This window comes from Chlorocebus sabaeus, chromosome 26 (assembly GCF_047675955.1).
Source record: "Chlorocebus sabaeus isolate Y175 chromosome 26, mChlSab1.0.hap1, whole genome shotgun sequence".
In the NCBI taxonomy this organism is placed as follows: domain Eukaryota; kingdom Metazoa; phylum Chordata; class Mammalia; order Primates; family Cercopithecidae; genus Chlorocebus; species Chlorocebus sabaeus.
In genome coordinates, this window is record NC_132929.1 from 18,597,547 (window position 1) to 18,808,540 (window position 210,994).

Sequence of the window (210,994 nt, forward strand, 5' to 3'; positions counted from 1 at the left end):
CACACCTAACACTGACCACAGTGCCCTGGGGCTTCTGAGGCAGAGCCACCTATGGGAATCTGAGTTGGGGGATAACCAGGAGGTGACCCTGTCCACCTTAATAGAGAAGCCAGCTGGGCGCGGTGGCTCACGCCTGTAATCCCAGCACTTTGGGACGCCAAGGCAGGTGGATCACCTGAGGTCAGTTCGAGACCAGCCTGGCCAACATGGTGAAACCCAGTCTCTACTAAAAATACAAAAAATTAACCAGGCATGGTAGTGCATACCTGTAATCCCAGCTACTTGGGAGGCTGAGGCACAAGAATCGCTTGAAGCTGGGAGGTGGCGGTTTCAGTGAGCCAAGATTGTGCCACTGCACTCCAACCTGGGTGACAAACTGAGACTCCGTCTCAAAAAAAAAAGCCACACACCAGACCTGACTGAATCAGCGACCGAAAAGATTGAGAGGGATCTTGTAGCAAAAAGCAAAAGTGGAGTCAGATTTTGGTTTCACGGGGTGGTTCTCATACTTTTGGTGTATCGGCATCACCTGAATGCTTTCTTATACCCCCAGGCTGGGCCCTACCCCAAGTTACTGGTTTGGTCGCCCCGGGGAGGGACCAGAGCATTTTTGTTAACAAGAAGTCCCAGGGGACCCTGAAGTTTGCTGGTCTGGGGACCACATTTTATAAACAGCTGGCTTTGACAATTAGAGAGCAGACATACAGAAAAGAATCTGATGAGTTCACTGACCCACTAGCTGCCTATCTCCATAATCCTTAGAGTAGCCTCCCACAGACCAGCAGGAAGTTCCCTTCATCGGGAGCATGTTCAATTTCCATTCAGATTCCTAAGAACTCGTTTTTAACTCAGTGGGCCTTAGCCAGGCCTGGGTTATGGCCCAGGCCTTCAGTCTCAGCATCCTTAGGGGTTTCAGGTTTTCCTCTCCTGCCCATCACATGTCACACACCTCAGCTGGGTCGTCTGGAACAAGTCAAGAGGTAGCCATGAGCGTGACACTGACCCTAAGCTTCCTGGGGGCAGTGCTGTGGTTTAATCACACTCCATGCTGGTCTCTGGGCATAGAAAGCTTTTTTTTTTGAGACAAGGTGTCACTCTGTAGCCCAGGCTGGACTGCAGTGGCGTGATCATGGCTCACTGTAGCCTTGACCTCCTGGGCTCAGGTGATCCTCTGACCTCAGCCTCCCAAGTAGCTGCGACCACAGACATGGACCAACACTCCTGACCAATTTTCTTCTGTATTTTTTATAAAGATGGGATTTCCCAGTGTTGCCTGGGCTGGTTCAAACTCCCGAGCACAAGTGATCCTCCCACCTTGACCTCCCAAAGTGCTGGGATTACAGGTGTGAGCCACCGTGCCCGGCCGAGAAAGCATTCCTTAAACCTTTTTTGGTTCCTGGGCATTCAGAACAAATTGGATTTAAAGGATAAAGATAAAGGCCTTTGAAAATGAAGAGATCAGGGGAAAAGGTTCAGATACAGAAACTTTAAGTAGCTGAGCTGAGGAGAAGGGAAAGGCATGGTATTTGGGAGAAGTATGATTACAAGGTGGTGACTGAGAAAAACTCCCATTTTTCACTTTCTACGCTGATGGGATTTCCTGGCTCTACCGTGGTCACACAAGTGGATCCCTTTAGGTCCTCCTGAGGATTATATTACCAGCCCAGCTCCTGGTGGTAATGCACATGACCATAGTAGTGCTTTTTTTTTCCTCAAGGAGATGGGGGTCTCACTCTTGCTCAGGCTGGAGTGCAGTAGCACAAACATAGTTCACTGTAACCTCTAACTCCTGGACTCAAGCAATCCTCTCGGCCTCCCAAAGCGCTGGGATTACCGGTGTGAACCTGTCAAAATCAATGGCTCAGTTATAGAGCTCGATACTGCTGTAATCGAGAAGCAATGCTTTTGCCGTGAGAAACTCCAAGCCAGGTCAAACACCCCGGCCTTAAGAAGCGTAACAACACTGCCCCACCATGTGGTTCACTAGGGAATATCCTGTGTGTGGAAACTTACATTATCCTAACCCTTTCTCCCACAAATAAAGTTACACAGGAGAAGTCAGTACTACTGGCAATAAATTAATAGATATTGCTGCCAGAGACTAGCTCTCTAGAGTGGAATATACAGGCATTTCTAAGAGGCAAGGTAGCTCACTTTGTAATGGACAGAGCAAAGCCATAATTACAGCGCTCCACCTAAAGCCCACCTGAGACTGCAGCCTTCTAAAGCGTTTAAAAGACAGGTGAAAATGACTAGACATCAAGCCCTTGTTAAAGAAAACCAGTTTATTTTAAAAAGCTCTAAATGCCTTGTGCTTGGTCCCTGGTCAGAGAAAGAGGTCTCAAGAGTTACTACCTGCACAGGGGCTGAAGGTACCGGGTGGGAGGAAGTCAGGTTTCAGTTGGTTGAGTCCTACCTCATCTGTTAGGCTGTTTTTTTTTTTTTTTTAGGACAGTCTTGCTCTGTCCCTCAGACTGGAGTGCAGTGGGGCCATCTCGGCTCACTGCAACCTCCGCCTCCAGGTTCAAGCAAGTCTTGTGCCTCAGCCTCCCGAGTAGCTGGGACTACAGGCACGTACCACCACGCCCAGCCAATTTTTGCATTTTTAGTAGAGATGGAGTTTCCCCATGTTGGCCAGGCTGGTCTCGAATTCCTGACCTCAAGCGATTCAAACTACCTCAGGCCTCTCAAATTGCTGGGATTACAGGCTAGTCTCGAATTCCTGATCTCAAGCGATCCACCTACCTCAGGCCTCTCAAAGTGCTGGGATTACAGGCATGAGCCACCACAGCCGGCCTGTGTTAGGCATTTTTAAGGAGATGGCAGTCCAGCTCCTGGTGATAAGAAAATGTAGACTCCCAAGATTCATATTTTTTTCTTCGTAAGTTAAGTGGAAGTCATTTGCTTCTGTCATGAGTTCCAAGACTACAAAGTTTTAAGAGCTGCTGGGATAGCAAATGAGGCTTGAATTCTGTGTTGACAAGCCCACACACCTCGTTTCATTTAGTATCCAAGAGAAAAACACCACCTCTTCTACTTCAGGACTGTCATCGTGGCTTTTCTGCCATAATCCCGAATCAGGCCAACTATCCTCCTCCTAGGATTCTTGTGGTGGGATGCCAGGCAGCGACATCCTTCTTTCACAGAGCAGGAAGTCTGACTGTAGACCCGGCTACTCCCCAACCAGTGAGGGTCCGCAGTGGGCACTTCGGCCTCCTCGTGAGGCGGGGGTCCAGGGTTCTGGTGAGATGCCCCAGGCAGGGCCACTTCTCAGCCCTAGCTCTGGGCCAGCACAGTGCCCCGGTTTGGCTGCACCAACTCACAAGCTCTCAGCTGGGGTTCTGGCAGGGGGGGCTCGGCTAGAAACAGGTTAGACAGTGTTGCTAATTCTTCAGCAAAGTCCTGGAATACGTAGAAAGATGAGGAAAAAGGCAGCATGGAATTCTCAATGGTTCATCCTTTTTCACTAAAGACCACAACCTGGCTGGCTACATTATTTTTTCTCAACTGCCCTCCACACTGAAATGGACATGAAACCTTGTCTGTTAGTACTCTGGGAGGCTGAAGTGATGGCAGGGAGTGAACCCTGATGGGAGAGGCACAGGCTTTACCAGTTTTTGAGTACTACTGAGTGCATCTACTTCCATCTTGAAATTATTAGTCCCATTAAAAGATGAATTATTTTGCCCCAAATTAAAAATCCACTTAGTTTGGCCCCATCACTTGCATCCTTACAGGACAGACGGGATATGTAACACCTGTTCTCTCTACACGTAAGACAGGAGACTCCTTACCCCTGGCCACTGGGCCTGGTGGAGGCTGCCCAAGCAGGCCTCTATCTCCATCCTTCCCATCAGACCCTTCTCCACCAGCTCCCGGAGCAAGAATAGCAGCAAGTCCCACTGCAAAACACACCAAGGTGGTCAGGGTTGCTAGGGGGATGGCAGAGTGACCCTAATGACACACATTGAGATCTCAAAGGACAGAGCTGCTGGGAAGAGACTTGAGATGGATAAATGGAGTCCATTTCTGTGTGGAACAGAAGAGGGAAATAGAGCAGCTCATAGTTTGAGGCAAGGGTGGTGCATGTTCAGAGTGTGACTGCAGAGGGCTGAGATGCCTCCTCCTTCTGTCTGACTCACCTCCCTGGGCCTTGTGTCTGCCAGAAGCCCCACGTTTCTTGGGCTCAGCAGCAGCTGCAGTGGAACTGGCCCCTGAAAATCTTCCTTCCACAAGGAAAGCAGCATGTACAGAAGCCTTCGAGCCTGCCCTCTCTCCAGCCTGTACTGTGCGGGGGGACCTAGGATGGGAATTTGATCTGCAACTGTGGAAAGAGAGGAAAGCCAAGCTTTAAGAGATGGGGGCAGGCTGGGCGCGGTGGCTCACACCTGTAATCCCAGCACTTTGGGAGGCTGAGGCGGGCGGATCATGAGGTCAGGGGTTCGAGACCAGCCTGGCCAACATAGTGAAACCCCACCTCTACTAAAAATAGAAAAATTAGCCGGGCACAGTGGCGGGCACCTGTATTCCAGTTACTTGGGAGGCCGAGGCAGAGGTTGCAGTGAGCCGAGATTGTGCCACTGCACTCCAGCTTGGGCAACAGAGCAAGATTCTCTCAAAAAAAAAAGAGATGGGGACGGAAGAGGGCTCTGTTTCTAATCTTGCTTGTACCCAACCCTGAGATCTAGGGGATCAGGCAAGAGAGGGATTTGATGGAAAGGAGCCATACCGAGGAGGGAAGCTAACTCCACAGAGCACTTTGCCAGATGCTGCTCAGCAGGTGGGCACAGGAACTGCAGTGGGCGGGGGAAGAGAGAGCATAGGTATCACCATGCTTACTGCTGCGAGAACCAGCGCTAAGCCAGTGTGGCTCTGGTTATCAGGTCTCACATGAGGACAAAGAAAAAAGCAGTCCTTGAGTGGCAGATGCCACATCTCACCTGGCGGCACCGCAGTGTCTGGCCCAGCTGGCCTAGGAGCTGTTCCAGATGCTCTGGGGAAACTCCCTCGTCAGGGTCCCGTGGCCCCACAGCCAAGGAGAGCACGTCCTGTGGAGAGCAGGGGGAGACATTACCCTGTGCTAGGGACCAGGATGCCACAGAGAATTCGGCTTGGGACAGGGATCGGCCAGTGGAGAGAGGCAGAATAGGGCCCCAGGGTATGGTGAGTGAAGCCAAGTTGCCCCTAGGCCTGGGACTTGGGCAGGACAGCACAGCCAGGGGAAGCACCACGTGGACAACAAGAGAGGGAACAGATGGAGGAGGTCAGCTGAGGGACAGCAGGCTGCCACAGCATGGGAAACATCACTGAACTTGGGACCAAACTGTAACTAACCAACTCCCATAGGGCATCTTATTCTTGAAGCATGTAAGGAAACTGGCCTATCAGATACCATCTTAGTATCTTCTGTCTCTGAAGCCTCTCTGTTCATCTTCTCTGGAGAGCTGAGTTTTCAATGCAGAAATCCTCTGCATATTGACAACCAGTATCAAATGGCCACTAAGCCTCTTCCTCCTACATAATCTCCATTTTTAGTCATTGTACCTTAGTCCCTATTCCAATCTCTATTCCTAGATCATACCCTAGACCAGAACCAGCCAGTAAATATTTTAGGCTTTGCAGGCCATAAAGTCTCTGTCCCAGCTATGCAACTCTGCTGTTCAGTAGTTGCACAAAAGCAGCCATAGACAGCTTGCACACCAATGAATACGGCTGCATTCCACTAAAACTTCACCCACAAAACAAGGGGCAGGCTCGCTTCAGTCCATGGGCTGTTTGTTGACTCCTGCTCTAGACAGTCCTTGAATTTTAAAATCAAATTAGGAGAACCAATGGTTTATTCTTACTGCCTATAACTAAACGAGCATCACCTCTCGCATAGAACATTTCTGAAACTGTCTCCAAATACTGGGGTGACTGCTTCCTAGAGACTCATTTGCTATCAAACCATTCACCACCCCACTCTCATTGCCATCTGCATAATAAGCATTTAGTCAAAAATGTCATATCTGCCCTTTTCCCCTTTTGGATGATTAAAAAGTCAGAGTGACAATTAGGAAAACACTTCAGTTCAGCTCTGCCCTACCTAACCCCATTCAGTAATGAGTGAAATGGGGACTAGTGGACAGCACAGACAGCTTCTACATAAAAGTCCTGGAGCTGATGTGAGAACAGCAGGGAGAGGGAGCAGGGAAGCCAAAGGGAGTAGGGTAGCCGTGTACTTTGATCTCGGAGATGAGGTGGGAGGGGAGGGGAGCATGGTGCTCACAGGCGCGGGAGCAGCCCCTCCGCTCCCCCCGGGCAGCAGGTTCAGGACCCTGGGCTCGAAGTGTGCGACTCACTGCTGCTTTCACCTCCCTCCTGATCAGTGCTGCGGGGCAGAGGGAGAATGGGAAAGGAATCACGGGGGAGCCCTGCGCAGGCTCGCCATGCTGACCCACGCCTGTTGCTGTTTCCTCCTGGCTCTCAGCCCCATCTCCCCCAGAACGCCTGCGACTCTGCCAGTCCACTTTTTAAACACTCGATTCAGCCATTGCCCTCTCCTGGACCTTACCTGTGATATTGGCTGATAGCCAAGCACAGGCTTTCTCTGTTGCAAGCCCCACAGCAATGTTCTCTGCACTGCTCAGAACCTGCGAACCAGAACTAGAGTCAGGGGCTAGGGAAGGGCTGGGTGCAACAAGGGAAGCTAGAGTTGGGCACCGACCCTGCCCCCACCACCAGCTTCACACAACTGTGTCTGCACACAACTATTCCGTGCACCTCTCCCACAACCGCCTGGCCTGCTAGCTGCAGGCCTCCCTCCCACGTACGGCTGCCGGGGTCTCCTCTGGAAGCAGTGCCCGCACAGCCCCAGGGCTCTTCCTTTGGCAGAACCTAAAAGGAGACAGACGGGGTCAGTGGTCTCTGGGTATTTCAGCCTGGCTGTAGAAGTAAATGCCCAGAGTGCACCAAGCATCTGGTCTGGAAGGCTGTACCTTGGAAGGAGGCACCGTTTGCCCTTCCGCCCCACCCCGGATGCCAGAGAAAAGAGAAGCCCAACTGCCAGCCCCACAGCATCATACACGCTCCAAACTTAGGTCTGGATTTTGTGCCACAGAAGGCCTACAGCCAGTGCAGGGCTTACAGAGGATGGGGGCGGGGAGAAGAAAAAAGGAGGCGTGGAGAGAAGGGAAAAAAGAGTAAGTGTGAAAGCGGAAAGAAAAGACAGAGAAAGCCAAGAGGAGAGTGGATCAAATGGACCAGCGATGCTTACTCCCGCCCCAGGGCCAATGCCTGGGCCCCGTGGGGGCACAGCTGGGAACACAAGATCTCCAACAGTTGGGCTGGGTCTCCCCCTTCCTCTCCCTGTGTCACCAGCTGCTCTTGGAGAAGTGACTCTGCCTGGCGCACCAGATCTGCCACCAGTGTAGCCCTGCAGCAGGGACAGCAAGGTGGGGGTGGTTGGAGGGTTAATCGGAAAGGGGCTGCACATTTAAGGGAATTTCCTTCAAAACGTGTCCGCCACTTCAGCCCCACACCCGCCCTCTGGCTGACCTCCTCAGCTTAGCAACTGAGGAAAAAGGGGAAAAAATGGTAGGGCGATGAGACCAGGATCCTTAACCCACTCTTACTTGATATGTTTGACACAGTTTGATCCAATTCTCTCTGCCACAAACTCTACAGTCCGGCGCAGGGAGGGTGGCTGGTTGTGGAAAAAGGCCTGGGCGAGCCTCGCCTGGCGGGAGAAGGGAGAGGCAGCGAGGCTTCCTCCGACCTCCCCCGACCTCCCCCACTATCCCCCGTGGCTGTCTCCGCCCTGCCCTTACCTGCAGCCCCGGGCTGGTCTGGGAAGGCTGGGCTCCCAGGCCGGTGGTCGTGGTGGGGGTGATTTTCCTCATGAAGCCCCCACTCCGTCCACTGCTGCCTGACACCCACAGCGCCAGCAGTTTCCGGAGCTCCCCTGCGTCAGTAAGTCCGAGTTCTCAGTTCCAGCACCCTCTCCCCAAGTATCAGAATTGATTTGTGCAGTCAAGAGGCTCAGACACCCAGGGATGACTATGAACGGAGCAGTATTCGAGGGAGCTGGGCCAGGGGGCGCCTTCTGGGTGCTCATGGAGGGGGCAGACCAGGGGCCGTGCAGGGAGACGGGTGCTTACCAATGTAGGGGCAGCAGGTGTAGAGCAGCTGCTGGTCCACCACAGGCGCGGTGTCCTGGGGAGAACAGGCTGGGGTCGGCAAGCTGCCCCTCCCCCAGCGCGCCCAGGAAACAGGCAGTTGGCAGGGCGTTTACAAGGGTTACATCTGCCCCTGGCCGGGCCTCCCCACGCAGCCCACTTCCTTTATTCCTGAGTTTCCCATGGCTCTGGCTGGACCCCAGCACTCACCAAGCCATGCTCTGGGGCTACTGTGTCCACCTCAAAGGCATCTGAGGGACCCTCTTCCAGAAAGAACAAGTCCTCAGGGACTGTGGGAATCTGGCAAGACAGGAAGACAGTCACAGCTCAGGTCAACTTCAGAGACCCCCACGCCACCTCCTGCATGGTCCCAGGGAGAAGGTGCCAGCTTCAAAGCAGCCTCCTCTGAGACGATGGGAATCACCAGGCCTTTCCTGAACCTTTGTCTTCCAGCCCTTGCCTCATTCGTACTCGGACATTTGCCCACTCCCCATCTTCAGCTGCAGAACCACTCCCAACCTGGACCCTCACTCTGCCCACCTGGAAAAGCCAGCCCAGGATGGCAAGTAGCAGCAGCTTGTTCAGGAAACACATCTTCCCCTCACTCTCCTGCGACAACACCAAGCTCCTGAAACATCAGTGGGCAGTACACAGGATTGAGCAGAAAGGGGAAGGGAACGGAGGAGGCAAACGCTGTCACTGGAGGCTGGCTCGCAAAAGCAGAACTAAAAGGGACTGGGGCCATGTCGGCAAGCAGGATCCCCCCAGCGCCCCCTCCTGCATGGGGACTGTCTCTTGGTGGGGCCACCTCGGGAACAGCATGAAGCCAATGAAAGTGCAGATGATGTCCCACCATCCACCTCAGGGGAGCCAATCCTGCCTCTCCCAGGGCTCAGTTATGGCCGGGGCACCACACACACATGCAGACTGCTCGACCCTCTTTATTAACAGCAGGAGTGACCGATGTCCCTGACTCCCGAGTCCTTTCGTCAAGCCTTAGCCTTGTTCCACTCACCGGTGCAGGCGCAGCAGGAGAATGAAGATGTCCCGGTAATAGTCCAGCAAGGGAACAACATGGTCAGCAAAGGAGAGGAACTCCACCAGCCAGGGCACGGTGAGCACCGCCCGGCGGGCCTGCAGCCCTCGCTGCAGCAGAGTCCGCACATCCAGGACCGGAGGGACCTGGAAGGGCCAGAGCTCAGTCAGGTGGGTCCCTAGGAAGGGCTGGGAGGTGCCCTCTAACCTGCCTGGTTTCCAGAATAGCCAAGGAAACCAGTCAGCTTCAGTGCCTGGCTGGTCCTCCCTGCTCCCTCCTCACCAGAATCCCCCGCCCATTCACCTGGCTCCTGAGGGCCAGAATGGAGTCCTGAAGCTCACCGGTCGGGGGAGGTTCAGGCCCCCGGTATGGCAGGAAAGCCACAAAGCCCAGGAATTTAGCCAAAAGTCTCAGGCTAAGAAGCACCACAGCGAATTGCCTCCGCTCACCCTGCATGGAATCAAGGGAAATAAAAGGTCCAAGCATGAGGCTTCCAGAACAATTCCCGGTCTGTTACAAAGTTCTTCTTGAACATACTCCCTTCCCTCCTGGGTCAGACCCCGTTTTCAGACCTGCCAGTCTACATCTGACTCCCCATCTTCATCACTGGGCTCATGCTGGGGCAAGGCCAGGCCATTGAGCTCCCGGATCTTCAAGCTCAGACTGTCCATGAGATGCTGGTTAAACTGGAAGCTGAGAAGAAGGGGTGGGTGGGGCATAAGTACTGGAAAAGGTACAGGAAGAGCCAGAATCTAGAAGGGGCACTCCAGAGGGAAGGGAGCAGCTGGACAGACAGGGAGGCCCAGGAGCAATGAAATCACCCACATGGGTGACAGAATGAGAAGTGCAATGAAGCCAGCAAGTACGAGCTGGAAGGAGCCTATCTCCAGGCAAAGGAGACTGGAGAACTATTTACCCTTTTGGGAAGCCAAACCTTTCCTGGCCTTTGCCCCATTCCTTGCAAGACACAGTAGAGCCTACCTGCTGGCACTAAGGATGAAGTCCCTAAAGAAGCCTTGACAGCCTGGGAAGGTGGGGGGTGGGCAGGGCCCCCCACTGCTCTGAGGAGCCATAAGCCGTTCCTGTAGGCGCCACAACCGCCCCAGCTTGTCAGCTCCCAGCATACTCAACACATCTGGGGCCTCGCCCAAGACGGTGCCCCCAGCACCACCAGGGCTCTGACACATCTGGGGTGGAAGAGGAAGAAGAGAAATTTAAAAATCAGTAAGTGGGAGGGAAGGACTGAACAAAAAATAAGGAGAAGTAATGAACATTTAAGGAATGCCAACTGTGTCAAGTGCTTTAGATTTTCTGAGGTGTGAATTACAGTATTGTTTCACAGGTGAAGAAACTGAAACTCCAAGGTTAAGCATGTGCCTAGGGTCACTAGAGCTAGGATCTGAAACAAAGCTTGATTACTTACTAAGCCTGGGCTCTTTACCACAGCACAAATCAAAGGGAAGGCAGCAGCAGGCTGGGGGAGGTGCAGGGCCCAGGACATGTCAGAGTGTGTGCCCTGGCTTTTCTTTGGCCACTCGAGTTTCAGCCACTCCGCAAGGAGTAGAACTCTTGTTCAAATTCCAGCCCAGGACCTGCCAGGCTGTCCGCCCTATCCCAAAGTGCAGCCGTTACGTGGCTGCCTATGATACCTGCTGTTTCATGTCGATTAATCTCTTGCTGGGGCTGTTACCTGGAGTAGTTGTTTTTGGAAAAGCCGAACAAAGTGGCTGTGGCTGCAGGCTGCAGACAGCTGGCCCATCATGGCCCTGAGGAATAGAAGGCAGGAATGAAGGGTGTGGAGAGGAGGGAGAGGGAGAAAGATCTCAGAGAAGCAGCAAACACCTGGACTTTCCAGCCCTTTACCAGGGACTTGAGCAGACCTCAGCCAGAGCCTGCCTGCACAGGGACACTGAAGGCAAGGGACACTCCCTCAGCACCAAGGTCCTCTGAGGCTAGAAGTGCACTTAACCAAACGAGAAATCATGCCACCCTCCCGTCTTCAGCCACACTGACAGGCGGCGAGCTTCATGAGCAATGTGACTGGACTGGGGTTCGTGTTCTGAGCCCAGGCATCTACCTACACAGTGACCAGACTTGCCCAAACTAGAGGATGGAGAAGATGGAGGCTGGATGTGTCTAACCAGTGACTTGGGCCAAAAAAACTCAAGCAGCCTGGGGTAAGAGCTTTGGACTTTCTAAGCAACTGCCACTATAGAACAAGGATAAGACACCTGTAAGTGGAAGGAGCTGGAGAGACATCCCTTTCGAGTAGAGGCAGAGTTATCAATAACTAAAGAGATTTTGGAGGATAGAACAAAACAGCTCATGGCTGGAAGGAGCAGGGGAAAAGCCTTCCCTCCTCCATCCCTCCTGCCACCGACCAGTACTGAGCTACTCATTGCCAGGCGCAAGACAAGGTCTGAGCACCCACCTGATTCTGCTGCCCAAGCCCTTCTCAAAATCCCAGCCAGGCTCCTCATGGTGATCTTCCCACTCTCGCAGCACCTCATAAAACACATCCCTAACGCATAAGAACGCCTGATCAGCCGAGGCACTCACTCCCACCAGTGCCCACCCCTGGAAGAACTGAGGACAGGACTATCCACAGCCCACCCACCACCTTTTTTTTTTTTTTTTTTTTGGAGATGGAGTCTTGCTCTTGTCACCCAGGCTGGAGTGCAATGACGCGATCTCGGCTCACTGCAACCTCCGCCCCCTGGGTTCAAGCGATTCTCCTGCCTCAGCCTCCGGAGTAGCTGGGATTACAAGTGCCCGCCACCACACCTGGCTAATTTTTGTATTTTGAGTAGAGACGGAGTTTCACCATGTTGGCCAAGCTGGTCAAGAACTCCTGACCTCAGGTGATCCACCTGTCTCGGCCTCCCAAAGTGCTGGGATTACAGGCAGGAGCCACCACGCCTGTCCGGCCAGCAGCCCTTTTTTAATTTCTCCAGAGTTCTCTACATGATGACAGTAGTGCTACAGACCAGCAGCACACTACAGGCTTCATGTACTTCTGTGGGCAGTAACAGTTCATCCTGGCACATTCTTGCCTGAGAACCCCGAGACTAAAGCCATCCATACACCTGTAAGACAGCTGGCTAAGCTCCGGGGTTCACAGGCACACAAGAGAATGAAGGCAGGTGGTCCCTATGATGGCCAGCAGGAAGGAGCTGGGAGAACTAACCCACCACCTGTTAGTGCCAAACTCCTAATTTCTATGAAACTGAAACAGCTGCCTCTTCCAGAAAAATGTCATCTCATTCCCTCCCCCAAAAGTCCCTTTTCTTATCACCTCTGTTTTTTAAAAGTATGAAAGGCTCGGTCACTGGAGAAGTTGGCACGATTGTCAGTCTCTGGCTGAAAGGAGACAGCTTGAGCAGAGGGAGGCATTGCCAGAGAGACCTAAAATACAGCAGGAACATTAGGAACCGCAGGGTCATGCTGAGACAACTTCTCCCTCTTATGCTTGCCCAGAGTAAGCTCACATTACACTTAAGTGTCGTCAGCAGGGTTGCCTGAATTTATGAAAGCTAGGAAGGGTTAGGTCCAGGCTCGTGGGCATCTAAGTTGGGGTCACTACCTTGGCAACACTGCCCTCATAGGCAGCTCGAAGGCGGCCTTGCAGAGCTGGTGAGAAGCACAGCAGCCGCTCATTCTCAGCCAGCAGCTTCAAGGTCCCTTTGTCCAGGTTGGAAAGAACCCTGCAGGGATAAGAACACCTATGACTGAGACCGGAACACAGACTGCAAGTAGGAAGCCAACACCTGCACACCACACAGAGGATCTCTAAGGCATGGTGCAGGCGTGCAAGCCCAGATACGTCCTGCAAGGTCATGAGCCAAGGATCAAAGACAATGAAAGTAAAGGGGAGGATATGAGACTTTACAGAGCAGGGACCAAGACAGCAGGACAGGTACATTACCCAGAAACCCAAAGCTCAGCTGCCAAGGCCACAGGGGTCCATTTTTTTTTTTTTTTGAGATGGGGGTCTCCGTCACCCAGGCTGGGCTGCAGTGCCATGATCGCACTACAGCCTGGACCTCCCAGGCTCAGGTGATCCTCCCACCACAGCCTCCTAAGTAGCTGGGATTACAGGTGCACTCCACCACATCCAGCTTTTTTTTTTTTTTTTTGTAGAGATGGGATTTTTGTAATGTTGCCCAGGCTGGTCTCAAACTCCTGGGCTTAAGTGACTGTCCTGCCTCAGCCTCTCAAAGTGGTGAGAATGCAGGCATGAGCCACTGCACCTGGCCCCATCTCATTCTTTTAGGTACTACATTCATAGGCTTAACACAGAATGAAAGATTACAGGTAGGAGAAGGTCCAGGGCCACTGCCCCCGTGTTAGCACCAGCATAGGTCCCAAGCAGCCAGAGAGCTAAGCAGATGAGAAGAATGAGGCCCAAACGCCTCAGCCAGGGAAACTCACTGAAAGTGACACTCCAAAACCTGCACTGCAAAGAAGACACAATCGTGGATGCTTTGGAACAGTGGACTTTCCAGGGAATCTAGAAGGACAGTACCAAACTGTCAGTTAAGAACGGTCCTGTTTCTAGACCCCACGTCTCAAAAGGAGGCTTGCTCACTGACCGAGGACACTTGGACTTAGTTCAGGGTCACTGTCCTTGGCAGTCACCATCCTCCGGGCAGTGAGCAGCTGAAAGACGAAGAAAAGCTCCAAGAAGAGGTTTGGTACGAGGTTCTCTAGATAGATACAAAAAGAAATCCCATGCTATGGGGCACCATTTGGAGCCAAGGTTCAGTTCCAGGTGCCTTATCAATTCTCTTACCCAGCAGTTCTACAAGTATCTCCACTCCAGCTCCCTCTGCTCTCACTCACCAGCAATGCACGAGGAGTAAACAAGGGCTACCAGCTCCAGGCGCTGGCGGGAAGATACTCTGGCAGGGTCTGCAGGTTCATCTGTGAGGCTTCCTGCCCGGCTGGGGAGGGGCGAGCCCAGTTCTGGGGTGGGACAGGTAGGGGTAGGTGACTGCTGCAACTGCTTAGAGCTATGGGAATAAAGAAATTTCATGAGCAGTCAGCTTGGCTCCCCTGCCACGGCCACACTCAGGTCCCTCCAGAGAAGATACCAATAGCCCAGGAGACAAACCCAGAGTCCCCAAGAGGGAAATCATTTTCAGGGAAAACCCCTGAAGATCCCCCATAGCGAGGAAGCCGACATCCCCAGGAGAGGCCAGGCCATACCGCTCCTTCCTGAGCATCTCCCGCTCCTCTTGCAGACTTCTGCACCCTGGGGGAAGGCCAAGGCCCCAAGGGCTAGTGTCCAGGGCTGAGGGTTGGGAACTGGGGACACAGCTGATTGGGGGTGAGGTGAAGCAGGTCTTGGGCTTGGAGAGTGACCGCTCTTCGCTCACCGGAGTTGGGTTGATCCTGCGAGAAGGCTTCGTCCTGCTGAGAGTAGCCACAGGTTTTTCTCAAATTCCTATCTTCAAACATCCCCCCTCCACAACCGCAACAGCTAGACCTCTTGCAAAAAAACCCCCACAAAAACCCTCACCATCACCCCCAGCCTCTACCCATCCTCGCGCCCCACTGCGGAGCGCCGAGCCCGAATGACTGACTCCCCCAGAGCCTTCGTGGTACCCATCTCCCGCACAAGAGCCGAGTCTCACCCTGCAGGGCCGGGGGGAACCGAGCCTACGGGAGGGAACTCCTCCAGGTTGCTGAGGTTTGGTGGATCAGAGAGCGTGAGGCTGGGGCGGCTGGGGCTGCCAGAGCCCCTGAGCCTCCGGCCCCCGGCTCCGGGCAGGTTCTCCCCGCTGACCCCCTCCTCCAGGCCGCGGCCTCCACGCTCGCGGGCCGGCCCCGGGCCCCGCCTCCTGCCCCCGCGGCGGGCCAGAGGGGCCTCGGCGGCGGTGCTCGGGGCCTCGGTCGGAGGGAAGAGCTGGCTGCGCGCCCCGCGGCTGCCCCGCGACGGGCCTCCCGGCCTCCCTGGCAAGGCTGCCGAGGCGCCCGGGGCCTTGGCGGGGGTCGGGGGCCCCTGCGGGAGGACGCGGCTGCTCTGCTCCCTCAGGAAGTTCAACAGGAACGGTACGAATTCTTTCCGCAGGGGCCGGAGTGAGCTCAGCGCGGCCGCCTCCCCGGGGTTATCCTAGGGCAGAAGCACAGGCCAAGGGGCGAGAGGGTCAGCCGCCGGCCCGGGGGCTGTGAGCAGCGGGGACCGCGGGGCGAGCCTCGGGTGGGCGGCCCGGGCAGCGGCGCCCAGTTGGAGCGCACTCGGCCCGGCTTGGCAGCCCGGCGCCCTCGGGGAAGGGGACTGAGGGCTGGGCTCCACTGCGGGAACCGGCTTCGGGTCAGACCTGGGGGCGTGTCAGCGCTGTTACCTCCGAACCCCGGGTGCTGCGTGCGATCCACCGCACGACGGCTGCGACCGACACCTCTTCTCGCAGCAGCGACTCCAAAACGGCCGCCATCCCGGTCCAGGCTCTCTGGGGCGACTGCGCAGGCGCCGGCGCGCCACGGGCGGCCAGGGAGGGGCGGGGCCGGCGGCGGGGAGCGACCGTTGGGTCGCGGGGCGGGGAGGGACCGGGCTGGCGGGGAGGGACCGGGCTGGCGGGGCGGGGCGGGGCGGGGCTGGCTGTTGCACAGGCCCACGGTCAAGGCCTCGCTGGGTCCTCAGCCCCGGCCGACAGGCCGGTTGCTGGGAGGCGAAGTGCGGATCACAGCGCCTGGGGAGGCCCACCTTGGCTGCCCGCCCTGGAGCGACCTGAAGGGAAGGATTCGAGCTGGGAGTGCGGCTGCCGCGGGTCGGACGCCCCTCTGGGGAGACCAAGGACCCGGGAGAGAGGTAGAGGGGAACAGAGACAGCCACCAGCTTCTATCTTCTGCTGTAAGCACATTCCTTCAAGAGTTTCAGTTTTCTAGATCCAACTGGCACCACTCCAGAGAAATTATAAAGTTAATCCAATCTTTCATTTTGACTTTTTCTCAAAGGCCGATTTTTCAATCCCTTGGCCGAGCAGTACCTATCGGCTTTTCAGCACTCACCATCAACTGACCATTTAGGACAGAATTATTTCTAGGAGGTTCTTAATAATCTCCAAGTCACAACCCTTAAAGTGCCTCGGGCCACCCTGCACACAGAATCTCTTGTATGTAGCTTTATTTACTTAAATGGGTTTACATGAGGTTAATATTTCAACTACTTTGCAGTTTAGATGTCAGTAAGCATATCATGGTTAGCTTCTGGGAGCTTGAGGGGTTTTTTTCCTTTTTTTTTTTTTTTTTTTTGAGACAGGGTCTTGCTCTGTTGCCCAGGCTGGAGTGCAGTGGCGTGAGCAGGGCTCACTGCAGCCTTGGCCTCCTGGGCTCAAGCAATCCTCCCAACTTAGCCTCCCTAGGACTACAGCCCAGCTAATGTTTTGGTGTGGAGGGGGCAGCAGATCCAAAGTGCTTGGATTATAGGCGTGGGCTACCACGCCCAGCCTGAGTAATTTGTTTTAATCTCCTTTACTTTAATTTTATTTTGAGATGGAGTCTCGCTCTGTCGCCCCCAGGCTGGAGTGCAATGGGAGGCCAAGGTAGGCGGATCACGAGGTCAAGAGATAGAGACCATCCTGGCCAACATGGTGAAACCGTGTCTCTACTAAAAATACAAAATTTAACTGGGCGTGGTAGCTCGTGCCTGTAGTCCCAGCTACAGGAGGCTGAGGCAGGAGAATTGCTTGAACTTGGGAGGTGGAGGTTGCAGTGAGCCAAGATCATGCCACTGCACTCCAGCCTGGGTGACAGAGCGAGACTCCATCTCAAAAACAAAACAAAAAAACCCGAGAGAGCATTTTGGAGGTTGCTGTTTAGTAAGAAATCAAGCAAGGGAATCCAGGCGGAGAAAACCAGATGGCACTAACATTCCAGGTCAAACCAAACCAGGAGGGGTGAGGCAGTGCCCTTGTGAATGCCTCCTGAGAGTTCCTCTGGTTCAAAGAAAGTTTAAAGGTGGAAAGATGAGGGTGGGGGTGCAGGAATCTCTCTAGTGGTAGAAGGGGTATTTCCTACGGAGAAGGAAAAAGCACCTCCAGCCAGACAGAATAATGGACTAAAAAGGAGTTTTTAATATTTTAATTTTATTGGAAGAAAACATCTCCTAACATCCTTGCACCCTGGTTTTCACCTGCAGGGACACTGAACGCCTAGTTTCTATTCAGTCCTGGGCTGCTTTTTCCAGGGAACTTCTAGATGTGGCACTGCATTTACAGTAACACTGTCTGCTCCCAGTTGATCTTTTAACATCTGGTGTATTCAATAACTTTATTAAATTAGAAAAATAATATTTTCCACTTTTGAAATCCAGACCATCACACAAATAGAACTAGATTTTGCATGCGGAATGAATATTTTATTACTAGGTTATAAAAATAAAATACAAAATAATTTTAAAACAACTTAAAACACTGTACAAAGCTTTAATATGATACAAATGGGAAAATTAAATAAATAATTACACTTTTCTGTACAGGTGGCCTATACAAAAGCACTCCAGGTTTCTGCCAATACTCTGTCCTTGGTTGCCTGAGCAAAATCGTATAAAGGGAGCTGCTTGGAGGGAAAGGAACACAATGAAACACCTCTGGAGGTATTTCAAAGAGTAGTTTCTCATCTCTCTGATTTCAGGAAGAGGAGAAGAGAGGGAGAGAAAAGTGGAATTATTAAAGTCATCTAACTCATTGGTCTTGTTCAACAAGAAAGAATTCTGGTTTGTGGCTGAATCTGATTTAACAGCTGCCAATAGCTCATTACTTCTAAGATGTATATCTAATTCAAAACTAGATGCTCCCCCTCTCCCTCTTTTTTTCCTAAAAGCTGGGAACTTGTAAGTAAATGGCCTAGTGAAATAGACACTGGCTATTTTAGAAAAGGGGTCAGAAGGTGGACCAGGAACTATGTATCAGGGAGAAGTAAGCGAGGCACAAGCCCAGGTCATCTAGGCTGTGTTTATTCAGTCCACCCAATCCAATTTCAAAGCCCCAAGTGGGCCAGGGTTACCTTTATCTTCCCACCTTTGTATTTCCGAAAGCTTTCTCACCTCAGTGGACTACTTTGTCTGATGAATAGCTCAAAGAGGACATTGTTTTGGAAAAAGTCCCAAGGGCTTTCCCCTTCCTGGGTAGCTCCCTACCATAAGTCAAATTCAAGTTCTGGTAGCCTTGTCTACCCCTTGTAGGCGAGTGAAGAATGCCCACAGAGTCCGGATGTGGTGAAATGCTGCGCATGGATTCCTCAGGATTTAAACTGCATATTATTAGAGAAAAAGAGCATTCTATGGCAAGGGTAGTCTATATAAAAACTTGGTTTACTCAATGTTTTTAATTAGGCGAGTGAACACTTATGTACATAATATTAAATAATATTAAACTAATAAAAAGAGAGGTAAAATTCCTATCCATTGTAATTGTAAAATTATGTCATCAGCAAATTCTATAGTCACATGGGCTCAAAGATCTGCCTCATCCACTCTTGTTCCCTAGGTCAAGGAACCCTGAGCCAGGGTACCTGGGAGGCATGGTCAGCATCGCCAGTGCACATACACTCTGTGCCCATACCACCACTAACGCGCCCAGCTGAAGCGGAGGCAGAAAACCGTTACGCTGCACGAGGCCATGAAAGGAAAGGCTCCACTACTTTTACATGTTACCTTAAGACCAAAGATCCAGAAAAGTCTAAGGCAATATGCTACTCATTACTGAGTCATGTTACTTTTTTACTATTCAGTGTCTTGAGACTGTGTGGAAATTCAAGGTGACCTGATCTTGTCACATACTTTAATTTTCTTTTTTCTTTTTTTTTTTTTCTTGAGACGGAGTCTTGCTCTGTAGCCCGGGCTGGAGTGCAGTGGCCGGATCTCAGCTCACTGCAAGCTCCGCCTCCCGGGTTCCCGCCATTCTCCTGGCTCAGCCTCCGGAGTAGCTGGGACTACAGGCACCGCCACCTCGCCCGGCTAGTTTTTTGTATTTTTAGTAGAGACGGGGTTTCACCGTGTTAGCCAGGATGGTCTCGATCTCCTGACCTCGTGATCCACCCGTCTCTGCCTCCCTAAGTGCTGGGATTACAGGCTTGAGCCACCGCGCCCGGCCCATACTTTAATTTTCTGATCCAAATTTGCTGAAAGGGAATAATTAAACATTAAGCTTACATATTTTTTTAAGTAGGAGCAGACAATCACAACTGAATTAGAAGACGTCTTAATGGGCATAAACTTTATTTTTGTTTTACTTTTTTTTTTTTTTTTTGAGATGGAGTCTTGCTCTGTCGCCCAGGCTGGAGTGCAGTGGCCGGATCTCAGCTCACTGCAAGCTCCGCCTCCCGGGTTTACGCCATTCTCCTGCCTCAGCCTCCCGAGTAGCTGGGACTACAGGCGCCCGCCACCTCGCCCGGCTAGTTTTTTGTATTTTTTAGTAGAGACAGGGTTTCACCGTGTTACTCAGGATGGTCTCGATCTCCTGACCTCATGATCCGCCCGTCTCGGCCTCCCAAAGTGCTGGGATTACAGGCTTGAGCCACCGCGCCCGGCCTGTTTTACTTTTTAAAATTTCTGTGAGCTGCTCTAGAAAACGAAAGGGCCAAAACTGTACTGTCATAATTCCATGTTCAGTCAGGGGTTTCTCAGAATTGCGGTGTGCAGCATCCAGACTCCCCTTTATGTGGCTAGGGATCCCTGTGCCATGTCTTGGGCTTACCTAAGAACTATAGGAATTCCCCATGTGCCTCCTACAGTTTTTCTAGCAGTGTGGATAATGGACTCTGAAGGTTCCTGAGACTTTGTTAAACTTCTCATAATTCCAGAGGGAAGGCCAAAATATTAAGAATACTCAATGACAGGCTAAGTTTCCATCTACTTCCTTATCTCAAGTCACACACCAGAGTTCCACTGAGTGAGGACAGGGAAGTGGGATGTCCCAACACCCTCTTAGGGTTTTCATGCATTAATCCCCCTATATGGGCTGATGGTTGGAACTGCCTTTAGTTCTCTAAGTAAAGGTCTAAAAATGCACCTGTGGTTTCTGAACTTGGGTATATGCTGATACATAAGGACTACCATAGAAGTTACATGTCTTAATCCCATAATACTTTCATGTGGTATCATTCTGCTAATACATTGTCTACAGAGCCAAACCCCAAGTTACACAGCGCAACAGTACTTGTCAACCACCCCATCTCCTCAGTGACACAGGTGCTAAAGTACCTCTCCCCTGAGGCAAAGTCCCCACACATCTGTGGTAAGTGCACATAAACAGAAATGGGCAGATTTTGAAAGTGAATGCAAACAACTTAATTCCAAAATACATAAACATGACAGAAGTCTAACATATGCCATGTTTTGATCAATATAAAGGAATATGTTTTTAACGTATAAAAAACTTTGATCTCCAAGACTAAATCTAGACTTATCTACAAATAAATAAATTTTCAAACAGCCAGGGGAAAATGCATTTTTTCCCTGAGTCTCACTAAATCGTTCTGAATTCTGCTTCTCCTATCACGAATTCCTAATGTCATGTTAGAATGTAGAATTGTCTGCTCTTGGGAAAAATAAAGCATCTGTTTTTAATTCAAAGCTCTTGGGTATAGAAAAACTAATTACGGTTTTAGCTATCTGTGTCTGAGTTTGTAAAACATGCACCAATGTACACTTTCTCCTTGTAGACTGAATGCAACTATAGAAATATTAGCATAAAAAATATGTGGCCTGGAAGAAATCTCTGATGATGCTGAAGAACCTCAAGTTCCCATCATGGCTAGGAGTCAAGAGAAGGAGACGCTGCACACCTAAGTGCCGAATTAGCAGCCGAGGCTTTAGTGTTTGAAAGCAAATAATATAAAGTGAGTAATGACTACAGTGGGTGTCAATTACCATTTTGCTACTTATGTAGGACTCGATTAACTTGGCAACTTCTACAAAAAACATTCACGTCACAACATGCAACTTAGAAAACAGTTAATGTAACTGTGCCACTGTCAGCAAGGCCAGCTTGCATACCAGAGTTAAGAATGAGAGTACCTGTCTGCCTAGGGCTTAACATTCAAAGACATTTATAATCTGTGTTTTAAGGTTAAATTTTATATGACCCAGTTTTCCTTCTTTGTTCACTATCCACTAAAATTAAATGCCTCTATGCTGTGCAAGAAATCACAATGTATGATTTTACTATTTCAACCAATCCATAGACCCTGGGGATTTGGCAGCAGAATTCAGGAGAAATGCTACCTAAAGTGATTGAGCTGTTGCTCATTCTACCTTCTGTTCCATTCAGGTACTTCCAGGGACTAACAAGGGAAGGCGAGGGCAGCTGTGACTGACTAGGTAACCGGCTATTCTATTGTGACACAAGAAACCAGGCAGTACTTGATTTTCAAAAGATAATTTTAACTGCTGCCCTATACTACTTTTAGCATAGTTTGGCTTGACCTTAATAGCCATGTCCCTCATCTTAGGTAGAATAACCAAATCAGTTTAAAATTACTTGATCTATGTCACTGAAACCTGAAATATGCCATCACTAAGAGAACCCCCAAATAAAAAATAAAGAACTAAAAAACACAACCAAACCAAATCAAACCAAAAACCTCATTCTCTGTATCATACTTTAAAACAAAAATAAAAATCCCTGCGTCACAGGTGCTTGCTCAGGGCTGCCAACTTCTGTTTTTCGCCTGACAGACATCTGAAAGTACAAACTATGCTTGTAAAAACCAAATATAAATCTCTACATAGGACAGTACTTATAAACGGACCTACTGATACCACCTATGATATAATTAGTCTGTTTTCTTTTGAAAGTATCAGAGCAGAAACGTCTTTGGTTAATTCTTTCCTCTACATGCAAAATAAAATATTCTTACACGATGAGACTGTTTATCTCTGGATCTTGATGAGTTCATCAATGCCATTTAGAAAAGGGGACAACACACTGGAAAAGCTGAGATAAAAATGGAAGGAACCAAGAAAGAGAGAAAACATTCAGTTGCCACGTTCCCATCGCTGTCAGTTCCAACCGCCGGCAGAGAAATGCCAATAAGAAATAAAATCTCACACACATACCACAGTTGTAGCCTCATCAGCTTTTCCAATGATTACTACTAGCATATTTCTGACTAAAGGGGTCGGGATTTAAAGCTAGCTACTTTTAGCAACAGAAATATGATAATTTCTTCATTATTCCCCCAACCCCCTGCAAAAAAAATGAGATGAAAAGAGGAAAGTAGAATGGCAATTTTTAAGAAATGTTTCTAAAATCTGTCAGACTCATCATTATCATCCCAGTTTATCCACTGTAACTATAAGGAGAGAACTATGTGATTAACGTGACAAATCTTTGAACCAGTATTACAAGCATGTCCCCATAAGTTTTTCCCTATTAAAATCTTTTTGAAATGAAAATTAAATTAAATAACCTATCTTGGCTTGTTAAATACTGCCAACCCTTGCATTGTACACAGGGAAGGCAAGAAGACTCTGAGGTGTCACATGCCAAGAACATATTTTCAGAAAATGAAGATAGGCAAGGCCCAAGTATACATGAGGCACACAATAGAAAAGGAATTTCGCCATCTGTGATCTCGAAATTACAAATGGAGAATGACAAAGAATGAGTCTATATAAGGATATGTCTCTCTATATATTTATAAATATTTATATAATTTACCATGAAGACATGCAAGTAGTGTTACAGCAACTATTATACAATATAATACAGAAGGACTGGTCTTCCAATATTACAGTTGCTTTAGATAAACAGCAAATATGTCTTATCTATTGCATTCCTCTGTAGTGTTTGAAACTGGAGAGAAATTAAGATTCCACACTATGCTACATTTCTTATAAGAGACGTTGTATGCCTCAATAGTGTTCTGAGTTTGTTTTTTTAAAAAGCTTAACACAGATAAAGAGAACAAGAGAAGTTCAGTGCAGCTTCAGGGCAGCTTTGATGCAGCATTAGAAGATGTTCACTTGGGGAGAAAATGTATTTCTTTCTTTTTTTTTGTTTCCCAATTCAACTGTGTTAGGTTTGGCAGCAAACACAAGGTCAAACAGAAAGCACAGATGTTTGCTAGAAGGCAAATTTCAACAGCAAGCAGACCAATTTACCTGACCTTAATAAGGTCTTTACAACACAAAACACCTAGAGAGTATAAAAGAGCCCATTTTAAAAGTCTGGTAGACTTTTTGCCTGATTCCTATTAAAAGAGTGAGATTAGAACAAGTATCTTTCTCTTTACAGCTTCATGAATTGAGATTATATGAAAATCAGGCCAAGAAGCCCAAATACTGAACTAAAACACAGGAGAAGCAGGTAATAAAACATTAAAAAAGAAATATTTAGCCTAAATTTATTTCCCCAGATATTAATTCCTTATTGGCTAAATGTAGAAAATACAAAGTTTGAGGATTCTAAGCCTCAATAATATATCTAATTGATTTCTAAATCTCAAGTCACATTCCAAAGCATTGCTTCCCTTGTATCATCTTGGAGGCTGATACCACAAACAGCTGGAACCCAGAAGACTTAAGGAAGCAGTTCACTCTGGTCAGTTTTCCTTCTCAAGTTTCTAAAGGAGGACACTTAACAGGGAGGAAGGGGCATCTTCTATCTTGAAGGCTATTACCCCACACTTACTTTCTCTCCCTAAACACTAAAGCCTGCAAAGTAGCTCTAGTTAGACTTTTCTTTCCTTTACCTAAGTTTCTTATTTTTCATAATAAAAATGTAGTAGGTTAAGACCTGTTACTCTAAAAAAAAAAACAAAATCAGGGACCTGAAAAAAAGTAATTGGATTTGATAGTACAATTAGGACCATAAAATAAAAGCAGAGAGATTGAATCAGATGAGACATATTAAACTTTAAAAAACAATCTGAACTCCAGGGAGGGTACTAGGAATGAGGCAAAGGAAAGGTGTTCATTCCCAATGCACGAAATAAACACACAAGCCAAATATACATGAGTACTGGCTCCCTGGCAACAGACTTCTTACAAAATCTAATATCTGATCAATGACTCTCCAGGGTGGGAAAGTTTTGGATGAAAATATCAAACAAGAAGTTTCACTTTTGCTATATAATCTTTGAGTTGAGGCTTAAAAAAATTAGGCAACCCCCCTAAAATTCCATTCTATCTCCTATCCTCAACTCTTTTGTTTCAAAGGCAGCTTAAAAAATGAGAGCTCATTTTAATGAGTTTCTCCCCCTTGGATTTTTGCTCTGTTTTTCCTTATTGTACAAAGACATTGATTCCTAATCTGCTTGCTGCCTGCCTTAGGTAATTCCTTGTCATGTATTTATGTCTTCTTATAAATAATTGATCATGTTACTTTCTTTTGCAAGAGAAGATCAACACTGATTTTTTTAAGTAGACAGTACAGGGACACACATGCATCAGGTTTAGGAGGAAGATCTCACACCTTTCAAAGAGATGCAGCCTGGCTCCTATCTGCTGAGTTTACTGGCTGGCTTACTCTTCCCTGGGGGGGTTTTAGTGCTGGCTGAGTGGTGGTGAAGGCTGCCGGATCCTTTCAGGCCATTCTTGCTGGGTTTGCAATGCTCCTGTTGGCAGGACCTCCTGGAGGAGGAAGATCCTGAGTGGCTGGGAGGTGACTTGCTTCTCCCCAGATGTGGGGATGAACTCCTCTGGTCATGGTGGGGCCGTCCAGCCCTAGATGGTGAGGAACTAGACGTGCGAGGCAAGGATGAGCTTCGAGGAGAGGCACTGGGACTCCTGCGAGGGACAACTGGACTCTTGGGTGGTGTTTTTGGATTGTGAGGAGATCCTGGACTCTTGGACTGAGTAGTGCTCCGGGGTTTCTGAGATCCATTTTGAAGAATTTGGGCCAGGCGGGAGAAAAGGTCTGAGTCGGAGTTACTACTCCCTAGGACTTTGTATCTGCGTAGCCTTAAAAGAACAGAGAAAATATATTTTTATTTTAATTCATTTCAAGTGTGCCTAAAAAGTCACAATGTCCCAAAATCATAATGTGAATGTGTAGAAATGAGAAAATAGACTAACAGGATACAGGGTTACTCTACTATATACTAGTTGTATGACCCTGGAGAAATTCTTTAATCTTTCCCTGCTTTCAATGGGAATACTGTCTATCTCATAGGGTCACTGAACAGACCAAGGGCAGTGACCCAAGTACTTAGATGAACATCTGCCCTGAAGAAGCCCTTAAATGATATGAGTTCCTTTCCTCCTACGCCATGTTTTACTCTGCTGATTTTCAGATGAATTTAATTAACTGTCTCTAGCATGTTAGTACATAAGACAGACAGTAAACTATATTGTGTAAGGATGCTAGGACAGGAATCTTACAAACACAAAATCCCACAACCTAAGTGTTTTTTTTTTAATTTTCTTTTTTCTGCCAAGGCTCAGTCACCCCTAAGTCTTCAACATGAACTACACTAAGCAACAGGAGGAACTACAGATAAATGTACATTCCACTCATTTAATAATTTCCAAGAGAAAAGAGTAGTCATTGGTTTCTGTGGAGCTCAGTTTGTATTCCTGTTAATAGCCTGGGATTAAGGAGGGTGGATGCTGGAACTGACTGCCCCCCACCCCCTCACACTGGCAACTGAGCTTGGGCCTCAAGCTGCACCTGTAGTGCACACCTGGCTAATTTTTGTATTTTTTGTAGAGACAGTTTTGCCACATTGCCCAGGCTGGTCTCAAACTCCTGGGCTCTAGCAATCCTCCTGTCTCAGCCTCCCAAAGTGCTGGGATTACAAGCATGAACCATAGCGCCTGGCCCTTGGGCCTCAGATTCTAAGAGTATTCATATGAACAGCAAATGTGTTTCTTGTCCTAAATGTCTTTCTGATTTGGCCTAAGAATCAAAGAAAATGGAACATATAAAAGTGTCTTTATGAACTATAAAGCAGTAGTCCCCAACCTTTTTAGCACCAAGGACCAGTTTCGTGGAAGACAATTTTTTTCCACGACGGGGGGAGGAGGGGCAAGGATGGTTTTGGGATGAAACTGTTGCACCCTAGATCATCAGGCATTAGTTAGATTCTCATAAGGAGCACACAACTAGATCCCTCACACACGCAGTTCACAATAGGGTTCTTGCTCCTATGGGACTGTGATGCCACTGCTGATCTGAGAGGAGGCGGAGCTCAGGCAGTAGTGCTCACCTCCTGCTGTGCAGCCCTGGGGCCAGGGGCCTGCTATACAGCAGTCTACAATATATTTTAGTGGCAATGCCAAATTATGTAGTGAGAAGGACCCTAGGGCCCCTGTAATAATAAAATTATGCTAATAGAAAGTATACAGCAAAGGAATAGACAAATGAATGGAACAGAGCATTGAATCCAAAAAGATCCCCATGTTTCTATGGGAAATCAGTATTAAGATATCACTAACTACTTGAAAAAAACTTCACATCATATATAATGATAAACTTTAGATAGACAATACATTTATACACAAAGCACAAAACTATAAAGGTACAGGAAATTACCACCTTTTAAAAAAATATTAGGTTGGAAGGACCTTCCTACGCATGATATAAAACACAATTAATAAAAAAAAAATCAGTTCCATGAACACTAAACTTTTGTATCAAACAAAAGGCACTACAATCTGAGTTAAATTCAGACTAGGATAAAATATCTTTGATATAATTTGTAGAGAAGGGGGTTAGTTACAGAAAGTAACCCAGGCCGGGTGCGGTGGCTCACATCTGTAATTCCAGCACTTTGGGGGGTTGAGGTGGGTGGATAGCTTGAGGTCAGGAGTTTGAGATCAGCCTGGCCAACATGGCAAAACCCTGTCTCTACTAAAATACAAAAAATTAGCTGGACGTGGTGGCGGGTGCCTGTAATCCCAGCTACTCGGCAGGAGAATCACTTGAACTTGAGAGGCAGAGGTTGCAGTGAGCCAGGATTGCACCACTGCACTCCTGCCTGGGCCACAGAGCAAGATTCCATCTCAAAACAACAACAACAACAACAACAACAACAACAACAGTAACCCAATAGAATGTTTTGACATGAAGACAGCCAACAACTCATAAAACGATCCTCCCACCTCAGCCTCCCGAGTAGCTGGGAATACAGCTGTGTAGCACCCATGCCTGGCTAATTCTTATAGAGATGAGGTTTCACCATGTTGCCCAGGCTGGTCTCAAACTTCTGGGTTCAAGCAATCTGCCTGCCTCAGCCTCCCAAAGTGCTGGGATTACAGGTGTGAGCCACCACATTTGGCCCTGGAAAGCACTCTTCACTGGTTTACCACCTCCCGATATTTTCCCCTCTTCCTCAAAATATAAACATTCTGTGGTCAAATATATCATGATAATATTTAAATAAAAAGTACAGCATGCAGTGGACACTAAAGCAGTATCTTTACTATGTATGGTTGTACATACCATCAGACCTAGGGAAATCTTCTATAGGAGTTTTTTGGTTTAATTCATTATAACCAAGATAAACAGCACTGTTACCAGGGTCCATTTATCAAATCATGGACCATGTGTTCTTCACTAGCATTTGACATCATATTTGAAGCACTAGGAATCTGTCTCCCCACCTAGGCAACTCCACTGGCAGAATCTGTCTGATGTAATTATTTTGGAAATCTGGAGTCTACCGAAGGCTTGCAACTTCCAGGAGAAGGCTTGGACTGTCAATAACAGTTAATTTTAGTCTATTTCAGATCTTAGCACATCCCCCATTCCTGGCCCTGTGGCAGGCAGTTGTGCACTTATTTCTGGAGCAGTTTGCACACAGCTTACAAGAAGCAGGTGGGCAAAAAGAACCCTGTCCTCCAATTACTGGGAATCTGTGCTCTGATTACTCATAGCTGGTTCTGATCACAGAAGGGCAGAGAAAGAGGTGGGTAGTCATTCTTACATTTTTCCCTATTGTTACAAACTGGTTCTCCTCTGGCTGAAGTAACTGCTACGGGATTAAAAGGGCCAGTGCTCTTTTTTTCTTCCCTCATTTTTCTTTTTTCCCTTCTTCGGAGCCAGATATTAAAGACTTGTGTATTCAAAACCAACCACATATACTGGGGAAATCAGAAAGCTATTATGCTTAGCCAGAAAAAAATACAGGCTTAGAAAAGGTCTGAGACCTTAGGTTTACATCTCAGGGTGGTCCTCAGCACAGGGACAGTCTACAACCATCAAAAAACAAACAAACTAGCTAGGTGTGCTGGCATGCACCTGTAGTTCCAGCTACTCAGGAGGCTGAGGCAGGAGGATCACTTGAGCCCAGGAGTTAGAGGCTGCAATGAGTCATGATTATTCCACTACACTACAGCCTGGGTGACAGAGTGAGACCCTGTCTCAAAAACAAAAAGAAACAAAAACAACCCCCAGCAAATCCTGAGGAAAGGGGAAAATCTTATTTTCAGAGTTACCACATTATTAGATTCAAATATCCAATTTTCAACAAAAAAAAAATAAAAAAAAAAACATACACAGAAACAGGAAGGCATGGTCCATTCAAAGGAAAAAAAAATCAACAGAAATTGTATCTGAAAAAGACCTGATGGCAAATCTACTAGACAAAGATTTTGAAACAACTGTCTTAAGGATGCTCGAAGAACTAAAGACACGGAGAAAGTCAAGAAAACAACATGTGAACAAAATGGAAATATCAATAAGAGACAGAAAACCTAACAAGAACCAAAAAAAATTGGAACTGAAAAGTACAATCACTAAAATAAAAAATTCACTAGAGGAATTCAAAAGCAGATCTGAGCAGGCAGAAGAAAAAAAACAGCAAACTTGAAGACAGGACAATGGAAAGTATTGAGTCTGAGGTACAGAAAAAAAAGGAATAAAGAAAAGTAAACAGAGAGTAAAGGGCCTGTGGGGCCATCAAGCAGACCTGCATGCACACTGTGGGAGTTCCAGAAGGAGAAGAGAGTAACAGGCAGAGAGAATACTTAAAAAAAAAAATGGCTGCAGACTCCCCAAAAGTCGTAAGAGACATGAATATACAACATCCCAGAAGTTCAACAAACTCGAAGTAGGATGAACTCAAGAGACCCACAATGAGACACATTATAATCAAACTGTCAAAAGACAAAGACAGAGAATCTTGAGATTCTCAAAAAAATTATCAGAACACTTCTCACCAGAAACACTGGAGGCTGGAAGTACTTTAGTACTTTAAAGTACTTCTTTTAAAATACTACAAGAACTGTCAACTAAGAATCTTGTATCTGACAAAACTGTCCTTCAAAAATGAGGGAGAAATTAAGACATTCTCAAATAAAAGCTAAGGGAGTTTGTTATCACCAGACCTGCCTTGCAAGAAATGCTAAAGGGAGTCCTGTAGGTTGAAATGAAAGGATGCCACACAGGAACTTGAAGCCATATGAAGAAATAAAGATCTTAATAAAGGCAAACACATGGACAATTATAAAAGCTAGTATTTTTGTAAGAAGTCTATAACTCCACTTGTTGTTTTCTGCATTATTTAGGAGACCAATACTTTCTTTTTCTAACATTGGTTTGTAACTCCACATTTTGTTTTTTACATAATTTAAGATATTAATGCATTTAAAAAAGTATTGGTTTATGTGTTTGAACACACAGTGTATAAAGATGTAATTCTGTAACATCAACAACTGAAAGGAGTGGAGATGGAGACTGAAAGGAGCAGAGTTATTGCATGATATTGAAGTTAAGCTCATATAAATCCAAATCAATGTTATAACTTTAGAACTTAAGTGTAACACAACAATGTGAATGTACTTAATACCACTGAACTGTACACTTAAAAAAGACACAGCCGGGCACAGTGGCTCAAGCCTATAATCCCAGCACTTTGGGAGGCCGAGGCAGGTGGTTCACTTGGGGCCAGGAGTTTGAGACCAGCCTGCCCAACATAGCGAAACCCTGTCTCTAGTTTAAAAAAAAAAAAAAAAATTAGCCTGATGTGGTGGCAGGTGCCTGTAATCCTAGCTACTCGGATGGCTGAGGCACGAGAGAATCTCTTGAACCCGGGAGGCAGAGGCTGCAGTGAGCTGAGATTGAACCACTCCACTCCAGCCTGCGTGACAGAGTGAGATTCTGTCTCAAAAACAAACAAACAAAAAAGTCAAGATGCTAAATTTTATGTCATGTGCATTTTACCACAATAAATTGGAAAAAATAAAATGATTAACCTGGATCAATCTGATTACTTCCACTGCACTAGGCTGTAAGGCCTGGGAAAGGCAGGAAAGAAAGATACTGAGAAGAGGGTAACACAGAAATGATGCCATTGGTGGAGTACAATAAAGCAGATATAGAAATGGTGTCACACACTTAACACAGGGAGAGCACACAGCATTACCTGGCTTCGACTCCCGGCCTCGTGGGTGGCTTTCCTGGTGGTGGCCGAGGAAAGAACTGAGATGAAGTTGAGCTATTGACTTGATCTGTGTTGACCCATGAAACTGGCCTTGGAATTTTGCTCTTTCTAGACTGGGAGATGATGGGTGACAGAAAGCTATCTTCAGCTGACCTACTCAGGTGAGAATCTACTGTCAGTCTTGAAAAGGGAGTGAGCACTTCCTCCTCACAAAAGGTAGCAGGAACAGTAGCTAGTTTCTCCTCTAGCAATTTATCAGAGGCACTTGAGAGGTCACCAAGGAAGGACTTGAATTGTCTTTTTTCCATCAGAAGCTTGACTAGGTCTGGCTGATAAGCTTTCTTTTGGAGGAGCTTTTCTTTTGCAGAAACCGAAGAGGATGATTCCAAAGTTGAGTCGATCTCTTGTGCCAAAACAGGGATTCGGCTGTGCCTAGTTACAAAGGATGACCTAACCATATCCTTCCGGGTTGGGGCACCATGTTCATTCTCTGAAACACAATGAAATAGTTCTCCATTTCTAGGGGCAATTTTCTCTCTCTTACCCTCTTGGTGCAAAAAAGTAGAGAGGTCTCCTTGATGACCCGGCAAGTCTTCACTCATGATGTCATCATCCTTAGATACCTTATTTTTTTGTATTTCTGCCACCTGGCCTATCTGACCTTCAACATGTGGGTCAATGTCTCTGGGAGAAATTTCTGAAGTTCCAACTGTCAGAAGCTTCATTATCTCATTATTTTTGTCTTGATTTGGCACCACACTAAAAGTCTGTGTTTTTGTCACATTAAGAGGTTCAGTAGTAGCTGAGTGATCCTTTTCCACAATTACCAAATCTCCTGGGAGAGAGGAGATCTCAATACAATGCTGCCCTTTACTTAATTTTTCATCTTCATTATCTGACTCTAAAAGGATGCTTTTCTCTTCAGTTTCCCCAGGGAGATTTTCAAATTCTCTCACAACCAGTCTGTTATGATCAGGAAGTTCTTTTGGTCCCAGGTCTTGAGATTTGTTACTTTCTCTAATGTTGGGTAACACGTCATGACCAATGTGATCTATCTGAAGCCCCAAATCTGTTCTGCTTCCTCCACTAGGAGGTTCACCCTCTGTCACAGCCAAGCCAGAGAAGTTTTCCCTTGGAGAGTAAAGTTCCACAGTGGGCTCCATGGGCTGAAGATCTTTCTTCTCTGGCTGCTGACCATAGTGAAAGCTTCCTGAAGTTGACTGTGTAGATGCCACAGAAGGTCTAGGAATTGTAATCTGGAGAAGGGGGAGAAAAAATTAAAATGCAATTATGTAAAATATCAATACAGATGCATGGTGTGAGATTTAACATCTCAAATTCTAATTTATAGGAAGAACACAGATGTTGACCAGGTCTGCCCAACTTATATGAAAAATGAATAATTCTGAATAACAATGAATGACACTTAAGCTACCCTACTCAGAAACTGCAGAACAGTCTCTCCCTGTAGGTTTATCCCTGCCCCTTCTTTGGTGTGCTGTATGCTCTGGAAGGCTAATTTCTACAGATTGCACCATCTGGGCTTCCTTGCTTTCTGATTTGTGGTTAGATCTGCTCAATGGATGGCACCAACAGACAATCAGAGGGTTAGAGGAAAGAGAGGGCTGGGAAATGATTATCCTTACTTCCCCGCTGAGGACTGTGGCACTGGTGACGGCTACATTCCACTATCCTGGCCACAGCTCCCTTCTTGTGGCCTCTCTCTCAGCTACTACCCTCATCAAGTTCTGCTGACACCCACTTCAACTCCCCTTTCAGGACTCATGGTAGGAATGGCTCCCTCTGTTGCTGGTCCCATTGGCTTTCTTAACTCTGCCCATACATCTGTAAAAAATTCCTTACATTAAATTCCTTCCAAGTCCCTTTGAGTATGCCATCTATTTCTTGCCAGAATCTAGATATAGGATTACAGGAAAAAATTACTGGCACATAATTGTTCACTGAAAAACTCCAAATTTTCATGCATTTTGTTGTTTTCCATAAATTCTATTAAATACTAGGATTATTATATCTTCCTATAAGTAAAGACATACAACGATATTTAGTAAGGTTTTATGATTTCTCTAATTTTTTCCTTTTTTTTTTTTTTTGAGACAGGGTCACCGTGTCACCCAGGCTGAAGTATAGTGGTGCGATCTTGCACCTTACTGCAACCTCTGCTTTCCAGGCTCAAGTGATCCTCCCACCTCAGCCTCCTGAGTAGCTGGGACTACAGCATGCACCACCACACCTGGCTGATTTTTGCATTTTTTGTAGAGATGGGGTGTCACCATGTTGCCCAGGCTGGTCTCGAACTCCTGAGCTCAAGTGATCCATCTGCCTTGGCCTCCCAAAGTGCTTGGATTACAGGTGTAAGCCACCACATCTGGCCAATTTTTTTTTTGCAGGGGGGGTGTTGTCTTGTTGTGTCACCCAGGCTGGAGAGCAATGATGCAATCTTGGCTCACTTCAACCTCCGCCCCCTGGGTTTAAGTGATTCTCCCTGCCTCAGCCTCCCGAGTAGTTGGGATTACAGGTGCCCGCCACCACACCCAGTTAATTTCTGTATTTTTAGTAGAGATGGGATTTCACCGTGTTGGTCAGGCTGGTCTTGAACTTCTGGCATCAGGTGATCCGCCCGACTTGGCCTCCCAAAGTGCTGGGATTACAGGAGTGAGCCACTGTGCACAGCCCACACCTGGCCAATTTTTAAAGATCAAGCGGGCCAGGCGTGGTGGCTCACACCTGTAATCCCAGAACTTTGGGAAGCCAAGGCAGGCAGATCACCTGAGGTTGGGAGTTCGAGACCAGCCTGGCCAACATGGAGAAACCCCGTCTCTACTGAAAATACAAAATTAGCCGGGCATGGTGGTGCATGCCTGTAATCCCAGCTACTCAGGAGGCTGAGACAAGAGAATCGCTTGAACTCGGGAGGCGGAGGTTGCGGTGAGCTGAGATTGCGCCACTGCACTCCAGCCTGGGCAATAAGAACAAAGCTCCATCTCAAAAAAAAAAAAAAAAATCAAGCCTATGAGAAGTGAAACTCTACCCCTCTTCCACTGAGGTAATTTTAATTCTATATGAATAAGATTCAACATCTAATAAGAATGTCCTTCCTTAAGATACCTAGTTTTTATATTTTCACATCACCTAAAGTGACATGTAAGCAGGCTGAAAATAACTATATAAACTGATAAAGAAAAAAAGTCTTTTTGAGAAATCAAGTAAGTTCAAATCACTTAATGAGACCCATTAAGTTCTAGGAAAACTATAGAAATTGGTCTGAATACAATGCAAAATGAATTTGGATTAGTCATGGGAGATTTAGAGTCAATCTCTAGTCCAAAGACACCAAGAAACCATGTGGTTCCAGGGTCAGCTAAGATGTTTATATCTATTTCACTTCATGTCAGGAATACTATTAGTTGGACATGGGTATGTAAAGCTCATGGACATGCAAAGCTTGTCCTAAGTCCAGCCCAGGAAAAATACACCTAACTAATGTCCTGGAATAGCTCCCAAATGCAACCAGGGTCCTGAGGATCTTTCAGGCTAATCCAAGACAGGCAATTTGGGTTTAGATCTAAACTCTTAGCATAAGCGCAAATCTAAAATTACCTTGGGAAAAAGCATTAGGTTCTATTGGTGCTGTTTTCCTTAAGGAATTTATCTCATACTTCTGTTTTAATTATTCTAAAATAAATTTAGACAGATGGCAATTTTCTAGTATATTTTGAAAGTGATTTTGAAATCTAAAATTTATAGTAATTCACTTTTCAAAATTTACTTCTTAGTAAATGGACCCAAAAGTGACCATAAGAAAAGCAAATGTAAAAATTATATTAAATGTCAAATAACAGGGAGATGATAACCTATATCCAAAATCGGGCCAGGTGTGGTGGGTCACAACTATAATCCCAGCACTTTGGGAGGCCGAGGCAGGATGATCACCTGAGGTCAGGAAAGCGAGACCAGACTGGCCAACATGGTGAGACCCTGTTGCTACTAAAAATACAAAAATCAGCCAGGCGTGGTAGTGGGCGCCTGTAATCCCAGCTACTCAGGAGGCTGAGGTGGGAAAACTGCTTGAATCTGGGAGGTGGAGGTTGCAGTAAGCCAAGATCGTGCCACTGTACTCCAGCCTGTGCGACAGAGGCAGACTGCTAGACTCTGTCTCCCCCCAAAAAAAAAAAACAACCAAACAAAAAACCAAAAACCAGTCACCTCATTATTACATGTAATTCTAACTACATCAGCCAAAATGAACAGGGCAGTGCAATAAAAATAATACTTTAGGCCGGGCACGGTGGCTCATGCCTGTAATGCCAGCACTTTGAGAGGCTGAGGCAGGTGGATCATCTGAGGTCAGGAGTTCGAGACTAGCCTGGCCAACATGGTGAAACCCTGTCTCTACTGAAAATACAAAAATTAGCTGGGCGTGATGGCAGGCACCTGTAATCCCAACTACTCTGGAGGCTGAGGCAGGAGAATGGCTTGAACCCGGGAGGCGGAGATTGCAGTGAGCCGAGATCATGCAACTGCACTCCAGCCTGGGCAACATAGCGACACTCTGTCTCAAAACAAAACAAACCAACAAAAAACTCCATTGGTCTTCTGAGATTGAAGCTAGGGTTGAATTTCTACAGTTCTGAGATTAACTCATTTGAGATTCAGGATATAAATGTGTATATATGTATGGTATAAAAAAAAAGAGTGACAATCTTATACATAGAAAATATATATGAGCCAAGCAAGCATGGTGGCCTGTGCCTGTAATCCCACCTACTCAAGAGGCTGAGGCAGGAAGATTGCTTGAGCCCAGGAGTTTAAGACCAGCCTGGGCAACATAGCAAGACCCCGACTCAAAACAAAACAAAACAAAACAAAAAACCCAACAATAAAAATATATACGAATCACCAGACAGGAGAATTTTTCTTGAAAAGATTCTGAGCAATTATGATAAACTGTGCATAAACTACTCTCATATAATATTTTCATAGTACTTTAAATTTCATAAGATATTGCCTAGATCATTTTTACAAACCCCATTTCATAGCTCCTTTGTATTTTAATTGGGTACTATTATAATTTGATTATTATTATTCTTATTTTTTTTAGAGACAGAGTCTTGCTCTGTCACCCAAGCTAGAGTGCAGTGGTGCAATCATAGCTCACTGCAGCCTCCAACTCCTAGGCTCAAGCAATCCCTCCACCTCAGACTCCCAAGTAGCTGAGACTACAGGCATGCAGCACCACACCAGCTAATTAAAACAATTTTTTTTTTGCACAGACAGGGTCTCACTATGTTGCCCAGGCTGGTCTTGAACTCCTGGGCTCAGGAGATCTTCCTGACTAGGCCTCCCAAAGTGCTGGGATTACAGATATGAGCCAAGTGTGCCCAGTCAGAGTACTATTACTAATGCAAATTCACAAATGAGGTCAAACACAATCAAGAAGTCATAAATAGGACTTCAGGATTTTGAAAGTTGTGCACAGCACAGTACAGCCTACTGACATGTTCTACACACTCTCAAATAAAGTTGGGGAAACTGAGTCTGCAATAACATTATCTGACAAAATAAAAGGAGAAAACCTAGGATCAGTAGTTAAGTATAGAGAAGAGAAAGCTAATTCTAAGTGTAGCTGCAAATAGCTTCCTTAAACTATAAAGACATAAAAGCAGTTCTCATACTTGGGGCGCTCTACAAATGGACCAAATAAATAATCTGCCAATAAGCCATATGCATCTTTTATATCTTTAATTTTCATAATTCACAAATATTTCATTACAGCATTAATCAGATCATTTCCTTTATTCTGTTCTGTAATTGTATCATGTACATCTTTCTAAAGAAATAGAAAAGGATCTCAATATTTTCCATTTCTTTCACAGTTTCTTAGTTCTATTAATGCCTAGTACTAAGTTTGACCAAAATTAGTGTCTTAATTAATACTTCAGGTAAAGCAGCCTCACTATTTTTCAGTCACCCCATGTTTCAAACTAGCCACTAGTGAGAAACAATGAACTGGGCCGGGCGCGGTGGCTCACGCCTGTAATCCCAGCACTTTGGGAGGCCGAGGCGGGCGGATCACAAGGTCAGGAGATCGAGACCATGGTGAAACCCCGTCTCTACTAAAAATAGAAAAAATTAGCTGGGTGCAGTGGCGGGCGCCTGTAGTCCCAGCTACTCGGGAGGCTGAGGCAGGAGAATGGCGTGAACCCGGGAGGCGGAGCTTGCAGTGAGCTGAGATTGCGCCACTGCACTCCAGCCTGGGCGACAGAGCGAGACTCCGTCTCAAAAAAAAAAAAAAAAAAAAAAAAACAATGAACTGCAAACCAACTACCATTTGCATTTTAACTTATAAATTATCCATTTACTTTTCTCTCATTCAAGGATTGTAATGTTACTAAGACAATAAAAACTTTGCAAAATTTAACATCCATTCCGAATAGCCTTTCTTTCAAATGAAAAGAATGTGGTACATGAAATTTCTATGTCTCATTTTTGTTTGTTGACAAAGACAAATAATTGAGCAGAGATATACACAGTAGAATAATCTATTGGTACCTAATACAGCCTGGCCTATTAAGGAGTTCAGTTTTAGCCATTCAAATTCCACCATAGACCTCTCTTGTCTAAAGCAGCTTCAAATAATACTTTATAGAAGTGTTGAAAATTATAGGCTGGGCGCGGTGGCGCACACCTGTAATCCCAGCACTTTGGGAGGCAGAGGCGGGCAGATCACCTGAGGTCAGGAGTTCGAGACCAGCCTGACCGACATGGAGAAACCCCATCTCTACTAAAAATCAAAATTAGCCAGGCGTGGTGGTGCATGCCTATAATTCCAGCTACTCGGGAGGCTGCAGCAGGAGAATCACTTGAACCCATGAGGTGGAGATTGTGGTGAGCTGAGATTGTGCTATTGCATTCCAGCCCGGGTGACAGAGTGAGACCCCGTCTCAAAAAGAAAGAAAGAAAAAAAAAGAAGTCCAAGAAGGCAGAATGGAGGCACCCAGCCTCTGCTGCCCTGTTACCCAAGCCCAGATTAGACTGGAGTCAGGAGGGACTTCCTGTTGTGGGAAAAAGGTAAGCAGAAGAGCCTCATCAGCCCTCACTGCCACTGCAAACACCTACAATCCTTACTACAAGAGTACCCACAGTACTCGCAAGCCTGGAGCCTAGTTTGGAGAGCTGCCAAAACTTCACCAGCTGCTTTGCTCCAGGTTAGGAGAACAAGGTGAGCATGCCCGCCCACCCTTGTGAGCCAAGCTGCCACAGCTTAGTGCCACCCAAAGGCCAGAGCCACTTCTGAAGTATACTCTGTTCTGGGGGCCAGAAGCCACTGCACCTCTCTAGCCCTTGGGCTCCATCTTCATTCCACCAAGATCACACAGGTGGCTGGTGTCTACAATGTCATGACCCTGACTGCTTGGAGCCTGGGCTCAGGATCAGCTGTGATTCGAGTGCTGCACAACAGGAAAACTAACCCCTGCCATGCACACTTCCAGGTAGAAAAGCAGTCTGGCAGTACCACACAGGGCAGACACACCCTTGAGCAGAAGCTTCCAAACCACTGAGGAGCTGACCCACCCTCGGGTCAGTGTACGTGCCAGCACTCAGGGCCAGCTGGCTCAGGCCAGCTCCTGGCAGATACACCCCCAGGCCAGCTGAGCGGCTGCACACCTGTGCCTTGAACCTGAGAAAAACAGCCTGCTGAGCCTGCCCCTGGCAGGTATGCCTCCCAGACCAGCCCCGCAGCCATGAGCCCATGCTCCTGGTTAGAGTGACAGCACTGTGGCCCCAACCCCAGTGAGCCAGACTTGAAACTAGCTGACCCACTTGTGTGTACATGCAGACCCTGACCTAAGAAGCAGCCTGGTGAGACCACACTCAGAAAAACCATGCCAACACTGCCACAAACTCTCTCACCTTAGGCCACAGAGACACTTGCAAATATCACCAGTATGGGTTGCAGCTGAAGAAATTGCATGAAGACTACACTATTGCATCCACCTAGCATCAAAGCCAAGGCACCCCACCTAATTGCTACCCCAAGACCCAAGTCTTTCCCTATGAAACCTACTCCATAAAACTGGGAGAGTCAACTGTTCCACCAGATGCATAGAAATCAACATAGGGACACATCAAACATGAAAAAGCAAGGAAATATGACACCTTCCAAGGAATGATAATTCTCCAGTAAAAGACCCCAATCATAAGGAAATATACAAAATCCCAGAAAAAAATCTAAATAATAATTTTAAAGAAACTCAGTGACATACAAGAGAATAAAGACAATTCAATGAAATCAGAAAACAAGTCATGATTTCAATGAGAAATTCAACACAAATAGATATCATAAAAAAGGACCAAACAAATCTTAGCATTAAAGAATTAAATGGGCCAGGTGTGGTAGCTCACGCCTGTAATCCCAGCACTTTGGGAGTCTGAAGTGGGCAGATCACTTGAGGTCAGGAGTTCGAGACCAGTCTGGCCAACATGGTGAAACCCCATCTCTACTAAAAACATAAAAAATTAGCCAGGTGTGTTGGCATGTGCCTGTAATCCCAGCTACTCAGGAGGCTGAGGCAGGAAAATTGCTTGAACCAGGAGGCAGAGGTTCCAATGAGCTGAGATCATGCCACTGCACTCCAGCCTGGGTGACAGAGCGAGACCCAGTCTCAAAAAAAAAAAAAAAAAAAAAAAAAAGAATTCAGTGAATGAAATAAAATATAAAATTGAGAGCTTCAACAACAGACTAGACCAGGCAGAATTTCTGAACTTGAAGACAGGTCTTTTGAATAACAAAAATAAAATGTTTTAATGAAGAAAACCTATAGGATCTACTAGATTTTCTGTATTTTATTTGTTTGCTTAACAAATAAAATAGGAATAAATTTAACCAAAGAAGTGAAAGATCTCTACAAGTAAAACCAGAAGACACTGATGAAAGAAATTGAAGAAAATATACAATAAAATGGGAAGATATCATGCTCTTGTATTGGAAGAATTAATATTGCTAAATTAATAGTGTTTAAATGTCTATAGTACCTGAAGTGCTACAGATTCAATGCAATCCCTATCAAAATACCAATGATATTTTTTGCAGAAATAGAAAAACAATCTGACCCCAAATAGCTAAAGCAAGCCTAAGCAAAAATACAAAAGAAAACAAAACAAAAGCTGGAGGTATAACACTACCTAATTTCAAATTATACTACAAAGCTATAGTAACCAAAACAGCATGGTACTGGCATAAAAACAGACACATAGACCAATAGAACAGAACACAGAATCCAGAAATAGATCCATTTATCTACAGCCAACTGAGTTTTGACAAAGGCATCACAGCATTCACTGGGGAAAGAACAGTCTCTTCAATAAATGATGCTGGGGAAACTGGATATCCACATGCAGAACAATGAAACTAAGACTCCCATCTCTCACCTTATATAAAAATCAGCTCAAAATGGATTAAAGACCTAAATGCAAGGCCCGAAACTACAAAACTAGTAGAAGAAAACACAGGGTAGGCTGGGTGCAGTGGCTCACACCTGTAATCCCAACACTTTGGGAGGCCGAGGTGGGTGGATCACGAGGTCAGGAGATGGAGACCATCCTGGCTAACACAGTGAAACCCTGTCTCTACTAAAAATACAAAACATTAGCCAGCTGTGGTGGCGGGCGCCTGTAGTCCCAGCTACGTGGGAGGTTGAGGCAGGAGAATGACATGAACCCAGGAGGTGGGGCTTGCAGTGAGCTGAGACCGCATCACCGCACTCCAGCCTAGGCGACAGTGCAAGACTCCATCTCGGAAAAAAGAAAAAAAAGAAAACATAGGGTAAATGTTTCAGAACACTGATCTAGGAAAATACTTTATGAGTAAGACCTCAAAAGCACAGGCAACAAAAACAAAAATAAATGGGATTATATCAAACTAAAAACCATCTTCACAGCAAAGGAAACAGTCAATAGAGTGAAAAGATAACCTACAGAATGGAAGAAAATATCTACAAACTATTCGTCTAACAGGGGATTAATATCCAGAATATATAAGAAACGCAAACATCTCAACAGCCAAAAAATAAAAAGAAAAGAAAAACATCTCATTAGAAAACGGGCAAATGGCCTAAGCAGACATTTCTCAAAATAAGATATATACAAATGGCCAACAAATATATGAAAAAATGCTCAATATCACTAGTCATCAGAGAAACGCAAATAAAAACCGCAATGAGATATTATATCACCCCAGTAAAAATGGCTATCAACAAAAAGACAAAAAATAACAAATGCTGGCAAGGATGCAGAGAAAAGGGAACTCTCAAATACAGCGTTGGTGGGTATGGTTTGGCTGTGTCCCCACCCAAATCTCATCTTGAATTCCCACATGTTGTGGGACGGACCCAGTGGGAGGTAACTGAATCATGGGGGCAGTTCTTTCTCATGCTGTTCTCATGATAGTGAGTAAGTCTCACGAGATCTGATGGTTATTATAAGGGGGAGTTTTCCTGCACAAGCTCTCTTTGCTTGCTGCCATCCATGTAAGATGTGACTTGCTCCTCCTTGCCTTCCACCATGATTGTGAGGCCTCCCCAGCCATGTGGAACTGTAAGTCCAATTAAATCTCTTTCTTTTGTAAATTGCCTAGTCTTGGGTATGTCTTTATCAGCAGTACGAAAACAGACTAATACAGTAGGACTGTAAAATAGTACAGTTACTATGGAGAAAAGTATGTAGGTTCCTCAAAAAACTACAAATAGAACTACCATACAATTCAGCAATCCCACTACTGGGAAGATCAGTATATCGAAGAGATATCTGCACATTCATGTTTACTGCATCACTGTTCACAATAGCCAAGATATGGAATCAACTCAAGTGTACGACAACAGATGAGTGGATAAAGAAAATGTGGTGCCGGGCGCGGTGGCTCAAGCCTATAATCCCAGCACTTTGGGAGGCCGAGACGGGTGGATCACGAGGTCAGGAGATCGAGACCATCCTGGCTAACACAGTGAAACCCCGTCTCTACTAAAAAATACGAAAAACTAGCTGGGTGAGGTGGCGGGCGCCTGTAGTCCCAGCTACTCGGGAGGCTGAGGCAGGAGAATGGCATAAACCTGGGAGGCCGAGCTTGCGGTGAGCCGAGATCGTGCCACTGCACTCCAGCCTGGGTGACAGAGCGAGACTCCGTCTCAAAAAAAAAAAGAAAATGTGGTATATCAGCCAGGCATGGTGGTTCATGCCTGTAATCCCAGAATTTTGAAAGGCCAAGGCAGGTGGATCACCTGAGGTCAGGAGTTCGAGACCAGCCTGGCCAACATGGCGAAACCTCATCTCTACAAAAAATACAAAAATTAGCCAGGCATGGTGGCGTGAGCCTGTAGTCCCTGCTACTTAGGAGGCTGAGGCAGGAGAACTGCTTGAACCCAGGAGGCGGTGGTTGCACTGAGCCAAGATCACCACCACTGTACTCCAGCCTGGGCAACAGAGCAAGACTCTGTCTCAAAAAAAAAAAAAAGAAAATGTGGTATATATAAACAATGGAATGCTATTCAGCCATAAAAAATAAATCCTGTCATTCATGGCAACATGGATGGAACTGGAGGCTGTTACATTAAATGAAATAAGCCAGGCAAAGAAAGACAAATACCACATGTTCTCACTAATATATGAGGAAGTTAAAAAGAAAAGTTGATTTTATGTAAGTAAAAAGTAGAAGAGAGGTTATTAGAGGTTGGGAAGAGTAGCAGAAATGGGGAGATAGGGAAAGATTTGTTAAAGGATACAAAATTACAGCTAGATAGAAGGAATAACTTCTAGTGTTCCATAGCACTGTAGGATGATTATAGTTAACAATAATATATATTTTCTTTCTGTTTTTTTTGTTTTGTTTTGTTTTTTCTGTTTTGAGACAGAGTCTCACTCTGTCACCCAGGCTGGAGTGCACAGCATGATCTTTGCTCACTGCAACCTCCACCTCCTGGGTTCAAGCGATTCTCCTGCCTCAGCCTCCTGAGTAGCTGGGATTACAGGCATGCCCCACCACACCCTGCTAATTTTTGTATTTTTAGTAGACACGGGGTTTCACCATGTCAGCCAGGTTGGTCTCGAACTCCTGACCTCAGTGCTAGGATTACAGGATTACAGGCGTGAGTCACTGTGCCTGGCCCAATAATATATATTTTCAAATAGATAGAAGAAAGGATATTGAATGCTCCCAACACAAAGAAATGACAAATGTTTGAGATGATGTAGATGCCAGTTACACTGATCTGGTCACTACACATTTCATGTGTCAAAACATCACTATATACCTCATACATATGTATGATTGTTATGTGCCAATTATAATGTTTTTAAGAGGCTATATATGGTATCTCCCACTTTGGCCAATGTGGATTGAGGTGAGGGTGGATAGGGAAGAGTGCGGAAGGCAGCAGTCTTTGCTACAGAGGTGGGCAAATCTAAAAACCTAAAGCCTCAAAAGTGAATGAAAAGTAAAAGCTGCTTTTTTCCTTCCCTTGTCATGCCACTCTCCAGACAAGTCACTCATTATTTATAGTTTAATGTGTCTTTAAGGGGGTTTGCAATTATAAAAATTTTGTAGGAGTACTAAAAATTGTAAGCAAGCCACAACTCATACCCAAAGAATAGAAGCCCAGAAAAGATGGACTAAAACAAAAACATTTCTTGGCAGGCCTGTAATTACATATTATATACATGGCTAAAGGATTAAACAGTTTTCTAGCCCCTTCATGCAGTATTGAAAGACACCTCAGGGATTCTGTTCCAAGATGGCCGAATAGGAACAGCTCTGGTCTGCAGTTCCCAGCGTGACTGACGCAGAAGACAGGTGATTTCTGCATTTCCAACTGAGGTACCTGGTTCATCTCACTGGGACTGGTTGGACAGTGGGTGCAGCCCACAGAGGGCAAGCCAAAGCAGGGCAGGGCATCGCCTCACCCGGGAAGCACAAGGGGTTGGGGGATTTCCCTTCCCTAGCCAGGTACAGATGGTACCTGGAAAAATGAGATGCTCCTGCCCAAATACTGCACTTTTCCAAAGGTCTTAGGAAATGGCACACCAGGAGATTATATCCTGCACATGGCTCCACGGGAACCACACCCACCTAGCCTTGCTCACTGCTGGCACAGCAGTCTGAGATCGACCTGCAAGGCAGCAGCCTGGCAGGGGGAGGGGCATCCATCATTGCTGAGGCTTGAGTGGGTAAATAAAGCAGCCAGCAGCCAGGGAAGCTCGAACTGGGAAGAGCCCTCCACAGCGCAGCAAGGCCTGTTGCCTCTGTAGACTCCACCTCTGGGGGCAGGGCATAGCTGAACAAAAGGCAGCAGAAACTTCTGCAGACTTAAACGTCCCTGTCTGACAGCTCTGAAGAGAGCAGTGGCTCTCCCAGCATGGTGTTTGAGCTCGGAGAATAGACAGACTGCCTTCTCAAGTGGGTCCCTGACCCCTGTGTAGCCTAACTGGAAGACATCTTCCAGTAGGGGCTGACTGACACTGCATACAGGCAGGTGCCTCTCTGGGACGAAGCTTCCAGAGGAAGGATCAGGCAGCAATATTTGCTGTTCTGCAATATTTGCTGTTCTGCAGCCTCTGCTGGTGATACCCAGGAAAACAGGGTCTGGAGTGGACCTCCAGCAAACTCCAACAGACCTGCAGCTGAGTGACCTGACTCTTAGAAGGAAAACTAACAAACAGAAAGGAATAGTATCAACATCAACAAAAAGGACATCCACACCAAAACCCCATCTGTAGGTCACCATCATCAAAGACCAAAGGTAGATAAAACCACAAAGATGGAGAGAAACCAGAGCAGAAAAGCTGAAAATTCTAAAAACCAGAGCACCTCTTCTTCTCCAAAGGATCACAGCTCCTCACCAGCAATGGAACAAAGCTGGACGGAGAATGACTTTGACGAGCTGACAGAAGTAGGCTTCAGTAGGTCAGTAATAACAAACTTCTCTGAGCTAAGGAGCATGTTCGAACCCATTGCAAGGAAGCTAAAAACCTTGAAAAAAGATTAGACGAATGGCTAACAAGGATAAACAGTATAGAGAAGATCTTAAATGACCTGATGGAGCTGAAAACCATGGCACAAGAACTACGTGATGTATGCACAAGCTTCAATAGCCGATTCGATTAAGTAGAAGAAAGGGTATCAGTGATTGAAGATCAAATTAATGAAATAAAGTGAGAAGTTTAGAGAAAAAAGAACAAAAAGAAATGAACAAAGCCTTCAAGAAATATGGGACTATGCGAAAAGACCAAATCTACATTTGATTAATGTACCTGAAAGTGACAGGGAGAATGGAACCAAGCTGGAAAACACTCTTCAGGATATTATCCAGGAGAACTTCCCCAACTTAGCAGGACAGGCCAACATTCAAATTCAGGAAACACAGAGAACACCACAAAGATACTCCTCAAGAAGAGCAACCCCAAGGCACATAATTGTCAGATTCACCAAGGTTGAAATGAAGGAAAAAATGTTAAGGGCAGCCAGAGAGAAAGTTCGGGTTACTCACAAAGGGAAGGCCATCAAACTAACACGGATCTCTCAGCAGAAAGCCAGAAGAGCGTGGGGGCCAATATTCAACATTCTTAAAGAAAAGAATTTTCAATCCAGAATTTCATATCCAGCCAAACTAAGTTTCGTAAGTGGAAGAGAAATAAAATCCTTTACAGACAAGCAAATGCTGAGAGATTTTGTCACCACCAGGCCTGCCTTACAAGAGCTCCTAAGGGAAGCACTAAACATGGAAAGGAACAACCGGTACCTGCCACTGCAAAAACATGCCAAGTTGTAAAGACTATTGATGCTAGAAAGAAACTGTATCAACTAATGGGCAAAATAACCAGCTAACATCATAATGACAGGATCAAATTCACACACAGCAATATTAACCTTAAGTGTAAATGGGCTAAATGCATCAAGTAAAAGACACAGACTGGCAAATTGAATAGAGTCAAGATCCATTAGTGTGCTGTATTCAGGAAACCCATCCCACATGGAGAGACACACACAGGCTCAAAATAAAGGGATGGAGAAAGATCTACCAACCAAAACGAAAGCAAAACAAAAAAACAAAAAACAAAAAGGCAGGGGTTGCAATCCTAGTGTCTGATAAAACAGACTTTAAACCAACAAAGATCAAAAGAGACAAAGAAGACCATTACACAATGGTAAAGGGATCAATTCAACAAGAAGAGCTAACTATCCTAAATATACATGCACCCAATACAGGAGCACCCAGATTCATAAAGCAAGTCCTTAGAGACCTACAAAGAGACTTAGACGCCCACACAGTAATAATGGGTGACTTTAGAACCCATTCAATCTGTCTCATTGATCTGTCAATATTAGACAGATCAATGAGACAGAAGGTTAACAAGGACATCCAGGACTTCAACTCAGCTCTGCACCAAGCAGACCTAATAGACATCTACAGAACTTTCCACCCCAAATCAATAGAATACACATTCTTCTCAGCACTACATCACACTTATTCCAAAATTGACCACATAGTTGGAAGTAGAGCACTCCTCAGCAAATGTAAAAGAACAGAAATCACAACAAACTGTCTCTCAGACCACAGTGCAATCAAGTTAGAACTCAGGATTAAGAAACTCACTCAAGACCACACAACTACATGGAAACTGAACAACCTGCTCCTGAATGACTACTGGGTACATAATGAAATGAAGGCAGAAATAAAGATGTTCTTTGAAACCAATGAGAACAAAGACACAACGTACCAGAATCTCTGGGACACATTTGAAGCAGTGTGTAGAGGGAAATTTATAGCACTAAATGCCCACAAGATAAAGCAGGAAAGATCTAAAATCGACACTCTAACATCACAATTAAAAGAACTAAAGAAGCGGCTGGGCGCGGTGGCTCACGACTGTAATCCCAGCACTCTGGGAGGCCGATACAGGTGGATCACAAGGTCAGCAGATCGAGACCATCCTGGCTAACACGGTGAAACCCCGTCTTTACTAAAAATATTTTAAAAATTAGCCGGGCATAATGGCGGGCGCCAGTAGTCCCAGCTACTTGGGAGGCTGAGGCAGGAGAATGGCATGAACCCAGGAAGCGGAGCTTGCAATGAGCCAAGATCATGACACGGCACTCCAGCCTGGGCAACTCAGAGAGACTCTGTCTCAAAAAAAAACCAAAACAAATAAACAAACAAAAAACAACAACAATAAAAAGCTAGAGAAGCAAGAGCAAGCAAATTCAAAAGCTAGCAGAAGGCAAGAAATCATTAAGATCAGAGCAGAACTGAAGGAGATGGAGACACAAAAAACCCTCCAAAAAAAATCAATGAATCCAGGAGCTGGTTTTTTGAAAAGATCAACAAAATTCATAGACTGCTAGCAAGACTAACAAAAAAGAAAGGAGAGAAGAATCAAATAGACGCAATAAAAAATGATAAAGGTGGTATCACCACCAATCCCACAGAAATAGAAGCTACCATCAGAGAATATTATAAACACCTCTGTGCAAATAAACTAGAAAATCTAGAAGAAATGGATAAATTCCTGGACACATACACCCTCCCAAGACTAAACCAGGAATAAGTTGAATCTCTGAATAGGTCAATAACAGGTTCTGAAATTGAGGCAATAATTAATAGCCTACCAACCAAAAAAAGTCCAGGACTAGACAGATTCACAGCCGAATTCTACCAGTGGTACAAAGAGAAGCTGGTACCATTCCTTCTGAAACTATTCCAATCAATAGAAAAGAGGGAATCCTCCCTAACTCATTTTATGAGACCAACATCATCCTGATACCAAAGCCTGGCAGAGATACAACAAAAAAAGAGAATTTTAGACCAATATCCCTGATGAACATCGATGCAAAAATCCTCAGTAAAATACTGGCAAACTAAATCCAGCAGCACATCAAAAAGCTTATCCATCACGATCAAGTCGGCTTCATCCCTGGGATGCAAGGCTGGTTCAACATACACAAATCAATAAACATAACTCATCACATAAACAGAACCAACGACAAAAACCACACGATTATCTCAATAGATGCAGAAAAGGCCTTCGATAAAATTCAACAGCCCTTCATGCTAAAAACTCTCAATAAACTAGGTATTGATGGGACATATCTCAAAATAATAAGAGCTATTTATGACAAACCCACAGCCAATATCATACTGAATGGGCAAAAACTGGAACCATTCCCTTTGAAAACTGGCACAAGACACGGATGCCCTCTCTCACCACTCCTATTCAATATAGTGTTGGAAGTTCTAGCCAGGGCAATCAGGCAAGAGAAAGAAATAAAAGGTATTCTATCAGGAAAAGAGGAAGTCAAACTGTCCCTGTTTGCAGATGACATGATTGTATATTTAGAAAACCCCATCGTCTCAGCCCAAAATCTCCTTAAGCTGATAAGCAACTCCAGCAAAGTCTCAGGATACAAAATCAATGTGCAGAAATCACAAGCATTCCTATACACCAGTAACAAACAGAGAACCAAATCATGAGTGAACTCCCATTCACAACTGCTACGAAGAGAGTAAAATACCTAGGAATCCAACTTACAAGGGATGTGAAGGACCTCTTCAAGGAGAAATACAAACCACTGCTCAACGAAATAAAAGAGGACACAAACAAATGGAAGAACATTCCATGCTCATGGATAGGAAGAATTAATATCGTGAAAATGGCCATACTGCCCAAGTAATTTATAGATTCAATGCCATCCCCATCAAGCTACCAATGACTTTCTTCACAGAATTGGAAAAAATTACTTTAAAGTTCATATGGAACAAAAAAAGAGCCTGCATTGCCAAGACAATCCTAAGCAAAAAGAACACAGCTTGAGGCATCACGCTACCTAACTTCAAACTATACTACAAGGCTACAGTAAACAAAACAGCATAGTACTGGTACCAAAACAGAGATATAGACCAATGGAACAGAACAGAGCCCTCAGAAATAATACCACACATCTACAACCATCTGATCTTTGACAAACCTGACAAAGACAAGAAATGGGGAAAGGATTTCCTGTTTAATAAATGGTGCTGGGAAAACTGGCTAGCCATAAGTAGAAAGCTGAAACTGGATCCCTATCTTATCACCTTCTACAAAAATTAATTCAAGATGGATTAAAGACTTAAATGTTAGACCTAAAACCATAAAAACCCTAGAAGAAAACCTAGGCAATACCATTCAGGACATAGACATGGGCAAGGACTTCATGACTAAAACACCAAAAACAATGACAACAAAAGCCAAAATTGACAAATGAGATCTAATTAAACAAAAGAGCTTCTGCACAGCAAAAGAAACTACCATCAGAGTGAACAGGCAACCTACAGAATGGGAGATAATTTTTGCAATCTACCCATCTGACAAAGGGCTAATATCCAGAATCTACAAAGAACTTAAACAAATTTACAAGAAGAAAACAAACAACCCCATCAAAAAATGGGCAAAGGATATGAACAGACACTTCTCAAAAGAAGACACTTATGCACCCACGAGACATGAAAAAATGCTCTTCATCACTGGTCATCAGAGAAATGCAAATCAAAACCACAATGAGATACCATCTCACACCAGTTAGAATGGTGATCATTAAAAAGTCAGGAAACAACAGATGTTGGAGAGGATGTGGAGAAATAGGAATGCTTTTACACTGTTGGTGGGAGTGTAAACTAGTTCAACCATTGTGGAAGATAGTATGGCGATTCCTCAAGGATCTAGAACTAGAAATACAATTTGACCCAGAGATCCCATTACTGGGTATATACCCAAAGAATTATAAATCATGCTACTATAAAGACACATGCACATGTATGTTTATTGTGGCACTATTCCCAATAGCAAAGATTTGGAACGAACCCAAATGTCCATCAATGATAGACTGGATTAAGAAAATGTGGTACATATACACCACAGAATACTATGCAGCCATAAAAAAGGATGAGTTCATGTCCTTTGCAGGGACATTGATGCAGCTGGAAACCATCATTCTGAGCAAACTATCACAAGGACACAAAACCATATACTGCATGTTCTCACTCTTAGGTGGGAAGTGAACAATGAGAACACTTGGACACAGGGTGGGGAACGTCACACACTGGGGCCTGTCAGGGGGTGGGGAGCTGGGGGAGGGATAGCAGAAATATCTAATGTAAATAACGAATTAATGGGTGCAGCAAACCAACATGGCACATGTATACATATGTAACAAACCTGCATGTCGTGCACATGTACCCTAGAACTTAAAGTATAAGAAAGAAAGAAAGAAAGAAAGAAAGAAAGAAAGAAAGAAAGAAAGAAAGAAAGAAAGAAAGAAAGAAAGACAGACAGACAGACAGACATCTTAGGGATAAATCCAGTCCAACTTCTACAACGTATAAATTTCTATCACAGCACCTGTAACATTTAAACTGTTTCTTTACTAGACTGAAGACCCTTGAAAGCAGTGAGGTGACTAACTGGGCTTTTTATTCTTGGTACTTAGCATAGTACCCGACTCATAGTAGACACGCAACAAATGTTGCACACATGAGTGTATCAACCATTGCATGCTGAGGTTCCTTCCACAAAAATCTCCCAAGTGATAGTCCAGACTGTACTCAAGCACTTCACAAACGGGCTTTCTTTCTTTACTTTCCAGGGCAGTCCATCCAATCTCTGATCCTTTCTAACTGTACCTAGGTTGAATTGTAATATCAAATATAATGTAATCTTGTAGAGATTGTAATGTAATCTCATAGAAAAAAAACTTTCCTATGATTATAACGACCAAATTTTCCAGATCAAAAATAGGAATTCATGGTCAGACAGAGGATATTTGGCCACTCCCCAGTCAATATACATACATTCAACCCTCCTGCAAAATCCATTTTAAGAAGTTAAACAGATGGTAACCAACCCAAAAAGTCTTCACCTTTTCACCTTATTAAAGCACACCTCTATTAATACATGTGTGGATCATTCCTGTGTCAACGGAGGCTCTGAATAACTCCATGAGCTTTCACACAGTCACTGTAGTTTATACAAGGGATCCAAATAAGCGAAACATGTGTCTCGCCAGGAAAGCCACATGGAAGTACTATTTCTTTTCTTTTTTGACATGGAGTCTCGCTCTGTTGCCCAGGCTGGAGTGTAGTGGCACGATCTCAGCTCACTGCAACCTCTGCCTCCCAGGTTTTTAAGCCATTCTCTGGCTCAGCCTCCACAGCAGCCGGGATTACAGGCGTGTGCCACCACACCTGGCTAGTTTTTTGTGTTTTTAGTAGAGACAAGGTTTCACCATCTTGGCCAGGCTGGTCTTGAACTCCTGACCTTGTGATCCACCCGCCTTGGCCTCCCAAAGTGCTGGAATTACAGGCATGAGCCACTGCGCCCAGCCTGAAGCATTGCTTAACCTTCCCAGGAAGATTTTTAATTACCATGGTTAAAAAAAAAAAAAAATTAGAAAATAAAGAAAAGTTGAGAAAATAAAGACATCCAAAATTCCACTCCTCAGTCCTAGGCAGATATGTCTGTGTCCTCATTCCTATAAAGAGCCCTATTACAATCATTTCAGGTTGTTTACGGTAACTGTTAAGATGTAAGTTTTCATTGCCAACCTGACAGGTTGGTGCCAACTTGTTATCCCTGAAGTATGGCGTAACGCCTGGAACTTAGCAGATACTTCACAGGTATGAAGATATAAACATAATTAAGAAAATATAACTAACTGTTAATTTAAATTTTATTAGTGCTGGTATTGGTAGTCCTGTAAATACAGTCAGAGGAATTCCCTCAATAGATGTTGGCTAACAGATTATTAAAAATTCTGCTACTCTTTTTCTTTTGGTCCTGCTCCTACTTTGTGCATTATTTTAAACCCCCTTTCCTCTTCTCGATCTCTAAGAAACAAGCCAATTAGGAAAGTCTTTCAGTATGTTGGCAATGCCTGGTGTAGGGACAGAAGACTGGTGTAAGGTGTAATCTCCTGGCACGAGGGATGGAACACCAAGTCTAGTCTACCAGCATCTGACTCTTCATGGATTCTTCCTTTCCTGAGGCTTAGTCACCTCAGTACAAAAAGCTAAAATAATATTCCCTCTGCTTGTTCCATGGAGTTGCAGTTGAGATCAAATTGGGAAGTATTCTGTAAAATATAAATGTAAGGTAATATGGTAGACAGCTCTAAAATGGTTCCCAATGACCCAGATGTGTCTTCTGGTATTCACGCCCTCATACAGACCCTCATACATTGTCCAGGGTTGGTCTGTGTGACTGACAGAATACGGCAGAAGCGATGGTATGCCCCTTCTGAGACAGAGCAGAGAAGACACTGTGGCTTCTCTCTTGGTGGGGATGCGTTCCCGCCACCTCTCTTCCCCATCTCTGTCTCCTCCTCACCTCACTCACTGGGAAAGCCAGATGGAGAGGCCCAAACGACGAGGAACTAGAGCCTCTGGCTAACAGCCAGTAAGGAACTGAGGCCTGCCAACAGTCATGGGAGTGAGCCTGGAAGCGGATCTTCCCTTTCCAGCCAAACTTTTAAGCTGATTTTAACCCTGGCTGAGAGCTTGACGACCTCCTCATGAGAGACCACGCATGAGCTAGAACCACTGAACTAAGCCACTCCTGCATTTCTAGCTCCAAGAAATTGTGTGAAATAATGTTTAACGATGCTGAATTTGGGCTAATTTGGTACATAGCAATAGCGATGGATAACATATGGGTGATATTACTAGGCCCAGCCACATTTATACTGTTTCTAAAGGTGGTATTAAAATGAAGCACTGGCTGGGCACAGTGTCTCATGTCTATAATACCAAGACTTTGGGAGGCTGAGACAGGAGAATCTCTGGATCCCAGCAGTTTGAGACCAGTCTGGGCAACACAGTGGGACCCTGTCTTACAAAAGATTAAAAAATTAGCCAGGTGTAGGAGCTCACACCTGTAATCCCAGCACTTTGGGAGGCCGATGTGGGAGGACCACTTGAACACAGGAATTTGAGACCAGTCTGGGCAACATGGCAAAACCTGTCTCTACAAAACAACAACAACAAAATGAGCTGGGTGTTGTGACTCATGCCTGTAGTCCTAGTGACTTGGGACGCTGGCATGGGAGGATCACTTGAGCACAGGAGCTTGAGGTTACAGTAAGGTATGATCGTTCCACTGTGGTACAGCCTGGGTGACTGAGGAAGACCTTGCCTCTAAAATAGAAACAAAAAACTTAGAAATAAGTACACAATTGATGCAGCTGACATTTCATTAGAGACTTTCAATTAATACAAAAAAATTAGCCAGGCGTAGTGGTGGGTGCCTGTAATCCCAGCTACTTGGGAGGCTAAGGCAGGAGAATCACTTGAACCCAGAGGTGGAGGTTGCAGTGAGCTGCGATCGCACCACTGCGCTCCAACTTGAGACTTCGTCTCAATAAATAAATAAATAAATAGAAAAATAATTCAAAGATATCTAAACATAAGGTCAAACATCACATACATGAATGCAAGCCTATCAACAACTTGTCAGAGAAAACACTGCAGTAGTGTAAGAGAACCATGAACACAATCTTTGTGAATAGGACGGCATCGAGAGAGGGCAAAAAATACCAGGAGAAATGGAGCAAAGGCTTTAGAAAGCCTCCATGAAGGAAGGCACACCAGAATGCTACTGGCAACATGCTAGAGCAAAAGTTAGTACACAGCATAACAGAGTTAAAGAAGAAAGTGAACCTGGGAAGGTGGAAAGAGGGGATGAATGGAAAGAGGAAAGGTGGGGTGGGAGAAAGGATGGAGCAGGGAGGGAGGGAGTTAGTAGTTACCTACCTCTCACCCACATGATAGCTTTGTACAATTTGGAAAAGAATGCCCTTCCAAAAGGAAACAGCCCTGTACCAAGATGCACAGTTTAGAAAGCAAAGTCTGGGGTGGATTTCAGTCCTAATTTGTTTCCTGGCTAGATTCCTTTATGCCGTGAACAACCTGCCTAACTATACAAAGCAGTCCTGGGAAAGAGGGACCTGCTAACTCACTCTGGTGAAGAAGCAGGCAGGCCTTTGTTTCCCTGTTTTGGAGCACAGGCAAATTTCTCAGAACTGTACACAAAATGAATTTTCACTAGTATCATTTCCCACTGTTTTGCACCTGATGTGGAACTGTGTTCTAACAGAAAACATTCCAGTTTGGGGAACAATGCTGTTACTGGTGAGCTGGGGGAAGGGGACTGCTAGATGATTATAGAATTTAAGGAAACCTGGTAGCTCCCGTCACATAAGGATAGATGTACCTGTGGGTGCCTAAGATTTGTGTTCACAGTTACTTATGTAGCCTGGGCGTTTTTCATGGCTTTGCTTGGCCGTCTCTGGCTTTTCTGGGGCTCCTCCTCACACAAGTCACCGGGGGCACCACTGCTTACTGGTAACAGGGTAACAGGCTTCTCCAGCTGCATGCCCAAAACTGAGAATACACAATAGTGGTTCCTCAAAAGTTTCCTTTGCAGAAGACCTGTATCATAAATGCTGCCTCTACCTGCTTGTTAAAATGAGGATTCCTGAGCACGCTCTTCCCCAGACCTACTAAAACAAAAGTTCTGGAAGTGAGGCCTGGAATTCTGCATTTTGAACAGTGGCCATCAGTGTTAGAAAACGATGGTTTAACAGGAATATGAAATATGAGAAATTCCTGGGTGGACTTTATGAAAGAGAAAGGGAACTAAAGACTCAGGCCTAGCAACAGTGTAGTGTAAAGAACAAACCATGACTGGTTAAATATATGCCTTCCTCAGTAAAGTATTGTAAAAATTGCTAGAAACTTTAAAAAATTGTAGCATCTATAAACACACATAGATAACTAGTGCTTGTAGTCTAATTAAAAATGTTATTCCAAAATTAGATGACAATGGTATTTCATGTATTATGTTTTATGTAATAAAAGAAGACCTCACTTTTTGAAAAATTTCTTATTGGAGGGTTGACTATAGAACTTAATACAAAATCACTCCCTGGGCCATTTGCAAAATTTAGGCCTCTACTGAAGAATCTTAGTTGATCAACTGTTAGTCCAAATCTTAATAGCACCTTGAGTGGATAACAGAGAATAATAACAGGAACAAATTTCTTACCGCTGTAAGGGGTCCTTCTGCCTGCGCCTCCATTAGACTTGTGGGCGTCGCTGCAATAAACTGACTAGCAGCTCCAGGCTGGAGTTCCAGCCTATCTGTATACTGTTCTGAAGCAGCAGTAGGAGGACCCTCTGCAGAAAGTGCTAAGACCACACCTGAGGTTTCCTTCTTTAAATGATCATTTTCTGCCCAAGGACCTAACTGGAGCTTTTCATCTTGAGGTGATGCCTCCAGGACTTGAAGTACTTCAGGCTCCTCATCAGAAGGACTTCCAGTTGTTTTATGTCCTGCGGCCTCATTTGTCCTAAAATCCTGAAGGTCCTGCTCCTTGTCCACAATCACCCATTCTTTGGAATCAATCTCTTGCTTGCAAGAGCTCAGGTTAACGGCTATAAATCCATTGCTGCCACCACCATCTGCCTGCTCAGGGGTGTTGGCAGAAGCAGGCTTGGAGACATCTGGAAGATATTCTTCATCATAGTGCCAGATATGGTCAGTACGGGACACAGCAGGAACACAAGCCTTATGCAGCAGAGCAGGGAGAATAGCTTCTTTTCCTGCACTGGTATCTTTCTGCATTTTCTCCAGGCTTAAGGAAATGGAAAGAAGTTACTCAATTGTCCTAAGGAAACATTTATTATATAATATATAAGCACCATACAGAACTAATATGGACACAAAGATGACAGAAAAAAAGATGGATAAAGCATAAGGAAAGTTTCACAGCATTGATAATGTTCTTCTCTACCTGCCACATCCTGCTTTGGAAGATGGAGTTCACGTCCTTCCTCAGCAAGGCCCTTTTTAGTTCCCTTCTTTTGTCAAACCAACTTTTTATTGAACTATGCTTTTATCCCTATTGTATGTTGATACTTATTCTCAATATGAGCCACAACTCAAAATGTGTAAACCAATGCCTCATCCATCCTTTTGATCATGTGAGCATGCAGACATGTGCTTACATAACATAGCTATGAATGATTACCATGTGAGGAAGAACACACATATGTGAAGGATTGTTTAAAATGGAAGCTAGATTGGAGTAGGCCAGAAGTGGCTGAATTGTCTTCGGACACAGTAATTACCATGTTAGTCAAATTCACAGTCCCTCTAACCTAATATTTCATTACCAATAGTAGCCACCAGAGACTATCACTGAAGGGTGTGACTACTGTTAAAGGAAATTAGGTCTTAATACTGTGAATACTATTAAAGCCTTCTATAACTCATAAATATATTCCACACTTTTTTCATTTCTGTCTTCTGTCATCAAATTTTGTTGTAGGGATAATGTGCCTCATAACTATGCACTACAATCTTCACCTATGTATAGATCTCTCAAGTTTCACCTTCCTTTCTCTCTAGGTAGACTGTGAACTCTCGAGGGCAAGCATGACATACTTATTGGTATCTATTTTCCTACAGTATTTTACTCCTAGAAGGTCTTCACTAAAGTGAATTGAACTGACTGTCCCTTGTATATAAATCACTTTTCCCTCTCCTTTATGTATTCCCCTCATCTCTGCCTAATACCACGTTTATCCTGCCCTCTCCAATACTACACTGTTGTGTGGAAGAGATTGCTTTCCAAACAAAGTTACTGTAAAAAATGCTCATTTAACTTGTTCCTAGTGTTAGGAAGTTATCAGCTCTTACTGCTCAGCTTCCAAAGCCAAAGGATATGCTATAGAATTTATAATAATTAAGAATCAGGGCAATAATAATTAAAAATAAGGATGAAAATTAGAGTTTAACAGAAGCAGTGTTACAAAAATGCAAGAATTTCTTATTTGAAAGACTTTATGTAACAGAAATATACAACAACAACAACAACAAAACAATAACAATGGTACCTTAGAAGCTTTAAAAAGAAAAATGAACTATTTTATACCAGGTCTCAAGGAACTTGTCAGTGTCTGGCTTTGGCTCCAGGGTCAGACGTTTTTCCAGCTCAAAGCTGTGGATGGAACGTAACTTTCGCACCAATGGAATATCTCTGTCTGGCTGAGTAATCTCTGAGCGGACACGAATTGGTGACCCAAGGCTTGGAGCATTGAGAAGACCATTTGCCTGGCCATGGCTGTTCTCCTCTTCAGTAGCAGCCTATCCAACATATAAAATAAACCCATGAAAAACATTCTAGGCAATACACATGACAGAATCATTGAAGCCTTTCAAAATAATATCAATAAATGATTAGATGTGTTTTCAGACGATTAGGATATTTTGGCTAGTTTACTTCATTACATTCTTATCTATTAACTCTCCATTAAATGTGTTTTCTTAATTTATACTCAGTTTCAGTATTATTTTAGGTTTTTTTAATACTTTTGGAACAAAGATAAACAATCTAAAAATGTTTAACAGACTTGGCTTTTTGAATTATGTCTGACTTGAGGCTTGTAGGACCCCATTCCACTAACCTAAAACTGAAACCTGGAAAGGATGTTCTCTTTGAGACATAAGTGGTCTCACAAGTTAAGAGAGACTGCCAAGCCTCAGTCGCTATACCTCTTTTCTCATTCCTCCTCTAAAAAACAAAAAACAACATATGTATACTTGTGCCAAAAAAGCCTGGGGGCGGAAATTAAGCCTCATATCAGGAGTGTGGTGACAGAGGGAAGTCTGGGACATCTACTCTGATTAGAGACTCTCAAGAGGATGCCCAATTGGCTCAAATTGGTGATATACTCAGGGTAGCAGTAGAAACACAAGCCAGCCTTCCCTGAAGGAAGGTTTCCCCAAACCCCAATTTAGGTCTCCAGAACTCCCATCAATTATTAATTAATTAGCCAAAAAAAAAAAAAAAAAAGAGAGAGAGAGAGAGAATCAATACAAGAGAAGGCATGCTATCATGACTGACACAACAGAAATAATAGTCAAAATTAAGAAAAACATTTAAAACTCCCAAAGATTTCAGATATTGAACTGGTTTCAATACAAAATATAGACCAGCTATTCCCAAATGTTTAAATAAATAAAGGTTATTACAACAAAGATCAACAAAGGGTTATTTGGAATTAAATGACAGATTAACTTAATATTTAATATTCAATTAACAAGTTAAACAGCAAGTTAGCAAAAAAAAAAAAAAAAAAAAAAACAAAAAAGTGAAAATTATTAATTAGTGAAGCGGAAGACACAGCCAAAGAAATTACCTAGAATAAAAAACAGCAAGATAGGCCAGGCATGGTGGCTCACATCTGTAACCCCAGCACTTTGGGAGGCCGAGGAGGATGGGTCACAAGGTCAGGAGTTCCAGACCAGCCTGGTCAACATAGTGAAACCCCGTCTCTACTAAAAATACAAAAAAACAAATTAGCTGGGTGTGGTGGCGCAGGCCTGTAATCCCAGCTACTCGGGAGCCTGAGGCAGGAGAATCACTTGAACCCAGGAGACGGAGGTTGCAGTGAGCCGAGATCGTGCCATTGCACTCCAGCCTGGGCAACAGACCAAGATTCCATCTCAAAAAAAGAAACAAAAAAAAAACCCAGCAAAAAGAAAATTATGAAAAAAGATATTAAGAGATATGATGGATACAATAAAAAGCCATAATATATGTCTAACTGGAGTCCTAGAAAGAAGAGGTAGTAACATTTAGATACAGAATGGTTGTTATTTCCCAGAACATATTTTTTATACAAAAATAGGAATAAAAATATTCAAGGGACACAAGATATCCCAAGCAAGATAAACAAAAAGAAATACATGCCTAGAAACATAGTTAAAATGCAGAACACCAAAGACAAGAACAAGAACTAAAAAGTAGCTGGAAAGGAAAGATGAAGGTAGGGAAAACAATCACTTAAAAAGAAAAAAACAATTAGAATGACAGTAAATTTCTGAATACCAATGACTGAAGCCAGAGGAAAAATAATCATCAATAGAAAACTTTATATTTGAGCTGGGCGTGGTGGCTCACGCCTGTCATCCCAGCACTTTGGGAGGCTGAGGTGGGTGAATCACTTGAGGTTTAGAGTTCAAGACCAGCCTGGCCAACATGGTGAACCCTGTCTCTAATAAAAATACACACAAAAAATTAGCCAGGTGTGATGGCGCATGCCTGTGGTCCTGGCTACTCGGGAGGTTGAAGCAGGAGAATTGCTTGAACCCAAGAGGTGGTGGGTGAAGTGAGCTGAGACTGCACCACTGCACTGCAGCCTGGGCAACAGAGCAAAACTCTGTCTTAAAAAAACAGAACAAAACAAAAAACAACTTTATTTTCAGCATAAACTGTCTTGAAAGAATGAAGCTAAAATAAGTACATTTATAGATAAATAAATACATTTATAGAAAGAATCCTCTACCAAAAGACCGGAAGTAAAGGAACTTCTGAAGGAAATATTTCTGGAAGAAAGATGAGCCAAGGACTTTCAGAAATGAAAGGAAATGGTAAACATCTTTGAAAGTCCATATAAACATTACTTGTATAAAAGAACAACATTAATAATCTAATTCAAGGCTAGGCCGGGTGGTTCACGCCTGTAATCCCAGCACTTTGTGAGGCCGAGGCAGGTGAATTACTTGAAGCCTGGAGTTTGAGACTAGCCTGGCCAATACGGTGAAACCCTGTCTCTACCAAAAATACAAAAAAATTAGCCGGGTGTGGTGGCACGTGCCTGTACTCCCAACTACTTGGGAGGATGAGGCAGGAGAATCACTTGACCCCAGGAGGTGGAGGTTGCAGTGAGCTGAGATTGCACCACTGCACTCCAGCCTAGGTGACAGAGCGAGACTCTGTCTCAAAAAATAAATAAAATAAATAATAACCTAATTCAAGTCATTCTTTTTTGTTGTTGTCTGTTTGAGAAAGACTCTCACTCTGTCACCTAGGCTGGAGTGCAGTGGCGCAATCTTGGCTCACTGCAGCTTCTCCTCCCAGGTTCAAGTGATCCTCCACCCTCAGCCTCCCAAGTACCTGGGACTACAGGCACATGCCACCATACCCAGCTTTTTCTTTTTTTCTTTTTTTTTGGTAGAGACAGGGTTTTGCCACGTTGCCCAGGCTGGTCTCGAACTCCTGGGCTCTAGTGTTCCTCCCACTTTGGCCTCCCAAAGTGCTGGGATTATGAGTGTGAGCCACTGTGCCAGGGCAAGTCTTTTTTTTTTTTTTTTTAAAGAAAGAATTCAAATCAGAAGAGTACTAAAATGTTGGGAGAAGAGTGAATGAAGTTAAAATGTTCTACAGTCCTTGGAATATCAGAAAGGTGGTTAAAATACTGCTTAATTTTAGACTTTTAAGTTAAAAATAATCGGGAAATTTCAAGGACAACTTCTAAGAGAACAGAATTAGAATGTTTAAATCCCCAATAAGTACAAAGAAAAAACAGAAGACGAAAAATAGCAACAAAATCTGTAACGAAAAGAAAGGCGGGAAAATGGCATTAAAAAACTGAATAGAAATTCAAAAGAGAAGAGAAACAAGTTCATATAAAAATAATTTGGCTGGGCATTGTGGCTTGTTACTGTAATCTTGCCACTTTGGGAGGCTGAGGTGGACAGACCACCTCAGGTCAGGAGTTTGAGATCAGTCTAGCCAACATGGCTAAACCCTCTCTACTAAAAATACAAAAATTAGCCAGGTGTGGTGGCATGTGCCTATAATTTCAGCTACTCGGGAGGCTGAGGCAGGAGAATCACTTGAACCAGGGAGGCAGAGGTTGCAGTGAGCAGAGATCGTGCCACTGCACTCCAGCCTGGGCGACAGAGGGAGACTCTGTCTCAAAAAATAAATACATAAATAAAATAATAATTCTAAATGTAAATCAATTAAGCTAATTAAAACATAAAGACATAAGATTGTCTACTTATATTCCATTTAACGAAAGTCACAACAGAATACAGATGAGAAAAAATAGAAAGATAAAGGCAGAAAAGACACCAGGCATGTACTACCGGAAAGAAAGTTGGCATAACTGTATTAACATCTGACAAAATAGGCTTTAATGCTAGAAAAAAAAATAGTAGGAACAGAATAGAAATAGTCACTACATAAAGAAAAACAAAACTTTTAATCACCTGGCAGGTGTAAAAACTCTAAACTTGTATGCACTTAATAAACTCATGGATGAAAAAAATCATTATGGAAAAATATTTAAAACAGAATGAGAATGAAAATACAACACACCAAAACTTCTGCAATACAGTAACAGAGATATTTATTACCTTCTTTCTGCTTATCTTAGCTAATTCTGCTGCTTCTTTTGCTAGTTTGTTGAGGTAGGATTTAGACTATTGATGTAAAACCTTATCTTTCCTAATGTAAGTATTTAGTGCTATACATTTCTCTCTCAGCACTGCTTTAGCTGCCTCCCAAACATTTTGATATGTTGTAGTTTCAATTTCATTCAATTCTATGTAAATTAAAAATTTTTTCCTTTAAGGCTTCCTCTCTGACCCATGGTTTATACAGAAATACGCTGTATAATTTCCAAGTGTTTAGAGATTTTCCTGCTGTCTTTATGTCATTGATTACTAGATTAACTCCATTATTTTCAGAGAACATAGTATGTGCGATTTCAATTATTTAAACTTATTAAGGTTTGTTTTGTGGCTCTGCTTTTATGGAATCTAACCTAAGACAGTGGTTACCTCAGTGGGGAGAGGGCAGAAGCATAAATATAGAAGGAATATGTTAGAATATTCTAGTTCTTGGGGCAGATGGTAGATTCACATGCTTACATTACTATGCTTTGACATGATAAATATAAAATTTTTATATATAGTATAAGTAGATTTAATTTAATTTTTTTTTTTTTTTTTTGAGACTGAGTCTCGCTCTGTCGCCCAGGCTGTAGTGCAGTGGCTGGATCTCAGCTCACTGCAAGCTCCACCTCCCAGGTTTACGCCATTCTCCTGCCTCAGCCTCCCGAGTAGCTGGGACTGCAGGCGCCTACCACCTCACCCGGCTAGGTTTTTGTATTTTTTAGTAGAGAGGGGGTTTCACCATGTTAGCCAGGATGGTCTCGATCTCCTGACCTCGTGATCTGCCCGTCTTGGCCTCCCAAAGTGCTGGGATTACAGGCTTGAGTCACCGCGCCCAGACAAGTAGATTTTAAAAGATAAATATAGCTGTTTTGAATTTTTCTCCTAGATGACCAATGAATTCCTAAAGTTACAAGCTCTATCCATGCACTTTTTCATGTACATTTATTTATTTATTTATTTTTGAGGTGGAGTTTCCACTCTATTACCCTGGCTGGAGTGCAGTGGCATGGTCTTGGCTCACTGCAACCTCCATCTCTCAGGTTCAAGCGATTCTCCTGCCTCAGCCTCCCAAGTAGCTAGAATTACAGGCACCCACCATCACACCCGGTTAATTTTTGTATTTTTAGTAGAGACAGGGTTTCACCATGTTGGCCAGGCTGGTCTTGAACTCCTGACTTCAGGTGATCCCTCCCCAACCCTGGCCTCTCAAAGTGCTAGGATTACAGGTGTGAGCCACCATGTCTGGCCCTCATGTACATATTTTTACTTCTACTTCTACTTCAACCACTTCTTCCATAAGGCATGTTCCCAACTCCCACCCCATCTGCATGCATTTTAATTCTTTTAAATGTTTTGCACAATGTTCTGTCTTGTATTATATTTGCTTGTGCAGCTACATATCAACCCAAAGAGACCATAAGCTCCTTAAGGGTAAAAGATGTATCTTAAACTGCACGGCACCTAGCTTAGTACACTGTCTTCAATATTTAGCTTAAAGCCTTAGCCAGATGTTCAAAATGAGAGCTTGTAATGTTCAGCACTATATATTATAAATTCAATAAACTGCACATGATAACAAATAATGGACTTAGGGTCAAAACTATTTACCATTCAAATTTCACTCAGATTAAATAGTGATAGTGGGTAAAAGACAGAAACTAAAGTAACTAAGATCTTCTATGTCAAGTGCCATTTCATTCTCTCACATACACAGATATCCATATGGGCTGACAACTGAGAATGTCACCAGTGATTTTTTTGCTATAAGTTTGTTCTTGGTGCCATAAAGACAGCCACAGCTGATACTACAAAACTCTGACACTGACTCCCTATCTACTTTCCACTACTCATTCCTGACTACTATTGGTCCAGATTGTGCTTTGTCAACAGCCAAATCACATTGTGGCATATCACATCGATCCAGAGATCATTTTGCAAATGACTCCCATGACTGAACATATACACCTGCTATAGTCTGAATGTTTGTGGCCCCCAAAATTCACCTGTTGAAATTCTAATTCCCAATGTGAGGGTATCAGGAGGCGGGTCTTTGGGAGGTAATTAGGTCAAGAAGGCAGAGCCCTCATGAATGAGAGCGGTGTCCTTACAAAAGAGGTCCAACAGAGACCCTTCCCCATCTACATGAGGACTCAGCAAGGAGGAGCCACAAAACAGCCCTCACCAGATACCAAACCTGCCTAGCCTTCCTTCTTGGACTTCCCAGCCTTCCGAACTGTAAGAAATACATTTCTGTTGTTTATAAGGTACTGATACCTTACAAATTCCAAGCTTTATCTTGTTTTTGTTGGCATCCATCTCTTCCCAAACATCCTTCTCCTGGGGACGGGGGTGTCCCAGAGATCCAGGCAATTTATCTGGTGACACACCAACAGGGATGCCATTTTCTCCATCGCTAAGCTGTTCATCTGGAAATACCTCATCTGTATTTTCCCGAAGCAAGTCTCCTGGGATGGGAGTGGCATTGGCAATTCTACATATGAAGGGAGGAAAAAAAGGCAAGAATCAAAAATTACTATGATACTATCTTACATAATTATATTTCTTCATTTAAATGAAGTCCACATATAATTAAGAGAGTTCAAAAAAAAAAAAAAAAAAAAAGCACCTTGAAAACTTAGTTTGGCCGGGCATGGTGGCTCACGCCTGTAATCCCAGCACTTTGGGAGGCTGAGGCGGGCGGATCACTTGAGGCCAGGAGTTCAAGACCAGCCTGGCCAACATGGTGAAACCCTGTCTCTACTAAAAATACAAAAAATAGCTAGGCGTGGTGGCGGGTGCCTATAATCCTAGCTACTCGGGAGGCTGAGGCAGGAGAATTGCTTGCATCTAGGAGGCGAAGGTTGCAGTAAGCCGAGATTGTGCCACTGCACTCCAGCCTGGGTGACAGAGCAAGACTCCAGCTCAAAAAACAAAATGAAACAAAAAAAAAAAAAGAAAGAAAGAAAGAAAAAAGGAAAAGAAAAAAAAAAACCTGAGGTCATGCCAATTCTACAAAATAAAACTTTAACATTTTGATCAATTAGAATTTTCAAGCTGATTTTAAAATACAAATTCTAAAACAATAACACACTAATTTGACAATCACTTTATAAGTAAGAAGCATTTCATCTATTTTCAAAGAAGTCTTTGTCAATTAAAACAACATTTTTTTTTTTTTTTTTTTGAGACAGAGTTTCACTCTTGTCGCCCAGGCTGGAGTGCGGTGGCATGATCTTGGTTCACTGCAACCTCCACCTCTTGGATTCAAGTGATTCTCTTGCCTCAGCCTCCTGAATAGCTGGAATTACAGGCACCCACCACTATGCCCGGCTATTTTTTGTATTTTTAGTAGAGACAGGGTTTCACCATGTTGGGTAGAATGGTCTTGAACTCCTGACCTCAGATGATCCACCCACCTCGGCCTCCCAAAGTGCTGGGATTACAGGCATGAGCTACTGTGCCCGGCCTGTTAGAGAATCAAAAAAAAAATCTAAACAGGAAAATGTTAAGTGCTGTTGAACTCCAAATAAAATACAGAGATAAATCTCCAAATCAACATTTCATTTGGGAAGCAAGAACTACAATTTGGGGCACATATATAGACTGAGTGGGTCTCTGGTATATCTGAAGACCAAAGGAGAGGTTGAGGGTTTTATTAGAGAGATGTCACATACTGTTTTGAAAGAAAGCTCATTGGCACTAGAGAAGCTTTTGGGAGCTGGCAGGCTCTGACTGGTGAGTGACAGAGGAATGTAAATTTAGTGTTAGAGTCACAAGAGGCCATTTCAGCAGCTGGGCTTTCGAGAAATCAAATTCTTGGAACAGGTGCTATATGCCCCAAGTACTTTCTCCCTCTGGCCTCTTGATTGATTTAGTTGAATATGACAAGAATGACCTAATTTGTATAATCAACTTTTGCAGTGCCATAATGAAATAAACAGGTGTCAGGTCAATCAGCTATGCTATTTTTTTTAAGGTGTGAAATGTGTATTACTTTTTCACTCGCAGACTTTTTTTTTAATTTTTGAGACAGAATCATGTTCTGTCTCCCAGACTGGGGTGCAGTGGCATAATCTCGGCTCACTGCAACCTCCACCACTGGGGTCCAAGTGATTCTCCTGCCTTGGCCTCCCAAGTAGCTGGGATTACAGGCATGCACCACCATGCCCAGCTAATTTTTTATATTTTTAGTAGAGATGGGGTTTTGCCATGTTGGCTGGGCAGGTCTTAAACTCCTGGCCTCAAGTGATCCGCCCACCTCGGCCTCCCAAACTGCTGGGATTACAGATGTGAGCCACCGCGCCCAGCCACTTGCAGACTTTTTACTAAGCACCTACTACATGCAATGCCCTAGCAACACAAACAAGAGGAAGGAAATTCTTGCCCTAGAGGGAAAACTAGACTTCCTGTAATTATACAGTTTATATAGTTCAGCATGAACTGACCTGGGGGTAAAAATAGCAAATATTAACTGGCATTTGTCTATATATTTCTTTCAAAGTAATTCCAGGTCTTATTTACATGGTTGGTCATCTCTTCCTTAGACCCTCCCATGAGAGGCTTTTCTAGTTCACAGTTATCGTTCACCAAGTGAAAAGGCTCCTGCCAGTTCTACAACGCTATGTTCTAGGTTTTTTTGTTTTTTTTTTAAACTATTGCTGACTGAACACAATACTTAGTACACAATGAAACCTCCTCTTAGAAGTGACCTGGAATGTCTCAAAGTAGACAAATCAGTCTTCAGTACATTATACTGACTCCTGTAATTACTGTGAGTGGCAACACAGGCATCCTCTCAGTGAGCCACTTTAAGAGTCACAGTTAGATCCTGGCAATGGTGTCATGAGTACTTCATAGGCTGTGAGAAGACCAGTGATTTTTCAGGGACTTGTTCCACCTGACTTGGTGACCGATGACCTTCACCGCTACCTTTGCCTAAATGGGTCAACGCTAGAATGAACCTCTTTATCGACAATTTACAATGATACAATCTAGAAAAGCACTGATAATGGCTCCCAGAAAAAAAACTTATAACCGAGTAGTGTCTGTAGTTCTGACAGTGGAAGCATATTTAAAAGGTAGTTTGGCCTAAAATAGTTCAAATAAACAGATTTATTATAGAGATAATTAAAGATCAGAAATAAACTGGCTACTAATGGATTTTTCAGATATTAGTTCAATATAATTTATTTATTGATGCAAGAGTCACAATGGACACTAACATACATGTACTACACGGTAATCCAAATGTTTATTGAAAGAATTCCCTCTATTCCTGAGGAAAGAGAAAGGGAAATAGATGAATATTTGAATTGAAGAAGCTTAGTCTATTATCTTCACCTTTTTTCCATTTTAATCACTCAGTATTCTTCCAAGCCCCTTTTTCCCTTATGTCTAGCCATTATTCTGCTTTTTTTCCAACTACCTCAATTCCTTGGCATTTCCTTCTTTCACACTTCAGGAAACAAACCACGCCTCCATCTCTGAATACACTTCTACTTCTACTTGAATACAATCCTACTTTTTCTCTTATATCTTATGCTTCAATATGATACCACACACTGCAAGGACCTCGTCTATCTCCTCCACACAGGCTCTCTTTTACAGGACTCAGGTTCCTCCCCCACCCGTCCCCTCCCTCTGCATTTATTCTCCACTCCTTACTCCTTCCCTGGTTCTTGTTTCCTTTCTTTTCCTAAACTCTGATCCAAATCTGGAGTATGCGATATAGAAAGAAATAATTCCTTCCCAGGAAAATTATATCATGTTCAGGAATATGAATGAGTGAGACAGTACACATGAGAGTGTTATTAGCACATGGCCCATGTGTCCAGGCAAAGTGTTATGTAACTGAAGCAGATTAAGGGAATAAGAAAACGTGTGGAAGAACTGAAGAGCTATGAGAGAAAATAGTAAGAATGAATATCCTTTTCATATTTCATTCCCCATAATCTAAGGCAAACTAGTGTCTGTGGGCCAAATCTGGCCTGCAGATCAGAGGAAAATCTATGGCATTAAACATAAAACCTATTTTTTTTTTTTAATAGACTTGTTGGAACACAGTCAGTCTCGTTTGTTTACGAGTTGGCCACGGCAGCTTTTGCACTACAACAGCAATGAGAGTAGTGACACAGACAGCATAGCTCACAGATATTCATCTGGCCCTTTACAGATAAAAGCTTGCTGGCTCATGATTTAAAGCATCCTCTCACCTTCTCCTAAACTTTCAATCTCGGCCGGGCGCGGTGGCTCAAGCCTGTAATCCCAGCACTTTGGGAGGCCGAGATGGGCGGATCACAAGGTCAGGAGATCGAGACCATCCTGGCTAACACATTGAAACCCCGTCTCTACTAAAAAAAAATACAAAAAAGTAGCCGGGCGATGTGGCGGGCGCCTGTAGTCCCAGCTACTCGGGAGGCTGAGGCAGGAGAATGGCGTAAACCCAGGAGGTGGAGCTTGCAGTGAGCTGAGATCCGGCCACTGCACTCCAGCCTGGGCGACAGAGCCAGACTCCGTCTCAAAAAAAAAAAAAAAACTTTCAATCTCCCTCTATGAAGAAATTCAGGGTTCTGGGACATACCCTATACATTTTTCTCTTTAACACTGATTCTCCAGGTGTTCTACCATATCATTTGCAAACAGAAAAAAATCAGAGATTGTCAAGCTTTTTCTTGGAGGGTCAGATAGTGATGTGGGCAAGAGTCATTGTTGGATGCTACAATTAACAGGCAAAAGTATGACAAGAAACACAGTGCTGACATAGTTGCAAATATCTTCCCACAAGATTATTTCTTACAAAAACAGTTAACTTTATAGTAGAAAGAACCGGCCACCGTAACCAAATTATCAACACTAGTATCATCAGTAAAAAGACATATTGACATTATGTACCTCCTTGTTTAATGCCATAGATTTTCCTCTGATCTTTGCTCTAAATTTATCTCACAGATTCTGATAAGTAGTGTTTACATTATCATTTTTTTCTATAACTTAGTTTTTCTTTTCCTTTTCACCCAAGAGCATAGTCATACATCACTTAACAATGGGGATACACTCTAACAAATGCCATCGTTAGGCAATTTCGTCATTAACCAAACCATCACAGTGTACTTAAAAAAAACTGTATTGTATAGCTTATTACGTGCCTAGGCTGTACGGTATAGCCTATTGCTCCTAGGTTACAAACCTGTACAGCATGTTACTGTTCTGAATACTGCAGGCAAGCATAACACAATGGTATTTGGGTATTATAACATATCTAAACACAGAAAAGCAGAGTAAAACTACAGTATTGTAATCTTAGAGGACCACTGTCATATATGCAGTGTGTCGTTGATGGCAATGTCATTACACGGCACATGACTGTAGTTTAACAGGTTTTTAAATTTCCAGTAAAAGGGCCTTTGATACTTTAATTTTGCTGGTAATTTCTAGTTTTCTTGCAGTGTGATCAGATAGTGTAATACTTCTACTTTATGGAACTACTTACATGTTTCTTTGTGACCTAATGCCTGATCAATTTTTGTGAATGTTCCAGGGGTACTTGGGCAGGAGGTATAGTCTCTATCATCAAGGTATAGAGTTCAGAAAACATAAATAAGATCTACCTTACTATGATCATGTTATTTAAGTCTTCTATCTTCCTATTCTCTGTTCACTTAATCTGTCTTAAACTGAGAGTGGTGCATTAACATCTCCGATTATGAATGTGTTTTTGTGTCGCCTTGAATATCCTGCAGTTGTTGTTTCCTGAAGGTGAGTGTCATGATTCTGGTGACTAAATATTAAAAAATTTTGTATCCCACTTGTGAATTGTGGCATTTGGCATTAAAAAGTACCCTTCCATCTTTTGTAAGTTTTTTTGTTTTGGCTTGAATTCTACATCATCTGCTATTAGGATCATTTCTCTTTTCTATCTTTCTGATATATCTTTGTCCATCTCTTTCTTACTGTTTTTAGGTGTGTGCCTCTTATATACAGCATATGAATATAGCTATATAACCCAAACTGAAAACCTTTTCCTTTTAATAGGTGACTTAAGCCCATGTATATTTATTGCTGTGACTGATATGTTTGATCTTAAGTCTGCTGTAGTATTTTATTTCCTTAAATTGTGTGTATCTGAGCTTTGTAACATGATGTAATAGGATACACAGACAGTAAAATGGTTATTATAGGGAAACAGATTAACATATCTATCAACTCATACTTTTTTTGTGATAAAGAGCAGCTAAAATCTACTTATTTAACAAAAATCTCTAATACAATTTTATTTTTATTTAAGATATGTCCAAGTCTTCTGAAAATACAATTTTATTAAGGTTATTCTTTATGTTGTCCATTAGATCTCCACACTTGTTCATCCCACATATCTGCTATTTTATATCCTTTGACCTACATCTCCCCATTTCCTTTCCTTCCTCCCTCCTTGAACTCCCTGTGGTAACCACTGTTTCATTCTCAATCTCTGTGCATTTGAGTGCATATATATATATACATATATATATAGATGTACGTATATGTGTGTGTGTATATATATGTTTTTTTCACATACAAATGAGATCATGCAACATTTTTCTTTCTGTCTGGCTTATTTCACTAAGCATGTCTTTTAGTTCCATCTATGCTGTGGTAAATGGTAGGATCTTCTTTTTAAAAGCTGAATAAGGTTGGGCGCTGTGGCTCATGCCTGTAATCCCAGCACTTTGGGAGGTTGAGGCAGGTGGATCACCTGAGATCAGGAGTTCCAGATCATCCTGGCCAACATGGTGAAACCCCATCTCTAATAAAAATGCAAAAATTAGCCAGGTGTGGTGACACAGGCCTGTAATCCCAGCTACTCAGGAGGCTGAGGCAGAAGAATCGCTTGAATCCAGAAGGTGGAGGTTGCAGTGAGCAGAGATCGTGTCATTGCACTCCAGCCTGAGCAACAGGGCAAGACTCAGTCTCAAAAAATAAACATAGAAAAATTAAAGGCCGGCGCGGTGGCTCAAGCCTGTAATCCCAGCACTTTGGGAGGCCGAGACGGGTGGATCACGAGGTCAGGAGATCGAGACCATCCTGGCTAACCCGGTGAAACCCCGCCTCTACTAAAAAATACAAAAAACTAGCCGGGCGAGGTGGCGGGCGCCTGTAGTCCCAGCTACTCCAGAGGCTGAGGCAGGAGAATGGCATAAACCCGGGAGGCGGAGCTTGCAGTGAGCCAAGAGCCGGCCACTGCACTCCAGCCTGGGCGGCAGAGCGAGACTCTGTCTCAAAAAAAAAAAAAAAAAAAGAAAAAGAAAAATTAAAAAGCTGAGTAGTATTCTATTATGTGTGTGTGTATGTATTTATACATCTATATTCCATTGTGTGTGTGTATATATACAAATGTATACAATACACACACACACATACACATAATTTCTTTATCAATTTGTCCATCAATGGGTATTTAGGTTGTTCCTGTATCTCGGCTATTGTAAATAATGCTGCAATGAACACGAGAGTGCAGATATCTTACTTGGTCAACTAATTTTCAACAAGGGCACCAAAAGGACACAATGGGGTCCAATAAATGGTGTTCTTCAACAAACGGTGCCGGAAAAACTGGATTTCCACATGCAAAGGAATTGGACCCCTATTTTACACAATACACAAAAATCAACTAAAAATGTATAAAAGACCTATATGTTAAGACCTGAGACTATAAAACTCCTAGAAGAGAACATAGAGGGAAAGCTTTGTCATAGTATTTTATTATTATGTGTACAGTATCTTGCTACATTTGCTACATTTCTTCCTCTACAAGATGTATCCTTTGTCCAGTTTTTTGTTGTTGTTGTTGTTGTTGTTTGCGTCAAGATCTCACTCTGTTGCCCAGGGTGGAGTATAGTGGCGCGATCTCAGGTAACTGCAACCTCTACTTCCTGGGCTCGCCATTATCCAGCTTCAGCCTTTGGAGTAGCTGGGACTACAGGTGCATGCCACCACACTCGGCTAATTTTTGTATTTTTTGTAGAGACAGTGTTTCACCATGTTGCCCAGGCTGGTCTCAAACTCCTGAGCTCAAAGTGATCTGTCCACCTTGACCTCCCAAAGTATTGGGATTACAGGCATGAACCACTGTGCCTGGCCTGTACTTTAATTTATAAATAATTTTGGGGGAGTATTTCAGGAGGTTCGCCTTTTTGTTCTAATGCTTATCTTTGGATATAAACCTTTTTAAATGCTCTTAGTTCTCTGTGGGTTTTTTTGTTTTTTGTTTTTTTTTGAGACGGAGTCTCATGTTGTTGCCCAGGCTGGAGTGCAGTGGCGCGATCTCGGCTCACTGCAACCTCTGCCTCCTGGGTTTGAGCGATTCTTCTGCCTCAGCCTCCCAAGTAGCTGGGACTACAGGTGTGCGCCATCACGCCCAGCTCATTTTTGTGTGTTTTTTTTTGTTTGTTTGTTTGTTTGTTTGTTTTGAGACAGAGTCTCATTCTGTTACCCAGGCTGGAGTGCAATGGCACGATCTCAGCTCACTGCATGCTCCACCTCCCGGGTTCACGCCATTCTCCCGCCTCAGCCTCCTGAGCAGCTGGGACTACAGGCACCCGCCACCACGCCCGGTTAATTTCGTTTTTTTATTTTTAGTAGAGAGGGTTTCACCGTGTTAGCCAGGATGGTCTCAATCTCCTGACCTCGTGATCCACCCGCCTCGACCTCCCAAAGTGCTGGGATTACAGTCATGAGCCACCGAGCCCAACTAATTTTTGTATTTTTTAGTAGAGACGGGGTTTCACGACATTGGACAGGCTAATCTCAAACTCCTAACCTTGTGACTCACCCGCCTCAGCCTCCCAAAGTGCTGGGATTACAAGTGTGAGCCACCACACCCAGGCAGTTCGCTGTTTTTAAATTTAATCTTCTGCTATTTGGTTTCTCAGTTTTAACTGGTATTATTTTGTTTTTCTTCTTCAGGCACTCCAACAACCTGAATGTTATTTCTTCTCTGCCTTCAGTTTGCACTACCTTCTCTCTAACTCTTCTGAGTTGTTTCTTTATCTCATTTTCATTCTCTCCAGGTTTTTTCCTTGTCCTTATTCAATGACTTCTATTAAATTTTCACTTAAGTCTATTCTCCTTTGTGCACCTTATAACATATTCTTCAATTCTGAGATAATTTTGTCTTTTCCTTCTATTTCTTTCCTGAGTTCAATCAATTCTGATTTCCTTTCTTCCTCTCCCAATAAGGTCTGAACCTCAGCCCTTGAGTAGGGGTGGGACAGCTCTTGCTTGGAGGTTTAATCTCACTCAGTCCTAGGCATCGTGGCTAGACCTTGTATCTGCTTTCCTGTATCTGTATTCTGTACATTTGTCTTTATTTCTTATTAATCAATCCCAAGTTATTCCAATTCCCTATTATTGACTATTATTAACTATAGTTAACAATATCTTATGTAGGCTGGGCACGGTGGCTCATGCCTGTGATCCCAGCACTTTGGGAGGCCAAGGCAGGTGGATCACCTGAGGTCAGGAGTTCAAGGCCAGCCTGCCCAACATGGTGAAACCTCATCTCTACTAAACATACAAAAATGAGTGTGGTGGCGCACCCCTGTAATTCCAGCTACTCGGAAGGCTGAGGCAGGAGAATGGCTTGAACTCGAGAGGTGGAGGTGGCAGTGAGCCTAGATTGCGCCATTGCACTCCAGCCTGGGTGATTGAGTGAGATTCTGTCACAAAAAAAACAAACCAACAAACAAAAATACTCACGTATATTTCAAAATAGCTAGAAGGTTTGAAAAGTTCCCAACACAAAGAAATGATAGATGTTTGAGGTAATGGATATCCTAATGACCCTGATTTGATCATAACACATTGCATGTATGTATTAAAATATTCCATGTATCCCATATATATGTACAATTATTGTGTAATACTAAAAATTTTAAATAATTCTTTAATTTTTTTCCTATTCAAATTACTGTGTAGTTTCTGTCTCCTGACTGGACCCAAATTGATACATCTTTTTTCCTCTACCACTCTACTAACGAAGCACACTTCTCCCTTTATTTTCTTTCAAATTATGCATATTTTTACTTCCCTGAAATTCATCATCTGATCTATCAGGACACTTTTTAGTATTTTCCTTATTAGCATGGGTTTAGTCTTTCTAGCACTGGTTTTATTTATTTATTTTTGGATCGAAAGACACCTGGAGTATGGCATTGGTTTTAGATCAACCTTACGTCCCATTGCTAATTTCCGTCTTCCCCACAGTTTTTCTTGATCTGTCTTTATAAAGTCTTCTGGCAGGGGTAGGCGAGGCAAGAGCATGAAAGATACTGCACTAGGATTTGTGGTCTCATATTTTCCTTTTTATTTACAGTTATTTTGAAGCTTGGACATCTTCTACAAGTTATGCTGAGGACATGGTTTTTCTGCGTAGCTGTAGTTTTCTTTCTTTGCTGTTCTGTGTTATTTTGGAGGAAACATTGGAAGATGGGAACATAAACTGCCTTCATTGTCTTTAGGTCCCTGATGTGCTATCACCTGAATTTTTGCAAGTTTGAGACTTATTTCTAACAACAATCAAAGGGGAAGGACAAAAACACTAGAACAAAATTTCTGGACTGGCTCCAGCTCTGCCACTAATATTTACCTAAAGTTGGATTTACTTCAGTGTTAGAATTATTTCCTCACTTGTAAGATAGGGTGGCTGGACTAGGGCAGTGGCTCCCAAACTCTGATAAGCATGAGAAGTATGTGATGCATACGGACTTCTGTGCCCCACCTCTAGGCATTCTGATTCAACAGGTCTGGGGCAGGTCCCAGGAACAGGTGTTTTTAAAAAACATCTGCTTAGACAAGATAGTCAGTGATACTATTCAGTTACGTGAGTCTACGAAAACTCTTCCGATGATTCAACAAGTTCTAGAGATCCCATCTTTCAGTATAAAAATCAGAGCTGGACACAAGGGTGCATGTCTGTAGTCTAGAGAGGTTGAGGCAGGAGGATTGCTTCAGCCCGGGAATCTGAGGCCACAGTGCACTATGACTGTGTCTACAAATAGCCACTGCACTCCAGCCTGGGTGACATAGCCAGACTCCATCTCTTAAAAAAAAAAAAAAAAAAAAAAAAAAAAAATCAGGCCGGTGCAGTGCTTCATGCCTGTAATCCCAGCACTTTGGAAGGACGAGGCAGGCAGATCACTTGAGGTCAGGAGTTTGAGACCAGCCTGATCAGCATAGTGAAACCCCATCTCTACTAAAAATACAAAATTAGCCAGGTGTGGTGGCAAAGGCCTGTAATCCCAGCTACTTGGGAGGCTGAGGTAGAAGAATCGCTTGAACCTGGGAGGCGGAGGTTGCAGTGAGCCGAGATCACGCCATTGCACTCCAGCCTGGGCAACAAGAACGAAACTCCACGTTAAAAAAGTAAAAAAAATAAAAATAAAAGCAATGGATTAGTGGTATAATATCCCAATTAACTTAAATTGTATGACAATTTGTCCCTGTTCACTTTCTTTTCCCCAGAGAAGGGTCCCACTCTGTTGCATGGCCTAGAGTGTAGTGGCACAGCCACAGCTCACTGCAGCCTCTAACTCCCGGGCTCAAGTGATCCTTCTGCATCAGTATTTCAGGTATTTACTTTTTTTTTTTTTTTTTTTTTTTGACCAAAAGGTTTGAAACAACCAAAGCAGGTAAAAAAATTGGAAGAAAAAAAAAAAAAAAAGACAAAATAAAAGATAAAAGGAAACTATTTAATACATGTAGAGGAAAAAACATTAACAATAAAAAACTAAGATCACGGAAACAGATCATAACCTTTTCTTAATACATTATGAAAGTTGTTAAATCACTTTAAGAAGAACATGCTATATACTTTGTTCCCACTAAACTTTGGCACAGTATAGATATAATTGTGGCACATTCTTTTCAGGGTTCCATATATTATTTGGAAATACAACTAATGCTGGTCCTCATTTTGAAGAAAACCCATTATAAATTTGACATCAACAAGTCATATAAGCTCTAAGCTCCCATTTCACAGTATAATCTATTAGTACTATCTAAAGCAAGTAATTCCAAAGGCGTACATAAGAGCAATGTTAATTCGAGGAGATCCATAGGCTTTCCCTGATGTCTTAGCATTTGGTCATCTGAGGGAATCCGGATGAAATAAATGTTTGCAAATGTAATGCATCCAGGAAAGACACCACCAAATGATCTGTTTAGGACATACCCGATTGCAGCAGGGGTCAAGCGAGTGTGCAACTGAGGGGTGGTAGAAGTAGTGGTGGTTGTTAGGGAGCCATCATTTCCAGTCTTCTCCCAGTCAAATGGGTCACTCTCAATTACTCCAAAAGTCTTGATGCTATTGTCAAACACGGATGTAAGAAGCTAAACCACAAAGAAGAAAACTAGAGTAAGTGAACAGTAAACAGTCGCTTTATTCTATGAGAAAGCACACCAGACTCACAAAATGATTTTGTAATGTGATTTTCTTTAAAAACTGATGGTTCAAATTGAGAAATTTGAATAGGAACTATATGTGGATGATGATACTGAATTAATGTTGATTTTTCTCAGTTGTGTAGAATGTTTCTGTTTTTGAGAGATACATAATGAAGCAACATATCTATAACCTACTCTCAGATGGTTTGGCTAAAGGATATGTGTTGTTTATAAGTGTCTATGTTAGTGTACATTCAGTTGAGCCATCTATTTTATCATTTATTTGTCAAAACAAAACAAGGACATTTTTATATGTTTCAACCTAAAAAAGTAGCCAGCGTTAACAGGTGATGTGTCTAGGTAAGGGGAGTATAGAAGTTCACTGTGCTTTCCTCCATTTTTTTTTTGTAGGTTTAAAAAATTCTTAAAATATGTGTGTGCATGTTTGTGTGTCTCCATATACAAATTACCAAAACATCGCTTGATTTATATTGTTAGTTTGATATATATTCTGTATAATTTCATTTTTTGTCTTTCAATTCCTAAAGTTTGATGTGTTCTTGAGAAGGATTTCATAAAAGACCTTTATTGTTTCTGTTGGTAGGCACCATTTCCAATTTTACGATTATAGCTTCATTCTCTCCTCATCATTTCTGGAACTGTTAGTATCCTGTCCTCTGAGATTCATCTTGTGCATTTCCTACCCAGACCTGAAATCAGCACTGCTTTGGAGGATTTTACACAGGTCTGATTTAGGTTTTAAAAATATTACTCCACCAGCCTGGCGTACATGGTGAAACCCTGTCTCTATTAAAACACAAAAATTAGCTGGGTGTGGTAGTGCACGCCTGTAATCACAGCTACTCAGGAGGCTGAGGCATGAGAATTGCTTGAACCTGGGAGGCGGAGGCTGCAGTGAGCCGAGATTGTGCCACTGCACTCTAGCCTGAGTGACGGAATGAGAACATTTCTCAAGGAAAAAAAAAAAAAAAGATTACTTCAGCTATTGAGTGGTCAATAGATGCCATAAACAGGGATGGGAATGAGGGTACTTGGAAAAGATGACCAGTTAAGAGATTACTGTCAGCTAAACCAGCATGGTAACAGTAAAGGTGATAAGAACTGGACATAGATTTCTGTCCTGAGTCACTGGGTCAATGCAGTGACATGGAAAGCAGTGAGTTTAGGGAGGAATAGGAAATGCAGATATAAATTTGGGTGTCATCAGCATATAGATATCAAGAGACACCAGCCTATGGGTCCTATTTTTGTTTATGTAAGTCACCTACGTTACAACTTAGACTTCTCCAAATGTCAGAGGTAGAGGGCTGTAGAAAACACAAAGGAGGAAATAAAGATGGACTGGAACCTAGGATATGGGAATTGAAGTGCCAGACCTTTGACCCTCTCTCCTAACTCTGAAATCAAGGTTCTCATAGGCTCTCACAGAGTGAGATGCACGCTTCCTGGAAGGTGGAATCCCCATCCAGGGGAGCCTTGCTATATGAGCACTTAGACTGCCACTGCTAAATTCTCTGTCTATATTGTGCTGCAACAGAAATGATCCTAAGTGGTTTTTATGTCAGATGTCCTTTTAACATGGAATTATTTTCTTACATCTATCATAGTATTATATGTCTTAGAAAATGTATTCTATGTCACTGGACCTCAAATTAGAAACAGTTTGTTACTATGATGGTGATATTAGACACCAGCAGCAGGAGACAGAAAGACGGCGAACACAGAACAAAAGAAACAGGAAAGCTAAAAGCACTGAGGCACTTAAAGGCACCCTAGTGGGAACAAATGGTCAGACTGGGCAGAGCTCTGCAGATATTTTAGAGAAAAACATTTCTAATCTAGAAAATAATTTTCTAATTTGGGAGCAGGGTGGCGCTAAATCCTAACCTTCCTCAGACTGGAATAGTAGAAACAGGACAAGTCAAGGACTTACTTTTCTGGTAACTGAATGTGTTACATCATGTTTGGCTATGATAAATAATAAAAACAAAAAACTCTAATTCAGTTAGTCAAACAGATTCTAGAATAAAAATTACCTTGTAAGTCATCCATATAGTATATACAGTATATGTAGTGTGTGAATATATGTCTGTGTGTATATATATATGAGTGTGTCTGTTAAATTTGAATAGCTCTCATTCTTTTTTTACTTTTTATTATTTTTATTTTATTTTATTTTATTTGAGACGGAGTCTCACTATCTTGCCCAGGCTGGAGTGCAGCAGTGCGATCTCAGCTCACTGCAACCTTCGCCTCCCGGGTTCAAGCGATTCTCCTGCCTCAGCCTCCTGAGTAGCTGGGACTACAGGCGCATGCCACCACGCCTGGCTAAATTTTGTATCTTTAGCCGAGATGGGGTTTCACCATGTTGGCCAGGATGGTCTGAAACTCTTGACCTCAAGTGATCCGCCCACCTTGGCCTCCCTAAGTGCTGGGATTACAGGCGTGAGACACCATGCCCGGCCTCTCCTTCTTTTTTATATCCCAATATCATTGGGGAACAAAGCACTTTCCCATCAGAACAGGGGCTCACTGTGGCAGTAATTCTCAAACTGGAAAGGGAGAAGGGAAAAACCCGAAAAAACTCTTCCAAATGATTCCAAAGCTTCCCTCTAAAAGGCATGTCCCATATCTCTTCATTGATAATCTCTGAAAATCTAGTATACATCTGACTCCTTCTTTTACTTAATATATTCTTAGAAAATACAAATTCATCTACATTTAGAGTCTAAGTTTCTCAAACTAGGGTAACAGGTACCCCCAGGGGATGCAGCCATATGCCAGAGAGAATTTAAAGAGATTTGACAATGTGGCACAGCTTCCTGGAGTATTTTACACAGAGGTATGACATTTATTATAATATTTTATAATACAATGAACACAAAGAAGTTGGAAAGCAAAATTTAAATGAACCTTTAAGATAAACCAGGAGAATACAAAGAAATTTTGGACTTATGGTTGACACTGTAAGGCTATTCCCAGACTTCTTGAGAAATACGCTTATACTTGGCTGCCAGAGGAGTAACTGATGAAACAGTGTGAGAAACACCAGAAGCAATCATCTTTGGGAAAGTGAATCTTCTGTAAATGGATGTAGGGAAGGGAGGCAGTTAAGTGAAGGGGAAGTTGTGTGAAGAGGAGGAAAAGAGGAGGGAGAACTTGAAGAAGGTAATGAACAGACAAAAATGCTATACAGATTGAGCATCCCAAATCTGAACATCAAAAATCCGAAATATTCCAAAACACAACTTTGGGTACTGACGTGATGCTCAAATTAAACGCTCACTGGGGCATTGTGGATTTTGGATTTGGGTTGCTCCACCAATATAATGCAAAATAATACAAAATCCTAAAAAATCTGAAATCCAAAACACTTCAAATAAGGGATATTCAACCTTGTATTACTTTTTGTTTGCTTGTTTGTTTTTGAGACTCCCTGTTGCCCAGGCTGGAGTGCAGTGTTGCAATCTCTGCTCACTGCAACCTCTGCCTCCTGGATTCAAGAGATTCTCCTGCCTCACTTCCCAAGTAGCTGGGACTACAGACACATGCCACCACACCCAGCTAATTTTTTTTGTATTTTTGGTAGAGATGGGGCTTTGCCATGTTGGCCAGGCTGGTCTTGAACTCCTGACCTCAAGTGATCCTCCTGTCTCGGCCTCCCAAAGTACTGGGATTACAGGCGTGAGCCAATGCACCCAGCCCTGCATTACTTTTTATTTGGCCACTGTGTGGATTATTTGTGTCAATCCCTCTTCTACTTGCACTTATGAATAAGAAGCAGTCCATTTAAAATTTGATGGGATATTCAATACAATGATTTTTCAAAAGCAAATTATTCAAGATACAAAGTAATGAAAGTCAATTACAGCCTAGGCAACATGGTGAAACCCTGTCTCTAATAAAAATACAAGAAATTAGCCAGGTGTGGTGGTGTACACTTCTGGTCTCAGCTACTTGGGAAGCTGAGGTGGATTACTTGAGCCCGGGTAGGCAGAGTTTGGAGTGAGCTGAGATCACGCCACTGCACTCCAGCCTGGGTGACAGAGTGAGACCCTGTCTCAAAATAAATAAATAAACAATAAAAGTCAATTACTATGTCAGGATAATGAGATTCTGAGTAATGTGAATTTACTATTTTTCTATAATTCTAAAACTTTTATAATGACCACGTATTAACTTTAAATAACTAGAAAAAATCAACAAAAATATATTATTCTAAAATAAATCGACTATATACCTATACGCAGCCTACATAGATGCTTGGTGCCAGCTCCTACTACCTGAAATACCCTTACTCTTTATGGCAGTCAGTCATCTGACATACACACAATGCCTTAGTGAAGCACTCCTCTTATCCTTAGCACAAAGTGCAATCAATAGCTGTATCATATTTACCTCCATGTGAAACCCCAGTTTGCCCTTTCAAAGAGAGTGTAGACCAAGTCCAGCTTTTGCAAAACCAAGAATTATGTGTAAGGTGATATTAAGAACTCACTAACAATCCTGATTCCTGAATTCTCAGTTAATAAATTGTAAATTAGTGGATCAATAAAGCACTTAAGCAGAGGAGCACAATGGCAATGTTGGCTTGGCTGATTCAAAGGCAGATTATTTACTACAAAAGAAATTTGCCCTACTTCAGTGACAAGTAGATGCAATAGTGGGAAAGAAATGCACACATTCTTTTTTCTTTTTTTTGGCAGAACTACCTGAGGTTTTATTTTAGATCGAAAAAAAAAAAAAAAAAAGCAATTGAATTGTTTTGTAGCTGGAGGCATGGGCAAGCGGGGTCCCCAGGTAGTAAACTCCCACACGGATGGCTGAGGGCTAGGGCGGAGCCTCAGGCGGGTCTCCCATTCCCTGTGTTAACCTGCACAGTGGCCTCCCTCCTGGGGTTCTGCGGCAGCCGCCGCGGGAGGGGCAGGCTAGGAGGAGCTGCCACAACTGTTCACTTGGGCAGGACGTTGGAGGACTCAGACACCAGCTTCCCATGACGGGTTTCGTTCTTCACAACCACGACCCTGAAGGAGCTGATGCGGCTGAAGGAGCTGGAGCCCATGCCACAGACAAAGCTGGAGCCCAGGCTGTAGCTGAGGCCGCGGCTTGTGAGGTCCCCATAGACCAAGCTCTGACCACCTACACAGTTGCTGGTGATCTTCATATGAATACTCATGTTCTGCATCCCAGACTCCAGTCGGCTCTCCTCGCCCTCCGGCAGCTTCCTGTAGGTGGCGATCTCAACGTCCAGGGCCAGCTTGACGTTCATCAGCTCCTGGTACACAAGCAGCTGCTGTGCCATGTCCTGCTTGGCCCGCTGCAGGGCGGCCTCCAGCTCAGACAGCATGGCATTGGCATCCTTAATGGCCAGCTCCCCCATGCTGCTCGGCATCTGTGATGGCGGCCTCCAGGGAAGTCCTCTGGCCTTTGAGACCCTCAGTCTTAGCCTGGAGCCCACTGATGTTCCAGTTTATCTCAGAGATCTGTCTATGTATGCTGCAAGTCATCTCCATGCTTCCCAGCCAGGCTCTGCAGCTCCTTATACTTGATCTGGTACATGCTCTCAGCCTTAGTCCAGCTGCGGTTGGCAATCTCCTCGTACTGTGCCTCGACCTCCGTGATGATGCTGTCCATGTCCAGGAAGCGGCTGTTGTAAATGGACAGCACCACAGACGTGTCCAAGACCTGGGACTGCAGCTCCCAATCTCCTCTTCACACAGCTGCCTGAGGAAGCTGATCTTGTCAGTCAGCCCTTCCTGGGAGACTCCAACTCCACCTTGTTCATGTAAGCTTCATCCACAGCCTTCTCGATGAGGACAAATTCATTCTCCATCTCTGTACGCTTATTGATCTCATCCTCATACTTGTTCTTGAAGTCCTCCACCAGCCCTTGCATGTTGCCAAGCTCCGCCTCCAGCTTCAGCTTCTCCTGGCCCAGAGTCTCCAGCTGTCGCCTAAGGTTGTTGATGTAGCTCTCAAACATGTCATTCGTGTTGCTCCGAGCCATCTTCTTCTGCTGCAGGAGGCTCCACTTGATCTCCAGCATCTTGTTCTGCTGCTCCAGGAACCGCACCTTGTCTATGAAGGAGGCAAACTTGTTGTTGAGGCTCTTGATCTGCTCCTTCTCTTGGGAGTACACGGCCTGGATGTTGGGGTTCATCTCCAGGTTAAGGGGGCTTAGCAGGCTCTGGTTGACAGTGACGGCGGTGATGCCTCCCATACCACTGGCCCTACCACAGCCTCCACCCAGGCCACTCCAGAAGCTGCTGCTGCCCACTCGGGAGAAGCTCGAGGAGCTGATGCAGGCACCGGGTCCACTCGTGTAGGAGAGGCTGCTGGAGGCCTGGGGGCCAGAGGTGGACATCTTGTAGGACTTCTGGGTCACCCTGATGGACATGGTGGAGGCAGGAGTGGGGACACGTGGGCCAAACCAGACAGAGATCCCAGACGGAGTGGACTGCACACATTCTTTACTTCTGTGCTCTTCTTGGGGATTTTAGCAACATTGGTAAAGAAAAAAATTTAAATGCACCCATCCTCTAGCAAACTAAGCCAACAAAATAATAATAATAATAATAATAATAATAATAAAATAAAATAAAGAGAATGAGTCAAAGAAGTTGCAACCTTTACCTGTTTTCATCATTAAATCAGGTGTCACATAGCAATGGGGATACATTCTGAGAAATGTGTCCACAGGCATTTCATTGTGCAAATATCATAGAGTGTACTGTGACGGTTAATACTAAGTGTCAACTTGACTGGATAGAAGGATACAAAGTATTGATCTTGGGTGTATCTGTGAGGGTGTTGTCAAAGATTAACATCTGAGTCAGTGGACTAGGGAAGGCAGACCCACCCTTAATTTGGTGGGCACCAACTAATCAGATGCCAGCGAATATAAAGCAGGCAGAAAAACATGAAAAGGTGAGACTGGCCTAGCCTCCCAGCCTACATCTTTCTTCCATGCTGGATGCTTCCTGTCCTCCAACACCAGACTCTTCAGTTTTGGGACTCGGACAGGCTCTCCCTGCTCTTCAGCCTGCAGATGGCCTATTGTTGGACCTTGCAATCGTGTGTTAATACTTAATAAATTCCCCTTTACATATATATATATATATATTCCATTAGTTCTGTCTCTCTAGAGAACCCTGACTAATAAATGTACTTACACAAAGCTAGATGGTATAGCCGATTACACACCTAGGCTATATAGTGTAGCCTATTGCTACTAGGCTACCTATCTGTGTAGCGTGTTATTGTACTGAATACAGTAGGCAATTGTTACGCAGTGGTAAGTATTTGTGTATGTAAATATATCTAAATATAGAAAAGGTAGAGTAAAAACACAGTATTATAAGCTTATGGGACCACTGTCATATACGCAGTCCATCATTGACTGAAATATCATTATGTGGCGCATGACTGCATATCAAGATACTGGAGATTCAGAAGTGCCCCCCATGGTTGGCTGCCCCAGGACCTGAGGCAGGGTAAGGCAGCATGGTCACTTACTCAGTCAAAAGTGCTGGCTGATATCAGTCTTCCCTTTCAGGGGCTCAATCAGTCCAAACGGTAAACCGCCTGGAAATATAGTACACTAAGGCTTTTCAGTGCCTCCTCACAAGGCCAATAAAAAAGGTAAACAACATTTTCTTATTGCTGTGACAGGACAAAGCAGCAAAGAGGAAATAGAAGAAGTTCTACTAACATAGAAGGTAATGCTCAGTGAAGAAAAATGAGATGATTATAGGCACGGTGCTGTGGCGCACACCTGTAATCCCAGCACTTTGGTAAGCCAAGGCGGGCAGATCACCTGAGGTCAGGAGTTTGAGACCTGGCCAATGTGGTGAAACCCCACCTGTACTAAAAATTTAAAAAGTAGCCAGATGTGGTGGTGCATGCCTGTGGTCCTAGCTACTTGGGAAGCTGAGATGAGAGGATTGCTTTAACCCAGGAGGTGGAGGTTGCAGTGAGCCAAAATTGTACCACTGTACTCCAACTAGGAGTGCAAAAAAAAAAAAAAAAAGAAACACAGATGATTATAAGCAAATGCAGCATCACGGAGGTACATGTAAAACCACTTACATTTCTTTTTTTTTTTTTTTTTTGAGACGGAGTCTGGCTCTGTCGCCCAGGCTGGAGTGCAGTGGCCGGATCTCAGCTCACTGCAAGCTCCGCCTCCCGGGTTTACGCCATTCTCCTGCCTCAGCCTCCCGAGTAGCTGGGACTACAGGCGCCGCCACCACGCCCGGCTAGTTTTTTGTATTTTTTAGTAGAGACGGGGTTTCACCGTGTTAGCCAGGATGGTCTCGATCTCCTGACCTCGTGATCCGCCCGTCTCGGCCTCCCAAAGTGCTGGGATTACAGGCTTGAGCCACCGCGCCCGGCCAACCACTTACATTTCTAACATTTACATGATACTTTAAAATTTACGAATTATTCTCGTAATTACCTCATTAAAAATCTTAACAACGGCCAGTCGCCGTGGCTCACACCTGTAATCCCAGCACTTTGGGAGGCCGAGATGGGCGGATCACCTGAGGTCAGCAGTTAGAGATCAGCCTGGCCAACATGGTGAAACCCCATCTCTACTAAAAATACAAAAGCAGCCAGGCCTGGTGGCACATGACTGTAATCCCAGCTACTTGGGAGGCTGAGGCAGGAGAATTGCTTGAACCCGGGAGGTAGAGGTTGCAGTGAGCTGAGATCACACCATCGCACTCCAGCCTGGGTGACAAGAGCGAAACTCCGTCTCAAAAAAAAAAAATCTTAACAACAATGCTGTGAAGTCAGTATTTCCACCATTTCACCGACTACAAAACTGAGATCTAGAAAGGTTATCTAAACAGTATGTGGCAAAGCACCAATTTAAACAGGTCTTTTAAGTATGGTACTATTTCTACTATAGAAGAGTTACAGCCAGTCAGCAGGCAAGGTAAAAACAGCATATAGTTGAAATTATCCTTGAAAGCACCTTAAAATGTCCATAAAGTACAGAATACTACCATTTCTCCATAGGTGCAACAGAGCCAGTTTTTCCTCCAGCTCCAGAATAGATGTCTTTTCCTCAGATGAATGTGATGTGGATAAAGTAAGCTGGCTGCAGACAGCAGTCACACTTGTACTAAAAAAAGTACTCTGCTTTCAACTATTGGACTCATACTTGGTGCAGCCTGATTTGGGGCCACTGGACTGCTGTCAATGAGAAGACTGAGAGAAAAGCAGATGCTTGAGGGCACTAAATCATTACCCTCACCATAAGGCATGACTAAGCCAAAGGGCAGGCAGAATCACAGATGTTAAGATTTTTCTACCTCCTGAACACACAGCTGAATTTAAGTGAGTCATGTAAACACAGTGTGACTCTATTGTATTCTACAGCTACATCAAATATTTACTCTTTGTTTCAGACATACATTGACTGCCTACTGTCCTGAGTGCTAGGAATATAAATGTTAACAAAACATAGTCCTGTCTTTGGGTGGTTTACATTCAACAGAAGCAAAAATCAAGCAGATTTAATGAATTTTTCACTTTTATTAAACGCCTATCATTGTGCTATGTTCTTGAGAAAACTGAGATAAATGTGCAAGGCCCTGGCTCTTAAGGAGCTTATATAATAAAGAGACAAAACAAAGTACTGCTGCTCTAAGAGCTGAACAGAAGAAATTACTCCAGTATGGAATACGGAAGGAATGGAAGGGATCAGAGGAGACTGTGGAGAAACTGACATTTGAGCTGGGCTTTCAATTTCACAAGACAAGCAGTGTTATGAAACAGAGGCACATTCCAGGCAGGGCACACTGGGAGAAGAGCTGGTAATCTCATTTGACTGCATCGAGGGGTCTAATATGACTAGATCATATAAGTACAATGGGGAATGAAAGGAGATAAGGCTAACAGGGCCGAAGCAAGAAGTCACCCATTTCCCTCCATCTCTACTACTTCTCTCAAGTCAAGGCCATCATCATCTTGCCTCCTGGCCACAAGGGAATACTCTATCTCCTAGCCTCCCCTGCAGTTAGAGTTGGGTCAGCGTGATTGAGTTCTGACTATTGGGCATACACCAGTGTTGTAGATCACTTCCAGGCCTGCCTGTAAAACCCCTAAGCCATCATCCAACTATTCGCTTTCCTGATAATAGTAAAAGGCCATGTATTAAAGACAGCAGTGTCAATATGTGGGCAGATCCTGGATTTTCAAGTTACTCTTAAGAGTTGCCTAGGAGAGTTGTACAACTTGACTCGTGTATTATATGATCAAGAACCTTTATGGAGTTAAGACACTGATTTTTAGGCCAGGCATGGTGGCTCATACCTGTAATCCCAGCACTTTGGGAGGCCAAAGTGGATCACTTGAGGCTAGGAGTTTCAGACCAGCCTGGCCAACATGGCAAAACCCTCTCTCTATAAAAACTCTACACAAAAATTAGCTGGGCGTGGTGGCATGTGCCTGTGGTCCGAGCTACTAGGGAGGCTGAGGCAGAGAATCACTTGAATCCAGGAGGCGGAGGTTGCAGTGAGCCGAGATCACACCATTGCACTCCAGCCTGGGCAACAGAGCAAGACTATGTCTCCAAAAAAAAAAAAAAAAAAGACACTGATTTTAAAAAAATTATTTCTTTGCAAGGCACAGCTCAGCTTATCTCAGTACCTTCCCAACTAGTCTCTGATTCTCGTTTGTTTCATTTGGATGCCCATAAGTGCAAAAGTAATCCTCTTAAAGCACAAATCGGATCACCATGCTCTTGTCTGTAACACTTCCAAGGCTTTGTGTTGTACTTAGAATAAAAATCCAAACTCCTTAAAAAAGCCTACAAGGCCCTGCATAATTGGGTTTCCGACTCTTTCCAACCTCACCTCAACCTGTTCTCTCTCCTTATTTACCATCTGGCCAACTTGTCTCCTTTCAGTCCTTTCTCCCATTAGGGCCCACGCATGTGCATGTTCTTCCCTCGGCTTCTAACATTCTGCCTCTTATTTTTGCTCTTCACATGGCCAACACAATCCCATCTTTTGGGGCTTGGCTTACAATCAAGCTTCTCTAACCCGTAACATAGGATGGCTTTGAATGTGGCCCAACACAAATTTGTAAACTTTCTTAAAACATTACGAGATTTTTCTGCAATTTTTTTTTTTTTTTTTTTTGGCTCATCAGCTATCATTAGTGTTAGTGTATTTTATGTGTAGCCCAAGACAATTCTTCTTCCAATGTGGCCCAGGGAAGCCAAAAGATTGGGCACCCCTTGGCCTTACATGGTAGCTTTAGAAAGAGACCTTCCTTTACCACTCTATTTGATAGGAGGTTCCCCCCTGTTTTCAGCTTAACCTTTTTTCTTGTTTGCCTCACAAGTAGCATCTGTGCCCTCAGAAAAATGTAATTCAGATGTTATCAGAGTCAGAGGATCCTACAACTGCTCTATGTCCCCCAAAGCAAGAGGCAAATCTACTGCATTTTGACGTAATCTACATTTATATAGTCCCATTCCTAAACCCGGAAAGTATATTAAGAAGATTAATGAAGCTTGCTTAGCTTTGCATTTCCTCTCTATCCTATCCTCTGATATTAGCAATGCTGTAGCAGTGGGTGAACTGGTTGAGATACACATTTTAGTTTCAGTTTCACCAACAGTGTGAATATTTATGGATTTCATTAGTCTTCTCAACTTGCTAAGTGATGCTTAACATAATTTGAATACTCTAATAAAGATATTTGTGTTCTTATCAGGATCATGTGATCCTATTATTGTTACTATTGTTATTGAGATGGAGTCTCACTCTGTCACTCAGGCTGGAGTGCAGTGGCACAATTATGGCTCACTGCAGCCTTGATTCACTCAAGCAACCCTCCCATCTCAGCCTCCCAAGTAGCTGGGACTACAGGTGCATGCCACCACACCTGGCTAATTTTTTTGTTATTTGTTGTTGTTGTTTTGTTTTTTGTAGAAACAGGGTCTTACTGTGTTGCCCAGGCTGGTCTCAAACTCCTGGCTTCAAGTGATACTCCCGCCTCAATCTCCCAAAGGTGCTGAGATTACAAGCATGAACCACTGTGGTTGAAACACTCTGTCTCTTATAGTTGTTATAATATTCAGAATCTAACAAAAACAATATTTATAGGAATATATCTGCTTTAATCTTGTTTATAATTCTGATATCTTCACATTTATTTTAACAGACAGAAAACAGTATTTAATCATTTATAGGGTTAATTTTTCTTGTATTCTCTGTGTAGGAGACTGTTGGTAAAGACTCAATTAAATTTACCTAACATTTGTTGAAAATTTAGGTGCCAGGTGTAATATGGGGTTAAAACAATAAGACATAGTTGTTTCTCCAGGATTTAAAAGCTAGTTAGGAAAATAGAATCATACATAAATACTAAGTACATACAGATAAACTTGATGTAATTTCACAAAATAATATAAAACTTCTCAAAAGCAAACTTCAGCCTTTATTGTAAAGTGAGAGACACATAAAAGATTCCTGGTAGAAAACAAAATAGCTATTCTCTCTAGGTCCACACCTGATGTCAGAATGAACGGTAGCAGCTATTGGATGAGGTGTCGGCCATGTGCAACATGTTGAAGTAATAACATTCTATGGCAAGATATTCTAATTTTTAAAGATTTATAAAATATACACAAAGTGAAAGTGGCTCTGTAAAACTGCATCATTTAACACTTCGACTATAACAAAAAAATTGACTTTGGTCTTAGCTCAGAATAGACAAAGCTGGAAACATATTGCTATTTGACCTTTGATGTAGCTAGGGAAGCAGTCATACTAAACATGGATATGCTTTTTGCTTGTTGATGAAGGTTTATTGTTGTTTTTAACTTTACTGGTTGTCCCATGAAAAATCTAAAATTTTGAAAGAAAAGACCAGGTATGGTGGCTTCATGCTGATTATCTCAGCACTTTGGAAGACCAAGGCAGAAGGATTTGAGGCCAGGAGTTCGAGACCTGCTTGGGCAACATAAGGAGACCTCATCTCTGCTTTAAAAAAAAAACAAAAACAACAACAAAAAAAGCCAGGCATGGTGCACACTTGTAGATAAAGCTACTCAGGAGGCTAAAGTGGGAGGATCACTTGAGTCTTGGAGGCTGAAGCTGCAGTGAGCCGTGACTGCACCAACTGCACGCTAGCCTTGCTAACAAAGCGAGACCCTGTCTCAAAAAATGTTTTTAAATAAAGAAAATAAAATCTTGAAAGAATAGTAAGAAAATCAAATTCAGGAATGAATCTCAAACTGTAAAATTAATCACAGGGACAGCACTAGTTCACAAGACCATTCAGATTAAAAGTAGAGTTATTTTTCTCAAGATGAAGACTGAGCAGAAAAACAAGAGGCAGAAGCTGCAAAGCTCAGGCTTTTGAAACCTGATGTCATATTGATACAAGTCATTAGAACACACCCATCACTTACATCAACATCTTTTTTCAATTATCCTTCTCCTGTCCACCTGCCCTCTGTTCTCACTCACTGCTTATGAAAGATCAGAGCAGGAAAGAGCTGGATTATTTACAGAATCTGTGAAACAAAGTAATGTTATGCCTGTTCTCTTTCTTCCAAAAATGGAAAATTACCATACCATGCTTTGTTATTAAGTGACAGAAAAGCCCCTAGGAGAATGTCCAATTGAAAAACTTGAGAACAATAATTTGTTAGTTTAAAGTAATCATAGATCTAAGTTTCAAACTTTAGCTGGTAAATATGATAGTCTTCTTTAGACGTAGGTTTAAGAAGAGAATGTGATCGAAGTCTTTTACTGTCCTAAATTCCCCTATGCAAATTTTGTCAATAAAATATTATTAGCACTCAAGATGGGAAAGTTGGAACATTTTTCACCTCCTCTTGAATCTAGTCTTACAGGTATAATTTCATTGCTTTAAGTAATGTGAATGCTATACATTTCAGAAAATACATACAAAAGGCAAATATAAGAACACATACAAAAACAACTCACACATAGTTTATCTTCTCAATTTGTTAGGCAGTCCCTATTGTTTACAACACAAATTGGCATATGCGTGAGAAGACAAGCTCACCCATTTAAGGTCTCTAAGGACTCATGGCTGTATGTTGCCTCTTTGCTTTATATCCTGTTTGTATCTTATACAAAAGCAGCAATTTCACAGAGAAATGATTACTATATGCAAATACATTCACTGTGCTATAGTCTTAGTCTTTTGACTGCACAACACTGACAACACTTTAGAATTTAACTACCATTCTCATGCAGTCTATGTGTTGTCCTTTGTAAGAATGATATACTAATATACGTATAGTTTATCTATATTATGTATATATAATATAATTCTTATTACTCTATGTGTGGCTGCATTTATGTTTGCAGTGGTAGCAATTATTTGGTATTAAGCCCTGACCAAATTCTCCCTGAGAGCAACAGAATCTTCTGAAATACCACTGGTTGGGGTTAGGGATGCAATTTATAGTAGACCAAGTAGAGCCTTCTAAGGCTCATTAACTGATGCTCTAAGGAAATGATTTTCTGACCACAGACAAAATGGAGCCCATTTTCATTGACCGCTGTCCCACAGCATATTAACATACTGATATGCTGCCCTGAAGCCCTTGACAGATGCATTACCTAGTTGGACATTTCCTTCTGGTCAAAAAATTAGCTATAGAATTTACATAATTTCAACTATCAGCAGTTCTATATGCCAAAAGAATCATGCAGGAACAGTAAAATTTGTTACAAGATGAACAAACCTAAAACTCTAATGAAGTTAAGTCCATCCAGAGGGATGAACCATAACACACACACTGACACTCCCATCACAAGTTAATTTCACCATGTTTCTCAGGATGTATTAAAACAGTCTTATTCTAAGGACCTCCCCTACTCATTTATAACACCTTCAAAGCTACAATAAGTGAAAGCAGAGACTAACAGAGAAAATAACTAACCCACAGAACTCACAAAGATGGTTACCTGGTAGTCTGGTTTTGTAAAATAATCCAAAGAAGAGATATGGTCTAGAAAGATGCTGAATTCTGGAGGGAGATGTTTCAGCATGAGCCTGTGGTCATATCTCTCCTTAATAGAGCCTACTTGCTCCTGGGAAGTAAAGAGAAAAAGAGCTACAGTCAATTTCTCTTGGCGGTTAGGCATTAAGAGCCCCTCAGTAGCCGTCTCAAGGGTATATACTAGGGAATGAGATAGTGGGTAATTAAGTATAAAGCAAGAACTAAGCTCTTACTAACAGCTTAATGTACAATGTTTTAAAATGGAAAAAACTATTATGCAGAACCAAACAAGTAGCACAGAGTTCTGCATCAGTATATTGATAGTCCCCAAAAGAAATTATTTAATTTAGTTTTCTGAGACAGGGTCTTGCTCTGTTGCACAGGCTGAAGTGCAATGGCATAATCACAACTCACTGTAGCCTTGACCTTTGAGACTCAAGTGATTCTCCTGCCTCAGCTTCCCAAGTAGCTGGGACTACAGGCACATGCCACCATGCCCAGCTAATTTTTAAAAATTTTTTGTAAAGATGGGGGTCTCGCTATGTTATCCAGCCTGGTCTCGAATTTTTGGGCTCAAATGATCCTCTTGCCTCAGCCTCCCAAGGTGCTAGGATCATAGATGTGAGCCATTGCACCCATCTCAAAATAATTTATCTTAAATCTGATCTACTTTTCTTTTTCAACACATGTGTTTACAGTTTTCTAAATCAAACAATATAATGTGACAATCAAAAACTAAAAGCTTACTTGACTTACAAAAACAAAGGGGAGAACTAATAAAATTAAAAGCTAAGATGGAGGGCTATAAATTAATCAGAAGCAATTAGTGTCTATTCTCCATGTACACAGAGAAATCTCATAACATTAATTTGATCTTTAATGTCAGTTCAGAGAGAAAAATATATATACTGGGATATAGTAAAAGTGCTTATAGATTTTAAGTCTTATACATAAGTATATTTTCAACAAAAATGTTTATTCAGGAGAAATTTTTATTTCTTCCACCAAAATTGACATCTCCATTCCCAAAATTACCTTGTCCTTTATTTTTCTCCATGGCAGCTGACCAACCACAAACTCCACTAACATGTAGAATAAGGACCAAAGGTCATCATGTCTTCCCATTTCCTTCATAAACAAAACAAAATCCAGTCACATTACATTACTATTACTTGTGAGTACATTACATTGGTCAAGGCCTAACCATTTTGTTTCACCTTATTAGGTGAAAAATGTAAACTGATTTCCCCAAAAATTATATGGTAAATATATATATAAATTTACATAGCAATACAGCAATCTATATGGCAGAATATACAAATTGAAAAACCTTTTGAAACAAAGGACACCCCAAAACATGGAAATGCTGGAAGTAATATAACAGCTCATTAGTTAATGTGTTCATTTAGAAGAAAGAGAACTCTTAAAAGCTATTTTTTTTTAAAGGTGGAAATAAGGGAAGCAAGCTGATGCTGAAGTTTTGGGCATCTGTCATCAGCGTATCCATCAGGAAGGGGACAGGCATAAAGGCGTTGGGCCTACACAGGACAGGAGTTGTAACTGAGATACACCCCACCCCCACCATATAGCTAGGGCCCTAAAAGGGTTACATCCGTAGTGTAGTATTTGGTGTGTACATTATACTATAATAATTGTTTTCTGTAAAATTTAACTGCTATCAAAAGAAAAAAATGAGTTTTTAAAAAATTGCCCTGAGAATTTGTTACCATAGGCCTGTCCCTCATTTAGACTGGAGGGTTAAATATATACCTGTGTGGTCTGAAAAACCAAGGGTGATCATGCCCCGCAGGAATGACAGAAGCAAATTTGTCCTCTCAGGATAAATACATCCCTAAATTCAGACCTCATAGAAGTGCTATACAAAAAGCCTCACCAAATGTTCATTATTCAGATTTATAAAGTATATTAATAAGCTAATGTCAAAAGAAGCTACAAAAAGTAGAAAAAAGTATCCAAGGATTTCAGAAATGGAATTATAGGATATGAAGAATGTTTAAAATGTTAAAATGAAAAATGGAATCAGTCACCAGAAAAGAATCATATTCAATAAAAACAGACCAAAACCCAACCAGATTTGAAAAATGACTAAAAAGAACATCTAGAAATAAAAAGCACAATTATAGAAATTAAAAATTCAATGGACAGGTTTAAAAGCTGATCAAACACAGCAGAAAGAAATCAATTGGAAAACAGATCTGAAGAAATTATCTAGAATGCAGCACAGAGACACAAAGAATTAGAAAATCCAGTAGTGAACTTAAAAGGAAGTACAAAGGACAGAATAAGAAAACCTAAGAAAGTCTAATACTTCAATTTGGTGACTGGGCAAAAAGGGTATAAAGAGAAAGGGAAAAAGGGAATATGAGAATCTTCCAGAATCGAGGAAAGACATGAACATTTTGGTTAGGAAACACATCAAATCCAAACAGATAAATATTTAAAAATCCACACCTAGGCACATTTGAATGCAGGACTCCAAAGACAGAAGATACCAAAAGTATTCAAATAAAAAGGACAAATTGGCTAGGCATGGTGGCTCATGCCTGTAATCCCAGCACTTTTTTGGGAGGCCAAGACAGGTGAATTGCTTGAGCTCAGGAGTTCCAGACTAGCCTGGGCAACATGGCAAAGCTCCGTCTCTACAAAAACTACAAAAATTAGCCAGATGTGGCGCATACCTGTGGTCCCAGCTACGCAAGAGGCTGAGGTGGGAGGATTGCCGGAGCTCAGGAGGTGGAGGCTGCAGTGAGCCGAGATCATACCAGTATACTCCAGCCTGGGCAACAGAGCAAGACTCTCCCAAAAAATAAAAGATAAAATTTTAAAAAGGACAAATTAAGGCCAGACGCGGTGCCTCATGCCTGTAATCCTAGCACTCTGGGAGGCCGAAGCTGGTGGATTGCCTAAGCTCAGGAGTTCCAGACCAGTCTGGGCAACATGGTGAAACCCCGTCTCTATTAAAAAATACAAAAAATTAGCTGGGTGTGGTGGCATATGCCTGTAATCCCAGTTACTCAGGAGGCTGAGGCAGGAGAATTGCTAGAACCCAGAAGGCAGAGGTTGCAGTGAGCCAAGATCACGCCATTGCACTCCAGCCTGGGCAAGGGAGGGCGAGAGAGCAGGACTCTATCTTTTTTTTAAAAAAAAGTAACAACAATTAAATAAAGTAACAAAGATGTTCTCAACAGTGACCCAAGAAGCAGAAGAAAGTAATTTTTTCGAAGTATTGAGATAAATATTAACAAGATTAAAATGTAAAACAACAATAAGACAGTATGACAGAGTTCAAGTGTTTTTTTGTTTTGCTCGTTTTTTGAGACAAGAGTCTCGCTGTAGTCAGCCCGGGCTGGAGTGCAATGGGGCGCTATCGGCTCACTGCAACCTCTGCCTCCCAGGTTCCAGCAATTCTCCTGCCTCAGCCTCCAGAGTAGCTGAGATTACAGGCGCCTGCCCACCACACCCGGCTAATTTTTATATTTTTAGTAGAGATTGGGTTTCACCATGTTGGCCAGGCTCAAGTGTTTTTAAAAGTCCTTGTATTATTTAAGAATTATTTATGTTAAAACTTTAAGATTTGGCAAGGCATGGTGGCTCATGCATGTAATCCCAGCACTTTGGGGGACTGAGGCTAGAAGACTGCTTGAGGCCAGGAGTTTGAGACCAGCTTGGGCTACATAGCAAGACTGTCAATACAAACAATTAAAAAATTAGCCAGGTACAGTGGTGTGCACCTGTAGTCCTACCTACTGAGAAGGCTGAAGCGGGAAGACTGCTTGAGCCCAGGAGTTCAAGGTTATAGTAAGCTATGATCCTGCCACTACACTCCAGCCTGGGCAACAGAACAAGACCCCGTCTCTAAAAAGTAAAGTTTAAGGAACCAGAAAAAGAGAAATGGAGTGTATTATTTTTAGATATTATCAAATCAGGGATTCAGAGTATGGAAAAAAGAAGCATGTTAGAATTATCTGGGAACCTTTTAAGATTAGACAAGCAACTCTGGAAGTTCCAAGAGCTGCACTCTTGCATCACCTCACAAATTAACAATCGTTGTGAACTACATTACTGAGTAAAAGCATTCTACCCCTCAGGTGTGCTGGGAGCAGGAAAGAGGGTTAAGAACCACTGCTATACACTATATAACCTCTACAAGGTTAGATGAGTAACAAATAAGCAAGTTATCAAAGTAACTGTTAAAGGACACTACACTGGAAAGGCTTTTAGAAGAAATTGCCGCTGTCTAAATTAAAACAATAAAAGTACATAATCTCTTTCTATTCGCTATTTTGAAAATGCTTATGTAGCTATTATAATCTCTGAAAATACATTTATCTTAAAAATAATTCTTTAATAAAATTAATTGGAAAACCTAGTATTTCTAAACTTTTATAAGAATCTATCAGGAAAAGAAGAGAAATTCTTTTCAAGGCAAAGTAAATGACTAGATATCATAAAATAAAGCAACACTGAATCAAACCAAATGAGTTTAAATGCTTGGCAGAGTGCTACACACTGAGAAAAATGGCTTTACTATTTTCAATTTATAATCACACCATAGGAAACCAAATTAACTGGAGCACAGCATTTAAGACCACAGTATACTCTTCCTATTATATGTTGGTCAAGTTCTCATTAAAGCAATTTTGGCTTATCAGAACAGGAACAAGGTAAAGAAAAGAATCAAGAAAAAACACTTTTCTCCCTATTTTATCAAGGAATCACTTGTTAAGCTTCTCAACTCTATGCAAAAAAAGTTAAAAGGATTGATAATCCATAAAAATGCCCACTTTTCCTACTCATAAAGTTCAGGATGAAGGGGAAAAAGTCAGCGCAGAACAAAGGGACCAAAGGAAGGGGGTGAGGGAGATATTTTTAAAATTTAACCCAAGAGGAAAGGGATAATTTACTAAAATGAACATTTTAAAATTGTCTGTACTTGAAATCTTCATGAAAACAAAAGGTTTGGTAGGGAGAGGGATATCACAGATTAGACACATATTACAGACAAAATGATGACTCCACATTTCATTAGGTATTGATAGTATTATATTTCCAAATAATTTCTTGAAATAGTACACAGGTGTTTCAATCTCTTCCAAATTCTCTCTCTACATATATATGTATTTTTTTTGAGACAGAGTCTTGCTCTGTTGCCCAGGCTGGACTGCAGTGGCGTGACCTTGGCTTACCACAACCTTCGCCTCCCGGGTTCAAGTGATTCTCTTGCCTCAGCCTCCCAATTAGCTGGGACTACAGGTGCACACCACCATGCCCAGCTAATTTTTGTATTTTTAGTAGAGACGGTGTTTCACTATGTTGGCCAGGCTGGTCTCGAACTCCTGACCTTGTGATCTGCCCACCTTGGCCTCCCAAACTTCTATATTAAATTTGTTAATACTTATATCTAATTAAGGACACAGATTCCTCATAGACATAAATACACTTAACTATTGTCTTTTCTGGCAAATTCAATTTTATTTTCCAAGCAGCTGCACATATCTATTATCCACGATACACTATACCGTGCATTAGTATTATCAATTCCATTACCATCAGTGCCACACAAGAATGAATTAGGACAAACATTTCAAGCAACTTTGTAGCTATTAAAGGGATCCTCAACTCTCAAGCATTTTTCATACTTTTGTTTTTATTAAGAAGTCAATCTCACTTTGGGAGGCCAAGGCAGGCGAATCATGAGGCCAGGAGTTTGAGACCAGCCTGGCCAATATGGTGAAACCCCGCCTTTACTAAAAATACAAAAAATTAGCTGGGCGTGGTGGTGGGCACCTGTAATTCCAGCTACTCAGGAGGCTGAGGCAGGAGAATCACTTGAACCTGGAAGGCAGAGGTTGCAGTGAGCTGAGATCACACCACTGACTCCAGCCTGGGGGACAGTGCAAGACTCTGTCTCAAAAAATAATAATAATAATATAAAATAATAATAATAATAAAATAAAAAAGAAGACAATCTGATTTAAGCTATTAGCATACTTATACAGATATGACTCCAGTTCAGATACCTACCCTGTTCCGATGTGCATTGATTGATGCATAACGAACTGTCCCTCGAAAGCCTGCCACAGCTCGAGGCTACAACAAAGCCATGCAAAGAATAATAAATGAGTTTCAAACAGCAATACACTCAGCACACTTGAACCCATGAAGTAAATGCAAGAAACATGTCCTTTATTGTCACAATAAAACACTATTTAATTTCTAACTTTTAACTATGAAATTACAAGAAACTAGAGAGATTATCTCTAAATCACATCTTTAAAAAAAAACACTGATAAAATTGTAATTTTCAGTTCCGTTTTTTCCTACCTACATTTTAAAATACAGGGGCATTTATGACATCTCTACAACTCTGTATATTAGAAAATATTAAATGCTTTCATATACCCATAATCATGATAAGCATCCTAGTACATACATTAATATTCAGGTTCTGGATACAAATAACTACATTTAGATAGTGAGGAATCACTAAGTAATCTGAGATACCAAGCTCTTCATACCTTGGCTATTTCATTCAAACTCAATTCAAAGGTAGTGGCAACTTGTACCCTACCTTCGTATGCAATTCATGTATTAAAAATTCAAGTTACTGGGTGCTTAGTATGTGCCACATACTAGAAATAACACCAACATGAAAAATATACGATCCTAGTCCTCAGAGAACTCAACTTAGAATAAAGTCCAGGCTTTTTACTTAGCCTATAAGACTTCATGATCTGGCATTTGTCTTCTTTCACAATGGATTTACCGTGGTTTCTTTTATGATCAATTTTAGTTTTAGCTCAAAACAGTGCACACGATTCTCTCCAGTTGGAATCCCAGCTCCTTGAATCTCTCCAATGGCTAGCTCTTCTACTCCATTTTAAGGCTTCTGCTCACATGTCACCTCCTCAGAGAAACTTCCCTTAATCATTCTAATCTAAAATACTACTCCCCCCATCTGTAGTGGCACTTTATTCTTTTACTCTGCTTTATTTCTTTTAACACCTTTACTACCCCCAAATCAATTTTATTTATATTCTTATTCTGTTTATTGCCCATTTGTTTAGATTTTAATTTTTTTTAAGAGATGAGGTCTCACTCTGTAGCCCAGGCTGTAGTGCAGTGGTGTAATCATAGTTCACAGCAGCCTCAAATTCCTGGGCTCAAGTGATCCTCCTGCCTCAGCCTCCCAAGTAGCTGGAACTACTGGAGTGTGCCACCACATAGGGTTAATCTATTTTAATTTGTTTACTGGCTGTCTTCTTTTAGTCCATGGAATATAAACTCTGTGTGGGCGAGGTCTTTGTCTTGCTCATTTTACAATTATAGATATAGACTCTGAGAGGTATGTAACTTGTCTAAGGACACAAAAATCAGTAAATAATAAAACCAGGCATTAACTAAGGTCTTTCAACATTGTCTCCATTCTACTGCTCCCCAAGAATCAAGTAAGTACCCTGAGGATTTGTGGGTGGCACTGTAGCTCAATATGAAAACTGACAAACTTGAAAATGATCATAGACAAACTTTTCATTAGTATAATTTTTGGTTTTTTTTTTTTCTTAAGTAACCTCAAATTTTTCTCAATTAGCATGTATTACTTTTGTAGTCAGAAAAGACAGTAAAAAATCCTGGCCAGGCGCATTGGCTCACACCTGTAATCTCAGCACTTTGGGAAGCTGAGGTGGGCAGATCACAAGGGCAAGAGATCGAGACCATCCTGACCAACATGGTGAAACCCCATCTCTACTAAAAATACAAAATCAGCTGGGCATGGTGGTGCATGCCTGTAATCCCAGCTACTCAAGAGGCTGAGGCAGGATAATCACTTGAACCCGGGAGGTGGAGGTTGCAGTGAGCCGAGATTGTGCTACTGCACTCCACTCTGGGCGACAGAGTGAGACTCTGTCTCAAAAAAAAAAAAAAAAAAATTCCTTACCAGAATAATTTGGTCATATGTTACCGCATAGGATAAACAATCTATGTGTTCTTCCTCCATTTTCTCATTTTATAATCTATGTTTAATCAAGTTAGCTATTTCATTTCTTCCTTCATTAAATACTCTCTTTCCCTTTACTTTTGTTTGGTTTTTAAGACACCTATTTTAAAATATTCTCTATTTAATGGCAAGTCTCAGTAATTAAAAGTTCCTGCAATCTTTAAAAAAAAAATCCCCATTATTTTCTTAGCTGCCATTCATTGACAATCATAGTCAGTGGATCTCAATATTTTCCTAAGACGTCATGGTTAACAGGAATACCTAATATGCTCAATTTGGTTGATGGAACTAAGGTTGGAGAGTTTTCTTTTTAGAAGAAAAATGTCTAAGAGAATATATGAAAATCTACTATGAATCTTTTTCAGTTAATAACGTTTCAGAGGTTGTACTTTTATTCATTACCTGACATGAGCCTTCAGTTAACATAGAATTTTTTGTGTGTGTTATATAATTTTGCCCAATTATTTTCATTCCAGTAACTGTCAGAATGAAAACCTCCAGACTTATTATCACATTCTGCAGCCTAGTCCACAGCTGATTGGGCATCTGGACTTCTCCCTGATGGATTCTAGCCAAGACAAGCCCAGGAGACTCTTTCTACTTAAGAGTTTCCCTGGCCTGGCTCTGCCCTTACTTCTGCCATAGAAAGGCTGAAATAGAGATAAAGAGAAATCAGTTGTTTAGAGAAATCTTGAGATAAGTAGTCAAAGAAATAACACCAGTTTGCATATCTCATCTAATTCTAATAGAAAAAGAAATAATGTCAGATCAAGGAAATTCAATCACCTTATTTAATGTAGTAAAGACAACTCAAACCCAACTGGGGAAAAACAGTCACGTATGCAAATGATTCCAATTTAAAGCAGATTATAATGAACACCATTAGTGAAGCACAATGAAATATAAACACTTGGGAGTGGTAAGGATTAGTCCCATGTAGTAGGAGGGAGGAAGGACAAGTCTTAGGAATAGGCAGCACTTTGCTGGGTCTTGAAACAATCTCTTGAAACCTCCTCAATTGATGGCACTTTGCCAATATTTATCAAAATTGTAAATGCATATATTCACTTTGTCTCACAATTTCACTTCTGGAAATTTATCTCACAGATATACTTGTATGTGCAAAAATAGTGGATGTAGTCAGTCACTACCATCATTGTTTGTGATAGCAAAAGATTGAGTGCAACCTAAATGTCTGCCAATAGGAGACTCTGATTAAATAAATTATAGTACGTCCAAATAATGGAATACACTCTGAAGTTGCAAAAAAAAAAAAGAGGGGCCAGGCACGGTAGTTCATGGTTATAATTCCAGAACTTTGGGGAGTCTAAGGCAGGAGGATCACTTGAGGCCAGGAGTTTAAGACCAGCCCGGGCAACATAGTGAGACCCTGTCTCTGGAAAAAAAGAAAAAAAGAAAAAAAAAAGAATTAAAGAATTAGCTGGGCATGGTGGCATGCACCTATAGTCCCTGCTACCAGCTACTTGGGAGGCTGAGGTGGGAGAATCCCCCAGCTACTTAGGAGGATGCGGCAGGAGGACCTCTGAGTCATGGCTGTAGTGAGCTGTGATCATGCCACTCCACTCCAGCTTGGGTGACAGAGCAAGACCCTGTCTAAAAGAAAGAAAAAAAAAGAATGAGGAAGTTCTATATACCAACATGGAAAGATCGTCTAGATACACTGTCAAGTGAAAAAAAGAAAGGTATAGAATGTATATCATGCTACCTTTTTAACCAAAAGGTAAAAATAAGAATGTTCATTTGTATTTATTGTATGTGAATAAAGAAATTCTGGAAGAATATATTAAGAAACTAATAACAGTACAGCTACCTAAAGGTGAATGTAGGGAGCAGGGGGAAGAATCAGAGATAGTATAGGAAATGAGTAGATTTGGAATAGGCAGAGATGAAATGGAGATTTATTTCACTGTTTACTTTTTAATTTCTTTTCAAGTCAGGTTTAATTTACTTTACTTTGAATTACTGAGGTATCATTTACTTACAATAAAATTCATACTTTATGTATACACAGTTCTATGAGTTTTGACTGATATAAAGTCACATAACCACCACCACAACTAAGATATCAAATATTTCCATCACTCCAATAAGTTTCCTTAAGGCCCCTTTGAGTCAATCCCTCCCACCCCTAGTCTCTGACAACCAATGATTTCTGTCCCTTGTCAGCACTTGGTATTGTCTGGTTTTTGTTTTAACCATTCTAATTGGTAGGCAGTGGTATCTTGCCAGGCTTTTAATTTGCATTTCCCTAATAACTAATGATATTGACCATCTCTTAATATGCTTATTTGCCATTTGTATCTCTTCTTTGATAAAATGTCTATTCAAATATTTAGCCCACTTATACTGTGTTGCTTTCTTTTTATTGAGTTGTATGAGTTGTTCATAGATCCTGGATATAAAACCTTTATCAGATGTGTGTTCTGCAAATATTTTTCTCCATCTGTGACCTGTCTTTTCATTTGCTCGACAGTGTCTTTCAAAGAGCATAAGTGTTTAATTTTGATACATTTTTAGTTCTTTAACTTTTGCATCACATGAATATGTTACCTATTTGAAATTTATATTTAAAAATATTTTGAAAGAAAAAGAAAGTAAAAAGTGAAAGTATTTAACAATCTATGAGCATATTTTATTTGATACCTAGATATTCAAATGAAAACAAAAAAGAAAAAATAAATCGGGCCTTGAAGAGCTGATGGAATTACAACAGAAAAAATGAGATGCATTTTAAGTCAAAAAAACATGGTTAACAATGCAAAGAGGGAGGAAAGTACTGTTGGTGTTAAGAGAAACAAATCTGGTACGACTGTAGCTGACCGTGAGAGAAAAAAAACAGGAAAATAGGTTGAAGTCAGATTAAAGGAGGACTTAAATGTCAAATTAAGGTCTTCTTTAATTTGGTTTATAACGTGTAGGTAACTGGAATTCATAAAATATTTTTAGGCTGGGCGCGGTGGCTCACGCCTGTAATCCCAGCACTTTGGGAGGCCGAGACGGGTGGATCAGAAGGTCAGGAGAGCAAGACCATCCTGGCTCACACTGTGAAACTCCGTCTCTACTAAAAATACAAAAAATTAGCCGGGCGCGGTGGCGGGTGCCTGTAGTCCCAGCTGCACGGGAGGCTGAGGCAGGAGAATGGCGTGAACCCGGGGGGCGGAGCTTGCAGTGAGTGGAGATCGTGCCGCTGCACTCCAGCCTGGGCGACAGAGCGAGACTCCGATGGAAAGTAACGATTGACAAAATGCTCTGCATGTATGTTCACTCTGGTGGAAGTATAACAGACTGAAAGGAGAAGACAGAGAGATGAGTGAGGAAACTATTTTAACAATTAAAACAAGAAACAACAAAATTAGTACAAGGGCAGAAGCAGTGTGAATGTAAAGGAGAGAATGTATGTTAGAGACAGGATGAACTCCCAGGAGAATAAACCAAGAAAGAAGGGAATGACTCTAGCCTATTGCTAACAAAAGGGAAAGGATCAGGAGAAAAAAATGCAAGAACTATGTAATAGAACTCCCAATGGAATTAAGAAACTATCTCAAATTCAGCTGAAATTCTGAAATACTAACACAGAAAAAAGACTTTAAAAATTGTTCTTACATAAGTTACTACAATCTTAGGCACTGGAAGTTTCAGGTGAATGGTTAGGACGGGAGCAACAGGAGAAAACATGTCACTCCAAGAGCTTAGACACAAAGGGCCAGTGCGAGATGCCAGCTGAAGGGCTGAAACTGGGGAATGCCTTAAAAGCAGGACACATACACAAAATGAACAGGCAGATTCAAATCATTAGGTAAACAGAAGTTCAACTCTGAAATTATGAATCAAAGTGTTGCAGATATATATAGTTTAGGACTTCTTTGCCCTTCACAACCCTACTTAATGTAACTAATACATCTTAAAGGTGATAAAGAGTAGAGGCTGTCAAAACCAACTTCATAAAACAACACACTGGTATAACAGATACACTCCATCATTCCCTTTGCAATGCCTTCTGACTGATGGTCCTACACCACAAGATTGGTAAATAAATATACATCTTTGTTTTGAGGAAGTTCCTTCGTGGTGATAGAATAGCTTTGTATCTGGATTATGGTGTTGATGTCTTAGTCCATTTGTGCTGCTACAAAATAAGCTTGCCCAACATGTGGCCCAGGATGGCTTTGAACACAACCCAACACAAATTCATAAACTTTCCTAAAACATTATTGGGATTTCTTTTTTTAGCTCATCACTTATTGTTAGTATATTTCATGTGTGGCCCAGGACAATTCTTCCATTGTGGCCCAGGGAAGCCAAAAGATTGGACATCGTTGCTATAAAGGAATACATGAGGCTGAAAATTTATAAAGAAAAGAGGTCTGTTTGGTTCACAGTTCTGCATGCTGGTTGTACAAGAAACATGGCACCAGTATCTGCTTCTGGTGAGGGCTTCAGGCTGCTTCCACTCATGGTGGAAGGCAAAGCAGAGGAGGCATGTGCAGAGGTCACATGGTGAGAAAGGAAGCAAGAAGGTGGGGGAAGGTGCCAGGCTCTTTTTAACAACCAGCTCTCATAAGAACTAACAGTGAGAACTCATGACCCTCCACTCCCAGGAGAGAGGAGTGATCTATTCATGAGTGATCCATCCCACAACCCAAACACTGCCCCTTAGGCCTCACTTCTAGCATTGGGAATCAAATTTAAACATCAGATTTGGATGGGACATTCAAATTACGGCAGTTGGTTATATGAATCTATACATGTGATAAAATTTCATGTACCACCACCCCCACCAAAACGTGCATGTTGAACCTGGTAAAATCTAAGTCTGTACTTGAGTTAATAATATTATACGAACATCAATTTCCCAGTTTTTACAATGTACTATGATTATGTAAGGTATTATCACTGGAGAAAGCTGGATGAAGGTACATGGTAACTGTATTATTTTTGTAACTTCTTATGAGTCTTAACTATTTGAAAACAAAAAGACAAAACAAAGAAAAATATAAAAAATGCTTAAAGTACTATGTCGTGATTCTTCATCCTTAATGAATCTTCAATTAACAGACCAACTACTATTACATATTGATCAGCCAACAGAGTATTTACTGTGATAACAAAACAGTATTTGTTATGATAAGAACTCATAGACACAAAGGGAAAGACGAACATTGGGGCCTACTTCAGGGTGGCGGGTGGGAGGAAGGAAAGGAGCAGAAAAAATAACTAGGCTTAGTACCCGGGTGATAAAATAATCTATATAACAAACCCCCATGGCACGAGTTTACCTATATAACAAACTTGTACATGTGCCCCCAAACCCAAAATAGAAATGAAAAATAATAATAAAAAAGGACAACAATATACATCAAATCAGGGGGAAAAGCAAATAATAATAATAATAAAATAATAAAAAAGCAGAGGGGGCCAGGTGCAGTGGCTCACACCTGTAATTTTAGAACTTTGGGAAGCTGAGGCAAGAAGATCACCTGAGCCCAGGAGTTTGAGGCTACAATGAGTTTTGATTGCACCACTGCACTCCCGCCTGTGCAACAGAGCAAGATCCTGTCTCTTTAAATAATAATAATAAATTTAAAAAGCAAAGGGAAAGGAATATGAGAGGGAAAAGGGAGAGAGGGACTGGATTAAAAACATTAAAAGTCGATTGGGTTAAATTCATGACAGACATGAAGGCCTGTCATGGCAGCTATCTGCATCTGCTCCCTAACTCCAAAACAAGTACCCTCAAGATCTGCAGAAGAGAGAAGAAAGAAAACAAAGAAACAAGTTAACACAAAATATAGAATGGAGACTATGTCAAGGGCTGCACTGGCTAATGTGATAGCCACTTAAAATTAAATGAATTTAAAATTCAGTTCCTGGACCAGGTGTGGTGGCTCATGCCTGTAATCCCAGTACTTTAGGAGGCCGAAGAGGGCGGATCCCTTGAGGTCAGGAGTTCGAGACCAGCCTGGCCAACATGGTGAAATCTCGTCTCTACTAAAAATGCAAAAAGAAATTAGCTGGGTGTGGTGGCGGGCGCCTGTAGTCCCAGCTACTCGGGAGGCTGAGGCAAGAGAATCGCTTGAACCTAGGAGGTAGAGGTAGCAGCGAGTTGAGATAGCGCCACTGCACTCTGGCATGGGCGACACAGCGAGACTCCATTTCAAAAAAATAAAAATAAAAATAAAATAAAATAAAATATAAAATTAAATTAAATTAAATTAAATTCAGTTCCTCACTTGCTCTGGCTACAATCCAACTGCTCTATAGCCACATGTAGCTAGTAGCTACCATATAAGACAGTACAGATACAGAACATTGCAATCATCATAGTAAGCTCCATTTGTCAGTGCTGCTTGAGGAAGAAAAAGGGATATGATCAGGAAAGGACCCACAGCATGCTTCTAAGATGGTAATACGCCATTTCTTAACCTAGATGGAGGCCAGTAATGTTTCGTTATTCTTAATTTTTAATGTTTTTTACACTCTTCTGGAATATATAGCAAGACAAAATAAACAAAATCAAAATACAGATTTCTGCAGATAACATGATGGTATACTTAGACAATCCAAACAACTGATTCAAGTTTCCTAGCAATAAATAAATAATTGTACATATGAAACAAATCTACAATGGGAACTTTTGATTTTACATTAGTAGAACAATATGAGAAAATTATTTCAAACACAATCCAAAAAAGTATGACATTAACTTTTTTATTTATTTTTATTTTATGTTTATTATTAATTTCATCAAACCAAAACTTTAAAGAAGCAGAGAGATCCCAAAACAGACAGGAGCTGAGACCAAATAAGACTTGCGAATCCCATACTGAGACCAAATAAGTCCATTTACAATATTAACAGAGTGACATCAATGCTGTACAGTTTTATTGCTAAATTAAGTTTGGCCTAAAACTGCCTCTGTACATGTTTTATGGCTGGTCTAGAGGTAATGATGGTAACCTAACTTGAGTATAAATAGACTGTAAACTACTCTTGTAACAAACAGCCAAGTCTCAGCCAACCACAGCAGCCAACTGTTCAAAGCAGATTCAAATAAAGCAAATGCCCAGCTGTAAGCAATCCAGCTGTTTCTGTACCTCACTTACATTTTCTGTACCCATTTTACTTTTTATGTTCATACATGTTATCTGACCATGTGGCAGCCCCAGAGTCATTCTGAACCTATTCCTATTCTGGGGGGCTACATGATTCATGAATCATTCTTTGCTCAACTAAACTCTGTTAAATTTAATTTGCCTAATGTTTTCTTTTTAACAAACCTAAAAGCCCTATCAAAAATAGAGGTTGTGGTAAAGGGAACTAGGAGGAAATTCACTGAAGATACAGCTTAAAGAATAGCTGGACAGGAGAGAACTAGGGGGAAAAGATAGCTGAAGGACCTGACATCAGAACAATGATCAAACATTGACTTCAGAAACTATTCCATTTTAGAAGCCACAGTTTGATTAGCTGGTCAAGGTATTTATGCCCCCAAGATATTGTTATAAACAATAAAGTAACTGGCCTGCAATCAGTGAAGTTCAACAGCTGGATGTGGCCAAGGAAAGAGCAGAAGTGAGCCTTACTGGTGCCATTACCGTCACAGCGTGATTGTGGTCATACCCAAAGACGCACCTCCCTGAAGAGCAGCACAGTCTTAATACTGTGTGTATGGTTTGCAGGGAGGGAGGGAGAACGGAATAGATTTCACTGAAATGATCCTGTCAGCCACTAAACAAAAAATAACAACAAGCCCTAGAAGGGGGAAACTAGTACCCAGAGTTGCAGTAATATATTACCTAAAAGGCCCAGTTTCCAACAAAAAATCATGAGGCATGCAAAGAAACAGGAAAGTATGACTTATACATAGGGGGAAAAAAGCAGGTAACAGAAACTGCCTGTGAGAGTGACCAGATATTGGATTTAACAGAAAAAGATTTTAAAGTAGCCATTATAGATATGTTTTCAGAAATAAAGGATAGCTTGATTAAACAGGTAAAAGAAAATGCGATGACAATGTTGCATCAAATAGAGAATATCAATGAAGAGAACTAAGTGGAAATTTGGGAGTTGAAAAGTACAGTAACTGAAATAGAATTATAGTATGTAGAAAGGGTATCATACTGCACAAATGACCCCTCATCTCAAAGGGTCAACATGTGTTCTTACTAGAAGACCACTCGAAATCTCCCTCTAATGTACATTTTTTAAAGCCACAAATTTGAATAATACAATTTATTGTCATTCTATAATCATTAAATGTATATGCCACTTCTTAGATAACATCCATTAGGAAAAATAATTAGCATTTTTAAAAAAGTGTGACACTATAAATACCAGGGTAATTATCAAATATTCGATAATAATATGAAAAATCTTACTGGTCTGACGTCACCACACGAATTGGTAAACTGTCGAGCCAAGCCAAAATCAAGCATGTAACATTTCCTACATGTACTAGGAAAGCGGCCCATAGCGAAGTTCGACTAGAAAAATAAAGAAGGAAAATATATACATTCTTATAATACTTAGTCCTTACATTTTAAGTCTTCTTCTATTTAAGCTCTATATAACACACATGTTCCAAATATACTATTCTAGTCAATGATGTTTAGTAGGTATTAAAATATGATTTAGTTTTGGGTTCTATTAATGCCTAATATCAGGTAAACTTTCAGCAAAAAAGGATGTAAATGACTAAGGTTACACACAAGACAATATTAATTAGACTTGAAACTCTAAGTTCTTGAAATTCTAGTCTAAGTGAATGCTTAAATGACAACCCAACCCCCTACTTTTTAAAATAGGAGAAATCAGAGATGGACCAAAAAAAAAACAAAAAACCATAGAAATTTAAAAGAATTTCCTCTAAACGGCCAGGTGCGGTGGCTCACACCTGTAATCCCAGCACTTTGGGAGGCCAAGGCAGGTGGATCACGAAGTCAGGAGTTTGAGACCAGCCTGACCAACGTGGTGAAATCCCATTTCTACTTTAAAAAAAAAAAATTAACCTCGTGTGGTAGCATGCGCCTGTTATTCCAGCTACGCAGGAAGCTGAGGCAGAAGAATTGCTTGAATCCGGGAGGCGGAGGTTGCAGTGAGCCGAGATTGCGCCACGGCACTCTAGCCTGGGCGACAGAGTTAGACTCTGTCACAAAAAAAATTAAAAAAAAAAAAAAAAGAATTTCCTATAAACATCATAAAACTGAATTTCACTAAGTCTAAAATTAAAATACAATTTATAGAAACATTTCAAAACGGACTTAAGGAAAATACACTTTGTATTCTTCCCCTAATGAAAATCAGTGTAATATTAAGTGACCACAAATGCAAAGATGAGTATGTAAGTAAGAGGACTTGTGAAGGTAAAGGCCAAATTGTTACCAGAATTATTAGGGTTTTTTTTTGTTTTTTTTTTTAAATATTGTTCTACTTATGGGCTTTCTGATAAAAACAGAAACTATTCCAATCACCATGGTTCTCAAATAATGATGCATAGAAATAGACTGACTCTACTATGTTAAATTTAGTTAGCATTTTCATGTAAACTAATTTTAGAAGTCATGTAACAACAGACGGTTATACTTTTCAACTGTACCAACATATGATACCTTTATAGTAAATATGGTATATCAGAAATGGGTCATTTCACCTAATGAACAATCAAATACCAAAAAGGACAAAAAAACCTATTTCACATTTATGGAAATGACAATTTCTAAGAAAAACAGATTAGTAAATAAAAACCCCACTATATTTCCACAGTATCACTCAGGAAAAAAATGAAGTCTTTCACAACTGATGATTTCCTATAATTTTTGACTTAACAAATAGTTCAAGAACACAATATCAACACCAAAAGCAATATATATAGTTTTTTAACCAATATATCTATAAAAGAAACCAGGGAATAATGCCAATTTAGGCATAAAGCTAAGTAAATGGCAATGTTAGCACACATAATAATAGTCAAACATAAACCTTTTTTAAGAGACAGGGTCTCACTATGCTGCCCAGGCTGGAGTGCAGTGGCTATCCACAGGAGCAATCATAGCTCACTGCAGTCTCCGACTCCTGCACTCAAGGAATCCTCCTGCTTCAGCCTCCTGAGTAGCTGGCACTATGGGCATGTGCCACCGCCCCAGTCTCAGTTTTTATTTTCATTGTATGAGAAAAGCTCCTGAAAATAAGTTGTAGTTGTAATTATTACTTAAAAAATTAAGAGGTAAGTTATATTTTTGCTTCCAGGTCTCTATCGAAATGAAAATATTACCTTGTATTTTACCACAACAAATACATAAAGCTACATTTGTAATTTATTGTGTCCCAGGATAACATTAAGAGTATCAAACTCATTCTGTGCTTTGGATAGAAAAGGTCCCTACCGGTTTGATGTCTCGATGCAAGAACCCCACAGAATGAATGCTTTCAATAGACTCCAAAATCTGTCTACCCAGCCGGAGAGTAGTACTAATGGTGAATGTGCCTCGGGACTGGCTACGGCGAAGATCTGCCAGATTCCGACCCTGTGGAAATTAAACAAACACTTTCAAATACAGTACTAAAACTATATTAGAAGTGAAAACTGGGAAACCACTCACTTACCACTGAAAAATATGTTTTCAGTAAAATAGCAAGAATTTTTTTTCTTTTTCTTTTTTTTTTTTTGAGATGGAATTTCACTCTGGTTGCCCAGGCTGGAGTGCAATGGCACGATCTTGGCTCACTGCAACCGCTACCTCCTGGGTTCAAGCAATTCTCCTGCCTCAGCCTCCTGAGTAGCTGGGGTTGCAGGTGCGCGCCAGCATGCCCAGCAAATTTTTCTGTTTTTAGTAGAGACAGGGTTTCACCATGTTGGTCAGGCTGGTCTCCAACTCCTCACCTCAGGTGATCCACCCACCTCAGCCTCCCAAAGTGCTGGGATTACAGGCAAGAACCACCGTACCTGGCCAAGAGCAAGAATTTTACCCAAATTGTGATCCTCTCACTCAACAGATCTCTTAATCATATGAATGTTTCAGACAAGTTTTAGAATAATGAGATTTTTAGCATATCATGTTTCTGATTCATCATGCTTCCCTTTATCTCTGATGTCATAACAAAAAAGTCTTGATTATTTAAAATATAAGTAATCAAGTATATAATAATTTATATTATTTACATTTGTATTTATTTACTTAAAATATGTGATCAGGCCGGGAATGGTGGCTCATGCCTGTAATCCTAGCAGTTTGGGAGGCTGAGGCAAGCAGATCACGAGGTCGGGAGAGTGAGACTATCCTGGCTAACACGGTGAAACCCTGTCTCTACTAAAAATGCAAAAATTTAGCCAGGTGTGGTGGTACGTGCCTGTAGTCCCAGCAACACAGGAGGCTGAGGCAGAAGAATCGCTTGAACCAAGGAGGCAGAGGTTGCAGTGAACCGAGATCACACCACTGCACTCCAGCCTGGGCGAAACAGCGAGACTCCATCTCAAAAAAAAAAAAAAAATATATATATATACACACACACACACACACACACACACATACACAAGATCAAGTATATATAATGCATATACATACAAAGAGCACGAATTCCTCATTACTGCCTAACATATATTCTCATACAAGTTACTTAACTTTCTTCAATCAGTTTCCTCATAAAAACAAGCTAATAAAACCTACCTCACAGAGCTCTGTGAGGATTAAACAAGATCTATGTAAAGTTTTTCGTGCATGTGTTTTGTTTTTTAAATAGAAATGGGGTCTTGCTATGTTGACCAGACTGGTCTCAAACTCCTTGCCTCCCATCTCAGCCTCCTGACATGATGGGATTACAGGTGTGAACCACCGTGCCTGGCCCCATATAAAGTTTTTAGAATACTGTGTGGTACACAATAGGTACTCAACATAGGCTAACTATTGTTATTATGACCAAACATTATATGACAAACATTCAATTTACTTGTAGAAGTATATAAAAGCAATGAATACATCCAGCATCTGCCATTCATGATTGCACTGAAGCCTCACAGTACCCTAAATAGAAGTTGTTCCTGTGCCTGTTTTACAGATAAGGAAACTAAGGTTCTAAGAGGTTAAATAATGTTAACCTGTTAATGTAAAGCTGTTTTCCAAATCTAACTCTGTCTGACTCCAAAGTGCTCTTCTTTTACAGTCCTCTTTCACAGAGCTTTTCTACAGACTTTTTCATGATGCTGCTCCACCAAGGTTCCTTGTTGCTTAGGTAACAAACCAGTAATCTGAAAAGGAGAGCAGGACCACGGCCCTGCAGCACTACCTCCCAAAGAAAAGACTGGCTCTCCTGTCGCAAGGGGATTTAAATATATATGCCACTAATATTATCACTTCATCTAAAGATAATTGATTCACTTTTGAAAAGTAATAAATTCTTAGATTATCATTCAAAATAAAATATGAAGTACTCCTCAAGTAACAGTTTAAAAGTTACAGTAAAGTCAGGATCCTTTCATACTTCGTATCTTCTTTTTTAAATGCAGCTTTCTCATAATGTAAATTAATTGGGATTTACCTTAGTTATTATTTTTAATGGAAATTTGTTGTTTCCCGCACCTGTAGCAAACGTAAAATAAGTGACAAACTACAGTAGCGAACTGTATAACCATGTGAGAGTACCTAATAACTTTTATTAGAATTCCAATAGTTTTTTCTTCAAAAATCAAAATTTTGATTGCCGAAAATATACCTAATATTGAAACTTTATTTGTAAACAGCTTTCACCATAAAAACTTTCAAAAGGAAATCAATTAAATTTTATTTATGACATTAGTAACACTTTTGAAAAATTTAAATATTTTAAAATACAAGCCTAATGTATCAACTCACAAAATCTGAGAGGTAAACACAAAACTGATAAAAGTATGGGGTAAAGTGTTATTAACATGGTAAAAACATGCAGGTACCCACTAAATTATACTTTAAAGTAAATACTACTAATGAATTATTATTTGTTACAAAGAAAAATTGAAAACAATCTATACAATAGTCCATGGTTATCCATGGTTGTACTTTATCCATGGTTTTACTTTACTGTTTTCCCACAGTCAACCATGGTCCAAAAATATTAAATGGAATATGCCAGAAATAAACAGTTAATAAGTTTTACATTACAGGCCATTCTCATATGTGATGAAATCTCATACCATCCTGCTCCATCAGGCCCAGGACGTGAATCATCCCTTTAGTCCAGCGTGTCCACATGTTGTTACCTGCCCACTAATCACTTAGTGGCCCAATCAGTTACCCAGATGTGCAGGGTTCAGTATGATCTGTGGTTTTAGGCATCCACTTGGGGCCTTAGAAAGTATCTCCTCAGATAAGGGGGTACTATCATAAGTACATTAATAAATGAATAGTTACATAAATAATGGTATAGTCATCTTACTGACTGATATGCAGTCATTCAAAAAATGAAGAATCAAGAACTTATGAACACAAAGAAGAAAACATCAGACACTGGGGTCTACTGGAGGGGGGAGGGTAAAGGAGGGAGAGAGGCAGAAAAGATAACTATTGGGTACTGAGCTTAATACCTGGGTAACGTAATATTACATACAAAAAAATCTCATGACACACGTTTATCTATGTAACAAACCTTCACATGTACCCCTAAAATTAAATAAAAAATTTTTAAATAAAATAAAATGTCACAAGCCACCATATTTTGTAAAAAAAGAAAAAAGGAAGAGGACTATATATGTGGAATGAATTAAAGAAGCAAGTTCATTTCTCTATAAATGTATAAGATCTTAATAAAAATGCAAGTGAATTTCTACACTGAAGATATGAAACACACTCAAAAGAAGAGAAAATAATATAATGAACCTTCATGTATCTACTGGTCACCCAGAATTAACAATTATCAATTCATGCCCAGTCTTGTTTCATCTATTATTCACCTCCTCATCCATATCCTCTCCCCTTCCACCCACATGTACTGAATTATTTTCATGTAAACTCTAACCATATAATTTCATCTCTATACATTAAAAAGTGTAGGCCAAGTGTGGTAGCTCACATCTATAATCCCAACACTTTGGGAAGCCAAGGCAGGAAGATCACTTGAGCCCAGGAGTCCAAGACCAGCCTGGGCAACATACTGAGACCTCATCACTACAAAATATTACAAAATTAGGGCCAGACACGGTGGCTCACGTCTGTAGTCCCAGCACTTTAAGAAGCCAAGGCAGGCAGATCACAAGATTCAGAGATCGAGACCATCCTGGTCAACATGGTGAAACCCCATGTTTAGTCTCTACTAAAAATACAAAAATTAGCTGGGTGTGGTGGCATGTGCTTGTAATCCCAGCTACTCGGGAGGCTGAGGCAGGAGAATCGCTTGAACCTGGGAGGAGGAGGTTGCAGTGAGCCGAGATCGTGCCATTGCACTCCAGCCTGGGCGACAGAAAGAGACTCGGTCTCATAAAAGCAAAACAAAGCAAACAAAAAAATAATTAACTGGGTATGGTGGCACATACTTGTAGTCCCAGCTACTCAGAAAGGTGTGGTGAGAGGATCACTCCACCCCAGGAGGTAGAGGCCGAAGCGAGCTGTGATTACTCCACTGTGCTCCAGCCAGGGCAAGACCCCATCTCAAAAAAAAAAAAAAAAAAAAAAAAACCAAAAGGGTGTAGAAAAGGAAAGAGATACAAATATAAGTAGAAGTTATTAGCAATTACATCATTGTAAATTTGAATTAGAAACATCAATATGAACCATGGCATACTTTCTCATTTTTTAAAATGCATTTCTTAAATCCATCCACTTGAAAAGAATGAAAAATAACGACCAATCCACTTTCAACAGACACCCACATCATCTAGATTCTGGTCTCTAAACATCATTTCCCATTAAAAGGAGCCAAGGCTTAATGGAGAAATGGCTGATTCCAGATCTGGAGTATGAAATATACAGAATGAGCCTGGTACATAGTATCGTGCCAAAAAATAAGGATGCTATCAAAGACTGCTGCAGCCTAGTCCTAACAAAAGGAATCCAGATCCAACATGAAAGAAGTCCCTGTAGCAAAAGATGAGACAATTTGAATATTTAAAAAAACTGTAGGCCAGGTGCAGTGGCTCATGCCTGTAATCCTAGCACTTTGGGGGTTTGGGATTAACCTGGCCAACATGGGGAAACCCCATCTCTACTAAAAATTTAAAAATTAGCTGGGTATGGTGGCGTGTGCCTATAATCCCAGCTACTTGGGAGGTTGAGGCAGGAGAATCTCTGGAACCCAGGAGGTAGGGGTTGCAGGGAGCCAAGATCGCGCCACTGCACTCCAGACTGGGCGACAGAGTGAGACTTCATCTCAAAAAACTAAATAAAACTGCAATAATTGAAAGACATCAAATATGTTAAATCCATGAATTTATGGATTTATTATATAGTTATATATGATATGTTTATATTGGGGAACCAATTCATTATCCTAAAAACTCATAAAATAATCAAGTAGTAGTCCTGTCTTTCCTATATAAAATATACTTGAGGATAAAACCATTAGGAAAAAACCATTGGTAACTTTAAAATGGATGGATTAGACTGACAAGGCCTGAACCCATTGACTAAACCTCACTAAAAGAGAGACAACCAGACACCACCTCCTGATGTGATTCAAGAGGAAGCATACAACCCACCTCTGAAGTATCTTTGCAAAGTAAATCTGGAATCTTATATAATCATCAATTTATAGAAAATACAGGGGACAGATATACATATTAAAGACAACCACAGGGAAACAACCAGCAAAATCCAGAATATGGTAACGTGCGCATGTCACATTCCTCCATTTTTATCAACATCAATAAACACAATGAAAAGAAAATTGCAAGAAAATAAAAGACAGAGGGAGAACTAATAGATTGAAAGAGGCTTAAGAGATAGGCAATGTGTGAACCCTATTTGGAACCCAATTCAAATAAACCAAATGAAAAAAAAATTGTTTTTATCAAAGAGATGGACAATCAAGGAAATCTGAAGATTGGTTTGATATTTGTGCTATTATTAAGGAATTATTATTGGGTATTTTGGTTACTTTAAGAGAAAAAAAGAGTTCTGGTCTTCTAGGAATGTATATATAGATAAAATATGCCTTGGATTTGCTATAATTTCGGGAGGGATAGGAGAAAGAGAAAATACTTGAAACAAGATTAGCCATATACTGATAGTTGTGGGTAATGAGTAGATGGGTATAAATTATACTATTCTCTCTACTTTGTGTATGTTTAATTTTTCCCATAATAAAGTTTTTAAAAGGTTGTAGGTGTTAGGCAATCTAGATCTACAGTTGTACTGGTTACAGAACTCGAAAAAATGTTTTGCACCTCCATAGTTGATGTACTTATCACAATATATCACTCTTAGGCTATACTAAAGATGCTCATATAAAGCTTCAATGGTGACAAAATATTAGGTGAGACCTGGCCAAGGTCCTGCAAGGGGAATTGAGAAAAAAATGTGTACAACTGCTTGAGCTCTGTAAGATTTTAAAAACCATTTTAACGTCAAATAGTTAGAATTTCTACAACAGAGATAGGGTTGTTCCTTAAAAAGTTTTAAGGCAGATATTATGTAATTGAATCAGCAGGAGGAAAAGAACAAGTTTATCTTAAGAATAATGAATTTATGGTTTTTAGAATAAATTAGGACTCTCTGTGGGAAGCTGAATACATGGAGGAGACCCAGTAGTGATCTTCCATATGTCAAATAAGAGAAAATATGCTCTAGCGGTTATACCAGCTTTAGCCTAATCCCAAATCAAGTCAACCACAAACTGTACAGATGGGAGTTTAAATGGGTTAACTTTTTTGTTACAGGAAAAAAATATAGCATGCAATTCAAATGGAAAAGTTCTTAGACAAATCCATAGGAACTTGTCAAAGGCCACAAAGGTCATCATTGTCTAATATACACCAGTCTCTTGGGTTTCCCAGTACCAGGAGCCTCCCCATTTACAGAAAGTCAGATTTAGGTAAGCATAAGAATTAAAATGAGTATATGCTAAGACTGAGAAAGACTCTGCAGACTAAAGAAAAAAACTTGCTTTCTATAATTCTCCAGTCAGTAGTAACTTGAAACAAAACAGTTTTCTCTTATTACTGCCTAAAGAATACTGGGTTCAGGCTTCCACCAAGCTTTAATACCCATCAAGTAGGCTAGTACCAGACAAATCACAAACCTCCTTGAGACTCAGCTTCTCCATATGCAAAAGAGGGATAAAACTTGTTCTCTCCTCCCCATGGGGGTATAATGAGGATCAAATAAGATGATAAATCCAGATGAAAACTAAAAAATATCACACAAAAAGTTATATTATTACTAGCCAAAATGAGAGAAAGCAGGATCCAAATTAATGATCTGAAAAGGTTCAGAGGCTGGGCGCAGTGGCTCACGCCTATAATCCCAGGGCTTTGGGAGACTGAGGTGGGCAGATCACCTTAGGTCAGGAGTTCAAGACCAGCCTGGCCAACATGGTGAAACCTTGTCTCTACTAAAACTACAAAAATTACACAGGCGTGGTGGCGCGCACCTGCAGTCCGAGCTACACCGGAGGCTGAGTTCAAGACCAGCCTGGCCAACATGGTGAAATCCTGTCTCTACTAAAAATACAAAAAATTACACAGGCGTGGTGGTGTGCACCTGTAGTCTGAGCTACACTGGAGGTTGAGACAGGAGAATCACTTGAACCCAGAAGGTGAAGGTTGCAGTGAGCTGAGATCATGCCACTGTACTCCAGCTTGGATGACAAAGCAAGTCAACGTCACCAAAAAAAAAAAAAAGAAAAGGCCAGGCGTGGTGGCTCACGCCTATAATCCCAGCACTTTGGGAGGCTGAGGTGGGTGGATCACTTGAGATCAGGAGTTCGAGACCAGCCTGGGCAAAATGGTGAAATCCAGTCTCTAATAAATATAAAAATTAGCCAGGTGTGGTGCCGTGTGCCTGTAATCCCAACTACTTGAGAGGCTGAGGCACAATAATCACTTGAATCCGGGAGGAGGAGGGTGCAGTGAGCCGAGATCGCGCCACTGCACACCTGCCTGGCAACAGTGAGACTCTGTCTCAAAAAAAAAAAACGTTCAGGGATAGCTGCTTAAATAAATAAAACCAGGCTGGCTCAAGAGTTAGTGAATCACATGACTCAAAAAGACCTTAAGGTTATATCTACAGAGGTTAATATCTTTAAATGAAATCTGAAGGATGGCTGAGGGAAACAAGAAAAGCCTCTTGATGAGAAGAGGAAGCATTTAGGCCAGGATCTATGTCTCTAGAATCACTGTTATTTAGATAACTTGAAAGAAAATAAAGAAACCAGCTGGGCGCGGTGGCTCACACATGTAATCCCAGCACTTTGGGAGGCTGAGGTGGGCGGATCACCTGAGGTTAGGAGTTAAATACCAGCCTGGCCAGCACGGTGAAACCCTGTCTCTACTAAAAATACAAAAAATAGCCGGGCATGGTGGCAGCCACCTGTAATCCCAGCTATTCCGGAAGCCAAGGCAGGAGAATCACTTGAACCCGGGACGCAGAGGTTGCAGTGAGCCGAGATTGGGCCACTGCACTCAGCCTGGGTGACAGAGCGAGACTGTGTCTCAAAAAAAAAAAAAAAGAAAAAAAAGAAAAGAAAGAAGTAAAATGCCCAAAACGATGTTTGCTTAAGATGAAAAGAAATACTGAGAATTCTAGATCTAGGCAGCAAGATCAAGATGAACCACGGTTTTTAAACTTTGAGGGTGACTACAGTTCAGGGGGTGTGTGTGTGTGTGTGTGTGTGTGTGTGTGTGTGTTTTCAGGGGCAGAGGTAGTGTCAGAGAAAATAGAAAGGTTTCCCTCTTGTCCCCATTGTAGTCATTATTCCAATATTCCTATTCTAAATTTCTTTCCTCTGGACCTAACTCCTCTACCATCTAAAGAACAGGGAACAGGCCAGGAGCAGTGGCTCACGCCTGTAATCCCAACACTGTGGGAAGCCGAGGCGGGCAGATCACCTGAGGTCAGGAGTTTGAGATCAGTGTGGCCAATGTGATGAAACCCCATCTCTCCTAAAAATACAAAAATTAGCCGAGCTTGGTGGAGCACGGCTGTAATCCCAGCTACTTGGGAGGCTGAGGCAGAAGAATCGCTTGAACCTGGGAGGGGGAGGTTTCAGTGAGCCAAGATTATACTACTACACTCCAGCCTGGGTGACAGATCAAGACTCCATCTCAAAAGAAAAAAAAAAATATATATATACACACACACACACACACACACACACACACACATATATGGAACAGAGTTATGTTACTGACGGAAAAAAAAAAAGAAAAAGGAATGGCATTTCTCCTCTATCTCAACTACTGTTTAAAGTTTCAAGTACTCAAGATTGGTACTTGCTATGGTTTTTCTTTTCTTTTTCAATATTTATTTCAGGTTCAGGGGTACATGTGCAGGTTTGATGCATGGGCAAATTGTGTGTTGCTGGGGTTTGGTGTGAAAACGATTTTGTCACACAGGTAGTGAGCATAGTATCCAATAGCTAGTTTTTTGACCCTCATCCTCCTTCTTTGCTCCACCCTCAAAGTAGGCCCTGGTGTCTATTGTTCCCCTCTTTGTGTCCACGTGTACTCAATGCTTAGCTCCCACTTATAAGAACATGCAGTATTCGGTTTTCTATTCCTGCATTAATTTGCTTAGGATAATGGCCTCCAGCTGCATCCATGTTGCTGCAAAGAACATGATTTCATTCATTTTTATGGCTGTGTAGTATTCCATGGTATACACGTACCACATTCTCTTTATCCAGTTCACCACTGATATGCATGTAAGGTTAATTCCACTTGTTTGCTATTGTGAATAGTGTTGCGATGAACACGTAAGTGCATGTGTCTTTTTGGTAGAATGATTTTATTCCTTTGGGTATATACCCCGTAATGGGGTTGCTAGATTGAATGGTAGTTCTGTTTTAAGTCCTCTGAGAAATCACTAGACAGCTTTCCACAGTAGCTGAACTAATTCGTATTCCCACCAGCAGTGTGTAAGTGTTTCCTTTTCACTGCAATATCACCAGCATCTGTTATTTTCTGACTTTTTAATAATAGTCATTCTGACTGGTGTGAGCTGGTATCTTACTGTGGTTTTGATTTGCATTTCTCTAAAAATTAGTGATGTTGAACATTCTTTCATATTTTTTTTGCCATATAGATGCCTTATTTTGAGACATATTTTGGTGTGGAAGTGGGGTAGTTATCTTGGAAGTAGGTTCCTGACAAAAAGGATGAGCTAGGACCCCTTCTTCACCTTCCTTGCCCATGTGCATACTTACTTGCACTTCCAACTTCTACTATGGAATGATGCAGCAAGAAGGCCCCTGCAAGATGTGGGTCCCTAGATCTAGGATTTTCCAACCTCCAGAATGGTAAGAAATAAATCTCTGTTCTTTATGCATTACTCAGTCTTGGGTATTCTGCAGCAGCACAAAACAGACTAAGACAATACTTTAGAATACAAATGGAAAACTGGAATCCCTAAGGTAATGAACAGTAGAAGGGGCAAGATTCACATTATATCCCCTCATCTACCCAGGGATTGAAAACTGCAAAGATGACAATCTGTAAAGATACAGGTCAACTCAAATAGTGGACAAAGACAATTATTTCATTTTTGGAAAATGTGTATCGTCTGTTTAAATAAAGTTCCATATGCACAGTATAAAACATTCTCACATGGTACTAAGAATATTGTTACTTTTTAATTCATATTTACTGTAATTGTATACTTTGATCAAAATGGAAGGATTTTAAGACACGTTTTCAAGGTAACCTACCTGCAACTGCATGACCACATAGTTGAATCGATCATTCCTCCCACAGCCAATAAATCTACAAACATGGTCTTTCCCTGGATAAAAAAAGAAAGAAAACAGTGGAAAAGAATATACTATGGTTTCTCTTAAAACATTAATAATTTGCTTTTCTGTACAGCATTTTATGATTGAATATAAAATACATCGTGAGAATCTTAAGGATAGAAAACTTATATTATTCAAATTTTCTACCTACCTCCTCTCCTCCCAGGCACTGTACTATTCCTTCATGTGGTCAAATAAATGATTATTTGAATGAATAAATAAGCAAATTAATATATCAATGAGGAAACAAATGTATGATTATTTAGGGAGAAAAAGATTAAGTGGTCAATTCAGATCAACCTGCCCAGATACGATACATATGAAGCCACAGAAGAACAATAAAAAAGAACTATGTTAGAAATAGAAACCCTGAATTTTAGGTATGTTATGGTACTCACTGCTATGACTTCTGCAAGACCCACAATCTTTGGGGGCCTCACTGATGCGGATTCGCCCAGTGATTTTCAACCTGAGTTCCATCTGAGAAACCCAGAACAGTGCTGGCTGGGGCACAGAGGGGAACAGGGGTATAGCAGAAATCTGATTAAAGAAAAGCATGCAAAGACCACCCAAAAGAATTGAGCCACATGTATAGGTTAGTGTTTTTCAACCCTGGCTACTAATGAAAACCATCTGGAACACTTTTTGACACCACTGACCCGAAGGCAGTGGAAAACTTTTTAAAGATTCCTAAGTTCTATATTGATTCAGAATCTGTGAAGAAAGATACAGAATATGAGCTTTTCAAAAGTTCGTTGTTATTTTTTGTGTTTTTGAGACAGGGTCTCACTTTGTTGCCCAGGCTGAAGTGCAGTGGCATGATCTTGGCTCACTGCAACCTCTGCCTCCTGGAAGGCTCAACTGATCCTCCCACCTCAGCCTCCCGAATAGCTGGGACTAGAGGTGTGTGCCACCACAACTGCCTGATTTTTGTATTTTTTGTAGAGATGGGGTTTTACCATGTTGCCCAGGCTGGTCTCAAACTCCAGGGCTCAAGCGATCTGCCCGCCTCGGCCTCCCAAAGTGCTGAGACTACAGGCATAAGCCACTGCACCCAGCCTCAAAAGTTCTTTAAATGATCCTAAACCAGGTAGGACATGGAGAGATATTTGAAAACTACTGCGGGGTAATGAGAAGTATCAAAAAGATTTTAAGATAAAGAATAACATACTAAAACACTGTGGCGGCAATGAGGAGGGTAGACTACAAAGGGGTCAATTCTAGTGGAGAAGGTCACTCTGGGGGATAGTTACAATATCCAGGAGAAAGAATAAGGGGATTAGAGACAGATAAAATAAGATAAATCTGACCAATATTAAAGATGTAGTTTTTTACTAGAATTGGCAAAATTAAATGAAAAGTTGTACCAAAATAAGAGAATACAGTAGGTTGTATAGATTTTAAGTGATATTAAAATGTTGAATTTTAGGACAATCAAGTGAATTCAGTGGACATTGTAAATTCAGGACTGGTGCTGAGATCAAAAGGCAGACATTAAAATGTTGAATTTTAGGACAATCAAGTGAATTCAGTAGACATTGTAAGTTCAGGCCTGATGCTGAGACCAAAAGGCAGAGCTCCAGACGTACACTGAGGAACCATTAATTCACAGACAATAGATGGAAGATTGACAAGTGAAAGAATATAAGAGGAAAAGAAACTTCAGCACATAATTTGGAAAATGCAACATTAATTATTATTATTATTTTTAAAACAGGGTCTCACTATCTTGCCCAGGCTAATCTCAAACTCTGGGCTCAAGCAATCCTCCCACCTCAGCCTCCCAAAATGCTGGGATTTCAGGTGTGAGCCACCATGCCCACCCTAGAAAATGCAATATTCAAAGCATGAGCAAAAATAAGAGTCCCTCAAGGAAACAGAGGAATAGCCTGAAAGATAGGAGGACACTGAGAGAGGGGTATCACAGAAACCAAGGGAGAACACTTCATGAGGGCAGAAGTGGACACTGACAAGTATATAGAAAGGCTGAGAAGTACTAATACAAACAGGAAGTCATTAGTGAGTCAAGGGGCAAAAGTCTGTTTATAATGGGTTAAAGAGTAAACAGAATATGAAATATGAGGACAGACAGTCTTTGAAGGAGCTTGCTTGAAAGTAAGGAAGAGTAACAGGCCAAAGCTTGAAGACGAAGATTTGGGAGACTGATGAAACACTCAAAGAAAATTTGCCTCCTAACTGGCTTAAAATATAAATACAATTAAGACTCAGCAAAGCCAGGTGCAATGACTTCGCCTATAATCCCAGTTACTTGGGAAGCTAAGGTGGGAGGATTGCACGAGGCCAGGAGTTTGAGACCAGCCTGGGCAACATAGCAAGACCCCTTCCCTTTAAAAAAAACAAACTCTTTTGCAACTGTGTTATCAATCAGTACAAGACTGCTCTCTCATTCTCTATGTTTTTGTTTAAAAAGGGGTTTATAAGCTAGCAAGAATGGGTGCAATGGAGAACACAATAATTCACAATGTACACAGTACATGTTGATCACTTAACACATATTTTACATATATTTGTAAAACAGTGCTATTACATTGTAGTAAGAATGAAAGGATCAAATGATGATCATTAGCAACTTACTCTTGTCCTCAGCTTCAAAGAAACAATAAAAAATAAGTTAAATAGTGTTTTCCTTGCATTACCCATTCCTTAAGACTCTACTTTTCTGTCATGTACAGGGACCATATCTATCTTGTTCTGGTACTAAAAACACTTTTGCAAAAACTGTAACAGTGAGAGACATCCAACATAGCTGATTCTATCTTGCTTCTAAACTCACAAGCTAACGGCCTTTGCTCATCCCTACACACAGACCAAGCTGACTATGGGAGGAATTTAGTTTGCAGTTTAACTTTAAAGGAAGGATGATAATGGCCCCTTCTCAAAACGAACCCACTCTTTCTTTGGGGACAGACACTGCTTTTATAAAACTAATTAAAGGCCAAAAACAGAATTATGGTAGGGGCCTGAATTCTGTTAAGGTTTAGGCATAGTTAAATAACAACTAGTCATTGTTTCCTAACTTACCTTTTTATAATTGCCCACTACTCAGGAGTCACTAGCTGGTGGTGATAAGATTTGTAACTTCTGGCTGGGTGCAGTGGCTCACACCTGCAATCCCAGCACTTTGGGAGGCTGAGGCAGGCAGATCATGAGTTCAGGAGTTTCAGACCAGGCTGGCCAATATGGTGAAACCCCATTTCTACTAAAAATACAAAAATTATCTGGGCATGGTAGCACGTGCCTGTAGTCCCAGCTACTCAAGAGGCTGAGGGGAGAAGAATCGCTTGAACCCAGGAAGAGGAGGCTGCAGTGAGCCAAGATCGCACCACTGCACTCCAGCCTGGACGACAGAGAGAGACTCAGTCTCAAAAAGAAAAAAGATTTGTAACTTCCCAATTGCCCCTACTGATAACATTGCTATTGTGAAACCTAAGACTGGTGTTTGAGATATTTTTCAGTGGACCAACTGACACCACCCAGGTGTCCCCGACCCAGGAAACGACTGAGCACATGAAGATAATTTCAATAACCCTGTGATTTCATCCCCAACTCAACCAATCAGCAGTGCCCATTCTCTAGCCCCCTCCCCACCAAACTACCCTTAAAAACCCTAGTTGTCAAATTATCAGGGAAGCAGATTTGAGAAATATCACACACCATCCTTACTGAGCCACACTGCAATTATTAAACTCTCTGCTGCAACACCAGTCTCAGTGTATTGGCTTTTTCTGTGCAGCAGGCAAAAAGAACCTGCTAGGCTGTAACAGTACCTGGCACAATACCCAGCAAAGAGTGATTTAAATGCTCAGTGAATATGTGTGTGGGCAGCAAGCCACCCAGGTGCTGAGGCAAGAGGCCGAGGGCACGAGCTGTTCCAGTATAATAACATATATAAAATAAGAATAGTTATGCTAGATATAGATCACAGATATGATTATATATGAATATCATTAATCATTAGTTTGTAGCAACTACTCTTTATTCCAATATTATAATAATCTTCGCTCTACAATCATAACCTAGGAAAAACCAGGTCATACAGAGGAGCTGAGGAGACATAGTGAGAAGTGACCATAAGATGAGCCTTCTGAGTATGAGCCTTCTGTCATGCCCGGGTAGGGCCACCAGAGGGCTCCTTGGTCTAGCGGTAACACCAACGTCTGGGAAGACGTCCGTTGCCAAGCGGACCGTGGTCTAGCGGTAGCGTCAGTGTCAAGGAAAAACACCCGCTACTTAGCAGACTGGGAAAGGGAGTCTCCCTTTTCCCGGAGTTTAGAGAAGACTCTACTCCTCCATCTCTTGTGGAGGGCGTGACATCAGTCAGGCCTGCCCGCAGTTATCTGGAGGCCTAACTGTCTCCCTGTGATGCTGTGCTTCAGTGGTCACACTCCTAGTCCACCTTCATGTTCCATCCTGTACACCTGGCTCTGCCTTCTAGATAGCAGTAGTAAATTAGTGAAAGTACTAAAAGTCTCTAATATGCAGAAATAATGGTGTAAGTTGTCTCTCTCCCTCTCTCTCCGCCTCGGCTGCCAGGCAGGGAAGGGCCCCCTGTCCAATGGACACGTGACCCACGTGACCTTACCGATCATTGGAAATGGCTCACGCTCCTTACCCTTGCCCCTTTGTCTTGTATCCAATAAATATCAGCGCAGCCTGGCATTCGGGGCCAGTACTGGTCTCCATGTCGTGGTAGTAGTGGTCCCCCGGGCCCAGCAGTCTTTTCTTTTATCTCTTTGTCTGGTGTCTTTATTCCTACAACCTCTCGTCTCCGCACACGGGGAGAAAAACCCACCGACCCTGTGGGGCTGGACCCTACATATGTGTAAATAAGTGAATAGAATAATGGCTAACAAAATATGCATAATATGGGCCAGGAGTGGTGGCTTATGCCTGTAATTCCAACACTTTGAAAGGCTGAAGTGGGAGGATTGCTTGAGTCCAGGAGTTACTAGCCTGGACAACATGGCAAGGCTCCGTCTCTACAAAAAATACAAAAATTAGTCAGGTGTGGGGGCACATGCCTGTAGTTTCAGCTACTTAGGAAGTTGCAGTGAAAGGCTCATTTAAGCCTGGGAGGACAAGGCTGCAGTGAGCTGTGATTATGCCACTGACTCCAGCCTCGGTGACAGAGTGAGACCCTGTCTCTAAATAAATAAATAAATAAATAAATAAATAAGCATAATATGCACACATAATATGCAAGCATTTTATGCCAGGTTCTATATCAAGCATGTTACATGTATTTAATCCTGCCAATAATGCAAGTATTATTATATTCTCCATTTTTCAAATATAGAAATAGAGGCTTAGGGAGGTTACTTTGTCCAAAATTACAACCAAAACATGAAGCAGTTTAATGCCAGAGCCTTTGCTCTTAACCATTATGCCCAGAAACGACAGAAACAGATTTTAAAATAAAGTAACACCTTGTCAATAAGTATTAAAACAGGGAAAGAAAGACTGTGACAGAACAGAAACAGGACAATCTACTATATGCCAAGTACTAAACTAGGCACTAGAAATACAAGATAAATTAAGATCCATGCCCTCAAAGAGTTCACAGCCAAGATATGTAAACAAAAAAAATGTAATGCAGTATGAGTTCTATAATATTATAGATAAACTGCTACGGATATAAAGAAGATTCAAAAATTTGGCTTATGAGGCTTCACATGAGCATTAAATCACTAGATTTTACACATTTATGAGAACAGTATTCTAAAAGAAGGTCACCCACAAAGTCATAAAGGATCTAAGTACATGTGATAGATAATTGAGTTGACAGGCTAGAGGACTTGATACAAGTTAAGGGAGGCTGAGGTGGGAAGTATGATCAGACAAGAAAAGTAAGCTAAAACCTTATATGCCACTGTGGTATACAGTAGTCCCTTGGTATCCATGGGGGACTGGTTCCAAGACCTCCCTTGGATACCAAAATCCACCAATACTCAAGTCTCTGATATAAAATGGGGTACCTGCCAGGCATGGTGGCTCACGCCTGTAATCCCAGCAATTTGGGAGGCCAAGGTGGGTGGATCACCTGAGGTCAGGAGTTAGAGACCAACCTGGCCAACCTTGTGAAACCCCATCTCTATTAAAAATAGAAAACTTAGCTGGGCAGGTGGTGGGCACCTATAATCCCAGCTACTCAGGAGGCTGAGGCAGGAGAATCACTTAAACCCGGGAAGCAGAGGTTGCAGTAGGCTGAGATCGCACCATTGCACTCCAGCCTGGGCAATGGAGCAATGCTGCATCTTGAAAATAAAATAAAATAAAATAAAATAAAATAAAATAAAATAAAATTAAATTAAATTAAAATAGGGTACTATTTTCCATGTAACCTATGCATATCCTCCCATATACAGTCAGGCTTTGCTTAACAACAGGGGTATGTTCTCAGAAATGCATCCTTAGGTGATTTAGTCACTGTGTGAACATCATAGGGTGTGCTCACAAAAACCTAGATGGAATAGCCTATTACATGCCTAGGCTATACAGTATAGCCTATTGCTCCTAGACTACAAACCTGTATGGCATGTTACTATACTGCATACCATAGACAGTTATAACACAACGCTAAGTATTTATGTACCTAAATGTGGAAAAGGTACACTAAAAACATAGCATTATAATCTTATGGGACCACTGTCTATCACTGAACAAAACGCTGTTGTGTGATGCATGACTGTATTTTAAATAATCTCTAGATTACCTATGATACCTAATACAATGTAAATGCCATGTAAATCGTTGCCATACTGATTGTTTAGGAAATAATAACAGGGGAAAAAAAAGTCTATACATCTTTAGTACAGATGCAATATTTTTTTCCTAATTTTTATTTATTTATTTATTTATTTAATTTATTTTTGAGACAGACTTTGCTCTGTCACCCAGGCTGGAGTGCAGTGGAGCGATCTCATCTCACTGCAACTCTGCCTCCAGGGTTCAAGCACTTCTCATACCTCAGCCTCCCAAGAAGCTGGGATTACAGGCGTGCACCACCATGCCCGGCTAATTTTTGTATTTTTAGTAGACACAGGCTGATAGCCAGGCTGATCTCGAACTCCTGACCTCAAACAATCCCCCCACCTCAGCCTCCCAAAGTGCTGAGATTACAGGTATGAGCCACCGTGCCCAGCCTTTTTCCTAATATTTTTCAATCTGTGGTTGGTTGCATCCACAGATGTGGAATGCATGGATGTGGAACCCACTGACAGGAACAGCCAACTATAATATGAAATACATTTAGTCTCTGTCCCTGATACTTGTCACCTGGTTTCTAAAACTTGTGGAATTTTCTGATAGAAATGTCTTTGTTATTTATGACTCTTTTGATAACACCTGAGTTTATGTTAATCCAGTAACTTGGGGGAAGCCCTATATAATCAGGACGGGGCCAGTCACCAGAAAGACGAAGTGCTTAGAAGAGAGGACTGAACTTTCAGCCTCACCCACCAACCTCCAGGAAAGGTGAGTGGGAGGGCTGAAGATTAAGTTCTATAAAGACTCTTGAACAATGAGATGTGTGAGCTTCTGGTTTGCTGAATAAATGGAAGTGCTGGGGGAGTGGCCTACCCAGAGAGGAGACAGAAGCTCCCCACTCCCCCACACCTCACCCTTATCCATCTCTTCATCCAGCTGTTCATCTGTATCCTTTGCAATATCCTTAATAAACCAGTAAACATGTTTCCCTGAGTTCTGTGAGCCATCCTAGCACGTTAACCAAACCCAAGGAGAGGGGAATCAAGGGAGCCCCAGTTGCAGCCAGTCACCTCAACCTCAGCTCACCACAGCCTCCACCTCCCGGGTTCAAGTATAGTTCCAGCCATTCTAGTGGTGTGCAGTGATATCTCACTGTGCATTCTCCTAATGTTTAGTTATGCTAAACATCTTTTCAGCAACTGATTTAACACTCTATATCTTCTTTGAAGTACCTGTAAAAGCTTATTAAATATTTTTAATTGTTTGTTTTCTTATTGTTGAGTTTTCAGAGTGCTTTATATATTCTGAAAAGTCCTTTGCAGGTGATTCACAAATATTTTTCTTCCACTCTGTAACTTGTCTTTTCATTCTTTTCATAACGTCTTTTGCAAGCAAAGTTTTTAATTTAATGAAATCCAAATTATCAATTTTTTTATTTTATGAATCATGCTTTTGTCATCATTTGACAAGCTTCTTGCCTAAACTTAAGTTACAAAGATCTTCTCCATGTTTTCTTCTAAAAGTTATACAGCCTTCTATCTCACATTTCGATGTGCGGTATATCTTCAGTAAATTTTTGTATAATGTGTGTACTTTCGGTGGAGGTTCATTACTTTTGTAAAAGGATGCCTGATAGCTCCAGCACCAAGACCATTCGTTTTCCATTGAATCACCTTTGCGACTTTGTAGATTATTACTGGCCTTCTTTGTATGGGTCAGCCTATGTCCAAAATCTCTATTTTACTCCACTTGATCTATATGTCTATCCCTTTGCCAGTACTACAGTCTTCATTATCCTAGTTCTGTTTTAAAACCATATAGTTTGTTTCTTTGCTTATATTTTATATTTTTAGACAGGATCTCACTTTGTCACCGAGGCTGGAATATGGTGGCACAATCATAGTGCACTCAAATTCCTGGGCTCTGGCAATCCTCCTATTTCAGCCTCCCAAGCAGCAGGGGACTACAGCCATGTACCACCATGTTGAGTCAATTTTTTTTTTTTTTTTCAAGGTGCAAACAGGGTTTATTTCACATTAATATATTAACTGGATTTTTTGTCAAATAAATAGGGAATTCTCTTTAGATAACCATCTCCTCACTTCATGGCCAGTCCAGGAACAAACAAGAGCGAATGTTAGCGCATCCAGGGGCACGAAGCTTACGGGGAAGAAGCAGGCTGGGGGGCTAGTGGCAGGTCCCGGCCGGCACGAAGGGTCAGCGGCACTTGTTTCCAGCCCCACCCAGCAGCCCAAAAGTGGACAGACATGCATTCTCTGGTTCCAATCAGGAAGCTCCTTCTAGAGGGAAGTGAGAGGTGAGGGAAAGCAAATTCCAGAAACACCAGTGAAAGGCAGAAGCACTTCCTCCCAGCCTCGGCGGCCCTGCCCCGACGCCACCCAAGCCCTGAAAGCTCATTTTACAGCTTCAAAAGTCACACGGGGTGGCAACAGCATGACCCAGGACAAGGAAGGGAAGGACAGTGGCAGGGCTGCAGTTGGACCCTGGCTGAGTGGAATGCGGACACGGTGGCCTTCTGAGACCAGCATAGACCAGCGGAGGGAATGTGAGCAGGGCCTGGCAGGGCCGGGGAAGACACCTGGCTGGTCTGAAGTGGCTCATGAGGCTGAGTGTAGCAGTGGCTGCCAGACTGAGGGAGCTGGACTGCGGTGGAGGAGGTGGCCAGAGAGTCCCTTCGAGGGGAGAAGCTGAGAGTGAAACAGGAACAGGGGATGCCCCGTGCTCCCAGGAGAGCCCCAGATAGTGAGTGAGGCACACTGGGCAGCGTTGTGGGCTCTGGGCTGGCATGGGAAGCTGGGCGGCACCTCTCCTGAGGCCGGGGGCCCTAATGTCCCACAATGCTAGTTCCTAGTAATTGTTTATGATCAGACCTGGAGGGAGAACAAGGCGCCCCCTCCCCCAGCCCCAGTGCAGCCCCGATGGGAGGGGTAGGGTACAGAGATAAAGGTGGGAGGCAGGGAGGCAGGAGGTCCTACTGGGTCTTCTTATCTTCCGGTGGGTAGTAGGGAGGTGGTGGCGGCTGGCTCGTGGGCATGTAGACGTTGTGAGGGTTGCCTGGGTTGTAGTAGGCGCTGGCGGCTGCTTCTGCGGCCTTGGCTTCGGCTGCAGGAGTGGAGGGGACATCGGGGCCGCTGACCGGAGGTTCCATGGGTCCAGGATAGGGCGGTGGTGGGGGCTGCACGTATCCCATGGCCCCGTCCATCATGGGGGGTCCTGGATAGAACTCTTGAGATGCCACCTGGAGCATCCGCTGTCCAAACTCAATGGCGCCCCCTGCCGTGAAAGTCAACTTGTAGGAAGCAGAGCCTTCCCAGCCACCTCCCGCTTCCGCCTTCACTATTCCCTTGATGTAGTTTGCACCAAATACAGGCTGCTTGATCTCACAGTCTTTCATGAGATAAAATGGCATCATGAAGGATTGCATGGCATCCTTGCCCTTGGACAGAAAGATGACCCGGTAAGGGGTAAGGTAGACGGTGCCTTTCTTGGTCCCTTTGAAGGCTTCTGGCACGTTCTTCATGTCATTGAATGTGAGTTCCACATGATCATAGGACATTAGGATGCTCTCGGTGTTGTTGACGATCACTCCGCCGCCCTCCGAGTGATTCTTGTTGAGCGCCATAGTCTCTCCGACAGGGGTCCCGAGACTCAAAACGCAGTCAATTTTTTTTTTTTTTTTTTTTCTTAGTTTGTAGAGATGGAGGTCTCACTATGTATTTTTTAACTGACAGAAATTACACATTTTTATTGTATAAACATGTTTTGAAGACACGTATACACGATGGAATGGCTCAAATAACATGCCTCACAAACACATTTTTAATAAGAACACTTAAAAATCTATTATCTACGTGATTTGATTTTTTTCCCCAACATTATTATCCTTTTTCAACATTGTTTTGGCTACTCTAGAGCCTTTGCTTTTCTATCTTAACTTTAGAATCAGCTTCTCTATAACTACAAAAAGTACTGCTGGGATTTTTATTATTATTTCATTAAATCTATAGATCAATTTGGGGAGAATCAATATCTTCCAATTAATGAACCTTCCATTAATGAACCTTCCAATTAATGAATATGGTATGCCTCTCCATTTATTTAAATCTTCTTTTATTTCTTTAATCAGGTTTTTATAGTTTTCAGCATACAGAATATATACATATACCCTTTTTTTTTTTTTTTTTTTTTTTTTTTTGAGACAGAGTTTCACTCTTATTGCCCAGGCTGGAGTGCAGTGGCGCAATCTCAGCTCACCACAACCTCCACCTCCCACTTTCAAGCGATTATCCTGCCTCAGCCTCCGGAGTAGCTGGGATTACAGGCATGCACCACCATGCCTGGCTAATTTTGTATTTTTAGTAGAGATGGGGTTTCTCCATGTTGGTCAGGCTGGTCTCGAACTCCTGACTTCAGGTGATCCGCCCATCTCAGCCTCCCAAAGTGGGATTACAGGCATCAGCCACTGCGTCCAGCCCAGATCCTGCATATATTTTGTTATATTTACACCCTACATATGTCTTTTTTTTTTTTGGAGCTATTAAAATTTTTTAAAATTCAGTTCTCAATTGTTCATTGCTAGTACACAGAAATATGGTTGCTTTTTGTGGCCTGATCTTGTATCGCTTGCTAAACTCACTTATTCTAGGAAGTTTTTACAATTCTTGGGATTTTCTTTATAGACAATCATGTCATCCACAAACAGGAACAATTTTATTTCCTCCTTTTCTGTCTGTATGTCATTATTTATTTATATATCTTTGCTGCACCAAACTCAAGTCTCATTCTGGATTGCTGATGACACAAATGTTAGATATTTTGATATTATCTCATAGGTCACTGAGGCTCTGTTTATATTTTTACATGGTTTTCCCTGGTTGTTCAGATTAGATCATTTCTATTGATCTGTTTTCAAGTTCACTGAATCTTTCACCTATCATGTCCATTCTGTTACTGAGCCCATTCAGTGAGTTTTTTATGTCTGTTATTGTACATCTTGGGTCTAAATGTTCTATTTAGTTGTTCTTTACGTCTTCTATTCCCTTGCTAAGATTGTCTATCTTCCTGCTCATTCTTGGAGCAATGTCATAATAGCTGATTTAGTCCTTTAAACGTAATTTTAACATCTGTATGATCCCGGCACTGGCATCTACCTTTTTCTATATAAGTTGAGATCTGTCTGATTCTTTCTAAGCTGAGTGATTCCAGGTTGTATTCTGGACGTTTTGAACATTATGTTATGAGACTCTAGGTCTTATTCAAGTCCCACCAAGAATGTTGGTATTTTTGCTTTAGCCAGTAATTGACCCAGTTGAGTTCATGCTTCAAGTTCTGACCAGCCTTCTGTAGGTTGTATTTCTAATGTCAATTCAGTTTTCAAAGCCTTTGCAGTTATATTTAACGTGTTCCATAAGTACTCCATGTAGTTTCCAGTTTGGGATGTGGGCAATGGTCTATCCCATAATTCAGTTCTCAAAGTTCGTATGTGCTGTTTAGGATTGGACCCATGCATGCACAGACTGGAGGTCAGCTCAGGAGTCCAAAAGCAACTTTAGGTGGTCAGTTTCCCAAGTTCCTCCCTCATCTACAATCTTTCATTTCACTGGGGCTCCCCTTTTCCAGTTTCCCAGCAGAACTCTGGGGCTTTATTAACACCACTCTGCAGAGTACTTCCCATGACTGTGCTCACATCAGGCAAGGCCAAGCAACAGAACAGCAGAGGGAGAAAAAAAACAGTGGGGATTTGCCCAACTCTTTTCAGACCATAGCTCCTCCAATCTGAGAAGAAGGATCCTCTCCCTCTATTTTAGGCTTTTGCCTGCCCCCATTGAGTCCACTGTCAAGGATTGTTTGAGGCCTGGGTGTAAGAGAATAAATAAAAAGAGAGAAAGATGTAGGATTTCCATGCTTTCTCTGGGCATTAGGAGACCCCTTTCCTCCTCCTCGAGTCAGAACTAGAAGACTTCTCTCGATGCATTTTCTGTCCATGTCAATGCTCACTTCCAAGTTGCAGGACACATTAAGTTCAGGCTGGGGCATACTGGAAGAAAAAAATGGTAAACTCACTGCTGGTTCAATGGTATTTTGAATTCTGGTCTTCTTCTCCAGTCTGTCTCCCACAATTTACTTTTCAGAGGCCTCAAATAGCCACTCCAAGAATTTTGCCCAGGTTTTTAGCTGCATTCAGTGGAAGAGACAGAGTGAAGTGCGCTGACTCCATCTCATCTGGAACCAGAACCTGGACTACTGTTTTTCTTAACAAACTTTGTAGAACTGATTATTTTAAACTACTTGTATAACCTGGAACTTAATTAAAAATTAAAAATAAATCCTATAATAATCTTATTGAGGTGGAGGGAAAAAGCTAGTAGAATCACATTTTTTAAAAGCATATAGGCCGGGCGCGGTGGCTCAAGCCTGTAATCCCAGCACTTTGGGAGGCCGAGACGGGCGGATCACGAGGTCAGGAGATCGAGACCATCCTGGCTAACCCGGTGAAACCCCGTCTCTACTAAAAAATACAAAAAAAACTAGCCGGGCGAGGTGGCGGGTGCCTGTAGTCCCAGCTACTCGGGAGGCTGAGGCAGGAGAATGGCGGGAACCCGGGAGGCGGAGCTTGCAGTGAGCCGAGATCTGGCCACAACACTCCAGCCTGGGGGACAGAGCGAGACTCCGTCTCAAAAAAAAAAAAAAAAAAAAAAGCATATATACTTTTGGACATTATATGTACGTGAAAAAAGGTGAAGTTCTTAATTGTACTTTGCTTCTTATATTTGAATCTTGTTTTACCTGTGGACTTTCATAAATATTAGGACGATTACACATTTCTTAAAAAGAAGAATAAAAAAAGCAGGAATTACCCAAAGTGTGAGAAAAAGGAAGCAGTTTGCAGATGAAAGGCTGTAAGCCTCAAGAAACTGAAAATATGGCCGGGCGCTGTGGCTCACGCCTATAATCGCAGCACTTTGGGAGGCTGAGGCAGGTGGATCATGAGGTCAGGAGATTGAGACCATCCTGACTAACATGGTGAAACCCCATCTCTACTAAAAATAAAAAAAATTTAGCCGGGCATGGCAGCGGGCACCTGTAGTCCCAGCTACTTGGGAGGCTGAGGCAGGAGAATGGCGTGAACCCGGGAGACAGAGCTTGCAGTGAGTGGAGATCATGCCACTGCACTCCAGCCTGGGCAACAGAGCGAGATTCCGTCAGAAAGAAAGGAAAGAAAGGAAAAAAAGGAAAGAAAGAAAGAAAGGAAGGAAGGAAGGAAGGAAGGAAGGAAGGAAGGAAGGAAGGGAGGGAGGGAGGGAGGGAGGGAGGGAAGGAAAGAAAGAAAGAAAGAAGAGAGAGAGAGAGAGAGAGAGAGAGAGAGAGAGAGAGAGAAAGAAAGAAAGAAAGAAAGAAAGAAAGAAAGAAAGAAAGAAAGGAAGAAAGAAAGAAACTAACTGAAAATATTTCAGGAAGACCAGCACTCTGGGTATAAGCTCAACATTTTCAACAGAAAAAGGAAAAGCAGCAGGCAGGGATCAGTTCAGTGTTTTGTATGCCATGTTATGGTGTGTGGATTTTACATGAGAAAAAGAAGATTATGAATAGTTTTTAGCAAAGGCTGGGGAGTGACATAACTGTTAGTATGTTAGAAGGATCACTCTTGCCGCAAAACATTAAGGTGAATAGAAAGTAAATCTTACTGACTGAATTTAAGGGAAACAATGAGTTGCAGAATAGCATATATAGTTTGATTCCATATGTTGTTGTGGAAGGTGGGTAATGGAGGGGGATTTTATATATACATAAACATATGGATGATTATATATTATGATAGACGATTTTATGTGTGTGTGTATATATGTGTGTATATATACATATCTAGACATAGATATATAGAGCTGATTATAATATGCATAGAACATTTCCGGAAAATACACAGGAAACCGGTAACAGTAGTTAACTGTGGAGAAGAAAGCGAGGGGCTTAAAGGAAACTTACTTCTCACTTTATTTCGTTGTGTTGATTTTTAAGTTTCTTATTGTGACCATTTACACTCTTAAAAAGGTTTATCAGTGAAATGGAGGGAGAGCTTATGCACAAACTGGATATTAGTTATATATGAATGATATTAAAACAAGATAAAGTATCAATGAGCCTAATATTCAGTAGACTGTTCTAGCACATCGTTAGCACTCAAACACTACTATAGATGTCCTGACACATAAGATATTACCAAATTCTTTTTTTTTTTTTTTGAAATGGAGTCTTACTCTGTCACTTAGGCTGGAGTGCAGTCACACGATCTTGGTTCACTGCAACCTCTGCCTCCCAGGTTCAAGTGATTCTCCTGCCTCAGCCACCTGAGTAGCTAGACTACAGATGTGCACCACTGTGCCCAGCTAATTTTTGTATTGTTAGTAGAGATGGGGTTTCACCATGTTGGCCAGACTGGTCTTGAACTCTTGACCTCAAGTGATCCACCCACCTCAGCCTCCCAAAGTGCTGGGATTACAGGCATGAGCCACCACACCCGGCCATTACCAACTATGTATACATTAAGTTCACAACACAAAACAGCTTTTAATTACATTACAATACAATGGGTATAAAGGGAAAAAGTAAAATATCTTCTCCTTCTCTGACCCCTCTGATTCTAATCACCTCAGGGTCTTCTTGAGCTATATGTGATTCCAAATGTTCTTTGTGCATATGGAGCATATATAAATATGTACATGTGTTTTCAGGTAAAGACATATACATTCTATTCCATTTCAAGGAAATAGACCTCTGCTCCTTGAAATAATCTAAATCTATTCTATTCTCTACGTGTCATTTTTCTAAACGAAAGAAGAGTAACGAGTAAACGAATCCCCAAGCCTACAGATAATGTTACATCTTCCAAGGAGAAAAATGTTAAAATGAACATACTCAACAGATAAAGTTCTTGGAGACCTCCACACACCCTTTGATGAAACAATGAACATCAACAAGGACAAGCAAAAGTTACTTTAGGAGAAAAAAAAACGCACAGGATGAAATAAACAAAAGAGTAGATTATATGTTATACATGAGGATAAAGGATGGAATGAAGGGTAAGGATATATCCCTAATCTTTCAGGTCCCAGTATGTAACTACTATGCTCTGCCACAAAAGGTCTCTGTGGAGCAATGTTCACAGTCTTCTCTACTGGATAAACCAGTGATCTAATCCAGAAATTACATACTACTTCTATTCTCATGACTGGGAAAAAGGAGTAGTCATATGTTGCAGCAGAAGATGGAGACTTTAAACAGGCAAGGCAGAACAGGTGCAGTTACTCTCCTGTAATAGTAACCCTTCTTCCCACCTCTCAGCTTGTGCTCTGTAGTCTAAAAGGCAAAAATAAAATCCAGGACCAATATTTCAGGGTAAAAAAAAAAAATTCCCTGAAAATCAAAACAAAATCATTTCCCCTTCACGACCTATAAAGAAAAATGTAGTTTTCCTGAATTTATATGAGGCAAGACAAACTAATTCCCAAATATCTCAACTGAGAATAAAATTGTTTCATTATCTAACGATGACATTTATTGTTATTTTTTGGTTTTAGTTGGACCTCCACTCACTTTACAGGATGGAAAGAAGAAAATTTTTAAATAATTAAATAATCCTTCAATTAATTACCTTCTCACCCAAGGGAATAAACAGAAAAACATCAGTTCTACTCAGGACGGTACACTGAAAAATGAAAAAGTACAAGAGATGATGCTGATCACTCGCAGCATAAAGAACTAAGATGGAACAGAAGGGCCAAACAACTTTCTATTCAATCACTGACGTAAGTAGTGATTTTTAAATATAACCAACTTTGTCAGATTGAACATATTATGGAGGGAACACACATAAGAATAAATGAGCGCTCCTGTAATCCCAGCTACTCAGGAGGCTGAGGCAGAAGAATTGCTGGAACCCGGGAGGTGGAGGTTGCAGGGAGCTGAGATGGCACCACTGCACTTCAGCCTGGGCAACAGTTCAAGGCTCCATCTCAAAAAAACAAAAAGAAAAGAAAAAGAAAAAGAAAGAATAAATGAGAAATCAGAGCTACAGAATTTTTTTTTATTATTTATTTACTTAGACATGGGGTCTCACTCTGTCACCCAGGTTGGAACACAGTGGCATAATTATGGCTCACTGCAGCCTTAACCCCTGGGCTCAAGTGATCCTCCCACCTTAGCCTCTCAAGCAGCTGGGTCCACCAGTGCACATGATTACACCTGGCTAATTTTTTTATTTTTTGTAGAGACAGGGTCTCAAGCTATGCTGCTCAGGCTCATCTCATACTCCTGGCCTCAAATGATCCTCCTGCCTTGGCCTCCCAAAGTGCTAGGATTACAGATATGAGTCACTGCACCTCGCCTACACAATACTTTTAAAAGAAAAACATTTTGTTATGCTCAAGTAAATATTTATATCCAATTAGATGCCAGTAAATGATGTATAAACTTTTAAAGATCCTAAGAAGACTTCCTTTGATAAAAAGATACACTAAATATAAATACAGCAAGTCCTCATTTAATGTCATTGAGAGGTTCTGGGCTTTAAGCAAAACAACATGTAACGTAATTTGGTCCTCGAAAAACCTTATTGAGTTCAAAGTCATTCTGTCATAACATTAGAGAGGAAAGAAAATTGGTTTTGTTATACATTGTTTCACTTAAAGTTGCAGTTTCCAAGAACCTATTGAGACTTAAGTGAGGACTTACTGTAACAGGAATTTTACAATATTCTGAATTCCTAAAACATTAAACCAACCTATATGCAAGAGTTAAAAAACAAAAAAAAAAAACAAACTCAAATCCTTAAACCAAATGAAAATTTTCTGGAAGATCCAGGGGACTGTCTTCCATCATAATAAAGAGTTGACTCTCTATATGACACGGCCTTGGGACTCGGAGCCCTAGTCATCGAAAGGTGACTATCAACGAGTATTTACAGCACTTTTCAGCAAATTATTCCAGAACCTCAATATTTATTTTTCTCACTCAGAAAAAAATCAACAATAAAGTTTATGAAGTAACTAACCAGAAAGGGAATAGGTATGTTATCCTATCTTCCCACATCAATTTACAAATGTATGCTATCACTGAATATAAAGATTCTTTGTGCTGTTATTTTGTCACTAAGCATAATATAAAAGTCAAGTTTAAATATACACAATCTCCGCCTTTTAAGAGGCCCACAACTTAAAAGAGAATACAAATTTTTTTTTTTCTGTTCTTTTTGTTTTGTTTTGTTTTTGAGACGAAGTCTCGCCGTCTCCCAGGCTGGAGTGCAGTGACGTGATATCAGCTCACTGCAAGCTCTGCCTCTTGGGTTCACGCCATTCTCCTGCCTCAGCCTCCTGAGTAGCTAGGACTAAAGGCACCTGCCACCACGCCTGGCTAATTTTTTGCATTTTCAGTAGAGACGGGTTTTCTCCGTGTTAGCCAGGATGGTCTCAATCTCCTGACCTCCTGATCCGCCTGCCTCGGCCTCCCAAAGTGCTAGGATTACAGGCGTGAGCCACCAGGCCCCACCGAGAATACAAATTTATTTATTTATTCATTTTTGAGATAAGAGTCTCACTCTGTTACCCAGGCCAGAGTCCAATGGTGCAATCTTGGCTCACCGCAACCTCAGGCCTCTCAGGTTCAAGTGATTCTCCTGCCTCAACCTCCTGAAAATTTATTTTTTTTTAATACCATAAAACAAGTTGAAAAGTGCACAAGATAATAAACAAGGCAAAATACAGTCCTTATTAAAATCTATTGAGAGAAGTGTGTTAGCCCAATAGCAATTAGTACCCAGTGGTCATATTGTGGTCTCAACTGTTTCCCAATACAAGGAAACACAGTTACTAGGAGAAACAGGGCTCCTGATTCCGAATATGGCACAGAAAAAGTTTAAGGAACATCTGAAATACTCTGCTGTGCCAGAAAACAAGGACAACATCAAAGAATATTGGAGTTATACAAGAAGAACACAAAGCCAATGCAAAAGGGCTTCTACTAGTCAAAGATACGAAATTTAAGCTTCAAAAGGATAATGATTTCAATGGTTTGAAATAAAATATAGAAAAAGGCATGAGTTCATAATGATACTCAAAACAAAAAAGCAAATACACTGGTCATATAAGACCACAACTTATTATTCTGAAAATCAATAAATAAAAGGGAAGAAAACTCAAGCCCTTTATCCTGTCCTTCCTATACTAACTATATTTCAAGGGAAACAAATGATGGAATAACATTCTACTTTGTAGAATAATTCCAGTTAAGGAATTTAGAAGGAATCAAAGAATTAGGAAAACCACCATTTTGCAATCTCTAATGAAAACAATGAATCTAGGTGATGGAGTCTTCCCAACAATAACAACAGCACAAATCTCATTAATCCTCTAAATCTAACTAAGAGTTCACAAGAAATATGAAGGATGGAAGAACACATTAAAAGACACCACAAGGATGCAATCAGCCATATCCAGATTTTGGACTATTTTATCAAACTAAGAACTTCATTCCTTCAACAAAAAAAGGGAAGGCAAGCGAAAAAAAAAAGTAAGGGAGAACAAACTCTGTGACATGGCAACAAAATATAATGCAATGTGCCTGCCTTGTATATAAATCCTAATTTGAACAAAGCCACCTGTAAAATGATATTTTTGAGACCATGGGAGAAATTAAATACTGGATAGATCTGAGATGGTATTGTAAAATAACGTTAATTTTGTTAGGTTTTCAATACTATCGTGTTCGCATTATTAAGAAAGGAATCTCATTGGGAGGCTGAAGCAAAAAGATCATTTGAGGCCAGGAGTTCAAGTTCTCAACATAGTGAGACCTTGTCTCTACTTTTAAAAAATTTTTGTGTGTGTGAAAAAAGCAAAAGAAAGAAAAGAATCCCCTAATGTAAACTGTGGACTTCAGTTAATAAAAATCTAAGGCTGGGCGCGGCGGCTCACGCCTGTAATCCCAACACTTTGGGAGGCCGAGGCAGGGGATCACCTGAAGTCAGGAGTTCAAGACCAGCCTGGCCAACATGGCAAAACCCTGTCTCTACTAAAAATATAAAAATTAGCCGGGCGTGGTGGCACACGCCTGTAATCCTAGCTATCCAGGATGCTGAGGAAGGAGAATCGCTTGAACCTGGGAGGCGGAGGTTGCAGTCAGGCGAGATCACACCACTGCACTCCAGCCTGGGCAACAGAGTTAGACTCTGTCTCAGAAAAAAAAAAAAAAAAATCTATCAATATTGGTTCATCAATTGTAACATTTGTATCATAAGAATGCAAGATGTTAATAATAAGGAAAACTGGATGGGAAGTCTGTATACAGGAACTTTGTACTTTCTACTCAATTTTGTGTAAACCTAAAACAGTTCTAAAAAGTAAAGTCCAGGGCCAGGTGCGGTGGCTCATGCCTGTAATCTCAGCACTTTGGTAGGCCAGGGCTGGAGGACTGTGTGAGGCCAGGAGTTTAAGACCAGCCTGGGCATTATAGCAAAACCCCACATCTACAATTTTTTTTTAAAAAAACTAATTGGGCATAATGGCATGTACCTAAAGCCCCAGCTTCTCAAGGGGCTGAGACAGGAGGATTGCCTGAGCCCAGGAGTCCAAGACTGCAGTTAACCATGATTATGCCACTGTACTTCAGCCTAAGCAACAGAATGAGAATCTGTCTTAAAAAAAAAAAGAAAAAGTCCTTGGGAGGCCAAGACGGGCGGATCACGAGGTCAGGAGATCGAGACCATCATGGCTAACACGGTGAAACCCTGTCTCTACTAAAAAATACAAAAAACTAGCCAGGCGAGGTGGCGGGCGCCTGTAGTCCCAGCTACTTGGGAGGCTGAGGCAGGAGAATGGCGTAAACCCGGGAGGTGGAGCTTGCAGTGAGCTGAGATCTGGCTGCTGCACTCCAGCCTGGGTGACAGAGCGAGACTCCATCTCAAAAAAAAAAGAAAAAGTCCACTCATTAAAAAAAGAAAAGAAAAACTGAGAATATGGGTTTCCTCTCCAATGAGTCTCCAATCCATTCCTAAAACTGGTCACCTGAGGAAATTCTACAGCCTGTTATTTCACTTTTCAAAAATACAGATCCCTCAAATTTCCCTAATGCTTAACACAGCTACTTCTAATACGTTCTTACATAAACACTTTCACACACTTTTGTTTGTTTGTTTGTTTTTGTTTTTTTGGCAATGGATAAATGGCGAAAACTTTCTATGCTCTAGTAAGCACAAGTTAATGGGGCCAGGCTCGGTGGCCCACGCCTGTAATCCCAGTACTTTGGGAGGCTGAGGCAGGTGGATCACCTGATATCACGAGTTCAAGACCAGCCTGGCCAACATGGTGAAACTCTCTCTCTACTAAAAATACAAAAATTAGCCAGGCATGGTGGCACATGCCTGTAGTCCCAGCTACTAGGGAGGCTGAGGCATGAGGATCACTTGAACCTGGGAGGCAGAGGTTGCAGTGAGCCAAGATCATGCTCCAGCAACAGAGTGAGACACTGTCTCAGAAAAAAAAAAAAGCTAATGGATTCACAAAATCTCAGAAAAAAAAAAAAGTTAATGGATTCACAAAATCATTAATCATCAGCTAAGCTCTCACAGGCAAAGTAATGTCTGCCAAATTTTGATACATCTCCAAACACCCCCTACCCCATCTCCACAGATTCTCTGACTAGGAACTAGGAACACAAATCTGTAAAACAAAGTATATTTATCTATAAAGAATATTTTCATTACAAAAACAAAGGAGCCCCCATTTGTTAGACAGAGAGACATACTCAAAAAATTATATGACACCTATACTTTCTTTTAAAGTACTCCAGAAATTTGGGGAAAAAATGTTGAAAGAATAGGATATATTTGCAACAATATTGGCCAAAATGCTGATACTTATTAAGACTGAGCTGAGTTTTGGATACATGACTGTTCATTATGTAATTCTATTTTGGTGCATATTTAAATTTTTCATAATAAAAAATTAGGTGAAGGGACTTCATTTCCAGCTCCACAAGTGAGGAACATCGAAGCTGCCATGCCATTCTGTCAACAAGTACAAAGCCGAACAAGTGAAAAAATCACCAACTTTTCTTAGGGCAAACTGCTGCCTTCAAAATTGGAAAGAGAGATGGGTGGACACAGACAGTCATGACACAGCAGACCAGAACCATACATATGAACCAGTGCCAGAGTAGAAAAACCTGAATTACAACTGACAGGTTGCTGGAGGCTGGGTGTCAACAAGCCCAAGACTTGAAAACTCCAGGGGCACCTAGTTACAGGTATGTTCCCCGAAATCTACCGAAATGTCAGACAGACGTCATGCTTTTGTGAGCTTTACCTCCAGGAGTTCAACTAGTTTCTCATAGTATATAGAGGAGAAAAATTCCCTCATGCTTCCAGCAGGGGGAAAAGAAAAGGAACCCTTTTAAAACATGCCACAGCATTCTGTTCTTCCTAATAAGGTCTGCCCTCAGGAGAAATAAGTTAACTACACCTAACCTGCTGGAGTTTGTTTTATTTATTTATTTTGTAATTAATTTTTATTTTAATTTTTTTTATTTTATCAGGCAGGGTGTTGCTCTGTTGCCCAGGCTGGAGTGCAGTGGCACAATCACAGCTCACTGCAGCCTTGACCTTCTGGGCTCAAGTGATCTTCCCACCTCTCAGCCTCCTGAGTAGCTGGGACTACAGGTGCACACCAACATGCCCAGATAATTTTTTGTATTTTTTGTATAGGTGGGATTTCACCACGTTGCCCAGGTTGATCTCAATCTCCTGGGCTCAAGCAATCTACCTACCTCGGCCTCCCAAAGTGCTGGGATTACAGGCATGAGCCACCATGTCTGGCCTGAGGTTTTATTGAAGCTTAATTGATCTAGGGGAGAGGAAATACCCACATGCAACCCATTCTAACCAGCCTGTCTCACCTAATGGGGTGTGGGGGGACTAGAAGCACTTATGAAGTTCACTGTCCAGAAGTATAGGTGCACTAAAAGACTGAGAACTAATAACAGGACTATGGAATGCTTCCCTTCTCTCTACCTATTACCACATTACTAATAGTCTATTTTCAGCAGTTGCTTTTATGCAGTACATTATGTCTAGCCATCAAGAAAAATATACAAGGAACACTAGAAGGCAAAAAAACACAATTTGAATAGAAAAAGCAAATATCAGAATTAAACATGGCAGGGATGCTGAAATAATCAGATCGGGAATTTAAAACAACATTGATTAATATGCTGAGGGCTCTAATAGATAAGGTAGACAGCATGCAAGAAGAGGTGGGTAATGTAAGTAGAGATGAAAATCCTAAGAACAAACGAAAAGGAAACACTAAAGATCAAGAACATTGTAACAGACATGATGAATGCCTTTTATGGGTTTATTAGTAGATTGGACACAGCTGAGAAAAAAAAAAAAAGTATCTGAGCTTGAGGATCTACAGAAACCTCCAAAAGAGAAAATCAAAGAGGACAAAGACAAAAAAAGAAAACAAAGAAACAGAAGAAAGGATTAATGAACAACTATAAGAGATGTATCACAAACATACACAAAGGGAACACCAGAAGGGAAAGAGAGAAAGGAACAGGTAACTATACGAATCAATGACTAAGAATTTCCCCAAGTTAATGTCAAACACCAAACCACAAATCCAAGAAATTCAGAAAATGCCAAGTGCATTTTCTGCATAAATGCAAAACATACAAACAAAAAACCCCCAAAACCTACATCTAAACATACTATTTTTTAACTATCAAAAAGCAAAGATAAAGAAACAATTCTGACTCTGAAAAAGCAGTTTGAAAAAAAAAAAAAGAAAAAATTCTGAATGAAGCTAGAGGGAAAAGAAAAACAAGCCTTACCTATAGAGGAACAACAACAAAAATTAGCCAGACACAGTAGCTCATCCCTGTATCCCAACACTTTGGGAAATCAAGGCGGGAGGACTGCTTGAGCCCAGGAGTTCAAGACCAGCTGAACTCCTTGAGCCCAGGAGTTCAGTTCAGACAATAGTGAGACCCCATCTCCACAAAAAATTAAACGTTAGCTGCGTATTCTTTCTTTCTTTCTTTCTTTTTTTCTCTGAGATGGAGTTTCATTCTTGTTGCCCAGGCTGGAGTGTAATGGCGGATCTCGGCTTACTGCAACCTCTGTCTCCCGGGTTCAAGCGATTCTCTTGCCTCAGCCTCCCAAGTGCACCACGATGCCCAGCTAATTTTTTGTATTTTCAGTAGAGATGGGGTTTCATCATGTTGGCCAGGCTGGTCTTGAACTCCTGACCTCAGGTGATCCACCCACCTCAGCCTCCCAAAGAGCTGGGATTACAGAGATGAGCCAGTGAGCTCGGCCTAAAGCTGGGTATTCTTATATCAGACAAAACAGAATTTAAACCAACAACAATCAAGAAGGACAAAGAAGGGCATTACATAATGATAACAGGTTCAATGCAATAAGACTTAACTATTCTAAATATATATGCACCCAACATTGAAGCATCCAAATTCATAAAACAAGTTCTTCTCGACCTATGAAAAGACTTAGCCCCACATAGTGGGAGACTTCTACACCCCATTGACAGCATTAGACAAATCATCAAGGCAGAAAACTAACAAAGAAATTCTGAACTTAAACTCGACACTTAACCAATTAGACCTAATAGACATCTACAGAATACTCCACCCAATAACCACAGAATATACATTCTTCTCATCTGCACATAGAACATATTCTAAGATTGACCACATGCTAGGTAGGTCACAGAGCAAGTCTCAATAAATTCAAAAAATCAAAACCTAGCACTCTCAGACCACAGTGCAATAAAAAATAGAAATCAATACCAAAAAGATCTATAAAAACTACAAAAATACATGGAAATTAACCTGTTCCTGAGTAACTAATGTGTGAACAATGAAATAAAGGCAGAAATAAAAAAAAAATCATTGAAATTAATGAAGACAGAGACAAAACTTAACCAAAATATTTGGGATGCAGTTAAAGCAATGTTAAGAGGAAAGTTTGTAGCACTAAATGCCTTCATTAAGAAGTCAGAAAGATCTCAAATTAACAATCTAACATCTTGCATAGAAGAAATAGAAAAAAAAAGAGAGAACAAACTAATCGCAAAGCTAGTAAAAGAAAATAAATAACTAAAATCAGAGAAGAATTGAACAAAATTGAGATTCAAAAATCCATACAAAGGATCAATGAAATAAAGAGATAATTTGTTGAAAGAATAAACAAGATTGATAGACCACTAGCTACATTACCAAAGGGGGAAAAAAAGAGAAGATCAAAATAAGCACAATCAAAAACGACAAAGATGACAACTGATCCCATAGAAATAAAAAAGATTCTCAGAAATTATTATGAACACCTCTAAGCACACAAACTAGAAAATCTAGAGGAAATGGATACATTCCTGGAAACACACAAACTTCTAATATTAAACCAGAAAGAAAGTGAAAACTTGAACAGACCAACAAGATTCAAAATTGAATCAGTAATGAAAAACCTACCAACCAAAAAAAAGCTCTGTATCAGACAGATTCACAGTCCAATTCTACCAGCTGCACAAAGAACCGGTATCAATCCTACTGAAACTATTTAAAAAAAGGGGGGGGGGGATGAGTGGCACCTCCCTAATTCATTCTATAAAACCTGCATTAGCCTGATACCAAAATTTGGCAGAAAAACAACAAAAAGAGACAACTTCAGGCCAATATCCCTAATGAACACAGACACAAAAATCCTCAACAAAATACTAGCAAACCAAATCCAGCAGCACATCCAAAAGTTAATTCACCATGATCAAGTAGGCTTTATTCTTGGGATGCACAGTTAGTTCAACACATGCAAATAAAAAAATGTGATTCACCACATAAACAGAATTAAAAACAAAAACCACATAGTCATAGTCATCAATTACATGCAGAAAAAACTTTTCAATAAAATCCAACATCCCTTCATGATAAATACCCTCAACAGACTATAAATACCTTTTATTTATATGATAAATACCTTTCAAACAGGCATCAAAAGAACATACCTCAAAATAATAGCTATCTATGGCCAGGCATGGTGGCTCACACCCATAATCCCAGCACTTTGGGAGGCGGAGGTGGGTGGATTACCTGAGGTCGGGAGTTCCAGATCAGCCTGACCAACATGAAGAAACCCCGTCTCTACTAAAAATCCAAAATTAGCCAGGCATGGTGGCACATGTCTGTAATCCCAGCTACTCGGGAGGCTGAAGCAGGAGAATCGCTTGAACTCAGAAGACAGAGGCTGCAGTAATCCGAGATCACACCATTACACTCTACCCTGAGCAACAAGAGCAAAACTCTGTTGTGCCAAAAAAAAAAAAAAAAATTAACAAAAATAATAGCCATCTATGACAAACCCACAGCCAACATCACACTGAATGGGCAAAAGCTAGAATCATTTCCCATGAGAACTGGAATAAGACAACGATGCCTACTCTCACCACTCCTACTCAACATAGTATTGGAAATCCCAGCAAGAGGAATCAGGCAACAGAAAGAAATAAAAAGCATCCGAATAGGAAAAGAAGTCAAACTATCTCTCTTCACTAACAACATGATTCTATACCTAGAAAACCCTAAAGATTCCACCAAAAGGCCCCTAAAACTGATAAACAAACTCAGTGAAGTTTCAGTATACAAAACCAATGTACAAAAATCAGTAGCATTTCTATAGACTAATAATGTTCTAGCTGAGAGTCAAATCAAGAACATAAGCCCATTTAAATAGCCACCATAAAAGAATTAAAAAAAAAGAAAAAAAAGAAAAACCTAGGAATACAGCTAACCAAGGAGGTAAAACATCTCTACAAGGAGAACTATAAAACATTGCTGAAAGAAATCAGAGACGACATAAATAAATGTTAAAACATTCCATGCTCATGGATTGGAAGAATTAGTATTGTTAAAATGGCCATACTACCCAAAGCAATTTACAGATTCAACACTATTCCTATCAAACTACCAATGTCATTTTTCAGAGAATTAGAAAAAAAAAAATCTAAAATTCATATGAAACCAAAAAAGAACCCAAATATCCAAAGTAGTCTTAAGCAAAAAAGAACAAAGCATCACATTACCCAACCTCAAACTATACTATAAAGCAACAGTAATCAAAACAGCATGGTACTGTCTCAAAAACAGACACACAGACATGCAATAGATTAGAGAACCCAGAAATAAAACCACACACCTATAACCATCTGATCTTTGACAAAAGTCAACAAAAGCAAGAAACAGGGAAAGGCCTCCCTATTCAATAAATGGTGCTGGGATAACTTGCTAGCCATATGCAGAAGACTGAAATTAGACCCCTTTCACCACATACAAAAATTAACTCAAGATGTGTTAAAGAATGTAAGACCTCAAAGTAAAAATTCCTACAAGAAAACCTAGGAAATACCTTTGTTGACACTGGCCTTGGCAAAAGCTTTTTGGCTAAGTCCCCAGAAGTAACTGCAACGATAACAAAAAATGACAGGTAAGACCTATTTGAACTAAAGAACTTTCATAAAGCAAAAGAAACTACCAACAGAGTAAACAGAAAACCTACAGAATGGGAGAAATTATTTGCAAACTATGTATCCTCCAAAGGTCTAACATTCAGAATTTATAAGAAACTTAAACAAATGAACAATAAAAAACAAATCACCCTATTTTAAAACAGGCAAAGGACAAAGTGAAATATTAAAGTGTTCAGAGAAGGCCGGGCGTGGTGGCTCATGTGTATAATCTCAGCACTTTGGGAGGCCAAGGCAGGCAGATCACCTGAAGTCGGGAGTTCAAAACCAGCCTGACCAACATGGAAAAAGCTGGTCTCCACTAAAAATACAAAATTAGCCAGGCGTAGTGGCACATGCCTGTAATCGCAAATACTTGGGAGGCTGAGGCAGGAGAATCCCTTGAATCCAGGAGGCAGAGGTTGCAGTGAGCCGAGATAGCACTACTGGACTCCAGCCTAGGCAACAAGAACAAAACTCCGTATCAAAAAAAGGAAAAAAAAAAAGTGTTCGGAGAAAAACTCACCAACCTAGATTCTGTACCCCCCGAAATTATCCTTCAAAGTAAAGGAGAAATAGACTTTCTCAGACAAAAATTGAGGTAATTTTTTGGTAGTAGACTTCTCTTGCAAGACATGTTAAAAGTTCTTTGGAGAGAAGGAAAGTAATATAGGGTAGAAACCCAGATCTGAAGAAGGAAAAAGTGAAGGCAACATAATAAATTATTTTTCTTATGCTTAATTGATCTAACAGATAACAGTTTGCTCAAAATAATAATAGCAACAATGTATTGAATTATGTATGCTTATGTATATATTTTGCACAAACAAATATATATATACGCTTATGTATGCTGAATATATATGATGACTACAATGATATAAAGGACAGGAGGGAGAAATTAGGATAATTTTATTACAAGAAAATACCTTCACATTACCTTTGAAGTGGCATAGTGTTATTTGAAAGTGGACTTGGATTAGTTACAAATCTGTACTGCAAAATCTAGGGCAATCACTAAAAAAACTAAAAACAGAAGTATAATTGATACGTTAAGAAAGGAGAGAAGGCCAGGTGTGGTGGCTGTAATCCCAGCACTATGGGCAGCCAAGGTGGGTGAACTGATGGAGGTTAGGAGTTCGACCAGCCTGGCCAACATGAGACCAGCCTAGCCAACATGGTGAAACCGTGCCTCTACTAAAAATACAAAAACTAGCTGGGCATGGTGGCGCGCGTCTGTAGTCTCAGCTACTTGGGAAGCTGAGGTGGGGGGATCACTTGAGCCCAGGAGGCAAAGGTTGCAGTGAGCCGGAGATTGCATCACTGGCACTCCAGCCTGGGCGACAAAGCGAGATTCTATCTAAAAACAAAAACAAAAACTACAAAAGACAGAAAAATAAGACAAAACAACAACAACAACAACAGGCTGGGCACAGTGGCGCACACCCTTGTAATCCCAGCACTTTGTGAGGCTGAGGCAGGAGGATCACTTGAGGCCAGGAGTTGGAGACCAGCCTGGGCAACATAGTGAGACTCTGTATCCACCAAATTTTTAAAAATTAGCTAGGCATGGCAGCACACACCTGTAGTCCCAGTTACTCAGGAGGCCAAAGCAAGAGGATCACCTGAGCCCAGGAGTTCAAAGCTGCAGTAAGCTATGATCACACCACTGTACTCTAGCCTGGGTGACGGAGTGAGACCCCATCTCAAAAAAGAAAAGAAACAAAGAACAAGACAACAAATAGAAAACAGTAACAAAAATGGTAGATATTAATCTATCTATACAAACAATCACTTCAAACATCAATGGTCTAAATGTACCAAATAAAAGAGACTGGACAGACTAAATCAAAAAACAAAACCCAATTGTATGTTGTCTACAAGAAACTCACTTTAAGTATGTAAATGCAAATAAAGTAAATGGATGTAAATTATATACCCTATTAATACTCAAAAGAAAGTAAATATTGCTATATTAATTTGATAGAGCAGGCTCCATGTAAAAAAAATTGACAAGTATAAAGAAGGGCATCATAGCCAAGCACAGTAGCTTGCACCTGTAATCCCAGCTATTCAGGAGGATGAGGCAGGAGGATCACTGAGGTCAGGGGTTCAAGACCAGCCTGAACAACCTAGTGAGTACATCCCCAAGAAAATTAATAGTAATAATAACAAGAGTATTACATAATGATAAAGGGGTCATTTCTCTAAGAAGCCATATACTATGTGCCTAATAATATCTAGAAACATGCATGCATCTAACAACAGAGCTTCAAACTACATGAGGTAAAAAACAATAGAATTGTAAGGAGAAAGACGAATGCACTATTATAGCTGGAGACTTCAAAACTCTTCTGTCAGAAATGAACAGATCCAGCCTCCAGAAAATCAGTAAAGACACAGCTGAACTAAACAATACCATCAATTAACTAGATATAACTGACATCTACAGACTACTTAAGCCAACAACAGCAGAATACACATTATTCTTATGCTCATACAGAATATTCACCAAGACAGATCACATTCTGAGTGCTATAAAACATACCCTAACAAAGTAATAGAAATCATACAATGTCTGCTCTCAGAACACAGTGGAATTTAACTAGAGATCAATATTAGAAAGACAACTGGAAAAATTCTGAAATACATGGAGATTAATACAACGCACTTCTAAACACATGAGTCAAAGAAGAACTATCACAAGAAGTTTTAAAATATTTCATGCTGAATAAAAATAAAACATAACATCAAAATTTCTGGGATGCACTGAAAACGGTGCTTGAAGAGAAATTTATAGGACTGAGTGCACGTAGTAGAAAAGAAAGATCTAAAATCAATAACCAAAGTTTTTACTTTAGGAAACTAGAAAGCAAATTAAAGCAGAAGAGAAGAAATAATAAAAATTAGAGCAGAAATCAATCAAATTAAACATAGAAAATCAATAGAGAAAATTCAAAATATTTGCAAAAGACCTATATGATAAAAGACTGATATCCAAATATTTGAATAATTCTAAAAACTCAACAATAAGAAAACAAACAACCTGATTTTAAAATCGGTCAAACACTTCTGATACCCCACCAAAGAAGATATACAGATGGCAAATAAGCACATGAAAAAGTGCTCCACATCACACATCATTAGAGAAACGCAAATTAATGACAATGAGATGTCACTACACACCTGTTAGATGACCAAAATCCAGAACACTGACAATACCAAATGCTGGTGAGCATGTGGAACAACAGGAACTCTCATTCACTGCTGATGAGAACGCAAAATGATACAGCCACTTTGGAAGAAAATTTGGCAGTTTCTTATAAAACTAAACACGCTCTTATTATCAAATCCAGCAATAATGCTCTTTGGTATTTCCCCAAACAAGTAGAAAACTTTTCCCACACAAAAATCTGCACAGCAACCAAGATATCCCTCATTAGGTGAATGGATAAATGAACTGTGGTACCTCTAGACAATGGAATATTATTAAATGTTTAAAAAAATGACCTATCAAGCCATGAAAAGATGTGGAGGAAACTTAAGTGCATATTACTAAATGAAAGAAGCCAATAAATATATGACTCTAAATATACGACATCTGGAGAAGGTAAAATTAAAGAGAAAGTAAAAAGATTAGTCATCACCAGAGTTTAGGAGGCAGGGAAACAGAGAGTACACAGAGGATTTTTAGGGCAGTGAAAAGAAAGAGAGATGGTTCCTGACATACAATGGTTCAACTTACAATTTTTCAACTTAAACAGGTTTATCAGAACATAACCCCATCATAAGTTGAGGAGCACATATATACACATAATGGTGGATATATGTCATTACACATTCATCCAGACCCACAGAATGTTCAATAAGAGTGAATCTTATTGTAAAACTATGGGATCTCGGTGATAATGACGTATCAATGTAGGTTCATCAACTGTAACAAATGTACAGCTGTGGGGGATGATGATACTGAGGGAGTACATACATGTGAGAGGGCAGGCAATATGTATACCTCTATACTTTCCTCTCAATTTTGCTGTGAACCTAAAACTGTCTTTTTAAAAAAGTATTTTAAAAATTAGAGAAAAAAGAAAATTTAATATTTGCCTGTCTCAGGCTGGGCGTGGTGGTTCACATCTTTAATTCCAACATTCTGGGAGGCTGAGGCAAGACGACTGCTTGAGCCTAGGAATTTGAGATCAGCCTGGGCAACATAGCTAGACTCTATGTCTCTACAAAAAAAAAAAAAAAATCAGCCGAGTGTGGTGGCACACACCTGCGGTCCCAGCTACTCTGGAGGCTGAGGCCAGAGGACTGGTTGAGCCACAAGATCGAGGCTGCAGTGAGCTGTGTTTGGGCCACTGCACTCCAGCCTGGGTGACAGAGTGAGACCTTGTCTCATAAATAAATAAATAAATAAATAAATAAATAAATAAATAAATAAATAATCTGTCTGTCTCACTTCAGGATTCTAGACGTGTACCAAATTCTATTAAGACTAGAATGGAAATCTAACTTTTTTAGAAGTACTGATGGTTCCTGAGGAACCATCATTTCACTGTAGAAATGACTAATGATCAGATTTGAAATCAAAGGACAGAAGTTTTTTTTCTCTTACAGTGGCACTGCAAATCTATACTTTTTTGAGACAGGGTCTGGTTCTGTCGCCCAGGCTAGAGTGCAATGGCACCTTCTTGGCTCACTGCAACCTCCGCCTACTGGGCTCAAGCGATTCTTATACCTCAGCCTCCAGAGTAGCTGAGATGAGAGGCGCACGCCACCACGCTTGGCTAAATTTTGAATTTTTTAGTAGAGATGGGGTTTTACCATGTCGCCCAGGTTGGTCTCAAATTCCCGACCTCAGGTGATCCACCCACCCTGGCCTCCCAAAGTGGTGGGTTTACAGGCATGAGCCACCGCGCCTGGCCTAAACTATACTTATTAAAAAGAAAATACAACAACAACACAACAACAACAACAACAACAAAACTGGTGTGTTGAGATACAGCACAAGAGATCATGAAAACTGAGGAAAAAAACAAAAAAAAATTTTTAATAAAAAAAGAAAATGGAGAAGTGAAGACAGGTAGGATATCATTATAAAACAATCATTTAAAGTGGAAGAAAAAGGAATCTAACAGATTAGAATGGCAATGACCATCTTTGCACAGTTTCAAAGCAAATAAACTGAAAAACAGAGGATGAAGATAATACAGCTGCAAACGGAGAGGGGGAAGAGACACACACAAATGTTTATACAGAGATGTATCTCTGAACAATACTGTGAATAAAAGGATAGGCTTAATAAGTTTTATGGCTCTACTTATTAGGAACACTTTAGAGAATAATAATAATAATAGGTATAGAAGTACTACCTAATAGGCTAATAAATAATTTAGTTTATAAGTAGATAAACATTAAAATACATTTGTAAAAACCAAGTAGAATTCAAGAGTCTTGGCCAGGTGTGGTGGCTCATGCCTGTAATCCCAACACTTTGGAAAGCCAAAATGGGAGGATTGTCTGAAGTCTGGAGTTAGCCGCCTGGCCAACATGGTGAAACCCCCTCTCTACTAAAACTACAAAAAATTAGCTGGGCGTGGTGGCACCCACCTGTAGTCCCAGCTACTTGGGAGTCTGAGGCAGGAGAATTGCTTGAACCTGGGAGGCAGAGGTTGCAGTGAACTGATATTGTGCCACTGCGTTCCAGCCTGGGCAATAGAGCAAGACTCCAACTAAAAAAAAAAAAAAAAAAAAATTCAAGAGTCTAGCTTGATTCGTTGGAGAATTGCAGGTTACATCCATAATATTTCAGAAAGCTTTGAAAAGAGAGTAATCTGATACAGCAGCATGGGGGAAGGTCACTCAGAAGAAAATATAGGGTGAAATGCTAAGGCCTTCACACGTTAGGGTCAAAGAGAAAGGAACATACTATTAATGAGAGTTTTGCCTGAACTGAGAAAATCTAGGGTTGTTAAGTACAGAAAAGACTGTGAGAAAGAAAATTGAGAACTGAGGGAATGTGAGAGCAGGCAGTATATGAATTTTGAGAAGAGGAATTGATTAAAAGGAACAGAATTAAGGGTCGGGCTAATTCATCATAAAATATCTTTTTATCTTGTTACAAAAAAAAAAAAAAAAAAAAATCCCGGCCAGGCGCAGTGGCTCATGTCTGTAATCCCAGCACTTTGGGAGACTGAGGTGGGCAGCTCATGAGGTCAAGAGATCGAGACCACCCTGGCCAACATGGTGAAACCCCGTCTCTACTAAAAATACAAAAATTAGCTGGGTGTGGAGGCATGTGCCTGCAGTCTGAGCTACTCGGGAGGCTGAGGCAGGAGAATCGCTTGAACCCCAGAGGCAGAGGTTGCAGTGAGCTGAGATCGCGCCACTGCACTCCAGCCTGGTGACAGAGCAAGACTCTGACTCAAAAAAAAAAAACAAAAAACAAAAACCCGTATCCCAGCTATCAAAAATTGAACATCAATTTAAAAATTAACTAATCCTATAAAGGGTTAGCCTCTAGTTAAATACCTTTTCCTTACACTCAGCCTTTTCATTGGGATCATTCAGTAAGAAGTCATTATGCCAACATGACAGCAAGAGCAGCTCAGCCCCATAAAAATGTTATCAGAATGGTCCAGATTACAAAGCACCCTCAACAAAATGAAGTTGTGAGGAATAAGTATGCAGAAGGCATAAGTTAGGAAGCCAAGAGAAGAGAGTCAAGGACTGCCTCACTGAAATAGGGACCAGAAGATTAAAAATCAATTTATTTTTGGAAAGTGAAGGGTTCTTAAGAATGAGATGTCATGTGTTTATAAGCAGATAGGAAAAATATTTTAGTTAATAACGTAAAAAATAAAATACAAGAAAAGGAGAGAGCTAGCATCCAAGGGTCTCTAACTCATTCATAAAAGGTACTAAACTGATCTTCAAGCTTTATAAAATAGAATCCTCAGTAAACCACAGTCAAATTAAGCAGGAGAACCTCCTGAAGGGGCAGCAAAGCAGTATCCTGCCTCACCTGGAAGCATCTCCTTGGGGCCAAGTAGGAGAAAGGTGAAGTGGCACTATCCACACCAAGCTGGTGCTGACATACCCTTCATGGGCTTGGCTGAGAGTAACACAGGTATCCTGGGATCTGCGCAACCCAGGAAGACGTAGGTCTGGCTGCACCTATGTGTAGCCTCTACACCACTGAGTTGAGAACAACAACTCAAGAGAAATGGGGAGAAAACAGAAAAGGTCAGAAAAAGAGAGAGCCATCCTTTTACCTATTCTTTCTTCTCCAATTATTTATTTTTCTAGTATTGACAATGGGTGCTAATCTATCCACTGTTTTCCTGATTTACCATGTTGTGGAGAAGCTAAGTTTGAGCTAAAAATGACTATATAACCAGAACTATAATTTTACTAGCATCATTCTCTAATCAAATGAGTCAACTGGTAGAGAAACTTGGATATGCCTGGGGCAAAGGAAAATGATCATCTCTATTTAATTTTCTTTCAGATCAAACATTTAAATATAAGTAATACCAGACAGTATGTCATTAAGCTGAGAATACAAAGGTGAACACAAACTAGCAGTGTATTCAGGGTTTTATACCACTGGATCCATGTCAGAAAAAAAATTATTCATTTTTGTAATAAAAACAAATGGGGCCCAAGTAGTAAAATGGACTTCAAAAATGACAACAGGGCCAGAAACAGTTACTCTCTGAAACTGAAGTTAATATGAATCAACACATAATCAACAGTATTATTTTTAATCCATCCTGCAGTGTGATTTGAAGGCAGCTTCCTTACTGTGATTAAAACACATTTAACATCCAAAGACATGAGTAGAGACAACTCAGAGGTATTTGTTATTGGTAGTTTAAAAAAGAAAGGCAAATAGCAGACTTACGACAATACTTCCCAAAGCAGTAAAAATTCTGCTAATTCACACTCTCTCATCCTTACTCCATGAAAAGGAACTCCCAAAGTCCAAATATTCTAAGTAATTACATATTTCTACTACTACTAACTAGTTAAAAAATTTCCAAGAGAAAAATGTTCAGCATATTTATACCCGGCTGACACCAGTACATTCAATTAGTAATTAAAGAATGTAATTAAGGTTCAGGAAGATACAAATAAATTATAAATTATCATACAAATCATAAATTGTATATTCTACAAAGGGCTTACCTTGCAGCTTTTTCAAAACAGCAACCTCCATTTTCAGAACTTGTTTTGGTTGTTGAGCTGATTCCACCTTCAGTGCAACATTCTCCCTGGTGAGCATGTCCAAGGCATCGTAAATTTCTCCAAAGCCCCCACCCCCAATCTTTCTCAACTGCACAGAAAATAAGAACACACACACTCAAAATTACTAGAAGATTCTAACTTGAAAGTAATTGATCTGTTATATTTAGAAAATGTATAATTTTATAATCTGTTTTATAAAATATTTCAATATTGTTAAATTAACTATGTATATGCCAAGAAAACATATGCCTGAAAATAACATCAAAACCTTTCCCCACAGGTTTATCCACAAAAAAGTAATGAAATTATTTCACCCACAAACAATTTTAAAATTTGGTTGACAGCCAGCATCAGAAATGTCACCAACAATACAGTATTTGAAAGAATCTCTTCCTACAAATGCCACTCAACAACCAGATTTGTTGTTTTAATTTTAAGGAAGACTTTTTAAACTATGAAATCCTGGCTGAGTGCAGTGGCTCACTCCTGTAATCCTAGCACTTTGGGAGGCTGAGGCGGGAGGCTCACTTGAGGTCAGGAGTTCGAGACCAGCCTGGCCAACATGGTGAAATCCCATCTCTACTAAAAAATACAAAAATTAGCCAGGCATGGTGGCACATGCCTGTAATCCCAGCTACTCAGGAGACTGAGGCAGGAGAATTGCTTGAACCCAGGAGGCAGAGGCAGTAGTAAGCCAAGATCCTGCCACTGCATTCCAACCTGGGTGACAGAGAGAGACTCCATCTCAAAAACGAAAAAAACAAAAAACACTACAAAATCACCCAGCCCTCTCACCACCACTTACTCTTCTCTCAGGGGTACCTAACAGGGTCCACAGAGCAGGCAGAGAACTCCAGTACCAAACTATCCCAGAATTCACTATACATCTATTTATTCATATACAAGTAAAAAAAAAAACAACAATTTAAGCAAGTTCAACAAACACTATTCTCTCTGATAAAATATGTGAGCTTAACTGGGGAATATGAGGATGCTGGTCTGAGTATCATAAGCAAGTTTTGAAGAGTCAGTGGCAACTGCACCTGTAGGCTCTGAAAGCTGGGTTGTGGGGGTAGATACTTCAAGCTAGATACAGCAATTATTTTCCATTTCCTGAAACTAGGTTGTCTCCTTATCACATTATCCAACATCCAGGATGTGATATAATGTAGGAAGTCATCATAGGCACAGGGTCCTAAATCCTATCCAGCTCAAGACGCCCCAGTTCCATGTTCGATCTCTTTCTCCACTTGATCATCACTGATGACTACATCTAGGTTAATTTATCTTCTGAATTTCTACAGTAATTATTTGTTTAATCATTCAATTAATCACTTTACCGGGCCACACCTCAGGTACCGGGCCAGGGCTCAGATATCACTTCTATTATTACCTTGTATTTTTCAAATTAAAGACCTGTCCATGAAATACCTTGTTTTTAAACTGTCATGTTGATTAACTTTCCATTGTCAATATCCTATCCTGTTACAGAGAAACTAAGCTTCTTCGAAGAGATGGCCATTTGTTCTATTCTATTTCCTTGTGTCCCCCATAGCATTTGGCAAAGTGTTAACTGATAAATATAATCCTATACTTATTACTTTGCGCATGTGAGCCATAATCCTTCTTTATTTTTATTTATTTATTTATTTTTAATGTTTTCAGTTGGTAGTCTCACACTGTCTCCAGGGCTGGAGTGCAGAGACATGATCTTGGCTCACTGCAACCTCGGCCTCCCGGTTTCAAGCAATTCTCCTGCCTCAGCCTCCTCAGTAGCTGGGATTACAGGTGTGTGCCACCAAGCCTGGCTAATTTATGTATTTTTAGTAGAGATGGGGTCTTACCATGTTGGCCAGGCTGGTCTCAAACTCCTGATCTCAGGTGATCTGCCCACCTCTGCCTCCCAAAGTGCTGGGATACCAGGCGTGAGCCACGGCACCCGGCTGATCCTGCTTTATTGTCATTTGGTGATGGGAAAGGAATACTACATGAAACTACAGGATAAGTTCAAGATTTTTAAAAAGTTCCAGAAGTGGCCAGGTGTGGTGGCTCACACCTGTAACCCCAGCACTTTGGGAGGCCGAGGCGGGCGGATCACGAGGTCAGGAGTTTGAGACCAGCCTGACCAACATGGAGAAACCCTATCTCTACTAAAAATACAAAAATTAGTCAGGCATGGTGGCACATGCCTATAATCCCAGCTACTCAGGAGGCTGAGGCAGGAGAATCGCTTGAACTTGGGAGGCGGAGGTTGCAGTGAGCAGAGATCGCACCATTGCACTCCAGCCTGAGCGACAGTGTGAGACTCTGTCTCAAAAAAAAAAAAAAAAAGTCGCAGAAGCATTCAGTTAAATAAATTGTTCCTTCATGGGCCTTGACTGATATACTTATGATTCTTTATATTTTGCCCATTAAATAAAACCTAGTGTAGCTTTAAAAACTCATACACAGTACCAAACAGATTCCTTTCTAACTAAGGACTGGTAGAGGCAGCTTCATGTTTTACCTCACAAAAAAACCTTATTAAATGACAGAATAAAACAACTAGGCTGAAGTAAATGTTCTTGCTTCTTTGTCTATTTCTATCCCTATAATGCCATTTAAACATTAATAGAACATTTTTTAATTGGCCTGACAAAGCCCTAAGAAATTATCAAGGTTTATGAGGCAAAGAGAGAGGCAGTTTAGTATGATTGGGGTACACAGATTACAGGAAGAATAGAGAGGTAAGGTCTGTGGGAGATTGTATTTTCCAACAATAGGCACAATAATATCATCCATCCCTGCTCTTCTTCAATGTGAAGAAAACCTTTCACACGGATGAAGGCAATGTGACCTTGCTACTCTGCCATCAAGAGGTAGAGTCCATTTTCCCTTTAACCGCTTTCATCAACAGAATAGGGCAAAGTGACACTGTGCCAGCTCTGAGGACAGCCCTTAACCAGCCTGCTAGCTTCCATTGCCTGTCTCTTGAAAGCTAGCCACCATGTAAGAAATGGGACCATCTGGCCGGGCGCAATGGCTCACATCTGTAATCCCAGCACTTTGGGAGGTCGAGGCGGGTGGATCACCTGAGGTTGGGAGTTTGAGACTAGCCTGGCCAACATGGTGAAACCCCGTCTCTACTAAAAATACAAAAATTAGCCGGTGTGATGGTGCACGCTTGTAATCTCAGCTACTCGGAAGGCTGAGGCAGGAAAGTCGCTTGAACCCAGGAGGCGAGGCTGTGGTGAGCTGAGATTGCGCCACTGCACTCCAGCCTGGGCGACAGAGTGTCTCAAAAAAAAAAAAAAAGAAAGAAAGAAAGAAAGAAAGAAATGGGACCATCCTGAGAAGCCACAGCCACGTGGTGATGCCCTAGAAAACAAACCACCAGGTTGGGGGTTGGGAGTTGGGGGTGAAGAGCTAAGGAATCCCATGATACCAGACAAGTGAGTGAAGAAACCATTTATAAATGGATCCTCTAACTGAAACAATCCTGATAGTGCCACATAAGAGACAAATCACCCAGGCAAACTCTTCCCAAATTCCTAAGGCACAAAACTGCAAGCAAAATAAAATGATTGTTTTAAGCTTCTAAATTTTGATGTAGTTTGTTACATAACAATAAATAACTAAAACATCATCTGTAACAATGAGCTTGTCATTTTTTTTTTTTTAACTAAAAATGCCCCTATGCCCTCCCAAATGTTGGAGATAAGTTCCTCAGATACATTAGTTCTAATTACCAGGACAAGGGAACCATGCCAATTAAGAGTTTCACTTGTCACCTTTTGATATGTCCACTGGAGAACAAACTAGCCTTAACACAGTGCTTAGTGTAATCCTCTCACCAAAGCAACACTCATGTCTGACTTACATAAAAGATTAGCAACTGCTGAATCTCCCTGCACCAGTCCATGATGATGACATAGTTTTCTTATATTTGGTCAAGTAAATTTTCAAAGTCTACTGACTTACCTAATCAGTAAAACACACTGTACCATACGAATAAAAAATAAAAATTCTATTTCTAAAGGGTCTTCTTTTTCCAATCTGTTCATAAATTAAGGGAACCATTAAAATAGCTTTGTAAAACCTACTAATGGAAAAAAACTTTGGTGGACTGTGTAGCAATAAAAAATAATTAAATATATCCAAAACAAAAATAGTTCCTTAAAGAAATGAGTAGTATTAGAGAGATGGCAGATTCTAGGTCTAGGGAAAGAAAGCCATTGAAAGACTATTAGGATCCTGTCAAAAGAACTCAGAAGACAATGTGAAGTGTGTCCCCTTAGTCAAATAAGACAATTTAAACATCTATAAGGATAACTATCATGGACTGAAACACAAAAATTTGTTCAAATCTTTCTTAATTATACTAAAAAACAAATCTAATTGATCACTTTTGGAGAATGGCAAGAAACCAATTCATTGTTTTGAAAACTGGTAAATTAAAAAAGAGAAGCAAGTATTTATCTTGTTTTCCTAATTAAATTGTACCTCAAGATAATCAAATAATTGATGATAAAAAAATTTGTCCTTATAGATACACTTCAGCTAAGAAATGAATTATGGAATATCACTAATTTGCAATCCCTAAATAATAGACCTAGGCAATGATCATCAATAGTGTTACCACCACAAAAAAGATAGACAGATGGACAGTAAGATATTATATGCCTCCTAGTGAAGGCTCACAATAACATTTATGAAAAAAAGATGTCCCCATCTCAAAACAAACCTAAAGTCAGATCTAATCCAGCCTGTAGATATAACTACCAATTTACATGAAATACACAAGACAGAGAAACGTGTTAACATCAAATGGAAGCAGATAGCAAAATCCAAACCATGGGAAATTCTACAGACAAATCACCTAATTTCTTCAGTAAATAAATAAGGGGAAAAAAAGAACAATAAAGAGGAAGGAACCTAGAAATGAAAAGAAACGTAAGTGATGACAACTAATTACAATATCCAGATTTTATTTGGATCTTGATTCAGACTGTTCAAAATACTTCACAATCAGGAGAATGTGAAAACTAAAACTATATTTGGTGATATTAAGAAATGATTACCTGTTTTTAGTACTACTACAGTATTTTATAACAGTAGAAAGTAGCTGAAAATACCACATGCTAACAGACAAAATGATACACAACCTTGGGGGAGAAGTCAGCAGGAAAGAAATGATTATTTTTAAGGTATGATAATGGTATTACGATTATGTTTTTAAAAGTAAGTCCTTATTTGTTAGAGATACATACTGAAGTATACACAGAAGAAATGCTAAGGTTAAATATCACTTCAAAATATTCTGGGAGAGAGATGAAACAAGATTAATCATACATTGATGACTATTTAACTTGGGTCATGAGTACATGGAGGTTCATTATATAAGTCTCTATTTTCTATGTATACTTACAATTTTCCGTAATAAAAAAAAAAAGAGCAGCTCATTGGACTTGCTTTTTTTTTTTTTTTTTGAGATGGAGTGTCGCTCTGTCGCCCAGGCTGGAGTGCAGTGGCGCAATCTCAGCTCACTGCAAGCTCCGCCTCCTGGGTTTACACCATTCTCCTGCCTCAGCCTCCCGAGTAGCAGGGACTAGAGGCACCCGCACCACGCCTGGCTAACTGTTTGTATTTTTTTTTAGTAGAGACGGGGTTTCACCGTGTTAGCCAGGATGGCCTCGATCTCCTGACCTCGTGATCGGCCCGCCTCGGCCTCCCTAAGTGCTGGGATTACAGGCGTGAGCCACCGCGCCCGGCCAGCTCATTGTAATTTCAAACACTGTATTTTTTTCATTTGTTCGAAAATTTAGTACTATATGAAGCAAGAGTAAGAATTAGGGTATACACAGAGCTTAATCATAGAAAAATAACTAAATAACTGCTTTAGGCATATAAGTAATGTATATAATATTTCCTAATGAAATGCTATTTTTATCAGGATACCAAAAATTACCCCGATATGTATACACACACACACACACACACACACACTCTGAGATGTACACTCACCACTTTCCATCTTTCTTTCACTAGAATTCCAACACTCAGGATATCCGGCTGCTCTCCTCCCCCGCTCATTGCAATACACTGATTATGGTAGAACAGTTACACAGGCATCCAGTTCTCAAGGGTGGTTTCCATTTAACCTAAAACAACAATAACAAAAAATAGTAGCAGTATATTAGGGTTAACTAATCAACACAAATAACATTCCAACATCAGTAAGCACTACTAATACCATACATTAGTTTGGCTACTCTGTTGGGAAGAAGGGGAAAAAGACCCAGAAATGTTTAATGCATATTTTTTAAAACCACATATCTTTCCATCACAGATGCCCAGTGAAATAGCTAGGTGTTAAAAAGACACTGTTTTTTTTTTTTTTTTTTTGAGACGGAGTCGTCGCTCTGTTGCCCAGGCTGGAGTGCCGTGGCCGGATCTCAGCTCACTGCAAGCTCTGCCTCCCGGGTTTACAACATTCTCCTGCCTCAGCCTCCCAAGTAGCTGGGACTACAGGCGCCCGCCACCTCGCCCGGCTAGTTTTTTGTATTTTTTAGTAGAGACGGGGTTTCACCGTGTTAGCCAGGATGGTCTCGATCTCTTGCCCTCGTGATCCGCCCGTCTCGGCCTCCCAAAGTGCTGGGATTACAGGCTTGAGCCACCGCGCCCGGCAAAAAGACACTGTTAAAACACAGGTATTATTTATAATAACTGAGATTGTTAGACTATAGGGCAAGCATGATGTCATGGCACTTGAACTAGGTAGATGACTATCTTGAGTACAATATACTGCTGAAAAGACACAGTACCTAATTTACAACTGCTTATAGTTTGTAACTTAGAGCTTAATAACATTATAGCTAATATTTTAATGTTACAAAATGCACTTAAAATGCATAGGAAATAAATACTAACAAAGAAAAGGGTTGTTGACCAAACCTGATACAACGACATTCCAAGAAAAAGAGGATATTAATAAGATGAACAGCATACCTGTAGAAAATGAAGATATAGCAGAAAAATACAGCCTAAAGGAGATGAAAACTGTAACCTAGCCCAGGAATGAAAACGATATTGATACAGAGTGACTTTCAAGATACATTGTTTAGTGAAAAAAGGCAAGACAGTAAAGGGTTTATAGCATGCTATACTTTGCAGAAAAAGGAGATAAATGTTGAGTATATTTAAGTATCTGCTTTTGTTTTTTAAAAAGAAAGGAAAAGAAGGAGAGATAAGCTAAAACTTAATGAAAATGATTCTTTGTAGCAGAAGTCAGCAAATTTTTTCAAAACAGGTCTGGAAAGTAAATATTTTAGTCTCTAGGCCACATATTGTATTCTCTGTTATAGTTACTCGATTCTGCCACTGTAGCACAAAAGCCATACACAATTATGTAAACGAATGAGTATGGCTGTGCTCCAACAAAATCTTATTTACCAAAAAAAAAAAAAATGTGGGCCAAATTTGGCATGCAGACTGTTTCAACCTTTACTCAATAGAAAGCAAAACAAAAGGCCAGGTGTGGTAGCTCACACCTGTAATCTCAGCATCTTGGGAGGCTGAGGCAAGAGGGATGCTTGAGCCCTGGAGTTTGAGACCAGCCTGGGCAACACAGGGAGATCCCATCTCTACAACAAATTTGAAAATTAGCCAGACATGCTTGCACGTACTCGTAGTCCCAGCTACTCAGGAGTCTGAGCAGGGAGGATCACTTGAGCTTGGAAGGCTGAGGTTGCAGTGAGCCGTGAAGGTGCCACTGCCCTCCAGCCTGGGTGACAGAATAAGATCCTGTATCAAAAAAAAAAAAGAAAGAAAGAAAGAAAAAAAGGATGGAAGCGATAAGGAAGAAAGCCAGACTTCCGTGAATGCATCTTGTGATATAGTTTTGATTCTGGAACCATGTAAATGTTTTACGTATGATAAAAAAAAAAAGTTCTAAACTCCAAATTCCAGAAAGGACCATAACAACAAGTAATCACCAGAATTGGTGTTAAACCCATCCTACGCCCATCAAAGGAAGCTCTGAATGAGTGATATCACTTCACCAAGTCACCAGTCAGCAACACCACAATTCATAACCACATTTACATAATAAAAGGTCAATCAATTCCTAAATACTCCTACTTCACCAATCCCTGAACTCCATAATTCCTCAAATCCTATTTAAGACCAGCAGTTTCTTTTCTTTTCTTTTCTCTTTTAAAACAAAGTCTTGCTCTGTCACCCAGGTTGGAGTGCAGTCATGCAATCACAGCTCATTATATCCTTGAACTCCTGGGCTCAAGCAATCTTCCCATCTCAGCCTCCCAAGGAGCTGGGACTATAGGAGTGCACTACCATACCTGGATAACATTGTTTGTTTGTTTATTTTTAATAGACAGGGTCTCACTATGTTGTCCAGGCTGGTCTCAGACTCATGGCCTCCAGTGATCCTCCTACCTCAGCCTCCCAAAATGGTGGGATCATAAACATGAACCACTGCACCTGGTTGGGCAGTTTGTTTCATTCAGAGAAATTATGTCCTACAATTATGGCTCTCCCTTGTATATCGCACAATAAATTTAGCATTTTGTTCAGAAAACGAATGATGGCATGTTCAAAACAAAAGACAAAAATTTTAAAAAACACTAAAAATAAAAGACAATTCAAAACAAACTGAAACCAATAATCTACTGCAATCTGTTCCCCAAAAACCTATGGAACTAAAAGAATTTTAAAACAATAACCCATTGCATCCATTGCATACTGAGTTTGTGCCATAGTCACACAGAAAATAATTACTTCAGCTGGGCATGGTGGCTCACACCTGTAATCCCAACACTTTGGGAGGCCGAGACAGGTGGATCTCTTGAGGTCAGGAGTTCGAGACCAACCTGGGCAACATGGAAAGACCCTGTCTCTACTAAAAATGCAAAAATTAGGCCAGGCGTGGTGGTGGGCGCCTGTAGCCCCAGCTACGCAGGAGTCTGAGGCAGGAGAATGGCTTGAATCCGGGAGGCAAAGGTTGCAGTGAGCCGAGATTGTGCCACTGCATTCCAGCCTGGGTGACAAAACGAGACTCTGTCTCAAAAAAAAAAAAAAATCAACATTCTCCACAGATTTTAAATTAGACTCAAATTTCAAAACAAAACAAAACAAAAAAATATTTTACTGTTGGGCACATAATCCAAAATTACCAAGCACACAAAGAACCAAGAATATCTCAATTTATATATGAAAGTGCAATCAATAGATACAAATGCCAAGATGACACAGATTTAGGATTTGTCAGGCAAAAATGCTCCAAGAAATAAAGGTGAATACCCTAGAAATGAATAAAAAGATATAAAGTCTCAGTAAAGAAATAAGAGACATAAAGAAAGAAATTAAAAATTTAAGCCAGGCATGGTGGCTCACGCCTGTAATACTAGCACTTTGGGAGGCTGAGGCAGGCAGATCACAAGGTCAAGAGTTCGAGACCAGCCTGGCCAACGTGGTGAAACCCCATCTCTACTAAAAATACAAAAATTAGGCAGGCGCAGTGGCTCAAGCCTGTAATCCCAGCACTTTGGGAGGCCGAGACGGGTGGATCACGAGGTCAGGAGATCGAGACCATCCTGGCTAACACGGTGAAACCCCGTCTCTACTAAAAAAATACAAAAAACTAGCCGGGCGAGGTGGCGGGCGCCTGTAGTCCCAGCTACTCGGGAGGCTGGGGCAGGAGAATGGCGGGAACCCGGGAGGCGGAGCTTGCAGTGAGCTGAGATCCGGCCACTGCACTCTAGCCCGGGGGACAGAGCGAGACTCCGTCTCAAAAAAAAAAAAAAAAATTAGCTGGGTGTGGTAGTAGGTGCCTGTAATCCCAGCTACTCACGAAGCTGAAGCAGGAAAATCGCTTGAATCCAGGAGGTGGAGGTTGCAATGAGCTGAGATGGTGCCACTATACTCCAGCCTGGGCGACAGAGATGCCATCTCAAAAAATAAAAAAATAAAAAATATAAATAAATAAATAAATAAATAATTTAGAAGTGAAAAATACAGTAACTGAAATTTTAAAATTTCACTGGATGGGGTCAATAGAAAAATGGCAGTGTCAGAGTAAAGAGTCAGTAAACTGGAAGACAGATCTATAGAAATTACACAGTCTGAAGATAAAAGATTCTTATAAATGAATATAGACCTCAGGGACTAGTGGGACAATACTAAAAATTCTAATATTTGTGTCATTAGAGTCATAAAAGAAGAGGTAACAGTTTAGGATAGAAAAAATATTAAAAATGGCTAAAACTTCACAAATTTTGTGAAGGACACAAAACAACAGATTGATGAAGCTGACTGAATACAATAGGCGCGCACACACACACACACAAAACTCTTAAACATATCATAATCAAACTGCTGAAAATTAAACAGAAAAAAAAATTAAAAATAACTAGAAAACAGCCAGGCACCGTGGCTCACACCTGTAATCCCAGCACTTCGTAAGGCCGAGGCAGGCGGAACACCTGAGGTCGGGAGCTCGAGACCAGCCTGACCAACACGGAGAAACCCTGTCTCTACTAAAAATACAAAATTAGCCAGGTGTGGTGACACATGCCTGTAATCCCAGCTACTCGAGAGGCTGAGGCAGGAGAATCGCTTGAACCCGGAAGGCTGAGGTTGTGGTGAGCCGCGATCGCGCCATTGCACTCCAGCCTGGGCAACAAGAGCAAACCTCCGTCTCAAAAAAAAAAAAAAGTAGAATGGTAAAGGGACTCATGATGGTGGTTAGGTTTCTGCATTATTTCAGGTAATGTAATATTCGTATTATATAATATTTATATAACATAGTTAATATTTAATGTAAGAATTCTAAGTAGATGGTAAAAAGGAGATATATTATAAGTCCTAGAGCAATCGCTTTAAAAACTACACAAAGAGATACCAGGAAAAGCAAAAAAAAAAGTGGAATACCAAAACATGTTAAGATAATCCAAAAGTAGGCAGAAAGAAACAGAAGAACAAAAATAAAGCGACAAACATAAAACAAACAATACAATGGTTGACCTGAATCCAAACTTACCTGTAATTACCATAAGTATAAATGGCATAAACATGCCACTGAAAAGACAGAGATTAGCAGGATAAATATGATTCTATAAGAAACTCACTTCAAAAATAATATGTAGGTTAAAGTGAATATACTAAATACCACTGAAAATAATAACATAATAATACTATTATTATATAGGTTAAAAGAAATGGGGAAAAAGTATACCATGCAAATATTAACAAAAGGAAAGCTGGAGCATCTATTATAATATCTGACAGTGCTGACTTCAGGGCAAAGAAAATCACTGGAGATAAAAAGAAATACAGAACCGTGGAAGAGCCAATTTACAAAGAAATTATAAACGTGTATGCACCTTAAAAAGACCATCAAAATACATGAAATAAAAATTAATGAACTGAAAGGAGAAACAGACAAATCTGTGATTATAACTGGAGCAGACAAATCCATAGAACAACTGAAGACTTCGCTCCTGTACCAAAGAAATAACTAGATAGAAAATTGGCAATAATACAGAAGCTAAAACAGTACCATTAGGGTATAATTTAAAAATATATTTGGTTGTGATATTGTGGCTTAGATTAATAATAAGAAATACAAATATTTGGTCTTTGTCCCTGGTTCTTGTTCAGAGCTCATAAAGCCCTTATAATTTCTGAAGTGATTAGGGTGATAGGAGCATCTTTTGGTATAATATTTGGTTTTTGTCCTTGGTTCCTGAAATAGCTCCAGATAGATAAAAGATGATAGGAGTAGATTTTGTTATTCATAACAAGCCCCTTTCAACCACATCTGGGTTTTTGTTAATGAGGTGACTTTAGGAAATCTTTAAAGATAGAGGGCTGGTTGCCAGGGAAACCAACCATGTGATCAGAGGGCTGGAACTTTCAGCCCCACTCACAAGGTCTGGGGAGGAGAGAGATGCTGAAGGTTGAGTAGACTACCAATGGCTAATGGTTTAATCAATCATGCCTTAATGAAGCCTCCACTAAAAACACAAAAGGACAAGTTTTGGAGACTAATAAGCATGTTGCGAGGGTAGTGTATCCTAACTTCATGAGGAAAGAAACTCCTGCTCTGAGGATCCTTCCAGACTTTGCCCTATATATCTCTTCATCTGTATCCTTGTTTATATCCTTATTAGATAATAAACCAGTAAGCATAAATAAAGTGTTTCCCTGAGTTCTGAGAGCCATTCTAGCAAATCGCACTTCTCTGTCATTTGCCAGAAGTATTGAGTATAGTAGTGAGAACAGTTTATTTTTCTTTTTTTTTTTTTTTTTTTTTTTTTTTTTGAGACGGAGTCTCGCTGTCTCCCAGGCTGGAGTGCAGTGGCCGGATCTCAGCTCACTGCAAGCTCCGCCTCCCGGGTTTACGCCATTCTCCTGCCTCAGCCTCCCGAGTAGCTGGGACTACAGGCACCCGCCACCTCGCCCGGCTAATTTTTTGTATTTTTAGTAGAGACGGGGTTTCACCGTGTTCGCCAGGATGGTCTCGATCTCCTGACCTCGTGATCCGCCCGTCTCGGCCTCCCAAAGTGCTGGGATTACAGGCTTGAGCCACCGCGCCCGGCTATTTTTCTTATCTTACATTTTGGTGTCAGAGAATTGGTATTCATCTCCAAATTCCTGGCAGTGCTTGGAATTTCCTAAGTGACATGAATGCCTCTGTTATGCTAATGAAGTGACTCCAAGCATCAGGATGGGGGCTATCACCTGAAAGCATATGACTACATATGCTTTACTAGAACTTTCATCTCCACCTCCCAACTTCCAGGAAAAGAGGGACTAGTGATTGAGTTCAATCACATGACCAGTGATTTCATCAACCATGCCTATGTAATAAGCTCTTTTTGTTGTTGTTTTTTTGAGATGGAGTCTCACTCTTTTTGCCCAGGATGGAGTGCACTGGCGCAATCTTGGCTCACTGCAACCTCCGCCGCCAGGGTTCAAGCGATTCTCCTGCCTTAGCCTTGTGAGTAGTGGGCCACCACACCTGGCTAATTTTTTTGTATTTTTAGTAGAGATAGGGTTTTACCATGTTTGGCTAGGCTGGTCTCAAACTCCTGACCTCAGGTGATCCACCCGCCTCAGCCTCCCAAAGTGCTGGCATTACAGGCGTGAGCCACTGCGCCCGTTTTTTTTTGTTTGTTTGTTTGTTTTAAGAGATGGGGTCTCACTGTCGCCCAGGCTGGAGTGCAGTGGTACAGTCGTAGCTCATTGCAGCCTCGAACTCCTGGGCTCAAGCAGTCCTCACGTCTCAGCTTCCCAAGTAGCTAGACTACATGCATGTGCCACTACACCCAGCTCATTTCACTTTGTGTCGAGACAGGGTCTGGGTATGTTGCCCAAGCTGGTCTTGAACTCCTAGACTCAAACGATCCTCCCACCTCAGTCTCCTAAAGTGCTGGGATTACAGGCATAAGCCACTGTGCCCAGCCCTGAACTCTGGATATTAAAAACTCTGTAAATCTTAAATTCAGCTAGATAAAAAAGAAATTGGGGGAAAAAAAAACACTCTGAACAACAAGGCTCAGGGAGCTTCCTGGTTGGTGAACATACCGATGTACTAAGAGGGTGGTGGACTCTGGCTGCACGAGGATAGACGCTCCCGTGCTTGGGAGCCTTATAAACTTATCATATAGTCCTCTTCATCTGATTGTTCATTCGTATCCTTTATAATAAAAAGGTAATTTTAAGTATAGCACTTTCATGAGCTCTGTGAGTCATTCTGAGCAAATTATTAAACCCAAGGGGATTGTGGGAAGGCCCAAACTTACATTCAACCAGGGAAACTTTGAGTGGCTTGTGCTACAGTCTGAAGTGAAGGTGGCTTTGTGGGACTGAGCCCTGTAACCTGTGGGGTCTGCATTAACTTGAAGCAATTAGTGACAGAATTAAAGTGAATTATAGGACACCCAGATGATGTCAGTGAACTTAAACACAACCATCAAACAACTGGAACTGATATTTATAGAACACTCCACCCAACAAAAGCAGAATACACATTCAAACTCACAAGGAACGAACACCAAGAGACTATATAATATCCCAGATCATGAAACAAATTTTAGCAAATTTAAAAGGACTGAAATCATACATACTATGTTCTCTGATAACAAGCTAGTATATTCTAGCTTAATGATATTAAGCTAGAAATCAATAACAGCAAGATAACAAGAAACTCTACATACACTTGAAAATTAATAACAACAAGGCAAGGTGCCTGATTTTATATAAATAACACTATATTGGAACTAAGCCATGCTCATTCAATTATATGTTGTGTATGGCTGATTTCATACTACTACAGCAGAGTTAAATAACTGCAACACAGACGGTATTACACTTAGGCCTAACATATTTATTTTCTGGACCTTAATAAAATGTTTGGCTGGGCACAGGGGCTCGCACCTGTAATTCCAGCATTTTGGGAGGCCGAGGCAGGTGGATTGCTTGAGTTCAGGAGTTCAAGACCAACCTAAGCAACATGGCAAGACCCTGTGAGGAAAGAGAGAGACCCTCTCATATTGTTTTATATTGTTTTTTACTCAGTACCTGTTTTAAGAAAAAAACAAGGAAGCGAAACCAAAGACAGGCAGCCCAGCGCCAGGCCCAAAACTGGGCCTGGGCCTGCCTGGCCTAAATCTAGTAGTTAAAAATCAACTCATGACTTAGAAACTGATGTTATCCATAGATTCCCAGCAACGTACAAGAACATTGTGAAACTCCCTGCTCTGTTCTGTTTCATTCTGACCAACGGTGCATGCAGCCCCTATCACGTACCCTCTGCTTGCTCAAATCAATCACGACCCTTTCATGTGAAATATTTAGTGTTGTGAGCCCTTAAAAGGGACAGAAATTGTGCACTCAGGGAGCTCGGATTTTAAGGCAGTAGCTTGCCGATGCTCCCAGCTGAATAAAGCCCTTCCTTCTACAACTCCTGTCTGAGAGGTTTTGTCTGCGGCTTGTCCTGCTACATTTCTAGGTTCCCTGACAGGAAGCGAGATGACTGAGGGACGGCCGAGACAGCCCCTTAGGCAGCTCAGGCCTACCCTGTGGAGCATCCCTGTGGGGTACTCCGGCCAGCCTGAGTGACAAGATCCAAAGAGTGCTCCCAGGTAGGCAATTGTCCAGGTGGAACGCCTCGCCAGAGCAGCGCGTAGCAGGCCCCTGCGGAGGGTTAACACAGTGGCTGAACACCGGGAAGGAACTGGCACTTGGGAGTCTGGACATCTGAAACTTGGTAAGACTAGTCTTTGGAACTTGCCCACTCCATTTAAGTGGAAGCGTCGCCTGATCACCCATGGTGTGCCTTTATTGGCACTATGGTGTTGGTTTTGGTTTTGACTTGGTTTGAATTGCTTGACAGGACTGGTCTTGGGAATTTGCCTACTCCATTTGAGTGGAAGTGTGGCCTGATCACCCACAGTGTGCCTGTACTGGCACTTTGGTTTTTGTTTTTGACTTGACTTGGGACTGCTTGATACTTTGGTTTTGGTTTTGACCTGGCTTGGATTTCTGGATACTCTGATTTTGGTTTTGATTTTGGTTTGGTGTAAACTGCAGAAGTGTGTGTGTGTGCCCTTTTTACCTGTTTTTTATTTTGTGGTGTGCGTGTGGTGTAAGTGTGGTGTTTTGTCTCGAAGCATGGGAGCATGGGTCAAGCACAAATAAGCCCACCCCACTAGGAACTATGTTAAAAAATTTCAAGAAAGGGAAAAAAGTGGGGAGGCAGAATTTATATAAAAAGAATGCTATATGGTAAATTCTTATCCTGAAATAAATTAACTGGTTGTTAAAGAAAAAAATGTTTGTACTAAGTCAGAAAGTTGAGACAGGTCAAAAAATTGTCTGCGAAAGTCATGAAAGAAAAAAGGTTATTAAAAAAATTTTATGCAAAAACTGTTGTATAATTTAAAAGTAATAAGTCCTCCTGAATACTATTGAAGAATCAGTTTATGTGCAAGGTGTATAACAAAAGTAAAATACACCTTTGGTAAAAAGATTACAAGGAGGCATAAGAATGTGGATTTTTACCTACATTAAAAAGTTAAAATAATTGTTGTTTTGAAAGTTTAAGCAAGTTTTAAAACGTTAATTGTAAAAAAGTTCTGTGTGTAAACATATTAGCTAAAGTTAAAAAGGTATCATTCAGTTTTTCTGTGAACTGGACGTTAAAATAAAAATGCAACAGGTTTTTCTTTTCTTTTTTTTTTTTTTTTTTGAGACAGAGTCTCACTCTGTCGCCCAGGCTGGAGCGCAGTGGCCGGATCTCAGCTCACTGCAAGCTCTGCCTTCCCAGGTTTACGCCATTCTCCTGCCTCAGCCTCCCGAGTAGCTGGGACTACAGGCGCCTGCCACCTCACCCGGCTATTTTTTTGTATTTTTTAGTAGAGATGGGGTTTCACCGGCAATAAGTTTTTCTTAAAGCATCAACCTGCTCTTTAACAAAAATTATAAAGGGTTAAAAAGAGTCTATAAAATCTTACCTTATGGTCAAACATGAAAAATTGGATAAATATGTCCACAAGGTTTTATTAAAATTAAGTTTAACATTAACAACACACTAATATAAAGGTAAAATTTAGCTTATCTGGTATAAAAATCATACAAGAAGCATTATTAAATATAAAATCGTGTTTAGCTTTCTTTGGTCTAAAAACTAATAAAGATAGGTGCTAAAAGAAACACTCATTTTACTAGAGGATTATAGAAGTTAAAGACTTAAAACAAATTTTGGCACCTAAGACAGCATACCAAGATGCAAATGCCTGGTTGAAAAGGATCAAATATTCCATCTGCACGTTAAACAAAAGCAGCTGTTATGCTTGTGCAATGGCAGGCCAGAGGCCCTAATTGTGCCCCTTCCACTAAGGTGGTCCTCCAACCAACCAGGCATGGGCTGCATGGTAGCTCTTTTCCAGGATTCTACAGCCTGGAGTAATAAGTCATGCCAAGCTCTCTCTGCTATATTCCAAAGTCCCTGCAGGTCAGCCCCCAAGGGCCATCCAGCTTCTGTCTCCCAACACTAAGTTCACTTCGTGTCTTTCACGGCAGGGAGGAGACTCAGCATTCCTTGGAGACCTGAAGGGATGCAGTGAGCTTAAGAATTTTCAAGAACTTATCAATCAGTCGGCCCTTGTTCATCCCCAAGCAGATGTGTGGCGGTATTGCGGTGGACCTTTACTGGGCACTCTGCCGAATAACTAGAGTGGCACTTGTGCTTTAGTCCATTTGGCTATCCCTTTCACCCTGGCATTTCATTAACCAGAGGAAAAATAATAATAATAATAAGACATCGTAAAGCAAGAGAAGCCCTTTACAGGTCTTCCAACTCTCACATCTATTTAGATGCAATTGGAGCCCCGGATGGAATACCAGATTAATTTAAAGCTTGAAATCAAATAGTTACAGGATTTAAGTCAATATTTTGGTAGATGACAGTCAATAAAAATGTAGATTAGATAAACTGTATCTATTACAACCAACAGCAATGAGCTTTTCATGAGTTAAAAAGAAACACTCATGTCAGCCCCAGTCCTGAGGCTACCTAACCTGACAAAACTCTTTATACTCTATGTGTCAGAAACAGAAAAAATACTAGTTGGAGTTTTAACCCAGACTGTAGGGCCCTGGCCAAGGCCAGTGGCCTATCTCTCAAAACAATTAGATAGGGTTTCCAAAGGCTGACCTCCATGTCCAAGGGCCCTGGCAGCAACGGCCCTGTTAGCACAAGAAGCAGATAAGCTAACACTTAGGCAAAACCTAAACATAAAGTCCCCCCATGCTGTGGTAATTTTAATAAATACCAAAGAACACCATTAGCTAATGAATGCTAGACTAACTAGATACCAAAGTTTGCTCTGTGAAAATCTCCACATAACCACTGAAGTTTGCAACACCCTAAACCCCGCCACCTTGCTCCTGGTATCAGAGAGCACAGTTAAACATAACTGTGTAAAAGTATTGGACTCAGTTTATTCTAGTGGGCCCAACCTCCGAGATCATCTTTAAACATCAGTAGGTTGGGGGCTGTATGTGGATGGGAGCAGCTTCGCCAACCCCTGCAAAGTGACTCTGAAGAAGACGACAAGCCCTACTCCAGTCACACCCGGAAGTTGACTGGTCCACGCACGACCGAAGCATGAGGAAACTCATCGCAGGACTCATTTTCCTTAAAATTTGGACTTGTACAGTAAAGACTTCAACTGACCTTCCTCAGACTGAGGGCTGTTCCCAATATATACATCAAGTCACTGAGGCAGGACAAAAGATTGCTACAGTCCTATTATTTTATAGTTATTATAAGTGTACCAGGACTCTAAAAGAAACTTGTTTGTACAATGCTATTCTATCCAAGGTATGTAGCCCAGGAAATAACCAACCTGATGCGTGTTATGACCCATTTTAAGCCTCCCATGATCACAGTTTTTAAAATAAAGTTAAGGACTGGTCCTTTTCTAGGCGACACAAGTAAAGTAATAGCTAGGACAGAAGAAACAGGGGTCTCCAAGCATATAACCCTAAAATTTAATGCTTGTGCTACTATCAATAGCAATCGGCATATAATAAGATGCAGTTCTTTAAATAATAAAAAAAAAAAAAGGTTACACAGCAGGAAATAAATATATCTGCCATGAATTACACTCACGTGCAAATGTGTGTAATTACTGGTCTTGTGTCACCTAGACTACTTAGAAAAAGGATGAAAAAGATCCTGTTTAGCTCCAAAAAGCAGAAAGCAGCCCCTTCTGTATGGGTGGAAGCTGCAACCCCTTGAAATTAATAATTACAAATCCCTTAAATCCAAGGTTAAAAAAAAAAAAAAAAAAAAAAAAGAGAACACGTATCTCTGGGCATCCATAAAAAAGGACTAGGTCCTAGAGTAAATATCTTAGTAAAAGGGGAGGTTCGTAAACTCTCTCCAGAACCAGTATTTCAGACTTTCTATGATAAACTGAAAGTGCCAGTACCAGAGACTCCAGGAAAAATCAGAAATTTGTTTTTGCAATTAGCCAAGCATGTAGCCCAGTCTCTAAATGTCACTTCATGTTATGTTTGTGGAGAAACTGTAATAGGAGATCAATGGCCATAAGAACCCCGACAATTGGCCGGGCGCGGTGGCTCACGCCTGTAATAGCAGCACTATGGGAGGCCGAGGAGGGCAGATCATGAGGTCAGGAGATCGAGACCATCCTGGCTAACACAGTGAAACCCCGTCTCTGCTAAAAATACAAAAAATTAGCCGGGCGTGGTGGCAGGTGCCTGTAGTCCCAGCTACTCGGGAGGCTGAGACAGGAGAATGGCGTGAACCCGGGAGGCGGGGCTTGCAGTGAGCCAAGATTGCGTCACTGCACTCCAGCCTGGGCGATGAGCAAGACTCCGTCTCAAAAAATAAAAAAAAAAGAACCCCGACAATTAGTGCCTATAGACCCAGTTCCTGATGAATTCCCAGCCCAAAAAAATCACCCTGATCATCTCTAGGTTATAAAAGTCTCAATTATTAGACAATATTGCATAGCTAGAAAAAGGAAAGAATTCACTCATTCTATAGGATGACTTAGTTGTCTAGGGCAAAAACTGTATAATGGTACCAAAAAAAACAGTGACATGGTGGAGTTCCAATTACACAGAAAGAGATCCATTCAGTAAATTTCCAAGGTTGCAGACTGTCTGGGTCCACCCAGAATTCCACCGGGACTGGACTGGCCCCACGGGGTTATACTGGATATATAGACATACAGCCTACGCTAAGCTGCCTGACCGGTGGACAGGTAGTTGTGTTACTGGCACTATTAAACCATCTTTCTTCTTACTGCCCATAAAAACAGGTGAACTCCTGGGCTTCCCTGTCTATGCTTCCTGTGGAAAACGAAGCATAGCCATAGGTAATTAAAAAAATGATAAATGACCTCCTAAAAAATTATACAATACTATAGACCTGCCACTTAGACACAAGACGGCTCATGGGGATACTGGGCCCCCATTTACATGCTCAACCGAATCATACGGTTGCAAGCTGTTTTAAACATCATCACTATAAAACTGGCCAAGCCTTGACTATTCTGGCCCAGCAAGAAACTCAGATAAGAAATGCTCTCTATCAAAATAGATTGGCTCTTGACTACTTACTAGCAGCTGAAAGAGAGGTATATAAGAAATTTAACCTTACTAATTACTGTCTAAACATAGATAATCGAAGGCAAGTAAAGACATAGTTAAAAATACGACAACACTGACACATGTGCCCGTACAAGTGTAGCGTGAATTTGACCTGAAGCCATGTTTAAAAATTAGTTCCCAGCACTAGGAAGATTTAAAACTCTTATAATAAAAGTTATAATAGTAATAAGAACCTCCTTACTGCTCCCTTGTTTGCTACCTGTACTTCTTCAAATGATAAAAAAGCTTCATCGCTACCTTAGCTCACCAAAATGCTTCAGCACAAGTGTACTATATGAATCACTATCAATCTATTGCACAAAAAGACATAAGTAGCAAAAATAAGAGTAAGAACTCCCACTAATAAAAAGTGAGAGTCTCAAAGGGGGAAAATGAGGAAAGAGAGAGATCTCTCATACTGTTTTACACTCAGTACCTGTTTTAAGAAAAAAACAAGGAAGTGAAACCAAAGACAGGCAGCCCGGTGCCAGGCCCAAAACCGGGCCTGGGCCTGCCTGGCCTAAATCTAGTAGTTAAAAATCAACTCATGACTTAGAAACTGATGTTATCCAAAGATTCCCGGCACTGTATAAAAGAACATTGTGAAACTCCCTGCTCTGTTCTGTTTCACTCTGACCACCGGTGCATGCAGCCCCTATCACGTACCTCCTGCTTGCTCAAATCAATCACGACCCTTTCATGTGAAATCTTTAGTGTTGTGAGCCCTTAAAAGGGACAGAAATTGTGCACTCAGGGAGCTTGGATTTTAAGGCAGTAGCTTGCCGATGCTCCCAGCTGAATAAAGCCCTTCCTTCTACAACTCGGTGTCTGAGAGGTTTGTCTGCGGCTCATCCTGCTACACCTGTCTCCACAAAAAATATAAAAATTAGCCAGATGTGTGGCACACATCTGTGGTCCCAGCTACTCAGAAGGCTGAGGTGGGAGGATCACTTGAGCCAGGAAGTTGAGGCTGCAGTGAGCTGTGATTGCAAGACTGTACTCTATCCTGGATGACAGAGCAAGACCCTGTCTCAAAAAAAAAAAAAAAAGAGGTCAGGCGCAGTGGCTCACGCCTGTAATTTCAGCACTTTGGGAGGGCGAGGCAGACAGATTACCTGAGGTCAGGAGTTTGAGACCAGCTTGGCCAACATGGTGAAACCCTGTCTCTACTAAAAATACAAAAATTAGCCGGGCATGGTGGCGTGTGCCTATAATCCCAGTTACCTGGGAGGCTGAAGCAGGAGAATCTCTGGAACCCGGGAGGCAGAGGATGCAGTCAGCCGAGATCATGCCACTGCATTCCAGCCTGGGTGACAGAGCAAGACTCTGTCTTAAAAAAAAAAGAAAGAAAGAAAAGAAAATGTGTGCCAATGCCTGTTCTAAATGAGCCATGGTTAAAGACAAAGTCCCCAGGCAAATTAGAAAATATTTGAATTGTACAAAAAGGAAAATATAACATATGGTATGCAGCTAAAGCAATGGTTAGAGGAAAAACTATACCACTAAAAGCTTATATTAAAAATGAGGCCAGGTGCAGTGGCTTAGGCCTGTAATCCCAACACTTTGGGAGGCCAAGGCAGGAGGACTTAAGGCCAGGAGTTCAAGACCAGCCTGGGCAACCCTGTTATTACAAAAATTTTTTTTAAAAACTCAACTGTGTGTGGTGAGTGCCTATAGTCCTAGCTACTCAAGAGGCTGAGGTGAGAGGATCATTTAAGCTCAGAAGGCTGAGGCTGCAATGAGGTATGATCGCTCCATTGCCTCCAGCCTAGGTGACAGAGATCCTGTCTCTCAAAAAATACATATATATAATACTAAAATAATTTTTAAATTGAAAATAAGTGAAAAGTTTCAGATTAAAAATATAAGCTTCCACCTAGGGGGGAAAAAAAACTAAACTCAAAACAAGCAGAGGAAAGAAACAAAAGGCAAAATAATAATAATGAAATTAAAACCAGAAACGTCATAGAAAAAAAAAAATCAATAAGACCAAAAGCCGGCTCTTTATAAAGATCAATATAATTTATAACTTTTTAAGAAAACTGGGAAAAAAGAATACACAAATAATCAATATTAGGAATGAAACAGGGGTTATCAATATAGACTCCAAAGACATAAATATATAATTAGGAAATACAATGAACAACATTATACACAGAAAGTGAACACAACCATCAAAAACTACTACAATTCACCCAAGGTGAAAGGGGCCCCCTTAATAGTCCTACTAAAAAATATGGGCATGATACGGTTTGGCTGTGTCCCCACCCAAATCTCATCTTGAATTGTAGTTCCCATAATCCCCACATGTCATGGGAGGGATCTAGTGGGAGGTAACTGAATCATGGGGGCGGTTACCCCCAAGATGCTGTTCTCATGATGGTAAGTGAGTCTCATGAGATCTGATGGTTTTATAAAAGGCAGTTCCCCTGCACACGCTCTCTTGCCTGCTGCCATGTAAGATGTGCCTTTGTTCCTCCTCTGCTTTTCACTGATTGTGAGGCTTCCCCAGCCATATGGAACTATGAGTCCATTAAACCTCTTTTTCTTTACAAATTACCCAATCTCAGCTAAGTCTTTATTAGCAGTGTGAGAATGGACTAATACAGGCCTAGATTTTTTTTCCAATGGCAAATTCTACTAAACATTTAAAGAAAAAAATGAAACAAGTTTTTTTTTTGTTGTTTTTTGTTTTTTTTTTTTTTTTGAGACGGAGTCTTCTTGCTCTGTAGCCCGGGCTGGACTGCAGTGGCCGGATCTCAGCTCACTGCAAGCTCCACCTCCCGGGTTTACGCCATTCTCCTACCTCAGCCTCCGGAGTAGCTGGGACTACAGGCGCCCGCCACCTCGCCCGGCTAGTTTTTTGTATTTTTAGTAGAGACGGGGTTTCACCGTGTTAGCCAGGATGGTCTCGATCTCCTGACCTCGTGATCCGCCCGTCTCGGCCTCCCAAAGTGCTGGGATTACAGGCTTGAGCCACCGCGCCCGGCCTGAAACAAGTTTTATACAATCTCTCCAAAAAAGAAGAGGAAAAAACACTTCCCATCTCATTTTATGAGTCTAGCATTAACCTGATATTAAAACTAGTCAAAGGTTGGGCACGGTGGCTCATGTTTGTAAGCCTAGCACTGTGGGAGGCAAAGGTGGGTGGATTGCTTGAGCCCAAGAGTTTGAGAACAGCCTAGGCAATATGGTGAAACCTCATCTCTACAAAAAATACTAAAAATTAGCTGGACGTGGTGATGCACACCTGTAGCCCCAGGTACTCAGGAGGCTAAAGTGGGAAGATCACCTGAGCCCAGGGAGGTTGAGGCTGCAGTGAGCCAAGATACCATCACTGCCCTCCTGGCTGAGCAGCAGAGTGAGATCTGTCTCAAAAAGAAAACAAAAAATAATAGATCCATATCCCTTATAAACACAGACATGAAAATCTCTCATAAAATAGTAGCAAACTGAATCCAGCAATATCATACAACAAATAATACACCACAATCCGGTATGATTTATCCTAGGGATGCAAGGCTGACTCAATATTCAAAAATCAATTCATGTAGTACAGCAGATTAATAGTCTAAAAATGAAAACCACATGACCTATCATGTGATACAGGAGAAGCAACTGACAAAATTCAACATTCATTCATGGTATAAACTCTCAGCAAACTAGGAATAGAAGAGAATTTTCTAAATCTGATGAAGCACATCTAAAAGAAAAACAAAGTTCACACAAACTCAGTTTTAAGACAATTCCAACTGAAATCTAAGCAGAATGTTTCATATAAACAAGCTGACTCTAAAATCTATGAGAATAAGCAAAAATTACCCAAAATCTTTATAAAAAAATAAAGTTGGAGGAAACACACTATATGATTTTAAGTCTTACTGTATAAAACTACAGTAATCAAATCAGTGACCTATCTGCAAAGGGACAGAAATATAAACACATGAAACAGAATAAAGAGTCCATTGAGGGTGGAGAGTAGGAAGTGGGTCAGGATCAAAAAACTACCTATTGGATACTATATGTATTACCTGGATGACAAAATAATCTGTACACCAAACCACTAAGACACACATTTACCCAGGGAACAGATCTACACATGTACCTGCTTTGGACTTAAAATAAAAGTTAGAAAGAAAAAAAAAAGCCGGGCATGGTGGCTCACGCCTGTAATCCCAGCACTTTGGGAGGCCGAGACGGGCGGATCACGAGGTCAGGAGATCGAGACCATCCTGGCTAACATGGTAAAACCCCGTCTCTACTAAAAAATACAAAAAACTAGCTGGGCGAGGTGGCGGGCGCCTGTGGTCCCAGCTACTTGGGAGGCTGAGGCAGGAGAATGGCGGGAACCCGGGAGGCGGAGCTTGCAGTGAGCCGAGATGGTGCCACTCACTCCAACCTGGGCGACAGAGCGAGACTCCGTCTCAAAAAAAAAAAAAAAGAAAAGAAAAAAAAAATGTATACATCAAAAAGATTTTTTTAAAGTCTCCAGAAATAGACACACACAGATTGTTTAAGCTCTTTTAAAAATTTAGATATAATGCACATACCATATAAGTAGCCATTTTAAAGAATACAATTAAGTGTTTTGTAGTATACTCACAAGGTTGTATATAACCATTGCCATTATCTAATCCCAGAACATTTTCACCATCCCAAAACAAAACCCCATACCCATTAGCAGTCACTCCCCATTCCCTTCTTCTCTCAGCCCCTGGCAATCACTAAATCTTTCTGTCTGTATGGATTTGCCTATTCTGGGCCAAATGATATTTGACAAAGACGCAAAGGCAATTCAATAAAGAAAAGACAGGCTGGATGCTGTGGCACATGCCTGTAATCCCAACACTTTGGGAGGCCAAGGCCTCAAGTGGATAACCTGAGGTCAGGAGTTTGAGACCACCCTGACCAACATGGAGAAACCCTGTCTCTACTAAAAATACAAAATCAGCTGGGTATGGTGGCGCATGCCTATGATCCCAGCTACTTGGGAGGCTGAGGCAGGAGAATCGCTTGAACCCAGGAGGCGGAGGTTGCAGTGAGCTGAGATCGTGCCACTGCACTCCAGCCTGGTGACACAGCAAAACTCTGTCTCAAAATAATAATAATAGTAATAATAATAATACAGAAAAGATAGTCTTTTCAACGAATTATGTTGAAACAATTGTTATTTTCATATGTCAAACACAGAACCTCTGTCTAATCTCACGCTTTACACAAAATGTAACTCACAACGTATCATAGACCTAAATGTAAATATACAACTTTTAGGGCAGGCAAGGTGGCTCACACTTGTAATCCCAGCACTTTGGGAGACTGAGGAAGGACGATCGCTGGAGGCCAGGAATTTAAGAACAGCCTGAGCAACAGAGCAAGACCCCATTTCTACAAAAGATTAAAATAAAAACAATTAGCCAGGCACGGTGGTACGTGCCTGCCTATAGTCCCAGCTACTGGGAGGCTAAAGCAAGAGGATCACTTAGAGGCCAGGAAGTCAAGGCTGCAGTGAGCCATGATCACGCCACTGCACTCCAACATGGCCAATAGTGAGACCCTGTCTCCAAAAAAAAATAAAATAAATAAATAAAAGTAAAAGATTTAACATGGAATAGGTTTATTATTATTTAAAATTTTTTTTTGAGACAGAGTCTTGCTCTTGTTGCTCAGGCTGGAGTGCAATGGCACGATCTCAGTTCACTGCAACCTCCGCCTCCTGAGTTCAAGAAATTCTCCTGCCTCGGCCTCCCGAGTACCTGGGATTACAGGCGCCTGCCACCACACCTGGCTAATTTTTGTATTTTTAGTGGAGAGAGTTTCACCATGTTCACCAGGCTGGTCTCGAACTACTGACCTCGTGATCTGCCCGCCTCGGCCTCCCAAAGTGCTGGGATTACAGGTGTGAGCCAGTGCACCTGGCCAGTTTTAGTTTTTAATATAGTAACTATCAATAGATATAAATCCATGTTAAAGAATCTTTAGAGTACCAATCATTTTTAAGATTAGTAAGAGGTCCTGAGAGTTTGGGAATGACTAGATTATGTAATAGAGATCTATAATCATTTTTTTTTACTATTAATAACCTTGATTTATGGTATATATTTGAATGAGTAAACACTTTTTAATACTCTACTATCTGAACTTTTACCAATCATTCTTTCAATAAACAAACACTTGACAAGAACCCTGACAATAACTGAGGGAAATATGAGATGAGTAAGTAATGCTCCCTAGCCTTTTAGACAGGGTGGCAAAAAGATCCGATCTCCAGGGCAGCAAGACACACTACAGTTGAGAAGGATCCTGAAGCAAAGTCTGGACTAAAAGGAAAGGATGTCATTATTGATTAGTCGGTCTCGGAAGGATAATGGCAACATTCATCCATTCGACATTTATTGAGAACATATGATATGTTTTAGGCATTTTTCTTTACAATAAATTCACAAGGAAAACCCATACAAGAGAAGACAATGATAAAAATGTGCAAGTTGGACAGAAGATGTACAAGACGTAACTTACCTAATGAATCTGAGAAAGCTGAACTTATACCAGTAGTGGTACACACACACACAGAACTTCCAATCAGCTTCGCTACTCTTAAAAAAAGAGATAATCAGCCAGGCGCAGTGGCTCATGGCAGTAATCCTAGCACTTTGGGAGGCCAAGGCAGGCAGATCTGTTGAGCCCAAGAGTTTGAAATCAGCCTGGAAAACTTGGTGAAACCCCATATCTACAGAAAGTATAAAAAATGAGCCAGGTGTGATGGTGCCTGCCTGTAGCCCCAGCTACTTAGGAGGCTGGACGAGGGATGTCGAGGCTAACTGCTTATGACGGCCTTCTCAAGAAAATGGGTGAGGGGATGACAAACAACTCTGCGAATGAGTAATCAAGGTTCAAGTTGTCATGATAATGGTTGTTTAAACCACTCATTTTGCCATAACTAATCTATGACCAGACCAAACAGAAAATACTGTACTTCTGGCCAGGTGCAGTGGCTGATACCTGTAATCCAGCACTTTGGGAGGCTGAGGCAGGAGGATTACCTGAGATCAGAAGTTCAGGACCAACATGGCGAAACTCCATCTCTACAGAAAATACAAAAAATAGCCAGTCATGGTATCGTGTACCTGCAGTCCCAGCTACTCGGGAGGCGGAGGTTGCAGAGAGCGGAGATAGTGCCACTGCACTCCAGCCTGGGTGGCAGAATGAGACTCTGTCTCAAAAAAAAAAAAAAAAAAAGCATTGACAGAGTCATAATAACTTAAACTCTGAGTACTGGCCTAAACTCTGACTACTGGCCTAACCAATATTAAGATATAACATTATTGGAAAAATAAAAGGATCTAACTGTGTATGTGTAGTAGAGATGAGAAGGGCAGTGAAAAAGTTAAATCATCTTCCATAGTGGAAAGCTGGTAGATAATGACTAAAACTGAACAATTAATCAGCAGCAACACAAGCATCTTAGTTTGAGATATGGAGGTAAAGACCAAAAGTACTAAAAGTGAATACTTCCCAAAGCATGAAAAATGGGGCAGAGTGGAGAAGCCAGAAGACTCCTTTTTTAATAACAGCTTGTATATAACTATTAAACTTTTAAAATTATGTGCTGTTAAAACTCTAATAATAAAAACTAAATTTAAAAAGCAATTTGTAGAACTTTTTTTTTTGAGAGAGAGAGAGAGACAGAGAGGGTCTCACTCTGTCACCCAGGCTGGAGTGCTGTGGTGTGACCTCAGCTCTCTGAAAACTCCACCTCCTGGGCTAAAGCATTCCTCCTACCTCAGCCTCCTGAAAAGCTGCAACTACAGACACATGTCACCATGTCTGGCTAATTTTTTTTGTATTTTTTTTGTAGAGATGGGTTTTACTATGTTGCCCAGGCTGGTCTCGAACTCATGAGCTCAAGCGATCTGCCTGCCTCAGACTCCCAAAGTGCTGGGATTACAGGCAAGAGTCACTATGCCTGGCCAATTTATAGAACATTTAAATGCAGAAAGTTTTTCATGCCTTTAATCCCAGGACTTTTGGAAGCCAGGGTAGGCAGATCACTTGAGGTCAGGAGTTCAAGACCAGCCTGGCCAACATGGTGAAACCCCATTTCAACTAAAAATACAAAAATTAGCCACGTGTGGCCGGGCATGGTGGCTCACGCCTGTAATCTCAGCACTTTGGGAGGCCGAGGCAGGCGGATCACAAGGTCGGGAGTTCACGACCAGCCTGACAAACATCAAGTGAAACCCCATATCTACTAAAATATGAAAAATTAGCCAGGCGTGGTGGCATGTGCCTGTAATCCCAGCTACTTGGGAGGCTGAGGCAGGGGAATCACTTGAACCCGGGAGGCGGAGGTTGCAGTGAGCTGAGATCTGCCACTGCACTCCAGCCTGGTGACAGAGCAAGATTCTGTCTCAAAAAAAAAAAAAAAAAAAAAAAATTAGCCAGGTGTGGTGGTGGGCACCTGTAGTTCCCAGCTACTCTGGAGGCTGACGCAGGAGAATTGCTTAAATCCAGAAGGCGGAGGTTGCAGCGAGCCAAGATCACGCCATTGCACTCCAGCCTGGGCAACAAGAGCGAAACTCCGTCTCAAAAAGAAAAGAAAAGAAAAGAAAAGTGCGCTCTACCTTGGATGACAGAGCAAGACTCCGTCTCAAAAAAAAAAAAAGAAAGAAAAAAAGAAACAAAAGAACTTCTATTTTCTCTTTTTTCAGATGGAGTTTCACTCTTGTTGCCCAGGCTGAAGTGCAATGGCATGATCTCGGCTCACTGCAACCTCCACTACCCAGGTTCAAGCGATTCTCCTGCCTCAGCCTCCTGAGTAGCTGGGATTACAGGCACCTGCCACCATGTCTGGCCAATTTTTGTGTTTTTGGTAGAGATGGGGTTTCACCATGTTGGTCAGGCTTGTCTCAAACTCCTGACCTCGTGATCTGCCTGCCTCGGCCTTCAAAAGTGCTGGGATTACAGGAGTGAGCCACCACACCCAGCCTAGAAAGTTCTTGTGTTTTAAATTAAAAACATAAAATAGTACATATGTATGATCCCATTTCTATTAAAAATGTGTACACATAAATAAATTATGCACAGAAAAAACCTGAACTGAAATTTACCAACTATTAACAGTAGTTATAAGGGCTGGGCATTGTGGCTCACGCCTTTAATCCCAGGACTTTAAGAGGCTGACACGGGCGGATCACTTGAGGTCACTAGTCTGAGACCAGTCTGGCCAACATAGTGAAACCCCATCTCTAATCAAAATACAAAAATTAGCTGGGCATGGTGGTGCATGCCTGTAGTCCCAGCTACTCGGGAGACTGAGTCAGGAGAATCGCTTGAACCCGGGAGGCGGAGGTTGCAGCAGTGAGCCAAGATCACGGCACAACACTCTAGCCTGGGAAACAGAGCGAGACTCCATCCCCCATACCGAAAAAACCCAGTAGTTATTTCTATGCAGTATGGTTATTTTCTGGTGGATGGGGGAATTCCTCTTTTGTAAATTTACTACAGAAAACATGTATTTTTACAATTAGAAGGAAAACTGGTTTTAAAAGATAAAATATTTAACTCTCCCATACATGGTCAAATGATTTTCAACAAGAGTCCCAAGATCACTCAAGGGGAAAGGAAAGTCTTTTCCACAAATTGTGTTGGGGAAACTGGATATCCACATGTAAAAGAAAAAAGATGGACTCCTACCTCACATCATATACAAAAACGTACTCAAAATGAAGCAAGAAACTAAACCTAAGAGCTAAAATTATAAAATTATTAGAGGAAGGCCGGGCACAGTGGCTCACACCTGTGATCCCAGCACTTTGGGAGGCAGAGGCAGGTGGATCACCTGAGGTCAGGAGTTTGAGACCAGCCTGGCCAACATGGTGAAACCCCATCTCTACTAAAAATTCAAAAATTAGCCGGGTGTGGTGGAGCATGCCTGTATTCCCAGCTACGCGGGAGGCTGAGGTAGGAGAATTGCCTGAACCCAGGAGGTAGAGGTTGCAGTGAGCCAAGATCACGCCATTGCCCTCCAGCATGGGCAATGGAGTGAGACACCGTCTCAAAAACAAAAACAAAAACAAAAAAAACACCACAGCCAGGTGCAGTGGCTCACACGTGTAATCCCAGCATTTCGGGAGGCCGAGGTAGGCGGATCACCTGAGGTCAGGAATTTGAGATCAGCCTGATCAACATGGTGAAACCCCGTCTCTACTAAAAATACAAAATTAGCCGGGTGTGATGGCACAACAGTTCACTTCCATTAATATGGCCATTATAAAAAATAAATATGGCAGGTGCTGGTGAGGATGTGAAGTCATGTGAAATGGCTGGTGAGCCATTTTACATTGCTAGTGGGAATATAATATGGGACAGTTGCTGTGAAAAACAGTGCAGCAGTTCCTCAAATAACCAAACAGGGCCAGGAGCAGCAGCTCACGCCTGTAATCCCAGCACTTTGCTGGGCCGAGGTGGGAGAATTGCTTGAGCTCAGGAGTTTGAGACCACCTGGGCAACGTGGCAAAACCCTGTCTCTACGAAATATGCAAATATGAGCAAGACATGGTGCCGTGCACCTGCAATCCCAGCTACTAGAACCCAGGAGGCAGATGTTGCACAGAATGGAGATCGCACCACTGCACTCCAGCCTGGGCAACAGAGTGACACTCTGTTTCTAAAAAAAAAAAAAGAAAGAACGAAAGAAAGGGAATTACTTTAATTTTTTTTTATTTGAGATAGTCTCGCTCTGTCGCCCAGGAGCCACCGTGCCTGGCTGGGAATTCTTACCCATGCTAAAATGCAGATAAACCATAAAGACATGACACTAAGTGAAATGATTCAGCACAAAGGGACGAATATTATATGATTCCACTTATAATAGGTATCTAGAGTAATCAAGTTCAGAGACAGAAAGTAGAATGATGGTTACCAAGGGCTATGGTGAGGGGGTATGGAAAATTAGTGTTTAATGGGTATGGAGTTTCCTTTTAGGAAGATGAAAAAGTCCTACAGACAGATGGTAATGATGGTTGCAGAATAATGGAAATGTACTTAAGGCCACTGAACTGTACACTTAAAAATGCTTAAAAAGAAAATCTTATGCATATTTTACCATAATAAAAGGAAAGTTTACATTTTAAATAAGACTACCAGGCACTCCTCAGATGTAACTATAAAAGCCAAATAATTTTCACTATCTGACTCTAAATTACCAGTGGAAAAATCATGGGACAAACGGTATCCTGGGTGGAGTCCTTCAGTACACTGAAATAAATCTAAGAATAGACCTGTCCCAATTAGGAACCGAACACTAGGAGAAAGACCAGGAATTCTATAAGACACCAGGTTTGGCTGACTGCTTCTAAAAATGGCTCTCAATGACCCTCAACTCCTGCTAGTGATCCTTTCCCTTGAGTGTGGGCTGTATCTAGTGACTTACTGCTAATGAACAGAATACAACAAAAGTGATAGGATGTCACTTCCCAGATAGGTTATAAAAGACTGTGACATCTATCTTGCTCACATTCTCTCTCTCTGGCTCTTTCCACTTACTTGCTCTGATTAAGCAAGCTGCCATATCACCCTATAGAAAGGCCTACATAGCAAAGAATTGAGGCAGCTTCTGCTAGATTACATTATTCTGCTTATAACAGACCAATAGCTAGCAAGGAACTGAGGCTCTCAAACGAACTGTAGGAATTGAATCCTGCCAACAACCATCAGAATGAGCTTGGAAATATCCCTCCCAAGCTGGGCCTTGTGATGGCCGCAGCACACCTTGATTGCAGCCTATGACTGACCCTGAAACAGAGTATCCACCTGAGTCATACCCAAAATCTTGACCCATAAACATTGTGAGATAATAAATGTTGTTGCTTTAGAACACCAAGTTTTGAATAATTTGTTATGCAGCAATAGATAATTCTATACCAGGCTTCACCAGTAATAGGGTGATAGTTTCTCAAAGTTATGCACGACCACAGGTTCCTTTTTTGTTCTAGACTATGGATTATACCTGAAAAATTAACGACTTAGCTACAGTACCAATACTGCCAATAATTATCTTAGATTTATTTTTTCAGTAAGACTTATAATAAAAAAAAACTTGGTGCAAGAAAACTAGAAATTAAATAAATTAAAGAAAACAGAAATTAAATAAATTCCTCCTTAGTAATATCCTTAATGACCTAACATAGGAAGTAAATAGCAGGCTAATGAATTCTGACAAAGATGCTAACTCTGGAGGTGTTGCCAAACAAACCAAAAGAAGATCAAAATATGAACAGAACATACTAAATAGAGATTCAATTTGTAAATGCAGAATAACACGTGGTGAAAAGTCATTTGAAAAAATTTGTTGGGTAGAAAAAGACTAAGAAAATAGCCAACAAATTAATAAGTAAACACTGACAATCCCCTAGATTATAAACTCCTTGAAGATGGAGACACACATCATAATCATTATCCTCTGCCATAACCAAGTATTGAGCTTTGCAGTTAATCAATAGATATTTGGCAAAGTTAATTAAAGGGCTCAAAACGAGACATCAAACTGTATATATATATATATTTTTTTTTTGGATGCAGGGTCTTACTCTGTCGCCCAAGCTGTAGGGCAGTGGTGCAATCTTGGCTCACTGCAACCTCAGCTTTCTGGGCTCAAGTGATCCTCCCACCTCAGCTTCCCAAATAGCTGGGACTACAGAAACACATCACCATGCCCGGCTAATTTTTGTATCTTTTGTAGACACAGGATTTCGCCATGTTGGCCAGGCTGGTCTCGAACTCCTGGACTCAAGCGCTATCCGCCCATCTTGGCCTCCTAAAGTGCTGGGAGTACAGGCCTGTGCCACCATACTTGGCCCCAAACTGTATATAACTTAAGTCATATGGATTCACATATACAAATAGAGTAAAAAAGATAAAGTAGAAAAAAAATAAGAATAAGAGGCACAAAGGGAAGTTTTTTGTCGTTTTGTTTTGAGACAGGGCCTCACTCTGTCACCCAGACTGGAGTACTGTGGCATGATCCCAGCTCATTGCAGCCTTGACCTCCTGGGCTCAGATGATCTTCCCGCCTCAGCCTCCCAGGTAGCTGGAACCACCGGTACACACCTACCTAAATTTTTGGAGAGACAGGGTTTTCCCATATTGCCCAGGCTGGTCTCGAACTCCTGAATTCAAGAGATCTTCCCAAAGTGCTGGGGTTACAGGCATGAGTCACCATACCCAGTCAGGAAATATTTTTTAAATTGTATAGGAACTTCAAGAAATATAAGCCAGACCAAACAAGACTTAACGAAAAGAACTCCCTAAAAGAGTATTATCTGAGATATTAACATAACACTACAGTAAGTTTATTGTCTTCTAACTCGAGGAACTCCTCACAAAATACAGATTAAGACCAGACTACTGTACCTAGATTCAAATTCTGGCTATTGGGCCCATTACTTAACTTCTCTTTACCTGAATTTTCTCATCTATTAAAAAAAAAGGGGTAATGACAGTTGCTAAGCATTAAAAGTTCTAAGATATATGTAAAGCGTTTATTCATCACAGTGCCTAGTTCACTGACTGTGCTCAATAAAATCAGCCGAGTGCGGTGGCTCACGCCTATAATCCCAGCACTTTGGGAGGCCAACATAGGCGGATCACCTGAGGTCGGGAGTTCGAGACCAGTCTGACCAACATGGAGAAACCCTGTCTCTTCTAAAAATACAAAATTAGCCGGGCATGGTGGTGCATGCCTGTAATCCCAACTACTAGGGGGGCTGAGGCAGGAGAATTACTTGAACCTGGGAGGTGGAGGTTGTGGTGCTCTGAGATCACACCACTGCACTGCAGCCTAGGCAACAAAAGCAAAACTCCGTCTCAAAAAAAAAAAAGGGGTAGTCATTACTTAACTAATTCTGCATGTTTCCTAACCAACAGAAGAGAAATGGTCACATTCACAGACATAATACTGTCCAAAACAGGTCCTGTACCACTTAAATATTAAAGGAAATTATCATTTTTGCACAGAGGCCCAGAATTCAAACTATTATACAAATACTACTTATCAAATTCATATAAAAATATTTTTGTCAGCAAAAGAAAATTACCTTACTAATATTATTACAAATTAAATTACAGCATTTGCATTGTTATAATTTTACTTTTAAAGTTATTAGTAATAGAAACACCCCTATCTTTCACCATACACAAAAATCAAATCAAAATGGATTAAAGACTTCTTGAATCTAAGACCTGAAACTATGAAACAACTAGAAGAAAACACTGGGGAAACACTCCAGTACACTGATCTGGGCAAAGATTTCTTGTGTAAAATCTCAAAAGCACAGGCAACCAAGGCAAAAATAGATAATTGGGATTACATCGAACTAAAAAGCTTCTGCACAGCAAAGGAAACAATCAACAAAGTAGACAACCCACAGAATGGGAGAAAATATTTGCAAACTATCCATCTGACAAGGAGTTAACCAGAATATATAAAGAGTGCAAACAACTCAATAGCAAAAAAATTAAATAATCTGATTTTTAAATGGGCAAAAGATCTGAATGGACATTTCTCAAAAAAAAAGACATATGGGCCAAGAGCAGTGGCTCATGCCTATCATCTCAGCACTCTGGGAGGCCAAAGCAGGAGGATCACTTGAGCCCAGGAGTTTGAGGCCAGCCTGGGCAATACAATGAGACCCCGCCTCATTAAAAAGGAAAAAAAAAAAAAAACACAAATGGCCAACAGGTATATGAAAAAATGCTTAATATCACTAATCATCAGAGAAACGTAAATCAAAACCACAATGTGGTATCATCTCACCCCAGTTAAAATGGTTTATACGAAAAAGGCAATAACAAATGCTGACAAGGAGATGGAGAAAGGGGAACCCTCATGCACTGCTGGTAGAAATGGAAATTAGTACAGCCACTATGGAGGCAGTATGGAGGTTCCCCAAAACAACCAAAACTAGAACTTCCATATTATCCAGCAATTCCACTACTGGCTATACATCCAAAAGAAAGGAAATCAATACAGCAAAGAGATATCTGCACTCCCATGTTTACTGCAGCACTATTAACAATAGCCAAAATGGAATCAACCTAAGTGTCTATCCGGATGAATGGATAAAGAAAATATGGAATATTATTCGGCCATAAAAAAGAATGAAATGTTCTTATTTGCGGCAACATGGATGGAACTGGAGGCCATTACCTTAAGTGAAATAAGCTAAGTACAGAAAGACAAATGTTATATGTTTTCACTCACATGCCAGAGCTAAAAGAGTGAATCTCATGAAGACAGAGAGTAGACTAGCAGTTTATCAGAAGCTAAAAAGGGGTAGGGGAGGGGGAAGAAAGGGAAAAAAAAGAATATAAATGTATTTATTGTTACTGAACTGTACATATAAAATGGTAAAGATGGTAAATTATATTTGCATGCTTTACCTCAATTTAAAAAAAATTTTGGCTGGGCATGGTGGCTCACAACCATAATTTCAGCACTTTCGGAGGCCAAGGCAGGTGGATCACTTGAGCACAGGAGTATGAGACCAGCCTGGACAACATGGCAAAACCCCATCACTATTAAAAAAAAAAAAAAAAATTAGCCTGGCATGGTGGCATGTGCCTGTGGTCCCAACTACTCAGGAGGCTGAGGTGGGAAGATTGCTTGAGCCCAGGAGGCAGAAGTTGTGGTGAGCCAAGATCATGCCACTGCACTCCAGCCTAGATGACAAAGTGAGACCCTGTCTCAAAAAAAAAAACCTTTTAAAATAAAGTTAATATAATTAGTTGATCAAAAAGGAAATAAAAATAAACCAATGCCACCCACTATTTTTAGACTGGCAAAAGTACAGATTAGGACAGGCGAGGTGGCTCACACCTGTAATCCCAGCACTTTGGGAGGTGGAGGTGGGACAACTGCCCCGGAGTTGAAGACCAGCTTAGGCAACATAGTAAGATGCTGTCTGTACAAAATTTTAAAAATTAGGTGTAGTGGCATGCATCTATAGTCCTAGCTATACAGAAAGCTGAAGCAGGAGGATCACTTGAGCCTAGGAGTTCAAAGTTGCAGTGAGCCATGATTGTGCCACTGCATTCCAGCCTGGGTAACAGAACAAGACCCTGTCTCAAAAAAAAAAAAAAAAAGTATGGATTAGTTCTCAAATGTGTTTTAACTTGAAGCAAATTTTGAGTACTCACCTATATAAAAGAGGCATTATCATAGTTAATATCACAGAAGAAAGTATTTAAATTAAAAAGTGAGGACTTTTGTACACCTCTAGTAGTAATATACTTTGGTGTTGCATACTAATCGTCCAGTGTGCATGCTAAGGGAATGTACTTTGAAAGTGGTATTGTACTGTATTATAAAAGAAAGCTGAAGATATGCATACCCTGTGACTCAGCAACTCCTTTACTAGGTATATATCCTAGAAATACCTTTTCCCTATGCACACCAGCAAACAGGTACAAGAATGTTCAGTCACATTGTCCATAAATGGTAAAAACTACAAACAACCCAAATGTCCAGCAAGAGAAGAATGGATAAATTACAGTATATTCATCCAGTATATACATTCATATAGCAGCTTCTTACTGCTGCCATAACAAATATGACAAATTTAGTGGCAAAACAACACAAATTTATATTCTAATAGCTCTAGAGGTCAGAAGTCTGGGCTTCTACTGGGCTAAAGCTCTAGGGAGAATTTATTTGCTTACCTTTTCTAGCTTCTAGAACCCACCTGAATTCTGTTTTGTTTTTGTTTTTGTTTTTTTGTTTTGTTTTTTAAGAGACAGGGTCTCACTATGTTCTCCAGGCTGGAGTGCAGTAGCTAGCTATTCACAGGCTCAATTATTACACACTACAGTCTCAAAGTCCTGAGCCCAAGCGATCCTCCTGCCTCGCCTTCCAAATAGTTGGGACTACAAGTGCACCACCAGGCCCAGCTTGCCTGAATTATTTGGTTTACCGCCTCATCCCCCACCTTCAAAGTCAGTAGTATAACATCTTCAAATCTCTCTCTGACCCTTGCCTCCACTGTCACATCTCCTTCTCTCTCTCTGACAAAGCATATGCCTCCCTCTTATGAGCACCCCCTTGTGATTACATCGGATCCACCCAGATAATCAAGGAAAATCCTCCTCTTGCAAAAGCCTTAATTTAATCACATCTGCAAAGTCTCTTCTGCCACATAAGTTAACATATTCATGTGTTGGGGATTATGACGTGAACATTTTGGGGGGCCATTATTCCACTTACCACAAAACTACACTAAAAAGAACATGAAGAAAATGTTGCTATACTGAACTGTATGAATCTCACAAACAACACTGAAAAAAGTTAAGCAAGACAAAATAATATACACAGTATGAGTGAGCCCTTTTACAGATAAAAGTTCAAAAATAAGCAAAACTAAACTACATTAAATGGAGATGCAAATATAGATTGTAAGTTTATAAAGAAAAGCAAAAACATTATTATCACAAATATCATAAGAATGGATAGCTCTGGGGTAAAGAAAGTAGGTGAAAGCCAGGCAACTTACACCTGTAGTAATCACAGCTACTAGGGAGGCTGAGGATCACTTGAGCGCAGAAGTTTGAGACTAGCCTAAACAACATAGGGAGATCCCATCTCAACAAAACAAAACAAAAAAGGCAGGTGAGATCAGGAACAGGAGTCTGAGATGCTGGCAATGTTTTATTTATTGAACACTGGCTTTATAATTAATTATTAATTAAACTGCACATATATGTTTTATATACACCATGATTAATATAGCTTATAAAGAACAGTAACAGGCCGGGCGCGGTGGCTCAAGCCTGTAATCCCAGCGCTTTGGGAGGCCGAGTCAGGCGGATCACAAGGTCAGGATATCAAGACCATCCTGGTTAACACGGTGAAACCCCGTCTCTACTAAAAAATACATAAAAAACTAGCCAGGCGAGGTGGCAGGCACCTGTAGTCCCAGCTGCGCAGGAGGCTGAGGCAGGAGAATGGCGTAAACCTGGGAGGCGGAGCTTGCAGTGAGCTGAGATCCGGCCACTGCACTCCAGCCTGGGCGACAGAGCGAGACTGCGTCTCAAAAAAAAAAAAACAAAACAGTAACAAATAATAGTTATACAAACCAGAAACATAGAAAGCCAGACATATAATAGATTAGGCAACAACAATCTAGCAATGTGAGAGACAGCAGAAGAGTGCCCCATCTACACAATAAAAAAAAGCCAGCTAACCTGTGAGTTGAGCATGAAGTAGAAATATAGGTTTGGAATAAAGAAACAACCTTAGAAGCATGCACACAATTTACATCTTCCTAATAGAGTACACATTCCTTGAGGTCAAGAGCATCTACGCATTCAATTGTACTCATCTAGCATCTAGCCTAATACCTACCATAGAACCTTTCACCTCCCATACGGCTGAATGAAATTAAATAGTCCTTCGGCAAATAACTGGACAGTTGATTTGAAAATTTAACACATGCTCATTCAATAAATGGTCATGAATACATGGAAGAGAAAAAAGAAGCATAATGCATAGCTTTGCCCTTAATGAGTTAACAATCAGGGGAAGAAAAGTTATTATTTCAAAAAATAATTATTTCCAAAATAATATTTGAATGAGAACACATAATACAAAAACAGCAATTAACAGTAACTATCTGGGTTTAAAAGGCAAAAAAATAGGGACTCAGCACCGTGGCTCATGCCTGTAATCCCAGCACTTTGGGAGGCCGAGGCACACGGATCACGAGGTCAGGAGTTTGAGACCAGCCTGGCCAACATGGTGAAACCCTCTCTCTACTAAAAATATAAAAATTAGCCAGGCATGGTGGCAGGTGCCTGTAATCCCAGCTACTCAGGAGGCCGAGACAGGAGAATCGCTTGAACCCAGGAGGCGGAGGATGCAGTGAGCTGAGACTGCACCATTGCACTCCAGTCTAGCTGACAAGAGTGAAACTCCATCCCCCCAAAAAAAAAGGTAAAAAATAGAAAAAGTTAACCTACATCAATTTGTAAGGGCCAAATGCATACAAAAAATTGAACAGGGAGGTTAATACTAGCTAGGATTGTCATACAAAGTTTCTTACAAGAGGTGGATATGATTTGTAGAAGAGGGTCTGGTCAATTGCAAAATAGCCACATATTTCTCCCACTCCTGTACATACATCCCTTTGCAATGTGCCCTTGATACATATCCCATGGAGAGATAGGATTGTGCTGGGCACTGTGGCACATACCTATAATCCCAGCTACTAGAGAGGCTGAGGCAGGAAGATTGCTTGAGCCCAGTAGTTTCAATCCAGCCTGGGCAACATAGCAAGATCTTGTCTCTAACAAAAGAGGTAGATCATTCCTTTGGTTCCTTTCTCCTTCTCTGAAACTGGGGTTGGCCATGTGACTTGTTCTGGCCAATGGGACATTAGCAAACATGACCCAGAATCCAGAAAAGCACTTATACACTGGACTTGCCCTCTTTTGCTACTTTTGGAGCCCAGACTCATGAGAACAAACTCAAGCTAGCCAACTGTCTCATATAAATGAGAACAAACAAGATCAAAAAAAGTACTATTCAGCTGAGCCTAAACTGCCAACCCACAGAACAGTTAACTCATAAATAATCACTGTTTTAGCATCTAAATTTTGGGGTGCTTTGTTTCAAGGCAAAAGTTAACTAAGGAGGTATGCAAAGGCACAGAAGAGGAAATAAGCATAGCATACAAGCACATGGGAAAATAAATGATAAGATTAGTCTACATCAGGGGTGTCCAATCTTTTGGCTTCTCTGAGCTACAGTGGAAGAACTGTCTTATACCACACATGAAATAAACTAACACTAACGATAGCTGATGAGTTAAACACACACACACATAAACACACACACTACAAAAGCTCATAATGTCTTAAGAAAGTTTACAAATTTGTGTTGGGCCACATTCAAAGCCGTCCTGGGCTGCATGTGGCCCATGGGCCGCAGGTTGGATAAGCTTGGTCTATGTGAAAAGGGTGCTTATTGGGAGAAAGAATACATAGGCCTGAAAGGTAAACTGAGTTCAAACTGCAAAAACCAGGCTAGGAAGAGGATGGATATCATTCTGTTTCGGTCGGCAAGGTGGCACAGGGTGGGCCTGAAGGCACCCCTCCAGGAGCAGGAGGATGATATGATGTAAGAGGAAAAAAAGTCCACCTAGAAGACGATTACTATCACTATTATCTCTCAGGCTAAAGGAACAAACTTCTACATTTAGGAGGGAAACTAGATAATTCACCAAATAGCACAGTTTTATAACTGTCATATAGTTTATATAAGATTCTACTCTTTGGCCAGACCTGGTGGCTCACACTTGTAATCCCAGCACTTTGGGAGGCCAACGTGGGTGGATCACCTGAGGTCAGGAGTTTGAGACCAGCCTGGCCAACATGATGAAACCCCATCTCTACTAAAAATGCAAAAAAAAATTAGCTGGGCATGGTGGCAAGCGCCTGTAGTTCCAGCTACTCGGGAGGCTGAGGCAGGAGAATTGCTTGAACCCGGGAGGCGGAGGTTGCAGTGAGCTGAGAACGTGCCATTGCACTCCAGCCTGGGTGACAAGAGCAAAACTCCATCTCAAAAAAAAAAAAAAAAAAGTATCTAAATTGTTATGTTTTAAAATAAAACAAGATCATGTGTAGAAACAAGTTTACAAAGAGTACACACCTGCTAAATTTTTCAAGGCATCTAATATACTGATAAACAACAGAAATAAGGTGCAAGGGTAGGAAAAGCCCAATGGGATTTTGCTTTTGTTTTTGTTTTTATCCCATAGATCTTAGCAAGATCTCCTCTGAAGAGTTAGTAAAAAGAAATGAAGATTTGTAAAGAACTCCATTTGCTGATGGCAAAAGAAAAGAAGGTAAGTTTATTCACCACTCATACTTCAACTGTTCTTTATAAACTTTCAGGGGAGGTAAATTATACTTCGGGCAACCTGCAATCTCTCTGAGCTCAATAAATCTAAGTAAAATATCTATTAAAAGTAAAGAGAAGCTTTACAGGTCAGTATGGTTACAATTACTGACAACAAAATAAAAGTGTAAACAACCTAGTTTTCCTCTCCCTGGCTACCATACTAGCACACATAAACAAATTCTTCCCTTACAGGAAGTACAGTGTAACTTACATGGCCAGATTGTTAAGGAAAACACTAAACATTCCTTGGGTAAACAAAATCATTCCTCAAGTAAAATCTACTATAACCAAATCAACCGAGCAAAGCATTATGTCTGTGATTCCCACTAAGACAAAGAAAAATCAATACAGAACCTTTTCTGTATCTTCATTGCAATAACATTTTAAGTATATTAACCTCCTTTTTTTTTTTTTTGAGATGGAGTCTTGCTCTGTCACTCAGGCTGGAGTGCAATGTCACTGTTTCGGCTCACGGCAAGCTCCGCCTCCCGGGTTCAAGCGATTTTTCTGCCTCAGCTTCCTGAGTAGCTGGGACTACAGGTGTGTGCCACCATACCCGGCTAATTTTTGTATTTTTTGTAGAGACAGGGTTTCACCATAGTGGCCAGGCTGGTCTCGAACTCCTGACCTCGTGATCTGCCCGCCTAGGCCTCCCAAAGTGCTAGGATTATAGGCATGAGCCACCCCGCCTGGCCTCAACTTCCTTTTTTTAAAAACAGCAAAACTGGCCAGGCACAGTATAATATAATATATCCTAATCACTTGTACATTTAATGAATCACCTATAAGATGCTGGACCCTAGCTACAGAGACACTATAGCCATCTACTTGGAACACCTCTTTCTTGTAACCATGGCTTGTACTCTGGCTTCTGGTAACACAGTCCTAACTTCTCACGGTTCAAACAGAGAGTGTAAAAACATAACATAGGAATTTTGTCAGTATTCAAGCAATTGAGGTTTGGGAGAATCCAAAGTAGAAACCTATATTGGAGGGAGAACGGGGACTCTTTAGGACAAAACTCTTCCAAGTGTTCTTGTGTTCTGAAAGAACTTGTCTAAAGCTGTTTCAGGGGTTGTGTGGACATTTAATTCCAAATAGCCTTTTAAATTTAAAAACATTTATTTTTTCATTATTTATTTAATTATTTAATGAATTATAGGGATAATATATCCAGTAGCCTCTGAACCTGGTGAAGTATGTAGAATGAACTGTGGCTGATGAAACAGAAACTTCTTCCCTGAACCCACCTCTTGACTGTTAGGTCTGTTAAATGTTCATGTCTGCATCTTCCCTTCACAGTACTTGGAACACTTGTAATTCCTTCCTCTGCAAATGTCTGCTTCCACTATTTGTAAGCTCCAAAAGTGAGTAGATTATTTATCTTGTCGGCTGTTAAATCTCTAACCCCTAGCACAGTAACATGGTAGATGCTTAGCAAGTATTCAATCAAGGAATGAGGCTACGATTATACAGTAATTCCCCTTATCCATGGTTTCACTATCTGCAGTTTCAGTTACCCATGGTCAACCACAGTCCAAAAATATTAAATGGAGAATTCCAGAAAAAAACAATTCATATGTTTTAAATTGTACGTTGTTTTGAGTATGGTGATGAAATCTCAAGCCGTTCAGCTCTGTTGCACCTAGGACATGAACCATTCCTTTGTCTAGCATGTATCCGCACTGTCTAGGCTGCCTTACTGTTTGTCACTTAGTAGCCATCTCGGTTGTTAGATCACTGTCTCAGCACAGCAGTGCTTGTATTCAAGTAACTAAGTCTGATTTTACTTAATAATGGCCCTAAAACACAAGAGTAGTGATGCTGGCACATGATGATAACTGTTCTAGTTTATTATTAGCTATTGTTTTTACTCCCTTACTATGCTTAATTTATAAACTTTATCATACTTATGTATGTATAAGAAAAGCATAATTATCTATAGGGTAAGGTAATATCTGAGGTTTCAGGCAGCCACTGGGGGGCTTGGAATGTATGCCCCTCAGATCGGGGTGACTACAGTAGTTCAAAGTTTCACAGAGACAGAAGATGGTAGCAATGGAAATAAAATGCAGAAGGCTAGGCATTGTGGCTCATGCCTATAATTCCTGCACTTTGGGAGGCTGAGATGGGAAGATTGCTTGAACTCAGGAGTTCAAGACTAGCCTGGGCAACATAGTGGGATCTCACTTATACAAAAATTTTTTAAATTAGCTAGGTGTGGTGGCATATGCCCATAGTCCCAGCTACCCAGGAGGCTAAGGTGGGAGGACTGCCTGAGCCCAGGAGGTCAAGGCTGCAGTGAGCTATGATCATGGCACTCTAGCCTGGGCAACAGAGCAAGACCCTGTCTCCAAAAAAAAGAAAGAAAGCAGAGGTTTCGTGTGGGTAAGATGCAGGATAAATAGGGAGCAAAAATAAAAAAAGAAAAAACAAAAGAGAGAGAGAATGTGTGTGTTGATCCTGTATGATTGAATGATAATGCCTTTATTTATAGAATTAAGGAAGTTAAAAAGAGAACTGACTATTGTCTTGGATATATTGAATTTTTTAAGTGCTAGGGAAATCCAGCAGAAATGAAGTCCTAATCTAGTTTATTATCTACCATAAAATTTAGCCTCCAGATGATTTTTCTTAAATCAAATTTCCATGAGAGGCAAGGCTCACATTTTTTTCTTCAGTTATTCATTTTTTCCTATTTTCCTCCCCTCATCTTTGCCTTATTGGTCATTGAAAAATGATTTTTGTTTTTGTTTTTGAGACAGAATCTCACTCTGTCACCAAGGCTGGAGTGCAGTGGCGCAATCTTGGCTCACGGCAACCTCCGCCTCCCGGGTTCAAGCAATTCTCCTGCCTCAGTCTCCCGAGTAGCTGGGATTACAGGTGCATGCCACCACACCCTGCTAAGTTTTCTATTTTTAGTTGAGATGCAGTTTCGCCACGTTGGCCAGACTTGTCTCCAACTCCTGACCTCAAGTGATTCATCCACCTTGGCCTCCAAAACTGCTGGGATTACAGGCGTGAGCCACCACACCCAGCTAAAAAATGGTGATAAAACTTTTAGATATTTTAGAAACTTAAGCACTTGGAGGATCAAGAAATTTAAAAAGGCTTTACAAACTTCATATATAATAAATAACATGTGGAAAATTAAATGTTGGACAAATATGAACAAAATACAGTCTTTCAATGATCATATGGCTAGAACAAGACGAGGGAAAGTGCAACTTAAATTTTTTTAAAGGCAACTACTTTGAAACTGCAGAAAGAAAAAGACAAATATTAAAGTATTAATTATACAAGCATTTTGGTAAAAACAAATATAATGGAAAATATGTTTTCTAATTCAAACATTTTTAAATGCTGATTCTTATTTTCAATAAAGATGTTAATTCTCTGTTTAAAAAAATAATGATTCTGAAAACATGGTTAAGTCTTGATAGCTTACCAAAGGAAGCTAAGAAGCTACTTACTAACTTCCACTCTTTAGGAGACACTGTTACATCCCAGATTCTTTTCAAAGGACACTTACGTTTTTTACATTGGGAAGCTTTACCCTAACTGAAGTGAAAACAAATTCCTATAATACAATAAGAAACAGCTATAAACATTCTAAAACAGGAAGGATTATATAGACAAAGGTTAAAAAAAAAATCATAGGAAAAAAAATCCAAAATGTTCACAAAAGTTTGTAAGTACTACACGTTCACTTAAGTATCAAGAATAAAGTCACATGACATTAATGAAAATGTACTAAGAAGTTTACTTAAAAATCACCTACTGAAAAGATGAAATTATCTAGCAAAATTGACATTCAAATTATGTAATAACATAATTTCAATCTGTACTATAAACCTATAGTCAAGAATCACCAGACTTTAATGAGGCAGTTTTGAGTAGTAATATGTGTTGTTCTTACGCTCAAACTTTAGTTCTAAAAAACTGAATTTTTTCATATGAACTTAAGGCTCTTTCACCAAATATAGAAGTATGATATTAAACTTAAAAGCATTCAGTATTTTCAGCATAAAAGGTTCTATCCACTGAAGCCTGGGGAAAAAACTTCCACTACCACACATTGTTTACAATATGCTGGATGACCAAAAAAAAAAAAGACTAGGAAATAATGTATTTAAATTCAAAAATCCATAAATACTGAAGGTATACTGCAATATTACTAATCAAATAAACAGAAATAGCTCCAGCTACATTTTGAGTGTCTCTCAAAAACCTCAACAAGAGCAAAAAATGAATACATGACTACAGTAATTTTGAGTAGCATACCCTCAAATTGAAAAGACTATTTGCTATATATTTATAAAAGAATATTTCCTATAGGAATTTTTTTTAAGTGTGGAAAGAAGTAAGCTATAGCTATATTTTCCATAATTCTCAAAGACTTTTTATTTTGCTGATCAACTCAGTTCTTACTAGTTCAATAATGATCATAAACACTTTCCCTTGTCATAGATTTTTATTTATTTAAGAGATGGGGTCTTGCTCTGTCACCTAGGCTGGAGTGCAGTGGAGCAATTACAGATCACAGCAGCCTCAACCTCTGATCCTCCCACTCAGTCTCCCTAGTAGCTGGAACCACAGGTGTGAGCCACCATGCCCGGCTAAATTTTTGTTTGTTTGTTTTTTGTAGAGACAGGATCTCCCTGTGTTACCTTGGGTGGTCTCAAACTCCTGGGCTCAAGTGATCCTCCTGCCTTGGCCTCCCAAAGTGCTGGGATTACAGGCATGAATTATTGTTTTTTTTTTAAAGCAGCAAACGTTTATTAACTCACGCAGTTTCTGAGGATTAGAATCTGAAAGTGTCTCAGGTAGGTGGTTCTGGCTCAGAGTCTCTCATGAGCTGCAATCAAACAGTCATCTGGATATATGTTACTTTTTAAAGTCATAAAGCATATAAAAAAATTGGCTGCCCCCAACCAAAGTGAAATTTAAATTCCACGATCACAGCTAACTCGGATCTGTAATATTCATTTACTGTGAAAACCCAATAACTTATTGTTGCCATATTTTTAATGCACTTTTTAGAAGTAAAATACCTTCAAAAATTGTCTAATTTATACAAACTTCCCTTCTAGTATTACATCTAAAGATATTTGAAGCCCCACATAATTGAGTTCAATTTGCTAAAGCAAATGAGGTCTAACCTCATGAAGATTTCCTGAAGTATTAAAATAATCAGCACTTAAAATCAAAAGAAGATATAAAAAACTGAAGTCATATATAATGCAGTAGAGAATTTACTAAATTATGTATTAACCATAGTACAAGATAATGAGCAAGATATATTATTCTCAGTCAGCCCCCTACCAAAGTACAAATTTGCATCAACTTGACATTACATATTAAATTAATGAAGTTATGGACTTTAATTTCTTCTACGTGTCTAAAACTGGAAGAGGGGAAAAAGCATTTCCTAACATTCTATCATAAAAGAAAAATGTTAGAGAAACTTTCCTTTAAAACCATGCTTCATATGTCCCTTTCCGAGTCTTGATAAAATGTTATCATATAGGAAAACATAAGCTTCTAAATCAAAGATTTCCTTCAATGTTTTCAATTTGCATAGATCACAATATAACATACACTTATTATCTGAAACTTTTTTGACTTCAGACAAATGCCTCAAGATTAGTCATATTAAGCTGTATTTGTCATCATTACTGCTTCTTTAAAAAAAAAAAAAAAAAAGGAAAGAAAGCCAGCAATACATACCATTCAATTCCCTCGATAAGTTAAAATCATTTCCCCCCTCTATCCCCAAATGGACGTTATTCTATTCTATTTAGCCAAAAGTACACAGCCAACATATCTTTGTGGTATACTGTGGCAAATCAGGGTTTAGATACCAATGCAACTGTTATGAATGGCTCAGAACCAAACATTGTAACAAAACACACTGAGTGGATCCTCCCTCTGCGTGTGTGTGTCTACATGTGCCCATTCATAACATGACCCTCCTACACACACAGAAACTCAATTTCTACTGAATAACAAAACATCTTCACATTATTAAAAGTGTATAATAAAACTGTCCTCTTTAGGTTCAAAGAAAGAACAAGTTCTAAAGTGATGAGAGAGAAGAGTTAATACCATCATTGCTGCTACCCATCAACTTTAATTCAAAGTACAACTCAATGTCATTTTTACCTCTACTGTAGCCTCGACGGAAACAAAATTAACTTCGCCGTAGGATAAAGTATCCTGGCATCCCAATGGATTATTTACTTCTCTGATTTGACAGAACACATACGTGGGTCTTTTGTCCCTCCCACAGCATCCCAGGGTGTCAACATCATCTCTGTTAAAGCAAATGACGAGCAAATCCCTCAGATCACTACTTCAGCACCCTAGTACAAGAAAGTCGCGGCCTTCACTGTCGTTACAACACAGCAAACAGATTCCGTAGTCCCATATTCCTTTCCATTATAGTTGGGGAGGTGGGTGGGAAATAAGCGCTCAGATTTCCTAGGAATCCTTCGTGTTCGGTGCTGGTACCAGGAGTGGCATAAGTACAAGTGATATGTGGGTCACCCACAGAGAGAGACGCAGAACGAAGCTTCATGACCCTCCAAGTTCAGTGAAGACACCCAAAGCCTCGGGCAAAACGGGGCGGCAGCCTTCGGGGAAATGGGGCAGAACCAGAACGATCTCCGAGATGGAGTGACGGGGTCTGGCACGGGCCCGGGGCTAGCAGCGACCTGAGAGTCCCCGGTACCCCTCCCCTCCTCAGCAGGCTCGGTCACTCGGCGAGGGGTGCGGCCGGAGGAGGGGGTCGGGACTGGGGGAGGGCGGCGCCCTGGGGGGTCGGGGGGTGTGTCCTACCTGGGCCGTGGCGGACGCAGGGGTTTCTGGAGGAGGGCTCTGGTCCAGCTCAGGACCGGGACGGGCGGGGGTTAACCCTCAGCAGGCGGGACCGCCACTGCCTGCCCATCCCCCGCCGCCGACTGCGGCGGGACCCGAGCGCGGCTTCCAGGGCCGGCCGGCTGGGTAGTTCCCTGGGGTACCGTCCGCGTTTACTGGCGGCGGCGGCGGCTGCTGCTGTTACTGCTGCTGCCGGCTCCCCCAAGCCGCTGCTCTTGTGCCAGCACCTGCTCCCCCTCCTGCCGCCGCCGCCGCCTCGTCCCCACCGCTCCCATCGCCGCTGCGGCGACTACTGCAGCGCCCGCTGACCCGACCCGACGTTATTCTCCCCCCTCGTAACCCGACACAGCCTAGCCCACCTGCCCTGCCAGCGCGCACGCCCACCTCTCCGCTACAGGTGCTGATTGGAGAGTGCGTTCCGAACTCGCAGCGTCGGTTGGCTAATCCCATTGCCTATCACGAAGGGGGCGGAGAGTCGGTCAGAAACCGTCTCCGCCCCCCACCGGAGAATTGCCGCTATCTTCAGGTTTGCCTGAGAGGGCGAGTTACCGGGAAAGGAGCATCACAATGGCAGCGCGCATGCGCCTAGGAATTCTGGGCCTCGTAGTTCCAGCCACAGCCGCAACTCCCCGCCTGTCCCGAGGAGAGAAGTAGGGCTTCCGAGACAAGTAGTTTGCGCACATAGGTGTTTTCCTAGCGTGACAGTTAAATTGATTATAGAGGGATGGTTGGGACCCCAGGGTTGGGCTTTTCGGAATAAAATCGGAAATGCTTTGTCACGATACGAAATTACACACTGAGGCAGTCGCGATGAAGGGCCCAAATCGTGAGGCCCTGCAAGCCTTAAGGATCCATCCTCTTCCTCAGCGTCAGCGCTGCCAGGATCCCGCAAATTGGCGCCGTCCCCAGAACCGCCTAACGTGAAGCTAATCATCTTTAGGGGACCGGGGAAGGGCCTTAGGTGTGACGAGGAAAGGAGATGGGCACTTCCATAAATGAATGTCAGCCTAGAGACCGGAGTGTCCTTACGGTTTCACAACCCAAGAGCAAGATTTCATTCCCTCTGTGAAACACCACCAGCTAAAGACTCAGTGAGCAGCCCCAGTGCACACCAGTGTGCGATGCTAAGCAAGTGTATGCGGGAGGTGCTTAAAGCCTTTCAAAGAAAAGCGAGGAGGGCGGAGCAAGGACGCTGTGCAGGATGCGTTGCTATTTAGTGTGGTGTCAGCCGCTTTGGTGAAGGAAAACCTTAAGATTAAGCACCTCTCCCATCTTTGCCCACCAATGTACAGTAGAGAAAACCCATTAAAAACGCTAAACAGCTTTCTTAAGGTTATAAAACTAATTAGTGGCAAAATGAAAACTCAGGTCTCTCATACGCCCCACATCTAATGTCCTTTCTACTTAAGAATCACAATGATCCCCAGGGCTCTGCCATGGATGGAAAGAATGCAATGAATTATGAACTTCATCTTTACTTTAAATCCTTTTCTTCACTCAAGTGACATTGTCATTAAAGCTGAGTAAGAATATAGAAAGGTGAATGACTAATCCTATATTCAGCTTGGAACTGTTCCTATAGAATCTGTTTCTTCTTATTCAGGAAGTGCCACAGCCTCTTGCCATTCTTTTTAAAAACAGCAGGCGTCTCTACTATCTGTCATGTCCAGATCCTTGGATTAAAAGCAGGACAAAATGTATATTAAAGGCAAGTGATGATGCAGCTCATCTTGTTCTATGCAAACATAAAGATGCTGCCAAATTGTTTTTTATTTCTACTGATTAAAACCATAAGTTACTTTTTCCATTACTATGTCTAATAGACTATTTCATTCATTTCAGAATATTGGCCAATCATGTAATTTGAATAAGAAAACATTAGGGTTTCTGTAAATATTTTTCTTTAAAATTAAAGAAGTTTATAGGAGCCAGGCACAGTGGCTAATGTCTGCAATCCCAGCACTTTGAGAGGCTGAGGTGGGAGGATCACTTGAGTCCAGGAGTTCAAGACCAGCCTGGGCAACATAACAAGACCTTGTCTCTACACACAAAAAATTTTTGATTAGCCAGCCCTGTCTCTACTAAAAATACAAAAATTAGCCAGGTGTGGTGGTGTGCACCTGTAGTCCCAGTCACTTGGGAGGCTGAGACAGGAGGATTTCTTGAGTCCTGGATGTCAAGGCTGCAGTGAGCTATTATCACATCACTGCACTCCAGTCTGGGAAACAGTGATACCCTGTCTTTAAAAAGAAAAAAAAAAGTTTATAGGGGAAAAATGTCCAGATTCACTGAAATTAGGCTTAGCAACAAAAGTTTCCCCTTTTCTCTAGTCTTTTCCATTTAAGAATTATTGAGCTGTCCCCAGAGACACTCTTTCAGTCAGGCTAAATGTCAATGTAATATGTTACTCAAGAGCTGGTACTGGAGTTTAGGAATCCCCTTTGAGATATAGATATAGACAGATCTGAATTATATATATATAAAACTCAGATATATATGTATATATCTCTTTTAAGAAATAAGCTGGGCCGGGCGCGGTGGCTCAAGCCTGTAATCCCAGCACTTTGGGAGGCCAAGGCAGGAGGATTCCTTGAGCCCTAGAGTTGGAGACCAGCCCTAGCAACATAGTGAGACTCTATCGCTACAAAAAATATATATTTTTAATTAGCTGGCCCCTGTAGTCCCAGCCACCCAGGAGGCTAAGGCAGGAGGATTGCTTGAGCCCAGGAGGTCGAGGCTGCAGTGAGCTATGATTGCACCACTGCACTCCAGCCTGGGTGACAACACAAGGCTCTGTCTCTAATAAATAAATGTGGTAGCCAGCCTTCCAGATGGCCCCAATGATCCCTACCTCACTTACTCTCGTTCTTATTTATTCCTGTCTATACTGAATTGGACTGACCTGTGTAACTAATAGGATTTTCCAGAAATTACGGTGTGGGAATATCAAGGCCAGGTTATAACAGACATTGTAGCTTCTGCCTTATGCCTTCTTGGATCACTTATTTCGAGAGAAGCCAGTTGTCCTTTCCCGAATATACTCTAGCAGTCCCATGCAGTGGTCCCCTGGCGAGGAACTGAAGCATCACATCAATAATCAGCACTGGTTTGCCATCTATGTTAGTGAGCCATTCTTAGAAATGAATCCTCCAGCCCCAGTCAAGCTTTCAGATGACTGAAAGCCCAGCTGGCTTCTTAACCACCACCTTGTGAGACACTCCAAGTCAGAACCACCCAGCTAAGTCACTTCCAAAATGGAGACCCACAGAAACTATGTGATATAGTAAATGTTTACTATTGCTTTAAGCACTAATTTTTGGGATAATTGGTCATGCAGCAAGAGATAACTAATACAGTAAGACGTGGGAAAATAAGAGACAGGAATAACTCAAGTCTAAGGATGTGTCCCTGGATAAGTCTAAAGGAATCAGACAGATTCTGGATCAGTCTTACAGCATATGCAAAGATATGATGTCCAAAGTTCAGATTTACACTGAAAAGTCCTCACACAGGATATAAAGCCCCTTTCAACATAGCTTCTTTTCTCCTAGCATGAAATAAATAACATATTGAAGAATCTCTTCTATTCCTTTCCTTTCATTTATGTCCTCTTCTGCCTATCTTTAGGTACCACTTTGTAACCTTCTTCCCAGAATCCAAACAGAAAAGGATCTAAATGTGTCATTTACATCAAATTGTTATCGGGACAGCACCCCAGTGTGAATCCGTGTTCAACTCAAGGAAAAGAGACCTCTGCCCTTTTCTCTTTCTCTCTCTCTCTTTAAAAACACATCTCAGAGTTGCACACGAGAAGTGGGTAAATTATATGATATGTTAATTATATCTCAATAAATCTCTTTTTAAAAACTCAGTCCACAGTGCTTTGAAACATGAAACTCAATCATGAACTGGTGCTCAAGCACTTTGGAAAACCAGCAAGCAGCCTTGTTTTTCAGTTTTTCATCAAATCAGTTTCTATTTGAACATTACTTAAACCACAAACAAAATCCCCGTAAACAAGAATTTTTGCTTTTTTGTGAGACGGTCTTGCTCTGTCACCCAGGCTGGAGTGCAGTGGCACGATCTCGGCTCATTGCAACCTCCGCCTCCCAAGTTCACGCCATTCTCCTGCCTCAGCTCCCGGAGTAGCTGGGTCTACAGGTGCCCGCCACCTCGCCTGGCTAATTTTTTGTATTTTCAGTAGAGACGGGGTTTCACCGTGTTAGCCAGGATGATCTTGATCTCCTGACCTCATGATCTGCCCGCCTCGGCCTCTCAAAGTGCTGGGATTACAGGCTTGAACCACCACGCCCGTGCCCTCGTGCCCGGCCCCCAAAAACAAGTTTTTATAGAGCCTACTAATGCCATCTACTCTGATAGGCACTGGGAAAACAAATTTGAATAAATTCAGTCCTGTCCCTCAGGGTTTCACAATGTAATGATTAACAAACATGCAAATCTTACTATAATACATTGTAATAACTGCTGTAAGAAAGGTATACAGCATATAAAGATACTCAAAAGCCACATCCTTGGGGTTCTCTGAGAGCTTCATTTCTTTAAGCCAGTGTCAGCTGCATTCATATTTTGACAGAAAGGCATTCACATCACATATATTCACTAACTCAAGTGTTTGTGTGTTTTTGAAAAGCTTATTTTTAAGTAAAAGGATTGATTTTTTTTTTTTTTTTTTTTTTTTTTGAGATGGAGTCTCACCTTGTCACTCAGGCTGGAGGGCAGTGGCACAATCTTGGCTCACTGCAACCTCCACCTTCCAGGATCAAGTAGTTCTCTTGCCTCAGCCTCCCAAGTAGCTGGGATTACAGTCGCCTGCCAGCATGCCAGAATAATTTTTGTATTTTTAGTAGAGACAGGGTTTCACTATGTTGGCCAGGCTGGTCTCGAACTCCTGACCTCGTGATCTGCCCGCCTCAGCCTCCCAAGGTGCTGGGATTACAGGTGTGAGCCATTGCTCCCAGCCTTGATTTCTTTCCTTTTTTTAAAAAAAAACAGAGTCTTGCTCTGTCACCCAGGCTGGAGCGCAATGGCACCATCTTGGCTCACTGCAACCTCCACCTCCTGGGTTCAAGCGATTCTCCTGCCTCAGCCTCCCGAGTAGCTGGGACCATAGGTGTGTGCCACCACACCTGGCCTTGATTTCTAATTTTTGTATTTTCAGTAGAGACAAGGTTTCACTATGTTGGCCAGGCTGGTCTCGAACTCATGACCTCGTGATCCACCCGCCTCAGCCTCCCAAGGTGCTGTGATTACAGGCATGAGCCACCGCACCTGGTCTTGATTTCTAATTAAAGAAATTTCAAGCAAAAAGAATTAGGTAAGAGAAAACGGTGTTGAGGGGGCAAGGCAAAAAAACTCTCAATTTGGGAGATACGAGTTTATTCTCTTTTAACCTATTGATTATCAATTGTGTTTAATGATGATTAAAATAGACCATAATATCAGAGAAGATTGACATTGATTAGACCTAGTAAAGTGAGAAAAGAAACTAAGAGAGTTTACATTCACAAAGTAATTCTAATTGTAGTTATTTCTTGATCTGCTTCCCATTTAGGCCTTTTATGAAACAGAATAATTATATCATTAACCGTTAACTTTTTGAAAGTCTTATTAGAAGAGTGAATTATAGCTATATATATTTGCCGTAGTTTTGTTGCAAAGATTTTTTTTTTTTCCGGAGACAGAGTTTTGCTCTCGTTAGCCAAGCTGGAGTGCAATGGCGTGATCTCAGCTCACTGCAACCTCTGCCTCCCGGATTCAAGTGATTCTCCAGCCTCAGCCTCCCTAGTAGCTGGGATTACAGGCGCCCGCCACCACCCCCAGCTAATTTTTTTGTATTTTTAGTAGAAACGGGGTTTCACCATGTTAACCAGGCTGGTCTCGAACTGCAGACCTCAGGTGATCCGCTGCCCTCGGCCTCCCAAAGTGCTGGGATTACAGGCGTGAGCCTGTATCCCCAAAGTGCCTGTATCCCCAAAGATCCGCTGCCCTCGGCCTCCCAAAGTGCTGGGATTACAAGCGTTCCCGGCCCCATTAATATATTATTGTTGTATACTCATAGTTTTAAAATGAGAAAGTAGTGGGGTGATGTTATGATTGTGCCTGTTACAGTCTGGAAAAAGTTCAGTGACTTTTTGTCTAGTTCAGGAAGCAGCCACTCCACTCCTAACGCTGGACAGCTTTCCGTGATTTTCAGGCTCTTCTGGCAGGATCATTAACTGACTAGCAATGCTAATAGCGCACCCTAGTGATAATAGTGTTCCATTGCAAGGTGTATTGAAGCAAAACTGGTTTTATATTTTTGACATTAATCAAAGCCGACTAGCCAGTGGCTAAGGATTTTAATCATTTTTAAAGACCTGATTATGCTCATGATAAACATAATCTTTTTTTTTTTTTTGAGACGGAGTCTCACTCTGTCGCCCAGGCTGGAGTGCAGTGGTACAATCTTGGCTCACTGCAACCTCTGCTTCCTGTGTTCAAGTGATTCTCCTGACTCAGTCTCCTGAGTAGCTGGGATTATAGGCGAGCACCACCACGCCAGGCTAATTTTTGTATTTTTGGTAGAGACGGGTTTCTGCCACGTTGGCCAGGCTGGTCTCGAACTCCTGACCTCAGGTGATTCACCCGCCTCGGCCTCCCAAAGTGCTAGGATTACAGGCATAAGCCACTGCGCCGGGCCAAAGATGATCTTGAAATATTTTTCTGGTGGTGTCATTTTGGGAACTGTATGTTCTACAAAATAAAATATATTTGTGGATGGCAGATAAAAATTTCCAGAAATGTATTGAGTACCTACATCAAGGTTACCATAGGATATTCAATGGAGGAGTAAAAACATGTAAGGGGGCCGGGCGTGGTGGCTCAAGCCTGTAATCCCAACACTTTGGGAGGCCGAGATGGGCGGATCACGAGGTCAGAAGATCAAGACCATCCTGGCTAACATGGTGAAACCCCGTCTCTACTAAAAAAAAAAAATACAAAAAAACTAGCCAGGCAAGGTGGCGGGCACCTGTAGTCCCAGCTACTCGGGAGGCTGAGGCAGGAGAACGGCATGAACCCGGGAGGCGGAGCTTGCAGTGAGCTGAGATCCGGCCACTGCACTCCAACCTGGGCGACAGAGCAAGACTCCGTCTCAAAAAACAAAACAAAACAAAACAAAAAAACAACATATAAGATATGGTTCCTATATATGCTATTTTGAATTATAGTTTTTGTATGTCTTATTTTTATAGAATGTACAGGGATAATTTCTTATACTATGTATTCCCCATACCATCTTCACTTTGTAAATATTAAGTACACTTAGTAGGTATTTTAAAATAATTAATGCAAAAAGTTAAATACTAATAAGTACAAAAATACAAGTGATGTCACACATTGTTTTAACTTTCAAATAAGTGCTATCAACACCCCCGGGTTTGCCTTTTTCTGCATTTTTCTGTATTAAGATGCTTTCAAAGAAAATAAATAGTATCCCTCTGTTGCCCAGGCTGGAGTGCAAGGGTGCCAGTATAGCTCTCTGTAACCTCGAACACCTGAGCTCAAGCAATTCTCCTACCTCAGCCTCCTCAGTAGCTAGAACTACAGCAGCATACCACTTTGTCTTTTTATTATTATTATTTTGTAGGGCTAGCACTCTGTTGCCCAGTCTGGTCTTGAACTGCTGGCTTCATGGTATCTTCTCACCTTAGCCTCCCAAAGCACTAGGATTTCAGGTTTGAACCACTGCGCCCAGCAAGTTGCTTTTTTATTTTCCTTGACTCTTACCCAGAAACACAACAAGGGTGATTGTTAAAACAACAAAGAAAATCCTTCAGTGTGGAGACCTCAGAAGAGAGAGAAGAGAGAACAGTCCCAGGAAATTTACCTTAGGAGTGGTAACAGCAGTGTAGAAACTAGAACTAGAAACCTGGCTTTCTGCGTTCCTGGGTCAGTCTGTCTGATACACAGCATTCAAATAGAGTCCCTGATTATTCTTAGCACAGCATCTCACTGTGCTCGCATGTAAAGCTTGCTCTAAACAAGTCAGGGTTGCAAGTCTGTGGGGGAATAAATATCCAGATCCAGCTGGAGATGAGTTCTAGCCTTGTAGAAGGACAGTATCCGTATTCCTGTTTTCTTTTTTCTTTCTTTTTTTTTTTTTA

General features: G+C 41.5%; 2 protein-coding genes, 1 long non-coding RNA gene and 2 pseudogenes across 11 annotated transcripts; 1 reads left to right on the top strand and 4 right to left on the bottom strand.

The window, feature by feature from the left end:
• Positions 1-2,430: 2,430 nt before the first annotated feature.
• On the bottom strand, positions 2,431-15,668 carry CDAN1 (codanin 1). Of its 3 annotated transcripts, none has more exons than XM_008016884.3 (28): positions 15,540-15,668; positions 14,829-15,307; positions 14,401-14,604; positions 14,035-14,204; positions 13,785-13,898; positions 13,624-13,702; positions 12,776-12,896; positions 12,488-12,597; positions 11,624-11,713; positions 10,883-10,958; positions 10,174-10,379; positions 9,765-9,885; positions 9,496-9,642; positions 9,172-9,338; positions 8,697-8,784; positions 8,367-8,456; positions 8,139-8,193; positions 7,809-7,942; positions 7,614-7,717; positions 7,256-7,414; positions 6,813-6,876; positions 6,554-6,632; positions 6,222-6,370; positions 4,941-5,048; positions 4,730-4,793; positions 4,143-4,324; positions 3,795-3,902; positions 2,431-3,402 (listed from the first exon to the last, which is right to left on the bottom strand). In XM_008016884.3, the coding sequence occupies exons 1-28, from the start codon at positions 15,627-15,629 to the stop codon at positions 3,277-3,279; spliced, it is 3,684 nt and encodes a 1,227-aa protein (XP_008015075.2). In that variant the 5' UTR covers positions 15,630-15,668; the 3' UTR covers positions 2,431-3,276. The 3 variants fall into 3 exon arrangements, with proteins under 3 accessions (XP_008015075.2, XP_008015074.2, XP_072868186.1); XM_008016883.3 differs by having other exon boundaries at positions 14,401-14,607; XM_073012085.1 differs by lacking the exons at positions 2,431-3,402; positions 3,795-3,902; positions 4,143-4,324; positions 4,730-4,793 and having other exon boundaries at positions 4,940-5,048; positions 6,269-6,370; positions 14,401-14,607.
• Positions 15,669-15,794: 126 nt separating this feature from the next.
• On the top strand, positions 15,795-22,067 carry LOC103245760 (uncharacterized). The gene is made up of 3 exons (XR_502051.3): positions 15,795-16,045; positions 17,672-17,788; positions 20,857-22,067. It is a non-coding gene; the product is annotated as an uncharacterized lncRNA (long non-coding RNA).
• Positions 22,068-22,801: 734 nt separating this feature from the next.
• TTBK2 (tau tubulin kinase 2) lies at positions 22,802-203,140 on the bottom strand. 7 transcript variants are annotated; one of them, XM_008016878.3, is made up of 15 exons: positions 202,791-203,140; positions 160,817-160,953; positions 154,754-154,901; positions 119,172-119,245; positions 108,731-108,871; positions 106,727-106,831; positions 96,353-96,418; positions 91,343-91,435; positions 90,273-90,398; positions 75,074-75,231; positions 63,142-63,358; positions 56,552-56,763; positions 54,661-55,249; positions 30,505-31,778; positions 22,802-25,099 (listed from the first exon to the last, which is right to left on the bottom strand). In XM_008016878.3, the coding sequence occupies exons 2-15, from the start codon at positions 160,883-160,885 to the stop codon at positions 24,637-24,639; spliced, it is 3,735 nt and encodes a 1,244-aa protein (XP_008015069.3). In that variant the 5' UTR covers positions 160,886-160,953; positions 202,791-203,140; the 3' UTR covers positions 22,802-24,636. The 7 variants fall into 7 exon arrangements, with proteins under 7 accessions (XP_008015069.3, XP_008015070.3, XP_008015071.3 ...); XM_008016879.3 differs by lacking the exon at positions 202,791-203,140 and having other exon boundaries at positions 154,754-154,839; positions 160,817-160,940; XM_008016880.3 differs by lacking the exons at positions 154,754-154,901; positions 202,791-203,140 and having other exon boundaries at positions 160,817-160,946.
• Positions 75,242-81,848, bottom strand: LOC103245754 (keratin, type II cytoskeletal 8 pseudogene; annotated as a pseudogene).
• Positions 128,051-130,247, bottom strand: LOC103245755 (WW domain-binding protein 2 pseudogene; annotated as a pseudogene).
• Positions 203,141-210,994: the final 7,854 nt, after the last annotated feature.

Excerpts from the sequence above, each read along its gene's own strand:
- CDAN1 (XM_008016883.3), bottom strand. The coding sequence starts at position 15,629 with ATGGCGGCCGTTTTGGAGTCGCTGCTGCGAGAAGAGGTGTCGGTCGCA. Across the intron at positions 12,897-13,623 it reads GTTTTGGAGTGTCACTTTCA|GGTTCTTTCCAACCTGGACA; the intron begins GTGAGTTTCCCT and ends TTATCCCTGCAG. Across the intron at positions 6,877-7,255 it reads GCATTGGCCCTGGGGCGGGA|GTTCTGCCAAAGGAAGAGCC; the intron begins GTAAGCATCGCT and ends GTCTCCTTTTAG.
- TTBK2 (XM_008016878.3), bottom strand. The coding sequence starts at position 160,885 with ATGAGCGGGGGAGGAGAGCAGCCGGATATCCTGAGTGTTGGAATTCTA. Across the intron at positions 108,872-119,171 it reads ATGTGGTCATGCAGTTGCAG|GGTCGGAATCTGGCAGATCT; the intron begins GTAGGTTACCTT and ends TAATTTCCACAG. Across the intron at positions 106,832-108,730 it reads TGCATCGAGACATCAAACCG|TCGAACTTCGCTATGGGCCG; the intron begins GTAGGGACCTTT and ends TTATTTTTCTAG.